Below are 288,358 nucleotides of genomic sequence, written 5' to 3' on the forward strand. Positions count from 1 at the left end.
TGAATCAGAACATAATTTAAAATAAAAATATAATTAGAATGATTATTATTTTTATTTTATAAATCTTTGGCCCTTCTCTGAAGGTGTAGAAGGCCCTCATTGTTCCCCATTGTCTTTGGGTTGGTAATAATTTGTAGAGTGGCTTTATTTGCCCTCAGCATGCATTTTTTTCACCCTTCTGAATATCTAAATAATACATATGTTCTTCTGAAATATGAACACAGAAATACTGGACATCTTGAACGCTTGAATTGCACTCACATTTTTCTGGTCTCGGTCTCGACTTGGTCTCGGTTCCCTTGACCACCTCCCGGTCTCGGTCTTGAATCGGTCTCGCCCCCCCCACCCCCCCCTCCGGTCTTGGTCTTGACTCGGATTCAAATGTCTCCAGTCTTAGTGTTGAATCGGTCTCGCTTTAGGTGGTCTTGAACACAACACCGCACTGAAGCAGATGGACCAGGAAATGATTTCTGAATGTATTTTATCAGTAGCCTAAACCAAGACAATCTAACAAGTCATAGCTCCTATTCTAAAATATTATAATTATGTAATATTATACATTTACATCAACAGGTGTTTTCCTATTGTGAGAACATTTCAGTTATGATTGAATGTTCAAATATATTTTTTCTAATGCAGGTAAGGTCACAGGTAAACAATCTGCTACATTCCATCTAAAAAACGAATGCTCCATCATCACTTTTGGTGCTTTCAAGACATGTCAACTCTGAAAAAACGAGGTCAAATCATGACGTCAGTGAACTTCAAGTAGAAAGTCGGAGCTCTAGAAAGAGGTCCGAGTTCCCGAGTTGGATGACCGTTCAAAATGATTACTCCCACTCGGAACTCGTTTCTTTCCGTGTTCCCAGTTGACTTGAACGCACTGAAGTCGGCGTTGAGATTTCCCAGTTTCCAGTTCCCAGTTGATTTGAACGCGCCATACGACTGTCGCATTTAATTGGTTTACGTCACCACCTATATACCGGAACTCGAAAGTTTTGATTTGGATATACCAAACTGATCAAGCGATTGCGTTGGAGATTTAACAAGTGTGTGTGTTAATTTACAACGAAGTGGTAAGTGTGGAATGAGTTTGTGGGAATTTTAGCAGATAAAAGGTTCCATATGCAACAGAATCAATACTGTTTGTAAAGGGAACAATTTCCTCAAGGGGCAATTACACTGAATCGCCGATCTTCGCAGGAGACAAGATGTGGGAGCAAGAGGAATTCGAAAAACATTGGAAAAAGGAATTTCCTGACGTGGAAGCACCTAAAATGGATTTAACCTCGGTGGAAGATGTTGAGACAGAGCTAGAAACACGTAAAGAGAATCTCAAAACGCTGCAGCAGGCGCTATCGGAGGAGAAATTCAAGGTGATATACCTACAGACCACCATCGCTAGACAGAAGAAAAGTTATGCCATGGAAAGGTGGGAAAACACTAAAGACGAAAACTTTAATGTTGAACCTGTATTATCAAAGACAGAAACAGAAAGGAAATGGGATAATAAAAAAGTAGACGGCGAAAGTATGAAAGTGCCTGGTACTGGTAGTGCAAGCATGAAACTACAGACGCCAGGCAGCAAACCAGAGCCGCCGACCAGGATCAGTAGTAGGACAGGTAAACTTATCCCCCCCGCGCCCCCGCGAAAGCCAAGCTTCCAGAAACAAGGGAATACGATCTCATCAGGGCTCTCTCAAGCTGATGGAAACTGCATCGGCCGCATAATGGGGAAACAGAATTCCGGTACTGATAGCAACAGCAGGGAGGCTAGTGACCATGAATACGAGGATGCTGAGCTCAATGAGAATTTCGTCAAGAGCAACCTGGTGAACCCCAAAACGACCACCAGAGACAGCCAGAAGTCGAAACCGAACCTGGACACCCTGTGCCCATTCCGCCAGAGCAGAGATTTCGACTCCAGTGATGATGGGAGGCAGTCTCCTTCCTGCATACCTGCGCCCTTCATTGCATCCCTTACCGGTGGTTCCGGGTGCAGTACTCCAGACAGACGCAGTGAAGGCTACTTGAGCTCCGACCATGAAGACTCCTCTTCAGGTAATATATTTATTTGCTTGGTCACATCAGTTGGGGTTTACACAGCACTGGAAGGTGCTATTTGTGGAGTCAACGTTTTATGGCAATGGCACTGATAAGACAATCATGAGAGGATGACTGGTGTTGCACCATCTCTATAACTAGCCTATGGCCTGCACTGTTTGTGGCTGTGAAGTTTGAGTAAAGATTGTTGGAAAGTGTGTTAACCTTTGCACCAGATTCCACAATAGCAGGTAAAACCACATTACATCCTTGAAGGAGTTTGTCAATATTTACTCAGGTTGTTGGGATTTATTATACTTTGCTCTGGTTTTGTCAGTCACAAGGAATGTTTGATATGGCAGTTCACACATGACTAAATGAGAGCAAGGAAAAGATCAACTGAACATTTGAATCATTTTACATTTTAGTCATTTAGCAGACGCTCTTATCCAGAGCGACTTACAGTTAGTGCATTCATCTTATGATAACTAGGTGGGACAACCACATATCACAGGCATAGAAAGTACATTTTTCTTCAATAATGTAGCTGTCCATAGAGTCAGAGCTAGAAGGTGGGTGAATTGCAAGTGCAATTTCACCACCCGTTTTTATTTTTTCACAAAACTATGAAATAACACATGGAATCATGTAATAACCAAAGAAGTGTTAAACAAATCAAAATATATTTGAGATTCTTCAAAGTAGACACCCTTTGCCTTGATGACAGCTTTGCACACTCTTGGCATTCTCTCAACCAGCTTCATGAGGTAGTCACCTGGAATGCATTTCAATTAACAGGTGTGCCTTGTTAAAATTGATTTGTGGAGTTTCTTTCCTTAATGTGTTTGAGCCAATCAGTTGTATTGTGACATGGTAGGGGTGGAATACAGAAGATGGCACTATTTGGTAAAATACCAAGTCCATATGTCAAGAACAGCTCAGATAAGCAAAGCGAAACAACAGTCCATTACTTTAAGACATGAAGGTCAGTCAATCCGGAAAATTTGAAGAACTTTGAAAGTTTCTTCAAGTGCCTCTCATGAGGACCGTACCATGGAAAGGAAGACCCAGAGTTGCATCTGCTGCAGAGGATACGTTCATTAGTTACCAGCCCCCAGATTGCAGCCCAAATAAATGCTTCATATAGTTCAAGTAACAGACACATCTCAACTTCAACTGTTCAGAGGAGACTGCGTGAATCAGGCCTTCGTGGTCAAATTGCTGCAAAGAAACCACTACTAAATAAGAAGAAGAGACTTGCTTGGGCCAAGAAACGCTAACAATGGACATTAGACCAGTGGAAATCTGTCCTTTGGTCTGATGAGTCCAAATTTGCGATTTTTGGTTCTACCTGCCGTGTCCTTGTAAGGGGTGGCAGTTAGCCTTGTGGTTAGAGCGTTGAGACAGTAACCGAAAGGTTGCTGGATCAAATCCACGAGCTGACAAGGTAAAAATCTGTCATTCTGCCCCTGAACAAAGCAGTTAACCCATTGTTCCCCAGTAGGCCGTCATTTTAAATAAGAATTTGTACTTAACTGACTTGCCTAGTTAAATAAAGGTTACACAGGTGAATGGATGATCTCCGCATGTGTGGTTCCCACTGTGAAGCATGGAGGAGGTGTGATGGTGTGGGGGTGCATTGCTGGTGACACTGTCAGTGATTTATTTAGAATTCAAGGCACACTTAACCAACATGGCTACCACAGCATTCTGCGGCGATAAGCCATCTCATCTGGTTTGCGCTTCGTGCGACTACCATTTGTTTTATAACAGGACAATGACCCAACACACCTCCAGGCTGTCTAAGGGCAATTTGACCAAGAAGGAGAGTGATGGAGTGCTGCATCAGATGACCTAGCCTCCACAATCACCCAACCTCAACCCAATTGAGATGGTTTGGGATGATTTGGACTGCAGAGTGAAGGAAAAGCAACCAATAACTGCTCAGCATATGTGGGAACTCCTTCAAGGCTGTTGGAAAAACATTCCAGGTGAAGCTGGTTGAGAGAGTCAAGAGTTTGCAAAGCAGTAATCAAGGCAATGGGTGGCTACTTTGAAGAACCTCAAATATAAAATATATTTTGATTTGTTTAACACTTTTTGGGTTACTACATCATTCCATATGTGTGATTTCATAGTTTTGATGTCTTCACTATTATTATATAATGTAGAAAAAATTAAGAAAAACTCCTTGAATGTTTTAGGTGTGTCCACATTTTTGACTTTTAAAAAAATAAAAAGGTGGGGGGAGGGGGGGGGGGTCGATGTGAGGAGGATTATCTAAGATACTGTTTGAAGTTTTAGATGTTTTTGGAAGATGGGCAAGGACTCTGCTGTCCTAGCTTCAGGGGGAACCTGGTTCCACCATTGGTGTACCAGGACAGAGAAGAGCTTGAACTGGGCTGAGTGGGAGCTGCCCTCCCGTAGGGGTGGGAGGGCCAAGAGACCTGAGGTGGCAGAACGGAGTACTCTGGTTGAGGAGTAGGGTTTGAACATAGCCTGAAAGTAAGGAGGGGCAGTTATTCTAGAGAGGGGCAGTATCTACAGGTTAGTGCCAAAATAAAGGAAATGCTTGAATAAATGAGAGATACAAAGTTGAAAGAAGGTGCTTCCACACAGATGTGGTTCCTTAAGTTAATTAAGCAATTAACATCCCATCATGCTTAGGGTCATGTATAAAAATGTCTAGTTTCCCATTATTTTGCCATGACCAGAAGAAGAGATCTCAGTAACTTTGAAAGAGGGATTTAAAGTGTGTGTTTCTCTCAATAAGCAGATCTCAACCCAATTGAACACTTATGGGAGATTCTGGAGTGGTGCCTGAGATAGCATTTTCCACCACCATCAACAAAACACAACATTATCAAATTTCTTGTAAAAGAATGGTGTCACATCCCTCCAATAGAGTTCCAGACACTTGCAGAATCTATGCCAAGGCGCATTGAAGCTGTTCTGGTGGCTCATCATATTACGACACTTTATGCTGGTATTTATTTTATTTAGGCATTTACCTGTATATAGTTCTATGATGCACATGTATTGAGGGAAGTACCCTAGGCGAGGGACTTGAAATGGATGAGTGGTTCATTAGGGACAATGGAGAGAGTGTGCAGCTTCCTCGTCCCTCTAAAGACCAGGTGCTAGAGCAATGACAATCTAAATTCTAGTGGCACAATTCAGTCTGGCACTCAGACAGACAGCATCAGCATGTCCTTTGTGTTTCACAAAGATAACATTCACTTGCAGGAGCAAATGGTTGAATAAGGTGAATAGACCATGAATTCCATTACACTCTGTGGTCTGTCAGTTAACCAGATGCAGACTTTTACCTTCAATGTTGATTTGAGTCAATCAGTTCTGTTGCTGAGAGGGCTGAGCAGGAAACAGTTATGAAATAAACTGTCGTAAGTTAGTCATTTTGAGAACAGGTTTCATGAGGCCTGTCTTTGAGTGAAAGTGGGCAACTAAGTGGGCTACCAAGTTCTTGAATGACTGTAAGAAGGTGACTTTTTTTAAAGGACATTATACTTCAAAATGCATATTTTTTTGGGGGTGTTCTCTTCCTTTGAAACTCATCTGAAAATCGAGTGAAGTTGAATTTGATCTCTTCGTCTCAATTAGGAAAGTGGCAAATGGGGGAAAAAATGATTAGCGTTAACTGTTTTATATACATTTTGTTAAAATTATGATTTAAAATGTTTTATTTTATATCACAAAAATTACATGGGGGCAATGAAGGTGCGCAGGTGGCTTCGGGCAAGTGAAATTTAGTCCCGAAGAATCAACTTGAATTAATGCTTGTCTATGTTTTATTTGTTATGTGCATTAGCGACTCACAACAAAAAATAAACCTAGCCAAGTGATCACAGTTCTTTTCCCTCCATTACATGTCGCTCACTCAATTTTATCCGACCACTCCCTCTACACACACGTACACACACACGCACGCTCTGCACACCTCCCATTAGGCCTACAGAAATGACTGCCTTTAAAAACTAACTGTTGGGATACATTTCTTGACAAATCACGACAGCTTTATCACAAATTCAAAATGGACTGGTTGATTTACAGTAGGGGTATATGTGTAAATAATACATTTGTCTCGTCTATTTAAAGCTTTTTTGCGAACCACTATAGTGTGCCATTTAGAATAGATTACACTTATAACTCCCCCTAAACCTAGGCAGTTTCCAGACTGAAATATGCAACAAAAAACATTGTTTTGATGAAGGCAAATTGCTTATTCATTAGTCTAGGGTTGTAATTTGTTTCATGGTTTAACAAAAGCCTGCCCACCAAGTTTTTAAGCTGAGCTCACAAATCAAACACAGGGCAAAAGAAAACAAGCTCCTCCAAATGTGGGTTTCTACTGGTTAAAAAATGGTAGTTTTGTGATAACTGCACTGTGAATATAATTTTGTGGAGAAAAACGTTTTTTTTGTTTAGGGATCTCAATGACATCACCAACCAATTCTATATTAACCCAAATAATTATTTAGCTAGTGTAATGTTACTGTATTTTAGCTAACAATTATTACATACGTCTATGAATATGGTTGTCTACACTTACAGGATTACAAGCTAGTTACCTTGGAGGTTTCTCGGACGATCTGATGAGAATCTGAGGAAGATCACTCTGATCTTAAAAGCTAGTCTAGGCAGTGCGCCACTGCTAAATGAATATAGGGGAAACACTTCCAGATGAATGGTATGGGACTTGGGACCAAGCCATCAGACCATGGATTTCTGCTCATTCATGTCACTTGTCTTTTTCAGAGAAAATGAGGTCAGTTGGATTCCAGTCACTCTTTGATAAGATGCATGCGTGATTTCCATGGTAATTCACAACTTGGCTGAGGTTATATTTCACCTCAAAAGGTGCCGAGACGAGGATGTGCTTCGAGTTCCCTGCCTGTTAGACTTCCTCTGTTCTTAATGAGCAATGACAAACTAACAACAATAATGACAAAAGCTACAGCCAACTCCCATCTCTACTTCTATGTGTACTATATGTTTGACACCATGACATTGCATGTTTTGGTTAGCCTAATGCAATTAGAACGGGGGTAAACTCCGCACCATGGCTGCTGTACTTCTTACAGCAGGGTTCCTTTGGAAGAGTGGAGAACAAACCCATCTTTGTCATGTTGCTGGAGTTTCATTTTATATCACGTTCGTCTCCTTATCCACGTCTCTCCTCTCAGAAATGCAGGGCCTGTCGAGGCCCGTCCTGCTTAGTCGGTATGCCGACAACATAGCTAGCTGTTACCCAATGTAACGTGTGTGTCTATGGAATATGTTTTTGTACTTTGCCTACATGTGCACTGTATGTCTATTTTTGGTATGTGTGAGCGGTAAGACCTTAGCGTGATGGTGTCTGGCCCTGACAGCTCAGTACAGTAGGCTATACATTGAGCTGAGGCTGCTGTCCTCTGAGCAACATACAGCCTCCATTTCCCCACATAGGATAATTTATGTGGCTTATGTCATCAATTAGTCCATTTGTAAGGAGACTGACTTAAAATGAGATTTCCCATTTTATTTCAGCCATTTAGAGAATGTGCTTAAATATGGAAGTCAAGCTGTTTGGCTATTAACTCAGGCTGTTAGTGCCTGTTCTCAACGGCCTATCTGTGGTGTTACCTTGGTGATCAGCGTGTCATCTTGGCAGGCAGGATGTGTGTTTGTGGGGAAATGACACACACAATAGCTTGTGTCGAAGGTGTGAACAATAAGTACAGGCTCACGCTCTAAACTGCTGAGCTCAAGTGAAGAGTTTGTAATGAGGAGAGAAGCCGGGCTAGAATGTGGATTTTGAAAGGGTAAATCCAATTGAATTCCATCACTTTTTGACAGCATCCATTTTGATTTAAACAACTTTCCATACATGTTTGCCCATAGAAGAAGTGGTCAGAAAGGGACTTTTTGGACCTGAATGCCAAAACATTCACGAGATCAAAGTTGACCAATTTTGCATACCCCACCATACCATGAGATATCAATGTCTTCATCACTGAAAAAGATAAACGGTTTAGTTTGATATCATTTAAATCTTACAAACAGGGGTGTCAAACTATTTTGTAATTTCTTGGATAATTTTTATTTTTGTTTAAATAAATTCAGACATTTTGGAAACCTTTGAAGGTGCTACACCTAGAATTTCCCTGAATTGCGCCCCAATGTGGAAGCTTGATGAATTGCAATAGCACTTGGTTGCATTCAGAACCAATCTCGCCCCTCCCACATCCCATTTCCTATAATATGGCTTAGACTTGCGCTTGAGCCTTTTACTCATGGTTTTGATCCACCAGCTGTAAAAATGCTGTTTTTATGTTATTGAAAATAATTTTGCAGTGATTTAGATGGTACAATGATTCTCTACATTGTTTGTTCGCTCAATTTCAGTTTGTAAGAAAACAATGTAGAATTTTAGCAACCAGGAAATGAGAGGTATTTCTACATTGGCCACTCAACCTGATTTCCACTAGATTTTGATTTGGATCTCTTTGAGTCTTCATTTGGACTAATCTTCCAAGAGTCCTTAAACATTAAAATACAATTTATAATATGAACACATTTTCACATAACACACTGTTACAAACAGACATAACACTAACATATTGACCAGATAAATACTCAGTCTAAAGATATATTTGGATTCTTCATCTAACATAGTCCAGCACAACTTTCCTATGTATTATATTTAAATGGTTTTAAAGTATTGTTTATATATATTGAAAGTTTTCTGGTTTGCTCAGTTCAATTATTCCATTTCTTTATTGCTCTAAATCGAAATGTTCTTTTTCCCATTTCTCTTTTCTGTCTGGATAACACATAGATGGTGGACAATCTATTCCTAGTATTTACCAACTGAATAGAGTTTGGCTGTTTTTAAATGGTGTATATTATTAAATAAAATAAGCATGTTTTTTTTCAATTATCTTGTTTCTTGACGACCAACCAAGAGCATTGTCCATGACTACCTTAAAACAATCCTTGCTGCTTTGTTCTGTGCAGTCTGTAGCCTCCTAATTTCACTTGCTGATGCATTTCCTCAGACTACAGAACAGTAGTTAACCTCTCTCAATTAATGATTGTGTTATTTGCTTAAGAATCTTTCCTGGTAAGTAGTTAGCTATCCTTCTAATCACGCATGCTGATTTTTTATATATATATATATATATATATATATATATATATATATATATATATATATATTTTTTTTTTTACATAGATTAGTTATTTGAGACGACCATGATAATCAGTTGTCTAGCTGCACTCCCAGTAGTTTGGTTTCTGCCACTTCCTCAATTTGTACTCCCACCCCCCCCCCCCCCCCCCCCCCCCTACTTAATTGTATCCCATGCTGTGTTGGCCTTTTCCTAGTGGAACAGACCAGAACAACTTCGTTTTTTTTTGGTGTTTAAAACAAGTTTGTTCCGGCAAACCCACTCCCTGATATTCTCAATCTCCTTGTAAAGCTTGTTGTGTACCTGTTGAACCAATTATCTTGCTGTATAAATTGTAGTATCATCTGCAAATATAGTAGCTTGAGTTTCAGATAAGGCATAAGGAAGGTCGTTGGTATATATTAAATAAAGAAGTGGCCCAATGCAGCTGCTCTGCAGTATTCCACAGTTTAACACATGAGGGGAAGAAAATGAACCATTGATATAGGTGGACTGTTTCCTGTCAGTTAGATATGACTGTAACCAATTCAATGTTACCTACTTAAAACCATAATGCATTCATTTTGTCAAAATTAATCAAATGCTGTACTAAAATCCAAAAATAGTACCCCCACAAACCTGCCATTATCCATAGCATTGAGCCACTCGTCAGTCATGTCAACCAATGCAGTGGTAGTGGAATGGTTTTTGCGATAAGCATGCTGATTGGCTGTAATCAGATCATTATTTTCCATGTACTCCCATTTGTCTACTCACAATACCCTCCAATATCTTACTGAGTGAAGGGAGTACACTAATTGGTTGACTATTGGCAGGAGTAATGGGTTCTTTGCCGTCTTTCGGAATAGGACACGGTTGGGCATGCTTCCATACATTTGCAACATCCCCTTTTCCAGTGAGCAATTAAATATCTATTTCTGGGGACAGCATAGCGAAGTAAAAAAATTATCCATAAGATCAACCTGTAGATTTACCATCGGGTAATGACTAAAATAGATTTAACACCTACTGACACCATTTGTAGACTAAAAGAGCAGGTCTTGTTGCTCATAATATGATCATCAATCCATTGGACAATAACTTGTTTGGAAGAATGTGTGTTTACATTATTGCTCAGTAAATCAATTTTCTTTGTAAAAAAAAAAAACCAATCAAAAAATGATTGGTAATATCAGCTGGTTTTGTTATTGTTCTCCTGCCAACCTCCACACTAGATGGGCATGATGAGATGGATGTACCAAGTAAGCCCTTAACTGTATTCCATACCTTTCAAAAAATAAATAAAAGCATTGTTGTAAAATAATGTTTTTTTTCTTACGATTCAATTTAACTGCATAATTACATAATGCTCTATAATTCTGTTCAGATTTGGCTGCTAAGACTTTTTCCGAATTTCTTTGACGAAAAAGCTTCACCCAGTTCATCATCAATCCATGGAGATGGACGTGCCCCAACTGTACTTACTGTTACTGTTCTTACTGGGGGCATGATGGTCCATTACCTCAGTGAGCAAATCAATAAAGCATTCTGTAGCATGATTTAAATCATCCTCTAGATAAATCAGCTCCCAGGGTACAGCAGCCAAATCATTTAGAAATAGCTCATGATTAAATGTTTTAAAATTTCTATTGACCACAATCCTTTGGGGTTTCTTTGGAACCTTGGTGTTTATGGTTATGGTCACAATATTATGGTCTGTCCAGCCCACTGGCATTGATCTGGCATTTAAGCATTGCAATGGTATATTACAGAAGATCAGATCAATGCATGTGTCTGAACGATGACCCATCTTAGTTGATGATCTAGTAGTATCATTAACCATATGCCGAGAACTGTGGTTTTGAAACAAATCTCATCAATTTTGTTCTATTCAAATTATTATGATCCTTCCAAATTATATTAAAATCACCCAAGATAAATACATCTCTGTGGCCTGGTCAAACCCAGTGCATAAGTCATTCAGATAGGACACCTTAGAGCTAGGAGGTCTATACACACATCCTACCAATATGGCTGCCTGGTGAGGCAGATGTACTTGAGCCCATAGTGTTTCTATTTGACATACATTAAGGTCATCCCTCCTCTTAAAAGGTATATGATTCTGAATGTACAGTGCTACACCCCCACCATTCCTATTCCTATCTTTTCTCAGACTATATCCTTGAATGTTAATTTGCCCATTTACAGATGCATCTAAATGCGTTTCGGTCAAAGCCAAAATATGATTATGTTGACCAAGTTAAAAACCTGATGTATTTTGTTAGGAAGGCTACATACATTAACCTGAGCTATATGCAGCCCTTTTCTTATCAAGTGGAGATCAATAGAGCATGTATTCATTATAGTTGAAGTTGTCATGATACACTACAACACACACTCAGATTTGAACATTACATTTAAATATCCAGGTAGTTACTCTGAGTCCCGATATAGTTGATGTAAAGTGTATCCATCACCATGGAGACTCGTTGATTCATGCAACGCTTTTCCTTCATGATGGGATAAAAAAAAAGATCCTTTCATTGATCTCGGGGGGGGGGGGGGGGGTTATCATTCATTCCAAAATCAGTGTTTCTGAGTTCTCTGCCCCTGCTCGTTGTCATTTCCTTTTGCTTACATTTGTCAAAACATGCAATAATAGCCCGGGGCCCATTCCCAGAGGCCTTACCCATTCTATGGACTCTGGAGAAAGTGACATTACACAAAACATCAGTGGGCAGTTTCAGTTGAGTTGACATAAAGTCTCGGACAGTGTTCTCACAGCCTCTGCTGTTGTCATTCTCCGGTATCCCTGAAAATATTAGATTGTTCCACGTTGATCGACACTGTACATCAAGCAAGGTTTCTTTAAGCTGTTTGTTCTCCCTTGGCTCCACCTCCACCTTGCCATGAATAGAGTCGACAGTACCTTTCAGCTCAGTGTTCTCTTTCCTTAGATCATCAATTTGACATTGGCTGAATTCTAGACTGGCACATAATGCATTGATAACACAGCTACAAAGTCAAAACAACTTTCCCATTTTGACAACAGATGCCGCTCAGGCGGGAGAAATCAATAGGCAGATATCACAGCCATTCACAACACTGGCATGTAAGTAATACTGTGAAAGTAATTCCGCTATTACTGCAGATGCAGTATATTATGGACATTTTCTGAAATAACAATTTAAAAAAAATCCTATGTATAGCACCTTTTTAACGTCAATTACCTGAACTTGTAAACTAAATTTGTTTTCATATACGCATATGTTGCAGCTTAGACCCTATTTTACATTATCTGAGGTTTTTGTGCTGTGCCCTGAATTGGTTGAGATACAACATGCTCGTGAATACAGGGTGGATGGCATTTCAATCATAGAAATATAATCATAGAATGGATCTATCCCTTCAGACCACTGCCATTTAGAATGCTACACCATTTACATTTTTATTGAATTGCAATTTTAACATCTAATTACTACTGCAAAGATGGCCGCCGGTCCACCCACTGTCATCGTAAATGGTCACGTCTGTTCTGTTATCGGTATTTATATGATTTCAATAGGTTTCCTATTATCTCAATAGTGTGAAAGTTACAGAGGCACAAAGATCATACCCTAAGACATGCTAACCTTCCACCATTACCAATAACAGGGGAAGTTAGCATTTTTGGGGGGTTATGATATTTATGCCTCTGACTTTCTCACTCATCATTATTCACTATTGATTGAGGATTATCCATAATCATGGTAGCATCCACATTCATGTAGAACTGTTCAGAAACATATTATTTTCTTATTTACAATAAAAGTGACTCCAAATTGACACATTATTTACCATTGATTTCTATAGGGCACAACATAATCTGAAACACAACCAAACCAACTGCAAATGCATCCGACAAGTTTCTAGTCACAATGATTTGGGCATTGTGTCCTAGGAATATGGGACCAAATACTCAACTTTTGACTACTTTAATACACAAGGGAATTTCTCCCAAAACTTATGACACCTTCAAATGGGGGGACTAGATACATAAAGTGCTTTCATTTCTAAATGGTAAAACATATGTATGGAAATACCCTCAAATAACAGGTGACATTATGCACTTTTGTCTCATATGAAACATTTGATCTCAAATCCAAAATGCTGGAGTTTCGAGCTAAATTGTAAGCTTCACTGTCCAAATAAATACATAGGGGACTCTGTATCTGGTGTGTGAGTGATCTGACTTGCTGCTCTTTGTGTGTGTGTCAGGTGCTAGATGTGCCAGGGGTGGTCTTCTCCCTGAGGGGGATGAATTGCTGAGTTGTTACAGGAACCCAAGGGAGGGGGGGGTCACCAAGTTACTGAACGTATCAAGAATCCGGCCAAACAACCCATCTTCTATTGTTAATGTTCTCATCTCTCCTGAGGTCAAGGGGGTTCACAGAGGTCAGAATCCTCTGCCTTTATTTAACTAGGCAAGTCAGTTAAGAACACGTTCTTATTTACAATGACGGCCAAACCCAGACGAGGCTGGGCCAATTGTGCGCTGCCCTATGGGCCAATCACGGCTGGATGTGATACAGCCTGGATATGAACCAGGGGCTGTAGTGACGCCTCTTGCACTGAGATGTAGTGCCTTAGACCGCTGCGCCACTCGGGAGCTCATAATCAAACTACTAAAAGATTAACAACCAAGCTGTCTTTACTACTGTTTAGACCACATATTTGTAGACTTGGGGTATGGAGTAAAGACAATGTCTCTTGTAAAAGTCCTCATATTTACATATTTCATAACCATGCCTTAAAATGACATTTTATACAGTTTTTAGAGTGAGTTTGTTTGATATCTTTGCTTTGATATTGTGTGATGCCAGAAGCAGTCAGACACTTCCTCTTTTTTTAAAGAACAAAGTGTGGTTTCCAGTCAGCCAACTGATTTCTCAAGTCACTGATTTAATCGAATACATAGACGGTCCCATACATGCCCCCCCCCCTCACACACACACACACACTGTGACACGCACATATTTACACAGTGGCTCATTGTACTATCGGGTTTTAATAGCGGGGCAACTGGGCCCCCTTTTCTTCTCTCTGCCTCCCACGGATCTGAAATCAGAGAAACAACCGCTGTTGCTGATTGGCTGCCTGCTCCGGCTGCCATGGAGACCCTGGTGAGGTGCAAGATATGTGGTGGCGGGTTGCTGTGGTGGTTTTTGGGAACTGGCTTGTGTGTCTACTCTGTGGGCTAGGCCCTCATAGAGCAGCTCATTCAGTCCTCTCACCTCTCTCTCTCTCTCTCTCTCTCTCTCACACTCACACACACAGCTCTCAAATATCACTTAACTCATTTCCTCTTAATGACAGAACTCTCACGGAGATGGTTATGAACTTTGGTTCTACATAGAGAATTCATTTTATATTGGAATTCAACTGTGCAACCTGCGATCTATCCAACTATGAGGAAGCACTCGGAAGCACTGTCAGAACAGCATCACATCACTTATGTATAAAAGTGAAATGTACTCCACAGGGCTCTACAGTGCGACCATTTTACTCGCATATGCTCCTATTTTGCTGTGCGATTTGTCATTTAAATTTAGGAGCACCAGTGCACCAAGAAAAATAAAGAATTGTAGTATTACCTAAAATATTTGTAAAAATAAATACATTTAAATAAAAGTCAGCGTAGATCCCTTCAATATCATTACACTAAGACTTAAGGAAATGTTGAATAAAGGAGAAGAAGCTCCCGCAAACTTCACTTGCAAAGTAACACTTGTATGTTTGGTGTCAACATTTCAGCCTCATGAGTCACGACCTTTGCCAGAACATTCTGGTAGCTGGTTGTAGTGTATACAAAGCAGATTGTTAGTTGCATACTAGGTAAAAGGGAACAGTGTGTCAATAAAACCTGTCAGTGCCACCTTAGTTCACAATAGTACCATCTGAGTGTTAGCCTAAGTGTTTTGGCTTTGAGACGGTGAGGGAAAACCTCAGCTGTGTCTGACTGGTGTGGAGGATGAGGACCACTTGAATCCAATCAAATGATTGATGCTCAAATCAGCATGTGATGCTGACAATAACATTTTTTCTTAAATTTATTTTTTCATGTACATTCTACACATTTTTTCACAGTAGTTACATGGCAAGAATATACAGTGCCTTCAGAAAGTATTCACACCATTGGACTTTTTCCACATTTTGTTGTTACAGCCTGAATTTAAAATGGATTGAATTAAGATTTTTGGTCACTGTCCTGCACACTACCCCATAATGTCAAAGTGGATATGTTTTTTAATTTGACAAATTATAAAAAATGAAAAGCTACTAAAGAAATTTCTTTAGTAAATCAGTGGTGATTTATTTTTTATTTTTTTAGCATGTAACTCTTGGTGGGGCAAAATAAAAAGTGGCAAAGCCACAACACTAAACAATACATTAATTGCACTATAACGGTGACAAATAGTACCCACAAACTGTTAGGGCCTACATAAAGCAGTCCCAACATCTTATCACTGCTACACCTGGAGCCTTGTCTGGCAGCGGAGCCTTGTCTGGCAGCAAAACAGTTCATTCAGCCTCATTTACTGCCTTTTAAAACAATATACAGTTGAAGTTTAAATACACTTAGGTTGGAGTCATTAACTCATTTTTCAACCACTCCATAAATTCCTTGTTAACAAACGATAGTTTTGGCAAGTCGGTTAGGACATCTACTTTGTGCATGACACAAGTAATTTTTCCAACAATTGTTTACAGAAAGATTATTTAACTTATAATTCACTGTATCACAATTCCAGTGGGTCAGAAGTTTACATACACTAAGTTGACTGTGCTTTTAAACAGCTTGGAAAATTCCAGAAAAGCCTCTGATAGGCTAATTGACGACATTTGAGTCAATTGGAGGTGTACCTGTGGATGTATTTCAAGGCCTACCTTCGAACTCAGTGCCTCTTTGCTTGACATCATGGGAAAATCAAAAGAAATCAGCCAAGACCTCAGCAGAAAATTGTAGACCTCCACAAGTCTGGTTCATCTTTGGAAGCAATTTCCAAACGCCTGAGTGTACCACGTTCATCTGTACAAACAATAGTACGCAAGTATAAACCCCATGGGACCACGCAGCCGTCATACCACTCAGGACGGAGACGCGTTCTGTCTCCTAGAGATTAACGTACTTTGGTGCGAAAAGTGCAACGGACCTTGTGAAGATGCTGGAGGAAACGGGTACAAAAGTGTGTATATCCACAGTAAAACGAGTCCTATATCGACATAACCTGAAAGGCCGCTCAGCAAGGAAGAAGCCACTGCTCCAAAACCGCCATGAAAAAACAGACTATGGTTTGCAACTGCACATGGGGACAAAGATTATACTTTTTGGAGGAATGTCCTCTGGTCTGATGAAACAAAAGTAGAACTGTTTGGCCATAATGACCATTTATGTTTGGAGGAAAAAGGGGGAAGCTTGCAAGCCGAAGAACACCATCCCAAACGTGAAGCACGGGGGTGGCAGCATCATGTTGTGGGGGTGCTATGCTGCAGGAGGGACTGTTGCACTTCACAAAATAGATGGCATCATCAGGCAGGAAAATGATGTGGATATATTGAAGCAACATCTCAAAACATCAGTCAGGAAGTTAAAGCTTGGTCGCAAATGGGTCTTCCAAATGGACAATGACCCCAAGCATACTTCCAAAGTTGTGGCAAAATGGCTTAAGGACAACAAAGTCAAGGTATTGGAGTGGCCATCACAAAGCCCTGACCTCAATCCTAAAGAATTTGTGGGCAGAACTGAAAAAGCTTGTGTGAGCAAGGAGGCCTACAAACCTGACTCAGTTACACAAGCTCGGTCAGGAGGAATGGGCCATAATTCACCCAACTTATTGTGGGAAGCTTGTGGAAGGCTACCTGAGACGTTTGACCCAAGTTAAACAATTTAAAAGGCAATGCTACCAAATACTAATTGAGTGTATGTAAACTTCTGGCCCACTGGGAATGTGATGAAAGAAATAAAAGCTGAAATAAAAGCTGAAATAAACCATTCTCTCTACTATTATTATGACATTTCACATTCTTAAAATAGTGGTGATCCTAACTGACCTAAAACAGGGAATTTTTACTAGGGTTAAGTGTCAGGAATTGTGAAACTGAGTTTAAATGTATTTGGCTAAGGTGTATGTAAACTTCCAACTGTAGCTGATTTGCTTAAATAAATGTGGTTTCTACTGAAAATTGACATGTACAAACTATGACATAAGAGGCAATCTGTAATTTCGATTAAAACATTAACTCAATTATTTATATATATATTTTTACATTGTTTGCAAACAGATATGTGACATGTATTAATGCCAAAATAAAATACAAAACAGGCAGATGGGGCACTGAATCTCTGAATTTCAAACACAGATTCAACCACAAAGACCAGGTAGGTTTTCCAATGAATTGCAAAAAAGGGTAGATGGGTAAAACAAAATAAAGCAGACATTAAATACATCTCTTTTGAGTTATTAATTACACTTTGGATGGTGTATCAATACACCCAGTCACGACAAAGATACAGGCGTCCTTCCTAACGCAGTTGCTGGAGAGGAAGGAAACCGCTCAGGGATTTCACCACGAGGCCAATGGTATTTTTAAAACAGTTACAGAGTTTAATTTCTGAGATATGAGAGAACTGAGGATGGATCAACAACATTGTAGTTACTCTGCAACCTAATTGACAGAGTGAAAAGAAGGAAGCCTGTACAGAAAATAAATATTCCTAAACATGCAACAAGGCACGAAATGAATTCTGCAAAAAATGTGGCAAAGCAATTGTCTTTATGTTATGAATGCAAAATTTTAGATTTGGGTCCAATACAACACATTACTGAGTACCACTCCATATTTTCATGCATAGTGCTGGCTGCATAATGTTATGGGTATGCTTGTAATCGTTAAGAACTGGGGAGTTTTTCAGAATATTTTTTTTTTAATGGAATGGCGCTAAGCACAGGAAAAATCCTAGAGGAAAACCTGGTTGTCGGTCTTCCACCATACACTGCGAGATCAATTCACCTTAACAATAACCTAAAACACAAGGCCAAATCTACACCGGAGTTGCTACCAAGAATACAGTGAATGTTCGAGTGGCTGATTTTACCGTTTTTTACTTACATTTATTGCAAGACCTTAAATGGTTGTCTAGCAATGATCAACCAATTTGACTGAGCTTGAAGAATTTTGAAAAGAATAATGAAATGTTTTTGCACAATCCCGGTGTGGAATGGTCTTAGAGACTTACCCAGAAAGACTCTGTAATCAGCTGTAATGGCTTCCAAAGGTGCTTCTACAAAGTATTGAATCAGGGGTGTGAATACCTATGTAAATTAGATTGCAAAACACCAGTCTCAACGTCAACAGTGAAGAGGCGACTCCGGGAGGCTGGCCTTCTTGGCAGAGTTCCTCTGTCCAGTGTCTGTGTTCTTTTGCCCATCTTAATATTTTCTTTTTATTGGCCAGTCTGAGAGATTACTTTTTCTTTGCAACTCTGCCTTGAAGGCCAGCATCCTGGAGTCGCCTCTTCACTGTTGACGTTGAGACTGGTGTTTTGCGGGTACTATTAATGAAGCTGCCAGTTGAGGACTTGTGAGGCGTCTGTTTCTCAAACTAGACACTCTAATGCACTTGTCCTCTTGCTCAGTTGTTTACCGGGGCCTCCCACTCTTTCTATTCTGGTTAGAGACAGTTTGTGCTGTTCTGTGAAGGGAGTAGAACACAGCGTTTTACGAGATCTTCAGTTTCTTGGCCGTTTCTCGCATGGAATAGCCTTCATTTCTCAGAACAAGAACAGACTGATGAGTTTCAGAAGAAAGTCCTTTGTTTCTGGCCATTTTGAGCCTGTAATTGAACCCACAAATGTTGATGTTCCAGATACTCAACTAGTCTAAAGAAGGCCAGTTTTATTGCTTTTTTAAATCAGAACAACAGTTTTCAGCTGGGCTAACATAATTGCAAAAGGGTTTTCTAATGATCAATTAGCCTTTTAAAATGATAAACTTGGATTAGCTAACACAACGTGCCATTGGAACACAGGAGTGATGGTTGCTGACAATGGGCCTCTGTACGCCTATGTAGATATTCCATAAAAAATCTGCCGTTTCCAGTTACAATAGTCATTTACAACATTAACAATTTCTACGCTGTATTATTTTAATGGACAAAAAAATAGCTTTTCTTTCAAACACAAGGACATTTCTAAGTGATCCCAAATATTTGAACGGTAGTGTATATATTTAAAAAAAAAAATATATATATTTGAGTCCCTCAGATTGCATAAGCCCTTGCAAAATGTGTAGAATTGCAGGAAATTCTTTAAAACAGCAAAAAAATGGGACAGAGACCATGCCGTTGCCCCCCCCCCCCCCCCCCCCCCTCCCTATTCTAACTGTCACTGTTGCTGAAAAAAATCCAAGGGAAACATGCTTGATTAGAATTAGTTTGTAATTCTGCACTTGAGGACCTGAATCATTGTTGGCATAGTCAGAACGCTAGAGGGCATTAGAGTATCTGTTAATATGAACATGACACAGGAAATATGATGGGGGCACATTTCAATGCAGCACACCCTTTCTAGCAGCAGTGGCCATTAAGTCTGCAGCCATTGAGCCTGCAGCCTCAGATAGCACTGAAATGTTATTACTATCTATGTGTAACTGGGTTAAACCTGTAAGGCTGTGTTATTGTGACTGATGAGTTTGACTTTCTCAGGAATGAGCAGTAGCCTCAGGTTATGGTTCTGGATGATTTGATATTTCATCAAAGCATTTCGTGATGCGCCTCGTCTGTTATGGATGGTTTTGTGGTGCTATTATTCTCCTCTCTGCACAAAGTCTGGTTGTATCTCTCTCAGGTTTGTTAGATAGACCACGGTTGGGTGTCAATTTCATTCCAATTGAGGACATGTTTTGAAATTCCCAGTCAATAATTCCAGTAACATGGCTGAGACTTGCGTTTGAGCCTTTTTGCTTTCGGTTTTGGTCCACCAGCTTCCAGCAGCTGGTCAAACAATATTTATTGTTATTAAAAATATATATTTCTCAACGATTTTAGATGGCACTTTGATTTCCTACACTATTCAGTGCTGGTTTTCTCACATAAACTGAAATTTAGCAAACAGTGTAGAATTTTAGCAACCAGGAAATTAGTTTTTTTGTTAATGGCCACTTGACCCGATTTCCAAAGTCAAAACAGCTTTCCAATTTTGACAACAGATGCCATTCCGGCAGGAGAAAACAATAAGCGAATATCACAGCCAATCAAAACACTGTCAGGTAAGCAGTGCTTAATTGGTAAATCGGGATGTGCCAGAACAAAATGTGAGCGCAAGAGGGGGGTTACCTAGGGAGCTCAGAAGTACTGGATCGCATGAGGGGAAAAAACATTGCATGCATATCATCACAATTGCATGGTGGCATAGAGCAGTGGAGTAGATGCACTTACAGAAGCTGCACACATGGGAAGCTGAACAACCTAGTAGCCTCGGGTCTGGGGAAAAAAACGTGCCTTTTTTATAAACGCATTTCATACAATTCTGCCTAATTTTACATCACGGGAGACTTTGGATTTATCTTTTTTATTACTGCACAAATGATTAAAACGACAGGCGACTTTGACACTGTCAAACTGAGAATCTGAGATTAAAAAACAACCTTGTCTTGAATCCATCAATAGTCTAGGCCTAGGTGTGTGGAGACATATTGTAGGCTGCAATATGAGGAGGAAATTATGCTTTCCAGTTTCACTGACTCACCCAATCATGCACAGCTCACTAGCCGGTGATGGCTGATGTGTTCGTGCAAAAAGCCTATCTCTCTTGTTTTTTACTTTTGTAAAACAATATTTGGAAGTTGATCAAATATGTTGGTTGCCTACAGCAGTCAGATTAGAGTCTTCTCTTTTCAGCAGGAGCAATTTGCTTTCAAACCTGGTTTCCCACGATTGTATTTTAAATATTGCGAAAGGCCTGTTTTGTCTTAATGCTGTTCACTGACAGATTTGCCACAGGATCCCGACTGTAGGTTATGTCTTGTTATTGGGCTACACACAATCCACAGCTAGACTGTTTTTTAAAATGAATCTAAATGATCCTCTGTGGCTAAGTTATAGGCCTTATCATGAATTATTTAAATTCTTTATGAACAGATGGCAGAAATTCTCTTACTTTGGCAAATGTATTTACATTTATCAGGGGTGCAGCTCGACTACGCATTGGTCTCAAACAGGTTGCGGTGAGCGCAAATCATAATACCGACTCAATTAGATGACCTGGCCCACTTTTTCACATTACTAATGTGAAAATGTATTTTTGGGGGGGGCAAGAGAATTGACCAGGTGGTTACACGAATTAACTTTGATAGATGTTATTATAATTTTTACATTGTGAAAAAAAAAATCATGCCACAAGAGGTACCGGATCCAGACAAATAGGTTCCCAGAACGAAACAGTCCAAAAGGGAGAGGTGCTGGATCTTGTTCCGGCAGGATCCTGCTCAAATTAAGCACTGCGGGTAAGTAATACTGTGAAACACTATCATTCCACTATTACTGCAGCTATATTATAGACATTTTCTGAAATTACAATTCAAAAATAATAACAATATAATAAATATAAGCACCTTTAATTACACATATTCAAAAGATTAGCCATCTGGCTCGGATATCGACTTGTTTTGGAGCTGGATTTGTCATAAACATTTAGGGATTTTTTTTGTGCCACAGATGGATAGGGAAAACCAGTATCTCGGACTTCGCTATTGTTATCTCAAGTTTTGGCATCTTCCATAAATTGCAGCCGTGAATCCACCATAGAAAAATTTAGAAAGAATAACATGAAGCTCCGGTAATATAGATAACTGTTGAAAGATTTGGTCTAGACATACCTTTTTCTGTATTGTAATGGACACGATGCAACCTTTGGCAGGCTGCTGACAGGCTATTTGGCTGCGGTACAGCAAAGCTTAGTCAAACCATGGTCATGGTTCTCGCAGGGGAAGATGCTACAATGACTTTGCTCATGATGCACGTTTCAAATGATATCAACACCCTGAACTCATCGGACATGAAACACCAACACAAATGTAACGACAGCACATCAAAATAGATGAACAAGTTCCTTGAATTTTCTTTCGCGGGGGCCTTTTCATTATAGGATAGACACTTGTGTTTTCTTGCTGCACCAATCCAAGCAGTGGAGCGTGTAGTGAAGCAAAACTTTACTGGTCAAAACCATGTTGGGACGACTGGTGGAGCGGGGTTGCAAAATGCAATTACACGTATACCATTTATAAAATGGTCTTTAAAAACATTATACAGACTAGCTAAAAATGTATGTAACTTGACAAATTATCCAATGGATTAGGATAATTTTCTGGTAAAACCCAATAATTCAGTAAATCCTAAACCCCAGTGTCGACTAGTGTTATGTGAAAGTGTTGATAAAAGGTTAGCCCAGTTAAAACATTGATGTGGTAGTGTTAGTAGGGTGACCCAGGAATCTGAAGGCAGTGTTTTAAAGTATGCTCTGATCTCTGTGTGGGACTCCCCGTGTGAGAGCAGAAATGGGACAAACACAGCTTTATGCATGAAAACAAACACTAATGATAAAAACACAGCATGAATATCACATGAGACATGTCGGTGTGTGTGTGTTTGGATTTACCAGACCACCTAATCCACTGTGTGCCCAATCACAGCACAATTCAGGGGATGCTACATTTCACCTCAATAGATCAAAGTGATTGCACCTGGCACGGAATGAACACAGATTCACACACACACACACACACACACACACACACACACACACACACACACACACACACACAGACATGGAGACAGACAGACAGACAGACATGCGGATCTTGCTGAACTACCTCTCATTCTTCAAAAGCTTGTGGTGGTGCTGCTGTATTACGGTAGATGTATGTCGCGATATCATAGACCATCCACTGATAACATGTTTCTCTCTTCTCTCTGTTAGGAATGAAAACATCGAACTGGCCTTTAGATCAGTGTCTAGGGGCAACGCGCATCCTCTTCCATCTATCACTACCAGCAATCAACCTGGTCTGCTATTACTAGCACCAGACTACACCCTAACATTCTCTTTAAATAATGCACATTCATTCCCCTCTCTCCACCCAATCCCCCCCCTAAACAAAACCAACACAGAGGCCTTGTCTCATTTGGGCAAAAGTCTGTCCTGTCCTCCTCCGTGACCCGGAAACTGGTTGAGAAGAGTGTACATTTCTTATTAGGGGAATGGAAGAGTGTCCTCCCCTCCTCGATAGACACCTTTTCACCGAGGGATAGTTGTGTGTATCCTACTAGAGTTCTTTGTGAAAGAGTTTAGATAGCTGCCACACACCCTTTGAAGCAGTTGTTTTCTCAAAGGACGTTTAAACACTATGCTATTTCTCCTTTTAACTAGAAAATGTCTTGCATAACTAGCTACATTTTGTTATCACTCTACACATTTATTTTGAGATCCACCACCTGTAAGGAACAGGTGGTGCGAGTGGAGAGGAGTCATTTCATACAAGCACTTTTCTTCCACGTTCCTTCTCCTCACCGCCTCTCCTCGATAACCTTGATCACGGAAATGTTTGTCTGTAATAGTAAAGTCCTTTTGTGTGGAAAAATGCATTAAATTGACTGATTTCCTTATATGAACTGTAACTCAACAAAATCTTTGAAGTTGTTGCATGATGCTTTTTATATTTCTGTAAAGTTTATATATTACATGACTATGCCTGATGAGCCGTACACATAGGGAGCTGGTATTGTAAGTGTAGTACTCCTCTAGGGCTGACCCCATTTATTCGACTGGTCGATTTGTTTGGTTGATAGGCTGTTGGTCAACCGAGATTTATTTTCATGGGTGTACAAGACACTTGTCTGTTTTGCACCTGTCTCAGTGGACTAATTCAGCATACTGGTGTTGAGAACAATGCGGCAGAGGCAGCAGTGGCGTGAGGAAACAGCCCTTATCCTAAGAAAATTGAGGAGAGAGGAAACCAACTTAATTAGGTCTATAATCAATACCATAACTGTTAAACGTGCTTGGCTTCATCCATATATCTGCAGAAATAAGACAGGTCCTGCGTCTGTTGCCAGTTAGTGTTTGTTTAATATCCTAATGATTCCGTGAGCACCAAGCCTCTGTCGTGTCTTTGGCATCATTAAACTGAAGATGAATCTTTATCAAAAATTCTCTTATTATTATTATTATTACGTGATTAAACTACTTAATCATGTAATTGTAATTAACTAGGAAGTCGGGGCACCAAGGAAAATATTCAGATTACAAAGTTATTTTCCTAATATAACTTTCAGATATTTTAATATCTGATCACTTAGTCTTCTGATTAATGAATTATTCTTTACCTCACGTTAGTCTCATTCCAAACGTCGTAAATTGTTGGTTATCTGCACGAACCCAGTCTTCACTATGAATCATCCATACATCAATTGTCTTAAATCATTTTATTTACTAACTAAATAATCACAAATGCATAAACAAATAAACAAAGTAGATATGGTTACAAAGAAATGATAGGGGGATGTGCCCTAGTGGGCTAAACCGGCATAACGGCTTGTTAGACAAAAGGGTAATAATTATAACAATTGAAATGCTAATCCTTTGCACATGAAAGCTCACTCATTTGGGAATAACTGCAATCAATATATATATTTACGCTCAGTGTGTCGTCGGGATCTCTGTTGAAAAGTTTGTTTCTGTTGGAGAGTTTGTCCTCTCTCTCTCGTGGTTAGAATGGATAGTTCAGAGTGACATTCATTCATGTCGCGATAGAATAGATGTTTTGTCGGTCTTCGCGTTTAAAGATACCGAATTCCTAGCTGCAGACTAGTAATTAATATCAAAGACTTGTTCTTATTCTGTCGGTATCGATCGTCTAAGAGTTTAACCACGTGGGATGGTTAAAAGATTCAGCAATCTACTTAAACCTTATTTCCCTCTATGATAGAGGTACTGGTCTCGTCTCAACCCTTATCCCTCTCATAATTGAGGTAAGCTCGGTCTGGTGATATAAAACCCCCACCTGGGTTTTCTTCGGGACATAGAAAAAGGCTGTCTCATGACGCCAGGTCTTGTCTGTGCCCCTGGGGGCGTGCCAATGACTTAGTGAAACTTTTTAGGGAATTGGAGTTTCCTTCATTAAACAGTCCAAAATCACATTACACAATTTCACAAACAGTATCATCCTCACTCATTCATCTTATACAACAATTAGATGTAAGCCTCATAACTGAGGCTATTGTATAAACAGCGTTATGGTAATGTGGCCGTATTGTCTCCCATGAGTTTCACAAAATTGTACCAAACGGACCAGTTTGTAGCTGGATTCTTCACCGATCTTTTATACCTTCTCCAGAACATAAATGTTGTTCGGTTCTCCAGTTCTGTGAGGTGGAAGAAATTCCTTTGTTCTCTCTATGAAACCCACTCTCTCTCTACTGTGGCCATGAGGAGATAATCTCCTCCAGGAATTTACGACCTTTCTGACCACAGCAGCCTGGTTGTAGGAGACAGAGAGATGGTGCCGAGGTAGGGGGATGGTGCTCGCTGTGTCCAAAGAGGGCAACGTCATGACACCTCACAATGTTGGATAAAGCAATTTCACAAATTCAGCTGTTTTTGGTCTTTGCTATGCTATAATTAAGGCTTTGCAATGTTTTTTGTTAGAACAGACTCTCTGGTATTATTTATAACTGATTTAGTGTTTGCACTGTTCCAAACAGGCAGAAAAATTATATTGTAAAGTAACAGCACATGTTTGTCTCACACAATGGGCACACAGAGTTTACTCCTATACTCTCCTTGTTATTATTGTTATTACAATTTATGATCGTCATAATAAGGAATGATCAAATCAAATTTTAGTCGTCACATGCGCCGAATACAACCTTACAGTGAAATGCTTACTTACGAGCCCCTAACAACAATGCAGTTTAAAAAAAATACGAATAAGAATATGAAATAAAAGCAACAAGTAATTAAAGAGCAGTAGTAAAATAACAATAGCGAGACTATAAGGGGGGTACCGATACATAGTCACTGTGCGGGAGCACTGGTTAGTTGAGGTATTATGTACATGTAGGTAGAGTTATTAAAGTGACTATGCATAGATGACAGTAGAGAGTGGCAGTAGTGTAAGGGGGGCACTGCAAATAGTCTGGGTAGCCATTTGATTAGCTGTTCAGGAGTCTTTTAGCTTGGGGGTAGAAGCTGTTTAGAAGCCTCTTAGACCTAGACTTGGCGTTCCGGTACTGCTTGCTGTGCGGTAGAAGAGAGAACAGTCTATGACTAGGGTGGTTTTTAGGGCCTTCCTCTGACACCGCCTGGTATAGAGGTCCTGGATGGCAGGAAGCTTGGCCCCAGTGATGTACTAGGCTGTTCACACTACCTTCTGTAGTGCCTTGCCGTTGCCATACCAGGCAGTGATACAACCCGTCAGGATGCTCTCGATGGCGCAGCTGTAGAACCTTTTGAGGATCTGAGTACCCTTGCCAAATCTTTTCAGTCTCTTTAGGGTGAATAGGTTTTGTCGTGCCCTCTTCACGACAGTCTTGGTGTGCTTGGACCATGTTAGTTTGTTGGTGATGTGGACGCCAAGGTACTTGAAGCTCTCAACCTGCTCCACTACAGCCCCGTCGATGAGAATGGGGACGTGCTCGGTCCTCTTTTTCCTGTAATTATCATTATCAATTGTAGGCTTCTTATAGTAGGTACCTTGTATAACCACCATCAGGCTGTATTGCTTAGAACGCGTCCTGTTTAGTGTTAATACCGTGACTTACTTAGGTCTATATTTCAATATATAGGCTACTGTACCAAGCATTCATTCATGTCGTCACACAGCATACGAGTGATTCATGCTTCGAAGTGCTATCAAGCATTTTAGTTTTAAAATTAAATAACAAAGGGAGCTTAGAATATTTAGCCTAACCAATACACAGGGTTGGGGACTAACGGATTACATGTAAAAAACACGTTAACTATGATGACACACCAAATGTGTTTGCTTGAGCGTGGTAAAATAGCAGAAATAGGCTTTTGTAGGCTACAGTCCAAGCTACAGTATGTCTTCCAATGGTGCGACTGCTGTCGGCATCCAAAGATTATCCAAATTGAATAAACACATGGAGGTAAGGGTGACAGTAGTGGTGTAGTCTACGACGATACGGATATCACTTATTATTGATATCTACGTAGCGCATTGTGAATCACTTTGCTGCTCTCTCATTTAGCTATTTGCGCCTTAAGAATTGTGGTTGTTGTGAATGGCTGTTCACAATTCCAAATGTGTATTTCAACCCAATAATGGTTGAATTCAAGTAGTTTAAGCTGCCTATCAATCATTTTGTTTTTGAAACGAGTTGACAGCTAGTGAAACATGCGCTCTTGCAATAGATGCATATTTCCAGATCCAAGCCTTTGAGCAATAAAAGCCTCAATTTTATTCTAATCTAATTCATGCTGATAAAAAAAATCCATAGGCCTAATGGACACATGCTCAAACTCACACACTTTTGATAGACTTAAAGGGGCAATCTGTAATTGCTACATCCATTTTTGGACTTGTAAGTTATACAGTTGAAGTCGGAAGTTTACATTTAAACTCAGTTTTTCACAATTCCTGACATTTTAATCCTAGTAAAAATTCCCTGTTTTAGGTCAGTTAGGATCAGTACTTTGTTTTAAGAACGTGAAATGTCAGAATAAAAGTAGAGTGATTTATTTCAGCTTATATTTCTTTCATCACATTCCCAGTTGGTCAGAAGTTTACATACACTCAGTTAGTATTTGGTAGCATTGCCTTTAAATTGTTTAACTTGGGTCAAACGTTTCGGTTAGCCTTCCACAAGCTTCCCACAATAAGTTGGGTGAATTTTGGCCCATTCCTCCTGACAGAGCTGGTGTAACTGAGTCAGGTTTGTAGGCCTCCTTGCTCGCACACACATTTTCAGTTCTGCCCACAAATGTTCTAAAGGATTGAAGTCAGGGCTTTGTGATGGCCACTCCAATACCTTGACTTTGTTGTCCTTAAGCCATTTTGCAACAATTTTGGAAGTATGCTTGGGGTCATTGTCCATTTGGAAGACCCATTTGCAACCAAGCTTTAATTTCCTGACTGATGTCTTGAGATGTTGCTTCAATATATCCACATAATTTGTGTTCTTCATGATGCCATCTATTTTGTGAGGTGAACCAGTCTCTCCTGCAGAAAAGCACCCCCACAACATGATGCTGCCACCCCTGTGCTTCATGGTTGGGATGGTGTTCTTCGGCTTGCAAGCCTCCCCCTTTTTCCTCCAAACATAACGATGATCATTATGGCCAAACAGTTCTATTTTTGTTTCATCAGGCCAGAGGACATTTCTCCAAAAAGTACGATCTTTGTCCCCATGTGCAGTTGCAAACCGTAGTCTGGCTTTTTTATGGCGGTTTTGGAGCAGTGGCTTCTTCCTTGCTGGGTGGCCTTTCAGGTTATGTTGATATAGGACTCGTTTTACTGTGGATATAGATACTTTTGTACCTGTTTCTTCCAGCATCTTCACAAGGTCCTTTCCTGTTGTTCTGGGATTGATTTGCACTTTTCACACAAGTACATTCATCTCTAGAACACAGAACGTGTCTCCTTCCTGAGCGGTATGACGGCTGCGTGGTCCCATGGTGTTTATACTTGCGTACTATTGTTTGTACAGATGAACGTGGTACCTTCAGACATTTGGAAATTGCTCCCAAGGATGAACCAGACTTGTGAAGGTCTACAATTTTTTTTCTGAGGTTTTGGCTCATTTCTTTTGATTTTCCCATGATGTCAAGCAAAGAGGCACTGAGTTTGAAGGTAGGCCTTGAAATACATCCACAGGTACACCTCCAATTGACTCAAATTATGTCAATTAGCCTATCAGAAGCTTATAAAGTCATGACATCATTTTCTGGAATTTCCCAAGCTGTTTAAAGGCACAGTCAACTTAGTGTATGTAAACTTCTGACCCACTGGAATTGTGATACAGTGAAATAATCTGTCTGTAAACAATTGTTGGAAAAATTACTTGTGTCATGCACAAAGTAGATGACCTAATCGACTTGCCAAAAATATAGTTTGTTAACAAGAAATTTGTGGAGTGGTTGAAAAACGAGTTTTAATGACTCCAACCTAAGTGTATTTAAACTTCCGACTTCAACTGTGTGTATATGTATGTGTGTATATATACATTGATTCTTGAAGAATATAACTTAGAAATGCCTCATGAGCTTAGTTAAACTGTCACTCCATGAGAACCCAAAATTTAAGCTTGTTTTTCTCCAATGTTTGTAAACATTGGAAATGTAAATACACACTGTATAGCCTCTTGACATGGTTAAAACAATAATTTTATATCATTGATGGTCAGTCCTTGCATCCGTTGCTCTGTGTATTAATCTGAGAGTGCAGGATCCACAGCCTGTTCACCCCGCTATCATCCATTTACATTTACATTTAAGTCATTTAGCAGACGCTCTTATCCAGAGCGACTTACAAATTGGAAGGCGAGGTCAGTAGAGGTGCATCGAAACTGGGACCTAGAGACCGAAACAGTTTTTGATCTCAAGGCCATCAAACTGTTAAACAGCCATCACTAGCCTGCTACCACCCGGTTACTCAACCCTGCACCTTAGAGGCTGTGGCCTATATACATAGAGATAGAATCACAGGCCACTTTAATAATGGAACACTTGTCACTTGAATAATGTTTACATACTGCTTTATTCATATGAAAATATTGTGGCAGGGAGAGGTGAGGGGAGTGGTAATTGAGGAGAGCTATCTTGCATGTAGCTGGCTCCACCCCCAAGTCTTATATGGACTTCCTGCCCCAACGAGGAAATGCTTTGGGGTTGTTAGGCCAGGGAGTGCTTGGGGATAAAGGGGGAAGCAGCCTGCACAGCGGGGCAGAGTAGGAGAGAACCAAGCGCGTTATGAAGAGTGGGAGAAGAGAGCACACTATCTGTGAGATTACACGTTGTGACCTGGACTGTCGGACTAACCCCCTTGTGTACCGGTCCGGATTGGCTGAGAACCAATCCAAGATTACTCCTGGAAAACCAAACGGAACGGACAAAGAGAATTGCTTGTGGACTGTGAGGTGATTGGTGAATTCCCCCAAAATCACGATTAAACTTTCCCTTTGCATTCTATATGTGCTACTGGTGCCTGTTTTGTTATTGAACTTGGTGATGTGGAAACCCCACACCCTTGATCTTGGTACAATGCTGTATTCTATGCTACTGTATTTTAGTCAATGCCACTCCGACATTGTTCGGGGGGGATGGTGGTGGTGTATCTTGTCCGAGAGCCATGTTTCAGAAAAGCAAAGAATATTGCAGTTTTGAGAGTCCCGGGTGGTAGCAAATGTGACTGTACATTGGCCAGTAGAATGGAGGGAAGAGGTGGCTGGTTTTCCCTTTGCCTTAATCTCACCAGGACCCCCCCCCCCTCTTTCCTCTGTAACGCTGGCGTTTCCGCTTGAGTAGCCTGAAAATTGGGTCGAATTTATTTCTGTTGGAGTTTACATTATAGGGAATAGGCTGGCTTGATGGGTCCTCTATATTACTTCACCCCCCGGAAAAACATTTCAGCATTCTTTGGAATTCTGATCGGTTTTATGTAATAACTAGAAAAATAAAGTTAGTTGTAACTTTGCATTGGGACTTTTGATGCGTAAACTAATGCAAATCCATGTTACATGTGGTTATGTTTCCTACACTTTAAAATGGTTACGGTAGTAAGGGTTAAGGTTCGGGTAAGGGTTGACCATTGGGACATCCCAAGGATCCCTGATTGCACTAACCCTCAGTGTACGGGGCGTCAAGTACTCTCACATAGCTAGCTAGCACTCGTCATGGAAATGGGGGTGGCGAAACGTGAATTTGGACCAGTCCCTGACAAGTGACAATGAATCCATACATCAAAATGTAGCTACGAAGTCCTACTTTGTAACCGGCTATGTTTATTTGTCTCTGAAAACATTTGAATGACAGAGCTTGAGGAATAACCTAAACAAAAAGCAAATATAACACACTAGATTTCCCGGGCTTCACTAAATGGCTATAACGTTAACATTACCACAGAGTTGAACGTTAACATGGCAGTTGCTTTACAAGTGGTCATAGCATCCATGTGTCACCACACCCAACACCCTACCATTACACTTCACGTAACAGTATATGACCAGTGTGCATTTTTGGCACTTTATTGAGCTGGCAAGCTTCTATCTACTCAGCACTCACAGTAGAAGCAGTAACAGTTAGTTCACAGTAGTTCACTCTCCTTGGTGTAGTTGCGTTCGGGGATCGTGTCCAGTCTTGCTGTAGCGCCACGGCAGGTAGGCTTTTAGCCATGTAAAGAGCACCCTCTTCAGGACAAGTAAATGAAATGCAAAAAAGGATAAGGGGTTATTGGTTCAAAGTGTTTTCTCCACATTTTATATTGGTCCTTTTTCGGTGGATTAAACGGCAGTACAGATGCAGCCGTTAAAGGCTAATATCGGCCGACAACATCTGTCAACCAATAAATCGGTCGGGCTCTAATCAGAACGATTCTAATGGCTTTTATGGATGAGTTGCTTGCTTTTATCCTCTGGTTTTGAATTGAAAATATTATTTTTCAAACTATTTGTCATGATTGTAATCTGTAATGAGTTGACTCAAGTGCCATCACTATCACATCAGAGCACAACACAACATGACACACTATTCATTCAAGAGCGGCTGTGCATCAGGGCCCCATTTAAAGCTTTTTGCCTCTCTCTCTCCATCCCTCCTGGTGATGGAGCTAGTCATGTGGAAACAGGTCTGTCTAGTTCCTGTGTATGGAACTAAAGGGGCATCACAACTCCCCATCACACACAGACACACCCCTCCCCAGTGGTGCGGTGTGGGAACGGAGAGAACATCAGCCCAGGGAATGGAGGAGGTGGAGGGCAGTGTGGCACCACACCCCCCTGGTATAGACTGACTGCCCCGGAGAGACTGAGGAGGGAGGGCATGGAGGTTAGTGCAAGTTGACTGGAGGAGAAGCACCTGCAGCCACGCTCCTCTGTTCTCCTTCTTACCCCCTCTCTCCTCCCGGTCTTTCCCTAGGGAGACAAGGCCAGGGGCGGGGCTGGTGGGGTGACAGAAATGAGGGGGAGGGGTAGATGAGGGGTTCAGGGGTATCTGGGCAGAGTGGAGCTGGGGAGAACACAACCTGGTGATTGGCTGGTGGGCTGGCCTGCTAATTATGTACAGACATGCACATGCATCCCCCACCCTCTTCCCATGCCAATAGGCTGTGTTTGCCATAACAAGCAGGATTGGGGAGTGCCATAGCCACATATCCTGTAGTGAATAATGTAGGAGGGGGAGGTGTGTATGGGGGTCATGCCTAAACTGGGCTCCCCAGGTTAAGTGGTATCATGCCCCCTGTGACAGCCAGCTAACCAGTCTGTCTTTGTCTGGTATTGTGTATGGTTTGGTGCCTTGCCATTATTGCCATTCCTTTGTTACCTAGGTTCAATGCTCTACTGTTTGGGAGTGGAGTAGAGTAGGCTAATTTCTTCTCTGTAAACATCACTTAGCCCATTGTTTGCCTGGGATCTACAATGAAGGGACTACTGGCTGTAATATCTCCCTCTACCCTCATCCATTAGGTAGTGTAATATTGAATGATGATTTTTGTTTATTTAATTTCAATGGTAATGTATTCTACTAACAGACATTGATGTTGATTATGACTGTGCCAAGCAGATTTTCTGTGGCTGGTGCTCCAAGGCCTCTGTAAGGAGGTGAGAGGTCATATGTGATAGCTTGGCTCCCAAGAGAGGGTATTGATGGGGTCATGTTACCCGCTAGGATTGACTGGGGTGGGGTATCCAGTCTACCCCTGCCATCTGGCCCCCTCTGCCATCACACAGAAGGACCCAATACTGGAGAGAGGCCTGAACTGGGTGGAACAACGGGATGCAGACGCTCAGCCCTGCTCACTCACAAGCGCACACACATTTTGTTATTCTAACCAAAAATAGATTCCCATTCAAAATCCTATTTCCCTTTACCGTAACCTAACTCCTAAACCTAACCCCTTACACTTAACCTAACCCTAATTCTAACCCTAACCATAATTCTAAACCTAACCACTAAGCTTCAAAAAGTTTTTGTCTTCATGGGGATGGAGGAAATGTCTTAATATTTTACTATCCTTGAGGGGACTTTGGCGGATTGTAGGTCCCCACAAGGATGGAGGAACACACACACACACACACACACACACAGTTTTAGAAGTAAAGCATTAACTTTGTGTTGTGTCTGTCACATTACTGTGGAAACTGGGTTATGGCCTGTTTTACCCCACAGCGTGACTGCTCATTGTAACGAAACAGGAAGGCTAAAAACGCGGCTCTGTGAATGTGTTCTCTTTGTTTGGCCCCTCCCGCAGATGATTGGTGTTTAGTGTTCGTGTGTGAGAGTGGGGGAGGTTGGTGTTGGCTCGCAATGCCCTGTTAGATGGAGTGTGCCAGACACAGGCACACACACTTTGTCCTGGTTCTGTAACTGTGATGTGACAGAATGTGAGAGAGCACGGCCCGCCCGTTGTCCCAGATTAAAGACAAAGGATGATGATCAGCGCTCTGCTGCTCATGAATCCATCATTGATGAAGAACCACTTACCTCTCTCTCTCTCTCTCTCTCATGGCTTTTTTTTGTCTAAACCCACATCGCTAACCCTTGGAAATGGGTTTGTCTTTTCAAATGATTTCTCTCGCCTACATCTGCTGTTTAAAGCATATCATTGTATGTTTTTATGAATCAGTTTGACACATCAGATACAATGTATGCAGACTTACAAACACACAGAAGAGCTAGCGGTGCAAATAAGGCAGGGATGGATATCTTCTCAGACGTGACCTCTGGCTAGATTAGACGTGTGTGTCTGCATGTGCGCGGGCACGTGTGTGTGGAGGCCCCACAGACTGGCCACTTCCAGCTGGCAGTGGCACATTGCGCCCTGTGTATCGTGGAGAGACAAAGAGCAGCGCTCTAGGCCAACTGTGTCTCTAGGAGGGGATCCTCCCACAAGGCTTTGTGTTCTAATTGATGTTGTTCTGCCTCACATGTTACCCCCATCCTAAAGGGGGGAGAGAGCAGGGGAGATCTTTTGGGTGGATTGGATGGGGGTTGCAGGAGAAAAAGGAGGGGTTGGAGGAGAGCACTTCTCTCATCTTCCCACAATGTTGAAGGAGAGAGCGGGTGGTTTGGGGGTTGAAAGTAAAGGGGGGGAGGTGGAGGGAAGAGGGAGCACTTCAGAGGGTCTTTGTGATGCATGAGGGGGGGGGGGGGGGGGGGGGGGGGGTCAGCCGAACAGTGAGGAAGATATGGCTCATTGTCACGGGAATGGAGAAGAGAAAAGATGACAGAGCCCATCTGCCCCTCCTTCTCTACCTCTTGTTCTATTGTTTTCAGCACTACCCTTCTCTACACCCACATCTCTCTGGCCCTTTACTGTCATCTGTTGTAGACTTCCTTTTATTTTCATCTCTCTTTCATGCTCTCCTCTGATCTATCTCCTCAACAGTGTCCCAGAGAGTCTGTCTGGAGAGACACACACACACACACGAACTAGTCTCTTTTGTCTCTGACACGATCACAACAACCCCTCTGCTCCCATCACTTCCTAACTCCATCAGTCTCAGAATCCGGTTAAAACATTTGGTTCACCCGCATCGCTCCATATCACAGACAACAAAAAAATCCATGGCAAAAATGGAAAGACGAAGTAGACAATTCTTTGGTCCTTTCAAAACCTGTTGTATGTAACATATTGTGCACTATTGCTTGGAAAATAAATACATGTGACTGGATGACAACATAATGATTTGTTTTCAACATTAGGGCTGTTTTCCTAAAGAACTTAAATCTGCTTCATGTTTTGTTTCCTTGTCACGATACTGGTATTGTTCCTGCCCTAATCACAAACTGGAAGTGGTGTCTTTTAGTACTGTACAGCCAACAGGACTAGTCTTGTCCAGTCAGGAGAGGGGTGTATTTGTGGAGCCATTCAGAAACACATTAGGACACACAGGCTAGTCTTCCTAGTCCATTAGTACACAGGCTGTATCAGAATATTACAGTACAGACAACTGGGCTAATGCAACCTCTTGAGAGAGAGAGAGTGGTCTGTTTTTGTTTGATGTCTCCCTGTCCCTGAGAAAGGACATGACATAGAAACATCATGTGGAGTTTCTGATGTTGATGTGCTCATACCAGAGCAAGAGAGACATGCAGAGGAAGAGAACATACGAGGAGAGAGAGGGGATTGGATGAGCGAGCGAGAGGAGCTGTGCGTGCATGCTCGAGAGATGGAAAGAGGGAGTGGGAGTGAGCGAGCAAAAGAGAGCGAGAGATAGGGAGTGCTTTCCCTCTTCCCTAGCAACGGTTGGCTGTGACTGTCTCTAGCCTGTCGTTTTTTTTTTTCTCTGCCTGTCGTTGGAGCTCAGTCTGAGAGCAACCGTTAAAGCAGAGGGCTGGTACACACTCGTTTATTCTCTTGTTCTCTCTGTCTGTACTCCTGTTGGACCCAAAGTGTTTTTTTTTGTTGGTCTTTTGTTGCCTGAGATGACGACTGCCTTTCACCTGTGAAAAAGAAAAAGAAGGAGAAGAACAGAAAGGGAAAGGAGTGTTTTTTTGAACAGGAATCGTTGCTAGGAGGATGGAGCCCCTGAGCACTCGTGGCCTCCCCCGACTCTCTTGGATAGATACACTCTACAGCAGTATGTATCACTCTCTACTCCTCTCTTCCTCCATCTCTCTCTATCCACTCCCCTCCCAGACCACATCCACCCCCTTGGAGCTGAGATGTCTGATCACGTTAGGACCAGAGACGTGTGTGTGTGTGTGTGTGTGCGCGCGCGCACACGGCAAGCACACTTTGTGTTTAGTCACCGCTCCCAATTAGCGTCCATCACTGTAGTTACCCATAACAAGACACCCCAGTCCTACATGTGTTATTTCACCTTCCAGGAGCACTGTTTTGCTCATTAATCTAAAGTGCGCGTGTTCGTGCTTTTGGACGTGTGTGTGTACAGAGCACCGTCGGGCTGTATATCACATTGAATCATTAAATTGAACTTGTATCTCATGATTTGAAACTGAATCGACTGAATATTGCATTTAGTTTCAAAATTTGATTTCAATTGAATATTGAAATGTAATATTTATGTGTTCAGTTTCAATATGGTAAATATTGCATTCATTGTCTTGGTATCAAATTTACAAATGCATAAAAGTCTCATATTTTAAAATGAATGCAATATTCAGTTTCAAATCATGAAATACAACTTGTGTGTTACACATTCAAAAACATGAAATTCTAATTAAATATCCTAATACACATTCAAAACAATGCAATTCTGCACTGAAATCGCTCAAATGATCTTCCACCATTTGAAGAGCTCAAATAGGAGCATATTTAACCAACTTGGACCTATAGACTCCGTGTTGATTGCAGAGAGAACTCCATGTACTTTTCTAACCAGGACACACGTGCTGATAGCGAGTTATTAATCCATTCCACTGTTTTTGTCCATTTTTCACTGTGGTCAGTGTCTTTATTGAACAGTTTCTGTGAATGGATGTTTTCTTTATCTTGTAAGTAGCCTAACGTAGTGCCTGCCAAAACACTGGTTTAGAAAATGACTGATCATGAATCATCATGATTTAATGTATTTTTCAATTTAGGATTAGGATATTCTAGAAATGTACAGAAGATGTAGTTGTTTGTATTAACTCACGATTCTATGGTGTGTGTGTGTGTGTGATTTGTACACTGACTGCACAGTGATGGGAGCACTGATACATGGGACTTGTTATGTTGAGTTTTCATGCTGCCTGTAGAGCTACATTAACTAGGGAAAAGGAGTCGTGAACACACACACATTTAGATGCATTACCCTTACGTGAGTGTGTCGTGATGTGGTTCAGTCTTTTCTCAGAGAAGTAGAGATTAGGTTATGTAACAGCTTGTTGTTTGTTCTGCTGTATAGCTGTTTTCACTTAATCTGCCCCTTCTGGGGTTGAGAGAGAGAGGGATGGCAGGAGAGGGGGAGAGAGAAGTGGAAGGAGAGGAACTGTGGGCGCGATGGAGAAGAGCGAGGTTGATGGAGGGGTTTTAGCAATGGGGGGGGGACTAAGAGCATAAAGTACCATATTATCACGCCAAATGGGTTTACCAAGGAAAACATCTGTTGGCCCAGGTAATGCTTTGTGTCTGTGTTGATGACTTCATCTGAGAACCTGCCATGCTGGACACAGAGCATCACAAACAATCATGTCAATTTTTTTCAAATAATCATGTTCATTTTCCCCCCCTATTCCTTGGGGCACGTTAGCCTACTTGTAAAAATAGATGGAAAAAAATAGACCACATTTAAAAGACATTATGAGACCGATGTTGGTCTAATAATGAATATGGGCCGGTGTGAAGTGCCTAGCAGCCAGTGATGGATTGAATGGTCTCCTTTGGCAGCAGCGCTGACAAAATAACACAATGAATGTGTCATTTACACGTCGCATTCCCTGTGTGAATAGGTTAGATGGCGAACAAAGACCTTCCAATGATGGAATATTAGCATAACAGGAGACAGTGTTGACTCAGATGTCCCTAGACATTATTGTTAGATTGTCTTGAGGGCTACTTCCATTATATTGAAGGCTATGCATGTTCCTTCCATTCCTTGTCCTCTTTCATTCATCTCTCCATCCTCCCTTTATCGTTGCTCCTCCTCTCATGGCTTGTCATGAGTAGCGAGACAGATCCAGTGGACAGGTGAGGGTGGTGGTGATGATGATGAATGTTGCAGTAAATCACACTCACGTTGTGGTGATATTTTCTACTCCAGTGTTTATTGGTTAGCTTCCTTTACTGCACCAATCTTGGCCTGGCCAGCCAGGCCCCTCTGTGTCTAATGATAGTCAGTATGAAGCATGACATGTCAACACAGAGTGGTGGGTAGTAGGAGGTACCCGAGGCGGTTCCACTGTCGCAGCCATGACTGTCGCGCTCTCTCATTGTCTCACACACACACACACACTTATCACTCATTCATACAAATATCTCCCTCTTCAGAGAAAGTTCCAAGACGTCTCCCCTCTGTCAGACCCCTTGTCAGAGTCACCAGTCAGCTCAGAGACCAATTGTCTCTGACAGCTTACACATGCACTTGGACACTCCTTGGGTACAATAAGATGCACAGCCAGACATGACTGTACCAATATATAGCCTAGGCTAGCATTAGCAGCTTGTCATTTGTTGCAACTACCTGAATAGCTTGTTCTCGTAACGGTTAAATCTAATATGATATTTCCATCCATATGAGCACTGGGAATGGTTTCAGTGTCTCCAGTATTTTCACTTTAGCTCGATGCCCAACCCAAACGTACGGGTCCAGTATAATATATATTTAGAGACATCTCCAGAAACATTCCCTAAGCTACTGTAATGTCACGTCGATGCTGACGCAAAACATCAAAGGATAGAGATTATGTAAGAGCCTTCAATATGGCAGCAGAGGACACACACACACACACATAATCCTAGTCACTGCAGGGAAGGCTAACTTGGGTTTTTAGCTCCACACACTTATCAAGAGGGGGCAGTTTGGCTGACAGTGCCACTGCTGTGCTAGTTGTACAGCTACAGCCAGCTGCCTGTAGTGCGTCTGCCCGGACTGCCCACTGGGATGCCAGGCATCACGCCACTGGGATGCCAGGCATCACGCCACTGGGATGCCAGGCATCACGCCACTGGGATGCCAGGCATCACGCCACTGGGATGCCAGGCATCACGCCACTGGGATGCCAGGCATCACGCCACTGGGATGCCAGGCATCACGCCACTGGGATGCCAGGCATCACGCCACTGGGATGCCAGGCATCACGCCACTGGGATGCCAGGCATCACGCCACTGGGATGCCAGGGTGCAGGCTGAATCAGGCCGTCCTGGGTGGCTGTGTAATAATGTCACCTATTAGAGTCCCAGCTGGGGTTAATTTGTAATCCCCAGCACGTTACATGGTCATGGGTGTTAAGGTATTTTCAGATGTGAACATGCCACTGAGGTTTCATCTCCTTGTGGCTGCTGTTGAACTCTGATTCTGTACAATTATCCTGTCTTTGGCTGTAGAGATTTGAGTGGAGGCTTGTTTATGAAGCAGGGTTTGGAGCCTATGCAGTATGAGAGAAGATTTTGAGCTACTGTATGTTAGGCTAATTTTGGGTTCAGTTAATACACTCCCCATGGGGTCATTCCATGTGAAAGTGGATGGAGTGCTGTGTGGCAATGAATGAGTGGGGCGGGTAGGTGGTTGGTTTCTGAAACAGGGACTAAGTGGCTTTCCAGTATAAAACATGGTTTAGCTTATGTCACCCTCAAACTGCTTTTGCTGCTACATTTGTCTCTCCTATAGAGGATGCAATACTAGGACTTAGGTCTGAGTGCCTCGTTATGAAGCCAGTGTCCAGCCCACAGTAGAAGAGCTAACATCAGCAGCCTACCTAATGATGAGCTTGGTCTGTGGGTTGAACTGAGTGGGTTGGTGCTAACAGAGGGAATAGATCCTACTTCTAGGAGTTCGCCAAGAAAATAATGGGAGTCTCTGCAGCCCTATTTACGCCCATGTGTGGATTCATTGTGTTAGCAGCGTACTAGCCCCTGATGCTTAAAGGGCCGAGTGTTTAATGGTGGTTGTTAGAGTGTATCTGGGCATTAGGATGTGTGTGTGTTTGGCTCGCAGAGATCAGCAAATGGGGAAAACAAAATGATTTTGGAGAGCTTCCCAGAAACTAGAGCGAAAGATGTGAAAGGGGGCAGAGAGAGGAGTGAGGGAGTGTGTGGGGGTAAAATAACACTAGCTGAAGGTGTATAGCACATTCATCCCTGCAAAAACGATCTGAACGTATTGCTATCTCGGGAAACAAACAGCTCCACTCCATGTTGTGGGGTGTGTGTGTCCAGATCAATTGGTCCACTGCAGATGGACTGTAGCCTGATTGTGTTTCCAAACACATCAATCGGGTCCCGACCACAGAACAGATCCTTTGACTAGCTCGTCACACTGCCTATCGTGTTTTAGATTGGGCCTCCACATCCTTGAAAGGAACCTACAGCTCCCTCAGTGGGTCTGATTTATGTCGAGGGGGTGTGATATATTGCCAATATACCACGGCTAAGGGCTGTTCTTATGCACGACACAACGTGGAGTGTCTGGATACAGCACTTAGCCGTGGTATATTGGCCATATACCACAAACCCCAGAGGTGCCTTATTACTATTATAAACTGGTTACCAACGTATTTAGAAGAGTAAAAATAAATGTTTTGTCATACCCGTGGTATACGGTCTGATATACCACGGCTTTCAGACAATCAGCATTCGGAGCTCGAACCACCCAGTTTATAATGTCTGATTGTGAACTCCACCACTGTTTGTGTACGGTATATTGGCTCTAACATCGATGTAGATATACAAGATAATATGGATTAGATTTGTCAAAAAAAAGCCTGCTTCCCATACTTTCCTTGTCCCTACTGTACAAAGCACGTCCATTATCCAAAGACCCTCTGTTCTCGTTATCCTTTCCAAATTATTTTTTGGAATTCTTCAAGCTCTGTCAAGTTGGTTATTGCTAGACAGCCATTTAAGTCTTTCCATACATTTTCAAGTTGATTTAAGTCAAAACTGTAACTAGGCAACTCAGGAACATTCAAGGTGGTCTTGGTAAGTAACTCCAGTGTAGGTTTGGCCTAGCATTTTATGTTAATGTCCTGCTGAAAGGTGGATTTGTCTCCCAGTGTTTGGTGGAAAGCAGTCTGAACCAGGTTTTCCTCTAGGAGTTTGCCTGTGCTTAGCTCTATTCCTTTTCTTTTTATCCCCCCAAAAAACTCCATAGTCCTTGCCGATGACATACTCATAATATGATGCAACCACCACCATGCTTGAAAATAAGGAGTGAAGAGTGGTACTCAGTGATGTTGGATTTCCCCCAAACATAATGCTTCATATTCAGGACCAAACGTTTTTTTGCAGTATTACATTAGTGCCTTATTGCAAACAGGATGCATGTTGTACAGGCTTCCTTCTTTTCACTTTGTCATTTAGGTTAGTATAGTTTCCTTCCTCTCCAAGCAATTCACTTTTTGTTCTGGCCAAATCCAACACATTACTGGGTATGCTTGTAATCATTAAGGCCTGGGGAGTTTTTCAGTTAAAATTTCAATGGAATGAAGCTAAGCACAGGCAAAATCCTAGAGGAAAACCTTGTTCAGTCTGCTTTCTACCAGACACTGGGAGATGAATTCACCTTTCAGCAGGACAATAACCTAAAACGCAAGACCAAATCTACACTGGAGTTACTTACCAAGATGACATTGAATGTTCCTGAGTGGCCGAGTTACAGTTTTGACTTAAATCTATTTGAAAATCTATTGGCAAGACCTGAAAATGGTTGTTGATCATTGCTAGACAGCCAACTTGATAGAGCTTGACGAATTTTGGTAAGATTAATGGGCAAATGTTGCAGAATCCAGGTGCGGAAAGCTCGTAGACACTTACCCAGAAAGACTCAAAGCTGTAATCGCTGTCAAAGGTGCTTCTACAAAGTATTGGCTCGGGTGTGAATACTTATGTAAATTCAATATTTCTGTGTTTTAATTCAAAAAGTACAAATATGTAATTATGGAGTGTTGTGTGTAGATGGGTGAGAAAATTCAGGCTGTAACAACAATGTACAATCAGTAAGGGTTATGAATACTTTCCGTAGGCACTGTAATTGTATGTGTGGGATACAGAGATGGGGTAGTCATTAATAAATCATGGTAAACACCATTTATTGCACACAACTAATCCATGCAACTTATCTGACTTGTGAAGCACATTTCTACTCCTGAAGTTTAGGCTTGCCATAACAAAGAGGTTGGATACTTATTGATTCAAGTCATTTCATTTTTTATTAATTTGTAAAAATGTATAAAAACATAATTTCACTGTGACATTATGGGGTATTGTGTGTGTGTGTGTGTGTGTGTGTAGATCAGTGACACAAAATGTCAATTTTAATATATTTTAACTGGCTGTAATGTCACAAAATGTGGAAAAAGTCAAGGGGTGTGACTACTTTCTGAAGGTACTGTAACTGTTAATTTGACTGAACAGAAAGCAATAAGTAGCAGTACTGTGGTCTTGTAGGTGATGGCTCAGTGCATAGGGATAAAGAATGGGATGTGTTCTCCTCCAGCATCAGCCTCTATCTCTTGTCCTGGCTCTCTGTTTGTGCTGGTGCTTGGTGAGGGATGGGGCTGGGCCTTATGTAATCAGTAGCACATCCATTCCCATACTAAATCAACTGAAACAACAGGGCTTGGGGCATGTAATGTTGGTGCATGTGAGAAAGAAAATGAATGTGAGAGATTTAAGGAGAGAGGGAAATGGGAGAAGGGAGACAGGTTTAGCGAGTGGGGGTTGTTGAGTGAGAGATAAAAGGAGAGATGGGAGAGGGGTTGCTGAGAGTGATGAGAATGGAAACGATTTCGGTGAATGAGAGGGAAAGGGACACAGATATATGGGCAATTTTACGGTTACGGAACACAAAACAAACATGAACTTTATGTGCAAGGACTTCTTTTAACAATTTACACTGCCATTTTTACAAAAACACATTTACAGAAAGAACTGTGCAGATGCAAAGTTTTGATAACAGAATTTCAGTAAAATCTCCTTCAGTTTGTGACCACGTTTTCCCAAAAGATGTCTGCAGAAATAATGGGGTTGCAGACATCTATAACATGACACCTTGAGTTTGAAAAACATCTATTTTGGTTATTGAACTACAGTAAGTGAAGTGGATTTACACCCAGTACCAGAATTGCAGTTATGGAATTTCATCATGGGTCTCTGATCTGTACTACACAGAAATGCATAATTATGGATATGAATGTCATTCTCTTCATGGTGATGTATCGTAAATATGTACACAAAGATAGCAATATGTAATCCTTTGCAAATGTGGGTATTATTCTACACACTTCACTACTGTACAGTAGGGAGGGGAGAGAGAGTTGAGACGTGTCACATTCTTGCTTTGACCACCAGACGACAGAATGAAAAACAAAACAGTTATGAGCTGAACATGACAGTATGCCAGGTGAAGGGGGGACAGTAGCAGGTGACCTGTGGTTTGTGACTACTACTTTCCCATTGTAGCCAATTCAATTGCAGAAATTCCGTTACCGATTTTGGTAAAATAATAGTGTTTTAATCAATTAATAATTCATAAACTTGATATCAGTAAAAGCACTAACTAAGTGGTAGGTCTACCTTTTACTTATTACTTCTGTGAACTTTAATAATTCTCCCTCATCAGGGAGAGAAATCAGAGAATATCTTAAAGATATGTGGGTAACTGAATTTCAAGGAACAAGGCAATATTTCTTAAACTTAAAGAAAGCAGAAAAAAATATCCTAAACTAAATGTTGATATTAGTTGGCAGTGATCTTTACTTCAGTATTATTGTGTCTTGATGCATTTCTAATACCTTTTTAAGACCCCTAAAATGTATTAGAAATGGGGGTAGTTGAGTGTATGAGTGGTGGTCTGGGGCTGGGCTCTGACTGTGTTACAATGGCTAGTAGAGTATCTAGTCTAACCCTCCTCAGGTGCTGGTGACCACAGCCTCCCGGCCCTACCCATCACAGACAGCCAATGCCAGCACAGCAACACCACTCCCTCAACCAATGTGCTGGCTGCCTTGTTTACATGCTCCCGGAAGGCATGGCACGATTTAGGCATTCAGGGCAGTCAAGCGAAAGAGAGGAGAACAGGGGGGCTAGCTTGCTCCTCCATTAAGACTTGAGATCTGATGCACTCCAGGGGCCAGATTCACTAAACCTTAAGAAGAAATTTCTTAATTGCCAGTTTTTCCTTAAGTATAGACTTATGAAGAAAGTTAAGCAAAGTTGCTATTCCTCAATAAAGTTAGCGGGAAAAATTAAGAATATTTCCAATATGTTTCTTCCTAAGAAAATAGTTAAGAAGAAATGGGATTCTTGAAAATAATGTTTTAGGATTTCTTCTTGAAAATGTACTTAACATTATAACAGCTAAACGCTTGTCTTGTGACGAATGGATACTTTTGTAACCATGAACATTTTCTTGTGCCACTGCGACAAACAGTTGGCTACCGGACATTTAAATACAGTAAGAAAACGAATTAAATGCGCATTATCTAGCTAGCTAGTAATTAACAATATATGACAATATTCTAGAAGCGTTAAATAGCTAGCGTTCACTCGTCAATTGGCAAAGAATTATTTGGCTAACGTTGTTAGCTATGTTGGCTATAATTTCGTTACGCGTTAGCTAGCAAACGTAGGTACTTTACTTACCGGTCGTGCAGTCCCTCTACCACCATCGTCTCCTATCATGGACAACGCCTTCTCCTCCAGCTGGTCCACATGAATGATCTCTCAGCTCCCTTCTTCTTAGCAGCCGACTTGATGTCGGACCACTATTTTTTTACGGCATCATTGTCCCTTGCCATACCTCCAACTTCAGAGACCTACTTTGCCACTCTCGCCCATCTTCTCTTTTTGGTCTCTGCAGTTTTTCGAGTGTCCCTAACAGCAACCTTTTCATGGCTGCTATTTCCTCCACCATCACTTCAAGCTCTTGTTTGCGGAAGTTTTTATTGTGCTTTTCTTGGTTATCCATTTTAGTTTTTGGTATAGCTAGTCTGAAGGCTATAATGTGTGAAACCAATTACGTTTGTTTTTGTGCATAAAGGGTTCGAGCCCCCAAAAATATAATAATAATCTAGAGACATATAGCAGATAAATAAATGTAATAAAATGGAAGTATCAACACTTTATTATAGTGGGCCAAATCCTATCATCCTCGTCACATAGGCGTATTTATTGGTTTCAATGTCAATGCCACAAAATAAGATATTTACAAAGTTCCTAAGAAAACTATGAATTACAAAGAACATTTTGAGAACTATCTGATTAACTTTTATTTTTTTCTTGAACTCCTTAGGTTTTTTCAGAAATAATGTTTTGTGAATCAGGCCTCAGGACTGAATGGGAGCTGGGGCCAGCCAGACACAGGTGAATAAACACAGACTGTTCAATAGGAGATAAAACTATCCATTAAGGCCATTTATTAGACACTAGATTAATTATGTGGAAAGCAAACTACCCATCTATCACTATTTGATTAGTTTGCTTGATCCCAGCTGTGAAACCTTTACACCTTTAAACCAAATACCCATTAAACTGCACATTTGAGTTCCTTGTTTTTCTTCTGTGTGATTAAAGATTGAAACGGTATGGAGTGCCCTTCCCTTTCCTCTGTAGGTACACTCTCTCCCTCACTGGTCTCCCTGAGGTGTCCGTCTCTTGGTTCTTCGCCAGGTAGTGTTACGGTATTTATGTGAGGTAACAAAATGGCTTCTCTCATCTTCTACGGGTTTAAGAGAAAGACTGTGTCTACTCTCGAAAGTTTAGCTCTCTCACCTAGAGAGAGAGAAGCATAATTATTGTCCAGATTAAGGCCAGCAAATGACTGGTATTTCTACTGTAGGGCAATTCCACGATAAGGGATTTACTCTTTGACTTTGTTTGTATGCCAAACAAAAAACTGATTTCCAAGTTTAACAAACCATACAACTCTATGCACAAGGAAAATGTCAATAATTAATATAGAACATTTCACAAAAACATGTTTACTGCAAGAACTGTGCAGATGCAACGTTTGCTAACAGAATTACGGTAAAATCTCCCTCAATTTTTTTATACGACCACGTTTTCCAAAAACTCTTAAATATCTTCTCCGAATTAAGATTCCAAGATGTCTGCAGAAAGAATGGAGTGTTGGCTATGACATGACACCTTGAGTTTGAAAAAGTGTATTTGAACTACAGTAGGTTAAGTGGATTTACTGTAATGGAATTAAATCATGGGTCCCAGATCTGTACTACACAGAAATGCGTAATTATGGATATGAATATCATTCTCTTCATGGTGACGTTTCCTGAATAGGTACACAAAGGTAGAAATATGCAATATCCTGCTTTTGCATATTTGGGTTTTCTACAAAGTGGCTGTTAAAATGAGCTCTGCCTCCAAAACAAGACCACGTTTGGTCATCTATATTTCACAAGTTCGGACATCACAGTAGAGTTCAGTACAGCACAGTAGAGTACAGTAAAGTAGATATGTTCAGTAGAGTACAGTACATTATACTGTGCTCTACTGTACTCCACTTTACAGTACTGTGCTGTACTGTGATGTCTGAACTTGTGAGACAGACGTCTATGATGAGTTCAGGTTTGATCCAGCCAGGATTGGACTGACCACATTTCACCTACTTTTCAACGTTGATGGATGTCTGGTGTCGGTCAGTGCATGAGAATGCTTGTTACAGTAAATGAAAGGGGGTAGGTGGTAGGTACCGGGAGACGTACTATTAACTGGAGAGAGAAGAGAGCGGCAGCTAGAGGGAGAGTGGGTGAGAGGGAGGGGTTGTCCAGATTTTCAGTCTTGCTTTGATCTCCAGAAGACAGAAAGAGAAAAAAAACTGTTATGATCTGAAAATAACAGTAGGCCACTGGAAGGGAGAACAGTAGCAGGTGACCCAACTGTGGTTTGTGACTACTATGATTTCCCATTGTAGCCAATTCAATTGCAGTTTTTTTGTTAATGATTTTTAGGTAATTCCATTACAGATATGGTAACTGAATTACGAGTTTTAATCACTTGATAATTCATTAAAGATCTTGATATCAGTAAAAACACTAACTAATTGGTAGGTCTACCTTTACTTACATTTACATTTAAGTCATTTAGCAGACGCTCTTATCCAGAGCGACTTACAAATTGGAAAGTTCATACATATTCATCCTGGTCCCCCCGTGGGGAATGAACCCACAACCCTGGCGTTGCAAGCGCCATGCTCTACCAACTGAGCCACACGGGACCACTTTACTTGTTACTTCTGTGAACTTTTATAATCCTCCCTCTAGGAAATTTGAAAATATCTTAAAGATATGTGAGGTTTTTGGTAACGGAATTACAAAGCACAAGGCAAAGTTTTGTGAAACGTACAGAAGGCAAATTATTTATCCAAAACGAAATATAACAATCAACCATTTATACATTGAGTTTGTCTGATGCTTTAAGCTAACTGCACATTTTCTTGGAACAGTTTTATTTAATTTAGAAGAACGTCTTCTCAATCATTGTCATGTGGTTATTCAAAATAAAAAAGATACAAACCTAAAAAGAAAATGATATTGCCAATTATGTAAAAATAGCCTATAAAGCCATCAAATAAAAACATTGCAGCCTGGAGGTAGAAAATATCCTGATTTAAAAAAAAAAATTTTTTTTTCAAATCCTATAAATCACATTCGCTATGCATAGCCTTTCTACAATGAACTTGAAACATTGAATCAACTATTAACTTGGGTGTGGCCTGAAACTCCTTGCAACATTGTATAAAATATTCTGGGCCCTCAGTTTCCCGAGCCAGTGAGCTCGGGACAGACACAGCTGTAGGCTATTTGCGCAAGGGAATAGAAGTAATCAGGTAGGCCTTTTTTATGACGTTTCCACTGGATCAGAGCATGACGTTTTTCCCTTTTCATGCTGTGTGCTTATTGAAAGAAAGAGAGCTGGAAAGATTTTTCAAATACATTAAGGAACTATTGTCATTGTTAATGGATGTAAAAACAGACTTAGTTTGCTTGCTGTTTGAGGAGAAGAAAACATTACTTTCAGAAGCTCCACAGCTCATTAGTGGTGGTACATTCTATGTGTAATCAGGTGCACGTCCTTACTCCACATTGACAGGAGTGCTCCAAACAAAATACAATGACTAAATTGACAACTTGTAAATGGAATGAAATAAACCTAAACTTGTTTCTCACAAGTGTAGCATAAGTGGTGCGCTCTGCAAACATGTCCACTCCGAAAATGAGAATGGTAAGTCTGGAATAATAATATATTGAATGCATTAACAGACATTACCTTAACCAAACAAACATTGTAGATTCCAGATTTTAGGAATTAATGGTAAATGTAATGGGGAATTGATAGACATTAACAATCAAACGCAAACAATTCACACTATGAAACAATGAATGTGCACAAATTGGCATCAGAGCGCATTCTGGAGAGAGACGTCCATTGTGCATCTTAGCCACACTCCACTTCTTCTTGGACTGTGCCATCCCCACGGCCACCGCAATGGATTAGTTCACTGAGATGGGCGTGAGTAAGACAGGTGTCTCGTGGGCCTTAAAATATATATATATTTGTTACTGCTCAACAACAACAAATCTTGGTCGACCAACAACCTATTGGGCTCAGCCCTAATATGGCAAAAAAAAAAAAAAAAAAGACTTAGCTTTCATTTGACACCAGATTTGACATGCTCCTATGAACTTCACATGTTGGTGCTCATGGGTCCTTTTACATGGAAATGCCCTTTAGGACTGCTGTTCAGTGTGTCTCTCTCTCTTTCTCACTCACTCACTCTCTCCCAAGCACCGTGTTTTATGTCGTGACCTATTATGGAAAGAGTAAGTCTTGGATTGTACATTATGGCAACCCCCTCACTCCCTCTACCCCATATCGCTCTTCCCCATTAAAATAAAGGTTAAATCTCTGTTGGTCTCTTTCTCTCTCTTGTTCTCCGTCTGTCTCTATTTGAGTCAGAGAGGTGGAGGAAACATTTGACTGTTGCACCTGATTCACCTACATCAGTATTCGGTACTGGAGAGACTGTTAGATATGTAAAATTTGGAGGGAGAGAGAAAGAGCAAGCGAGAGGGAGATGGTAGGGGTCACAGAAGAATTCGATTTTCTCTGTTTGACTTGGGGTGTGCGTGCTTGGTAGTCTCTGATTTGAATACAGAGAGAAGCAGCTATCGGTGAGGTTTTGTTCTGTCATGCCAGCATGTAGAGAGACTTCCATCAAGCGTGATTGTCAGATTGTCAAGGTTGGGATGTTATCGCTGCTGTCAGAGCATCTGCTACAAACAAACAAACAAACGGCATACTATCCTCATAGTCTTGCTATAGACAGGATACGTGCTGTTCCTGTTCAGCAGGATAACTAGTGTTCATTCTGTCTAACTGAAAAATGACAAAACAGTAGCTTTAGCATTATTCTAATAGAACCAAAGCTTCTTTTAAGAGACATTCTCAGCCTCATTTCCCTATCTGCTCACACCTGTGCAGGTCATTAGCTTACGTGTTCAAATCCGGTCCTCCTCCAGTGCAGCGTGAGTGCAGTTCACTCTATTTTCTGTGAAGAATACTGATTGTGAATGTGGTGGCTGGAAGGACATTACATAACACACACCCACACTCTCTCGCCCTCTCTCTCTCTCTTCAAACTCTCTCTTTACACACACATTCCTCAGGGCTTACATTAGAGAGGACAGTAAACGCCTCGTGCAGTAGGCTCTGTCAAGGTCTGTCATGGGACGTGAGCTGGCCCTGATATTGCTCATACTAGGGGCTTATTCAGTGGGATGCAATGGTACTCAACATTGTTATAGGCTCACACACACACACCTACACACTAGTGTACTGTGCGTGGGAGTGTGTTGGCATGGAGTAGGGAGTGATATATCGCCCTCCAACCTGTGTAGGGCCAAAGGGAGAGAATGGGCGGATGGATATGTTACCACTTGCTGGGACGTGGGGGAGGTGTGTGTATATGCTTGCCTTGGGCGGTATACCGGGGTATTTGGAAATGGCCACGGGATGGTTTTTCAATTCCGTTGAAATACCTTTTATTTTTTCAATAAATTTAAATATCGTAGCTACGTTCTTTTTTTAAAGCAGATTGTGTTCTTCATTTCACCTGTCACATTATTTTACATTATGAAGCCTACCCTGTCATGTGTTTGTTTGTAAGTAGCACAACTGGCGAAAGCAGGAGAAGGTGAGTCCAGCTGTGCATTGAGAGGTTGCGTTTGAAATTGATCGTCAAATGTGTTTTTTTGCTTTAATAGAGTGATCAGGGATGTGCAACTATAGTTTAACTTCACAGAAAATATATTAGTGCCACATATATTAGGCAGAAAATAGCATCATGCTCATCCGATGACAATAGAAGTGCTACGCTATTTGGCTGGCAGCCACACAAGTAAAGGAGTTTACAATGAAAAAAGGATGAATGGCCATCATACAGTTGAAGTCGGAAGTTTACATACACCGTAGCCAAGTAAATTTAAACTCAGTATTTCACAGTTCCTGACATAATTCCTGACTTAATCCTTAACTTAATCCTCGTAAAAATTCCTTGTCTTAGGTCAGTTAGGATCACCACTTTTATTTTAAGAATGTGAAATGTCAGAATAATAGTAGAGAGAATGATTTATTTCAGATTTTATTTCTTTCATCACATTCCCAGTGGGTCAGAAGTTTACATACACCCAATTAGTATTTGGTAGTATTACCTTTAAATTCTTTAACTTGCATCATGTTTCACGTAGCCTTCCACAAGCTTCCCACAATAAGTTGGGTGAATTTTGGACCATTCCTCCTGACAGAACTGGTGTAACTGAGTCAGGTTTGTAGGCCTCCTTGCTCGCACACACCTTTTCAGTTCTGCCCACAAATGTTCTAAAGGATTGAAGTCAGGGCTTTGTGATGTCCACTCCAATACCTTGACTTTGTTGTCCTTAAGCCATTTTGCCACAACTTTGGAAGTATGCTTGGGGTCATTGTACATTTGGAAGACCTATTTGCGACCAAGCTTTAATTTCCTGACTGATGTCTTGAGATGTTACTTCAATATATCCACATAATTTTCCTGCCTCATGATGCCATCTATTTTGTGAAGTGCACCAGCCCCTCATGCAGCAAAGCACCCCCACAACATGATGCTGCCACCCCCATGCTTCCCGGTTGGAATGGTGTTCTTCGGCTTGCAAGCCTCCCCCTTTTTCCTCCCAACATAACGATGATCCTTATGGCCAAACAGTTCTACTTTTGTTTCATCAGGCCAGAGGACATTTCTCCAAAAAGTATGATCTTTGTACCCATGTGCAGTTGCAAACCGTAGACTGGCTTTCTTATGGCGGTTTTGGAGCAGTGGCTTCTTTCTTGCTGAGCGGCCTTTCAGGTTATGTCGATATAGGACTCATTTTACTGTGGATAAAGATACGTTTGTACCTGTTTCCTCTAGCATCTTCACAAGATCCTTTGCTGCTGTTTTCGCACCAAAGTACGTTCATCTAAAGGAGACAGAACGTGTCTCCTTCCTGAGCAGTATGACGGCTGCGTGGTCCCATGGTGTTTATACTTGCGTACTATTGTTTGTACAGATGAACGTGTGGTACCTTCAGGCGTTTGGAAATTGCTCCCAAGGATGAACCAGACTTGTGGAGGTCTACAAAAAAAAATTCAGAGTTCTTGGCTGATTTTTTGGTTTTGTTGATTTTCTCATGTCAATCAAGTTTGGCACTGAGTTTGAAGGTAGGCATTGGTAGGAAATACATCCACAGGTACACCTCCAATTGACTCAAATGATGTCAATTAGCCTATCAAAGGCTTCTAAAGCCATGACATCATTTTCTGGAATTTTCCAAGCTGTTTAAAGGCACAGTCAACTTAGTGTATGTAAACTTCTGACCCACTGGTATTGTGATACAGTGAATTATAAGTGAAATAATCTGTCTGTAAACAATTGTTGGAAAAATGACTTGTCATGCACAATGTAGATGTCCTAACCGACTTTCCAAAGCTATAGTTTGTTAACAAGAAATTTGTGGAGTGGTTGTACAATGAGTTTTAATGACTCCAACCTAAGTGTATGTAAACTTCCGACTTCAACTGTATTTATTTTGAATGTTTATCATAGAAAGAAGGTAGCTAGCTACATTTCTTAATGTTTTGTTTTAAGTTAATTTGCATTTTACCAGAAAAAAATAGGCTGGCTACACTGGACAAAGTACTGGAGAGCACTGCCTGCTGATATAATGCCCGTTCGTGAATTCTCATCGAAGTGGAGAAGTTCAACTGAAGCACAAAATGAGTCTGATGAGCAGAAATTACAATAAGAAACATTTTTATTGGCCTCCCGAATGGCACAGCAAGTCTAAGGCACTGCATCGCAGTGCTAGCTGCTTCACCACAGAACCTGGTTCGATTCCAGGCTGTGTCGCAGCCGGCCGCAACCGGGAGACCCATGAGGCGCACAATTGACCCTGCGTCGTCCAGGTTAGGGGAGGGTTTGCCTGGCCGAATAGTCCTTGTCCCGTCATGCTCTAGCGACTTATGTGGCGGGCCGGGCGCATGCACGCTGACACGGTCGCCAGTTGTACGGTGTTTCCTCCGACACATTGGTGCGGATTAAGCGAGCATTGTGTCAAGAAGCAGTGCGGCTTGGCGTGGTCGTGTTTCAGAGGACGCACGGCTCTCGACCTTCGCCTCTCCCGAGTCCATATGGGAGTTGCAGCAATTGGACAAGACTTTAACTTCCAATTGGATATCACGAAATTGGGGAGAAAAAGGGGTAAAAAAATAAGTGTTTTAGATCTGCGTTTTTCAATATTTCTTATGTGTTTTGTCTTGAAATGTAAGAATTCTGCATTTAACTAGCAAGTTAACTAGCGTTATCTAAGTAAGTGGCTGAATTAATAAGGTGATGGGGCATCATGATATTGCTGTTAGATTTCTGCAGTGTTTGAGAAGTCAAAGCCCTTTAAATGAGTTATCTGTACAGCTGCCACTGCTATCTTTTGATTTCCTTGTGTTTTTTCTCCTCTCCATTCTCTGCCCGTCTGCTCCTCCCCCATCTTCTCAGCAGAGCAGGCAGGCCTGTAGCCTTAACTACTCCAGACTCCAAACAGACACAGCATGTACACATGCTGCTCCAAAGCCAGTACTGTTCTTCCTTCAGACAAGCATGCATCAAAATTTAGTTCATTTGTACAATGTCTCTTGTTCACATTATTTTGTAAATGTCCAAACATACCAAAAATTACATTCTGTATTTTCTACCTAATATATGTAAAACTTTGAGCTGGATTGCCTTTATTTGCAATTATTTGTGCACATTTTGTTAGCAATCTGGTAATAGATGCCCAATGGGCTTTTTTTTGCGTTTTTGACACCCCCTTGTGTACTAAGACGGTAATACCGTAAATCCTGGGATGAGGACGGGTATGATGATATGATCATCTGGATACCGCCCAAACCTAGTGTGTGTGTGCACATCCTAATATTTGCAACCCAAATAACTATAATCGCGTAGTACCTACCTCGCCGGGGTGGCCAGCTGATTAGCATGTACAGCGCTGGGTGCCATGGTAACAGCGGCGGTTGGTGGTGGTTGATGTATGCATGTGGCATTTGAGAATGAGAGGGGGTCCTTATCTCTCTCTACAGGCATATGGCTGAACAGCCTCATCTGATGATGAGAAACCTGTTCCTGATTCTGTAATTTCCTCTGTTTTGTTCCTTCACTTCCATAAAACACAGCATTTTGGGGCCTCCCAAGTGGCGCTGCGGTCTAGCATGCCGACCAGACCATCACGCGCATGTTGATTTTGTCCACCCACACAAGACGCGATCAGGACACGCAGGTTGAAATATCAAAATGAACTCTGAACCAATTATATTAATTTGGGGACAGGTTGAGAAAGCATTAAACATTTATGACAATTTAGCTAGCTAGCTTGCTGTTGCAAGCTCATTTGTCCTGGGATATAAACATTGGGGTTATTTTACCTGAAATGCACAAGGTCCTCTACTATACAATTTAATATACAGATAAAAGGGTAAACATAATTAATTTCTAGTTCTCTCCTCCTTCAGGCTTCTTCTTCTTTGGACTTTATATGATGGTTGGCAACCAACTTTAAGGTGCATTACCACTACCAACTTGGACTGGAGTGTGGACGTTTATCTTTCAATCACCCAAGTGGGTATATGCTCCTAAAAACCGATGGGAGAGGCGGGGCTTGCAGTGCATCAAGCACCACAAATGGAACCAAGTTCTATTTTAGCGCCTGGCTATGCAGATGCTTGTTGATGCGCGCGTGCAGTGTGGGTGCAATGCTTGAATAATATGTAGGTGTGAATTAATTTTGCAACGCGAGTGGTATGGTCAGCATTTAAGGCACTGCATCGCAGTGCTAGAGGTGTCACTACAGACCTGGGTTCGATTCCTGGCTGTATCACAACCGGCCGGAATCGGGAGTCCTATAGGGCGGCGCACAATTGGCCCAGCGTTGTCCGGGTTAGGGGTGAGTTTGGCCGGAGGGGCTTTACTTGGCTCATCGCGCTCTAGCGACTCCTTGTGGCGGGCCATGCGTCTGCGGGCTAGCCAAATGCACAGGTCTAGCGTACCCAGGTTCTAATGCAAAAGGCTTCCATGTAAAATAATATTCAAATGTAATGTTCAGCCAAATTGTAATGTTCCCCTTTCTTGCGTGCCTTAACCGCTCTTCCAGGCACTCCCAGAGGATCTGTGCACAGCACATGTGAGTGTGGTTGTCTCTGTGTGTATTGATTAATGCATAAACTGGATTGATCTCTGCGGTCTCTACTGTACTCTCTCAATGGACAAATCAGTGCCTTTTAGTTAAGCCGGGGGTGGGCAACTAGTGTCCTGGAGAGCTGCAGGGTGTGTAGGCTTTTGGTCGAGACTGGCACTAACACACCTGATTTCATGTGTGGGAAATGAGCTGGATGATGTTCATAGCAGCCCTCAAGTTGAGCTAATTACCACCGTGACATAACACTAAAATCAAATGTTATTGGTCACATACACATATTTAGCAGATGTTATTGGTCACATACACATATTTAACAGATGTTATTGGTCACATACACATATTTAGCAGATGTTATTGTGGGTGTAGAGAAATGCTTGTGTTCCTAGCTCCAACAGTGCAGTAGTATCGAACAATTCACAACAATACACACATCTAAAAGTTAAATATTAGAAGTGGCATTGACAAAAATACAGTATGTAAACATTATTAAAGTGATGAGTGATTCCATGTCTATGTATATAGGGCAGCAGCCTCTAAGGTGGAGGGTTGAGTAATAGGGTGGTAGCCGGCTAGTGATGGCTATTTAACAGTCTGATGGCCTTGAGATAGAAGGTGTTTTTCAGTCTCTCGGTCCTAGCTTTGATGCACCTGTACTGACCACACCTTCTGGATGATAGGGGGGTGAACAGGACGCAGCTCGGGTGGTTGATGTCCTTGATGATCTTTTTGGTCTTCCTGTGACATCGGGTGCTGTAGGTGTCCTGGAGGGCAGGCAGTGTGCCCCCGGTGATGCGTTGGGCAGACCGCACCACCCTCTGGAGACCCCTGCGGTGCAGTTGCCGTACCAGGCGGTGATACAGCCCGACAGGATGGTCTTAATTATGCATCTGTAAAAGTTTCATGGTCTTAGGGGCCAAGACTAATTTCTTCAGCCCCATGAGGTTGAAGAGGCGCTGTTGCCTTCACCACACTGTCTGTGACCATTTTTGATTGTACGCCGAGGAACTTGAAGCTTTTCAAGCTCCTTTGTTTTATTGCGAGAAGTTATTTTCCTGGCACCACTCCGCCAGGGACCTCACCTCCTCCCTGTAGGCTGTCGTCATTGTTGGTAATCAGGCCTACTACTGTTGTATTGTCTGCAAACTTGACGATTGAGTTGGAGGCGTGCGTGGCCATGCAGTCATGGGTGAACAGGGACCCCTGTGTTGAGGATCAGTGTAGTGGAGGTGTTGTTTCCTACCTTCACCACCTGGGGGAGGCCCATCAGGAAGTCCAGGACCCAGTTGCAATTGGCGTGGTTCAGACCCAGGGCCCCGAGCTTAATGATGTGCTTGGCGGGTACTATGGTGTTGAATGCTGAGCTGTAGTCAATGAACAGCATTCTTACATAAGTATTCATCTTGTCCAGATGGGATAGGGCAGTGTGGATCTATTGGGGCGGTATGCACATTGAAGTGGGTCTAGGGTGTCAGGTAAGGTGAAGGTGATATGATCCTTAACTAGCCTTTTCAAAGCACTTCATAATGACAGAAGTGAGTGCTACGGGGCGATAGTCATTTAGTTCAGTTACCTTTGCTTTCTTGGGTACAAGAACAATAGTGGACATCTTAAAGCAAGTGGGGACAGCAGACTGGGATAGGGAGAGATTGAATACGTCCGTTAACACTCCACCCAGGTGGTCTGTCTCTGTACTGATGTTTTGCCTGTTTGATTGCCTTACGTAGGGAATAACTACACTGTTTGAAATCAACCATATTCCTAGTCACCTTGCCGTGGTTCGTGCTTTCATTGTTGCGTGAATGTTACCATTTAGCCACGTTTTTTGGTTGGGTAGGTTTTAATAGTCACAGTGGGAACAACATCCCTTATACACTTCCTGAGGAACTCCATCACCGTATCCATGTATACTTCAATGTCATTTTCAGAGGCTACCCGGAACATTTCCCAGTCCGCGTGATCAAAACATGGATTCCGATTTGGTCAGACCAGCGTTGAATAGACCTTAGCATGGGTACTTCCTGTTTGAGTTTCTGACTTTTGGAAGGGAGGAGCAGAATGGAATCGTGATCTGATTTGCAGAAGGGTGGTCTTTGTAGCCATCCCGGAAGGGAGACTAACAATGGTTGAGAGTTTCTGAAGCGTGAGTACTATAGGCAATATTATTTAATAGAACTTCGCTAGCGTTTTCCTCAAATTTGCTTTGTTAAAATCCCCAGCTACAATAAATGTGGCCTCATGATATGTTTCCAGTTTGCACAAAGCCCAGTGTAGTTCCTTGAGGGCTGTCGTGGTATCAGCTTGAGGGGGAATATACATGGCTGTGACTATAACCGAAGAGAATTCTCTTGTGAGGTAATACGGTTGGCTTTTGAACAAAATAACTTTAAGCTTCTGTACGTTATCACAATCACACCATGAGTAGTTAATCATGAATCAAGCACCACTGCCTTTCTTCTTCACAGAGAGTTCTTTATTCCTGTCTGTGCGATGAGAACCCAGCTGGCTGTATGGACGGGGACAGTATACCCAGTTAGAGACATGATTCCGTGAAACAGTATGTTACAGTCCTTGATGTCTCTCTGGAAGGAGATTCTCGCCCTGACATCTACTTTATTGTCCAGGGACTGAACATTAGCGAATAATATACTCTGAAGTGGTGGATGCTGTGCAAGCTTCCTGAGTCGGACTAGAAGTCCACTCCTAATACCTCTTCTCTGCCCGGCGGTGTCTTGGAACAGCCTCTGGGATAAGTAAAATTGCCCTGGGGGGTACGAACAAAGGATCCGGTTCGGGAAAGTTGTATTTCTGGTCGTAACACGGGTGAGTTAGCGCTGCTCTGGTATCCAAAAGTAATTTCCGGCTGTATGTAATAACACAAAAAACATTCTGGGCAAATAATGTAAGAAATAACACACAAAAAAGCACTTCAAAGTTGCTTAGGCGCTAGAAGCAGAGCTGCCATGTCTGTCAGCGCCATTTTGTCTGTGTATCAGTTGATTAAATTACGTTAAAATGATCTCAGTATGCCTGCTTATTTCTCCATAGAGTGCCATTTTCTGGAGGCATTGGGCTGTTGCTGTGTAGTAGCTATATAATGTTGTTTGTTTCAACCCTGGCTGGCCATGTTGTTTATGAACATCACTTAGCGCCCTGCCTTGTGCTGCACTGTATGAGGCGAGGCCTTAATAAATACTTTAATTTCCCCAGTGTCATGTTGGGATTGACTGCCAGCCCAGCCCACTACAGTGGGAAGCATAAAGGTCTGCATGTACACAGTGACATGCACAAGGCAACACATAAATCCACTGTGGCGTATTGTCATCATCGCTCACGCCTGTAAATGCTCTAATCTCACAGGGACCTGGATGTACATTGAGCCTGCTCTCTTTTTCTTTCTTTCTCTCTCGCTCTCTCTTTCTCTCTCGCTCTTTTTTTCTCTCGACAGTAGTGTGTTTCAGAATATGGCTCTGTTGTAGTGTGGGTCCTGTTTTGAGAGAACTGTCCTGTTTTTGGAGAGATGCACAGGGTGTTGCTGTGGAATATCTTGTCAACAGTCCAGCACAAACACACTCACACAGGTGAACGCACACTCATTCATATTTCTCTCTTTTAATGACCTCCCCAAATAAAAACCAAGGTGCGATATGGCCCCCTCGAAGTCTTCTCCAGATGAGACCACACACACTCCACCTCTCCACTGGGGAACAGCGTGTGTGTCCTGTACTTACCTGTTGCTAAAGATGAAACTGAACAAAAAGCTCGACCAGTGCCAGCTGCAGGGTTCGGTGCTGGCTGCCAGGGGTTATGTAACCACCTCTCACCAAAGAACACTGCAGAAAGTTGCTGAGACAACCAGGCAGGAGAAATGTGCTGATGGGACTTGTTTGCTCTGCTCACTGCCGCAGAATATATCACGTCTGTTATGTAGAAGGGAAACTTGCAGGAAAGTTACTGCACTGTAGTCGGACAGATTTTCAATCATGAACACATGCTGTTGATATGGAGTAGGAGAAAAGTGTGTGTGTGTGTGTGTGCGATATGAATGACCAATACGTGGCAGAGCTGAGTTAAAATAGCTGCGTGTCCACAGAGTGACTGACACACACACACACACACACACACACACACACACACACACACACACACACACACACACACACACACACACACACACACACAGCACATGCACACACTGCACATGCACTTCTCCTGCCCTAGAACATCACACAACAACACACCACTGCTGATGGCTGACACCCACCCACACAGAATATCAACACATAATAATCAGGAGAACCATGTGATATATAGTAACATCCCTTTTTTCTTTGTCAGTTCAAATGCAGCCTCAAGCTTTTCCTTCCTCGATACAGTGTTGATATTTGATGGAGGTGATGTGCATCAGAAATGTCTTCTGTCTGTGTACTTGCTTATGTGATTGCTCTCCCTGTCACTCTGCATCATCCTTTGGAGACCTGAGCTGTGACGTATGCGTTAGGAGTCTCTCTGGTCCACTCACCCATCCTCATAACGCCACCACACAGCCACATCCCAGCCAGCCTCTCATATGGGTTCAATACCAGTGTCATGACTGTGTGTGGAGGGGGCTGACAAACCCTTGAAGTGTAAAACTATTATATGCCAAATGTTGTGCTCAAGGTGATGAAGTGACAGAATAGTGGTTCATACCAGCCATTTTGCCTCTAGTCTTTCTCCAATAGTGCCATCATGAGTGGTAGCCCGGCCTCGGGTTAGCGCTAGATGTCTATTCTGACCCTGATGCAGCTTCAGAGCTGAGCACAGTCAGCAAGATGCCTACTTCGGTATGGGAATATAGGGGGGACAAGCCAGCCCCATCGGTCAACGTTTTCACACCCATTTAAAACATGTCTGTCTCAGCTTCCTCCAGGGAAAGGGGTGATAAATATTCTCTACAACACAAAGGGCCAGCCCGAACTGCATCAATCTGCCATGTCTGTCTGTTTGCCCTTTTCTTGTGGCAACAGGTCACATCTTGCTATTGTGATTGCACACTGTGGTATTTCACCCAATAGATATGGGAGTTTTCAAATTATTTGTGGGTCTGTGTAATCTGAGGGAAATAAAATCTGCAAAAAAAGAAAAGTCCCTTTTTCAGGACCCTGTCTTTCAAAGACAATTTGTAAAAATCCAAATAACTTCACAGATCTTCATTGTAAAGGGTTTAAACAATGTTGCCCATGCTTGTTCAATGACCCATATACAATTAATGAACATGCACCTGTGGAACGGTCGTTAAGACACTAACAGTTTACAGACGGTAGGCAATTAAGGTCACAGTTATGAAAACTTAGGACACTAAAGAGGCCTTTCTACTGACTCTGGAAAAACTCCAAAAGAAAGATGCCCAGGATCCCTGCTCATCTGCGTGAATGTGCCTTAGGCATGCTGCAAGGAGGCATGAGGATTGCAGATGTGGCCAGGGCAATATATTGCAATGTCCGTACTGTGAGATGCCTAAGACTGCGCTACAGGGAGACAGGATGGACAACTGATCGTCCTCGCAGTGGCAGACCACGTGTAACAACACCTGCACAGGATCGGTACATCCGAACATCACACCTGCGGGACAGGTACAGGATGAGTTACACCAGGAACGAGTTACACCAGGAACGCACAATTCCTCCATCAGTGCTCAGACTGTCCGCAATAGGCTGAGAGAGGCTGGACTGAGGGCTTGTAGGCCTGTTGTAAGACAGGTCCTCACCAGACATCACCGGCAACAACGTCGCTTATGGGCACAAACCCACTGTCGCTGGACCAGACAGGACTGGTAAAAAGTGCTCTTCACTGACGAGTCGTGGTTTTGTCTCACATGGGGTGATGGTCGAATTCGCGTTTATCGTCGAAGGAATGAGTGTTACACCGAGGCCTGTACACTGGAGATGCATCGATTTGGAGGTGGAGGGTCCGTCATGGTCTGGGGCGGTGTATCACAGCATCATCGGACTGAGCTTCCATTTCTGTTAGTCACATGTCTGTGGAACTTGTTCAGTGTGTCTCAGTTGTTGAATCTTGTTATGTTCATACAAATATTTACACAAGTTAATTGTGCTGAAAGTAAACACAGTTGACAGTGAGGACGTTTTATTTTTTTGCTGAGTTTGTGTCTCTATAGTTATACATTTGTCAGGAGGTTAGGAAGTGCAGCTCTCTCTCTCTCAGTATATCTCACGGAGCGCGCAGCCTCCCACTAAAATCACTTCCATCCCCATAACGGTTCACCGAGTAACCTCCAAATTACATTAGCAAAACATTTCCCTGATTTTAACAACAGCCATCATTCCATTCCTCCAGCCCACAGAGGACTAGGGGGACTGTGTGTGTGTGAGGGCTGCGTGCCAAACATGCTTAACTCATCAGTCAGATCTGCCTCCACTGATTGTATGCCTGATGATACCATTTTAATTGTATTGATTGAATGTATGAGAGAGAAGTCGAGTGCAATACATTGTCAGGCCACATTTTAGATGGACCTTGACAATTTACTCTCTCAAAAACGTCCGTCTTTCATTCTCTTCTGGTAAACTCATTCGATAGTTTGTTTTCCATATTTGGGGCTGGTTCCAACAATAGAAAAAACATGTAACTAGGCCTAATTTAACTCAGTAGTAACAATGAGCCAGTGAACAGAGTGAATATGTGGCCTGCAGTTACAGAAATGACTGCAATTATGCAGGTATGGATTTGGTATTTAGGCTATGCAGTGAATCACAGCCTCACACAGTGTGTAGTTGCTATGGCACTAACTCTGGCTAATGAGCTCGATCACTTCAGCCCGCGGCTGTTTACTCTTTGCGCTGTGTTCGTGTGCGTGCGACATGTTGCTCTGTATGAAATCTCACTAGAAAGCCACAGTCTGATGGAGCACCACTGAGACTAGTTAGTGACTCAAACCTTTCCTTAACTTTCACTGTGGTATAAATAGGCTCATCCCTATCAGAAGCTCGCCTCCGACACATCTCATTCAGGGAAGCACGAATGACGGTGGCGAGTTGTCATGGCATCTTTTGCCCTCGCAATAGAGACTGTGATTGACTGTGGCAGGCGGGCGGGGGCAGAAGCATTGGGGAGCTGTCCATCAGGAGAGGATAAGGGAATGATAGGAAGTGACAGAAGGGGAGAAGAGGAGAGCGTGTTGAATCTGCAGACCCAGGGTTCAGCATGCTTCAATGCTCCCTAAGGCCTCACTGGTTACGCAACACACATCAAAACACTGGGAAGGGGACAGAGATGGAACTATAGTGACACATTGCTTTTGACCTCAGAGTTAGCATTCAGTGCACAAGTACCGTGATATCTCTGAGTTAGTGAAAAGTTATCATTTTACCGGTAGGCTATATTGTGCTTGTGTCATCTCTCTCTCTCTCTCTCTCTTAAATGTTTTTATGTTTCTTACTCCTCTGGACTCTTAAATATCTTAGACAAATCTGACTGCAGTGTGAAACTGCAGCAGTTGTTGATGGTACTGAGAGAGGGAACAGGGACAGAATACATCATCAGTCACCTTCTGTACAGCGGCACTTAAACGCAGTGGCGACCTTTTTTTATCCTGTCAGTTCAATCATTTGTTACTCCTAGGCTACTGCAGTTATTGAATGCCTCTTTGGCTGATGAAGTAAATGCTTTATCTGTGTATTTTGAACAAAGCCGTGCTGAAAGCTATGGGCTTTTAAATTCGAGACATGGCAGATTGAACCATCCTGTGGGTCAATATGTCAGAGTTTTACAGCAGCATCAAGATGACGTGTGTTACAACACTGCCTCTATTAAAGTGCCGAGGGAGTCTAATGCTTGAGTTCCAGATGGACCCCGTTGATCTGTAACGGTTAGATAATTGTATCCAATATGCAGAACATTCCACCTATCCGAGAGCAACATGGGGTGAATGGGTCAACATTTTCAAAATGTTTTGGATATACATTTAAATATGATTTTCTTGCAGCTTCAAATGTGTAGTTAAAAAAATAAAAGTCTAGGTAAGCACAATGAGAACGTAACTCTACCTAGCAACAATAATATATCTACATGTCATTCAAAATGTCACAAGAAACATGGACACCATGTTTCTTTCATGCCTAGTTGCCAGGTCTTTTTGTGCTTTAGTCAACTTATCTATCAGTTATAGCCATGCTAAACATTCCTGAAGAATCAAAAAGATAAACAGCATTTATATATGTTTTAATAGTTGATATAATACAATAACACTGGGTTTTGTCAGTAAAATCATTGACAATAATAATACCCAATAATGAAATCATTATAATCAGTAAACTCTTCAAGAATTGTGTGAGTCTTTGTCTGAAAACTAGCCGTCTACTATTTGCTGCTTCTTCTGTCCTTGTTTCCTCCACTCCTTGCCTCTCCTTGAAAGTGCATTGTAGCTTGAGGGGAGGAACCTTCACTCCTCTCCCACTATGTGCTTTGAGAGGGAGGGAAGGAATAGGGGGAACAATGGGAGAATCTCAATTGCATTTCCTTGATTCCTCACATGCAATTCATTAATAAGTAAATACACACTAAATCTTATGCAGAAATTGAGAAATCCTACTTTATCTTGTCACTGTGGAATGGTATGGGCAGCAATTAATCGATTAATGAATAGATTCATAGAATGGAGTTAGAAGGATGAACTGAAAGGACAGGAAGTGTTGGCTGTGCACTTAACCAATGACCGGCATTCCACATTTAACCCCAACCACATGTGAAAATAAAAATATCATGTTTTTGGTTTTATATGCAAAAATGAATAAACAAGCCCTTTTCACATTCCTGATTGCTCAGTTTTACCTTGGAAAACAAATTATCAAAACATACATGGACCGTAATCTTACCTCTTGACATAATATCCATGACATTATCTTGACCGCCGTAACAATACAGACACCAAAATGTTCTGTCAATTCTTCAGATCAACATTAATTCCCTCACTTTGGCTGTTGTTCAATCACGTGCAGTATCTCACACATCCTTACCTGAATCAGCTGATGCTGCGGGATAATTTCCCCACCTAACCAAACAGCTAGACATCAAATGAGCATCAATCAACTATTATGCGTAATTATTGAAGAACCCTGTTAATGACAGCATCGATTTTTGTTTGATTCATCTTGGTAAAGTTACACTTTCTGTTAGAAGCATTTGATTTTGCAATCCAGACATTATTTTGGATATGTGTGTCCATGACAACTGTTTTCAGATAGTAACAGAGATGTTAGTGCACTGCCAAGATCGCCATACGAAATAGTGAATTTTACAGGATCAAGTTCAATGTGTAATTCAGCAGTTAAATGCTTAGTATATGATATATAATGACAGCAGTATCATACATTTAAGGAAAGAAAAGTATTGTTATGCCACTTTTTTTGCCAAATCTGTGAAGACTCCAAACATGAGAAAGGGTATATGTGAATATCTTAATGTATTCACATAAAGAAAAGGCATATTATTATGAATGAATTTGTAACAGCTCCAAACAGTCCACTACAATAAATGCTCACTGGTACCCCAGTTTATAGAAAGACCCTTATACCATATTGCTCATACCCATCGGATTTACATGAAGTAGGTATTCTATGGGGTTGGGACTAGGTGCCAGGGGTTGATTTGGAACAGTATAATTTGAAGCATGACGGATGGGGCCCACAGTGTGAGGCTGTTGAGTATTAGATCCCTTTCAGCATGTCTTCATCAGTCAGTAGACTGTAAACAAACTGTCTGGTTAGGCTGTTAACTCTCCTTCCAGACTCACATTAAGCATCTCCAATCCAAAATTAAATCTAGAATCAGCTTCCTATTTTGCAACAAAGCCTCCTTCACTCATGTTGCCAAACATATCCTCGTAAAACTGACTATCCTACCGATCCTTGACTTCGGCGATGTCATTTATAAAATAGCCTCCAACACTCTACTCAGAAAATTGGATGCAGTCTATCACAGTGCCATCCGTTTTGTCACCAAAGCCCCATATACTACCCACCACTGCGACCAGTATGCTCTCATTGGCTGGTCCTCGCTTCATATTCGTCACCAAACCCACTGGCTCCACGTCATCTATACGTCTTTGGTAGGTAAAGCCCCACCTTCTCAGCTCACTGGTCACCATAGCAGCACCCACCCGTAGCACGCGCTCCAGCAGATATATTTCACTGGTCACCCCCAAAGCCAATTCCTCCTTTGGCTGCCTTTCCTTACAGTTCTCTGCTGCCAATGACTGGAACAAATTTCAAAAATCACTGAAGCTGGAGACTCATATCTCCCTCTTAACTTTAAGCACCAGCTGTCAGAGCAGCTTACAGATCATTACACCTGTATATAGCCCATCTGTAAATAGCCCATCCAACTACCTCATCCCCATATTATTATTATTATTATTTTTTTGCTCCTTTGCACCCCAGTATCTCCACTTGCACATTCATCTTCTGCACATCTATCACTCCAGTGTTTAATTGCTAAATTGTAATTACTTCGCCACTACGGCCTATTTATTGCCTTACCTCCCTAATCTTATCTCATTTGCACACACTGTATATAGATTTTTTTTCTTCATATTGTGTTATTGACTGTACGTTTGTTTATTCCATGTGTAACTCTGTGTTGTCGTTTGTCGCACTGCTTTGCTTTATCTTGGCCAGGTCGCAGTTGTAAATGAGAACTTGTTCTCAACTGGCCTACCTGGTTAAATAAAGGTTAAATATTTTTTTTTTTTAAGTACAAGACTTCCATCATGTTACTGTGATTATCAGCCCATTAGCAGGGCTCTCATTGATCAAACTAGAGGCTTCACACACACACACACACGCTGCTGCATTAATTTAATCAGAGAATACAGATAGGACATTGATTATATTGATTAACCTCTTATGGCTGCAAGCCCGAGGTCGGTACACCTATGACAACATCCCCCACCCCCCCCACACTGATTAGCATCGCTAGCATAGCGTCACAATTAAATAGTAGCATCTAAATATCATTAAATCACAAGTCCAAGACACCAAATGAAAGATACAGATCTTGTGAATAAAGCCACCATTTCAGATTTTTAAAATGTTTTACAGGGAAGACAAAATATGTAAATCTATTAGCTAACCATGTTAGCAAAAGACACCATTTTTCTTTGTCCACCATTTTTTCTCAACACCAGTAGCTATCACCAATTCGGCTAAACTAAGATATTGATAGCCACTAACCAAGAAAAAACCTAATCAGATGACAGTCTGATAACATATTTATTGTATAGGATAGGTTTTGTTAGAAAAATGTGCATATTTCAGGTATAAATCATAGTTTACAATTGCACCCACCATCACAAATCGACTAGAATAAATACACAGAGCAACGTGTATTACCAATTTACTCATCATAAAACATTTCTTAAAAATACACAGCACATAGCAATGGAAAGACACAGATCTTGTGAATTCAGACAATATTTCAGATGTTCTAAGTGTTTTACAGCGAAAACACAATAAATCGTTATATTAGCATACCACATATGCAAACGTTACCAGAGCATTGATTCTAGCCAAAGAGAGCGATAACGTAATCATCGCCAAAATATATTAATTTTTTCACTAACCTTCTCAGAATTCTTCCGATGACACTCCTGTAACATCATATTACAACATACATATAGAGTTTGTTCGAAAATGTGCATATTTAGCCACCAAAATCATGGTTAGACAATGACAAAAGTAGCCCAGCTGGTCAGAAAATGTCGTGCGCCATATTAGACAGTGATCTAGTCTTATACATAAATACTCATAAACGTGACTAAAAAAATATAGGGTGGACAGCGATTGATAGACAATTTAATTCTTAATACAATCGCTGAATTACATTTTTTAAATTATCCTTACTTTTCAATACAGGTTGCGCCAAGCGAAGCTACATCTAACAAAATGGCGGCATAAGCGATTAACATTTTTCGACAAACACGATTTATCATAATAAATTGTTCTTACTTTGAGCTGTTCTTCCATCAGAATCTTGGGCAAAGAATCCTTTCTTGGGTCTAATCGTCTTTTGGTCGAAAGCTGTCCTCTTGCCATGTGGAAATGCCCACTGCGTTCGGCATGAACTGGAAACGTGCCCAGAGGTTCAAAGTGTCTCAGAAAGCAATGCCTCAAAATCGCACTAAACGGATATAAATTGCTATAAAACGGTTTAAATTAACTACCTTATGATGTTTTTAACACCTATAACGAGCAAAAACATGACCGGAGAAATATTACTGGCTAAACTAAAGCTTGGAAAAAGAGCAGGTCCGTGTCCACCTTGCATCAGGCGCAGCTGGAAAAGGGACACTACCTACACGTTGTGTTGTTTTATAGAGGCTCTGATTGCGCAATCGACTCCATTCAAAGCGTCACCACGTAATGACATCCAGGGGAAGACGTAAGCAGTGTTTGTATCCTCATAGCATTCACAGGGACCTTTAAACTGACTCCAGATCAGGGGCCAAGATGTCTGAAATCTGACTCCATGTCAGGGAAAGTGCTGTAGAATGAGTTCTGTTCCACTCAGAGACAAAATTTCAACGGCTATAGAAACTAGAGAGTGTTTTCTATCCAATAATAACAATAATATGCATATTGTACGAGCAAGAATTGAGTACGAGGCCGTTTGAAATGGGCACCTATTATCTGGCTACTCAATACTGCCCCTGCAGCCATAAAAAGTTAAAAGGCGTTCTAATGAGTGACCTCTGAACTCCACACCCAGCTCTTATCTACTTGTCTACATCTATAGGCATTTTTCGGATACTACAGATTATGTGACCTGTGTGTTTTTGTGTTATCCAGTATGTACGTATTCCATTCAGTCCCTCGCTTATTTCCTTCCCTGAGCACTGTGTCAAACTGGAGCTACCTCAGGGAAACCAACAGTGAAAGTGATTTTAGAGGGAGAGAGTGAGTGTAACACACTATCACACAAATGACTGCCTGTTGGCTTTTCAAAGCAGCACTGAGCCCCATAGATACTCTATAGTACACAGACAGTGGTTTTCGAGTCCTCATAGTAGACATATCTAACTGCAAAGGGAATGTAATTCCACAATACACTCTAACGACATGATAACTTGGCTTTAAATCTAATAATCATCCATTGTTTGATCACCATGACACATAAAATTGGGAGTCATTAAATCACATGAATTGAAGATGAATCTGTATGTATGCTCATGCTGTGTTTGCATGACTTGGCATGTTTCCTATAGCAACATTGTCATTTACTGTACTGTCGCTGTTGTAAATCTTTTGTTTCCCTATCAGAGGCAGTCAGTGGAGAGAGGAAACACTGTACTGTTAATGTAATTCAATGATTTACCATGGCCCTCTGACCTACGTCACTGTAATAGTGCTGCTAATATCAGGGCTTTCGTGTGTGTGTGTGTGTTAGTGCTGGTAATATCAGGACTATTGCAAGGTTATACCAGGTGACTGTTATGTTAGAGGAACTGACTGAGGCTGTGGTGTTTCACATCAGAGCTGGGAAGACAACATTCTGGGTTGTGTGTGTTTCCTCCTGAGCTCTTTGACTATGGGAATTTGAATGAGGGCCATTTGAAACAAACCTCACTGGTTTTACTCCTATGCTGAGCCCTAGGCTGTGGAGTGTGTTTTCAACTGTGTGTGTTTTGAGTTCACTGCGAGGGACTGCCTATGTGGATTTGGTATAGAGTGTTGAGGTTGATTGGATGATTTTGTTTGTTGTGTTGAAGTGACAGAAGTTAAGGACATATGGCTTTTTTCTTTGAGGCTGTGTGCGCCATTCGCTCGCTCATCTCACCCCATGATCATCATGGTAAGGTTGGTTCACTGTGTTTATCTGTATTGTGTCTGTCCATTTCTGCATGTAGTCAATGTATTTGATGTGATTGATTCATGCCTTCCTGGAATTTTATTGAAATTGTATTTTAACTTCTGGAATGGTGGTGTTATTATGTGGGCATTCTGAAATGGTGAGATTTGTGACCCTTGTGTACGGTCAGGTCCATAATTATTGGCACCCTTGATAAAGATTAGCAAAAAAGTCTGTAAAAAATAAAAAATACAAATACTGAGCTATATTGTATGCAAAAAAAAAATGTTTTTACTTATATTATTTTATACTAATACAATTGCTCAAAGATTTTTTTCTTTAACAAGTAATATTTATTTTATTCTTCAAAGACAGAGGTCAAAATTATTGGCTTGTTTTCAATACTTGTTTTCAATACTCTAGCACCCTCCCCCTGCGAGGATAAAGACACTGAGCCTTTTTCTAAAATGTTTCATGAGATTGGAGAACACATGGAGAGGGATCTTGGACCATTACGCCTCCATACATTATCTTTCCAGATTCTTGATATCCTTCGTCTGCTCTTATGGACTGCTCTGTTCAGTTCAAACCACAGGTTTCCAATTGGATTCATGTCTGGAGACTGAGATGGCCATTGGAAAAAATATTGATTTTGTGATCAATTAACCATTTCTTTGTGGATTTTGATTAGTGCTTAGAGTTATTGTCTTGGGTGAATGTCTTGGTACTTAACAAGGGCCCCAGTACCCATATCTTAGTTTTTTTGTATTACTTGTTAAACAAAATCTATTTCTCTGAGCAATTATATTAGTATAAAATATAACATTTAAAAAAATAATTGCATACGATATTGATCAGTATTTGTATGATTTATTTTATACATTTTAACTAATTTCCATGAAGGGTGCCATAAATTATGGACCTGTCTGATATCTCTATAGAATTTCCATCTTCAGTTGGGAGAGTTGATCCTCTTACGTGACGTTGTCATGTAATAGCATGTCAGTTGTGTGTCGTTCATGTTAAAGGTGGCCCATCTAAACCCGTCAGTCTCAGGGGTAGTACTTATCTACTCCATTGAAAAGTAATCGCAGGTTAGACTTGCCTGGGTAAGTATGTCGCCGCTCAACTGGAGAATCCCTCATTGACCGACTGACAGACATAGGAGACTATTGATTTTGTGCGTGTTGGCAATGGGGGAGATTCGATTGTCAGAAAGCATTAGCTGATTGGAGTGTGTACTTTGTGTGTGTGTGTGTGAGAGAGAGCAAGAGGATGTTTGTTTGTGTGTGTGTGTGTGTGTGTGTGTCCTTTGGGAAGACAGCTTTTACCACTGAGCACTAGTGGAGCTTGGGGAAGGGGCCAGGGCCTGTGTTAAGTGAACTGACCCGTTTTCAGTTTTCACCACTCATTGCACAGCTGCCTTCTGTAAATGGTATTTTGCTTGTATAAAGTGCAAAGGTAGGCCATAGGCTTATCACTTCTCTCTCTCTTCACTAGAAAGGTACAAATTTTACACGCTCCACCTGTCTTCCTCTTCCCTGTTTGCATTTGTAATTTGTTAACGCACACAGAGCGCTACGATTATTGACTCTCTTCCTCCTCTTCCTGAATTTCACACACAGCCTCCTTGCTATGTTAGCCTACAGAGAATGGCCTCTCACTGTATATACAAAATGGGTTTTTGAGGCTATTTCTCCCCTTGTGTTGAAATTAATTGAAATTAACTGTTGAAAATGAAACTAATATGCTTACACTTTGTCATTCTTGTGAGGAATGTCTAGAATGAGGGATGCACATTTTATGATGTTCTGAACACAACTGCTGTTGCAAGATGATCATAAATCAGAATAGTTGGAGAATGCCTCAGTAAGCTTTAGAGTAGATATTCAGTTTGAGTAGACAACAGATCTATTGCTTGAGTAAACAGTAAGTACATTCTGCCTCAGTAATAACACAATATGGGCACTCCGGCATCATTGGCACAGTCGGACCAGGATCTTATGGACTTAAGGCACGGACACACCGGTTGCGTTTGCCGCCCATCATTTGCAAACAGACTCTACATGTAGAAATGGGCGAATTCAGCAGTCAGACGCCCACCGACAGGGTGGTCCCTAAAACCCACCGCTCCTTCAGCAAGCGATCGAACGTAGACAAACGGCAGACTGTCATTTGGTGCGATGTGTTTTCTCCTTTTAGTTAGTTGGATTCATGTCTCTGTTGAAGCTCCTGAAGTAATTTAACATGATGACTGCTCTGGACTGGGATTCTCTTTAGGAATGGTACTACTGTTCACCAAATGTGTTTTTATTAGTTAGCCTAGCTCTACAATGTGTGTTGGTTTCAGAGTTGTCTCTTTCAGTGCAGTGCTTCAACCAGCTCTGTTTCTAGCACCTCTCTGCCCTGTTGTTTTAGTAGTCCATCAATTCAGATAAAGGCCAGTCTCTCTCTGTGGCCTTTCCCTCTGGCCTTTACCATACAATGAATTAGTGATGCACCAGCTCAGTGTTTACTGGGACTTTATGGTTGTTTATGGAGGACGTCTTTATCTCCTTGACCTACTACACTTCCTTTTCTCCCCAATTTCGATCTTGTCTCATCGCTGCAACTCCCCAACAGGCTCGGTAGAGGCGACGGTTGAGTCATGCGTCCTCCGGAACATGACCCGCCAAACCGCGCTTCTTAACACCCACCCACTTAACCCGGAAGCCAGCTGCACCAATGTGTCGGAGGAAACGCTGATCACCTGACGACCGAGGTCAGCCTGCAGGCGCCCGAGGTCAGCCACAAGGAGTCGCTAGAGCGCGTTGAGCCAAGTAAAGCCCCCCTGCCCCCTCCCCTAACCCGGATGACGCTGGGCCAATTGTGCGTCGCCCTATGGGACTCCTGATCATGGCCGGTTGTGACATAGCCCGGGATCGAACCCAGGTCTGTAGTGACGCCTCTAGCACTGCAATGCGGTGCCTTACACCGCTGCGCCACTCGGGAGTCCGGAAGCCTGTATGTTTTATCTGAATGCAGAGCAGTGCCAGACGTACGCACACAGAGCCTTTCTGGGAACTGGTCACAGTTGTACACTTAATTTTTCCTTAATGAAGAAGCCTCTTAATGAGTGTTTCCCAGGCAGTCAGGCAGACAGGCATTTCTAGGTTAGCCCTGTCTGTCTGTCACAGCTACACATGCCTAATTAGGATAATCAGTTAAACAGGTGATGATTGTGACCACTTCCACACTCACACATCATGTACTCATGCTGACTAACTTACATTGAGACATATAAAAGTCACACAGACACATGCTAGTGCAGAGCGATTAGTGCTTTTTGAGGTTGTTTCGGTTCTAAACGATTTATTTTTACATTAAATGCACTATGCAATATGTGGGTTGAATGCTGTAACAACACAGAATAAAACAATTAGTGAAAGTCCCATGATGGTAGTGACTTCCCATTACGGCTCACTTATTAACCATAATTTATCCACTTTACACAATAATTTAAATATTATATTAGTCTATTACATTTTTTTTATTTGGTGACTTTATTATTTAATTCCAAGTCATCCTCGCATCTCCATAGAGCTGCTGTCTCTGCTGTCTGACAAAATCACTATTTTGTAGTTCTTCAAAGTAAATAAGGCATACTTTTATGACTGCTGAATACCAACTATCAATCACAGATCAGGGGTTTCCAAGCTTTTTCACCCAGGCCCCCCTTCCAGCATTGGGGAACATCCCGCGCCCCCCCACGTCTATTTCTATGGGCACAAGCACTGTTAATGACAAACTGTTCACACCCCTCTTGTTGGTGGAGAGAAAAAAAGAAGCTCAATTTCCTATAATTCTACATATTTTGTCATGGGGTGCAGAGAATTGTGCAGTTATAAAGCTAATGTTCTTGCAATTCTATACATTTTGCCATGTCTAATGTGTGTTCATGTGATATTTGGGGGACACAAACATTACAACAAAATCTATGGACTAAAAAAACAAACTAAAAAACATTAGCTGACATGGACGAGTTGATCTGGACATTACTTACAAATGATAAATAGCTCTCTAAGGTATGCAATGACTGACGTGACGAGGAAAACTGATGATGTACTATCTCATTTTTGAAATTGCACCTTGTGCATTCTACTATTACAACTTTCAAGAGTAAGTTGAAAGCCGGACGGAGTTGGGAGAGTGGACCGCTACCTGGAAATACATGATCTAAGTCAGAGATATCTCGCAAAGTAACAGCTGCTCTCTGTATCATCTCACATTCTCGCATTCTTGTGTCTCTTCCGTAGCAGGCATAAAAAAAAACAGACCGGACAAGTAGATGCGCAATGGATTATGGTCATTGTCGTTAGTTTAGCACATACAACGTGGTAATTATGTGGAATATTGTCCTGTTGGAAACTACAACTCCCTACTAAATCAGAGTTAAGCCTGGATCTGATTTCTCTAGAGAAACTGTGCAATGTGCGCGTTGAGCTCACAGAAAAAAACTAAATGAAAGTCAAATAATTGAATTGACATTGGTCAATTATTCTGAAAAAATATATAAACGCAACATGCAACAATTTCAAAAATGTTGCTGAGTTAGTTCATGTAAGGAAATGCCTGCCCATACCAAATATGCCTGCCCATACCAAAACCCCACCACCACCATGGGGCACTCTGTTCACAACGTTGCCATCAGCAAACCGCTAGCCCACACAACGTCATACCCGTGGTCTGCGGTTGTGAGGCCGGTTGGACGTACTGCCAAATGTTCTAAAATGACAGAGGCAGCTTATGGTATGGAAATGAACATTAAAATCTCTGGCAACAGCTCTGGTGGGCCAATTGCATGCTCCCTCAAAACTTGACATCTGTGACATTGTGTTGTGATAAATCTGCACATTTTAGAGTGGCTTTTTATTGTCCCCGGCACAAGGTGCACCTGTGTAACGATCATGCTGCTTCTTGATATGTCACATCTGTCTGGTGGATGGATTGTCTTGACTAAGGATCAAATGCTTACTAACAGGGATGTAAACAAATGTGTGCACAGAATTAATGGAAAATGTCATCTTTTATTTCAGCTCATGAAACATGGGACCAACACTTAACATGTAGCATTTATATTTTTGTTCAGAGTAGTTTAAGAACCGAAAAAGAACAGACATTTCAGTTAATCGCTCAGCACTAACACACCTGCAGAAACTGCCACACACAGATAGAAACACAGACGCGCGCACAGACACAAACAAGCACACACGGATAGACACACACAGGCACAGGCACAAAGGAACACACACACACACACAGTGTGTGCAAAGAACATGCAAATGGGAACACATAGATAGAAACACAGACAGACCGGCAAACCTATAAACGGAGAGCAGTGGAGACCGACAGTAAAGGCCAGCGTGTTTGTGTGTGTTGGAGAGCTGCAGGCAGTGTAGTGAGAGAGAGAGAGCAGAGGCCCACTGGCTGACCTACATTCACCCCATTCCCCGTGTTAGATCCCCTCAACCCCCTCCCACTGGATACACCATGATGGGTAGGAGGTGGCAGTCCACTAGTTAGACTGGATTTTCAGCTTATTCTGTGAATCTTCCAACTGGGAATTATGGAAAAGCAAGGAATGTTGGGACAGTTTGTTGGGAATGTTTGACTGTCTTAAGAGGAGTGTTAGGCTATCTATTTATCTTTGAGGCCGTTATCCATTCTCCATCTTCATGTAGCTCTGTCTGATGATATGGTGATTCTCTCCCAAGCATGCAGGCCTCTAACTCTGTAGATAATATAAGGAAAGAGAATACATTTGGGCTATGTAATAAAAGCTTTAGACTGTAACTTCGTAACATAACGATAGGATTATGTACACTACATGACCAAAACTGCTGACACCTCAAATCTCATTCCAAAATCATGGCTATTAATATGGAGTTGGTCCCCCCTCCACTCTTCCCGGAAGGCTTTCCACTAGATTTTGGAACATTGCTGCGGGCACTTGCTTCCATTCAGCCACGAGCATTAGAGCATTTTTTCCTACTGTATTATTGACTGTATGTTTTGTTTATTCCATGTGTAACCCTGTGTTGTTGTATGTGTCGAATTGCTATGCTTTATCTTGGCCAGATCGCAGTTGCAAATGAGAACTTGTTGGCTAAATAAAGGTGAAATACAATTTAAAAAAAGGAAAAAAAAGTGAGGTTGGGAACTGATGTTGGGTGATTTAGGCATGGCTCACCGTCGGTGTTCCAATTCATCCCAAAGGAGTTCGATGGGGTTGAGGTCAGGGCTCTGTGCAGGCTAGTCAAGTTCTTCCACACCGATCTTGACAAACCATTTCTGTATGGACCCTGCTTTGTGCACGGGGGCATTGTCAAACTGTTGCTACAAAGTTGGAAGCACAGAATTGTCTTGAATGTCTTTGTATGTTCTAGCATTAATATTTCCCTTCACTGGAACTAAGGAGCCTGAACCATGAAAAACCGCTCCAGACCATTATTCTTCCTGCACCAAACTTTACAGTTGGCACATGGCATTGGGGCAGGTAGCAGTCCCCTGGCATCCGCCAAACCCAGATTTGTCCGTCGTACTGCCAGATGGTGAAGCGTGATTCATTGCTCCAGAGAACATTTTTCCACTGCTCCAGTGTCCAATGGCGGCGAGCTTTACACCACTCTAGCCGACGCTTGGCATTGCGCAAGGTGATATTAGGCATGAGTGCAGCTGCTCGGCTATGGAAACCCATTTCATGAAGCTCCCAACGAACAGTCCTTGTGCTGATGTTGCTTCCAGAGGCAATCTGGAACTCTGTGGTGAGTGTTGCAACTGAGGACAGACACATTTTACGCGCTACACACTTCAGCAAGAGGAAGTACATTAGAGTGTCTAGTTTGAGAAACAGACGCCGCACAAGTCCTCAACTGGCAGCTTCATTAAATAGTACCCTCAAAACACCAGTCTCAAGGTCAACAGTGACGAGGCGACTCCGGGATGCTGGCCTAGACAGAGTTGCAAAGAAAAAGCATATCTAAGACTGGCCAATAAAAAGAAAAGATTAAGATGGGCAAAATAACAGACACTGGATAGAAGAACTCTGCCTAGAAGGCCAGCATCCCGGAGTCGCCTCTTCACTGTTGATGTTGAGACTAGTGTTTTGCGGGTACTATTTAATGAAGCTGCCAGTTGAGGACTTGTGAGGCGTCTGTCTCAAACTAGACACTCTAATATACTTGTCCTCTTGCTCAGTTGTGCACCGGGGCCTCCCACTCCTCTTTCTATTCTGGTTAGAGACAGTTTGTACTGTTCTGTGAAGGGAGTAGTACACAGCGTTGTACGAGATCTTCAGTGTCTTGGCAATTTCTTGCATGGAATAGCCTTTATTTCTCAAAACAAGAATAGACTGACAAGTTTCAGAAGAAAATCCTTTGTTTCTATCCATTTCGAGCCTGTAATTGAACCCACAAATGCTGATGCTCCAGATACTCAACTAGTCTAAAGAAGGCCAGTTTTATTGCTTCTTTAATCAGGACACAAGTTTTTAGCTGTGCTAACATAATTGCAAAAGGTTTTTCTAATGATCAATTAGCCTTTTTAAAATGATCAATTTGGATTAGCTAACACAACGTGCCATTGGAACACAGGAGTGATGGTTGCTGATAATGGGCCTCTGTACGCCTATGTAGATATTCCATAAGAAATCAGCCGTTTCCAACTATAATAGTCATTTACAACATTAACAATGTCTACACTGTATTTCTGATCAATTTGATGTTATTTTAATGGACAATAATGTACTTTTCATTAAAAAATAAGGACATTTCTAAATTATGTCCAATTAGCTACTTTGGAATTGTTTACCAAAAGCCCTAACCAAAGTCACAAAGCGTGACCACTATAACGTGACGAAATGTCCAAAAGTTCCGTTACAGTCAGTAGAAACATGTCAAACGATGTACTGAATCAATCTTTAGAATGTTGTTAACATACATCTTGAATAACGTTCCAACCGGAGAACTACATTGACTTCAGTTGAGAGATGGAACGGACGTCCTACTCATGTGAAGGCGCATGGTGAATGCGTGATCAGCTCGTGGAAGTGATTACTCATTCCTGTCTCCTTCGGCCCCCCTTCACATTAGAGTCATCAGACTAAGTTCTATTGACTGTTGACATCTAGTGGAAGCCGTAGGAAGTGAAAACCCATCCATATCTCTCTGTATTTTCAATGAGAGCTTGGTTGAAAATCTGGCACCCCCAGATAAATTCCAAACAGGAAGTGGAACTTCTCAGGTTTTTGCCTGCCATATGAGTTCTGTTATACTCACAGACATAATTCAAACAGTTTTAGAAACTTCAGAGTGTTTGCTATCCAATACTACTAATAATATGCATATATTAGCAACTATGACATAGGAGCAGGCCGTTTACTCTGGGCACCTCTGTGCACCTTTCATCCAAGCTACTCAATACTGCCCCTGCAGCCATAAGAAGTTAAAAGAAATTCATGTTAGCAGGCAATATTAACTAGGCAAATTGTGTCACTTCTCTTGCGTTCATTGCACGCAGAGTCAGGGTATATGCCGCAGTTTGGGCAGCTTGGCTCATTGCTTACTAATTTGCCAGAATTTTACATAATTATGACAAAACATTGAAGGTTGTGCAATGTAACAGCAATATTTAGGCTTAGGGTTGCCACCCATTCGATAAAATACGTAACGGTTCCGTATTTCACTGAAAGAATAAACGTTTTGTTTTTGAAATTATAGTTTCCGTGTTTTGACAAAATTAATGACCAAAAGCTCGTATTTCTTGTGTTTATTATAATTAAATCTATGATTTGATATTTGATTGAGCAGTCTGACTGAGCGGTGGTAGGCAGCAGCAGGCTCGTAAGCATTCATTCAAATAGCACTTTACTGCATTTGCCAGCAGCTCTTAGCAATGCTTGCTGCACAGCGCTGTTTGTGAGTTCAAGCCTATCAACTCCCGAGATTAGGCTGGCAATATTACAGTGCCTATAAAAACATCCAATAGTCAAAGGTATATGAAATATAAATGGTATAGAGAGAGTCATTGGATGAATCCCGGAACATATTCCAGTCTGTGCTAGCAAAACAGTCCTGTAGCGTAGCATCCGTATCATCTGACCACTTCCGTATTGAGCAAGTCACATGTACTTCCTGCTTTAGTTTTTGCTTTTAAGTAGGAATAATTATGCTAAGATTTTCCAAATGGAGGGTGGGGAAGAGCTGTGTGTGGAGTAATGGTGGTCAAGAGTTTTATTTCCTCTGGTTGCACATGTTACATGCTGGTAGAAATGAGGTAAAACAGATTTAAGTTTGCCTGCATTGAAGTCCCCTGCCACTAGGAGCGCCGCTTCTGGAGGAGCATTTTCTTGTTTGCTTATGGCCTTATTAGAGTTGTTTGAGTGCAGTCTTAGTGCCAGCATCAGTTTGGTGGTAAGTAGACATCTACGAATAATATAGATCAGAACTCTCTTGGTAGATAGTGTGGTCTACAGCTTATCATAAAGTACTCTACCTCAGGTGAGCAATACCTCATGACTTCTTTAATATTAGACATCGCCCGCCAGCTGTTGTTGACAAATAGACACACACCCCCAACCCTCATCTTACCAGATGTAGCTTCTCTGTTATGCCGGTGCATGGAAAATATCACCAGCTCTATATTATCCGTGTCGTCGTTCAGCCATGACTTGGTGAAACATAAGATATTCGTTTTGAAGTCCCATTGGTAGGATAATCTTGATCGTAGGTCATTGATTTTATTTTCCAATGATTGCACGTTGGCCAATAGAACGGATGGCAGTGGGAGTTTACTCGCTCGCCTACGAATTCTCAGAAGGCAGCCCGACCTCAGCCCCTTTTTTCTCTGTCTTTTTTTCTCGCAAATGACGGGTATTTCGGCCTGTTCCCGGGAAAGCAGTATATCCTTCTTGTCGGACTCGTTAAAGAAAAAAGTTTCTTCCAGTTCGAGGTTAGTAATCTCTGTTCTGATGTCCAGAAGTTATTTTCGGTCATAAGAGATGGTAGCAGTAAACTCCCCGTCATGTGATTTTCCTTGACATATTTTACTTACCAGACACCACAATGGCAATATTTTAATAGCCAATACTGGCAACGATGACAGGCTGCTGGTCTCACGTTTTATTACAAATCAATGATGCTGTATTAAGATTTACACTGTGGAATATAAAGGGGTCCATAGGGCTTCACATGAGTCTGAATTACCAGTCATGTACAGAAGGTTTATGTTTTGAATAAGCAGTGCTTAATAAAGCATGTAAAGCCGTATGGCTGCAGTTAGAATGTCTCTATAGCCCTGTTCTCAGTCAGCTGGCTCTCATGCCCTTGTCACCCAGCAAAACAGATGGCATGACGCGTTGCATGGCAACACAGGCAAGCCCCTGTGGTGTATGGGGAGGATCTGGTAGTTGAGTGACAGGTGGGTGGTCCATTGGCTGTGTTGTCAACCACGTCAGTGACTGACAGATGGGTTGGTCCCGCCCCTCTGGGTCCGGTTCATATTAGGCCTCTATTGTCTATGTAGGCCTATATGCCACTGAGGATTTCAAATTCTCTCTGACACTGCTTTAATTTTCAATTTGGTCATCACAGCTAGATCCTTTCAATACTACTGTGTGTTGTGGAGAGAGGCTTTCTAGCCAGAGTCTCTCTAGCTGAAGGGCCTAGACATTCATGGGAACACACAGGGTGTTTCTCAATATGCATACTACCATGTTCCACACTCATTGTCCGAGGACATTCTCTTGAGTACGTTCTTGTGAGAACGAGAGTGTGGAGAACACACAAAACATTACATTTGAGAAGCAGTAGCACTCCCCCTACTGTATTACCCCACGCTGCACCTCCCCATTCACTGAACCTTCCAGACAGGACAATGGCAACAATAGAGAAGAAACAAGATATACTCTAAGCAAACATATTACTTCATAATTATCAGATAGATATATGCAAGTCATTGTAATCTAGCTAGCCAGCCAGCTAGTTTTAACAGGCAAAAATGACCTAAAACTAATGTAATGCACGGTAGAGTTGATGTCAATTCTTTGTGGCTAGCTAGCTAGCCACGTAGCCATATTGACTGAAGATGGACTTACCCATTTACTGAACCTTCCTACATCTAGCCAGGACAATGGCAATAGAGATGAAACAAGATATACAGAAAGCAAATGTTTTACTTCATACTGTAACTATCAGCTAGCTACATGTGAATCGTAATAATGTAGCTAACCAGATAGTATAACAGGCAAAAATTAACTAAAACCAATGTTATCCAAGGTAGATGTCAATTCTTCGTGGGTAGCTAGCTAACAATTATTTGGCTAGATAACAGTAGTAGCTAGCCAGTTAGCTCTATTGACTTACTATGGGCTTGCGACCTACGCACACTACAGTTGGGTATTGTAGGCACCCAATACCCACAGTCTGTTTCATTTTGTCTTAGTTACATCTTACAAAACAGTACATTGGTTATATACAGTACCAGACAAAAGTTTGGACACCTACTCATTCAAGGGTTTTTCTTTATTTAGACTTTTCTATATTGTAGAATAATAGTGACGACATCAAAACTATGAAATAACACATATGGAATCATGTAGTAACCAAAAAAGTGTTAACCAAATCAAAATATATTTTATATGAGATTCTTCAAAGTAGCCACCCTTTGCCTTGATGACAGCTTTGCACACTCTTGGCATTCTCTCAACCAGCTTCACCTGGAATGCTTTTCCAACAGCCTTGAAGGAGTTCCCACATATGCTCAGCAGTTATTGGTTGCTTTTCCTTCACTCTGCAGTTCAACTCATCCCAAACCAGCTCAATTGGGTTGAGGTTGGGTGATTGTGGAGGCTAGGTCATCTGATGCAGCACTCCATCAATCTCCTTCTTGGTCAAATAGCCCTTACACAGCCTGGAGGTGTGTTGGGTCATTGTCCTGTTGAAAAACAAATGATAGTCCCACTAAGCGCAAACCAGATGGGATGGCTGCAGAATGCTGTTGTAGCCATGCTGGTTAAGTGTGCCTTGAATTCTAAATAAATCACTGACAGTGTCACCAGCAAAGCACCATCACACCACCTCCTCCATGCTTCATGGTGGGAACCACACATGCGGAGATCATCCGTTCACCTACTCTGCGTCTCACAAAGACACGGCTGTTGGTACCAAAAATCTCAAATTTAGACATCAGACCAAAGGACAGATTTCCACCGGTCTAATGTCCATTGCTCGTGTTTCTTGGCACAAGCAAGTCTCTTCTTCTTATTGGTGTCCTTTAGTAGTGGTTTCTTTGCAGCAGTTTGACCATGAAGGCCTGATTCACAGTCTCCTCTGAACAGTTGATGTTGATGTGTCTGTTACTTGAACTATGTGAAGCACTTATTTCGGCTGTAAACTGAGGAGCAGTTAAGTCGAATGAACTTATCCTCTGCAGCAGAGGTAACTCTGGGTCTTCCTTTCCTGTGGCGGTACTCATAAGAGCCAGTTTCATCATAGCGCTTGATGGTTTTTGCGACTGCACTTGAAGAAACCTTAAAAGTCCTTGAAATTTTCTGGATTGACTGACCTTCATGTCTTAAAGTAATGATGGACACTCGTTTATCTTTGCTTATTTAGCTGTTCTTGCCATTAATATGGACTTGGTCTTTTACAAAATAGGGCTACAGTATATTCTGTATATCACCCCTACCATGTCACAACAACACTGATTGGCTCAAATGCATTGAGAAGGAAAGAAATTCCACAAATGAACTTTTAACAAGGCACACCTATTAATTGAAATATATTCCAGATAACTACCTCATGAAGCTGGTTGAGAGAATGCCAAGAGTGTGCAAAGCTGTCAGCAATGCAAAGGGTGGCTACTTTGAAGAATGTCAAAATACTTGTTTGCTTCCTACATGATTCCATATGTGTTATTTCATGGTTTTGATGTCTTCACTATTATTCTACAATGTAGAAAATAGTAAAAATAAATACCCTTGAATGAGTAGGTGTGCTGAAACCTTTGACTGGTACTATATGTGCTTTTGTGCTTATTCAAGTATCCTCAGCAATGGCATTATCTAGTAATGCCACAGCTGCTCTGTATTGTAGTAGTTCTTCTGTAGTAGCCTATAGCCCTGGATAACATACTAGTTTTTGCACTACAGTATTCATTCAGCTGTGTCCAGCTTGTTGTGGGACAGGTTCAATCTATCTTGTCCAGAATGTCCAGCCTACACATTTCCCACATTAGTTCCCTTTTCGCTCTCATTGTCCACCCCCCACCCTCTCTCTCCCCCACCCTCTCACTCTCTTCCCCCCACCCTCTCTCTCGCTCTCTCCCCCCACCCTCTCTCTCGCTCTCTCCCCCCACCCTCTCTCTCGCTCTCTCCCCTCACCCTCTCACTCTCTTCCCCCACCCTCTCCATCTTACTCTCTCTTCAACATGGGTCTGTGTTTCCCATCATTCTTTATACACTGTATCCTAACCCCTCTCCTCTCTCTCCTTCAGATTTCAACTATAACACAGACGGGTATGACGGTGATGCAGCAGAGGATCGTAAGAGTCAGGACGGTTCAGAGACCATGCCCTTCATAGACGAGTCCCCCACCATCTCCCCCAGCCTGTGTGCATGCGGCCCTGATGGAGAGGCCATCTCCCCCGTCCCACCAGAGGACCTGCTGCCCGGGGTGAGTCCCGTACACACGCGTTTACGCACAGACACTAGGGGTGAAACAGTTCACAAAACTCATGGTTCAGTACGATATGGTGGCGTCACAGTTCGGTATTTTCCATTTATTATAATAGTAAACATGGGTAGCTTGAATTCCCAGGAGCATATGGAAACAAAGGGACAAAAAAAACAGCAGTGCCTGCCTTATAACATGAAATAAAATAGTAATTTAAAACAGAATTTCAACAAGAGTGCATAGTCCAGCAGCATATATCAAAATTAAGTCACATAGCAGTGCCTTAAACAAAATAGGACCACTTAAGACTGGTTACTTGAAAAAAATATAAACATTTTTATCAGATTTTCAAGTTTTTCTTTAAGAAGATTAGTCTATCCGCATTATCTGCAGTGAGCACAGATCGGCTTGCTGTGACAATGTCAGCTGCTGTGGAGAATACCCTCTCGCTAGGGACAGAGGTCCCAGGCACAGCCAGGTAGTGCCTTGCTAACATGGCAACATGAGGGTATATTAACTCTTTGGTCTTCCACCATGTAAGTGGATCAGCATCCGGGGAATACATTCCACTTCCCTGTATGAGGTCACCTCCTCCTCTATGACCTTGACCTTTGACTTGGTTCCCTGCTCCTGGGTCGTGAACAACCCCCCCAAAAAGCTCAGCCATGGCAGACTTCTTTTCTGGAGGAGAACCCCTGTTGTCTGCCGTCTCTTGAGAGGGGTTGGCTCCTGTGGTATCTGTGGCTTGACCCTGCAGAATTAAATTAGATAAATTACTATCTCTGAAGTGGCTTTAAAAATATGATTTCTTGTTAGAAATATCAGACACTATTATGACAATTACAATTACTGTTTTATAATTAATTGTTAAATCACTAATTAATAAATGTCACATTAACAAAATAAATAAAATACCTGTTAAATATTGGTCACAATCTCTGCTGTGATTTCATTGTAGACTCTCAGACGAGCAGCAGCATCCAGGTGCAGTAGGGACTTGAACCGGGGGTCCAAAGCAGTGCTCTTGTGTAAGAAGTCTTTGACACCGGGGCCAGCATATCTAGGCTCCAGGTTAACTCTGATAGCAGTCTTGACACCCCTTACTGCGGGTTCATCTTCATCAGATGAAGATGGCGTAGCAGTCCAGACGTGGTTTGTTGTCCTATCACTTACTTTTTGTATTTTTCATCTTTTCTGTATATATTCCAATTTATTTTTCAGTCTCTTTTTCCATTTTTAAATTAAATATACCTTCCGGTAACCCGCCTCACTCAGTGACACGAATCCGCAATTTTTCTTAGACCCTATAGCCAAAACTTTCATCAGAAGGTAGCCAGCTAATTAGTTAAGTTACTAGCTATTTAGTCATTGTTAGCCACTGCTAGCGGCCTTTAACCTCTGCTCAGGCACCAGATGTTTTTTTAGCCTGGATAATACCTGCCAGCCTCGGACTGTTTTTCTCCACTACAACGCCAGATTTCTCCCGTAAACCCTGGACCATTGATCATCACAGCTAGCTAGCTGCCACTGAGTGACCCAGCCCTGAAGCTAGCCCTGAGCCAGGCGCCTCTCCCGGCTAGCAAACGAAATTACAACAACTTCAATAGCTCTTTCGCCATCTGGCCCGGTCCCTTCGTCGACATGGCGTCCCGCCGTACCACCACGACTGTTCCGCAGACGTAATTCCATCAGCTGTGCCTTCAACCGGCCTTTGCCGGATGACGGAGCAGACGCTTCTACTTAACCCGGACAGCTAACTTTAAACGCCGTGTCTCCTGCGTGCTAGCGTAGTAACGACTACCTAGCGGCTTCCCTTTTTCATCTATTGCTGTACACTGGACCCTATGATCACTTGGCTACATAGCTGATGCCTGCTGGACTGTTCATTTATCACGGTACTCCACTTTATTTACCTTTGTTTATCTGTCGGCCTAGCCCCGAACTCAGCCCCCGTGTGTAGTTAACCGATCCTCTCTGCCCATTCATCGCCATTTTACCTGTTGTTGATGATTAGCTGTTGTTGTCTTACCCGTTGTTGACTTAGCTAGCTCTCCCAATCAACACCTGTGATTGCTTTATGCCTCGCTTTATGTCTCTCTCAAATGTCAATATGCCTTGTATACTGTTGTTTAGGATAATTATCATTGTTTTAGTTTACTGCGGAGCCCCTAGTCCCACTGTACATGCCTTGGATATGTCCTTTGTCCCACCTCCCACACATGCGGTGACCTCACCCAGTATAACCAGCATATCCATAGATGCAACCTCTCTTATCATCACTCAGTGCCTGGGCTTACCTCCACTGTACCCGCAGCCCACCATACCCCTGTCTGCACATTATGCCCTGAATATATTCTACCACGCCCAGAAATCTGCTCCTTTTATTCTCTGTCCCCAACGCACTAGACGACCAGTTTTGCTAGCCTTTAGCCGTACCCTCATCCTATTCCTCCTCTGTTCCTCGGGTGATGTGGAGGCTAACCCAGGCCCTGTGTGTCCCCAGGCACTCTCATTTGTTGACTTCTGTAATCGAAAAAGCCTTGGTTTCATGCATGTTAACATCAGAAGCCTCCTCCCTAAGTTTGTTTAACTCACTGCTTTAGTACACTCCGCCAACCCTGATATCCTAGCCGTCTATGAATCCTGGCTTAGGAAGGCCACCAAAAATTCTGAGATTTCCATACCCAACTACAACATTTTCCATCAAGATAGAACTGCCAAAGGGGGAGGAGTTGCAATCTACTGCAGAGATGGCTTGCAAAGTTCTGTCATACTTTCCAGGTCTATGCCCAAACAGTTCGAGCTTCTAATTTAAAAAATGAATCTCTCCAGAAATAAGTCTCTCACTGTTGCCGCCTGTTATAGACCCCCCTCAGCTCCTAGCTGTGCCCTGGACACCATATGTGAATTGATTGCCCCCCATCTATCTTCAGAGTTCGTTCTGTTAGGTGACCTAAACTGGGATATGCTTAACACTCCAGCAGTCCTACAATCTAAGATGCCCTCAATCTCACACAAATTATCAAGGAAACCACCAGGTACAACCCTAAATCCGTAAACATGGGCACCCTCCTAGATATTATATATTATTGCCCTCCAAATACACCTCCAATATGCCTCATTGACTGCATCCTCTATGGTCCGCGGTCAAACGACCACCCCTCATCACTGTCAAACGCTCTCTAAAACATTTCTGCGAGCAGGCCTTTCTAATCGACCTGGCCCAGGTATCCTGGAAGGATATTGACCTTATCCCGTCAGTCGAGGATGCCTGATCGTTCTTTGACAGTAATTTCCTCACCATCTTAAATAAGCATGCCCCTTTCAAAAAATGTAGAACTAAGAACAGATATAGCCCTTGGTTCACTCCAGACCTTACTGACCTCGACCAGCACAAAAACATCCTGTGGCGGACTGCAATAGCATCGAATAGTCCCCGCGATATGCAACTGTTCAGGGAAGTCAGGAACCAATACACACAGTCAGTTAGGAATGAAAGGCTAGCTTTTTCAAACAGAAATTTGCATCCTGTAGCTCTAACTCCAAAAAGTTTTGGGACACTGTAAAGTCCATGGAGAACAAGAGCACCTCCTCCCAGCTGCCCACTGCACTGAGGCTAGGCGAACACGGTCACCACCGATAAATTCATGATAATCGAACATTTCAATAAGCATTTCTCTACGGCTGACCAAGCTTTCCTCCTGGCTACCCCAACCCCGGTCAACAGCTCCGCACCCCTCGCAGCTAATCGAGGGGCCAGATCGCAGATGTTCTGAAAGAGCTGCAAAACCTGGACCCGTACAAATCAGCTGGGCTAGACAATCTGGACCCTCTCTTTCTAAAATTATCTGCCGCCATTGTTGCAACCCCTATTACCAGTCTGTTCAACCTCTCTTTCGTTTCATCCGGGATCCCTGAAGATTGGAAAGCTGCTGCGGTCATCCCCCTCTTCAAAGGGGGTAACATTCTAGACCCAAACTGTTGTTACAGACCTATATCCATCCTGCCCTGCCTTTCTAAAATCTTCGAAAGCCAAGTTAACAAACAGATCACTTCTATTTCGCAACAAAGCCTCCTTCACTCACGCCGCCAAACTTACCCTCGTAAAAATGACTATCCTACCGATGCTCGACTTCGGCGATGTCATCTACAAAATGGCTTCCAATACTCTACTCAGACTAAATCTAATTTGCTATCACAGTCCCATCCGTTTTGTTACCAAAGTGCCTTATACCACCCAACACTGCATATGCTCTCGTCGGCTGCTCTCGTTGGCTGTATGCTCTCGTCGGCTGGCCGTCGCTACATATTCGTCGCCAGACCCATTGGCTCCATGTCCTCTATAAGTCTATGCTAGGTAAAGCTCCACCTTATCTCAGCTCACTGGTTACGATAACAACACCCACCCGTAGCACGCGCTCCAGCAGGTATATGTCACGGGTCATCCCCAAAGCCAAGACCTCCTTTGGCCTTCCTTTCTGTCCAGTTCTCTGCTGCCAGTGACTGGAGCGAGTTGCAAATATCGCTGAAGTTGGAGACTTATATCTCCCTCACTAACTTTAAACATCAGCTATCTGAGCAGCTAACCGATCGCTGCAGCTGTTCATAGTTCATCTGTAAATAGCCCACGCAATCTACCTACCTCATCCCCATATTGTTTTTATTTACATTACTGCTCTTTTGCACACCAGTATCACTACTTACACACCATCATCTGCTCATCTATCACATGTTAATCTGCTAAATTGTAATTACTTTGCTACTATGGCCTATTTATTGCTTTACCACCTCATGCCATTTGCACACACTGTATATAGACTTTCTTTTTTTCTGTTGTGTTGACTGTGCACTTGTTTATTCCATGTGTAACTCTGTGTTGTTGTTTCTGTCGCACTGCTTTGCTTTATTCTGGCCAGGTCGCAGTTGTAAATGAGAACTTGTTCTCAACTAGCTTAACTGGTTAATTTCAAAGATGCCACCATTGATTTCAGGATAATTGTTTTCATAGGCAGGACCATGGAAACTGATGGAATGTTCTCAGTGCAGATCAGTGTTGTGACTGTTTTGAGAGGTTTGCACACTTTGATAACTTCCTCTGCTTGTTTGTCATTTTCAGACTAAGTCACAATATTTTTGACATTCTTCCTCACAGCTTGATCAGTCAGTGTAGAATACACCGCAACTTTCTGCTCAAGGTATCTCTCAACCATGTCATGGCTTGAATTGCATCTAGTAGGGACATCTTGGATTAGTTTGTGGTTTGGCAGCTCCAGCATCTCCTGTTTTGTCTTGAAAACACGTGCAGAAGTTGTGCTTTTATGAAAGAAGGATACCATTTTCCTGATCTTTGCTAGGAGGCGAGAGATTGGATTCACTGACATTGCTTTTTGAGATGCTAGATTAATAACGTGAGCAAAGCATCCGCTCTGTGGCCCCAGTACAGCTAGTGCAACAGCGTTTGCAGTATTTCTAGCGTTGTCAGTGGTCACAGGAATCATTACATTATCCCTATCCTACTTCAACACTGCAACTACTTCCCATAGCTCTTCCCCCAAGTTTACACTGGTGTGACTACTCTCAATGGGACGTGTTTGAAGGACATGGCTTTTTATCTCCCACTCTGCCGTAATGAAATGAGCCTTACAGTAAGGTAGCTCTAGACGTCCAACTGTATGTTGTTAGAGCAACAGATCGCATTTCTGACAACTCGCTCTCAAGTTAAAAAAAGACAACTTCATTACTATGTCGATATTTTTCCCACGTTAACTTCTCTGGGATATGTGGGACACTAACGTCCCACTTGGCCAAAAGCCAGTAAAAATGCAGAGCGCAAATTCAAATAAATTACTATAAAAATCAAGCTTTCATGAAATCACACATGAAAGATACCAAATTAAAGCTACACTTGTTGTGAATCCAGCCAACATGTCAGAATTCAAATAGGCTTTACGACGAAAGCACACCAAACGATTGTTAGGTCAGAACCAAGTCACAGAAAAATACACCCATTTTTCCAGCCAAAGAGAGGAGTAACAAAAAGCCGAAATAGAGATAAAATTAATCACTAACCTTTGATGATCTTCATCAGATGACACTCATAGGACTTCATGTTACACAATACATGTATGTTTTGTTCGGTAAAGTTCATATTTATATCCAAAAATCTGAGTTTGGGCGGGACGCTACTGTCTCACTTGGCCAAAAGCCAGAAAAAATGCAGAGGGCCAAATTCAAATAAATTACTATAAAAATCAAACTTTCATTAAATCACACATGAAAAATACCAAATTAAAGCTACACTGGTTGTGAATCCAGCCAAAATGTCAGAATTCAAATAGTATTTTCGGCGAAAGCAAACGATGCTATTATCTGAGGATAGCAACAGAGTAAACAAAGAGAGAGAATCATATTTCAACCCTGCAGGCGCGACACAAAACGCAGAAATAAAAATATAATTCATGCCTTACCTTTGACAAGCTTCTGTTGTTGGCACTCCAATATGTCCCATAAACATCACAAATGGTCCTTTTTGTTCAATTAATTCTGTCGATATATATCCAAAATGTCAATTTATTTGGCGCGTTTGATCCAGAAAAACACTGGTTCCAACTTGTGCCACGTGACTACAAAATATCTCAAAAGTTACCTGTAAACCTTGCCAAAACATTTCAAACTACTTTTGTAATACAACTTTAGGTATTTTTTTACATAAATAATCAATAAAATTGAAGACGGGATGATCTGTGTTCAATACAGGATTAAAACAAACTGTAGCTAGCTTTCTGGTCATGCGCCTCTAACAAACAGTACACTTCAAGTGACCCTCGTTCAAGATGGCCGTACTTCTTCATTACACAAAGGAAAAAACCCAATTTCTAAAGACTGTTGACATCCAGTGGAAGTGGTAGGAACTGCAAGAAGGTCAATTAGAAATCTGGATTTGTCCTCGGGGTTTCGCCTGCTAAATAAGTTCTGTAATACTCACAGACATGATTCAAACAGTTTTAGAAACTTCCGAGTGTTTTCTATCCAAATCTACTAATAATATGCATATTTCATCTTCTGGGGATGAGTAGCTGGTCGTTGAATTTGGGTATGCTTTTCATCCAAACGTGAAAATGCTGCCCCCTATCCTAGAGAAGTTTATGCAATAATATTTTTTTTACAATGAAATGTGTATATATATATTTTCCTAGTTATGATTAATGTATTGTTCGGTTCGCAGTGCATACCGAACCGTGGACCCTATACTGAACGGTTCAATACGAATACACGTAGCGTTTCAACCCTAACACGCACACGCACACAAGCAAACACTGGAGTAAAGAACAGTATTGCAGAGGTGCACAACTCCGGCTTGCAAGGTCTGGGGCCGGGTTACTTCTTATTCCTACTGTGAGAGTAATTCATTGTGGTCACAACCAATGTTCCCTCTAATATTTTTCTGCTGAGCGCAAACTTGAACATTGTGAAACATCTGTGCATCTTCTAGTGCGTGTTTACTGTGAACACTGAGGCTGTAACCACTTTAAATTGTAGTTTTAAGTGGCCAAGTAGGCTAGAGTGGCTATTTGATCATAATGTAGGCCTACCAGAGTGGCCTCACATAAAAAACGATGGAGAAAATGCATCACATAAGATTTTAACATGGAAATGGCTGTTCTATTATTCAGCCTACAGTAGCAGCCAATGTGTGGTGTTCAATGTAGGTCTATATTCAATGAGACTTAAAAAAAGAAAACATGCAGGGCATTGACATTAACCTGTTTATCCACTTGTCCTTCAGAGAATGAGGTGACTGAAAATGTTGTGTTTGAAGCAAGAAACCACCAATAAAATGCATGATTATTCCCATACCATTATTACAGAAAATCTGACAAATTATGCTACCTATTGGCTACATAGCTCATTCAAGCCTCTCTTAAAATACAACACTGCCCCTTTAGGACAAAAAAAAGCTCTACCTGTCTTAATTTTTTTGTGCTTTTGTAGGAAGCAATCACTCCCCTATTGCTGACTACAAATGATCTATAACTAGGCTAATAACTCACTAGCTAGCAAAGGATATGAACAAAATGTGCACACGTGGCTACATGCAGCTCTTGTTTTGATCTCAGCTGATGGCGAAACTCGAGTCACACCGCATTATTTCTGCCTTGTACACAAATTCATGTTGTTATTCCTATGAACAGAGAAAGTGAAATATTCCTTCGATATTAGAAAAACCCAAGCCGTTAATAATAACAGCAACGCAAGCCTATAGATGCACTTTCCTACTCATTCATTACTGCTGCAGTGCTTATTACATCATTCATTACTGCTGCAGTGCTTATTACATCATTCATTACTGCTGCAGTGCTTATTACATCATTCATTACTGCTGCAGTGCTTATTACATCATTCATTACTGCTGCAGTGCTTATTACATCATTCATTACTGCTGCAGTGCTTATTACGTCATTCATTACTGCTGCAGTGCTTATTACGTCATTCATTACTGCTGCAGTGCTTATTACGTCATTCATTACTGTTGCAGTGCTTATTACATCATTCATTACTGCTGCAGTGCTTATTACATCATTCATTACTGCTGCAGTGCTTATTACATCATTCATTACTGCTGCAGTGCTCTAGAAAGTTGAGTGAAGTTCAATCTTGTGCTTCTCTCTGTTGGCTGATATTTCTTCTGCACGGCAGTCCCAGGGAGCTGCGCGACAGTCTCGGGGGACTGCGCGTCCGCATGCAGTTTAGAGGGAACATTGCTCACAACTGCACTTCAAAACACAGTTTGAGAAGAAAGCCACAATGCTTTGTGGGAAATGAAGTCCTCCACTACCCACTGATGGTACAAATTACTGTCTTTGGTAACATTGTGCCTACTTCCTGTAGGCCCATGTAATTAACCACTAGAATTCTTTCTTCACAGTAACACTGCAGGTGCTGCATTCATTCACATCCTCGGAATGACATCGGTAGCTATTAGCACTAAGCTACAATCTGCTGTCCTCTCTCTGAGACATAGGAGGCCTTTTCACACTGCATGGTTCTTAGCCCCAGGCTAAGACTGTCCCTGGGCTAGCTTATCCTGTGTTCACACAAGCATCACACAAACTAACCCAGTTGTTGGGAATACCTCCTCAATGAGCAGAGCCCAAGGGGTACCGTACTAATGTCAGTGGTGATATTAGTGACAGTAGGTTAGGAGCACTGTGTGTGTGTGCACAGGTGTGTCTCTCGATCCTTACACACTGGGCTCTCGGCAGGGACAGAGCTGAACCCGTCCTGACCTCCATCTTCCACAAAGGCCTCAGGCTGACTGAAAGGTCATGTGAAACAGCCATACAAAAATGGAATGTGTGTAAAAAGGTTATGAAAAAAAAGCTGAGGCCTGGAGTGTAGTTTGTAGTGTTAAGTCACACTGTATTGTGAACTAAGGAGAGACCGCTTTTAGTCAAATTGACTTATTTTATACACCTGGAATCTCTAGTTCATGCTGAATAGAACAACATTGTCAGTTGTTCCAACAGAGTAGCTTGCGATCATATCTCTATATCATTGTGACCCAACAGGTTTCCTTCCTCATGTACTATGGTACAGTACAGGCCAGTGGTACAGCTCCATCTCCACCTAGTGGTGGGAGAGAGACATCGCACCAACAGACATTTCCTCTGCAGCAGTGGGTTCACACAGCAAATTGATCTGCAAAAGGATGACTCATGAAGCAATGGTCAGAACACATAGGCTGCAACAGAGCCTGGACTCGAACCCAGAATCTCTAGTGTCACTGCAATGCAGTGCCTAAGACCACTGCGCCACTCGGGAGGCCCTTTCCACACCATTTCGCCCAGTGGGAGATGCTATTCATCAGTGGGCATAGATTTCAGTGAGCATAAGGGTGCACACACTGAGAACGAAATCTATTACATCTGCCAAACTACAGTATGGATGTTACTGTTTCTTCAGGGAGTGCTTCTACACCTGCATTGCTTGCTGTTTGGGGTTTTAGGCTGGGTTTCTGTACAGCACTTTGATATCAGCTGATCTAAGAAGGGCTATATAAATAAATTTGATTTGATTAGTAACAAAGATGAAGTCATGTGTTCGCTGAATTCCCATTGTTTGCTATTTCATCCAGCCACAGAAGAAATATAAGCTAAGCAATTAATTTTTATTCGAATTTCACATTTTTAAAGTTACTAGATATTATTTACACAAAGTAATGAGACTGGGATTGCAAATATGCCTCCAGGATAATATGGTAAAGTTGGCCTCATGTATAGGCACTCTAACAAATAGATAAGACCAAGGACATCCCAAATCAGTGAACAGTTTTTAATGAAGCTAGCAACGCTGATGCCAAATTTCTAAAAAATATATATTTTTAATAAATTGTGAAAAAAGTACCCAAATATCATACTTGAGTAAAAGTTTAGATACTTTCATAGAAAATGACTCAAGTGAAAGTCGCTCAGTAAAATACTACTTGAGTAAAAGTCCAAAAGTATTTGGTTTAAAAAATACTTAAGTATCAAAAGTAAATGGAATTGCAAAAAATGTACTTAAGTATCAAAGTAAAAGTATGAACCATTTCAAATTCCTTATATTAAGCAAATCAGATGGCACACTATTGATGGGGGGCACACACTAGCCAGGGGGGCACACTCCAACACTCAGACATAATTTCCAAACAAACCATTTGTTTTTAGTGAGTCCGCCAGATCAGAGGCAGTAGGGATGACCAGGGATGTTCTCTTGATAAGTGTGTGAATTGGACCATTTTCCTGTCAAAATGTAACACGTACTTTTGGGTGTCAGGGAAAATGTATGGAGTAAAAAGCGCATCATTTTCATTAGGAATGTAGTGAAGAAAAAGTCAGCAAAATATAAATAGTACAATACAGATACCCCCAAAAAAACAACGTAAGTAGTACTTTTAAGTCTTAAGTCTTTTAACTTTTTTTTTTCAGTAGTGTAAAGTACTTATCACATTGGTGTAGAGAGAGAGATGCTCACACACATACAGCTTATGAAGCTAGGTATACTGTAAAACTCACACTATATCACACACATTAATAGATTGCTTCAGTTGGATTAAAGTCTGTTTTTAGTAGTTGAAGAGGTCTACATATTGTGAAGTATAGGGAGAGAGACAGATGTTCACAAACACACAGTTTATGCAGCTAGGTCTACTACTGTACAACTCACACACATATCATGCATATCAATGTATTTAGGCATGATCATTGATCACACTGACCTGAAGTATTTTAAACATTTGTTATGCAAGTGGACAGGGAACAGTTCATCTGATTTTGTTAATCTAAATGCAAATCATAATTCTGTGATTGACAGTATACAGGTATTATTGCATGTTGACTCACCAATCACAGTGAAATTAGATACAATTTAGCCATGATTAGGGCTGTGGCGGTAAAGAATTTCGTCAGCTGGTGATTCTCAAACAAATCACTGTCGGTCTCACAGTAATAGACCGTTAATTAATAAAGACATTTAGCATCTCCTGGCTTTTTAAAAACGAATCAAATAGAAATATTTTCTCCGAACGATTTGGGGGTGTTGAGTTGTTAACAAAGAAATAGGTACTCCTATATGCTTAATTTAGTTATTAATGTAACTTTAGTTGTTCTACAAACGTTGGGCTATATGTTTGGATTTTTAATACATAGTAAGGCTGCATGATGAGACTTTTATGATGATTTGAAAAAGTTGCTTGAAAGGCATGAGCTCTGCTTAGTTTTTTGGGCAGGCTGTACTCACTCCAATAGTCTCTCAATCACAATTTGACAAGCACTTGATAATGCCTCGAATTTCATGGCGGCATCCCCTTTCTGGCCTTAATGCACCCTAAAAAAAACATGCCTTTTGCAGGCCGGAGTGCTGAGTTGTGCCTTTCTGCCTGCGTGTGCTGCGTAATCCGAAGTCTCTCACTCACATGGCTCTCCATCATGTGATCGGGTCTTTCTCACAGGCTACAAGTGAAGACAGACACTTCGGGGACGCAACTGCGTGCGTCCTTATCCAATTCCGAGGTGCATATTGAAGATATTGGAAGAACTGTCCACATTTACTTTGTCAGCCAACAAGATGAGTAGGCCTAACGAACAGCAAAAGCACTAGCCTATGTCAATCTACAATCCCCCATAGTACAAAAGTCAACCTATTCTATTCTGTGCGAGAAATACTTTTTCCAAACATAGTCTGGGACAGTTGTGGGATGCGATAGATCCCAAATTAATACAACCATTAGCATCAAAAACTATTAGGCTATTTCTTCACATTATAAGCGCAGCAATGGCCACATGGTACTGTAGTTAGGCTAAAAGCGCAAATTTTCCATTAGCGGAAAACACCATTATCAAAAGTGACCGCCAATGCAATTATGCATGTAATGCTTTTATTTTAAAGGTGCATTTTTACAGTGAAAATGATCGTCCCCAAACTTAACTCACGCACTGCTTAGAAATGGCAGTTAGGCTCTTCACCCCTTGTAAAGCGGATTAATATAATTCACAAGTGATAGGCTAATATTGTCACCCATCAGACAATTCTTGATTTAATCTCGTCTTTACATATACTAAATAATGTGACATTTGTTTTTATTTAGAATGGACCATTATCATGCACCTGTCTTGAAACAGGGGCAGCGGGAAAAATACATGTTGTTTATGCACTTAAATAGCGAATGGAGGATGCTTTTCCCGTGGTTTATTTTCATGCCAGCCAGGTAGGCTATACTCCTGTTGTAAATATAAGCAATGTGCTTAATATTAGGAATGTTGAGAAATAGATATAGTAGGCCTAGCCTATAGAAAGCTGATGGGATTCTCGTCTTTTTATTAGAGACCATCACAGTTTTCTCCTGCAATTGCATAGCCTATAGAAATGTTGCGCGACATGAGCTCATGGGCTCTCATGAATGTCAGAGTGATTAGAGGAATAATAGTGCTGAGTACCAGGCAGTTAGCAAGTTTGGTAGGCTACTAATGACCAGCACCATCAGAGCTTGGAGAAGCCTAATTACCGTGACTAAACTGTCATGTGGAATTTGACTGCCTTCATGACTAGTGACCGCCGGTGTTGCGGTAATACAGTCACCGCAACAGCCCTAGTCATAATCAGTTTCATATATGTAATTCAGGGAAATTTAGTAGATTAGCTTGATAGTGGCGTTGTTGGTTGGCTAGCAAGCAAAACTTGACGTTACACATCGTTCACCTTTGGGAAAACTGGTCCAGCCACTTGGTAGCTAGCTATCATTACTTCAAATAAAGCAACATGATGTACTAATATGAAAGTGCAATTGTAACTATAACGTATAAACCCACCATAGTGATGTCGGTGAAGAAGTTACAAGACCATGAAACTTGCCTATGGAGCAGCAAGAGGAATTGCCCCTCCCCACCTTCAGGCTCTCCTCAAACCCTACTTCCCAACCTGAGAACTCTGTTCTGCTACTGGTCTCTTGGCCCTCCCACCCCTACGGGAGGGCAGCTCCCGCTCAGCCCAGTCCAAGCTCTTCTCTGGCCTGGTACCCCAATGGTGGAACCAGGTTCCCCCTGAAGCTAGGATAGCAGAGTCCCTGCCCATATTCCGGAAATATCTGAAACCTTACCTCTTCGAAGAATATCTTAAATAACCCCCCCATCTTAATAGCTATGGCTTTGCTGATAGCTACTTTGAGGAAAAATGTACTTACTGTAATTGTCCCACCTAGCTATCTTAAAATTAATGCACTTAACTGTGAGTCTCTCTGGACAAGAGCGTCTGCTTAACGACTTAAATGTAAATGAGGTCCCAGATGGAGGGTTCTCGTTGAATGTTGACATGCATCGGACAGTCCTTGCACTTTGAAACCCACACCCATGGTGTCTTATAGCACCACCCACTGGGTGAAATGGCAGAAAAAAGACAGTAACGCCGGGTGTGTGCACAATGACAAGAAGCGCAGCAGATGACTGCAGTCTGAACACACACATTCGATTTGGTCACTTGCCACTTGGACAGTCGGTATTCCAAAACGGAATAGAAAAACGAAACTGATTTGAGCATTAAGGCCGACAATGTGAACAAGGCAATAGTTGGCTATACATTCCTGCCAGGGAGACTGACTAAAATCATTATTTGCTGTTGATTGAGCAGAATTGAGAATCTAGTGTTGGGTAGAAAACTATTAATGATGCTAATGTAGGCTAGTTACTGTATGAGTGTTTAATGGAGACTGTTTCTATATGTACAGTCTATTCATAAAGTATTCAGACCCCTTGACTTATTCCACATTTTGTTACGTTACAGCCTTCTGAAATTGATTAAATACAAATAAATCCTCAGCAGTCTACACACAATACCCCATAATTACAAAGTGAAAACAGATTTTAATAATTTTTTTCTAAATTGATTTAAAATACAAAACAGATCATTTATTTACATAAGTATTCGGACCCTTTGCTATGAGACTTAAAATTGAGCTCAGGTGCATCCTGTTTCCATTGAGCATCCTTGATGTTTCTAAAACTTGACTGGAGTCCACCTGTGGTAAATACAATTGATTTGGGCATGATTTGGAAAGGCATACACCTGTCTATATAAGGTCCCACAGCTGACAGTGCGTGTCAGAATTGTCCATAGAGATCAGATCTGATGAAGGGTTCCAAAAAATATCTGCAGCATTGAAGGTCCCCAAGAACACAGTGGCCTCCATCATTCCTAAATAGAAAAAGTTTGGAACCACCAAGACTCTTCCTAGAGCTGGCCGCCTGGCAGGGACAGGGAGACTAGTCAGGATCGAGGGAAAGATGAACGGAGCAAAGTACAGAGAGATCCTTGATTAAAAACCTGCTCCAGAGCGCTCAGGACCTCAGACTGGGGCGAAGGTTCACCTTCAAACAGGAACACCTCCCTAAGCATATGGCCAAGGCAACGCAGGAGTGGCTTCGGGACAAGTCTCTGAATGTCCTTTAGTGGCCCGGCCAGAGCCTGGACTTGTACCCGATCGAACATCGAGAGAGACCTGAAAATAGCTGTGCAGCGACGCTCCCCATCCACCCTGACAGAGCTTGAGAGGATCTGCAGAGCAGAATGGGAGAAACTCCCCAAATACAGGTGTGCCAAGCTTGTAGCGTCAAACCCAAGAAGACACAAGGCTGTAATCGCTGCCAAACGTGCTTCAACAAAGTACTGAGTAAAGGGTCTGAATACTTATGTAAATGTGATATTTAAGTTTTCTATTTTTAATACATTAGCAAAAATGTCTAAAACCTGTTTTTGCTTTGACATTAGGGGGTATTATGTGTAGATTGATGAGGGGGAAAAAACAATTGAATCCATTTTAGAATAAGGCTGTAATGTAACAAAATGTGAAAAAAGTCAAGGGGTCTAAATACTTTCCACCTGCAACAATTTCAAAGATTTTACTGAGTTACAGTTCATTTCGGGAAATCAGTCAATTGAAATAAATGTATTAGGCCCTAATCTATGGATTCCACGGTGGGAATACAGATATGCGTCTGTTGGTCACAGATACCTTTAACAACAAAAAAAGTAGGGGCGTGGATCAGAAAACCGTTCAGTGTCTGATGTGACCACAATTTGCCTCATGCAGCGTGACACATCTCCTTTGCAGAAAGTTGATCAGGCTGTTGATTGTGGAATGTTGTCCCACTCCTCTTTAATGGCTGTACGAAGTTGCTGGATATTGGCGGGAACTGGAACACACTGTCGTACACGTTGATTTAGAGCATACCAAACATGCTCAATGGGTGACATGTCTGGTGAGTATGCAGACCATGGAAGAACTGTCACGTTTCAGCTTCCAGGAATTGTATACATATACTTGAGACATGGGGCTGTGCATTATCATGCTGAAACATGAGGTGATTGCGGTGGATGAATGGCACGACAGGATCTCATCACGGTATCTCTGTGCATTCAAATTGCCATCAAATGCAATTGTGTTCATTGTCTGTTGTCCATACCAAAACCCCACCGCCACCATGGTGCACTCTGTTCACAACGTTGACATCAGCAAACCTCTCGCCCACACAACGCCATACATATGGTCTGTGGTTGTGAGGCCGGTTGGACGTACTGCCAAATTTTCTAAAATGACGGAGGCGGCTTATGGTAGAAAAATTAACATTACATTCTCTGGCAACAGCTCTGGTGGACATTCCTGCGGCCAGCATGCCAATTGCACGCTCCCTCAAAACTTGAGACATCTATCACATTGTGTTGTGTGTCAAAAACTGCACATTTTAGAGTGACCTTTCATTGTCCCCAACACAAGGTGCACCTGTGTAATGATCATGCAGTTTAATCAGCTTCTTGATATGCCACACCTGTCAGGTGGATGGATTATCTCGGCAAAGAAGAATTGCTAACTAGCAGGGATGTAAACAAATTTGTGCACCATATGCAAATAAAGCTTATTTCTCTCAAATATGTAACATTTCTGAGACACACACACACACACACACACACACACACACGTACACACACACACTCACACAGTTGAAGTCGGAAATTTACATACACCTTAGCCAAATACATTTAAACTCAGTTTTTCATAATTCCTGACATTACATTTTTTTTAAATCCCTGTTTTAGGTCAGTTAGGATCCCCACTTTATTTTAAGAATGTGAAATGTCAGAATAATAGTAGAGAATTATTTATTTCAGCTTTTATTTCTTTCATCACGTTCCCAGTGGGTCAGAAGTTTACATACCCTCAATTAGTATTTTATAGCATTGCCTTTAAATTGTTTAACTTGGGTCAAACGTTTCGGTTAGCCTTCGACAAGCTTCCCACAATAAGTTGGGTGAATTTTGGCCCATTCCTCCTGACAGAGCTGGTGTAACTGAGACAGGTTTGTAGGCCTCCTTGCTCACACACGCTTTTTTCAGTTTTGCCCACAACCGTCCTTCACGGTTGGGATGGTGTTCTTCAGCTTGCAAGCCTCCCCCTTTTTCCTCCAAACATAACGATGATCATAATGGCCAAACAGTTCTATTTTTGTTTCATCAGACCAGAGGACATTTCTCCAACAAGTACGAACTTTGTCCCCATGTGCAGTTGCAAACCGTAGCCTGGCTTTTTTATGGCGGTTTTGGAGCAGTGGCTTCTTCCTTGCTGAGCGGCCTTCCATGTTATGTGGATATAGATACTTTTATACCTGTTTCCTCCAGCATCTTCACAAGGTCCTTTGCTGTTGTTCTGGGATTGATTTGTACTTTTCGCACAAGTACGTTCATCTCTAAGAGACAGAACGCGTCTCCTTCCTGAGCAGTATGACGGCTGCGTGGTCCCTTGCTGTTTATACTTGCGTGCTATTGTTTGTACAGATGAATGTGGTACCTTCAGGTGTTTGGAAATTGCTCCCAAGGATGAACCAGACGTGTGGAGGTCTTGGCTGATTTCTTTTGATTTTCCCATGATGTCAAGCAAAGAGGCACTGAGTTTGAAGGTAGGCCTTGAAATACATCCACAGGTACACCTCCAATTGACTCAAATGATGTCAATTAGCCTACCAAAAGCCATGACATCATCTTTCTGGAATTTCCCAAGCTGTTTAAAGGCACAGTCAACTTAGTGTATGTAAACTTCTGACCCACTGGAATTGTGATACAGTGAAATAATCTGTCTGTAAACAATTGTTGGAAAAATTACTTGTGTCATGCACAAAGTAGATGACCTAATCGACTTTCCAAAACTATAGTTTAACAAGAAATTTGAGGAATAGTTGAAAAACTAGTTTTAATGACTCCAACCTAAGTGTATGTAAACTTCCGACTTCAACTGTATATACACACACACTGAACAAAATGTGTATATATATATATATTTGGGAGATAGTAGCAATAATTTCCCTGTGTGTCTGTCAGTTCCATCAGGTTTTATCTTTACTTTTTAAATCTCACAATCTGCTCTGCTTTATGTCAGCAATACTGCTGTCTCAGGTCACATGATCAGCATGTTGACCTCTGGTTGGTTGGCCTGCAGAGCTCTGAGGAAAGGGGAAACACTCAAACCCAAATATTTTTTCTTCATGACTTGCAGGAAGCCATTTCTCTGTTTTGAGGTCTGAAGAGATAGTGTTTTTAGATATCTGTTTGCTGCTTCTTTTCTGTTTTTTCACATTATTTTTTAAATGTAATATCCTCAATTAATTTGATACAAGTGTACAGACACATTACATTTGATATGGTATGGTCAATAGAGGAGAGAACAAGATATGATATTATTTGCAGAACTGAAAAGCTATAAATGCTTTTCTCTTGTGAAATGCAGGTTGTAAAATGATTAATACAACCCCTAACAGTAGAAGTGTGTGTGATTTGACCATAGCTGGATTTTACTTTGGGTGTGTCAGTGTCCCCTATGTCTAACAGGGTCCCATAGTACTTCTCATTGACTAGATCTTTTCATCGACACTGAGTCCCTCTCCATGGAGTCTGAAGGCTATTGGACAGTGGGAGGTCCTTTCCACAGGCCTGTTATAAGTGTCTGTCTGTCTGTCCAGTCACTGACTCACTGTTTGGTTGTGCTGAACAAGGGAGCATGGCCATGGGTCTATTAGGAGAAAACCAACTAAAATAAGTGTAAAAGTTTCTACCCTGCTGGAAATACACGCTCAGCAATACTGAAGAGCGCCCTGTGTGTGTACTCACGCATGCGGACATAATAACTAATGTCTTTTATGTTATGCACTCTGATCTTCATCACTAGATCACACTGGAAGTCAGAAAGATCAGTTTGACTGCTGAAAAAGTATTTTTAAAGTTATTTTTTAATTCCAAGTGCTGGCTGTCTTTTTATATCATAACAGAAGTAGCTGCTTTATATTTTATGTCCATTTATTTTCATTTAACTACTATATATGTGGTGATGTTTCTTGTGGTGATGCGTCACTCCTCTCTTTTTTATGTGGTATGTTTATTTGGTCACGAAGCCATCATTCTATAGGCCTACTCTGTGCTTGTGCAGAAACCTCTATATATTCAGGAAACGGCACCTGAACTCTGACCTATAATTAAATACATCTAGAACAGCATTCACTCAGAGAGAGAGTGAGAGAGAGCGAGACCCTGTGAGGAAGTGACTGGGGGTTGTGCTCTCTGGCCGTTGCTGTGGATAGAGGAGGGGAGGTGGGGGGAGGCCTCATCGACAGAGGCAGAACAGTGACACACACCAGGAAGACGGGGGAAGGGAAAGAGGTAGGCGGGGCTCTCTCCTCATGTTCGTTTGTGTTACGAAGCGAGTGTGTATGTGTGTGTCTGCTGCGCACCAAACCAGCAACAGCTGAATGAAGTGGAGCTCCAGCTAAAGGCTATCTGGCTCTTAACAAAAAGATAAGGAACAAGAAGAGGAAGAACATAAAGACAGACAGTGAGAGAGACTAAACAGCAGAACATTACGTATTTCAAGGAGGGCTGAGGAGGGTTGTGGGCCCTGAAGGAAGGACTAGACCGGCTTTCTGCACTGGAGGAAGGACTGATGTGCCAGGTCAGGCCGAGAGAAGCCTGAAGAAGGAAGGGAGAGAAGGAGCAAGACAGGGAGCAGGCCTTGTTAGGAGGACCATGGAGGTGGATGAAGAGAAGGTGTTGTGCTACCTGGACAAAGTGCTGGAGGATGAGGATGAGAATGTGTTTGAGTGTGGAGACATGGACCTGGAGAGTCCACTCCCACCAGGAGACATGGACCTGGAGAGTCCACTCCCACCAGGAGACATGCTGATGACTCCTGTCCACAGGCAGTTCAGGGTGAGTCTCAGGCTGCGTCCACAATGGCACCCTGTCCCCTATATAATGCACTTATTTTGACCAGATAGGGCTTGACAACATAGGCCTTTGGCCAAAAGTAGAGTGCAATATGTAGGGAATAGGGTAGACACACATATGTAGGGAATAGGGTGCCATTTCAGATTTGTCCTCAGCCTTCCACTGAAACAGGATTTGACAGCAGGAAGAAACTGCCAACGCACCACTGCTTGCTCACTCATACACAGCCTAGGTCTTTACTGTGTGCCTGGCTTATTGGTGTCTTTTCACAATGTGGCCTCACTGCGTGCTGTGTGTGTGTTTGCAGACCACTGTGAAAGGGTTGTGTGTGTTGGCCAGAGAGCTCCTACTGACCCCTCAACCTGATGGGTGGAGACATGCTCCAGTCTGAACCAGATTTACTCTCCTCCTGTCACGTCGTATTTATCTCTGGCGAGAGGAGGGATGGAACGAAGGAGAAAGAGAACGAGAGGAAGTTAATGCTGTCAGAATAAAGATTTCAGTGACGTCAGTCGCACTGACTGATGTGTGTTACAGTGAGACCATGAAGCGTGTGTGTCCCTACAGGTAGGGCTTGATCGCATAGTGCGCTATGTAGGCGATAGGGTGCCATTTCAGATTTGTCCTCAGCCTAATGATCTGACGGGGAAGGAACTGCCAATGCAGGCTAGGCCTATACTGTGGTGTCAGTATAAAACTTTAAGTGACGTCCCTCACGCTGACTGACGTGTGTGTGTGTGTGTGTGTGTGTGTGTGTGTGTGTGTGTTCCTACATGTTGAGTTGGACTGATAAAGAAAGACAGTGCTGCTTTTAGCCAGCCTCTTACCAGCTGAGTCACCTGGCTATAACACAATAACCAGTGCATCACTGTGATTGGGAAAAGAACATTGAACTCAGCGTTGTTGAGTACTGTACAGTACATGCCTAAGTCATAAACTAGGCAGGTTTCTTAGAAAAGGTGCAGTAAACTCCTAGGTCACGTTTAGTGAACTCCTAGGTCACGTTTAGTAAACTCCTAGGTCACGTTTAGTAAACTCTTAGTACCCAAATGTTGTGGACCGCTGCAGATAGAAATGTAATCAGTAATTCCTTATTCCACATGTCAGAAATGCGTGTTTGTTGTGCCACAGAATATATTTATATGTGAAAGTTCCACAACGTTGTGCCTACAGGTTCGGGAGCGTCTTCCAGACATACAGTAGCCCTCTGGAGAAGAGTTTTTCCTGTCTGTCCTCAACCTGCACTACTTCACACTGGGCCTGGGAATTACACAAGAGTCTACTGGCTCTTTATAGGCATATTTATCTGTTTGTGTGTCTACCAGAATGCTCAGGATGATTACAAGCAGAGTGCTTTGAGGCCAATGTTTAGGAGAGAGGAGTTACTGTGACTTCAGTGTGTTTTCTTTGGTCTATGAAATAACATAGACCTCTGTGCAAACAAACACACTGCCACGTCACAGAACACAGAACCTGAGCCTGGCCTTCAGTAGCTCAGCCACATCTGTGTGTGTGTGTGTTTTGTTTCATGTCACAGTGCTTGTCAGTCTGCTGCCTGTCTGCAGAATAAAAGCCCTATATAGTGGAAAACCTGTCAAACCGCCTCAGCACTGTAAAGCGTTGTGCAGCGTTGTAAACTGCTGTAAAGCCTGCATTAGCACGCTGTTACTGTAGGAAGTCCTGGCTCTGTTTCATTTTCCATTTGCCTAAGCGTGGCCATCAGAAACACCACAGCATTTCCTGGAAAGGACCCCGATGCCACCTCTGTTTCCTTCAGCAGTGCGTTGGGCAACCTGTTAAGTCATCCTGACTCCTATTAGGACTACTAGAGGAGCACCGTTCTCAGTGCACTATCCTGGTCGAGCCTAGAGGCACAGATTTACACTACTGTTCAAAAGTTTGGGGTCACTAAGAAATGTCCTTGTTTTATAGAAAAGCAATTTTTTTGGTCCTTTAAAATAACATCAAATTGATCAAAAATACAGTGTAGTCATTGTTAATGTTGTAAATTACTATTGTAGCTGGAAACAGCAGATTTTTTAAATGGATTATCTACATAGGCGTACAGAAGCCCATTATCAGCAACCATCACTCCTGTGTTCCAATGGCACGTTGTGTTACCTAATCCAAGTTTATAATTTTAAAAGGCTAATTGATCATTAGAAAACCCTTTTGCAATTATGTTAGCACAGCTGAAAACTGTTGCCCTGATTTAAAGAAGCAACAAAACTGGCCTTCTTTAGACTAGTTGAGTATCTGGAGCATCAGCATTTGTGGGTTCGATTACAGGCTCAAAATGGCCAGAAACAAAGGACTTTCTTCTGAAACTCGTCCTCTTTCTATTCTGGTTAGAGACCGTTTGCGCTGTTCTGTGAAGAGTAGTACACAGCGTTGAACGAGATCTTCAGTTTCTTGGCAAATACTAGCATGGAATAGCCTTCTTTTCCCAGAACAAGAATAGACTGACGAGTTTCAGAAGAAAGTTCTTTGTTTCTGGCCATTTTGAGCCTGTAATCGAACCCACAAATGCTGATGCTCCAGATACTCAACTAGTCTAAAGAAGGCCAGTTTTGTTGCTTCTTTAAATCAGGGCAACAGTTTTCAGCTGTGCTAACATAATTGCAAAAGGGTTTTCTAATGATCAATTAGCCTTTTAAAATTATAAACTTGGATTAGGTAACACAACGTGCCATTGGAACACAGGAGTGATGGTTGCTGATAATGGACCTCTGTACGCCTATGTAGATAATTCATAAAAAATCAGCCATTTCCAGCTACAATAGTCATTTACAACATTAACGATGTCTACACTGTTTTTCTGATCAATTTGATGTTATTTTAATGGACAAAAAATGTGCTTTTCTTTCAAAAACAAGGACATTTCTAAGTGCCCCCAAACTTTTGAACGGTAGTGTACATTTTAGTCATTTAGCAGACGCTCTTATCCACAGCAACTTACAGTTAGTGCATTCATCTTATGATAACTAGGTGGGACAACCACATATCACAGGCATAGTAAGTACATTTTTCCTCAATGAAGTAGCTATCAGCAGTCAGCGCTAGATGAAGGTTTTGTTTAGCATAATTTATCCAGGTTAGTCTCATTGAGATAATCTCTTAAGCAAGGCAGACCTAGTAGGACCTGGTAAGAGAGCGACTGTACTCAGTTCTGGTAGTTCAGTCTGATGCCACTAACTAGTAAGACCTCTTACCCTTAACAGTGGAAGTGGAACCTCCCATGTCCCATCACTGTGATGACTTAGTGTAAGTCGGATCCGTGAGGTCATTGGGGTTAATAAGGTGAGGTCACTGTACAGTGTGAACCCCTGGTACTCCGTCTCCCTGCCTGTCTCTTATCAGCCTCTGCTCATCTTTGCCTGCTGATTACATGGGAAGGATTTGCTTCTGTTAATAATTAATCCACCTCCCGTCTCCACTCATTCTGCGCACAACACACACAGTCACGCACACACACACAATTCAGCAGAAATTCCCAGTAGACAGCCTCATCAACAGTTGTCAGATGGTATCAAAGATTCTGTTTTACATGTATCATTTGTCTGTTTGCTCTGATACAATATGTTACTTTTCCTTTGTTACCTTCACCTGTTGACTGCAGCTATATGTTAAAGACATGCTCCGGTACTTTGGCTGCTAGTAAGTCTTTTTTAAACATCCCGCTATGGGCTGGATGTGTCAATGTGTAGTTCATACTTATTCTATGAGCAGAATTACTGTTTTACCTCAATTAGCCAGGAAATCCCTAGTTCGAAAGCGCCTGTTTTCTCGAAGTTGTGCGGCACCATTGTCCCTACATTTACCCCCAAGTGGGCCTGCACCCTAGCAATTAGACTTTTGGCCAATGAGCTACAGCCCCTCACCATTTGATTGACAGCTAGCAAGACTCGCACACAGTAGAGCGAGAGAGAGAGAGAGCAATGACGTGGTGCACATATCAGCGCATTTGTGATGTATTAATCCAAATTTTGGCGACCACCTTTTGGCTCGTGGGCACTACTTTCAGAACTACTGGCAAAAAAGTATACAAAGTACCAGAGAATATCTTTAAAAATGGTTGGTGTGGATACATTATAAGAGCCATGGGACTAGTTTGTGTGGTTGGTCATTAAGTTGACCCTTGAGTTCTATGGGTGTGGTGAGAGAGACAGTACGCTGTAATAATACATTATACTACTAGGCCCTGTCAAAAAGTTTCATCTAACAGGTTTTATGAGAACACAGTCTCTTGTTTTCCTTAAAGGGGCAATCTGCGGTTCAAATAACTACAAATAACTCCCGCCCCTGTTTTGGTAAAAAGCTCAGGGATGGGGCTGAAGAAATGTAACCACTCTCATATTCGTAGACAGAACTATGTATGGAAATGTATGTATGATAGTTTGAACCATGTTTTCAAGCTATACAGCATTTGTTTACAATTACATTGTCTACAAACAATGGAATAAAACAAGCTTATATTTTGGCTTCTGATGGGGTATGACCGTTCTTCAAGAATCAATGGATATCATTGCTTTAGAATTCCAAAAATGGATGGACCAATCACAGATTACCACTTTAAGTTTTAGTGTGAATTAAATTAAAGCATATAAATGGAAGTGCTCAAAAAGCCTCTAAATTTGGTTTACAGGCTATTAGTCTTCTGGGTGGGACTTCCCCAAGACTGAGCAATACAACTGTACCATTTCTGTCATGTTTCCAAAAGGAAAATAAACCCTTATTGTTTTTCCCAGACATGTTTGGTATTAAAATAAACAGCCAGTATTTTATTAATTCATGTGATCTGGCTGTTGAGTCTTCTACTATTCTCCTTTCACATGAAATAGTATTGTAACTGAAATCCAAACTGACTACTTTTAAGGAACAGGAGGAATGAAACTAGTTAATTCAACCCTGAGAGCCACATGAGTCGGAAGGAACTGTAATATGGGTTTGTATTGTCAGAACCGGGCCCTTTGATCAAACGAAAGCACCTGTCTAGGGCTGTAGCTTACATTGTGCTCTCTGGGTGTACACTGCATGTGTGTCACCTGTTGAAGGCTCGTTTTGAAACGCACCCCTGGTGTGTGTGATTGTAGGTGTGGTTTAGTAGGACAGCAGACAGGGTGAGCTCCTGGTCCTGCTTTAACAAGGAGGGTCTGAACCTGCCCAGCCTTATCCACACACACTCTCCCTCACACTCTCTCTTCCTACCTCCTCCCTCGCTGTCTCTCAGGGCCAAAACAAACACCTCCACTTGGACTCGATTGCCCTCTGCCTGCCTAGTGCCCATGACTAATTGTGGGAGGAGAGTAGAGGGCACCAGGAAAATGGCCTCTCTTGTACAAATACAAACATATGTGCACTCATACAAGCTATGTACACAGTACACAAAAATTCCCGTCAAGACTTGAATCCGCTTGGATCCTTTCCTTTCCAGTGAGAGGCCTCACTTAAAGTTATGAGCCAGTCCATAGTGTTTGTGCACGTGGCTCTGGCCCTACAGACAGAGCCAATGTGTTTATTCCAGTACTGTGTTGAACACCACCATGCCCTGCCACCGCTGTTTTGACATACTGTAGTATCATAGTAGTATATAGAAGCATGTATGACTGATGTCCTTTTCTTTTGGTGTCTCTGCAGGGTGACATCGAAAAGGGTCTGGAGATGAAGAAACTGGTCCTGTCTGGCTTCCTAGCCAGTGAGGAGATCTACATCAACCAGCTGGAGGCTTTGCTTCTGGTGAGGCGTGCGTGCACACACACACACTCACTATCAAGGACACGATGTGGCGGACTTACCCCCGCTCTTCCCTTTCCTTTATGTAGTGCTGTCTGTGTGGAACTGTGCTGGACAGCATTAGCCCTCAGGCCAGTGTGTCGGCACCATGGTGGCTCCAAGTAGAGCCGCATGGGAACTGGGTTCCTAAAAGCATTATGCGTTTTCGAGAAGCTGTGCTCTCATCTCTGTGAGTGCTATTAGTGGTTAGTGGTCAGTCATATTTAGAACAGAACAAAGGCCAAGCGTATCCTGAACCAGAGAACACAATGACTGTGTACCCCATGCAACTGCAGCTTGATGTCACATCCTGCCTGTCTCTGCACAACTGTAAAATGGGTTCAGTATTACAAACCAGGGTCTTAAACAGGAACACCAGTTACGAGTGCAGTAGGTAGCCTAGCGGTTAGGCTAGAACGGGATCCTGAGTGGCGCAGCGGTCTAAGGCATTGCATCGCAGTGCTAGAGGTGTCACTACAGACCCGGGTTCGATCTCGGGCTGTATCACAACCAGCCGTGATCGGGAGTCCCAAAGGGCCGCGCACAATTGGCCCAGCATCGTCTGGGTTAGGGGAGGGTTTGGCCGGGGTAGGCAGTCATTGTAAATAAGAATTTGTTCTTAACTGACTTGCCTAGTTAAATTAAGTTTAAATCTAAAATTAAATAGTGTTGGGCCAGTAACCGAAAGGTTGCTGGTTTGAATACCTGATCCATCAAGGTGAAAAATCTGTGCCCTTGAGCAAGGCACTTAACCCTAATTTGTAAAACAACACATTTCGCTGCACCTCTCCTGGTGTATGTGACAATAAAACATATATATATATCTCAGTTTTATGTGGAGTGGTGCAGGGCAGAGGACTGGATGGACGGCTGTGTGTTGTGGTGTGTCCTGCAAGATTTCAGTGGGCCTGGCAGGTCTGGCGACACACACCGGGGCGCTTTCCTGGTTGAGAGGTGATGGTGATGAATGGTGGTTGTGTTTATCTGGTTTGGCTCCACCTGCTCGACCAGCGCCACTCTGCCCAGACACACACACACACACACACACACACACACACACACACAGCCCAGCGCATTGAAAACAATGATGTCCGGCTTCGTCCTGCCATGGCAGTGTTTTACCTATCTGGATACAGCATACAGTTCCTACAGAAAGTATTCATACCCATTGAATTTATTGCACATTACAGTGCTGTGAAAAAGTATTTTCCCCCTTTCTAATTTTCTCTACTTTTGCATATTTCAGATCTTCAACCAAAACCTAATATTAGATAAAGGGAACCTGAGTGAACAAATAACACAACAATTACGTACTTATTTAATTAACAAAGTTATGCAACACCCAATGCCCCTGTGTGAAAAAGTAATTGCCCACTTACGCTCAATAACTTTTGCTGCAATGACTCCGACCAAACGCTTCCTGTAGTTTGTTGATCAGTCTCTCACGTCGCTGTGGAGTGCATTCCACAGGAAGAACCTCATACCAACAGTCAAGCATAGGGGTGGTAGTGTGATAGTTTAGGGATGCTTTGCTGCCTCAGGGCCTGGATTACATGCCTTACTAGAAGGAACCATGAATACTGCTCTGTATCAGAGAATTCTACAGGAGAATGTCAGGCCGTCCGTCTGTGAGCTGAAGCTGAAGCGTAGCTAGGTCATGCAGCAAGACAATCAAGTCTACATGAAAAGGGTTAAGCAACACATTTGAAGTTTTGGAATGGCCTAATCAAAGTCCAGACCTAATCCCAATAGGGATGTTGTGGCAAGACTTGAAATGAGCCGTTCATGCTTGAAAACTCACAAATGTCAGTGAGTTAAAGCAGTTCTCTATGCAAGACTGGGACAAATTCCCTCCACAGTGACGTAAGAGACTGATCAACAACTACAGGAAGCATTTGGTTGCAGTCATTGCAGTTAAAGGAGGAACAACCAGTTATTGAGTGTAAAGGAGCAATAACTTTTTCACACAGGGGATAAGTTGCATAACTTTGTGAATTAAATAAATTAAATAAGTATCAATGTTTTGGTTATTTGTGAACTCAGATTCCCTTTATCTAATATTAGGTTTTGGTTGAAGATCTGATAACATTCAGTATCAAAAATATGCAAAAATCAAGAATATCAGAAAGTGGGCAAATTATTTTTCATGGCACTGAATGTTGTGTTACAGCCTGAATAAAAAATGGATTCAATGTATTTTTTCCCATCCATTTGCACACAATACCCCATAATGACAGTGAAAACATGTTATTATACATTTTTGCAGATTTATTGAAAATTAAATACAGAAGTCAAATTTACATACGTATTCACACCCCTTTGCTATGACACTCCAAATGGAGCTCAGGTGCATCCAATTTCCTTTGGTCATCCTTGATGTCACTACAACTTGATTGGAGTCCACGAGTGGCCAATTCCAATTGTTTGGACATTATATATATATATATATACACAGTGGGGCAAAAAAGTATTTAGTCAGCCACCAATTGTGCAAGTTCTCCCACTTAAAAAGATGAGAGAGGCCTGTAATTTTCATCATAGGTACACTTCAACTATGACAGACAAAATGAGAAAGAAAAATCCAGAAAATCACATTGTAGGATTTTTAATGAATTTATTTGCAAATTATGGTGGAAAATAAGTATTTGGTCACCTACAAACAAGCAAGATTTCTGGCTCTCACAGACCTGTAACTTCTTCTTTAAGAGGCTCCTCTGTCCTCCACTCGTTACTTTCTGAAGGCACTGTAAGCCTATGAATCATAAACACGGATGTTTATTACAATGGGTCAACACAGGGCATTTAGCCCATAGCATTGCTTATGAAAGCTACCATGCTGTAAGCTTATGAATCGTTTTTGAATAGTAACACTATTGTTATGACACTGATTTTCAACCGGGATGTGTAGATGGAGGACCTTAGCAACACATGAATGATGTGGTGGTGTGATTCTGTTTTGATTGGAGGGAAAATATTCGGGATATCACTGCTCCTCTTGTTTGGATTTCCCTCAGGATATTGAAATTCTTATCTGTACTTGATAAGCCTGGGATCATCCGCCATTCCCTGGCTTATCAAGTACAGATAAGAGTTTAGCTATCCGGAGTGAAATCCAAAAAAAGAAGAGCAGTGATGTCACTGTAGTGCTCAGGCTTGGTGCCTGCGCAAACATTTCTTAACAACATTTTGGGATGTTTGGTTCGATCTGTAATCGTGGTCTGTTCAGAGCTGTGTTTCCATCAGTACTAAAAGGAACAGCTCAGCTCTTCTACTCTGTTCTCCAGTCTTTGGTCATGCTGCAGCGCCCACCCCTAATAATAAAGCACTGCTGAGCACCGCCCAGGATCATGATGATTTATGTGTTGAAAGCGTCAGTGCAGGTATACACACATACCGATACAAACACACACTATCTCTTAACTGAATGTGTGTGTCCTGTGTGTGTGCAGCCCATGCGCCCCCTGAAGGCGACAGCCACCACGTCCCAGCCGGTGCTGACCATACAGCAGGTAGAGACCATCTTCTATAAGATCCAAGACATCTTTGAGATCCACAAGGAGTTCTACGACGCCCTCTTCCCTCACATCCAGCAGTGGGATGAGAAGGTCGCCGTCGGACACCTCTTCCAGAAACTGGTAAGGGAGGCAATCAATCAATCAACCAACCTGTCAGTCAATCATTCAACTGGTCAATCTATCAATTTATCATCAAGATTGATTTTTGATTGAGTTGAATTAGGTGTGTTAGTAGTACTGGGTTGGAAAACAAACCTGCACAACTCTTGAGACTCCAAAAAGATGGAAGAACAGGTGGTTGGAGGACAACTTGGAAATCTAGTTCAAATGAATTGTATTCCAGTGTCTGCCTGCCTGCCAGTGCCTCCCCTTCCAAAGCATAGTCTACTAGTCTACCAACGTTACAAGTGTTATTTTAGAAATTAGGGGGAGAGAATTTTTATTAGAGAAAAATAAATTATAGTATCCTTAACAATGCTAGTAAAGGATACTATAAGTATCAGGTTTCACATTGGATTTATTAACTACAAAAAGGTTAGACGTGTTTTTATTTATATTCTGGTGCTGCTCCACACACGCAAGCTTGTTAGCTAGTTAGCTAGCTCTGGTCCAGCGTTAAGCCAACTTTCTGAAGTTCAACTTCAAATACATTCATAGTTCCTTCATAGAAGCCGGTCATCCGTGGGTATGATTATGCGGGCCTAATGCAGGTGTCATTAACAACAAGATGCCCAGCGCTTCCTCCTAGCTCTCTCCCCACATGTAATATTTCAGTCGCAAATCGCGCCCTACACTTGTCTGTCCAATGCATTTAAATAGCTTGCCTGCTCCATACTAAGCTGCTCTATCCGCTAAATGCACATCTGTATTTCAGATGTTTAAAAATGAACAGAAAGGAACAATATAATCAGTTGCTTTTTGGGGGTTCGATCTGAACCAGTTCAGAACTTTATTTTGCCGGTCAGAACAGTGGAACGGAACATAAAAAATTATGGTTCTGTTCAGAAAGAAACGATTGGGAAATTATTTTGATTCCAACCCCTGATTGTAACTGCATAGATTTCACATGTATGGTATCACCTCCCTCTGTTCAATCTATTCCCCTCTAGGATAAACATTCAATTACACTGGGGTCTGCTCAGACATTAGTCTCTATGCTGCTCCTACTCCCCTATCCATCTCTCTCCCTTCCATCAGTTTCTCTAACAGGCTGATTTCTGACAATTAAATGTTCATGTACTGTAGGGTCTTGACCCAATAATTGGGTTTTTAAAATGTAAACATTTATCTCCCTTCTCCTGTCCCTACTACCCTCTCCCTCTTCTGTCTTTTTTTATTTCTCCCTTCTGCTTCTCTCTCCCTCTCTCTCTCTCTATTTCTTCTTCCTCCTCTTCCTCATCACTGTCTCTCCTTTGTCTTCTTTCTCCCCCATCTCTCTCTCCACGTCTCTCTCCTCTCTCTCCCACTCTATGCCCCTACTCCCTCTCAATAAGTAGACAGTGCAGTATCGGTAAGTGAATTTTAAAGTGATGCTCCAGAACTTTTGTAGAATTTCAGCCAGTAGTTTTGAAAGTGGTGCTCGAGCCAAAACGGGTCCCCGTTTTTGGTGTACTACGTCATCCATTTGGTATGTCCTGCACATTTTTTTTATTTTTTATTATGTGTTATGAATCCAATTCGAATAAAATGTACACCGTCTCTTTCCTGGATTACACTGCTCACTAAACCCCAGAGTGTGGAGCCTGATTGGTTTAGGGAACGGTTCCATGAATCTGATATGGTTAGGAGTGTTCTGTCTCATAAGGAAGGTCTCTAAAGGAGTTAGGGCTCTCCATGTGATACAACACCACTCTGACAGAGCAGACTGATGTGATTAGCAGTTAGTACGGTGTTCCACTTAGTATGGTGCTCTGCATTTATGTGAATATTGTTTTGTTGTAGAAGCAAAGTTTTAACCTCCATTTTCAATTGGATAGAAACGTTTCTAAATGTTCATTATACTGACGTAACTATATATTAGGTTAACTCATTTAGTACGTTTTCAGTGGAAGACATCAAATTACGCATGTGCATGCGCACACACACACACACACACACACACACACACCACAGATGTTTCGCCGACATCCATTAGCAGAATCATCCAGTTCCGTCTGGGAGGTGTGTGTGTGCGTGTGTGTCGCATGGCGACTAAACATTTAGACAGGCCTGTCTGTAAGGGAGCCACCAAACAGTGTACAGATGGTGTCATAATTACACAGCACACTCCCCACTGCTCCCTGTGTTTTTACTACCGTAGAAACAGAGAGGGAGATGGAGGGGGATCCAAGGAAAGAAGCTAGGGGAGGAGAGAGAGGAGGGGAGCAAGAGGGATGGAAATCGTCAGTGTTCCAACTCTTTTCTTTCCCTCTTTCTCTCTTTCCCTATTTCTTTCTCTCTCCTATCCTCTCATATATATTTCTCAACCTCTCCTATGTCTCAGGGTGTTTTCTAGTACCTGAGTGAGAGACGGAAGTGCTTCTGGTGAGAGACCGAAGTGCTTCTGCCAACGATGTAAATGTTGCTAGGAGACAGCCTTTGCCATGACGACTGATTGGGTCAGAGGGTTCTCTCCAAATCTGCAGGGAAAGATGGGTACAGGGGAGCATAATGGAAGATGAGCCAGAAGGGGGGAGAGGAGAAGGGGAAGAATATTGATCTCTGCTTTGAAGTGTCCTCAGAGACCTCATGGTTTCTCCACTTCTCTTCTCCAACAGTGATAATGCATCACACCACACGGGCAGAGGACGAGAGCGGGGGAGGGAGGGATGGGGGAGGGAGGGCAGAGCACACATACAGTAGCTTAACAAGTTCTAATTAATTTAACCTCATTTATTTCACAGCCCCATACCTTTCTCACTCCCTCCATCAATGTCTTGACTAGCTCTCCCTAGTCCCTTCACCGGAGCTGTTTAAGTATGCATATTCATTTCCTGGTCCAATTGCCTTCATTAGAATGCACAGAGAGGCCCGGGCGTTGCGACTGGCTGATTTGACTGTGCTCCAATCAGGAACGTGGGACCCGAAGCAGGGAAAGGATGTGATTAGAAGGTGTCCAAGGGAGAGATAGCTACTAGCCAGCGGAGCCGCGGCCCTGCTAACTCTGCTAGTGTGTTGGAGTTGGTTTAAAATCACTCCTGGGCTCAATGGAATTTATAGTCTGCATCGTTCACAATAGATGTTCTTCACGCCTCTCAGGAGTGATCATTTGAATGGGAATTAATTTGGTGCCAAACAGGGGTGTCAAACTCACTTTGCCCCTGGGGATGCATAATAGTCCTCTATCCATCATTTTTTGATTTTACTATGCACTCTGTGTAGTTTTCATTTGGGGGATTCTTAGTGAGCTGGACACAGTCAAGAAACGGAATGAATGTAGGTCCATTATCATTACTACACTGTTTCCAGTTGGTTTTAGTCATTTTAAAGTATATTGAGTTATATTTTTATACAGTGTATTCGGGAAGTAGTCAGACCCCTTTTTCCACATTTTGGTAAACGTTACAGCTTTGTTCTAAAATGTATTAAATTCACATTTTTCTCATCAATCTACACACAATACCCCATAATGACAAAGATCCGAGACAGGATTGTGTCGCGGCACAGATCTGGGGAAGGGTACCAAAACATTTCTGCACCATTGACGGTCCCCAAGAACACTGTGGCCTCCATCATTCTTAAATGGAAGAAGTTTGGAACCACCAAGACTCTTCCCGGCAAAACTGAGCAATCGGGAGAAAGGGCCTTGGTCAGGGAGGTGACCGATGGTCACTCTGACGGAGCTCTCTCTAGAGTTCCTCTGTGAAGATGGGAGAACCTTCCAGAAGGACAACCATCTCTGCAGCACTCCATCAATCAGGCCTTTGTTGTAGAGTAGCCAGACGGAAGCCACTCCTCAGTAAAAGGCACATAACAGCCCGCTTAAAGTTTGCCAAAAGGCACCATCAGACCATGAGAAACAAGGTTCTCTGGTCTGATGAAACCAAGATTGAAGTCTTAGTTCTGATGCCAAGCGTCACGTCTGGAGGAAACCTGGCACCATCCCTACGGTGAAGCCTGGTGGTGGCAGCATCATGCTGTGGGGGTGTTTTTCAGTGGCAGGGACTGGGAGTCAGGATCAAGGGAAAAATGATAAACTTAGCAAAGTACAAGACCTCAGACTGAGGCGAAGGTTCACCTTCCAACAGGTCAACAACCCTAAGCACATAGCCAAGACAACGCAGGAGAGGCTTTGGGACAAGTCTATGAATGTCCTTGAGTGGTCCAGCCAGAGCCTGAACTTCAACCCGATCGAACAACTCTAGAGAGACCTGAAAATAGCTGTGCAGTGAAGCTCCCCATCCAACTTGACTGAGATTGAGAGGATCTGCAGAGAAGAATGGGAGAAACTCCCCAAATACAGGTGTGCCAAGCTTGTAGCTTCATACCTAAGAAGACTTGAGGCTGTAATCACTGCCAAAGGTGCTTCAACAAAGTACTGAGTAAAGGGTCTGAGTATTTATGTAAATGTAATATTTCACTTTGGTATTTTTTTATCAATTTGAAAAAAATTCTAATAACCTGTTTTTGCTTTGTCATTATGTGGGGTATTGTATGTAGATTGACGAGAGGAAAAAAAAACAATTTAATCATTTTAGAATAAGGCTGTGATGTAACAAAATGTGGAAAAAGTAAAGGTGTCTGAATACTTTGAGTGCACTGTATATATACATTTATTTATTTTACTTTATTTATTTAACTCACGGGCTGTATTTTTGACACCCCTGCTCTTAAGCTTTACACTGTATAGAAATCTGATTGGGTTACTCTAAGAGGGGTTTGAATTGCGTCGTCCAATACCCCCTTCAAGTCTTGGGTGTAGTATGGGTAGTTCTAAACATAGAATAAAATAAAGGAAAGTTCATTTAGGAGTGGACTTCCAGACAACGTCATTTTCATTCTCCTCCTCTTCATGCTTCTCCTCATCCTCCTCTGTACACCCCCCTCTTTTCCTCTCCACTGTGTTAATATTGTGTCCTCTCCTCTGTGCTCCAGGCCAGCCAGCTGGGGGTGTACAAGGCTTTTGTTGACAACTACAAAACAGCGGTGGAGACAGCAGAGAAATGCAGCCAGGCCAACACCCAGTTCCAGAAGATCTCTGAGGTAGATGTTGGTCACGCACGCACGCACGCGCACGCACGCACGCACACGCACACGCACACGTACACGTACACACACAAAGCACACTCACACCATGCACATCAGTTGTGAGGGCTGAAATTTGTACTAATATATGGAGTTGTGTATGTATTTGTGTGCGTGTGTAGTTTTGGCGCCGTGTGTTTTCCCAGCCCGACAGTCTGCTGCATCAGCTCCATTCCTCTTCATTAGCTCCACTCAGCCTCAACCAGGCTCTGGGTGTGTGTGTCTCTGGGTGTGTGTGTCTCTGGGCGGGTGTGTCTCTGGGCGGGTGTGTCTCTGGGCGGGTGTGTCTCTGGGCGGGTGGGTCTCTGGGCGGGTGGGTCTCTGGGCGGGCGGGTGGGTCTCTGGGCGGGCGGGTGGGTCTCTGGGTGGATGGGCGGGTGGGTCTCTGGGTGGGTCTCTGGGTGGGTCTCTGGGTGGGTCTCGGTGTGGGTGGGTGGGTGGGTGTGTCTCGGTGGGTGGGTGTGTCTCGGTGTGTGGGTGGGTGTGTCTCGGTGTGTGGGTGGGTGGGTGTGTCTCGGTGTGTGGGTGTGTCTCGGTGGGTGGGTGTGTCTCGGTGGGTGGGTGTGTCTCGGTGTGTGGGTGGGTGGGTGTGTCTCGGTGTGTGGGTGGGTGGGTGTGTCTCGGTGTGTGGGTGGGTGGGTGTGTCTCTGGGTGTGACGGTGTATGTGTGTGGGTGTGTCTCTGGGTGTGTGTAGGTGGGTGGGTGTGTCTCGGTGTGGGTGTGTGTGTGTGTGTGTGTGTGTCGGTGTGTGTGTGTGTCTCTGGGTGTGTGTGTGTGTGTCTCTGGGTGGCTGGGTGTGTGTCTCTGGGTGGGTGGGTGTGTGTCTCTGGGTGGGTGGGTGTATGTGTGTCTCTGGGTGGGTGGGAGTGTGTCTGGGTGGGTGTGTGTGTCTCTGCTTGGTTGGGTGGGAGTGTGTCTGGGTGGGTGTGTGTGTCTCTGGTTGGTTGGGTGTGTGTGTTTCTGGGTGGGAGTGTCTCTGGGTGGGTCCTGCTTCTATACCACAGGAGGTTAGTGGCACCTTTATTGGGGAGAACGGGTCTGTGGTAATGACTGGAGCAGAATGAGTGAAACGGTATCAAACAAAGAGGGGTTGGGTTAAATGCGGAAGACGCATATCAGTTGACGCATTCAGTTGTACAACTGACTAGTTATCCCCCTTTCCCTTTTCATGGTTTACAGGTGTTTGATGCCATTCCTTGTTCCGTTCCGGCCATTATTATGAGCCTTTCTCCCCTCAACAGCCTCCTGTGTTCTATACCGCTAAATTCCTATACCGCTAAATTCCTATACCACTAAATTCCTATACCACTAAAATCTTATACCACTAAACCTGTAATACACCAGCAATCACAATTCATTCATTTTCTTCCAGAACCTGAAAGTAAAGGGTCCTAAGGACTCGAAGGACTGTAACACAAATGTCACTATGGAAGGTAAGAGATGAGTTCTAATCTAGATGTGTGTCAGAAGGCTGCTATGGCTCTTTCAGACTCTGTAGCCTTGTCTCTTCTGCTTGTGTATGCAGCGGCAGGCTTAGGGAGGCCAGGCTCCCTCCTGTGCATGCTCGCTTCTCTCTCTCTGCTTCGCTTCTCTTTCTCTCTCTCTCTCTCTCTCTCTCTTTGCCAGCGAGAGCGAGAGCGAGAGCGAGAGCGAGAGAGAGAGCGAGAGAGAGAGAGAGAGTGGCTCTCTCTCTCTTTGCCTTTCCCTCTCGCTCTCGCTCTCGCTCTCTCGCTCTCTCGCTCTCTCTGACTATGGGTGTTGGAGATGGACAGAGAGGGGAGGCAGAGAGAACAGAGGAGGAAGTGTGAGATGGAGATTCTACTGGTACTCAGACTGTGTTGTAACTGCACATACGGTAATGTGTGTGTGTGTGTGTGACAGTACATTTGAAGTAACTTGTGTGTATAGAAAAGCCTTTGTAATCGGTCTTTAATCCTGTATTGAGTATTTTGTACGTGTGGGGTGTTTTCTGATTCTATAGTGTGTTGTGTAGCATTAACAATTGCACTTGCCTGTATGACTATATGACTATATATGTAAAGTTCTTTCTTGGCTGGTACTGTGAATAGGTTAGTGTGGATGTTGCATGGTAAAGTTCCTGGTGTGTGACAGTGTCTTAAATGTAGCCGGGTGTTATTAGTTAATGAGCTGTTTTGTATTCTGGGTAAAGACAGTCGCTACTCTCGTTTCTTGCCAGGTTCTCTCTATCCTCTCATTTTTGCTCAGCGAGAGGGAGACAGTCTTTGTGCTTTTCCGCTTCTGGCAATAGACGTGTGTGTGTACATATCTGTGTGTTGGTTTTGCATGTCTGTGGTTGTGCTCACACCTTTCTCTTTTGCATGGTAGATGGTTAGTGTGTGTTTGTGGTTGTGTGTGCATGTTCAGAAGTGTAACTGTTTTTACGTATATTTGTCCCCAACGTTTTGTGTGTGTGAGGGTTTAGTGTTGGAAGTTGCGGTGAGATTATCCTCCCTGGCTGGGTCTCCTGTCAGTCTGTCATATCAGCAGACAGACAGCACTCACCTTTTAAGGTGAAAAGTTTGAGAACGTCAGAGGGAAAAGAAAAGGGATGCACCGAGAGAGAGATGAACAAGACGGGGGAAGACTGAGTGTAAGAGGAAAGAGAGGGGGAACAGAGTGTGGAAGAAGGTGGAGAAGATAGTGGTGGAAAAAGGAGGTGGAACCCACTGGACACAGACGTCAATTACATTTCATTGAAATGACACGGAAACCAAGTTGGGTGGGAAGAGTGTCCAGTGTCCAGTGGGAAGAGGCTGTGGAGGTGTGTATGATTGGTCCAGTAGATGGTGGATGGGTCTCTTTATAAGCAGAGCACGTTGTCAGGACTGACTGTCCCAGACTTCATTCTCCTTATACACACCATACTTATCTACTGAGTACCATCATTTCACCACTCCAATCAGTGTGTGTATGTGTGGTATGCGCTCATGTTTTGAGTGTGTGTGCGTTTGAGGGATGTTAAACTGCTCTGGCCGTATTGGGTTAAGCCTAGCAGCAGATCAAAGCGGAGAAAGACCAAGAGAGAGAAGGACAGTAAAAAGACATATGCAGGAATATTTGCAGTACGTGTGGTACAGCCAGACAGTAACAGTTCAAGTAGAGGTAGGCTTTAGATTAGAACGTTATGAAGTGGAAATGGTTGTCTGTGAAGAAGACACTCTGTTAGTGCTGATGATCACAGTTATACCCGGTTGAGTTCAACTTCACACCGTTCCATCCCACAGATGATAAAGGCCACGTTTTTAATAGTTGTATAAATAAAGTAGTATAAGCACGTTTTTAATAGTTCTAGATATAAAGTAGTATATGCATGTTTTTAATAGTTGTATAAATAAAGTAGTATATGCATGTTTTTAATAGTAGTTTAAATAAAGTAGTATAAGCACGTTTTTAATAGTTGTATAAATAAAGTAGTATAAGCACGTTTTTAATAGTTCTAGATATAAAGTAGTATATGCATGTTTTTAATAGTTGTTTAAATAAAGTAGTATAAGCACGTTTTAATAGTTGTGTATATATAAAGTAGTATAAGCACGTTTTTAATAGTTGTGTATATATAAAGTAGTATAAGCACGTTTTTAATAGTTGTGTATATAAAGTAGTATAAGCACGCTTTTAATAGTTGTGTATATATAAAGTAGTATATTTTAATAGTTGTGTATATATAAAGTAGTATAAGCACGTTTTTAATAGTTGTATAAATAAAGTAGTATAAGCACGTTTTTAATAGTTGTGTGTGTGTATCTATAAAGTAGTATAAGCACGTTTTTAATAGTTGTGTGTGTGTGTATATATAAAGTAGTATAAGCACGTTTTAATAGTTGTGTATATATAAAGTAGTATAAGCACGTTTTTAATTGTTGTGTATATAAAGTAGTGTAAGCACGTTTTTAATAGTTGTATAAATAAAGTAGTATAAGCACGTTTTTAATAGTTGTGTATATATAAAGTAGTATAAGCACGCTTTTAATAGTTGTGTATATATAAAGTAGTATAAGCACGCTTTTAATAGTTGTGTATATATAAAGTAGTATATTTTAATAGTTGTATATATAAAGTAGTATAAGCACGTTTTTAATAGTTGTATAAATAAAGTAGTATAAGCACGCTTTTAATAGTTGTGTATATATAAAGTAGTATATTTTAATAGTTGTATATATAAAGTAGTATAAGCGCGTTTTTAATAGTTGTATAAATAAAGTAGTATAAGCACGTTTTTAATAGTTGTGTATATATAAAGTAGTATATGCATGTTTTTAATAGTTGTATAAATAAAGTAGTATATGCATGTTTTAATAGTTGTATAAATAAAGTAGTATAAGCACGTTTTTAATAGTTGTGTATATATAGTAGTATAAGCACGCTTTTAATAGTTGTGTGTATATATAAAGTAGTATATTTTAATAGTTGTATTAATAAAGTAGTGTAAGCACGTTTTTAATAGTTGTATATATAAAGTCGTATAAGCACGTTTTTAATAGTTGTATAAATAAAGTAGTATAAGCACGTTTTTAATAGTTGTGTATATATAAAGTAGTATATGCATGTTTTTAATAGTTGTATAAATAAAGTAGTATATGCATGTTTTAATAGTTGTATAAATAAAGTAGTATAAGCACGTTTTTAATAGTTGTGTATATATATAGTAGTATAAGCACGCTTTTAATAGTTGTGTGTATATATAAAGTAGTATATTTTAATAGTTGTATTAATAAAGTAGTGTAAGCACGTTTTTAATAGTTGTATATATAAAGTCGTATAAGCACGTTTTTAATAGTTGTATAAATAAAGTAGTATAAGCACGTTTTTAATAGTTGTATAAATAAAGTAGTATAAGCCCATTTTAAATGTTGTGTATATATAAAGTAGTATAAGCATGTTTTTAATAGTTGTATAAAGTAGTATAAGCACGGTTTAATAGTTGTATAAATAAAGTAGTATAAGCACGTTTTTAATTGTGAGCGAGAGCTGAGTCTTTTCCCCCTCAATGCTCATCCCAGAACCCACAGCATTTCACACACTGTCCAATCTCCCAGTCTCATTTAGCACACTATCCAATATCCCAGTCTCATTTAGCACACTGTCCAATCTTCCAGTCTCATTTAGCACACTGTCCAATCTTCCGGTCTCATTTAGCACACTGTCCAATCTTCCGGTCTCATTTAGCACACTGTCCAATCTTCCGGTCTCATTTAGCACACTGTCCAATCTTCCGGTCTCATTTAGCACACTGTCCAATCTCCCGGTCTCATTTAGCACACTGTCCAATCTCCCGGTCTCATTTAGCACACTGTCCAATCTCCCGGTCTCATTTAGCACACTGTCCAATCTCCCGGTCTCATTTAGCACACTGTCCAATCTCCCGGTCTCATTTAGCACACTGTCCAATCTCCCGGTCTCATTTAGCACACTGTCTAGTTAAACTGAGCAGGTAGTTCGTTTCAATCTATTTAACACAACGCAAATGTATTACTGCATATTGAGTACTGCTGTCAATTAATTGCTTGGCATGGAGTCTATTCTGCACCCTCTGGGCACGTTGTGTGTGTGTCTCTCTGTGTCTCTCTGTGTCTCTCTCTGTCTCTCTCTCTCTCTCTCTAAAACTCCATAGGGATAGCACAAACGGGCATCAGCTCCAAACCTTTAGTTAGAAAACATAATCATTCCATTACACTAGGTCAGGGATGTGCAACTCCAGTCATCGGGGGCCGGAGTGGGGTCTCACTGTTCCCACATCCCTAGTAAACACAGCTGATTTAAACTAACTGCATTCTTAACTAAAGATGATGATTAGTTGATTATTGGAATTAGGTGTGTTAGCTGAGGCAAAAGTGTGACACCAACCAGTTGCTCATCCCGGCACTAGGTGGCGCTCTGCTATCCACCCTATATGTTCTCCAAGTCGTTTCAGTCTGACAGCCATGCCTTTCCCTCCCGTCCCTGTTGGACTGACCAGACCACAGTCTAGACCACTGGCTTTGTTAACAAGAGAAGTTGAGGTCACCATGCCGCCACCCACTTCATTTGATCTTTTCATATTCTCTCAGAACAACACAACACCTACTTCAGGGTTTCTCAACCCTCTCCTCGGGGGGGGGGGATGTCTGTTAGACATGACTATATTCACAATTAGTCATATGCTTATTAAAAATATATTATAATCCTGCCACCTCTCTGTCCCCTTCTCACTGTCTCTCCTCAAACTTCTCTCTCCCCAATGCTTGATCTTTCCCTTCCTCTTTCAGTTTTCAACTCACTCACTCACTCACTCACTCACTCACTCACTCACTCACTCACTCACTCACTCACTCACTCACTCACTCACTCACTCACTCACTCACTCGGTGAGGGCTGGGGTTGGCATTGATCAGTGTAACCAAGTCTAGATGCCAGTCAGGGAACTGGGCTAGCATATGTCTATGTAAGTCATGTCTCAGTGTTGTAGATCCAGGACTGCTGATTGGCTGTGACCCACATGGACACCCGGTTACCGAGAAGGAGCTGTCCGTCAGGTTGTCACGGTGACCTTGAGGAGGGTTCCATCACAGGCCCCCACTGTGAAGCTCTATCTGTTTTCTATAATCAGCAACACCTCCATCACTCCTCTCATCAGCCTCCCTCCACTCCTCTTCTCTCATCTTCTATGGCCCTTCTATTCTCCTCTCTTCCCTCTCGTTGCTGCTGAACTTTGAACTGTGCTTTTGTCTGCACTGCAGAGTCCCTGACTGACTGTGTCCTTGGTGATGAAGGGACTGAGACGAGGGTTGTTCGATCAGAAGTCCGTTTCAAAGCAGGGGGTGGTTGTGTTAATTAGCTCCAGTGAAGGACAGTGAGGTTGAGTCTATTGGCCTGAGGCTTTGTCATCAAGCGGGAAGTATGTTTAAATTCATAAAGAAAGAAACTTTAACTTGAATGATTACCACTGTTTTGTACGTTGATCTCCCCTAAAACCTATGAGCTGCAGTGTTCAGCCATTCACATATCCACACAGGAACTGTTAGTGATGAGAGAGACAGCAGAAATCCACTGGGATCCTGTTCGGATGGGGCTTCATATTCTATAACACACACACTCTCACACACACCTAGACTCTCCTCCATTGTCGCCATTAATTTCCATTGTAATGAATGTAGATTCTTCAGTTAATTCACACAAGGCAGTAGGGTTTATTCATCCACGATGGAGCATGGAGGGAATACAGGGAGCATTATTAATGGAGGGAGGGAGGGAACATGAAAGAGAATCAATGCTTTTTCATAAGCGCCGCTCCAGTTGAGGCTCTGTGTGTGTGTGTGTGTTAGAATATGACGCCCCATCAGTAGTCCATCAGAACAGGATCCCAGTGGATTTCTGCTGTCTCTCTCATCATTAGCAGTTCAATCAGAGGTGAGAATAGGAGGAGGGAGATGGAGAAAGAGGGATCATTTCAACAGCTGTACTGCAGATGAGAGCGACATTCAGATGCCTCTACTGCAGATGTACAGAGTGATGTTCAACCAGATAATAAGTGAGTGGAGTGTAATGTATATTCAGGGATCACAAGCAGCTCATTACCAACGCCCAAGGCTTTGGCTGTTCAGTAGAGATGGTAGACATGTCGACAGGGGACTGTACCCTACAGCTAAGCTTCTTTACTCCTTCACCCTCTCTCCCCCCTCTTTTCGTTCTCTCTCTCTCCCCTGTCTATTTTTGTTCTCTCTCTTCATCTCTCTCGCTCCTGTCTTGCGTCTCACGCTGGCTGTCAGCCCCGCAGGTGCTCTGTCTCTCAGCTGCAAAGCCTCCTGGGAAATCAGCCTAGTGTGACAGATCTGGTTTGTAACTGGATTGGCTCCTGAGTGTGAGTTAAACCGGGATAGAGAGAGAGATGGAAAGAGGGAGTGACAGATTAAGAGAAGTTTAGGATTGAAAATTGGTTTTGAGGTCAAAGGAACATTTTGTGTGTGTGAACACGGCTTGGCATAGTTTCCCTAGTAACAGAGTACATCTGCAATGGAATCAGAGTGCTATGTAACCAATAAGGATGCAGCGAGGCTGGAGCTTCCCTGCATGTTAAACAGGCTGTCTATCGAGACGTGTGTTTGTATACTGTGCGCAATCCGACAAGGAGTTACGTGAACCCTGTTACCGAGCAAAGTCTAGTGATGCTGAGCTACATGGCTGTGTGTGTTTGTCAGTGTTGGGGAATCCACTCTGAAAATATACTTGACCAATTATTTCTCACAGGAAAAAGTTAAGCTACGCTAAAGTTACCCTTAGGACAAATAGTTTACTTAACTAAAGTTACGTTGAAAAAGTAGTTCACAACATCAAAACTATTTTGGGAAATTGACATATCTGAATCTCAAATGTCATGGACTAGAAATTGCCTGGCAGATCCCTCTGGAGTCAGATGTTAACAGAATATAGAATTTAACCTATTAAACACAAGAACTGGTCTGATGCTGGAAAAATTGTGCGTAGTTCAAGTCATTAGCTACACGGCAAAGAAAGTGAACTACTGAAAACACTACCAAGATTTGAATATAGTTCAATTACCAAGCTACTGCAAAATGTTGTTAAATGAATAGTTGAAACTAAATGTAGTCCACTACTCCCCAACACGTGTGTGTGTGTGTGTGTGTGTGTGTGTGTGTGTGTGTGTGTGTGTGTGTGTGTGTGTGTGTGTGTGTGTGTGTGAGAAACGACAGAATGAAACAATAAAGGCAGTGTTAGAAAGAGGGGGACATCAAACAACCCTGCACTGCATGCTGGGAGAGAGAGGGCCAAGACCTTGACTCAACCACTCACACATTGTATGGATAGATTCACCTTCCTCTGCTGTATAAAAATACTGCATTGCCCTTGGCTCGCTTGTCATCTATATGATATAAGATATGAGAGGCGCACTGTGAGAACGAGAAATTTAGACCGGGTCAGGAAGTTAATCCTGATGTGAATTGAGTGGGAAGGTTTCTGAAAACAACCTTATTCAGCAGAGAAGGAACAACCGAGCTTAGAAAGAATGAGGTGTGTGTCCGTCTCTGCAGGGAGCAGACACCTGAGGTTTTGGATGATTGAAATGTCTGCCCCATACCCCAGGAAACCTACGCCCAGTCAAGTGTGTAATAGGCTTTTTGAGTCGTGTTTTTCTTCATTGTGTGTGTGTGTGTGTGTCAAACCAAACTGAGTGCCTCTTCTTGTCCTTTCCCACAGCTCTCCTGTACAAGCCGATTGACCGTGTGACCAGAAGTACGCTGGTTCTTCATGTGAGGACTCACACACACACCAGTACATTGTCCGTCCCGACTAGCATGCGATAGATCCATGAAGGATTCCTGATCTCACCCAGAGACAAATGACGAGATTGAATTAGAGACCGCAACGTAGAGATAGATTGAATAGATAGGACAGGATCAATACTTATCAAGGATTAAGAGTTAGTGCTGTCGTGAGACACATAGTGATGGGGCTGGGTAGAATCTCTCTAGAAAGCCCCGCAGGTCATTAAGATGCAGCATGGTTCTGTATCCACCTGCAATGTCAAACCCTGCCTGCTGCTGTTTATAGTAAGTGTTCCGTTCCATTTGCCAAGCCTATACCTTTCCTCTGCGCTGTCCATCAAAATGACATGCTGTTATAAACAATAGGCGCTAATTTGATGGACTACAACCAAGTGGAAAGTGAAAACCGCTAACAGAGGAAGCGGAGATGACTAGACCTGTCCTCCAGTCTAGCTTCCAGTGCATTTCATGAATATGTTTTCCATAAAGCTAGTGGAGCTGTGACTAAACAAAGACCAGTTGGTTTGGTACAAAGGTAAGAGCAGATCACGCAAACACACAATGGCCCCATATTCCATATTTAGTGCACTACTTTTCAATAGTGTTTGCCCAGGGCCCATAGTGCACTATATAGGGAATAGGGTGCCATTTGGGACACGGACGCTGACAGACGGTGAAAGTTACTGTGTTCTTTTCTCTTAATGACGTACGAAGACGGGTAGTGTACTATACCGCTGACATCAACTCAAGCCTTCTAGAGCTTGTCAGAATACATTCACCGAGGTGTGCTGACGAGGCATAAATCAGGCAACGGAAAAGAGATGGGCTTTTCTTTCACACGCTCCTCTGAAAAAAGGAACTTAGTTACGCTGAGAATAAGGTATTTGCAATGTGGAAGCAGATTGTCTCAGCCGTTTCTTAGGTAGCACTTTAAAAATAACGTCATTAGTTACGCCCAAAGTAGAGACTCTCATATGCTTTAATTAGAGGAAAATATGTGGCACAAAACCCAGCCAAGCATCCAAATAGTCCAATTCATCAACACAGGTTTAAAAACACATGCACAGTGACTGTCCATACACATTTCATTTTAATGGAGGGGGTTCTCTCTGTTTTTGGATGGGGGTCCCTGTGGCCATTTGAGAGTTGCATTCCCAGTGTGTTTAATATCTAATGGTCTCTTGCTCTGTGTGTTATTGTAGGACCTGCTGAAGCACACCCCTAAGGACCACCCAGACTTCCCCCTGCTGCAGGACGCTCTGAGGATCTCCCAGAACTTCCTGTCTTCCATCAACGAAGAGATTGACCCCCGCAGGACAGCCGTCACCACGCCTAAGGGAGAGGTGGGGTGACACACACACACACCATTTTAATAGACTTCTTTATACTTTTCAGAACTTCTTGTTGTAACCTTGGGGAAGTGTGCCAATGCATTTGTGAAATGTGTTTTGAGGTCAGAGAGAAACCCACAGTCTCTCTCCTCTCCTCCTACCCCCACATCCTCAATCTCTTCATTACCAGATTCCTCTCTCTTCCTCCCTCTCGATTGCCCTCTCTCTAGCTCCCTCTCTCTCTAGCATCCTTTGATCTTTTCTCTCTCTCTCTCTCTCTCTCTCTCTCTCTCTCTCTCTCTCTCTCTCTCTCTCTCTCTCTCTTCCCCCCCCCCCCCCCCCCCCCAGCATGCAGTGCAGGGTTGTTTGATGTCCCCCTCTTTCCAACACTGCCTTTATTGTTTCATTCTGTCCTTTTCTGCATGTCAGCCTTTTCTCCTCTTAATGCTTCTCTCTCTGAGTATATCCTTTCCTTCCTTCCTCTATCCCACCATCTCCCCCTTGCGCTTTACCTCTCCTCCTTTCTCCCTCCATCTCTCTCTCCCCCCTCTCTTCAGCTATCCTTCCTCCATCTCTCTCTCCCGCCATCTCTTCCTCTCTATCCGTTTTCCATTCAGTCAGCTCAGTTCTTAACCTCCCAGTCATCTCTCCATTCGTTACAGTCTGTCTGTTACCAGTTAAATGAAAATCTCTCTCTGCCCTCTTTGGCTCAGGCTTTCCTGATTTACTCCAGTTCGTGTTTAGCTCTGCCTTATTTTAGCTTTCCTAGTTGGCTCTCCAGAGATGGACAGATACAGAGCGAGAGAGAGGGGGAGCGTTTCAAGTTCTGAGTGGCTTATTTTAGCTGATGATTATCTTGCTGTAACACCGCCATCATTGACAATGTAAAAGACATATAAAATATAGACAACAAGGGCCTCTCAGGTGGCCCGGGAGACTCTGGGTTCGAGCCCAGGCTCTGTCGCAGCCGGCCGCGACCAGGAGGTCCATGGGGCGACGCACAATTGGCCCAGCGTCGTCCGGGTTAGGGAGGGTTTGGCCGGTAGGGATATCCTTGTCTCATCGCGCACTAGCGACTCCTGTGGCGTGCCGGGCGCAGTGCACGCTGACCAGGTCACTAGATGTAAGGTGTTTCCTCTGACACATTGGTGCGGCTGGCTTCTGGCTTCTTGGATGCACGCTGTGTTAAAAAGCAGTGCGGCTTGGTTGGGTTGTGTTTTGGAGGACGCATGGCTCTCGACCTTCGTCTCTCCCGAGCCCGTACGGGAGTTGTAGCGATGAGACAAGACAGTAACTACTAACAATTGGATACCACGAAATTGGGGAGAAAAAGAGGGTAGAACTTTAAAAAATAAAATAATAATATATAGACAACAAGCGAGTTCTTTCATATTGCTGAACCCTGACCTATACCTTCTACAGTATATCCTGACGGGAAGTGAATGTTTACGGCTAGGCTAGTTGCCCCGTGCTGGGCGTGCCACAGGAAGTGATGCCGTTTCTCTCCCTGGTAGGCTCGTCAGCTGGTGAAGGATGGTTTCCTGGTGGAGGTGTCAGAGGGCTCCAGGAAGCTGCGTCACGTCTTCCTCTTCACAGACTTGCTGCTCTGTGCCAAGATGAAGAAGACCTCCGCAGGGTAGGTTAACTCTCACAGAGCATCATCACAAACACATGCACATTCAGCTATGTACAATACCCACTGTGGTATTCACTGTGCCTAAACGTAGATCATACACTCTGAGTGGTCTCCAGTGTTATATGCTCCTACCATGTCAGTTCTGATGTGTCTGTGATATTAAACAGTGTATCAGGATGAATGACAGTCCTGCTCCAAAGGGATTTTCTTTTTCACTGCTATTATTATTTCCTCCATTTGAAGTATTCTCTGATGTTATAAAAAAAAAAAGGAAGACTATTAATTGAAAATGTGAATGTAGTCACACGTGATGCCTTTGGTGCTGCAGACCAGGGGTTGGTATTTTTATACCCCCCCCCCCCCCCCCCCCCCAATTAAAAATACATTTACTCAAGCCTCGGGGTTGGATGTTTGCCTTTCTGTAGACTATTGTGGAGAAATGATTTAGAATAGTGATTAGAGGGCTCGTATAGGGCTGAATATTAACACATTGCCGTAGTGGATGTATGGATGTTGGGAAATGTATTACAATCTGGTCTCAATCTGGTGCTTGGGCCTGAGGCTGTGTGTGTGTGTGTGTGTGTGTAAATTGGGAATGACAGCATACACGGCCGTAGATTAAGTGTTTAATTTAAAGGATTGCCTCCAATGGCATGGTTACTGTTGTTGGCGTGATTGGGGCTCATTGTGATTGACAGTCGCTGCTGTCCCTCTATCTCACAGTGTGAAGGACACACAGACAACTACCGTTGTCATGGTTACCACCAGTCTGTAAATCACTCTGTTATGGTCTCTAGCTTTAGCGGTCTGTCATTGTGTCCCAAATGGCATCCTATTCTCTATATAGTCCACTATGGGGTCAAGAGTAGTGAGCTACATAGGGAATAGGGTGGCATTTCAAATCAGATGTTATTGGTCACATACATATGGTTAGCAGATGTTATTGGTCACATACATATGGTTAGCAGATGTTATTGGTCACATACATATGGTTAGCAGATGTTATTGGTCACACGCATATGGTTAGCAGATGTTATTGGTCACACACATATGGTTATCAAATGTTATTGGTCACATACATATGGTTAACAGATGTTATTGGTCACATACATATGGTTAGCAGATGTTATTGGTCACATACATATGGTTAGCAGATGTTATTGGTCACATACATATGGTTAGCAGATGTTATTGGTCAGATACATATGGTTAGCAGATGTTATTGGTCACATACATATGGTTAGCAGATGTTATTGGTCACATACATATGGTTAGCAGATGTTATTGGTCACATACATATGGTTAGCAGATGTTATTGGTCACACACATATGGTTATCAGATGTTATTGGTCACATACATATGGTTATCAGATGTTATTGGTCACATACATATGGTTAGCAGATGTTATTGGTCACATACATATGGTTAGCAGATGTTATTGGTCACACACATATGGTTATCAGATGTTATTGGTCACACACATATGGTTATCAAATGTTATTGGTCACATACATATGGTTATCAGATGTTATTGCTCACACACATATGGTTATCAAATGTTATTGGTCACATACATATGGTTATCAAATGTTATTGGTCACATACATATGGTTAGCAGATGTTATTGCGGATGTAGTGAAATGCTTGTGTTCCTAGCTCCAACAGTGCAGTAGTATCTAACAATTCACAATACCGGTACACACAAATTTAAAAGTAAAAGAACGGAATTAAGAAATATTTAAATATTAGGACGAGCAATGTCGGAGTGGCATTGACTAAAATGCAATAGAATAGAATACAGTATATACGTATGAAATGAGTAAAGCAGTATGTAAACATTATTAAAGTGATTAGTGTTCCATTATTAAAGTGGCCTGTGATTCCATGTCTATGTATATAGGGCAGCAGCCTCTAAGGTGCAGGGTTGAGTAACCGGGTGGTAGCCGGCTAGTGATGGCTATTTAACAGTCTGATGGCCTTGAGATAGAAGGTGTTTTTCAGTCTCTCTGTCCCAGCTTTGATGCACCTGTACTGTATTTGAGACGCAGCCTACTGTATGTGTCCTCTGGTCTGGACTATAACACCATAGGATTAGGCCAACAGCCTATTAAAACACGCTATCCAGTTGATAGCTAATCATCAGTATTAACTCACTGAGAAACCTGAATCCCATTCAATCTCTCTATCTCCACTCAATCATCATCGATTATTAATGTTTCTATAATGTTTAAACTGACTCCATAACCATAATTATTTTCCTACAGAATTGGTGTATAATATACCACCATTTCCCAATGTAGAGATGTAAATTAAGATGTAATCCATGTGATTATGGTAAACAAGGGCTGTGAAAAGCTCATTGGGGAGCATGAAAGTGCTGTGGACGGATGGGAGGAGATTAGATATGCAGATTTTATTCAACAGCAGCAGAGACAATCTTGGTCCCCCAATCAGCTCTACCTCGGTCTGTAATAGGGAGAGTGTTTATTAAGTAGACTCTAGATCATCTTAAAGTCTTATTGGGCATGTAAACAGTGTATGAATACAGATCCACACCTTAGAGACAACAGCATATAACACCCCATGGACCACTCTGAGACAAAGGGTTTGCTTACAAAGGGGGGGGGGATCTCACCCTGTATTAAGAAGGAGAGGAGGCCTTATAAAAAATTGAGGGATGTTTGCAGGCGAAAGAGGGGGTGAAGGTATATATTGGGATGAAGAGAAACGAGAGGTATCTGCTGTCTCCGTCCCTCTATAGTACAATAAGGACAAAACACTTATTTAACTAGCCAAAGAAAAATGATAATCTAAAACATGAAAGAGTCATACTACTATTTGTTTGTTTTTCAGTATTTTACTTTGGGGGTAAAAACAGGACATTTATTTTTCTTGTCATATTTCCCGTCATTTTAGATGAGGTTTGCACACATTTGGAGTTGTAATGTATTCCTGTGTTAATGAGTGTACGGTCCTGCCTCCAGGAATCATAATGATAATGAATGCTCGTTAGGGGGAATACAAAACATCTCCGACAACATTAGTGAGCATCTGTATAACCTAATGGATGTGCTGAACACGCATTTAGTTTGTCTTTCTGTGTCTGAGTGTTTACTATGGGATCTCCTCACGTCAAGCAATCTTTTCATACTACTAAACATAAGGAGTTATAGTAATAGGGGAGATATGTTTAAGTTATGAGCACAATGGAATATGGCTCAACAAAGACGGATGATATTGCATGAAGCAAGACAAATGGAAGACAATTAATTATATGGTGGGTATTGCCCTCCTTTACAGGGCCAATAGAAATATCTAAATATAACTGCGAGCCGCAATGAACGGGGTTCACAGGATGACAGAAAGGACACAAGATTTGTTACATGCTTCGTAAACAACAGGTGTAGACTAACAGTGAAATGCTTACTTACCGGCCCTTCCCAACAATGCAGAGAGAGGGAAAAAGAGAAATAATAAAAATAAATATACAATGATTAATGATAACCTGGCTATATACATGGAGTACCAGTACCGAGTTGATGTGCAGGGTTACAATGTAATTGAGGTATATAGTTCCTACATGATAGTGCTCACATTATCTATCTTCCTTTATGTGCAATCAGTGAAAGCATTACCATGTTTATCTCTCTATACCACAAGGATGGCGCAAGTGAAGTTTAGTCAAGTGCTGTAGGTTGGTACCGTGGCCAACTTTGAATGCAGAAACGAATCATTATCAAATTCATTAGAGGCTAATTTATTGAGTCTGACTACCGATTTGGTATATAATCTGATGTATGGTTCATGAGAATATATTATAATGATTTTTTTTTTAACCAAATTGTGCTAAGAATGAGGATAATCTATCCTTATGGGTTCTTGAGGCATATTTGTTCAGCATGAGGAAATGCCTAAATACAACGTTTCAAGTCTCTAGGTCAAATGTCGCGGCGGATATGAGGGTTTAAGTGAGACTGCTTATAACAGTGCCACCTATAGGCCAATCGGTGTCATTATTTTTTAACAAGTTACACATGGCCTCAAGTTTCTGTATGCCAAATAGTTTTTTAAAAAGTTACTAATCTATGCTTGAGTTATTTGCCCATGTCAAAAAAGAGATCTAAGAATAACAATATTTTTACCAACTTCGCTGTGAACCCTGGTCCCGTGTGGCTCAGTTGGTAGAGCATGGCGCTTGCAACGCCAGGGTTGTGGGTTCATTCCCCACGGGGGGACCAGGATGAATATGTATGAACTTTCCAATTTGTAAGTCGCTCTGGATAAGAGCGTCTGCTAAATGACTTAAATGTAAATGTAAATGTAAAATCCTAATTACAGTAGGTCCTCATTGTCTTTGTCCCTCCTGCCTCCTCTAAAATATATGTAAGATATCGAGCTCTCTCTCTCTCTCTCCACTCCTCTCCACCTTCCTCTGTAGGAGACACCAGCAGTATGAGTGTAAGTGGTACATCCCTCTTGCAGACCTGACCTTCCAGTTGCTGGATGACTCGGACGTCTTGCCCCATATCCAGGTGCTGCCTGAACACGAGATTGAGGAGATGAAGACCAAGATCTCTGTCATCAAGAGCGAGATCCAGAAGGAGAAGGTGATATATTATGTTTATTTAAATCGATTTTTTTTATTTAGGCAGGTAAGTCTAAAAGAACAGATTCTCTTTTGATGTTGTATCCAGTACTGCTTTGTTTTAGACTCAAACTAAACCCAATAGTTGTAAATTGAGCCAAAATAGTGGTGATGCGGCCCTTCCTTTGCCTCCCACTCAGTGTCAGGCCAGGTCATGGTCAGCTGGCCATTAAGGCACTGTGGAGGAAGAGTGTCCTGCCCAGCCTGGCCGCCCCATTCTGGGCTGGTTTCCCTGGGTGTGTCTCTCCCTCCCTGGAGCCCTATGGTCTGTGTTTGTCTTACTCTCTCTCTCTCTCTCTATCAGAGGCTAGAACCAGCCTGCCTGCCTGGGTGATTAGGCTGGGTTCTTCTGGCTTTATCACTACTGTTGTTGTTATTGGAACAGTTCCTCTCATCGCTTCCACTCTTAGACTGGTCGACTGTAGACTAGAGATCTGTGACACACACACACACATACACACATACACACACACACACACACACACACACACACACACACACACACACACACACACACACACACACACACACACACACACACACACACACACACACAAAGAGAAGGGGTCAACTTCCAGGTCATCTGGACAGAGTCAGCACGTCAGTGTGTGAATCACTTATATAGTACACACATATGCATATACACAATACACCCCCTCACTGTATCTACACTCACAAACAGTTGGCCTACACTCAAGCTATCCCGTGGGAAGTTTGTTAATTCTGATGAACTTGAGTACAGTGGAACAGCGATAGCCATCTAATTGTAGCTGTCATATAAACACAGGTCCTTAGAGGATGACTGTGTTCCCGGAGATCACCTTGTCCAGTTTCCCTTCAACTCTTTACCTCTTCAACACAATAGACTTATTTATGTCAGCCCTTTGTTGTCATTTTACTGTGGAAAGCCTTGGGAGTCCAATAACCTAGAAACTGCATAGGTTTACAATTGATTTACAACCTTGGCTTTTAGCTGCACGCTGCTTCTTTTCTTTCATCCACCACACTCCAGCATCCAGCAGCAACCTCTACTTATTCTAATGGTTACTATACAGGACTGTATTTATTTCAACATCCAGTGATTCTTTCCATAGTAAATACCCGTTTAGGAGGTTTTGGAGAGCATAGTGCGAGTTCAATCAATTTAATCCACCAAATAAAATGTTATTTGTCACATGCTCTGAATACAGCAGAGTTAAAAAGTAAGCAACATTTTGATAAATAAATAGTTATAAAATAACAATGAGGCTATATACAAGGAGTACCAGTACCAAGTCAATGTGCAGGGGTATGAGGTAGTTGAGGTAATATGTACATGTAGGTACAGTACGGGTAAAAGTGACTAGGCATAAATAATCAGGATCGATAATAAATCAGCACTATTACTCCTAGAGGTTTATGAATACAGGCCCTGTGCTTCCAGGTTGATACCAGACTGCTACAGTGGGTCATACAGTAGGGGCAGACTGACTGACTGCCCTAATCAGAGCCGGAAAAGGCTGATTGAACTGATTACAGCCAGGGCATGGCCTGACTCTACTTCCTGGCAAGGGATGGGTTGGAGGAGGGTGTGTAGGAAGGGAGATTCTGGACAGCAAGGACGTGGAAATTCCTTGGAATAGTTATCAAGCATCACACTGTAAATTCTAGTGAACAAAATGTGGCTGTCATTTCCCCTGTTTACAAATGTCTCAGGAATACCAAATAATTATTCATGGTCAAACACACACGATACAATTCAGGTTTAGTTGATTGTACAGTGTGTTGGATTTTGTTGTGATACCAGTATAACAGGGCTTTTAAACTATATTCTTACAAGGGCCAGATGTAATTTTTTTATTTTTTATTAAAAAAAGGTTAATTACATGGGGGTGGGACATTTTCCACATGCAATTATTCTTTGGAAGAACTGTATAAAAAAAGCAACGCACACACACCAATAAAGCACTTTTCATGAAATGTTGCAAAAAGTAATTATAAAAGAAGTGGAGGGCGCTCAACCAACTTGAGTTGAGGTGCAACCCAAAAATGTGATAATCATTAAACGCTCACTCACCATATTTTTTTTGTTACTATCGAAAGCTTCTTCAAAGTAATTAGGTAATTTTTTTAATTATCTGAAAACTAAGCATCTCAATAAATAATACAAAAATACAGTACCAGTCAAAAGTTTGGACACACCTACTCATTCCAGGGTTTTTCTTTATTTTTATTATTTTCTACATTAATAATAATAGTTGTCGTGACGTTGCTACCATTAATGCGATGACGGCTATTCATCGAATAATTACATACCACATTCAATTATTATGCAATTAAATCAATCATATAACAATTAATTAAGTAGTAATCTGGGGCACCACGGGAAAAGTTCATTTAATGAGTTACCGTTTCCCGAATTAACTCAAATATCAGAATATCTCGATATACTATCCTTCATCCATCAATCATTTGCTCCTATTTCAGTCTCATTCTGAACGTCGTAATATCCTTTGAATCTACACAAACCCAAGTCTTCATGATGAATCAGCTTAAACAAATTGGCTTAATTATTTATTTACTAACTAATAAAAAAATCACACAGAAATACATTAACACACACACAGGATAGATTATACACTGAGTACTAACATGATGCAATGTAAAGTCCCTAGTGGACTTAGTAACATCACAAATTCGTAACGAATTCGACATGATGGTTCTTTAAGTCCCCCCCTCAAACCATTTCACACATTCTTTATATTAGGAATATTGTTTCATTCTCCACTTTCGGATGTTTGATTTTTGGCGGGAGGACTCCTTTGTTCCATGGAGGTTCTCTCTCAATACTGCATGGCCAGGAAGAGAAAATCTGCCCGGTATTTATGACCAGTCATGTAACTGGCCTGCCATGAGAGGGGTTGTTCAAACCTTTGCCTGGCTGGCATCTTTGATTCTCAGCCCATGAGGCCAAGTCATGACATAGTGAAGACATCAAAACTATGAAATATCACATATAGAATCATGAAGTAACTAAAAAGGTGTTAAACAATTAAAGTCTATTTTAAATGTTTGATTCTTCAAAGTAGTCACCCTTTGCCTTATTGACAGCTTTGCACACTCTTGGCATTCTCGCAGCCAGCTTTATGAGGTAGTCACCTGGAATGCTTTTCCAACAGTCTTGAAGGAGTTCCCACATATGCTGAGCACTTGTTGGCTGCTTTTCCTTCACTCTGCGGTCCAACTCATCCCAAACCATCTGTTGGGTTGAGGTCAGGTGATTGTGGAGGCCAGGTCATCTGATGCAGCACTCCATCACTCTCCTTCTTGGTCAAATAGCCCTTACACAGCCTGGAGGTGTGTTTTGGGTCATTGTCCTGTTGAAAACAAATGATAGTCCCACTAAGCGCAAACCAGATGGGATGGCATATCGCTGCAGAATGCTGTGGTAGCCATGCTGGTTAAGTGTGCCTTGAATTATAAATAAATCACAGTGTCACCAGCAAAGCACCCCAACACCATCACACCTCCTCCTCCATGCTTCACGGTGGGAACCACACATATGGAGATCATCCGTTCACCTACTCTGCGTCTCACAAAGACACGGCAGTTGTAACCAAAAATCTCAAATTTGGACCAATCAGACCAAAGCAGAGATTTCCACTGTCTAATGTCCATTGCTTGTGTTTCTTGGCCCAAGCAAGTCTCTTCTTATTATTGTTGTCCTTTAGCAGTGGTTTCTTTGTAGCAATTCAACCATGAAGGCCTGATTCACGCAGTCTCCTCTGAACAGTTGATGTTGATGTGTCTTACTTGAACTCTGTGAAGCATTTATTTTTGCTGCAATCTGAGGTGCAGTTAATTGCCGATTTCTGAGGCTGGTAACTCTAATGAACTTATCCTCTACAGCAGAGGTAACTCTGGGTCTTCCTTTCCTGTGGCGGTCCTCATGAGAGCCAGTTTCATCATAGCGCTTGATGGTTTTTGCGACTGCACTTGAAGAAACTTTGAATGTTCTTGAAATTTTACGCATTGATTGACCTTGATCCAAGATGATCCAAGATGGCGTAGCAGTGTAGGCGTGTTTTGTCCGTCCTCCCGTGTATTTTTGTATTTTTTGTATATATTTTATTTTTATATATCTTTTCGATTTTTAATTCGATTATACCTTCCGGTAACCTGCCTCACCCAATGTGATACGGAATCGCTATTATTTTTAACTTTGGAACACATTCAAGAACCTCCAGTAGCTAACCAGCTAATCAGCTACAAGCTATTTAGTCACTTTTACCTTCTGCACAGACACCAGCCCTGTTCTTAGCCTGGATATTACTCGCCAATCTACCAGCATCGGACTGTCTCTCCACAACAACGCCGGATTCCTGCCGTAATCCCTGAGCCACTACTTCTGATCCTCACAGCTAGCTTGCAGCTAGCTAGCTCACAGCTTGCAGCTAGCTAGCTCACAGCTAGCTTGCACCCTCCGTGGCACCCAGTACCGAAGCTATCCCCTAACGCCACTGCCACGAAGCTTGCACCAGTTAGCAAACAAAATTCTACAATACCTCTTTCGCCATCTGGCTTGGATTCTCTGTCGACACGGCGCCCCGCCGCACCACCACGTCTGGTCTGCCGACGAATACTCCATCCGCTGTGCCCTCATCCGGCCTCCGTCTGAGCAGACCACCCCCGGGCTACTAACTTTAAACGCCGCGTGCTAGCGTGGTGACGGCTTCCCTGTTCCATCCACTGCTCCCCCCTGGACACTATGATCACTTGGCTACATAGCTGATGCCTGCTGGACTGTCCATTAATCACGGTACTCCATTCTGTTTATTTGTGTTTATCTGTCGGCCCCAGCCGCGAACTCAGGCTCTGTGTGTAGTTAATCCGACCCTCTCTGCCTAGTCATCGCCATTTTACCTGCTGTTGTGTTAGCTGACTAGCTGCTGTTGTCTCACCTGTTGTTTTAGCTAGCTCTCCCAATCAAGACCTGCGATTACTTTATGCCTTACTATATGTCTCTCTCGAATATCAATATGCCTTGTATACTGTTGTTCGGGTTAGTTATCATTGTTTCAGTTCACAATGGAGCCCGTAGTTCCACTCCTAATACCTCTGATACCTCCTTTGTCCCACCTCCCACACATGCGGTGACCTCACCCATTATAACCAGCATGTCCAGAGATACAACCTCTCTTATCATCACCCAGTGCCTGGGCTTACCTCCGCTGTACCCGCACCCCACCATACCCCTGTCTGCACATTATGCCCTGAATATATTCTACCACGCCCATAAATCTGCTCCTTTTGTTCCTTGTCCCCAACGCTCTAGGCGACCAGTTTTGATAGCCTTTAGCCGCACCCTCATCCTACTACTCCTCTGTTCCTCGGGTGATGTGGAGGTAAACCCAGGCCCTGCATGTCCCCAGGCACCCTCATTTGTTGACTTCTGTGACCGAAAAAGCCTTGGTTTCATGCATGTCAACATCAGAAGCCTCCTCCCTAAGATTGTTTTACTCACTGCTTTAGCACACTCTGCCAACCCTGATGTCCTTGCCGTGTCTGAATCCTGGCTTAGGAAGGCCACCAAACATTCTGAGATTTCCAAACCCAACTATAACACTTTCCATCAAGATAGAACTGCCAAAGGGGGAGGAGTTGCAATCTACTGCAGAGATAGCCTGCAAAGTTCTGTCATACTTTCCAGGTCTATGCCCAAACAGTTTGAACTTCTAATTTTAAAAATTAATCTCTCCAGAAATAAGTCTCTCACTGTTGCCGCCTGCTACCGACCCCCCTCAGCTCCCAGCTGTGCCCTGGACACCATCTGTGAATTGATCGCCCCCCATCTAGCTTCAGAGTTTGTTCTGTTAGGTGACCTAAACTGGGATATGCTTAACACCCCGGCAGTCCTACAATCTAAGCTAGATGCCCTCAATCTCACACAAATCATCAAGGAACCCACCAGGTACAACCCTAAATCTGTAAACATGGGCACCCTAATAGACATTATCCTGACCAACTTGCCCTCCAAATACACCTCTGCTGTCTTCAATCAGGATCTCAGCGATCACTGCCTCATTGCCTGTATCCGCTACGGGTCCGCGGTCAAACGACCACCCCTCATCACTGTCAAACGCTCCCTAAAACACTTCTGCGAGCAGGCCTTTCTAATCGACCTGGCCCGGGTATCCTGGAAGGATATTGACCTCATCCCGTCAGTTGAGGATGCCTGGTCATTCTTTAAAAGTAACTTCCTCACCATCTTAGACAAGCATGCTCCGTTCAAAAAATGCAGAACTAAGAACAGATATAGCCCTTGGTTCACTCCAGACCTGACTGCCCTCGACCAGCACAAAAACATCCTGTGGCGAACTGCAATAGCATCGAATAGTCCCCGCGATATGCAACTGTTCAGGGAAGTCAGGAACCAATACACGCAGTCAGTCAGGAAAGCAAAGGCCAGCTTTTTCAAGCAGAAATTTGCATCCTGTAGCTCTAACTCCAAAAAGTTCTGGGACACTGTAAAGTCCATGGAGAACAAGAGCACCTCCTCCCAGCTGCCCACTGCACTGAGGCTAGGTAACACGGTCACCACCGATAAATCCGTGATAATCGAAGACTTCAACAAGCATTTCTCAACGGCTGGCCATGCCTTCCTCCTGGCTACTCCAACCCTGGCCAACAGCTCCACCCCCCCCGCTGCTACTTGCCCAAGCCTCCCCAGCTTCTCCTTTACCCAAATCCAGATAGCAGATGTTCTGAAAGAGCTGCAAAACCTGGACCCATACAAATCAGCTGGGCTTGACAATCTGGACCCTCTATTTCTGAAACTGTCCGCCGCCATTGTCGCACCCCCTATTTCCAGCCTGTTCAACCTCTCCTTCGTATCATCTGAGATCCCCAAGGATTGAAAAGCTGCCGCGGTCATCCCCCTCTTCAAAGGGGGAGACACCCTGGACCCAAACTGTTACAGACCTATATCCATCCTGCCCTGCCTATCTAAGGTCTTCGAAAGCCAAGTCAACAAACAGATCACTGACCATCTCGAATCCCACCGTACCTTCTCCGCTGTGCAATCCGGTTTCCGAGCCGGTCACGGGTGCACCTCAGCCACGCTCAAGGTACTAAACGATATCATAACCGCCATCGATAAAAGACAGTACTGTGCAGCCGTCTTCATCGACCTGGCCAAGGCTTTCGACTCTGTCAATCACCATATTCTTATCGGCAGACTCAGTAGCCTCGGTTTTTCTAATGACTGCCTTGCCTGGTTCACCAACTACTTCGCAGACAGAGTTCAGTGTGTCAAATCGGAGGGCATGTTGTCCGGTCCTCTGGCAGTCTCTAAGGGGGTACCACAGGGTTCAATTCTCGGGCCGACTCTTTTCTCTGTATATATCAATGATGTTGCTCTTGCTGCGGGCGATTCCCTGATCCACCTCTACGCAGACGACACCATTCTGTATACTTCTGGCCCTTCCTTGGACACTGTGCTATCTAACCTCCAAACGAGCTTCAATGCCATACAACACTCCTTCCGTGGCCTCCAACTGCTCTTAAACGCTAGTAAAACCAAATGCATGCTTTTCAACCGGTCGCTGCCTGCACCCGCACGCCCGACTAGCATCACCACCCTGGATGGTTCCGACCTAGAATATGTGGACATCTATAAGTACCTAGGTGTCTGGCTAGACTGCAAACTCTCCTTCCAGACTCATATCAAACATCTCCAATCCAAAATCAAATCGAGAGTCGGCTTTCTATTTCGCAACAAAGCCTCCTTCACTTACGCCGCCAAACTTACCCTAGTAAAACTGACTATCCTACCGATCCTCGACTTCGGCGATGTCATCTACAAAATAGCTTCCAATACTCTACTCAGCAAACTGGATGCAGTTTATCACAGTGCCATCCGTTTTGTTACTAAAGCACCTTATACCACCCACCACTGCGACCTGTATGCTCTAGTCGGCTGGCCCTCGCTGCATGTTCGTCGTCAGACCCACTGGCTCCAGGTCATCTACAAGGCTATGCTAGGTAAAGCGCCGCCTTATCTCAGTTCACTGGTCACGATGGCAACACCCACCCGTAGTACGCGCTCCAGCAGGTGTATCTCACTGATCATCCCTAAAGCCAAAACCTCATTTGGCCGCCTTTCCTTCCAGTTCTCTGCTGCCTGCGACTGGAACGAATTGCAAAAATCTCTGAAGTTGGAGACTTTTATCTCCCTCAACAACTTTAAACATCTGCTATCTCAGCAGCTAACCGATCGCTGCAGCTGTACATAGTCCATCGGTATATAGCCCACCCAATTTACCTACCTCATCCCCATACTGTTTTCATTTATTTACTTTTCTGCTCTTTTGCACACCAGTATCTCTATTTGCACATGATCATCTGATGATTTATCACCCCAGTGTTAATCTGCTAAATTGTAATTATTCGCTCCTATGGCCTATTTATTGCCTACCTCCTCATGCCTTTTGCACACATTGTATATAGATTCTCTTTTTTTTTCTTTTTTCCCCCTACTATGTTATTGACTTGTCTATTGTTTACTCCATGTGTAACTCTGTCTGTTCACACTGCTATGCTTTATCTTGGCCAGGTCGCAGTTGCAAATGAGAACTTGTTCTCAACTAGCCTACCTGGTTAAATAAAGGTGGGGGAAAAAAACAAAAACAAAAAAAAACCTTCATGTCTTAAAGTAATGATGGACTGTCATTTCTCTTTGCTTATTTAAGCTGTACTTGCCATAATATGGACTTGGTATTTTACCAAGTAAATATATTCTGTATAGCAACACTACCTTGTCACAACACAATTGATTGTTCAAACGCACACCTGTTAATTGAAATGCCAAGTGTGCAAAGCTGTCATCAAGGCAAAGGGTGGCTACTTTGAAGAATCTCAAATATAAATATATTTTGATTTGTTTAATACTTTCTGGGTTACTACATTATTCCAAATGTGTTATTTCATAGTTTTGGAGAGGAAAAACAGAAGGCACGTAGTATTCCTGAGAGTCGTAGCTTTCAGGAATGGGGTCATAATATTTTGTAGCTTAAACCGTTCAAACGCTAGAGCCAAATTCATATGAACAAAAAACAATAAACATGCCACACAGGCGCTAGAAAACTGCTAGACAACCACACAATAGACAACCACACAATAGACAACCACACAATAGACAACCACACAATAGACAACCACACATTAGACAACCACATTAGTGCTTATCATTTTGACACTGAACGTCGGATTTTGGTTGGGATTTTTGTTGCGTATCTTTTATTAATGTTCAGAATTGATCAAAGGGCCTGTCTAAATTAATAAATGGGCCAGATCTTGCTCGCAGGCCGGCAGTTGAATATCCCTGCAGTATAACAAACTGTATGTTAACATACCGCGTGCCCTGTTTTTTTCTGATGTGTAGAAAGCACTAAAGGGCCAGAGTCGTAATGTGGAGCGTCTGAGGAAGAAGATGAACGAGCAGGAGTCCTGGCTGCTGTTACACTCTCCCACCATCCCTTTCCGCATACACAACAAACATGGCAAGGTAAGCTGCAACTGCGTAACCACTGGCCTGGGATCAGATCTATTGTCGTCCTCCAATAGTTAGGATGAAGACTGGGGGTTGGGTAATCTGATTCTAGATCTATGGTTAGCAACTATGTCCATGACTGCAATGTTGATATACTGATACTGATACAACCCTGCATCGCACTGCTGGCTTGCCTTTGAAACTAAGCAGGGTCGTTCCTGGTTGGTTGTTGGATGGGAGACCAAATGCTGCTGAAAGTAGTGTTGAAGGGCCAGTAGGGGGCACTCTTCACTCTGGTCTAAGGAGATCCCAATACCCCAGGGAAGTGAAGGAGACATTGCCCTGCGCAGGGTGCTGTCTTTCGGTAGAGACGTTAAACGGGTGTCCTGACGGGTAGTATCATTATATCAACATTGCAGTCATGGACATAGTTGCTAACCACAGATCTAGAATCAGATTACCCAACCCCCAGTCTTCATCCTAACCTAATCAGCTGTTCCGGTCAACATACACAAGGCTGCGGGGCCAGACGGATTACCAGGACGTGTGCTCCGGGCATGTGCTGACCAACTGGCAGGTGTCTTCACTGACATTTTCAACATGTTCCTGATTGAGTCTGTAATACCAACATGTTTCAAGCAGACCACCATAGTCCCTAGTCCCTGTGCCCAAGAACACAAAGGCAACCTGCCTAAATGACTACAGACCCGTAGCACTCACATCCGTAGCCATGAAGTGCTTTGAAAGGCTAGTAATGGCTCACATCAACACCATTATCCCAGAAACCCTAGACCCACTCCATTTTGCATACCGCCCAAACAGATCCACAGATGATGCAATCTCTATTGCACTCCACACTGCCATTTCCCACCTGGACAAAAGGAACACCTATGTGAGAATGCTATTCATTGACTACAGCTCAGCGTTCAACACCATAGTACACCCTCAAAGCTCATCACTAAGCTAAGGAACCTGGGACTAAACACCTCCCTCTGCAACTGGATCCTGGACTTCCTGATGGGCCGCCCCCAGGTGGTGAGGGTAGGTAGCAACACATCTGCCACACTGATCCTCAACACTGGAGCTCCCCAGGGGTGCGTGCTCAGTCCCCTCCTGTACTCCCTGTTCACCCACGACTGCATGGCCAGGCACGACTCCAACACCATCATTAAGTTTGCAGACGACACAACAGTGGTAGGCCTGATCACCGACAATGTCGAGACAGCCTATAGGGAGGAGGTCAAAGACCTGGCCCGGGTGGTGCCAGAATAACAACCTATCCCTCAACATAACCAAGATTAAGGAGATGATTGTAGACTACAGGAAAAGGAGCACCGAGCATGTCCCCATTCTCATCGACGGGGCTGTAGTAGAGCAGGTTGAGAGCCTCAATTTCCTTGGTGTCCACATCAACAACAAACTAGAATGGTACAAACACACCAAGACAGTCGTGAAGAGGGCATGCAAAGCCTATTCCCCCTCAGGAAACTAAAAAGATTTTGCATGGGTCCTGAGATCCTCAAAAGGTTCTACAGCTGCAACATCGAGAGCATCCTGACCGGTTGCATCACTGCCTGGTATGGCAATTGCTCGGCCTCCGACCGTAAGGCACTACAGAGGGTAGTGCGTACGGGCAAAGCTGCCTGCCATCCAGGACCTCTACACCAGGCGGTGTCAGAGGAAGGCCCTAAAAATTGTCAAAGACCCCAGCCACCCCAGTCATAGACTGTTCTCTCTACTACCGCATGTTAAGTGGTACCGGACTGCCAAGTCTAGGACAAAAAGGCTTCTCAACAGTTTTTACCCCCAAGCCATAAGACTCCTGAACAGGTAATCAAATGGCTACCCGGACAATTTGCATTGTGTGCAACCCCTCTTTCTACGCTGCTGCTACTCTCTGTTCATCATATATGCATAGTCACTTTAACCATACCTACATGTACATACTACCTCAATAAGCCTGACTAACCGGTGTCTGTATATAGCCTTGCTACTCTTATTTTCAAATGTCTTTTTACTGTTGTTTTATTTCTTTACTTACCTACACACACACACACACACACACACACGTACCTTTTTTCGCACTGTTGGTTAGAGCCTGTAAGTAAGCATTTCACTATAAGGTCTACACCTGTTGTATTTGGCGCACGTGACAAATAAACTTTGATTTGAAGAGTAGGGGTGTTAACCCCAGTGTTCTGGTTAAATTCCCAACCTGTCCCCATTCCATCATGGCCACCTAATCATCCCCCTCATTCCTAATTGGCATACAGTGCATTCGGGAAGTATTCAGACCCCTTGACTTTTTCCACATTTTGTTACGTTACAGCCTTATTCTAGAATGCATTAGATAGTTTTTTCCCTCATCAATCTAAACACAATACCTCATAATGACAAAGAGAAAACAGGTTTTTAGAAATATTTGCAAATGTATAATTTTTTTTAAACATATCTTATGTATTCAGACCCTTTGCAATGAGAATCAAAATTGAGCTCAGTTGCATCCTGTTTCCATTGATCATCCTTGAGATGTTTCTACAACTTGTTTGGAGTCCACCTGTGGTAAATTCAATTGATTGGACATGATTTGGAAAGGCACACACCTGTCTATATAAGGTCCCACAGTTGACAATGCATGTCAGAGCAAAAACCAAGCCACGAGGTCTAATGAATTGTCCGGAAATCTCAGAGACAGGATTGTGTCAAGGCACAGATCTGGCAAAGGGTACCAAAACATTTCTGCAGCATTGAAGGTCCCCAAGAACACTGTGGCATCCATCATTCTTAAATGGAAGAAGTTTGGAACCACCAAGACTCTTCGTAAAGCTGTCCGCCCGGCCAAACTGAGCAATCGTGGGAGAAGGGCCTTGGTCAGGGAGGTGACCAAGAACCCGATGGTCACTCTGATGGTGCTCCAGAGTTCCTCTGTGTAGATGGGAGAACCTTCCAGAAGGACAACCATCTCTGCAGCACTCCACCAATCAGGCCTTTATGGTAGAGTGGCCAGACGGAAGCCACTCCTCAGTAAAAGGCACATAACAGCCCGCTTAAAGTTTGCCAAAAGGCAGCTAAAGGACTCTCAGACCATGAGAAACAAGATTCCCTGGTCTAATGAAACCAAGATTGAACTTTTTGGCCTGAATGACAAGTGTCACGTCTGGAGGAAACCTGGCACCATCCCTATGGTGAAGCATGGTGGTGGCAGCATCATGCTGTGGTGATGTTTTTCAGCGGCAGGGACTGGGAGACTAGTCAGGTTCGAGGGAAAGATGAACAGAGTAAAGTACTGAGAGATCCGTAACGAAAACCTGCTCCAGAGCATTCAGGACCTCAGACTGGGGCGAAGGTTCACCTTCCAACAGGACAATGACCCTAAGCACCCAGCCAAGACAACGCGTGAGTGGCTTCGGGAAAAGTCTGTGTCCTTGAGAGCCCGGACTTGAACCTGATCGAACATCTCTGGAGAGACCTGAAAATAGCTGTGCAGCGACGCTCCCCATCCAACTTGACAGAGAGGATCTGCAGAGAAGAATGGCAGTAACTCCCCAAATACAGGTGTGCCAAGCTTGTAGCATCATACCCAAGAAGACTCGAGGCTGTAATCACTGCCAAAGGTGCTTCAAGAAAGGAAAGGGTCTGAATACTTGTGTTAATGAAATATTAACATTTTTTATTTCTTTATAATTAATTAGCAAAAATGTCTAAACTGTTTTTGCTTCGTCATTATGGGGTATTGTGTGTAGATTGAAAAACAAAACAATTTTTATCAATTTTAGAATGAGGCTGTAACATAACAAAATGTGGAAAAAGTCCAGAGGACTGAATACTTCCCGAATGCACTGTATATCACTCCTCACCCCTCCACCATGCTAGCTGATGTGTGGTGGGTGTTCTGGCACCAAAATTGTTGCCATACATCTCCCAGGTGGGTGCTACACATTGGTGGTGGATGAGGTGATTTTCCCCTTACTATGTAAAGCGCTAAATAAACCCAATACATTTATTATTATTTTTATTATGATTTACTTTCCCACCACAGGAGGGAGCTGTTGTCCTATAAAATGTGATTTCCCCCTGTTTTGTCCTCAGAGCTACCTGTTCCTCCTGTCTTCAGACTATGAGAGGTCGGAGTGGAGGGAGAGCATCCAGAAACTACAGAGGAAAGGTACAGGATGAGTCACGAGAGTGAGCAGACAGGCTGATATCGTTTTTTTTAAACAACTATGCCATGGATTCAATGCCTTCAATGCAAATGCACATTAAAGAACCTATGGCCTGGCTGTATGTTCAGGTTTATTAATGGTGTGTTTCTGTGTCTTCAGATCTGCAGACGTGTCATTTGAGCTCTGTAGAGCTGCAGGTCCTCACCAGCTCCTGCTTCAAACTCCGAACCGTCCACAACATCCCTGTCACCAGTAATAAAGACGGTAGTACACACACATTCACCTCTCCTTCCTTTCCCCTCTGTTTTCAGTTAAAAGCCACAAACATATCTCCTATTTTCTCAGCACAAAAATAGAAATGGTTTGGTAAGGAATCTAGGTTACATAGTGTTTCTCATCTAGTGATAATCTGTGTCATGGCATGTGTGTGTTGCAGCAGGGTTCAGATGGGATGTTTGGATTGGGGTGACATTAAAGCCAGCTGGGAGGCCCACTTTGAGCTCCCAGGATGCACTGGGGGACAGGAAATTGCTGGGAGACACACACTCATACACAACACTGTTATACCGCTGCACTCACACATTAAACAAACAAGAACACATTCATGAAGTCTTCATAAACAGAACTTTTTTACATTTACATCATTAAGCAGACGCTCTAAGAGCGACACAGTAGTAAGAGGACCATTTTTGTGTACTTTTTTGTACTGGTCCCCCGTGGGAATCGAACCCACAACCCTGCCGTTGGAAGCGCCATGCTCTACCAACTGAGCCACATGGGATCCCACTATGCACCACAAATCCCACAGTCATGGTGTTCATGGTAGCTTCCTTAGAGATATAATATCTTCATCAAAAGACAAACATGTTTTCTTGCAAGGCAAGGGGGTTTCTCCTCCTGTACTTTTGCTTACTCTGAATGATACATTGTCATCTTGCTAGATTTCTGCTAGACTTGGTTTAGTAAATTGGATATCATGTACTGTAGTATACATCTAAATTGGCCACAATATTTGCAAGTCACATTATGATTATCTGAGTCTGGCCACAGCATTGTAAACCCATGATTACAGACAGTGATATACACTGAGTGTACAAAACATTAGGAACACCTTTCTAATATTGAGTTGTATCCCATTTTGCCCTCAGAACAGTCGAAAGCGTTCCACAGGGATGCTGACTCCAATATTTCCCACAGTTGTGTCAAGTTGGCTGGATGTCCTTTGGGTGGCGGAGCATTCTTGATACACATGGGAAACTGTTGCACGTTCAAAGGCACTTAAATCTTTTGTCTTGCCTATTCTCCCTCTGAACGGCACGCACACACAATCCTTATCTCTATTGTCTCAAGGCTTAAAAAACCTTCATAAACCTGTCTCCTCCCTTTATCTACACTAATTGAAGTGGATTTAACAGGTGACATCAATAAGGGATCATAGCTTTCATCTGGATTCACCTGGTCAGTCTGTCATGGAAAGAGCATGTTCCTAATGTTTTATACACTGTATTTTGATGGTACAGTGCTCCCCCTTGTGGTGACCTGAAGTACTGCTCCTGGCTGGCACAGACTTCCTGATTTGTTTACAGTGAGCTTGTCAAAGCAACTCCCTTTATACTCACATCAAACACTTTTGTTTTCTCTCCAGTTTAGAGGGGATCTGAAACATGGTTAAGCAAAGCACAGGTTTACATTCTTTCTCATCGGTAGTCACTTTATAGTACAGTATGGCAAAAACAAAGGCTCCAGGTCAGCTCATTGGCATTTGACATACATTCAACACCCACAACAGACACACACCATGCATTGACATTATTAGATGGAGTAGCAGAGGGGCTCAAATCAAACCAGCTGGAGGAGAAATGTGATCCCCTCGTTACCATCGCTCTGTCTGACACAGGCCATTATAGTGACCAGGTAGAAGAAACTAGCTACAGATCTAGGATCAGATTACTCTAACTCTGGTCCTAACCTTAACCATTAGAGGGTTATAGGAATACACATTGACATGTCATTACTACCATCTTCTTTGAGTATTTTTGTTGTGGTTAAGATCCAGACAGAATAGCATCTCTGATAATGAGCAGTGGAGGGGGGAAACTAAAGGTTAGAGTCTGGAGTAGATCTTCTCTTGGCTTCTCCCTCTCTTGGTGGCATGACCTGTCTGTGACTGGACATATACAGTCCATAGCACCATACATACACGTGACATATTGTTTTTCCAGGACTCAGTTGTTAGTCTCTCATCTCCGTAGTGGTCCAGAGCATGACCCGATGGGCCTGCAGGGAGCTCCAAACAGGCCATCTCCAGTTTCAACCCCCTGTTTATTTACCAGGAAACGCGCAGGCCTCTGCAACATAATCATGCAGAGGCCAGGGGACAAGAGAGAGAGAGGGGAAGCATAGGTGTGTGAGTGTGTTGGATTGTGTGTGTAGGCTGGTGTGTGTGTGTTTTCAAGGGCCACCCAAGAACATGCTTGTGAATATTTAAGTCTAAGGCTTAGATACATACACTATGGGGCAACATGATTCCTCCTGTTTTTCCTGCTAATGTCACAGGGCAATTAGGGAATTGTGGGACAGCTGTATGGGATGCCTTGGTGTAGAGGTCACACACTAAGATGAATGAATGTGTGATTAAACCTGAGCTCCTCCATCTACCACAGCTCTGTGTGTGTGTGTGTGTGTGTGTGTGTGTGTGTGTGTGTGTGTGTGTGTGTGTGTGGACCCAGTCCTCTTCATCCTCTTTGCTTCCTGCTCCCACATGGGGCTTCAGTTAGTCTACCTGAAAGAATACCTCACACAAGCACATGAACACACACACAACCATTGTCACTGAAATATATACTACTTCACTGTTCATTGCGAATGAGATGTACCCTCGGCTATGAGGTCCCCTACAGACCCTGGTGAAAAGTAGTGCACTATAAAGGGAATAGGGTACCGTTTGGGATGCACCCTCGAGGTTATGAGAATGTATTGTCCCAGGTCACATCCAGGTCACTGATAATGGGTGTGACAGACAGTGACTAACTGCGTTGTGTGTTTCAGATGAGGAAACCCCAGGCCTGTATGGATTCCTCCATGTGATCGTCCACTCTGCAAAAGGCTTCAAAGAGTCAGCCAGTAAGTCTCTCTCTGTCATACTGGGCTTGTACTGCACTGTGTTCAGCGTGTGTGTGTGTGTGTCTGGATGCGCACGTGTGTCCGTCAGGATCTTTCAGCTATTGTATGTGTGCCTGACACCAGGATGTTCATCTTCTGACTCAGCCCTTCTTGATGGTTCGAGCATATCATTTACAGCTTGTGCCACAACCAACAAAGAGGACAGACGTTACAGGGAGAAAGGGTTCATGGTTACCATGTCTGTCCCTGCACACTGGTTCTCTTCTCCACAGTAAAGCCTTTTACAAGGCCACAACATAGACCCCCAGCACAGAGGTAGAAGTTACCACTGAAACAGGGTCAGGTATTATTTCACCCCCCTCATGGTTAAGGATTTGGAGTAATGGGCTATCTGATCCACAATCTGTGGTTCGGTGCAACTGCTACCTCGTGCTCTTACTGACTTGTGGCCGGGGTTCTCCCGGTAAAAGAGGGATAGGGAGAGCATGAGAGAAAGTGGGAGAGGGGAAGAGTGATTGAGAGAGGGAGCGGTGGGGAGAGAGAGAAAATATATAGAGAAAGGAGGAAATGTGGGGACGGGAGAGATGGAGGAAGAGATTGAGGTGGAGAGAGAGAAAAAGAGAAAGAAAGCTACAGGGCCAGTCCCTGAGGAACAGCTCTGGACCACAGTCACATTCCTGTGGCTCCTTTGATGCTCGGGGCCGTCAGGGACACAACTACTCCATAAAGAGAGCTAACGGGAACAGCGTAGTCCCTACACAGCCACAGCCGAGCTCTCAAGGGACACACACACACACAAACAGACAGTGAAGGCCAGGAGAAGCCTCTTCTCTCCATCCCTATCTCGTTTTCTCTCTCCCCCCTCTGTCTCTCAGCCCTGGCCTCCCCCTACCTGGTGCGTGCATGGGATGGCCCTAGCCATGACTGCCTGTATGTGTTATCAGGGGGATATGATGTCAGAGAGCCCCAGAGTGGCTCAGATATGTCTGTACCAGACAGCTGCCGCTCCACTCAACACTCTCCACTGCCTGTTACCTTGTTACACAAGAAGCACCGGTTCAAATATCACCACAACAGAAAAGAAAAGACTCAACGAAATATGCCTCAGATACCATGGCAGCCTGTACTGTAGTGTACTTTCTGAAAGCTTCAGAGAGAGATTTATTGTGTAATGGATTGGGGGAAAAAATGGAAAGCTGTTTCCACTGAAAGCCTGTTTGATCCTCACCGGAGCAGAGCGGGCAGAATTGTTTAAAAATGAAGAAGAAGCATGTTGAAGTGGTTTGGTTGTACTTTTCCCTCCATTTTCTCATGGACCGTACCATTGGCATGCCCCTCTGATATGCAGGGGCTGGGGGAGTATGGTTACCACGGCATTGTCCTGATGGATCCTGCCCTCTGAAATGTAAGAGTTCCTGTTTTAGTTTAAACACCCCTCCATGGGTACATAGCATCTCCTATGTGTATGTAGTGGATTGTAGCTAGTCATAGCTAGCATAATGATGCAGTTACGCCACCTACATACTTGAGACCAAGTCAACTCTGAACCCCAACAACCTGGTTCAACAGTATGATCGAGTATAGTTGACTTGGGAGTGTGTGGAGTATGGTTGGGAGAGTGGAGTTAAATCTCAGAGCGAGTTGGTAGATGTTTCATCTATCCGGGGTCTTGTGGAGTTTGGATGACATTTCCCCTAATATATCTCACCACCAGTCATGCTGGCCACACCCCTCCAGACCACTGTTAATCAGGGAGATGTCATCTGCCTCCATCCCATTATAAAGTACACAATTATGTTTGCATCCCAAATGGCACCTTATTCCCTATGTAGAGCACTACTTGTCAAAAGTAGTACACTACACTGAGTGTACAAAACATTAGAAACACCTGCTCTTCCCATGACTGATCCCTTCTTGATGTCACCTGTTAAGTCCACTTAAATTAGTGTAGATGAAGGGGAGGAGACAGGTTAAAGAAGGATTGGTGAAGCTGTTCCACTCCCTTTATATAGGGAATAGGATGCTGTTTGGAACTCAAGTCTGATAGAGATGTCTTAGTTTGTTTGGGGAATTCCTTTGAGAAGGGACATTACAGAGACCGTAGAGTGGACCGTATGTGGATCTGATATTTCATGTGTTTAGTTTTATTGTCGGCTTCCCCGGTCTCTGCCCTTCAATTTTGTGTTGCTCTGATTCTATCTTTCGAGCGTATTGTGTGTACAAGCCGTATGTCAACCATTTGCTCCCTTGCATAAAAGTGTGTGCCTGTGTGTTGGTTATTCTGTATGTGTTGTGTGTGTGTGTATTTGCTTGTGTACTTGTATACAGTACTATTCTATGTATAGCTCGTAACACTACAGCACACGCTGCCTCCAGTCCTTCCTATTGGACACTGGAGTTAGGGGATATACACCCCCTCTCCAGGGTTGTTTTTAGAAACTGCATTATGTACAAACATGTCCTATTAAAACGATCTTATCAACACTGCCACCCGTAGTTTCTTTCAATAGGAAGCAGAGATACATTTCAGCTCAGGGCAACGTTTCAAAAGTGGGTCAGAGGAAGTAGCTAAGAGTCTACTGGTCCCCCCAAAATACAATTTAAAAAAAACACAAGGGGAAAACATTGACCTAGAATAGAGGTGTTTAAGCATTGGAGTCAACATGGGAACGCTTTCGACACCTTGTAGAGTTCATGCCCTGACGAATTGAGGCTGTTCTGAGGGCAAAAGTCGGTGCAACTCAATAATAGGAAGGTGTTACTAATGTTTTGTATGCTCAGTGTATGTCATGTTTTGAACTTTATGTAGGGGAGAGATTTTCTCATCTCTGCCTCTCTATGCATAATGTAATCCAGCCCTCCCTGCATCCTTTACTCATGCAACGGTTAGTGTTATCATCCCGGATCCAATTAAAAATAATTTGATAAGACAATTTCCTTCTTCATAATGTTCCTTCCTTGAAATTCCACTTTTTTCCAATAAGTTCTAAATAAAGCAGTAGATTCATCATGTTACAGTCAGGAGCTGTGTTTGGGAGGCAGGCAGGGAGACAGGCACGCACACACACCACACACACACACACACACACACACACCATAAAGCAGACAAACCCTCCTCCCTGTCTCTAGGTCATGTTGTTCTTTCAGACCCAGTTTAGATGGTTGCTTTAAGACTTCAGAATGACTGTTTTAGTCTCAGGTTTTGCTGACCACTGTTTCACCTACAAATGAACACACATCTGCAGGCTAGGATTAGGAAGAGGTCACACACACACACACACACACACACAAACAAAGAGAAGGGATCAACTTCCAGGTCGTCTGGACAGAATCAGGATGGTATCCATTAACCTCTGTGTGTGTGTGTGTGTGTGTGTGTGTGTGTGTGTGTGTGTGTGTGTGTGTGTGACTGGTAAGACTCCTCACTGACCACCAGATTCATGAGGGCAGGAAGAGGCCTCCCAATAAAATGACAGCCCTCAGGGCTTATTCAACCAATCACCACCAGCCGCCAGCTCTCATTTTCATCGTGTCACATTTCTGAAGGTTCCTTTGGCAACACTACTAACACACATTAAAACAAGGCTAAATATGTTCTTTCTGGCCCTGTTTTTAGTTGTAGGATTTCAGGTCCAGGCCTATAAACCTAGTTCAGATTTGAAGGGAAAATAAACTTTGAGATAAAAGTAGCCCAGGAGTATGATGTATGAATGTTTCCCTTAGTGGTGTTGGGTTTACACTAAGTCTGAACAGTCATAACTTTCAGAAAGGTGCTTGGGACAGAGGTGTAAATCTGACACAGCAGGGAGTTGTGCTTCCGATATATATTTTTTCTCTTAACGAAGCCAAATGCTATTTCTGTGAGCATTAACAGTGATAAACTACCCTGTCTAACTCTCTGTGAACTCACTTCAGTGCAGCAGCACACTAGGCCTATGTCCAATTATGTACAGTACTATTTATTTCCCAGTAGTCTTGAATTTCTCATACTTTGAGTGCATCCCAAATTACACCCTATTCCCTACTTTTGACCAGGGCCCATAGAGCTCTGGTCAAATGTAGTGCTCTATACAGGGAATAGGGTTCCATTTGGGACTAAGACTTTGAATTTAACTGATACAGACAGTAGTTAGTGTGTTCCTCCTCAGCCATCGGTTGTCAGGTCACTCTGATAGTCACCCACGTAGCAGATGTGTCTAATTACTAAAGCGTGACTCCATTTTTAAAACACCCCCCAAATGATCAGTTACACCCCTCCCGTGCTGTTCCTCCAGTCTGGATCCTTCTGCTTTCTTCTGCTTGAGTCACAAGCAAGTCTCAAGTCAAGAGGTTCCGAGTCTCAAGTCGAGTCCCATGTAGAACGGGTAAAGACTCGAGTCAATTCCAAGTTGTGCATTCTAAGAGCAAGTCGAGTTGAGTCACACGTTTTCAAGTCAAATCTCAAGTCAAGTAAAAACAAAATCTATACTTGCAACGACTTGATCAGCTACAAATATGTGTCTGTTTATCGAGGCTACCGGACAGCCCTTTTCATTATTTTGTCTACAATATGTTTTTATTAGCCTATGGAATTGTAAAATATGGACCTTCTAGCATGAAATCAGCAGAGGCAAGGCAGGTTGACGTGTCCAGTATAGATTTATTTACGGGTCTCAGTGATCCAATGGTGAAAGCTCCATATCATACAAAATATACAAGTTGATTAACCAAATATACATGGGCAATAGCCCAAAAGAAATAGCCTCTGTATCAGGCTTAGCCTCTGTATCAGGCTTAACCTGTCCTATCTGAACATACACTGGTAGCGGGCAAGACTGTACAGCTTCCCCTTGAGAAACCAAATCGAATCTATTTAACAAGAACTCAAACCGGTAGCCCTACATAATATAAACACTTGGCCCGAGACCATACCTTTACCCAATTGGCAATTACAACCATATTCCACATATATTGTTATATTGATTGATCTTAATCAGACGTAATGATATTTCAACCATGCATACATGGAACAATAATTTTATCTTTTTCAACGACTCCAAAGCGTGGAGCGCAGGCCACGTAGCTTATTTCTATCACACTGAGTATATTACGCACAACAAAAATGACAGCGATAAAGGACACAGACACACGGATCTCCGACATAGACCAGGAAATATGAACAAATTAAACTTTACATTTAATGAAATAAACAGAACTTCTACCTCATGAGTCTTTTGAACGTTCATGTGCGCTATAAACATCACGCCCACTCATAGCAGGGTAAGAAATGGTTGGCTATGAAAGGAAAATGTATCGTAGTAGGCCTGTCAAATATGAAACAGAAATGTCTACGTGTTGCAATTAACAGTAAGGTAATGGAATGATTCATCGCTAGCAGTTATTGCATTATTAGATGGAATATAGATTTACCTCCCGAGTGGCGCAGCAAGGCACTGCATTGCAGTGCTAGAGGCGTCACTACAGACCCTGGTTCGTTCCCAGGTTGTGTCACAACCGGCCGTGATCTGGAGTCCAATAGGGCGGCGCACAATTGGCCCAGGGTCGTCCGGGTTAGGGGTTTGACCGGGGTAGGCCGTCATTGTGAATAAGAATTTGTTCTTAACTGACTTGCCTAGTTAAATAAAGGTTACACAAAAAATACATCATAGCGCCTATGAATTTAAACATGTGAAAGCAACAGCAAAACATTTAAACAATTTATTTTATTTTAACTCCACTGGTGGGAGTTTGGAGAGTGCAAGTGAAGAGCAGTGCCTATGGTGCTTCTTCGCCACAGTAGTATTTGATTTTAACAACAAATTCCAAATGCAGGCTTCATAAGTAAATTATAAATATCAAGCAATTGTTACATACCAAAAGACCAGTTGGCCTATGCTAGTAATTATTGCCCCATTTCCGGTGACATTGCAAAGTAAACAGTTAATATTCTTGATCACCAAACACTTTTTGGAGCTGCATATTTATATATTATGGCAAGCCTCACTCCCTAAATTTTGACATTTGCACATTTTAAAGCTGTACAGCAAATCAACATTCTGTTCGCAAGCTCACCCAACCTGTGTTGATTGACAGTTTTCTGGTCCAATCAGAGTGCGCATTTCACTAGCCAATCTGTTGCATTTTTTTTTTTTGCAAGGGCGATTCTGCGGCTACTGTCTTTGTCTGCGTGTAAATTAATCCACGTAGTGTCTGTGCCACAAAATGAGTGACAAAACATTACAAAACCTGGCCAGATAATTTCTAGTCATATATCTCGAGTCAAAGTCGAGTCCCGAGTCTTGAGGCTCCAAGTCGAGTCTCAAGTCATCAAATTTGTGACTTGAGTCCACAAGTCTGCCTAACCTAATCCAGATTCTGATATGTCTATGAGCTAAACCCAGACAGACATGGGTCATGCTATTGTTTTCATATTGCTACGCCATGTGTGACTATGTACTACAGTGTAAACACTGTCTCTAGTTCTGTGCGTGGGTGATGTGACTGTGTTCACGGGTCAGGGTGGGTAACCATCCATCATGCTGTCAGAGAGCAGTCGAGACCCCAGGGACTAGCGGGGCTGGAGAGAGAGGCCTCTGGCTTGGTCTCTTAGACCAGTGCAGGGGAGACATTGTAATGGATATCTGGATAAATGGCCTATGGAGACTAGTGCATTAGCATAAACATGAGTACATTAGCCTAGCTGATGCTCTGCTGAGCTGAGGGGAATACCTGGCCCTGAGGACTTGTTGTGTGTGTGTGTGTGTGCCTTTATTCATTCTATCAGTAATACAGGCCTCTACCATTAGGTGGTAAGGGCTTGAGAAACTAATTGTCAGTGACCATTGATACAGACATGATCTAGCTCTACACAATTGTGGTACGATCATATTAAAATGTCTATCCATTTACTGTCAGTCTTGCTATTATTGTGTTATAAGTGCTGATTATTTTAGATTCACTCATTGTGATTTCTGACTCCTGTGTCCTGTTCAGATCTGTACTGTACCCTGGAGGTGGACTCCTACGGCTACTTTGTCAGCAAGGCCAAGACCCGCGTCTTCAGAGACACCACTGAACCACAGTGGAACGAGGTGAGAGACCAACACTCGTCAGAGCTCCAATGTTCAGATCGTATTTCAGTCGGTTAGTCATGCTGCCAACAGGGCGTTGAACTCAATATCCAATACTCCATCATTCGGTCTGTTATTTGGACCGATAGGAAATTGAACCCTATTCTCATGTCCTTCCTGTCTGTTGTCCAATAGGAATTTGAGATCGAGCTGGAAGGTTCTCAGTGCCTGCGGATCCTGTGCTACGAGAAATGCTACGACAAGACCAAGCTCAACAAGGATGACAATGAGATCGTGGACATCATCATGGGCAAGGGCCAGGTGCAGGTAAGGAGAGAGGGACAACCCTCACCTCATGAATTCAAACTCGCTGTAAAGTTATTCCATAAGCATGTATGGACTTGTTTGCTCTTATGGACCCTCGCAGAAACATACAGTACCAGAAGCCATGGAGCAATGCATTCAGCTCAGACTTTTCCCCAACATGTGACTCACTCTTAATGTTATCTGGTCTCTTGTGTGCAATAGTTGGGTTTTGTTGTGGTGGACTACTTTGACGTGGGTCGGTTGGTTTAACTGTCTGAGAAAGAGGGACAGCGAGAGAATGAGAGAGTGAGTATTAGAGACTGAGTACGTGGGAGGTTTTCCCCCTTCCTTGTGGGAAAATACACTCTTAAAAAATCCCTCGCTCTCAGAATGTCCTTTGACTGTAACATGTTTGGGAAGGTTGTGCATTGCTATCTGTGGTTAGTTATTAAGACTTGTCTCAGTAGTCTCTTCCCACAACTGCTGTACCACCATGACTCTGACAAGGGAGAATTAGAGACCACTATTTGTAGATTTCCCAGAGACTCCTTGTTCTTGCATCAGGTCAAGTAGAGCTTGACTCTTCTCATTTTGTCTGTAGCTGCGTAGTGTAGTTATGACTTTCCACTGTCATCTTAATGATAGTTATTCTCCTCTTCAGGCCTGTTTAAGTTATCCCAGCGTCCGCCATCTTTGATTTTCCTCCTAAATCTGGGTCAACTTTGAGGATTATTAAAGGAGTATTAGTAAAGAATGCACAGTACTGTATTGTTGCTTATTTCTCTAGTGGTGCAATCGTAGTGTAGCTAGAGGTGAGCTTGGAGCAAGTTTTACTCTTTAGTTCCTTAACCTGGTTTTTCAGAGTACATTTTTTTCACTACTCCCACACAGAAATCAGTATCAACTATTCACTGGTGTTGGTGGTGGTTGTTACAGAACAGCTTTTTCAGGTAGAAACAAGCTCACTGCCTGGTCGTCATGGGAATACCGAGCTCTCTCAAACGGAAGAGTCTGGAAAGTGGGGCAAACTAGAAATACTGAGTGAAAAATGATTCCTTTTAAGACAAGTCACAGCTAAAGCGTTCTTCTCCAAAAGATTCAACTAGTGTTGTGTGGAGAATATACTTAGACGGTATATTAGATGTGTATTATATAAATAACAAACTATTAGCCTAGATTGTTCATATTCTTCTTACATTACTTATCTTACACTCCGGCATCTCTTTAGTTCTTTGAGGAGTGTTACTGTTTTCTGTCCTTGACTGACGTGTCAATGCTTCTCTTCCTCTTCAAGTATAGCGAAGAATCTCACTCCACGATGCCCTCTCATCGGCAGTCCAATTTGGAGAGAGTTAGTTTTTATAGAGCTGTTTAAATGGTTGCCTGTTTCTATTTCCCTGACTACGTGCAGAAAAGCTGTTTGGACTGAGCAGGTTTTATTTGCCTCTAGTGAACCAGAGAGCATGTCTGGCCTGTCTAAGTGAATGGTCCTCTGTGCGTACTAACTCTGCCTAGTAACTGAGGAATGTCCACGTTCTCTCGCTATGCTATGCATTCTGAGATGTCAGGTACTTGAGTTATGGTGATGTCATCATAGCCCATATGTGTCATCCATTTTGTCCCAGCATGTGGTATACCCCTCTTCCTCCCCTGACAGCCTCTAAGGCAGTAGTTCTCAAACCGCTCCTCGGGGACCCCCAGACATTTCACAATTTTGTTGTAGCCCTGAACTCATCTTATTCACCTATTCGAAGGCTGATGATTAGTTGACAAGTTGAATCAGGTGTGCTAGCTCTTGAGTAGATCAAATACATGGAACGGCTGGGGGTCTCCGAGGAGAGGTTTGAGAACCACTGCTCTAAGGGTCTCTGAAGTATGATCAATTATGATTGGTTGTAACGCTTTCTGGGAACATGCAGTTTACACTACTCCAGTGTTTCCCAACTCCATTCCTCCAGTACCCCCAACAGTACAAATGTATATTGTAGTCCTGGACATGCACACCTGATTCAACTTGTCAACTAATCATCAAGCCCTTGATGAACTGAATCAAGTATGTTTGTCCGGGGATACAACAGAAATGTGTGCTGTTGGGGGTACTGGATGCCTGGAGTTGGGAAACACTGGACTACTCCATACAGTAAACACTACTACTACTCCTACAACATAGACTTCTACAGTACAGTAGAGTACAAACAATAATGATATTACTACCAGTAATGATTTGTTCTATTTCTGTCTATTTTAATTTCCTGGTCTGATCTATAAATGAGGATTAGTCAAATTGAGAAAAGCCTAATTAAAGGTTAATTAAAGCACCTCCTGATCTTTGGCCAGGCACCTTTTTGAAACATATTATATTCCACTGTAATTCCACTGTAATCCTTGTAATGGGTTCATGAGGTTTCTCGTTTTCCTGCAGAGGAAGAGTGGATGAGTGAGCCTGTTACCTCTGATTGAACTGATTAGGAGTGGAACACTAGACTTTGGAGGATGTGTAGGATAAGTGTGTATGTGGGTACTGAGGCACTGAGCTACAGACCTGCCTCATAACAACTTCATGGCTAAGATGTACTGTACCCTCTACTCACTCATAGGGGTACAACAGCCTGGCAGAGAGGCACACTGTCTTCTGGGATAACACACTGCCACCTAGCCAACAACAGCCACGTTGTCAAAAAATGAACAAATAAATAAATATATTATTCACCACATGTTGTTCACTGCTTGCTGTTGGAAAAAGTAGTGAGAGAAGGGAATGGCATGTTCAGTCCCAGGCTGAGAGATGGTGTGATTGGTGATGAGTGTTGCTGGGGGAGAGGAGAGTTTCACTCTGCAGTGAGAGAGGCAGCCAATTACTTATCACTGTAAGAGAGGCTTGAGCTGAAAAGGAAACTCTCAAAAGAGAGAACTTATCAGTATTTCCTTTGCTTGCATCAGTGCTATTGGCTGAGCGTGGGAGACCATGTCCCTGATATGAATGTGACTGCTGCTATGTGTAATAGTGCTGGTTAAGGGATAGGGACACTGTAGAATGAGAGAGAGAGTCTCTATAGCAAGGACCGAAAGATGTTCAGAAAACACTGTGAGGAGCTAAAATGGAGTATAGGGGACATTAAAGTAAAGGGACATGCAGTACTAGTCAAAAGTTTGGACACCTACTCATTCAAGGGTCTACATTGTAGAATAATAGTGAAGACATCAAAACTATGAAATAGCACATATGGAATCATGTAGTAACCAAAAAAGTGTTAAACAAAACATATATTTTAATTATTCAAAGTAGCCACCCTTTGCCATGATGACAGCTTTGCACACTTTTGGCATTCTCTCAACCAGTTTCATGAGGTAGTCACCTGAAATGCATTTCAATGAACAGGTGTGCCTTGTTAAAAGTTAATTTGTGGAATTTCTTTCCTCATTATTGCATTTGAGCCAATCAGTTGTGTCGTGACAAGGTAGGGGTGGTATACAGAAGATGGCCCTATTTGGTAAAAGATCAAGTCCATATTATAGCAAGAACAGCTCAAATAAGGACAGAGAAACGACAGTCCAACATTACGTTTAGACAAGAAGGTCAGTCAATCTGGAAAATTTCAAGAACTTTGAAGTTGCAAAAACCATCAAGCACTATGATGAAATTGGCTCTCATGAGGACCGCCACAGGAAAGGAAGACCCAGAGTTACCTCTGCTGCAGAGGATAAGTTCATTCGACTTAACTGCTCCTCAGTTTACAGCCGAAATAAGTGCTTCACATAGTTCAAGTAACAGACACATCTCAACATCAACTGTTGAGAGGAGACTGCGTGAATCAGGCCTTCGTGGTCGAATTGCTGCAAAGAAACCACAACTAAAGGACACCAATAAGAAGAAGAGACTTGCTTGGGCAAAGAAACACGAGAAATGAACATTAGACCGTGGAAATCTGTCCTTTGGTCTGATGAGCCCAAATTAGAGATTTTTGGTTCCAACCGGCGTGTCTTTGTGAAACGCAGAGTAGGTGAACAAATGATCTCCGCATGTGTGGTTCCCACCGTGAAGCATGGAGGAGGAGGTGTGATGGTGTTGGGGTGCTTTGCTGGTGACACTGTGATTTATTTATAATTCAAGGCACACTTAACCAGCATGGCTAACACAGCATTCTGCAGTGATATGCCATCCCATCTGGTTTGCACTTAGTCCTACTATCATTTGTTTTTCAACAGGACAATGACCCAAAACACACCTCCAGGCTGTGTAAGGGCTATTTGACCAAGAAGGAGAGTGATGGAGTGCTGCATCAGATGACCTGGCCTCCACAATCACCTAAACCCAATTGAGATGGTTTGGGATGAGTTGGACTGCAGAGTGAAGGAAAAGCAGCCAACAAGTGCTGAGCATATATGAAACTCCTGTTGGAAAAGCATTCCTCATGAAGCTGGTTGAGAGAATGCCAAGAGTGTGCAAAGCTGTCATCAAGACAAAGGGTGGCTACTTTGAAAAATCTAAAATAGATTTTGATTTGTTTAATTATTTTTTGGTTATTACATGATTCCATATGTGTTATTTCATAGTTATGATGTCTTCGCTATTATTCTACAATTTTGAAAATAGTTAAAATAAAGAAAAACCCTTGAATGGATCAGTGTGACCAAACTTTTGACTGGTACTAAAGATGTTTGAGAGACTTGACTGTAGTTTACATGCCAACACTTAAGTGGATGAAGTCCTTCTCTGTGCACACAGTACCTTGCGGCTGAGACATTTTCTTTGAGCTCTTCTGTTTTCGTTTCTCGTCAAGCAACTCTGAAAAGAGCCAAAATGTTTTGCTTTCCTCTCTGGAGACCTAACTGATTTATTTAACAAGACTCCAGAATACAAAAAGCCCTTAAATGGACATATCATGCAGCAACATTGCTCTTTATATTTCCTGCTACTGTTCATTTTCTTCACTGATGAGAAAGTTGAGATACTGTACAGTAAGCTATGTCCTGTAATGAGATTTCAATATCGACAGTATCCGTCAGAGGACATTTTGTTTGTGTGAAGGTAAACATTAAGAGGATGATATATGCGAGACTTTCCTTAGATGTCTTTATAGGCTGAGTTCCATTCTCTGTTTTTGCACAATTAGACTAGTGCTGTATCAGTATGTATTTGAAATGTGCAGTATGATACAGTATTAGTATACTATTTTGAAACTATTAGATATAAATGCCACTGAAGAATACTGCAGTGTCTGTCCCACCCAGACTGCCTTAAGTTCGGATCTATCAGCCTTATTTCCATGGATACAGGGGACCCTGTGGTGCATAGTGAGGTCAAACTGGTGTGTGCATGCGTGCGTTCGTCCCTGAGGGTCAGCCACACACACACACACACACACACACACACACACACACACACACACACACACACACACACACACACACACACACACACACCCCCCTGCAGTGCTGCTCTGATCTGTTTTTGCCTGACTGAGTCCCAGCCGGCAGGCAGCAATTAATTTCCACATACACAGCTCTGACCCCCAAGGAGATGACCCCTGACCTCTAGGGGTCAAAGCCCTAATCCTCCATTAAATAACACGTTAGAAGCTATTTCCCACCTGTCTGTCTTTCATCTCACACAGGGAACATTCATCTCTCTAGCTGGTCCTTTTTGGATGAGGGATGTGTCTGAAATGGCAGCCTATTATAGTGCACTACTTTTGACTAAGGCCCACATAGGGAATATGTATATATAGGGAATAAGGGGTAATTTCAGCCCCAGACAAAGTTGCAAGGAGGACGTTGGCTGTCCTCAAATGCCTTGGTGTTGAAGCGAGAGCTCGGCGTGACTAATTGACTGACTTTCCAAGCTTTCCATTTCAGCCTTTTTGCATTTCAGAAATGGCTCTTTTGTGACCTTTAGGTGCCCGTGATTACTAAGAGTATGTTCTCTCTAAAAGGGACTGATTACACAACGCTTGAGATGACAGCCTCGACCAGTGCTTCTTTCTGTACAGCGGAAATGCATCCGTCTAAGCAGCTAAAGCCACACACTCCCTCTCCTCCTGGGCTCTTGCCCGGCCTTTCTCATTTCTCTCGCTCTCTTATCTGGAGGAGAGAGTGTTGTCTTTCATACACCCACTGCTCACACAGCTGTCCGTCTGAATGGGTTGGCTCCAGCACAGAGGAGACGGACTGGAGAAGATTGAGGAGATACTGATGGTATGACTCTGATATTGATACTGATTTTTATTTTTTTATTTTACCTTTATTTAACTAGGCAAGTCAGTTAAGAACAAATTCTTATTTTCAATGACGGCCTAGGGACAGTGGGTTAACTGCCTTGTTCAGGGGCACATCTCTCCAGAAGCTTCATAAGAGCTCCCAGGAGTGAGACCACACTCTGAATTCCACTGTACTGAAATGGCCTGCACTTGGCAAGTATCCACATTGTGTGTCCCTCCGTGGTGGATTCTGGTAGTTGATAGTTGAGCTGCTTGGTTTAGCCCGGTCAGTCCATAGAAATAGGATGACTACCATAGAAATGCATAAATTTCATTATATTTATAGCGTCAACTGTTGATGTCTGTGTGGTTTCTAATCTCATCTCTATAATCCTTCTCCCATGGCTAGGGGACAACATCACCTTAACTCCTCTGACCCAACCTACACCCACCCAGGAGCCACTCTCCTCCTCATCTCTCCACTCCTCCTTCTCTCCCTCAACTCCTCTAACCCAACCTACACCCACCCAGGAGCCACTCTCCTCCTCATCTCTCCACTCCTCCTTCTCTCCCTCAACCCCTCTGACCCAACCTACCCCCACGTGAGCCCCTCTCCTCTATCCTCCCCCTCTCCTTCACTCCTTCTCTCTCCTCTACTCCTCTATACCTCCCACTGGTCTGTAGCGGGGGTCCTTTTGATTCTTTCCTATTGCAGGGTGAGTGTCCATGTCACAGACCTCTCTCTCTTCTCCCTCTTCTCCCTCTTATTGTACCTGTATAATCTGTAAACTGAGCTACTTGGACCGTTTCCCAGAGATAATGGGAGACAGAGTTCAGGAGTTGGAGAAGAAGTGTGTGTGTGTGTGTGTGTGTGTGTGTGTGTGTGTGTGTGTGTGTGTGTGTGTGGGGTGGAGGGAGGGAGGCACACAGCTCTTTGTTCCTGGCAGCCCTTACCATCAGGGCACAGCAGAACAGCACATTACAGTAACAGAACATTGTTTACAGCCGCTCTGCTCTGCAGTAATGCAATCTCCTACAGTACTCTCTAACAGAGCCAGAGTCCTCTCCTCAGACTCGAGGTAAAACATAAAACACCCCATTAAAGTAGATATGTTGGTCACATTTTTGGGGGGTTTATTGGTGGAAGTCAGGCGGTAGGTAGCCTAGTGATTAAGACCTTTGGGCCAGTAACTGAAAGGTCGCCGATTCGAATCCCCAAGCCGACTACAGTAGGGGAAAAATCTGTCTGTGCCCTTGACCAAGACACTTAACCCTAATTGGTCCTGTAAGCTCTGGATAAGAGCATCTAGTAAAAGACAAACATTTTAAAGTTTCTTCAGCACAAAAAAACACTATCTGGTTTGCGGTCTATAGATCTGGTTCGCGGTCTACAGATCTGGTTCGCGGTCTATAGATCTGGTTTGCGGTCTATAGATCTGGTTCGCGGTCTATAGATCTGGTTCGCGGTCTATAGATCTGGTTCGCGGTCTATAGATCTGGTTCGCGGTCTATAGATCTGGTTTGCGGTCTATAGATCTGGTTCGCGGTCTATAGATCTGGTTCGCGGTCTATAGATCTGGTTCGCGGTCTACAGATCTGGTTTGCGGTCTACAGATCTGGTTTGCGGTCTACAGATCTGGTTTGCGGTCTATAGATCTGGTTCGCGGTCTATAGATCTGGTTCGCGGTCTACAGATCTGGTTCGCGGTCTACAGATCTGGTTCGCGGTCTACAGATCTGGTTCGCGGTCTACAGATCTGGTTCGCGGTCTACAGATCTGGTTCGCGGTCTATAGATCCAAGCAGACGTGAGGCTCTAAAATGTAAACATCAAGTGCCAGGATGCAGGAGCCTGAGGATGTCTTCGAAACAACATGTGGAGTTAATATTCATCTTAGTTTCTTTGTTTGCACCCAGGCAGAACGTGTGTATATGTATGTGTGTTCCTGTGTGTGTCAACGTAATATGAATGAATGTATCTAATAGGCCTGCTCATCCATCATGCTCTGGCTCCAATCATGGTGTAATCTGTCATGTCCGCGCCGATACACACCCCCACTCCGGGGCCATACACATACACACACACACACACACACACACACACACACACACACACACACACACACACACACACACACACACACAGAGTGGTGTCTGTGAGTGATGGGCCACGAGGGTGTGTCCTGAGACTGCTAGAGCAAAAACACACACACATACATTAATGGGGGGCAAATACACCATCCATGTAAATGATATAAATGACTCCAGCCTGCCATATGCCCTTCTGTTTATTACCCCCTGTGTGGTGAGTGTGAGGGAGGGAGTGTGTGTGTACCGTATGTTTCCATGCTTTGAAAAAGGAAAGGTTTTATTACATACAGTTGGCGCTATTCAATGACCAACAACATCCAAAGGGCAGTATTTTGGCTCACTAAGGAATGCTCAATGGAATGGAATCTTATTCCAGCCTTTAAAAGGTTAACAATTTAACCCTCAATAATTTGCCCCCTCAGCATAATGGTACAGTATCTCTGGCATGATGGGTAATGGGGATCATCATTCATATAGTCTCAATGTGTTCCTCATGTAGCTAGCATCTGGTGCCCTTTATTGATGGTGGGCAATTAGGGCTCTCCCCCATCTCTTTCATTTGACAGGTTAGTTTTCTTCCCCCATTTCCTAACAAATACCCTCAAAGAACCCTTTTTCCTCAACTTTCCCCACAACTCACTTTGACAGCCTTTGTTATACCACAACAATTAACTAGGTTTTGTAAAGGAAGAATCAGCTCATGTAAGACAGAAGAATCCCTTTCTTTTGTTTGAGATGGGAATAAATGAACGAATGACCTGCCACATATAGTTTGCATAAAAGTAATTCTGAAGACAACCCAGAGGGTCTGACTGGATCATCCATTATATTTATACTGCTGCCTGATTCTATGTCTCTGATGTGGCGGCTGGGGACAGAAGACAACGTGGATTTTTAAATGTATTACTACAGCATTTGGCCATATTCGATATCTTTGGAAAAAGACCAGAGTGGGTTCTAGTCCTCTGTAGTGGGGTGTGTAGTGTGTCAGTGTGATCCTGTATGTACTGTAAGTTAAAGGGACAGTTCACCTAAATTACAAAATGACACATTGGTTTCCTTACCCTGTAAGCAGTCTATGGACAAGGTATGACCACAGTCTGTGCTTTGGTTTAGTTTCCCTGGCACTGATTCCACATGCTAACATATTTGTATTTGTAAGACAAATTCATGGGACCGATATATGCCCTCCTAGGACCACCCATGGCTGCGCCCCTGCCCAGTCATTTGAAATCCAGAGATTAGGGCCTAATGAATTTATTTAAATTGACTGATTTCCTTATATGAACTGTAACTCAGCAAAATATTTGAAAATGTTTCATGTTGCGTTTTATATTTTTGTTCGGTATAGAAACTTTCGTAAGATTTGGACATGATGCACGAAAAATGCAAATGTCGGTCAAATGACTGAATGGGATTTGTGGCACAAGTGCTAAAACGTAAGCATGTGGAAACGGTGCAGTGAAACTAAATCAAAGCATGGATCTTTGTCATACCTTGTTATGGACAAGTCATAAATATAATGTATACTGAACAAAAATATGAATACCATACAACCTTTTCAAAGATTTTGCTGAGTTACAGTTAATATAAGGAAATCAGTCAATTGAAATTCATTAGACTGCTTACAGGGTAAGGAAACCAATGTAATTTGTAAACTAACCCTTTAACTGCCTCTTGCTATGATAGACATATTGTGCAATGGCATACAATTACTCTGACAGGACGGTGTATTATCAGCCAGATAGAGAGATGTATGGGGGGAGTCGGCTGTGGTGTCTAAACCTATCAGACACACTGTACTGCTCTGGTGATGGACTAGGCAGTGTGGGTAATTGGATGTTATTAAAGTTACATAATTAGTTCAAGTGATTAACAGTAGATGTAAACGCTCCCCTGGACATGCATATGTAACCCAGCCGTTTAGAGAGAGAGAGCGAGGGAGGGAGAGAGAGAGTGGACAACTGAGACCCAGATGGTGGCCAATTACAGGTTGTGAATTAAGAGGAGAACAAAAGAGGAGAACCCAGCCAGAGAACAGGATCCCCCCCAGAGAGATGCTATGATGAAACCCAGTCCATAGATATACAATATAATACTGTTCTGTTTAACTTTGTGGTCCACTCACATTCAGACTGTAATTGTTACAAAAGATCTGGGAGGTAACACAATGCTGCTGTTCCTTCTTGGATTACAGCTGAAGCCTGGCTTTAACTAGTGGTAATAAACATGCTTTTGACTATTCTGTGGCTCACGAGAATGTGAGAGGCTTTGGATGGATGGTGGATCCCAATGCAAAAACGCTTTGGAACCACTGACATACACTGTAATGAACGAGCCTTGGAGTGAAAGAGCTGTATTGTCTTCAGAACTAGAGTCCCCTAAGACTAGTGTTCTCCTGTTTTCCTACAGCACAGTAGAGATTATTGAGGACAATGGGAAACTTCTGAGGCTTCCAGAAGTTTCCTATTAGAACTGTGATTTTTGTAATGCTTATCTCTGAGAGACGAGAGACCACCCTGATTTATCTCCAGCTGTGAAATATACCATGTATTGGGGAATAAATAGGCTAGAGAGTAGAGGGAGGGAATCAACGGCACAGAGAACAAAGCAGTAGAAGAATTGTCGTTGGCAGTGCAATGAGCAGTGTCATAACTCATAAACAGCGAACACGCACTCAGAGGCACCCCCCCTTACTCCCAGAGTGTGTGCCCCCTACTCCCACTCCAATCTCCATCAAATAACAACCATCTCTTTCAGAGACGTACACACACCTATAATGGAATCTGAAGCCTGAGCCAGCAGTGAAGGCCAAGGTGAAGTTGAGGGGAGTGTGTGTGTGTGCCTCCGGTTGTGTGCTATTAGGGAACTATTCTATTAACCCCTCTCTCTTTGCCCGCAATCACTACAGTACATTAGCAATCCCCTCTTACACCCTGCTGTGTCTGTCACATCTACTAATTTCATCACTTTCTGTTCATCATTCTTACCCATTGACTACCTTACACAGGAAAACCAAAATTCAAAAAATCAAAGCTTGCTCGAAAGGAAATAATAATTTCCTACTAATTGAATAAAATGAACTACATTTTATAAAGAAATGACAATAAGCGGCTGCTGGGTTATGGTTTTTCTCTCTGAAAGAAATAATTTTCTACTCATCCTTAGTGAGGGAAAAGGGACCGCTTCTCCTTCCATTATTTTATTTTATTATTTTAATTTTATTTATTTCACCTTTATTTAACCAGGTAGGCCAGTTGAGAACAAGTTCTCATTTACAACTGCGACCTGGCCAAGATAAAGCCAAGCAGTGCGACACAAACAACAACAGTTACACATGGAATAAACAAACGTACAGTCAATAACACAATAGAAAAAGTCTATATACAGTATGTGCAAATGGCATGAGGAGGTAAGGCAATAAATAGGCCATAGTAGCGAAGTAATTACAATTTAGCAAATAAACACTGGAGTGATTGATGTGCAAGTAGAAATACTGGTGTGCAAAAGAGCAAAAAAAAGTAAATAAAAACAATATGGGGATGAGGTAGGTAGATTGGATGGGCTATTTACAGATGGGCTATGTACAGTTGCAGCGATCGGTAAGCTGCTCAGATAGCTGATGCTTAAATTTAGTGAGGGAGATATAAGTCTCCAACTTCAGCGATATTTGCAATTCGTTCCAGTCATTGGCAGCAGAGAACCGGACGGAAAGGCGGCCAAAGGAGGTGTTGGCTTTGGGGATGACCAATGAGATATCCCTGCTGGATCGTGTGCTACGGGTGGGTGTTATGGTGACCAGTGAGCTGAGATAAGGCGGAGCTTTACCTAGCAAAGACTTGTAGATGACCTGGAGCAAGTGGGTCTGGCGACGAATATGTAGCGAGGGCCAACCGACGAGAGCATACAGGTAGCAGTGGTGGGTGGTATATGGGGCTTTGGTGACAAAAAGGATGGCACTGTGATATACTGCATCCAATTTCTGAGTAGAGTGTTGGAGGCTATTTTGTAAATGACATCGCTGAAGTCGAGGATCGGTAGGATAGTCAGTTTTACGAGGGTATGTTTGGCAGCATGAGTGAAGGAGGCTTTGTTGTGAAATAGGAAGCCGATTCTAGATTTAATTTTGGATTGGAGATGTTTTAATATGAGTCTGGAAGGAGAGTTTACAGTCTAGCCAGACACCTAGGTATTTGTATTTGAAGTTGTCCACATATTCAAAGTCAGAACTGTCCAGAGTAGTGATGCTAGTCGGGCAGGCGGGTGCGGGCAGCGATCGGTTGAAAAGCATGCATTTAGTTTTACTAGTGTTTAAGAGCAGTTGGAGGCCACGGAAGGAGTGTTGTATAGCATTGAAGCTTGTTTGCAGGTTTGTTAAGTGTCCAAAGAAGTGCCAGATGTATACAGAATGGTGTCGTCTGCGTAGAGGTGGATCAGGGAATCACCCGCAGCAAGAGCGTCATCGTTGATATTTACAGAGAAAAGAGTCAACCCGAGAATTGAACCCTGTGGCACCCCCATAGAGACTGCCAGAGGTCCAGACAACAGGCCCTCCGATTTGACACACTGAACTCTGTCTGAGAAGTAGTTGGTGAACCAGGCGAGGCAGTCATTTGAGAAACCAAGGCTATTGAGTCTGCCGATAAGAATACGGTGATTGACAGTCGAAAGCCTTGGCCAGGTTGATGAAGACGGCTGCACAGTACTGTCTTTTATCGATGGCAGTTATGATATCGATTAGTCCCTTGAGCGTGGCTGAGGTACACCCATGACCAGCTCGGAAACTGGATTGCACAGCGGAGAAGGTACGGTGGGATTCGAAATGGTAAGTGATCTGTTTGTTAACTTGGCTTTCGAAGACTTTAGAAAGGCAGGGCAGGATAGATATAGGTCTCTAACAGTTTTGGTCTAGAGTGTCACCCCCTTTGAAGAGGGGGATGACTACGGCAGCTTTCAAATCTTTAGGGATCTCGGACAATACGAAAGAGAGGTTGAACAGACTGGTAATAGGGTTTGCAACAATGGCGGCGGAAATTTTTTAGAAAGAGAGGGTCCAGATTGTATAGCCCAGCTGATTTGTACGGGTCCAGGTTTTGCAGCTCTTTCTGAACATCTGCTGCTATTACCAGGAAACACACATGGGTTCCAGGGACAGTGAATTCCTGAGATGGTTCTTTCTTTCAGGAGCCACAGCCTGGGGCCAGAGTATTCTCCTTTCTCTTCTCTCTCGCTCTTTGGATTTATTGATAGCAGATATTAGAAATACTACTTCACCCCCCTATCCCTGAAGTTATTGAATGCATGGCTCTGCTCTGCCAGCTAATGCACTGTATTGCTGATTGATTACGATTTCAAACGACCAGGTTGACTCCGTAAATGCATGTGTTGCGTGTATGAACCAGGGCAACCCAAAAGCCCCCTTCGCCTCCCTCTCTTTCTCCTTAGTCAAGAGTGACAGGGGAAACACTGTGTGGCAGTTGTTAGCTCAGCTCCCCTGGCCTGGAATGTGGTAACCAGAGAGAGAAGTATTTACTAATGTTCCTGTAAATGATGGAGTGTTAACCACCATGGCCCTCTTCCCCAGGGGAGATCATGGTTCACTGTTACTGTGGGGAGAGGTGTCCTAGGGGGACAGAAACCAAATGGATGGTAGAAGGATAGTAAACTCACTTTTCTTGTTTTTACTACCCTCATGCCATCTCTTCCCCTTAGAAGTGTTCTCTCGTTGCACCTCCTCTCTCTTCCTCCCCTCTTCTTCTCTCACTCTCCCTCTGCCTTTCATTGCACACCCCTCTCTCTTTCTCCCCATTTCTCTCTTTCTCCCCCTCTCTCTCTTTCTCCCCCTCTCTCTCTCTTTCTCTAGGCAGACTGAGGGATAGTCGAGTACACAGGAATCCCCCAGGCCTCTCTCTGCCAACCATCCTATATTCTGTTAATCAGATTTCACGAGCAGCAGGGCCAAATCTCCCCCAATGAAATTGCAATTTTTTTCACCTTTGTCCTACAAGCACCCCCTGAACCACTTTCACCCTCCCTGGCTCTCCCCCCCTCCTTTTCTTTCGCTCTATCTCTCTCTTACCCCATGCTGTTGTTGGCAGCCCTCTCGCCCATATTTTAGCAATGGGCACCAGCAGAAATACGCAGTGTCCTAGTGCAGCCAGGCCCTGTAGGCTTTGAAATGTGTTTGTGTAAGGGGGATGGAGGGCTGACCCTCTGGTGCTGTGGGATGGATATTCACTGTTACTGATGTCTGAAACAGCAGGCCCACGGTCCGTCCTTCGCACACTGGGCCTGCTTAGAGAGGGAGGGATGGAAAGTGGGAGGAAAAGAGGGAAAGAGGGAGTACCCCCCCCCCCCTCCATTTCCCTGATGTAGTTAGAGAGCTGGAGAGTTTGTGTAAGTGCCACTTCGTTTTGATGTTGTGATTTGGGGGAGGAGGAGATGTGTTCCATATGCAGGGAGGTTGAGGTTGAGCAATGCTCTCTGCTGTGGTGGTACACCTCATTATACCCAGAGAACTGGATCTCTCTATGGAGGTTTATTCTGTTCTAGGAGTAACTTCAATACGCACTAGGCATTAGAAGATTGGGGGACAATAGGGTTTTGCTCTGCTCTGGGTATTTTGAAAATGAGTTATTACCATAGGTTGCTCACATGTACAGCCAGCCCTTCCCATTCAACCATTCAACCGGGATACACCACTCACCTTTCACTGTAAACCGTGCCATGTGTGCGAATGCCCTTGTGTTAGTAAGACACAGCATGGTTTTCACACAGCGCCAGATGTTTCCTGCTGATTAAGCACACTTTTCCTTGCCACTTTGCTTCCGCATTGCTCTTTGGGGTTTTAACACTGGGTTTCTGTATAGCACGTTGTGACAACTGCTGATGTAAAAAGGTGTTTAGAAAATACATTGGATTGACATTTGACTGTTGCCAAACCAGACAGACGTGAAAGGATGTGTGAGCCGAATGTGGGCACTGCCCCTCTGCCAACCCCTCTGCCAACCAATCCACACACTCCTCAATGCCAGGTTATCTTCAGCAGCACCCACTGTGTACAGAAAGACCAGGGCTGGGAGAAGATGAACACTACTGCCTGAGGTACACCTCTCAGACACTTACCAGACTAGGCCTATAGCCTAGCACTGCCCTCCTCACACCCACCTCACACATCCTACACACTGTGAGATGTGAGCTTGGCTTCCTGGGTAATGATGCAAACATAAACACTCAGTCATAGAATCCCAGTGGCTTAGTCTGGAGACAGGCAGTCTTGTTAGCTTAGCTTGTCGCTGAATAGACTCTAAGAACTTGGAAGACTATCTAAAGGCTCTATGAACTTGAAAGGTTGTCTGAAAGGGCGCCTGAACTTCCTGATTTGGCCTCGTTTTAGATTTGGTATATTAAGAAATGCTAGCGGCCATGACTGAATTCAAATGTGAGTTGGTTTCGGGGTGTGGTTTGATGTGGGTGTTTCGTGTGTGTTCGCAGGTGGAAAGAGTTAGACAAATTTAATTAGCCAATTAACTTCAGCTGGCTGGTGTGCGATTGTGGCAAAGTTGGTTTCAATCAATCAAGTTTATTTTATATAGCCCTTCGTACATCAGCTAATATCTCGAAGTGCTGTACAGAAACCCAGCCTAAAACCCCAAACAGCAAGCAATGCAGGTGTAGAAGCACGGTGGCTAGGAAAAACTCCCTAGAAAGGCCAAAACCTAGGAAGAAACCTAGAGAGGAACCAGGCTATGAGGGGTGGCCAGTCCTCTTCTGGCTGTGCCGGGTGGAGATTATAACAGAACTATGCCAAGATGTTCAAAATGTTCATAAGTGACAAGCATGGTCAAATAATAATCATGAATAATTTTCAGTTGGCTTTTCATAGCCGATCATTAAGAGTTGAAAACAGCAGGTCTGGGACAGGTGGCGGTTCCATAACCGCAGGCAGAACAGTTGAAACTGGAATAGCAGCAAGGCCAGGTGGACTGGGGACAGCAAGGAGTCATCATGCCCGGTTTGCCGTGACGTATGGTCCTAGGGCTCAGGTTCTCAGAGAGAGAGAAAGAAAGAGAGAACGAGAGAATTAGAGAGAGCATACTTAAATTCACACAGGACACTGGATAAGACAGGAGAAGTACTCCAGGTATAACCAACTGACCCTAGCCCCCCGACACATAAACTACTGCAGCATAAATACTGGAGGCTGAGACAGGAGCGGTCAGGAGACACTGTGGCCCCATCCGAAGATACCCCCGGACAGGGCCAAACAGGAAGGATATAACCCCACCCACTTTGCCAAAGCACAGCCCCCGCACCACTAGAGGGATATCTTCAACCACCAACTTACAATCCTGAGACAAGGCCGAGTATAGCCCACAAAGACCTCCACCACAGCACAAACCAAGGGGGGGCGCCAACCCAGACAGGAAGATCACGTCAGTAACTCAACCCACTCAAGTGACGCACCCCTCCTAGGGATGGCATGAAAGAGCACCAGTAAGCCAGTGACTCAGCCCCTGTAATAGGGTTAGAGGCAGAGAATCCCAGTGGAGAGAGGGGAACCGGCCAGGCAGAGACAGCAAGGGCGGTTCGTTGCTCCAGAGCCTTTCCGTTCACCTTCACACTCCTGGGCCAGACTACACTCAATCATATGACCTACTGAAGAGATAAGTCTTCAGTAAAGACTTAAAGGTTGAGACCGAGTCTGCGTCTCTCACATGGGTAGGCAGACCGTTCCATAAAAATTGAGATCTATAGGAGAAAGCCCTGCCTCCCGCTGTTTGCTTAGAAATTCTAGGGACAATTAGGAGGCCTGCGTCTTGTGACCGTAGCGTACGTATAGGTATGTACGGCAGGACCAACTCGGAAAGATAGGTAGGAGCAAGCCCATGTAACGCTTTATAGGTTAACAGTAAAACCTTGAAATCAGCCCTTGCCTTAACAGGAAGCCAGTGTAGGGAAGCTAGCACTGGAGTAATATGATCAAATTTCTTGGTTCTAGTCAGGATTCTAGCAGCCGTATTTAGCACTAACTGAAGTTTATTTAGTGCTTTATCCGGGTAGCCGGAAAGTAGAGCATTGCAGTAGTCTAACCTAGAAGTAACAAATGCATGGATTAATTTTTCTGCATCATTTTTGGATAGAAAATTTCTGATTTTTGCAATGTTACGTAGATGGAAAAAAGCTGTCCTTGAAACAGTCTTGATATGTTCGTCAAAAGAGAGATCAGGGTCAAGAGTAACGCCGAGGTCCTTCACAGTTTTATTTGAGACGACTTTACAACCATCAAGATTAATTGTCAGATTTAACAGAAGATCTCTTTGTTTCTTGGGACCTAGAACAAGCATCTCTGTTTTGTCCGAGTTTAAAAGTAGAAAGTTTTCAGCCATCCACTTCCTTATGTCTGAAACACAGGCTTCTAGCGAGGGCAATTTTGGGGCTTCACCATGTTTCATTGAAATGTACAGCTGTGTGTCATCCGCATAGCAGTGAAAGTTAACATTATGTTTTCGAATAACATCCCCAAGAGGTAAAATATATAGTGAAAACAATAGTGGTCCTAAAACGGAACCTTGAGGAACACCGAAATGTACAGTTGATTTGTCAGAGGACAAACCATTCACAGAGACAAACTGATATCTTTCCGACAGGTAAGATCTAAACCAGGCCAGAACTTGTCCGTGTAGACCAATTTGGGTTTCCAGTCTCTCCAAAAGAATGTGGTGATCGATGGTGTCAAAGGCAGCACTAAGGTCTAGTAGCACGAGGACAGATGCAGAGCCTCGGTCTGACGCCATTAAAAGGTCATTTACCACCTTCACAAGTGCAGTCTCAGTGCTATGATGGGGTCTAAAACCAGACTGAAGCATTTCGTATACATTGTTTGTCTTCAGGAAGGCAGTGAGTTGCTGCGCAACAGCTTTTTCTAAAATTTTTGAGAGGAATGGAAGATTCGATATAGGCCGATAGTTTTTTATATTTTCCGGGTCAAGGTTTGGCTTTTTCAAGAGAGGCTTTATTACTGCCACTTTTAGTGAGTTTGGTACACATCCGGTGGATAGAGAGCTGTTTATTATGTTCAACATAGGAGGGCCAAGCACAGGAAGCAGCTCTTTCAGTAGTTTAGTAGGAATAGGATCCAGTATGCAGCTTGAAGGTTTAGAGGCCATGATTATTTTCATCATTGTGTCAAGAGATATAGTACTAAAACACTTAAGTGTCTCTCCCGATCCCAGGCCCTGGCAGAGCTGTGCAGATCCAGGACAGCTAAGCCCTGGAGGAATACGCAGATTCAAAGAGGAGTCCGTAATTTGCTTTCTAATGGTCATGATCTTTTCCTCAAAGAAGTTCATGAATTTATTACTGCTGAAGTGAAAGCCATCCTCTCTTGGGGAATGCTGCTTTTTAGTTAGCTTTGCAACAGTATCAAAAAGAAATTTTGGATTGTTCTTATTTTCCTCGATTAAGTTGGAAAAGTAGGATGATAGAGCAGCAGTGAGGGCTCTTCGGTACTGCACGGTACTGTCTTTCCAAGCTAGTCGGAAGACTTCCAGTTTGGTGTGGCGCCATTTCCGTTCCAATTTTCTGGAAGCTTGCTTCAAAGCTCGGGTATTTTCTGTATACCAGGGAGCTAGTTTCTTATGACAAATGTTTTTCGTTTTTAGGGGTGCAACTGCATCTAGGGTATTGCGCAAGGTTAAATTGAGTTCCTCAGTTAGGTGGTTAACTGATTTTTGTCCTCTGACGTCCTTGGGTAGGCAGAAGGAGTCTGGAAGGGAATCAAGGAATTTTTGTGTTGTCTGAGAATTTATAGCACGACTTTTGATGCTCCTTGGTTGGGGTCTGAGCAGATTATTTGTTGCGATTGCAAGCGTAATAAAATGGTGGTCCGATAGTCCAGGATTATGTGGAAAAACATTAAGATCTACAACATTTATTCCATGGGACAAAACTAGGTCCAGAGTATGACTGTGGCAGTGAGTAGGTCCAGAGACATGTTGGACAAAACCCACTGAGTCGATGATGGCTCCGAAAGACTTTTGGAGTGGGTCTGTGGACTTCTCCATATGAATATTAAAATATGATCTGCTATGACTACAAGGTCTGATAGGAATTCAGGGAACTCAGAGAGGAACGCTGTATATGGCCCAGGAGGCCTGTAAACAGTAGCTATAAAAAGTGATTGAGTAGGCTGCATAGATTTCATGACTAGAAGCTCAAAAGACGAAAACGTCTTTTTTTTTTTTGTAAATTGAAATTTGCTATCGTAAATGTTAGCAACACCTCCGCCTTTGCGGGATGCACGGGGGATATGATCACTAGTGTAACCAGGAGGTGAGGCCTCATTTAACACAGTAAATTCATCAGGCTTAAGCCATGTTTCAGTCAGGCCAATCACATCAAGATTATGATCAGTGATTAGTTCATTGACTATGACTGCCTTTGAAGTGAGGGATCTAACATTAAGTAACCCTATTTTGAGATGTGAGGTATCACGATCTCTTTCAATAATGGCAGGAATGGAGGAGGTCTTTATCCTAATGAGATTGCTAAGGCGAACACCGCCATGTTTAGTTTTGCCCAACCTAGGTCGAGGCACAGACACAGTCTCAATGGGGATGGCTGAGCTGACTACACTGACTGTGCTATTGGCAGACTCCACTAAGCTGGCAGGTTGGCTAACAGCCTGCTGCCTGGCCTGCACCCTATTTCATTGTGGAGCTAGAGGAGTTAGAGCCCTATCTATGTTAGTAGATAAGATGAGAGCACCCTTCCAGCTAGGATGGAGTCCGTCACTCCTCAGCAGGTCAGGCTTGGTCCTGTTTGTGGGTGAGTCCCAGAAAGAGGGCCAATTATCTACAAATTCTATCTTTTGGGAGGGGCAGAAAACAGTTTTCAACCAGCGATTGAGTTGTGAGACTCTGCTGTAGAGCTCGTCACTCCCCCTAACTGGGAGGGGGCCAGAGACAATTACTCGATGCCGACACATCTTTCTAGCTGATTTACACGCTGAAGCTATGTTGCACTTGGTGACCTCTGACTGTTTCATCCTAACATCGTTGGTGCCGACGTGGATAACAATATCTCTATACTCGCCAGATTTAGCTTTAGCCAGCACCATCTTTAGATTAGCCTTAACGTCGGTAGCCCTGCCCCCTGGTAAACAGTGTATGATCGCTGGGTGATTCGTTTTAAGTCTAATACTGCGGGTAATGGAGTCGCCAATGACTAGGGTTTTCAATTTGTCAGAGCTAATGGTTGGAGCCTTCGGCGTCTCAGACCCCGTAGCGGGAGGAGTAGAGACAAGAGAAGACTCAGCCTCAGACTCCGACTCGCTACATAATGGGGAAAACCGGTTGAAAGTTTGTCGGCTGAATGAGCGACACCAGTTGAGCATTCCAACAGCATTTCCCTCTAGAAGCCATGAGAAAGTTGTCCGGCTGCGGGGACTGTGCGGGGGGGTTTATACTAACGTTAGTATCTGTACTTACTGGTGGCACAGACGCTGTTTCTTCCTTTCCTACACTGAAATTACCCTTGCCTAACGATTGCGTCTGAAGCTGGGCTTGCAGCACAGCTATCCTCGCCATAAGGCGATCGTTCTCCTGTATATTATGAGTACAGCGACTGCAATTAGAAGACATCATGTTAATGTTACTACTTAGCTTCGGCTGTTGAAGGTGCTGACGAACCATGTCCAGATAAAGCGTCCGGAGTGAAAAAGTTGAGTGAGGGAAAAAAGTTGCGATGGAAAAACTAAAAATATAAACGGTAATTAAAAAGAAAAAAAAAACGTAAAGTTGTCAGCTAGCAAAGTAAAGTTGGCAACAAAACGCACAGCAACAAAACGCACAGCAACACGTCTGCAAATTCAAGAGGAAGTGACGTTACTCCACAGACCGTTTGACTTTGGATAACCTATCTCCTAGTTTACATTACACAATGTAAATGTGGCAATGTTTTCATGTTGCACACCTTTTAGTTCTCATTAACTGCTTTCAATATTTGTATATGAATTAATACAATTTATAGTTGGTTTCAGGTTTTTGTCCTATGTACATTGTATAATTTACAGATGGTCCCTAACTAGCCCCATAAGGATATCCAAAGTCAAACCACATATACCAAGGGCTTTACGACCCAGTTGCATGCAGCTGCACTCCGAATTGATGATTACTTGTGTGCTGCCAGCTGTGGGCATTTGGGCAGGATTGAAATAAATCCAACCTTCATTTACGTTGTGACAGACTCGGGTACAACAGTCTATTTTGGAAGAGATCAAGTTTGTGACCAAAATTATCCTATTTACAGTTTGTAGTCAATTTTGACAGAATAAATATTTGAGTCAGAAAAGGATGTTCACGATAGGGAAGATATACAAAACGTTGCAGAGAGCATATCCAACTGACATTCTCTTAGAACAAAATAAACTCCGGGATGCTGGCCTTCTAGGCAGAGTCCTTCTGTCCAGTGTCTGTGTTCTTTTGCCCATCTTAATCTTTTCTTTTTATTGGCCAGTCTGAGATATGGCTTTTTTTTGCAACTCTGCCTAGAAGGCCGGCATCCCGGAGTTGCCTCTTCACTGTTGACGTTGAGACTGGTGTTTTGCGGGTACTATTTAATGATGCTGCCAGTTGAGGACTTGTGAGAAGTCTGTTTCTCAAACTAGACACTAATGTACTTTCCTCTTGCTCAGTTGTGCACCGGGGCCTCCCACTCCTCTTTCTATTCTGGTTAGAGCCAGTTTGCACTGTTCTGTGAAGGGAGTAGTACACAACGTTGTTCCAGATCTTCAGTTTCTTGGCAATTTGTGGAGTGGTTGAAAACAAGTTTTAATGATTTCAACCTATGTGTATGTAAACTTCCGACTTCAACTGTATATATTACAACTCGTTTTCAACCACTCCACACATTTCTTGTTAACAAACTATAGTTTTGGCACGTCGGTTAGGACATCTACATTGAGCATGACACAAGTAATTTTTCCAACAATTGTTTCAGACCTGCCTCTTTACTTGACATCATGGGAAATCAAAAGAAATCAACCAAGACCTCAGAAAAATAATTGTAGACCTCCACAAGTCTGGTTCATCCTTGAGAGCAATTTCCAAACGCCTGAAGGTACCACGTTAATCTGTACAAACAATAGTATGCAAGTATTAACACCATGGGACCACGCAGCTGTCATACCGCGCAGGAAGGAGACGCGCTCTGTCTCCTAGAGATGAACATACTTGGGTGCGAAAAGTGCAAATCAATCCCAGAACAACAGCAAAGGACCTTGTGAAGATGCTGGAGGAAACAGGTACAAAAGTATCTATATCCACAGTAAAACGAGTCCTATATCGACATAACCTGAAAGGCCACTCAGCAGGGAAGAAGCCACTGCTCCAAAACCGCCATAAAAAAGCCGGACTACGGTTTGCAACTGCACATGGGGACAAAGAGCATACTTTTTGGAGAAATGTCCTCTGGTCTGATGAAACAAAAATAGAACTGTTTGGCCATAATGACCATCGTTATGTTTGGAGGAAAAAGGGGGAGGTTTGCAAGCCGAAGAACACCATCCCAACCGTGAAACAATGGGGTGGCAGCATCATATTGTGGGGGTGCTTTGCTGCAGGAGGGACTGGTGCACTTCACAAAATAGATGGCATCATGAGGGAGGAAAATTATGTGGATATATTGAAGCAACATCTCAAGACATCAGTCAGGAAGTTAAAGCTTGGTCGCAAATGGGTCTTCCAAATGTACAATGACCCCAAGCATACTTCCAAAGTTGTGGCAAAAAGCTTAAGGACAACAAAGTCAAGGTATTGGAGTGGCCATCACAAAGCCCTTACCTCAATCCTATAGAAAATCTGTGAGCAGAACTGAAAAAGCTTGTGTGAGCAAGGAGGCCTACAAACCTGACTCAGTTACACCAGCTCTGTCAGGAGGAATGGGCCAAAATTCTCCCTTTCTCCCATTCCTCCTCTGGATCATCCAGATGGTCATTGATGAGATCTTGCATGGAGCCCCAGACCGAGGGTGATTGACCGTCATCTTGAACTTCTTCCATTTTCTAATAATTGCGCCAACAGTTGTTGCCTTCTCACCAAGCTGCTTGCCTATTGTCCTGTAGCCCATCCCAGCCTTGTGCAGGTCTACAATTTTACCCCTGATGTCCTTACACAGCTCTCTGGTGTTGGCCATTGTGGAGAGGTTGGAGTCTGTTTGATTGAGTGTGTGGACAGGTGTCTTTTATACAGGTAACGAGTTCAAACAGGTGCAGTTAGTACAGGTAATGAGTGGAGAACAGGAGGGCTTCTTAAAGAAAAACTAACAGGTCTGTGGGAGCTGGAATTGTTACTGGTTGGTAGGTGATCAAATACTTATGTCATGCAATAAAATGCAAATTAATTACTTAAAAATCATACAATGTGATTTTCTGGACTTCTGAGTTGAAGTGTAGCTATGATAAAAATTACAGACCTCTACATGCTTTGTAAGTAGAAAAACCTGCAAAATCGGCAGTGTATCAAATACTTGTTCTCCCCACTATGTATCTATGTGTGTATATATATATGTATGTATGTGTATATATGAATATATGTATGTATGTGTATATGTATATATACATATGTATATGTATGTGTGTATATATATGTATATGCATGTGTGTGTGTATATATATATATATGTGTGTGTGTGTGTATATGTGTATATATATATATATATATATATACGCACACACACACATACTAATGTTGTTTTCCAAAGGATATGTAGTTGTTTTAGGTGCATTTGCTCTTTAAGGTTCCGTCGTCCAAGGACAACATGACTTCCTAGGAACAGAACAGAACTGGGTCAAACAGAATGTTGAGTGAATGTTTGCTGACTTGGGATCTCCCACAGAAATAGAAGCAGTATTTTATCCACCCACTGAAACAAAGCATCTTCTTTGTCATCATAATCAGGATTTGAACTTCACAATAGAATACCCACCCAATATTGTGTCTTACGGCATCAGTGACTTGCATCAGTGATTGAGTTGATTCGATGTTTGAATGAGTCACTATAGTGGATGTAGAGATATATAGTGTAGAGTCAACAGGCGTGGACTTTGCCACAGCTCCCTGACTGTGTTTCTGTGTAGACTACGTCCATATAGTCACGTTCACCAGGACACCACACCAGGACTCAGGGGCCTTGCCCTTCCTGTCTCTGAAAGGAGCACTGTGTGCGTGTGTCCATGTGTGTCTGCGTGTGTGTACTTGGGTGGCCCTTGAGCTTGCTGTCCTTTCCCTGGTAATTCTCCTCTGCCTGTCTCAATCCCACAGTGATTGGTCTGATCCCTGTATAAATTGACGCTGGCGCTAAGGGAGACCAGGGAACTCTGCATGATGGAAAACACCTCCGTGACACACAGGGTCATCTATGGCGTGCGTGTGGAAACTATCTGTTTGTGTACTGAAATGGTTTCAAGTGGTCTTCAGGTCTCCTCTCCTATTGCTCACCCTAGAGTGTCATCTCTCCACCATTCAGATGACAGAAGCTCTGCAGTCTGTTGGTTATCATCCTGAGCCCTTCTCATCTCCTGCACAAACAAACAAGTTTGTATGTGTTGAGAATGAAATGTTCATTCTTATGAGATGTTCTGTTGACTTTACACACACAGACACACACACTGAGAGGAATGGAAAGGTTACATCTCTCATTCATGAAATGGAAGTGTTCTTTGTCATTATCTAGACAGATTCTTCCTGTTGGGAGCGTTCTCACTTTCATCAACGAAAGGCCAAGAGGGAGAGCCAGAATGAAAATGTCAGTAATAGATTTTAATTCACCTTTAAATGTCATTTGGTTATCAAGCCCTTCCTTCTCTTGCCACTTTGTCAGCCAAACACTTCATTATCCACCAAGATATGGCCTTTTCAACTGCCTCTCTTATGCAGTTACTGAAATGACGTCAAACTGTGGCTGAGTTTTGATAGTTTGTGAGAAATAATGTTTGTTTTTTATGGATATTTTGACTGTCAGTCCACTCTTACGTTTACTCTTATCTCTTACCCAGAGCTATCTGTTTGAATGGTTGGGGCAGATGTTTGTTTGCATCACTAAACTCCAAGTGTACTTGTTGAAATGTAATAATACCACCAAACATCTCAGGATTCCACCTCTCTCTTTCTCTCTCTCTCTCTCTCTCTCTCTCTCTCTCTCTCTCTCTCTCTCTCTCTCTCTCTCTCTCTCTCTCTCTTTCTCTTTCTCTCTCTCTCTCTTTCTCTTTCTCTTTCTCTCTCTCTTCCTCTCTCTCTCTCACGCTTCCCCTCCCTCTCTCGTTCTTCCTCTCTCCCTTGCGCTCTCCCTCTCTCTCTCTTCCCTTCTTACCCCCCCCCTCTCTCTCCCTCTTTCACTCGCTCTTCTCTCTTTCCCCTCCCCTCTCTGCTCTAGCCCGTGTGACGTCTGACCATGCCTTGTGTCACTGCGTTGTAATGTGTGTTTGCTTGGTCAAGGCCGTCCCACAGCAGACTGATAACAAACAGAACACTGTCTGAAGTATCCGACTGCTTGACTCTGCCCTGCAAAGCCATCTCATCCCTGAGATACAAGGTCCATCCTCCACTAGGATAGCTATGCAGGAGACTACAATTCAATTGTAATGGTTAGAACAGTGTTTCTGTAGGAGTCAGACAGCCCCCAGCCGTACAGACTCAGGACAAGAACAGCCTTACTCACAGGACACGGAGTTCACGGCATTGCGGTTTCACACTCTTGCTCACGCTCTCTCACTCGTGCTACACAGACACATGCACACGCACACACACGCACACACACGCGCACACTTCTCGTATGGGTGAGCAGCAGAGCAGGCCTCCTAAACATCTTGTATTGTCAAGCAAACCTAGATAATAATGGGAGAAATCCTCCTGGGGTTGAAAGGAATTTTAAATTGGGTCCAGCTCTTCAAATAACTGATGCTGGGGCCTGTACGGGCTCGATCCATGACCCCTGACCTCTGACCTGAACAGTAAACAGGAGATACCGATCTAATGGATCGGGGTTGTTTTGGAAAAGGAGTGTTTTAAAATGGGATTAAATTGTCCAAGCAATGTGTAAAAGTGTTTATGTGAATCATAGTGGATGGGTAGTGATTTTATGGATGAGCCCAGTGGATCAGGATCCAGATAAACTCTGAACTGAAGCAGCATCCTGCATCCGGTCCACCCAAAAGTGACAGCTGAGTTTATTGAAGGGGATCAAATGGTCAAATCTGTAAGAAAACAGAAAATGCTCTCTGCTATGGAAACCAATATTGAAGTGAGAACTTAATCCCTCTTCCTTTAAAAGCAAATCCAAAATATATTTTTACTATTTCATAATCTTTCACGTTTACATACAGTACCTGTACACTACCACATCGATGCTCAGTATATCAGCGTTGTAACGTTCCTTCCCCTTAAGACCTGGTATGGAGTTAAACAGTCCGTAAGCATACAGTATTTTAGAACTACCTGTTGTGTGCTTGCCGTGCCATGTTCCTACCGTGCGGACGGTTGTGGGCCTCTCCCTTTCACAGACTCATGTCTCTGCTGACCCTTCTGTGTTCATTCCCCTCCACTGGTCTGATGAGGTGAAGGGCAGAGAGGAAGAGCAGATTGCTGGCTGGGCAGGCAGAGAGCTGACAACATGCCAGGCCTCTCTATACATAATACATGCTTTGCAGGCTTGGAAGAGGGGGGTGTACTGATGCCTGATGTACTGTTGGTTAGAACCTTGTTAGTACCATGGTCTGCATTACAAGCTGGTCTACCCTTAAATCGTATCTGGGCTGTGTAAACTCTCAGCTTCCTTGCTTATGTTAACCAGGGTTAACTATATAGTATATGCCAGGTGTGATGAGAGAAAGGTTTGTTTATGGATATCAGCTAAGCAAATGACTGCCCTCCACCAGCCCGGTGCAAGCTAATTCATTTCACCAAAACGTTGACTTTTGAATAGTATGTTCTTGCAAACTCACTCACACGTTCAATAACATGAGTACACACACACATACAGTACACACACACCCCAGTCATTTTTGACTGTGTTCATACAGCAGGACAATGGTTACTCCCAGTCTTTTGATCCAACTTGATGCTTTCCCCTCCACGAGATCAGGGGGCAGATTGTCCGTTTCCTGTCCAGACTCTGCACATGTGAAGGTCTTACCACACTAATCACTGAAGCCCTCCTCTGTGGCCGTGGTCAGCCAGCTATATTTATGATTATTTATTCTACTTCTATAGCGCTTTTCATTACAAAAATGAATATCCAAAACAAACAATCAAATAATACATCTCTATGATACAGTAGGTATGGACTAGAGGTCGACCGATTATGATTTTCCAACGCCGATACCAATACCGATTATTGGAGGACCAAAAAAGGCCGATACCGATTAATCGGCTGATTTAAAAATGTAAAAAAATTACAATTATATATAAATGCAAAAATACAAAAAAGTATTTGTAATAATGACAATTACAACAATACTGAATGAACACTTATTTTAACTTAATATAATACATCAATAAAATCAATTTAGCCTCAAATAAATAATGAAACATGTTCAATTTGGTTTAAATAATGCAAAAACAAAGTGTTGGAGAAGAAAGTAAAAGTGAAATGTGCCATGTAAGAAAGCTAACATTTAAGTTCCTTGCTCAGAACATGAGAACATATGAAAGCTGGTGGTTCCTTTTTAACATGAGTCTTCAATATTCCCAGGTAAGAAGTTTCAGGTTGTAGTTACTATAGGAATTATAGGACTATTTCTCTATACAATTTGTATTTCATATACCTTTGACTATTGGATGTTCTTATAGGCACTTTAGTATTGCCAGTGTAACAGTATAGCTTCCGTCCCTCTCCTCGCTCCTACCTGGGCTCGAACCAGGAACACATCGACAACAGCCACCCTCGAAGCAGCGTTACCCATGCAGAGCAAGGGGAACAACTACTCCAAGTCTCAGAGCGAGTGACGTTTGAAACGCTATTAGCGCGCACCCCGCTAACTAGCTAGCCATTTCACATCGGTTACACCAGCCTCATCTCGGGAGTTGAAAGGCTTGAAGTCATAAACAGCACAATGCTTGAAGCATTGCGAAGAGCTGCTGGCAAAACGCATGAAAGTGCTGTTTGAATGAATGCTTACGAGCCTGCTGGTGCCTACCATCGCTCAGTCAGACTGCTCTATCAAATCATAGACTTAATTATAACATAATAACACACAAATACGAGCCATAGGTCATTAATATGGTCGAATCCGGAAACTATCATCTCGAAAACAAAACGTTTATTCTTTCAGTGAAATACGGAACCGTTCCGTATTTTATCTAACGGGTGGCATCCATAAGTCTAAATATTCCTGTTACATTGCACAACCTTCAATGTTATGTCATAATTACGTAAAATTCTGGCAAATTAGTTCGCAACGAGCCAGGCGGCCCAAACTGTTGCATATACCCTGACTCTGCGTGCAATGAACGCAAGAGAAGTGACACAATTTCACCTGGTTAATATTGCCTGCTAACCTGGATTTCTTTTAGCTAAATATGCAGGTTTAAAAATATATACTTCTGTGTATTGATTTTAAGAAAGACATTGATGTTTATGGTTAGGTACAGTCGTGCAACGATTGTGCTTTTTTCACAAATGCGCTTTTGTTAAATCATCGCCCGTTTGGCGAAGTTGGCTGTCTTAGTTAGGAAGAAATGGTCTTCACAACGAGCCAGGCGGCCCAAACTGCTGCATATACCCTGACTCTGTTGCAAGAGAAGTGGCATAATTTCCCTAGTTAAAAGAAATTCATGTTAGCAGGCAATATTAACTAAATATGCAGGTTTAAAAATATATACTTGTGTATTGATTTTAAGAAAGGCATTGATGTTTATGGTTAGGTACACGTTGGAGGAACGACAGTCCTTTTTCGCGAATGCGCACCGCATCGATTATATGCAACACAGGACACGCTAGATAAACTAGCAATATCATCACCCATGTGTAGTTAACTAGTGATTATGATTGATTGTTTTTTATAAGATAAGTTTAATGCTAGCTAGCAACTTACCTTGGCTTCTTACTGCATTCGCGTAACAGGCAGGCTCCTCGGAGTGCAATGTAAAGCAGGTGGTTAGAGCGTTGGACTAGTTAACCGTAAGGTTGCAACATTGAATCCCCGAGCTGACAAGGTAAAAATCTGTCGTTCTGCTCCTGAACAAGGCAGTTAACCCACCGTTCCTTGGCCGTCAGAATGTTTTTCTTAACTGACTTGCCTAGTTAAATAAATAAATACAAATTCGGCCAAATCGGTGTCCAAAAATACCGATTTCCGATTGTTATGAAAACTTGAAATCGGCCCTAATTAATCGGCCATTCCGATTAATCGATAGACCTCTAGTGTGGACTACGATTTTCAGCCAGAGTTGAATATTTTGAGTGTTTCAAGCCTCCAACAGATGAAGTGACAGTCATGAAGGAACCACATGGCTTGACCAGAGGGAGGAGGTCAACGGGGGGAGATGAGCAGGTCCTCCGGAGGCAGGCAGCGCTGTTCACTCTCCATTGGCGGCATCTAACCGGTGCCTCGCCGCCCCTGCCGTCTGACTGTGACTTCTCCGTAGCCGTTGACTCTCTGTTCTTGTAGAGCTAGAGGAAGTTTGTTTTTGAGCTCTCACTCGCTCAGGAAAATGACTGCTTGCTCATACCTTCGGAGGAAACGACCTGAGCAATGAAATCGTCACTGCCAGCTGTCTCAGCTTTGCTATGCTGCAGTTTTTTTTTCCTTTTCTTTAGGTTGTTTTCAGTGAATGCAGAGAACTTCTCCATTTGGTTTTGAATATACATTTGCAGATTGTTAATCTCGCAAGTCAGAGTTCACAATGACTTCAGCATTGCTCTAGAATTGTATTGTGCACAATTCAACACCACCCCTCGGTTTATAAAGTTGATAACTGATATTCCTGTTTCCAATAACCACACAGCCTTTCACTTGGCCAATACCCCAGTCTAATCATTTGTCTACAGTACTAAAGCTAAGCATTCCTTTCCCATGAGAAATGTGTTGCTGTAACAGATTGAGATGTTATAAACACCATGATAGGTAATGAGGGCTAAATCATATTGTTTGGCCCCTTTCACAACCGCACTGCTGGGAGTAATGGGAAGCAATAACTCTTCACTTCTTGGGTTACTTGAGGGGGGCCTCCCAATTGGGCCCCTCGGCCGCCAGCCATTAACCTGACTGCCTGATGTAATTGTTTTCATCTTGGGTGAAATATTCCTAAAACCCCTCCAGGACCCCCTGTGTTTCACCTGTCAGCCCTCTGAGAGATGAGGTATGGTGAGGTAAATACTGTGTTTCACCTGTCAGCCCTCTGGGAGATGCGGTATGGTGAGGTAACTACTGTGTTTCACCTGTCAGCCCTCTGGGAGATGAGGTATGGTGAGGTAACTACTGTTTCACCTGTCAGCCCTCTGGGAGATGAGGTATGGTGAGGTAACTACTGTTTCACCTGTCAGCCCTCTGGGAGATGAGGTATGGTGAGGTAACTACTGTTTCACCTGTCAGCCCTCTGGGAGATGAGGTATGGTGAGGTAACTACTGTTTCACCTGTCAGCCCTCTGGGAGATGAGGTATGGTGAGGTAACTACTGTTTCACCTGTCAGCCCTCTGGGAGATGAGGTATGGTGAGGTAACTACTGTTTCACCTGTCAGCCCTCTGGGAGATGAGGTATGGTAAGGTAACTACTGTGTTTCACCTGTCAGCCCTCTGGGAGATGAGGTATGGTGAGGTAACTACTGTTTCACCTGTCAGCCCTCTGGGAGATGAGGTATGGTGAGGTAACTACTGTTTCACCTGTCAGCCCTCTGGGAGATGAGGTATGGTAAGGTAACTACTGTGTTTCACCTGTCAGCCCTCTGGGAGATGAGGTATGGTGAGGTAACTACTGTTTTACCTGTCAGCCCTCTGGGAGATGAGGTATGGTGAGGTAACTACTGTAACTGACCTTCTTGCACCACCTCTTTCCTGACATGGAAGTCGAAGGGTACTGGGTGTCTTAAACAGCATGTTTCCAGGACTCTATGGCACTGGGTATGAAGTAAATGGTACGACCAAGGCTGTAGTGGAGAAACACCTGACTGGTCTCTATGACGAGCATGGCTGCCCCACACACTGACAAACAGTTCTAAAGCTCTAACATGCCACAACCAATGAACACCTGCACTACAGGTTTTAAACTGTGAAAATACATTTTAAAAAATTATCTACACATTTGTACATACTGTATATCCCCTCAATTACCTCAACAACCTCGTACCCCTGCACGTTGACTCGGTACTGGTAATCCTTGAATATTCAGTAGCCTCGTTATTGTTTATCTTTTCTATTTAGCAAATATTTGTAATTTTAACATTGTTGGGAACAGGCTCGTAAGTAAAGTCCACACCTGTTGTATTTGGAGCATGTGACCAATAACATTTGATTCAATTTTTTTAGAATTATTATCCAAAAAAGCATTGCAAACTTTTCTCTCCCTTGTGCGTCTTTCAGACACTCACTATGCGCTACATTTCCCTGCTTGAAGCACCCTCTCTCTTGCGTAACAAACTTGTCGTGCTGAATTCATCTGAATATACTCTTAAACTAAGCACCCGGCAGGAACAACGTTATTCAGTTCACATGACTAGAGTGGGTATTTGCTACTTTCAAAGAGCTGAGTGGGTGTGGGGGCGCTTTCACTGTACTAATGTCTATTTCAGAGACACAGAGAACATTGAAGGATGTAGTGTGTTGTGTAATAGATTTTGAGGTTTTTGAGGAGTGTGGCGAGAAAGCGAGAATGCCCTACAGTGCGGAGAGAGTGGGCATCTTTGAATGGAGTATAGATGTAGAGTAGATAGAACTGCTGCAGGCTTCTGACCATAAGACTGGGAGGAGAGATAATGGTGGGGCTGGAGAAAGGCCAGGGCTCACTGACCACACTCCTCACTGTGAATAGGAGGAAGGAGAGGGAAAGGAGAAGACATCCCATTTTGATACTCAAAATCACAAGTGGGATTTTAGCTTATTGATGGACTTGAAAGTGGTTTGTTGACAGGAGGAGATTTAATGTACTCGTGCGTGACTATTTTGAATAATTCGTTCCTACGTCCTCTGCAGTTCCTCTGAAGTTTTCAACTGTCTTCATGGAGTGAACAACATGCTGTTTCAGCAACATGATTATCATACAGCCTGCTGCCAATATCTGCCTTCTCCCAACACTAGTAACCTGATCTGTGTTTATATTGGAAGAACAGCTCAGAGAGGCCAGGCCAAGATAGACAGCACCACAGGACCAAGGTCACCAGGACTGCTACTCAACATCAGATGGATGCCATAATGGTTCAGGCTGGGTTATAGGTTATAGTGTCAGGCTCAGTGTGGAGCTACAAATCTGCCTAAGGAGGATTGCTTTTGCCTCCTGGGTTCGTGGAATGTTAAAGTAGAGGTTGGCTGGATGTATGGCTACATCAGGAGGGCTGTTTTAGGAGTGGCTATTGATTTTCCTCTGTTATTCTCACCGGGAAATAGATGTTTGTTTCACACAGCCTGGAACTGATGGCTTTTACACATTGTGAAGCGGAACTGACCTTTTCATGATTTGTTTAATGGTGGGCATTGCCAATGATGACGATAATGAGGTTTTTAGCTTCTCTTTGACCTTTGAACTAGAGTTATATAGAGACCTTTTTGTGACCTTGCTCTCCCCTCTTTAAGGTTTAGCAGCACCACATTCTTTTTTTGAGACATGTTTTCCTTCCCTCCCTCCTCTCTCACACCATCACCTCTCCAGCTGTTTGTGGTGGTTATGGCTGCAGCTGAGGCCTAACACACACATCTATTTACCCGGCTGGCTGACTGGCCGGCTGACTGACTGGCCGGCTGACTGACTGGCCGGCTGACTGACTGGCCGGCTGACTGACTGGCCGGCTGACTGACTGGCCGGCTGACTGACTGGCCGGCTGACTGACTGACTGACTGGCCGGCTGACTGACTGACTGACTGGCCGGCTGACTGACTGACTGACTGGCCGGCTGACTGACTGACTGGCCGGCTGACTGACTGACTGACTGGCCGGCTGACTGAATTATTTAAACAGGTGGAACTCCACTCAGATCTCCATCTCATTTCAGGAGTAGGTCAAAGGGCACAGGTCCTGACTGCTTCATATCTTTTTTACTACCACAGACTCAATGTTTCAAACACAAGGGACAGCAGCAGGAATGTATTCACCATAAAGGCTGTCGGTATCTTTTTAAAAGCTTGGCAAAATTCACCTGGGTTCATTTATTTTCTTGTGATTGACATTTTAGTTGGAGATGATGAAATGATCATATTGTTTTGGCCAGTACTCTGAGTTTTACCTGGTGACCTTATGCTCCACTAAACCCATGACGACCACACATTAAATCTAGATCACAAATCTAGAGTAGTTTCTCTCAGGTTTCCTTCCTTCTGTGTCAGTGAGTTGTTCCCATCCATGTCCCCTGCCTGGTCTGTGGGTAACAAACCACTGAGATCCGGGGGAACACCGTTTGTATGTATGTACGTATACATTATGTAGTGCTACACATTTTTTCATTTACATTTTAGTAATTTAGCAGACGCTCTTATCCATAGCGACTTACAGGAGGAATGTGGGTTAAGTGCCTTGCTCAAGTGCACATTGGCAGATTTTTTTCACCTATTCCTCTCTGGGATTCGAACCAGCGACCTTTCGGTTACTGGCCCAATGCTCTTTACCGCTAGGCTACCTGCCGACTGACTTCTACCAATAAACCCCCCAAAATGGCTAGCCTACCTGCTCCACTTTAACTGAGCATGACTGAGCACTCCCCCACAGTAGCCAGCACACCGAGAGTCCACAGCATCCCCCAGTAACACTGCCTTTCCTGGAGAGCTCTTAAACTAGAGAACAGCCAGGCACCATAACCATCACCAGCACTTCCTATGAATTAAAGATGATCTTCCATGTTCATTATGCTGTTCAGCCATCTCTCCTGGGTAAGGGAGAACTAGCTATGCTACAGTCGTTCTGTATATGAAGCAGGAGGTTTGTCAGCCAGACAAGCACAGAGATCGTTAGCTACCGCTCCTCGTTACCGCTAGCTCGGGTCTTGCATCAGTACGATTCCGTCACCCCACCACCATGTGGTGTTTCGCTGCAGCAGCACCGTATTGATCTAACAGAGCCCGTACGTGCACTAGTGCAACTATCGTCTCCATGGCAACGGCGTGGTTGAAGGTGAGCTCCCCCCAGTGGGTTGATCAGTCAGGGTTGTGAACAGACACAGGACGCAACCCCCCCTGACAACCTTCCCTATGCCCCCTCTCTCCCCATCCAGCCTTTCCATCCCTCACTTCCCTCACATCTCTGCTTCCCATCCATCCGCTCTCAGAGACAGTGAGTGCTCTATGCTCCTTTTGTTCGAAGAGTCTGTAGTGATGATAGTGTTTAATCTGAGTTCTGCCCCCAGTCCACTCACATGAAAGCAGGAGGGCTCAGCCAGGGAAGACCCCCCTCTGGGCTGTCAGCTTCTCACCCTGGGCTCCCCTTCACATGAAAGACCTGACACATGGTCACGCACATCATGAACTCACACACACATACTGAGCCTGCATGTATGTGTACACACACACTCACACACACACACCTTACCCTTGCCCCTCCCTGCAAACCCCAGCTGTCATTCCATTGTGATTCTGAGCAGCACAGCAGTATCTATCCCCCCCCCCCCTCGTGTACAGTTTTAGTAAAAGAATGAGGCAAGATAGGAAGGAGGGAAAATGGCGGAGGGGGGTAATTTAGGAGTGATATTTATAGAGGTGGGCTACCATGGTATTGGAGAATTAAAGCTGATTGAATTATCCGCCAAGGATATGGCTTATGGCTATCTGTATTACCAGGCTGTCACAACCACCAATCATAGGCCTCCACCACTGCCCATAGCCCCACCCCTTCCACGCACACAGTACACCACACACCACACACACCTCACAATGACCCATAGATGAATCCAGTGTAGTCAGTCATTTTTTTACGAGGAATCTTAATAACCCCAAAGCATCTCCACTTTCATTAGATTTCATCATGAGTTATGATCCTGTGTTTTCATTTATCACATGTATTTCATAATCTGGTTAAAGGGAATGCCTCTCCTGCTATGTCTGTGATGGATGCACTAACTACACTATTATTCTCTAGGATGGTTTGACCTGGAATTGTATTTGTATTTTTTATTTTTACCCCATTTTCTCCCCAATTTCGTGGTATCCAATTGGTAGTTAGTCTTGTCTCATCGCTGCAACTCCCCTACGGACTCGGGAGAGGCGTCTATCGAAAGCCATGCGTCCTCCGAAGCATGACCCTGCCAAGCTGCACTGCTTCTTGACACACTGCTCGCTTAATCTGGAAGCCAACCGCACCAATGTGTTGGAGGAAACACCGTCCAGCTGTAAAAGTGTGTCGGTTCATGTTACCGGTGGATGTCAGTTCAAAGCCCTCATGTTTGGTTTCTACTCTAGAACGAGATTCTTCATATTGGAATCCAAGCTGTACTTGCCAATGGAATGAATCAATTAATGCTAATTCACAAAACAGCCCAGGGTTGTTTTAAGGCCACTTCATACACGTTTGGAAATAAAGTGTGAAAGTCAAGTGAAGAATCGCAGGTAGGACTGAGTTGCGTCCTGGGCTGAGCCTATCTGTCTCTTATGGAGCCGCTCGATAATGGAGAAGTCTTTATAGAGGGCTGTGAGGCTAACTGTGCCACCCTGGTTGTCTATACTGAACAAAAATATAAATGCAACATGCAGCGAAGATTTTACTGAGTTACTGAGTTATTTCCTCATGAGAGGAAATCAGTCAATATAAAAAAAGAATATTAGGCTCTAATCTATGGATTTCACATGACTGGGAATACAGATATACATCTGTTGGTCACAGATACCTTAAAAGAAGGTAGGGGCGCGGATCATAAAACCAGTCAGTATCTGGTGTGACCAGCATTTGCCTCATGCACCGAAACACATCGCCTTCGCATAGAGTTGATGAGGCTGCTGATTATGGCCTGTGGAATGTTGTCCCAGTCCTTTTCAATGGCTGTGCTAAGTTGCTGGATATTGGAAGGAACTGGAGCACACTGTTGTACACGTCGATCCAGAGCATCCCAAACATGCTCAACGAGTGACATGTCTCGAGTACGCAGGCCATTGAAGAACTGGGACATTTTCAGCTTCCAGGAATTGTGTACAGTTCCTTGCGACATGGGGCTGTGCATTATCATGCTGAAACATGAGGTAATGGCGGCGGATGAATGGCACGACAATGGACCTCAGGATCTTGTCACGGTATCTCTGTGCATTCAAATTGCCATTGATAAAATGCAGTTGTGTTCGTTGTCTGTAGTTTATGCCTGCCCATACCAAAACCCCACCGCCGCCATGTGGCACTCTGTTCACAACGTTGACATCAGCATACCGGTCGCCTACTGTACATGTCGCCATACACATGGTCTGGTAGTCTAGCAGTCTAGCCAGACACCTAGGTATTTGTAGTTGTCCACATATTCTAAATCAGAACCGTCCAGAGTGATGCTAGTCGGGCGGGTGGGTGCGGTGTGAGTTCAGTGTGTCAAATCGGAGGGCCTGTTGTCCGGACCTCTGGCAGTCTCTATGGGGGTGCCACAGGGTTCAATTCTCGGGCCGACTAATTTCTCTGTATACATCAATGATGTCGCTCTTGCTGCTGGTGATTCTCTGATCCACCTCTACGCAGACGACACCATTCTGTATACTTTTCACCCAGCTTTGGACACTGTGTTAACAAACCTCCAGACGAGCTTCAATGCCATACAACACTCCTTCCGTGGCCTCAAACTCCTCTAAATGCAAGCAAAACTAAATGCATGCTTTTCAACTGATCACTGCCCCCACCCGCCCGCCCGTCTAGCATCACTACTCTGGACGGTTCTGACTTGGAATATGTGGACAACTACAAATACATAGGTGTCTGGTTGGACTGTAAACTCTCCTTCCAGACTCATATTAAACATCTCCAATCCAAAATTAAATCTAGAATCGGGTTCCTATTTCGCAACAAAGCATCCTTCACTCATGCTGCCAAACATACCCTCGTAAAACTGACTATCCTACCGATCCTTGACTTCGGCGACGTCATTTACAAAATAGCCTCCAACACACTACTCAGCAAACTGGATGTAGTCTATCACAGTGCCATCCTTTTTGTCACCAAATCACCATATACTACCCACCACTGTGACCTGTATGCTCTCGTTGGCTGGCCCTCGCTACATATTCGTCACCAAACTCACTGGCTCCAGGTCATCTATAAGTCTTTGCGATGTAAAGCCCTGCCTTATCTCAGCTCACTGGTCACCATAGCAGCACACGCTCCAGCAGGTATATTTCACGGGTCACCCCCAAAGCCAACTCCTCCTTTGGCCGCCTTTCCTTCCAGTTCTCTGCTGCCAATGACTGGAAATGAATTGCAAAAATGACTGAAGCTGGATACTTATCTCCCTCACTAACTTTAAGCATCAGCTGTCAGAGCAGCTTACCGATCATTGCACCTGTACATAGCCCATCTGTAAATTGCCCACCCAAATACCTCATCCCCATGTTATTTTTTGCTCATTTGAACCCCAGTATCTATACTTGCACATTCATCTTCTGCACGTCTATCACCCCAGTGTTTAATTGCTAAATTGTAATTATTTCGCCACTATTTCCTATTTATTGCCTTACCTCCCTAATCTTACTACATTTGCACACACTGTAAATAGATTTTTCTGTTCTGTTATTGACTGTACGTTTGTTTATCTCATATGTAACTCTGTGTTTGTGTCGCACTGCTTTGCTCTATCTTGGCCAGGTCGCAGTTGTAAATGAGAACTTGTTCTCAACTGGCCTACCTCCCTCACTAAATTTAAGCATCAGGTATCTGAGCAGCTTACCGATCGCTGCAACTGTACACAGCCCATCTGTAAATAGCCCATCCAATCTACCTACCTCATCCCCATATTGTTTTTATTTACTTTTTTTTGCTCTTTTGCACACCAGTATTTCTACTTGCACATCAATCACTCCAGTGTTTATATGCTACATTGTAATTACTTCGCTACTATGGCCTATTTATTGCCTTACCTCATGCCATTTGCACATACTCTATATAGACTTTTTCTATTGTGTTATTTACTGTACGTTTGTTTATCCCATGTGTAACTCTGTTGCACTGCTTTGCTCTATCTTGGCCAGGTCGCAGTTGTAAATGAGAACTTGTTCTCAACTGGCCTACCTGGTGAAATAAATAAAATAAATAAAAATGTACTGCCAAATTCTCTCAAACAACGGATGCAGCTTGTGGTAGAGAAATTAACATTTAATTATCTGGCAACAGCTCTGATGAACATTCCTGCAGTCAGCATGCCAATGGCACGCTTCTTCAAAACTTGAGACCTCTGTGGCATTGTTGTGTGACACAACTGCACATTTTGAAGTGGCCTTTTATTGTCCCCGGCACAATGTGCACCTGTGTAATGAGCATGCTGTTTAATCAGCTTTTTGATATGCCACACCTGTCAGGTGGATGGATTATTTTGGCAAAGGAGAAATGCTCACTAACAGGTATGTAAACACATTTGTGCACAAAACCTGAGAGAAATAAGCTTTTTGTGTGTATAGAACATTTCTGGGATCTTTTATTTCAGCTCATGAAACATGGGAACAAGACTTTACATGTTGCGTTTATATTTTGGTTCAGTGTATAATTAAGACACAGGCCTGACAATGATGTCAGAACTAAGGCTCTCAGCAATGGCCAGACATATTGTAGGCTCCCATTTTTTTTGTTCTCTTTCTCTCTCCTATTTTTTTCTTTCTCTTTTTCTCGCTCCCCCCCCTCACTTTTTATCAAATCAAACTTTAATTGTCAGATGTGGTGAATACAACAGGTGTAGGTAGACCTTACTGTGAAATGTTTACTTATAAGCCCTTAACCAACAATAAGTAAGTAAGTAAATATTAGCATTTTTCTTTATATAATAAGAAAATAATTTGAAAAATATACTAAAGCAATAAAAAATGTTTTTACAATAAATAACAATAACGAGGCTATATACAGGGGTACTGGTACTATGTCAATGTGCGGGGGTACAGGTTAGTCCAGGTAATTGCGTAGGTAGGTAGGGGTAAAGTGACTGTCTCTACCTCTCTCCAAGCAAAGCTTTACACACATTCCAGGACCTGACATCATTATAGTGTTTGTGTGTGAGCATCTACAAACTCGCAAGTGTGTGTGTGTGTGATTCTGCCAAAGCAGGGTCTCCGCATATCCCACATAATGCAGAATAGATGATGTAGACATGTCATTATTTTGACATATCATTAACTCCATAAATAAGCCTTGAGGAAATACTGGAGGGGGGGTGTTGAATAGGTTTCGGCAAGTAGGAGTATGTGTGTTTGGGTACTGTTGAGTGAAATTCTGTGTGTTTGTGTGTGTGATGTCATTGTAATTTGGAGTGATGGACTAACTGTACTGTCAATCTTCAAGAAAGAATATTGCTGCAATGTTGATGAATGGATCTGCTCTCCCCTCAGCCCCATGTTCCTTATACTGAAGCTGTGTGGTGGAAGACAACACTGTCAAACACACAGATAAACAAACACCTACATGTTCTATTCTATATCATCTGATGGACACAGAAAGCTATTCTATCATCCTATGTGTATATGTACACCCCAGCCTTTATAACAGAAACACTCCTTAACAGTAGAGGAAATTAACCCAAGCTTTCTTCAGATACTTTAAATGAATTTAAAGAACATAGAATCTCTCATCATCGCTCTTAGACGGTGACTTCCCATTGAAGTACAGTACAGTAAAGACAAAAAAAGCCTTTGAGACAATGCAGGGTAACGGCTAACTAGACATCCTCTAAAAGAAGCCTTTGAGACAATGCAGGGTAACGGCTAACTAGACATCCTCTAAAAAAAGCCTTTGAGACAATGCAGGGTAACGGCTAACTAGACATCCTCTAAAAAAAGCCTTTGAGACAATGCAGGGTAACGGCTAACTAGACATCCTCTAAAAAAAGCCTTTGAGACAATGCAGGGTAACGGCTAACTAGACATCCTCTAAAAAAAGCCTTTGAGACAATGCAGGGTAACGGCTAACTAGACATCCTCTAAAAAAAGCCTTTGAGACAATGCAGGGTAACGGCTAACTAGACATCCTCTAAAAAAAGCCTTTGAGACAATGCAGGGTAACGGCTAACTAGACATCCTCTAAAAAAAGCCTTTGAGACAATGCAGGGTAACGGCTAACTAGACATCCTCTAAAAAAAGAGGAAGAGGTGCTGATCTATTGCCTTTTGTTGTTGATGCTGTCTGGCTGATCAGAGGGAAGAAGAGACAGTTGACAGTTGAAAGAGAAGCAGTGGAACACTAACAGCCAGTTGACTCTAGTGCTCCCAGTATGTCTTCCAGTATAGCTGGGATTTAATGGGAGCTGATTGTTCCAGTTGACTGAGGTGGAGACTTCCTGCTAGAACTGACAAATCTTTTTAAAGGCCCATTGCTATTCATTCACAGCAGGAGGACACGGTGGATTGCAACCATGATGGATTCAGGTCAAACTCATTCGGTGTTTATCTCTGTGCCAATACATTGTGAATATGGGGAATGATTCAGTGAATTGTTTTGGTTTTCATTGAATATACAGTGGAATCTTGCATTACTATCTAGCAGTGTGGCTGAGGAGTTCATGTTGTTTCTATGCCTCGTGCTGTGCCATAGTTGTCTGCCCCAAAAAATGCAAGTGACTAGGACTCCCTTAATCACCCAAAATATATATATAATTATAAAAGGTTCCCAGACATTCTTTCCAAGAAATGATGCACCAGACTGTATACATGTTTCATGCTTACAATCCTGAGTAAAAAATCAAAAATACCCTGCCAGGCTGAGTTCCTACTGCTACGGTCAGCCCCCTGATTGAAAACAGCAAAGAGCCAGGCAGAGACGAGGAGTTAGTCCCATCCGTCCGAAGCACAGATAGACCTAACACGCACATACTCACAGTTAAGGGCGCTAACTATCTCCTATCGGAACAAAGTTTTATTATCATCATTACAAGATGTCATTCACGTAACCCCCGTGGTCTGTCACGGTCATGTATGACATCATATTGAGTTCAGGCTGAAGGCTGACAACACTGACTGGCTTTGTTTAACTTGTGATAAGAGTTGTTGAGAGAGTGAACATTTGTTTGAATGGAAATACCAGTGATCAAGTACTGTACTGAACCGAGTAGTTGGCCTATCTTCTCCCTGCCTTTTGGCTTACATTCGTTTTGATTTAATCTTGCTTTGACCAAACTGATGGGTCTCTAGGCATAATGGCTGTGGGAAGAGCCTATTCTGATTTGCTTCAGAATGATTCTCATCTTACTGTGTGTATTTGTGCAATCAATGCATGCATTCCTCCTTTCATATATGACATGTGTGTTATCTGCCTGGTACCCTCTCTGTGTTCCCCTCCCATGACTCCGTGCTGCTATCTGAAGATAGCAGTCAGCCTCAGTATGGAGCGCATAGGGGGTCTGTGTGACCATACATAGCTACTGTTGTGGAGAGGAGACAATCTGTCTCTGTTACGCTATGAAATGCAGCCTTCCGTCGTTCTCCTTTTCTCCTTCATAGAAATAAATGGAGAATAGATATGGAGCCAGATAAATTATGACACGCATGGCTTTCCTGGATCGATCCATTCATTATACAATATACTATTCCCTTTCAAAGCTTGCAGCATAACCATCCATCATCCATGTCTGACTGTGTATCCCGAGTTGTGCTTTCTGAGAGTAGATTCTGATTCACTGTAGTAGTCTCCAGAGTGGCTGGAGATAATATATTGTATATGGGTCTTTCTATAAATAATGGGGCCAATGTGTGACATTGGGATCAACATTTCAAAATGGTTTGAAACATTTTTTTATTTTTTAAGCATTTCCACGTGTGTACTTAGAGGAATATAAGGTAATATATGCAAGTTGGCCCATAACTCAACCTATACAACACAGGTCTAGGATTATATTATATCAGAATAATTCATAGGAAGAGCTTTGGGTGTGGTGCATTAGTCTATCCTATATATTTGCGCACAGGAGACCAATACAAGGCACAAAAACATATGAAAACATAAACTAATTACCTTGATGCCTTCGCTGTTAAATCTAAAACCCTACTGTAAATCAAGCAGACAACAGCAGATGATCAACCTCAATTCGCCTGGGATAGTAGATCCAAAGTGGATCCAGGAACAACTGTCTTCACCGGCATAACGAATGAGGAGTGGCGACCTGTCATTCAGAGCCTGTTTTGAGCCCCACATTTGGCTACGTTTTTTATTTTGGGGGGGGTTGCCTGTTTTGCATGTTATTTTGGCAAACAATGTAAAAAATATATATATAATTGAGATAATAAAGCCGCAAACAAACATGGTCTCTTTTTTGCTTTCTTGAGTAAGGCAGCTCCAAAATGCAGGTGTTTCAGCCTAGCTCAGTTCTTTCTGTGGTGGGGCAACCAGCGGAAAATACGAAGCGTAGGGGTTCGTAATGTTCTCTAGTTGCGCCGTGATTGGCTCAGTGTTCTATCACTTATGGGGACACTACGTCACCACCAAATCTAAGAGTAGAGCTCGAAAATTCAAGACCCTTCGTGCTGCCATAGAGTTACATTAGAAGTGCCCATCCAATAAGGCTCAAGGTCATTGGTCAAGACAACAACCGTGATAAAGGGTTTTAAATCAACTCGTGAATTTTATTGAATATAGCTATGATCTCCCCTTATCTTAATGTAATGATGGAAAAAAAAAAATAGCAGATTATTATCAATGACTTAACAGCTGTAACAAGTTTTCCATTGTAGGAAATCCTCACTGGTACCCTAGTTTATAGAAAAACCCATATGAAGGATTCCCTGATATGTGTCTGGACGGCTGAGGGTGGTGGGGGTAAGGGGTTAACTAGCATAGTGGAAACACTGGGGGTCAATTATCCCTGCATCTCCCTATGGACAGGGGGGCAGGGGAGAGGGGCTGGAGGAGTGGGAGTGGAATCCCACTCTTAACACACACAAACTGATATAAACTCACACACATAATGGGCGGAGGACTCAGTGGAGTGTGGAAGCGTGGAGAAAACACATGGCAACATGCACACAGGGAGAGAGCTGATGTGCTTGTCAGATTACGAGAGGGTGTGTCAGTGTGAGAACCATTTAGTACCTTTTTTTCACCCTTCAAAATGTCATATTGTGAAATGTCATATTGTTCTTTGAGGTTCCATTACATGTAGCTGAAATGTGGTCCCAGTTCAGATGGGGTCTAAATCAACCTCTTGTCTCAGTCACATTGCCCTCTTCTCTCTCTCTCTCCCTCACATTCCTTACTTTCCCTCTTTTACTCACTTCCTTGATTGGTTACCAGTTGTGGGAAATTATGACATGCATGAACGCTAAGAGGAAAGGCACACAACAGGGTTTGTCATCTTTCTCTCTCTCTCTCTCTAGTTTTTTTTCTTAATCTCTTTCTTTTTCTCAGTTTGTTGGAGGTGTGTTCTCACATCTGGAGAAACAGGGCTGGTGACGGCAGCAGCTCATTCACTCCCCCTCCTTCTGCCCACGCTCCCCCCCCCTCTCTCCCACCATCCCTCCTCTCTCTCGCGCTCCCCCTCACACTGTGCTCCGTGTCTCTGTTTGCGTTACTGGAAATCAGATTGTGAGCTGTGGAGATGCTGGCAGAAGCAAAGTGTGGAATAATCTTGACATCCCAGAGAGGGACCAGTGTGGAATTCTCCGGCTTTAGAAGAAGACTGAAAACCATATCAGGATTCTCTGTTCTCACGGACTGAAACTGCCTGTCATACCTTGTGCCTTCCTTATTGCCTCATCTTAAAATTTGAAACGGACATTTTCACCTTTTTTCTTAAATGAACATCAACTGAGGGAGACCTTTTTTCGTCTCAACATTTAGAAGACAAATCCCCAACCTTAGACGTGAGGTTTTTCTGGACAGTGCTGGATCTGACCACTCAGGGAGTGGATACCTTTGGGATTTTACTCCCTGTTAGTTAGTTCATATTAACCCCTGCACACAGTCTCCGGTAGGATGACGGAGGTCCTGGTGTCCGACGTGAACCTGAACACAGTGTGTGAGCGGCTGGAGCAGCACTGCTGTGTGGTGGACCAGCAGCAGAACAACCAGCAGCAGCTTCAGCAGCCTGAAACCCCCTCCTCAGCCATCAAGAGGCACACCAACACCGGGGCCAAGCTATGGGGTCGCGTACGCAGCAAGCTCCTCAGACAAAAGGTCCCTACTTAATTTCTTGTCCTCTTTTTTTGTTATTTTCTCTCACTCTTCTTTTATCAGCTTAGTCCCGTTTTTTTTTTCTCTGTCATTGCTAAACTTTTTTTGCTCTCTTTACTCCCTCTTTCTCTCTGTGTTTGTTGTCATCTCTTTCTATCTCTTTCTATGGTCTTACGGGACTGACAAGGTCTCGCTGTGTACACCTAACTCGTACTGTAGCTTCAGCTAAAGCACTGCCTCTCTGCTCTGTGCTGATGCTATTAGATGACAGACTGGTAGTGAAATGCATTAAATGAATGATTTAGGTACAAGGGATAATTTACTGTTGGTGCGGAGCTACAGTGTTATTGCCCTGAGTACTGCGTGTGTGTGAGATACCACAGTGATTTTACACACTACACCCCTCCCACCACTTTCTCACCCTCTCATCCTCCTTCCACGTCTACCACTCTGCTCTTTTTGTCCCCTCGGTGCAAAGCCAGTGAATGGGCATGATGATATACCTCTGTGTGTGATAACAGATCTGTTTGTTATCAGGGGTGTTTTGGTGTAGCTGAGAGTCTGAGACTGCTCCCTCTGCTGTTCTGTTCTGAGAAGTTTTACCCCTAGACACAGATCTCAGCCAGTTCTGCATTCCCCCCCCCCTAATGGTTGAGGTGAGGATGTTGGTGATAGTAAGCTGATCCTAGATCTGTGTCTAAGGGCACCCTATACCCAGAGTGTGTTGCATTGGTAGAGGTTGGATATGACTAACGATCCTCTCAGCAGGGCACCTGGGAACCCGGGGTGAGACTCATTAGGGCGTCTGGGAACCCGGGGTGAGACTCATTAGGGCACCTGGGAACCCGGGGTGAGACTCATTAGGGCACCTGGGAACCCGGGGTGAGACTCATTAGGGCACCTGGGAACCCGGGGTGAGACTCATTAGGGCACCTGGGAACCCGGGGTGAGACTCATTAGGGCACCTGGGAACCCGGGGTGAGACTCATTAGGGCACCTGGGAACCCGGGGTGAGACTCATTAGGGCACCTGGGAACCCGGGGTGAGACTCATTAGGGCACCTGGGAACCCGGGGTGAGACTCATTAGGGCACCTGGGAACCCGGGGTGAGACTCATTACTGACACATTCCTACCTAATTAGACATGGCAATTACTGTCACCAGAACGCCAGGCTGAGGAGAAGCATGGTCCAGCTTACTGCTCTTTCAAGTTGGACTGACTCCTCTGTCTGGGGAATAGACACTTATGCATATACACACACACGCACAATCACAGCTGCTGTTGTAAATATGCCTTTGCTTCAGGTTCTAGGCCATGACTCATGCGTTGGAGGAAGAAGGTTCTTTTTTTAGGAGATACTGTTTTTATCCCCGGTGCTACAGGTCTTTTACAGAGGCAGTTGGTCTATGTCTGTTTTTATCCCCGGTGCTACAGGTCTTTTACAGAGGCAGTTGGTCTATGTCTGTTTTTATCCCCGGTGCTACAGGTCTTTTACAGAGGCAGTTGGTCTATGTCTGTTTTTATCCCCGGTGCTACAGGTCTTTTACAGAGGCAGTTGGTCTATGTCTGTTTTTATCCCCGGTGCTACAGGTCTTTTACAGAGGCAGTTGGTCTATGTCTGTTTTTATCCCCGGTGCTACAGGTCTTTTACAGAGGCAGTTGGTCTATGTCTGTTTTTATCCCCGGTGCTACAGGTCTTTTACAGAGGCAGTTGGTCTATGTCTGTTTTTATCCCCGGTGCTACAGGTCTTTTACAGAGGCAGTTGGTCTATGTCTGTTTTTATCCCCGGTGCTACAGGTCTTTTACAGAGGCAGTTGGTCTATGTCTGTTTTTATCCCCGGTGCTACAGGTCTTTTACAGAGGCAGTTGGTCTATGTCTGTTTTTATCCCCGGTGCTACAGGTCTTTTACAGAGGCAGTTGGTCTATGCCTGTTTTTATATCAATGTGCTGGTAACCATTCGCCACTCTACTGCTTAATATGGTGGGAGTTTCAAGGTGTATGTCTGTGAACATGCAATACACAGTGTTAGACCGAGGAAACTAGGTTTGTATATTTCTGCACTGGTAGCACTTTGAGCAACAGCAGTAATTGATGTGCAGGATAAAGGAGGACAAAACCGTGGTGCTATACTAGAACAAAGGATCCAAGATCAGGGCTGGAGTGAACTCTGTCTGCAGCAGCACTTTAGACCTGGGTTCAAATACGATTTGAAATCATTTCATGTATCATTTGAAATCATTTAAAATAGATTGAGCTTCACAGGCAAATCCCTGACCATTCTTAGTATTTGAACAGGTCTGCTTTAGACAGGTCAATAAAGAGCGTTCGCTGCTTCTGATGGCTGGAGCTGACAGTGACAGGTATATCTCCTCTGCTAGTCTCTCCTGACACTGCAGCCTGAACCAGGATCAGGCCTGGATTACAGGCAGAAATCCCTTCAGCTTTACCCCATCGATATCAGCTGATCTCAGCTGATCCCAGACCTGTCCACACACCCCTCCTGGCTGAGTCCTTCTGAGTCCTCCCGCACTGCAGGTCTGATATGTGAATCTGAGAGAGAGGAGGAAAGGAGGGAGAGTAGGCTGGGTTGTTTTGCTTCTTATATTTAAATTACATAAATTGGTTTGTTCAGCTAAGTGCTGCACACTCTTGGTTTTCAAAATACACTGATACTCAGTTTACACACACAGAGCCACATTGACCTGTGTTTACACATCTGTACCTCTCTCATAATCACAGTATAATACACACCTTCACACACACATGCATACTTTAACGCTTGCACATATTTTCACACACTTGATCATGCACTTTCTTTTTTCTCTCTATCTAACACAGACATCCTCCCATAGGAGCATGCTTTCACCATCGTGGATGCAGCTATGAGGTCTCATTCATTCACGTTGAATGAGTCTTTGATGGTTGGGTCTGAGTAAACGTTAGGTCTATGAATGACCTCTGTCCCAGCCCGATCCTCACCCGACTGGGGTCATAAAGTGTGAGTTATTCCCCTCCATATTTCTCCTACAGCACCACAGAGAATCAGGCTTTGAACCGGAGCAGCTATAGAATCCCTACTATTACCACTCTACCACGCGCATGCTGTTAAGAGGTGCTAAGAAGCAGAGGAAGGAAAGAGAGAGAGAGAGTGTGTGTTGAACAGACTGCAGGACGTGACGGCGTGTTGAACAGGACTGCAGGGCGTGACGGCGTGTTGAACAGGACTGCAGGACGTGACGGCGTGTTGAACAGGACTGCAGGGCGTGACGGCGTGTTGAACAGGACTGCAGGGCGTGACGGCGTGTTGAACAGGACTGCAGGGCGTGACGGCGTGTTGAACAGGACTGCAGGGCGTGACGGCGTGTTGAACAGGACTGCAGGACGTGACGGCGTGTTGAACAGGACTGCAGGACGTGACGGCGTGTTGAACAGGACTGCAGGGCGTGACGGCGTGTTGAACAGGACTGCAGGGCGTGACGGCGTGTTGAACAGGACTGCAGGGCGTGACGGCGTGTTGAACAGGACTGCAGGACGTGACGGCGTGTTGAACAGGACTGCAGGGCGTGACGGCGTGTTGAACAGGACTGCAGGACGTGACGGCGTGTTGAACAGGACTGCAGGGCGTGACGGCGTGTTGAACAGGACTGCAGGGCGTGACGGCGTGTTGAACAGGACTGCAGGGCGTGACGGCGTGTTGAACAGGACTGCAGGACGTGACGGCGTGTTGAACAGGACTGCAGGGCGTGACGGCGTGTTGAACAGGACTGCAGGGCGTGACGGCGTGTTGAACAGGACTGCAGGGCGTGACGGCGTGTTGAACAGGACTGCAGGGCGTGACGGCGTGTTGAACAGGACTGCAGGGCGTGACGGCGTGTTGAACAGGACTGCAGGGCGTGACGGCGTGTTGAACAGGACTGCAGGGCGTGACGGCGTGTTGAACAGGACTGCAGGGCGTGACGGCGTGTAGCTGCTAGCATGTATTAGTGAGATTTAGATTGAGGAAGACGAAGGGTGTGTGTATTTGTTTAACGTGTGTTAGTGAGTTTTAAACTGGGAGGGAGGTGTGTACTGACTGAGCACACAGGATCATTTATTTTCCAGCTCTAATTAAGACTATGCAGAGGAAGAAGCGGGAGGGACTCCAGTAGAGCTTAGGCTGGCAGAGAAAAGGTTTATTCGAGGCTGAATCCGATATTATGCCCCTTCTTAAATACCGTGTTCATTATGTTTTCTGTTAATTGTGTTTTGAGGCTATGTCCTCTTCAATACTGATTTCCATTTTGGCGAGTTATTTAAGCAATAAGGCCCGAGGAGGTGCTGTATATGGCCAATATACCACGGCTAAGGGCTGTTCTTAAGCACGACGCAGCATAGTGTCTCGACAGCCCTTAGCCGTGGTATATTGGCCATATAGCACAAACCCCGAGGTGCCTTATTGCTATTATAAACTGGTTACCAATGTAATTAGAGCAGTAAAAATAAAAGTTGTCATACCCGTGGTATATGGTCTGATATACCACGGCGGTCAGCCAATCAGCATTCAGGGCTCGAACCACCCAGTTTATAATGTTTTTTTTTACCCCTTGGTGGGCGTCAGTTACAGTATCCTTAGGAATCATGACGAGCAAAAGCAGGGAAAACGGGAACAGCAGTTTCCTGCTGGTTTGGAGTATGACAGAGTATGAAGTATAACAATTACGCCCATCCCAATCCCTAATCATATTTCTCCACACAGAAAATGATGGTATTCCATTTGAGTATGCTGATTAGTGTAGATGACATATTACTGTTTCATACCCCCGTGCCTCTTTAAAGGGCCTTAAAATGCCAGCCAGTACTCTAATGGAGTGTTTTATAGGGCATATAAATCTGACTGTCACTAAAGGGGGTCCAGCCCTTCACTGTCCCCCACGCTCCCCCACCAGACACCCTCGGGCTGGCTAATGCGCTCCATGAGGGGTGGAGGGGGCAGGGGAGCATCCTCAGGCTGCTACCCAAGATGACCCTCTCCCTGCTGGGCTGGGTCAAACCTGCTGCCCCTGGTAGAAGAGTGGGTATTTTTTGTCTCCGTCTCTCCCTCCATGGGGCCTACATGAATCATCCAAATAGTCTAGGACAGTGGTTCCCAAACTTTTTACAGTCCCGTACCCCTTCAAACGTTCAACCTCCAGCTGCGTACCAAGGTCAGCGCACTCTCAAATGTTGTTTTTGTAAGCCTGCCTGGGTCGTTTTGGCTAACAAGTGTCTACCAACACAGACTATTAGCATTCGGGCTAGACTAGAGGAATGAAAGTGAAACAAAATATCCTCTCAAACACTATCAATGGTGTTGCTAACGGACTAATAAACACTTTCCATCCAAGACCAAGAAGAAAGTCATCAAGGTATTGAAAATGTGTTTGATAATGCAATTGAAAAAGCACTTTTGGGTCATTCTCACGAAACTGTGAACAAAAATATATATATTCTCTTGAATCACTGAGATTAGGATCTGTACTTATCATTTTCATAACTATTATTATGATGTAATGTATAACATGACCTAAATGTAATCCGGACGCATTTCGGTAATTCAGGCGCAAATTTTCTATGTATTTAAAATAAGACACTTTCCCATAAACTAGACATCTTAGTTCTCAGAATTATAATAGATTTTAGCAAATGCATCATGGTTTTGTACCTCAATTTGCTACAGACATTTTAAAACTGGTTTCATGAGAATCATCCTTCTATGAGTTAACAGAAGATTAAACAGAGAGACGTTGTTGCAACCGCCAATCATAAGAACCTCCTCTCTCTGTCCTCCACTCTGCAGGCTACTGTGAGGCTGCCCTGCATGGGTCCTCTCTCTGTCCTCCACTCTGCAGGCTACTGTGAGGCTGCCCTGCATGGGTCCTCTCTCTGTCCTCCACTCTGCAGGCTACTGTGAGGCTGCCCTGCATGGGTCCTCTCTCTGTCCTCCACTCTGCAGGCTACTGTGAGGCTGCCCTGCATGGGTCCTCTTTCTGTCCTCCACTCTGCAGGCTACTGTGAGGCTGCCCTGCATGGGTCCTCTCTCTGTCCTCCACTCTGCAGGCTACTGTGAGGCTGCCCTGCATGGGTCCTCTCTCTGTCCTCCACTCTGCAGGCTACTGTGAGGCTGCCCTGCATGGGTCCTCTCTCTGTCCTCCACTCTGCAGGCTACTGTGAGGCTGCCCTGCATGGGTCCTCTCTCTGTCCTCCACTCTGCAGGCTACTGTGAGGCTGCCCTGCATGGGTCCTCTCTCTGTCCTCCACTCTGCAGGCTACTGTGAGGCTGCCCTGCATGGGTCCTCTCTCTGTCCTCCACTCTGCAGGCTACCGTGAGGCTGCCCTGCATGGGTCCTCTCTCTGTCCTCCACTCTGCAGGCTACTGTGAGGCTGCCCTGCATGGGTCCTCTCTCTGTCCTCCACTCTGCAGGCTACTGTGAGGCTGCCCTGCATGGGTCCTCTCTCTGTAGTGAACAGAACTGAGAACATTCGTGTCCCTGCTGGTGTCTAAAGGACAGGTCACGCGCTCTCCTGTACTAAATATACATGTAAATAAATCATCAGTGTTAGTCACACTTGCTGCAGGCAGGAACATGCTGTTGCATAAGCCTTGTCTTTAAGCAGATGCCTTTATGTTCCATGATGTTTATGAAGCTGGATCTTATACAGTATGACTTAGACACACTGCCTTTAGAAGGCTGTGATAGGTTGCTTGGGCTGGTCTATGGCCAATCACAACTCTCCAACTGCTGAGAAGCATGCTGGTTGGCTCAAACCAGGAAGTCTTGCCAGGAAGCTCATGGCAACCGAGTCACGGAGGCCTTCTCACATGTCAATCATGACATCAGCAGCTGTTTACCGAGGCATCATATTATTACTAAGTAGAGGGATTTACATAATTACTATATTATGTGTATTTACACTTATGTTAATCTACAGCTAATTTTTGACAGACTATCATAATCTCATATTGCTTTTGTTTACAATCATCAAGCCGATAATATAACCTGTTAGCAGAAAAAAATATTAGGGTCTTGTTTTTACAGGACTTAATAAACAAAAACAATCCCTAGGTTGGTGTTTTTAATCAAATGAAACCCACGGTCCATGCAGTTGAGCTAGCTAGTCTCTAATTAAACTGGATGTGAACATTGCTGCTTATTGCTAATTTATAACAGAACAGTCAGTCACTGAATAAATATTTAAATTGTAGTGTCCCAGTGAACAGAAAGTGAAAGGTACAAGGAATGTAGCGAAGTACAAAATAAAATATTAAAAGGAATTAATTAATTCAGTGTATGACAATTCCATACTTTATCATAATTAAGTTATGCTTTAAATATCGCTGCCAAAATACATTAACATTCCTAATTAATCCAACAATGGATTAATTAAAGATTATGGAGAGCGTCTGTATAATCAGAGTGCACACGTTTCTTCCCTGATGTCATTGTCAATTTACAACATTGTCATGTTGTGAAACATACCAGTGCTTTAAAGTTCCACGTACATTATGTATGTATGTATGTATGTATGTATGTATGTATGTATGTATGTATGTATGTATGTATGTATGTATGTATGTATGTATGTATGTATGTATGTATGTGTACAGTGCCTTCAGAAAGTATTTTATTAGGATCCCCATTTGCTGTTGCAAAAGCAGCAGCTAATCTTCCTGGGGTCCACACAAAACATGAAACATGACATAATACAGAACATTCATAGACAAGAACAGCTCAAGGACAGAACTAAATTTTTTTAATAAAGGTACATGTAGCCTAGATATCAATGCATACACACAAATGTAGTGCCGTAAGGTGTTGCTTTATTCGTTTTTTTGAAACCAGGTTTGCTGTTTATTTGAGCAATATGAGATGGAACAGAGTTCCATGCAATAATGGCTCTATATAATAAGCTTCTGATTGGCTAATTGACTTAATTTGAGTCAATTGGAGGTGTACCTGTGGATGTATTTCAAGGCCAACCTTCGAACTTAGTGCCTCTTTGCTTGACATCATGGGAAAATCAAAAGAAATCAGCCAAGACCTCAGAAAAAAAATTGTGGACTACCACAAGTCTGGTTCATCCTTGGGAGCAATTTCCAAATGCCTGAAGGTACCACGTTCATCTGTACAAACAATAGTACACAAGTATAAACACCATGGGACCACGCAGCCGTTATACCGCTCAGGAAGGAGACACGTTCTGTCTCCTAGAGATGAGTGTACTTTCGTGCGAAAAGTGCACATCAATCCCAGAACAAGGACCCTGTGAAGATGCTGGAGGAAAAATGTACAAAAGTATTTATATCCACAGTAAAACGAGTCCTATATCAATATAACCTGAAAGGCCACTCAGCAGGGAAGAAGCCACTGCTCCAAAACCGCCATAAAAAAGCCAGACTACGGTTTGCAACTGCAAATGGGGACAAAGATCATACTTTTTGGAGAAATGTCCTCTGGTCTGATGAAACAAAAATAGAACTGTTTGGCCATAATGACCATCGTTATGTTTGGAGGAAAAAGGGGGAGGCTTGCAAGCCGAAGAACACCATCCCAACCATGAAGCACGGGGGTGGCAGCATCATGCTGTGGGGGTGCTTTGCTGCAGGAGGGACTGGTGCACTTCACAAAATAGATGGCATCATGAGGCAGGAAAATTATGTGGATATATTGAAGTAACATCTCAAGACATCAGTCAGGAAGTTAAAGCTTGGTCGCAAATGGGTCTTCCAAATGGACAATGACCCCAAGCATACTTCCAAAGTTGTGGCAAAATGGCTTCAGGACATCAAAGTCAAGGTATTGGAGTGGCCATCACAAAGCCCTGACCTCAATCCTATAGAAAATCTGTGGGCAGAACTGAAAAGCCTGTGCGAGCAAGGAGGCCTAGAAACCTGACTCAGTTACACCAGCTCTGTCAGGAGGAATGGACCAAAATTCACACAACTTATTGTGGGAAGCTTTTGGAAGGCTACCCAAAACGTTTGACCCAAGTTAAACAATTTAAAGGCAGTGCTACCAAATACTAATTGAGTGTATGTGAACTTCTGACCCACTGGGAATGTGATGAAAGAAATAAAAGCTGAAATAAATCATTCTCTCTACTATTATTCTGACATTTCACATTCTTAAAATAAAGTGGTGATCCTAACTGACCTAAGACAGGGAAATTTTACTAGGATTAAATGTCAGGAATTGTGAAAAACTGAGTTTAAATGTATTTGGTTAAGGTGTATGTAATCTTCCGACTTCAACTGTATATACCATCTACAGTTGTTTTTCTTCCCCAGAAGACCCATTACCGTTTCACATGCATCATTCATAAACCAGTTTCTTTCACCAAACTCCCCAACCTAGATCTGTCATTTTATGTCCTATGTTAGAAGCAGGTAACCGGTTGATGGAGATGGAGACTGCCATGTGTTGTAGATACAGTATACTCCGGAGAGTTGTGGAGAGGTATCTAGAATAGAAACCTCTCCAGAGGGACCTCAGCATCTGTTTGTCTACCTACTTCAATCCTGCCTGGTCTGTGCTCTGTCCCCCATAGGCAACAGCAGCGGGACGAGTAGAAGGGCATCTCATCATATGCCAAGTACAGTATGTGTGTGTATAGTTTGTTGTGTTTCCCTGCATATGTGAATGTTTGATGTATACTCAGTGGATGCGCCTTAAATTTGAACACGTGGCAGCCACTATTCACTGACCTATTCTATACCGTGTGAAGAAGCACACTGCAGATAAGTGGTGACCTCACAGTAACCTGAGTTGGCTCTCCTCCTGCCTTCTCTTCTCATCCACTCACTTTCCATCAATAATTATTTCCCCCTCTCGGTTGCCATAGTAACACAGTGTGCGTGGGTACTTGTGTAGAGGCGCTGGTATTGGCCGTGGAATGGCCTTACTGAAGAGCTCAGTGTCTTTCAACGTGGCACCGTCATAGGATGCCACCTTTCCATCAAGTCAGTTCGTCAAATCTCTGCCCTGCTAGAGCTGCCCCGGTCAACTGTAAGTGCTGTTATTGTAAAGTGGAAACGTCTAGGAGCAACAACGCCTCAGCCGAGCACTGTTAGACCACACAAGCTCACAGAACGGGACCGCAGAGTGCTGAACGTCTCTCCTCGGTTGCAACACCCACTACAGAGTTCCAAACTGCCTCTGGAAGCAACGTCAGCACAAGAACTGTTCGTCGGGAGCTTCATGAAATGGGTTTCCATGGCTGAGCAGTCGCACACAAGCCTAAGATCACCATGCGCAATGGCAAGTGTCGGCTGGAATGGTGTAAAGCTCACCGCCATTGGACTCTGGAGCAGTGGAAACGCGTTCTCTGGAGTGATGAATCATGCTTCACCATCTGGCAGTCTGACAGACTAATCTGGGTTAGCTGGATGTCAGGTGAACATTACCTGCCTGAATGCATAGTGCCAACTGTAAAGTTTGGTGGAGGAGGAATAATGGTCTGGGGCTGTTTTTCATGGTTGAAGCCAGGCCCCTTAGTGCCAGTGATGGGAAATCTTAACTCTACAGCATACAATGACATTCTAGGCGATTATGTGCTTCCAACTTTGTATCAACAGTTTGGGGAAGGCCCTTTCCTGTTCAGCATGACAATGCCCCCATGCACACTGGAAGAACTTGCACACTGGAATAACTTGACTGGCCTGCACAGAGCCCTGACCTCAACCACATCTAAGAACTTTGGGATAAATTGGAACACCGTCTGCGTGCCAGGTCTAATCGCCCAACATCAGTGCCCGACCTCACTAATGCTCTTGTGGCTGAATGGAAGCAAGTCCCTGCAGCAATGTGCCAACATCTAGTGGAAAGCCTTCCCAGAAGAGTGGAGGCTGTTATAGCAGCAAAGGGGAGACTAACTCCATATTAATGCCCATGATTTGGAATGAGATGTTCGACGAGCAGGTGTCCACATACTTTTGGTCATTTAGCATTGCACACACACACACACACACACACACACACACACACACACACACACACTCTAAGAGAGTCAGCCCTCAGAGCCTAGGGGCTGCTCAGAGAACAATGCGTTCCCACCAAACTGAGCATCATGATGGATAAACGGAACACATCACATCGCTACTCATTTATGCACAGACTCACCCTCATGCTTTTTCTGTCATCGCTCTCTCTCTCTCTGGCTCGCTCGCTTTTCTCTCAAAGGCCTGTATTTGACATTTTAAGCACTAATAGAATTCATAGTTTTACCTCTTCTATTTTAATCATGCAGTATATTCTGTGCCACATGAAAGAGAGATGATTGTACAGTGTATTCAGTGTGGATATGCATTTATACACTATCATCATGTGTTATGATCCTCTCCCCAGTCAGTCAGTGTTTTAGGCAGCATAATGGAGGCTTTGAGTTCTGGAGGAGTGATGAGGTCCTAATTGGAACCATCGTTTGGTTTAGGATGTTTTCTATATCCATTATCCTTCCACCAGCCCTTGTGTCTTTCTTCTAGTATTTCTTTCTTCTACAAACACACGCTACCAATTTGTTTCAGAAGTTCTCTGGAGAGGGAGGTTTTGGCACTGTGATTCATCTCTTGGGATTTTGAAGACTTTGAGGACCCGCCCCCTTTCTTTTTGTGCACCTCATATATTCTTCCCTCTGATTGGTTTCCTGGACTGTCACTCAAGACAATGTTTTTTCATCATCTCCCTTTGTTTAACCAGCCAGCTGGGCACAACCCCAAGTCACACTGGGGAGATCATTATTTCCATGTCTAAACTTCAAAGCAACATTTTCATATAACTTAACTTGCTCCCATCCATCCATCCTCTGTGATAGGATGAGAATATATAGTGTAGAACCGTACTGATTCAGTTGCAGTTTGCACTATAAATAATACCTTAGCAATGTGGTCTGTCTCCCCTTGAATCAGCTCACTTCCCAGGCAAGGAAAATGAATAAATAGGGGCAGAAGTTGTTCCTGGAGTTCTTAATAAAGCAGCATAGCATTAGAAGTCAACGGGTGGAGTGGTTGAGGGGCCAGTGGGTGTGTTGACTGCACACAGCTCGGCTGCATTAAAGGGTCTTTGTATTTTTATGAAACCCAATTTGACTCCATTAATTTGTAATAATGTCGAGAGCGAGAGATACACTGTATGTTGTTTTTAGGGCCTGTTTTGGGGGGCTACATGGGTACAGGAGGCCCCATCAGTCTGTTTGGGCTCCTGCCCAGAAAGACTCCTGGCGCTGGTGTAGTCAGGACCCATAGCCATGATTATGGCAACCTTCTTTAAAGCGCAACCCTGCTTGGAAAATTGCCCCTAATGGTAATAGATGTCTTAATAACTGATACAAAAAAAGCTTTTTATTAGGTAATTAATTACACTCCCTAAATATAAAGTTCTACCCTACTGTAAAGTTACGATAAGGTAAGTGTGCTGGCCTTGCGCTCGCTCAGCAATAAACGATTATGGGGCTTTTAAGACCGACAAGCACATAATCTAGGAAGGTAGTAATGACATAAGTGTAATTGTGATACACAGGGAACTGCTGAATCGGCCTATAAAAGGCATTAGCTCCTCGCTGTAGAAGTGCTAGGCTAGTCAGAGTGGCTCTGGTGTGTGTGTACCGAACACACACACACTTCTCATCATAGATCAGGTCAGAGCTCTATTCTCCCAGGGCATCATGAGAAAAAGGCAAGCGCTGCCTGTGTACTGAGCACAGTGAAGAGTGTGAGCCAGACATCAGCCATGGCTGCTGCTTACCCCTAGAGACAGCCAAATGTACACTACCGTTCAAAAGTTTGGGGTCACATATGTATCAAATTTACCTCATTTCACTAATGTGAACATGAATCACATTGATTGAGATGAAAATACAGCACACAAGAAAGCCCCCTTTCTCAAAATAAATCGGGTCATCACAATAGGCTAACACACAATGGAAGCACTGCGGATGCCCTTTCTGTTCGCTACCATTGTATTGCTATGCTAGTGCTCAGTTTCATCTTGTTCCTGTTGGTTCTTGTAAGTTGAACTGTCATCTGGTTGTGGGCCAGGTTCTCTTGACCTCTGCTGAAATGCTTGAGGGTAGAGACAGGGCTGAGTGTCCATTGGGAAAGGGAGACCGGGCCAGGGGTTGTGCTTTTCCCCATTTACAGTATTGTTCAAAAGTTTGGGGTCACTTAGAAATGTCCTTGTTTTTGAAAGAAAAGCTAATTTTTTGTCCATTAAAATGACATACAATTGATCAGAAATACAGTGTAGACATTGTTAATGTTGTAAATTACTATTGTAGCTGGAAACGGCTGATAAAAAAGGGGGGGGGGGGAAAGGAATATCTACATAGGCGTACAGAGGCCCATTATCAGCAACCACCACTCCTGTGTTCCAACGGCACGTTGTGTTAGCTAATCCAAGTTTATCGACTGCCCCCTCTCATTGAAGCCACTGACGTTCAATGCCGACCGCAGTACTGCAGGCATTGTTAGCAGAAAACAGGATCCCACATTATAGTTATATAAATAAAGAAAAAATGCCAAAGACAATCATGGTACCAATAATAGCTTCTAATACACAGATGTATGTCCTTGAACTGATTATTTTAAAATCGCACACAGAATAAGTTATAGGGATAGTTCTGCTGCTAATAGCAACCTGCAATACCCTGGTCAGCCTTTAACTGGAGTTAGTGAATGATAGGAGGCAGCACTGAGCTAGCCTGCAACATCACTTCCTGGAATAGCTCATACTGCTGATGTTATGTCTCCATGAGACGGCGTCTTAACAGACTTTATTTGGCTTCAATGCACTATTCGTATTCGCATAGGAATGAATGGTGTCACGTGATCGTTGGCTTTGTCAATTCATATATACAGTAATTTGTTTTAATGCAGAGATAATCCATGTTGTTAGGTAGGGACAGACCCACACACAGCCCTCAGTCTGGCTAGACTACAGAGGCTCCTCTCAGTCTAAACACACACATACTCACACATTACCCAGCGTGCACCATGCATTCACACAGGGGGTAAAGCCCATTTAACTTTATCAGATGTCAGCGTCCTGGAAATTAAATGACGAGAAAAAATAAAGTTCCCAGGGATGTTTTGTAATTTAAATATAGACAGGCCTGTCTGTGAATTTTCATCAAGGAGGCAAATGGAAAACTGGATATTTTTCCTCCACAAACAGCAGCAGTCAGAAAATAGCCCTGCTCCTCCTCTGGCCCATGTTGAGAGGAGAGGCTCGTCTCGGGTCGGAAAACAAACTGTAACGTGCCCTTGTTGTTCTCTTGGCTGAACTTTAAAGGAGCTCCTCAGAGCCTCACCAAAGCATGACTGGAGGGAGACATCTGGAGGAGGTGTTAGAGAGGGAGAGAACATAAGTGTTTGTGTCCTAATAAACATACAACTTCCTCCAGTGCAGGGAACTCTATGTATGCAGAGGTCCAGATCACTGAGACCTAGCGAGGTACTGGGGGTGTAGTGACAAGTAGAACACAAAACATAGGCGAGAATGTAACATTGATGTCTTGGTGACTATGGGAGCGAAACAGTGTTTGTTTCCTAATAAACATACTTTTTCCTCCAGTGCAGTGAATCGTGAGTACTCAGAGAGAGATGGCTAGGTACAGGGTTGTAGTGACAGAGGACGTTAGCAGTAATAGAACACATGCACCAGAAAGAAGCCTTTAGTGTGTCTACTAGGGTGCAGTCTTATATATGATATACAGTGTGTTCTGTGAGGGTCCATGTGATTGTGTCCATAATACGTGTATTGTCATACCTTCTCTGTCTTCTATGAGGCCATGCAGTGATGTGGCTTGTGTAGAAACTATAACGAAGGAAACTCAAACATAACTCTGCTCTCTTTTTCTGTGTATTTCAGCTGGACCCCCAGACGGTGCAGTCTAAGAACTGGCACATGGACGTCATAGAGATGAACGGGGTAAGGGACATTTGGGACCAGTTTCCCGGGACCGAGATGAAGCTTATTCTTGGACTAAGAAGCTCTTTCAATGTTGAATCTCCACAGAACATGCTTTTTAGTATAGGACTCGGCTTACACTGTGTCTGGAAAACCAGCCAATTCTGATACTGTCAGTCATTTACACATCTCAACACTGTTAATAGAAGATGACTGTTGTTAGGGATTAGTGTGTGGATATTGTAACGAAGCTTGTTGTTACAGTTGACCAGGGCCATGCAACGTTATCTTTACTAGCTTGGCCAACTCTCTGATTACTCCGGGAACACAGCCGTAAACAGCCGTAAAGTTTAAACATCTAACAGCGCTGGATCCACTTACACTCTGGATGTTGTGTAATGGTCAGAAGAAAGCACTTGGAAGCTGTGTATTTTAAACTAGGGACTGCAGATCAGCTATGCCGCTAAAAGCTGGTGCAATGTTTGCTGTTCATGGTCCCTGTCAAATGAACCAATAAATATGCAGCTTGTTTGATGCTTTGTATGTATTGTCTCCCACAGATCAAAGTGGAGTTCTCCATGAAGTTTACGAGTCGGGACTTGAGTCTGAAGAGAACGCCCTCCAAAAAACAGAGTGGGGTGTTCGGGGTCAAAATCAGTGTGGTGACAAAGTAAGCCATGTTGATATTTTGTATTCAAACATACCTGCAACAACATGATGAATCTTTCTGCTCAGTTTATTACACTTCTAGCATCAGCATCACATTGTTTAGTACTGCAATATCAGTCCTGATGAATATTGTGGTTGTGTCCCCCAACAGGCGCGAGCGCTCCAAGGTGCCTTACATCGTCCGCCAGTGCATTGAGGAGGTGGAGAAGAGGGGAATCGACGAGGTGGGAATCTACAGGATCTCCGGGGTGGCCACTGACATCCAGGCCCTCAAAGCAGCATTCGACACCAGTAAGAAACGCTCATACTGAGACTACTTCAAAGCACACCTCAGTCTTCATCAACAGACCCAGCCTTTTTTTCCTGGCCATGGCATCTGACCAGGGATAACTCTTGGCCCTATATATAAACTATAACCAGAGCCATGAGTTTTTCCTGGTCAGGTCACGTTATCAGGAATAATTCCAGACCTCTACATTATCAACACAAGCCTCCCTCTGTGAGCTGTCCTGTCCTTCCACTCTGTTGTACTGTGGGCCGGGGTCAGACTACCAGGCCCATGGCAGAGGGGCTTCAGCCTGGCTATAAACAGAGAGAGTTGTGGGAAAGGACAGGAAGAACACAGGTCTGAGGAGCCGCAGCTGTCAGCTGTGTGTTGTCCTCCCTGGGAGTCCCAGATCCAGGTTGTGTCCCATATGCCACCCTATTCCCTATATAGTGCTCTACTTTTGACCAGGGCCCACTATGTAGGGCATAGGGTGCCATTTGGGACACATCCTCAGTCACAGCCCCTAGACCAAACCAAATGCTAACCTCCTCAGCGTCTCTCTGCTGTGTTCATGTCTCACTGAGCTGAGATCTCCGGTTGTTTGGGTTTTAGAGTGTGGTTGCTTATGTCATCACTGGAGCCAGAATGATCAGTCTGGAAATGAACTAGTTGTTTGGTTGGGATGATACACTTCCGTTATCTATGTTTTCTCCCCCTCTCTCTCTATAAATATATATATATCTCTCTCCCCTTCAAAGATAGCAAAGACATCCTGGTGATGTTGAGTGACATGGACATCAATGCCATCGCGGGAACGCTGAAGCTGTACTTCCGTGAGCTGCCAGAGCCCCTGCTCACTGACCGCCTGTACCCAGCCTTCATGGAGGGCATAGGTACGACCTCTAACAGACCACATACATTCATACATCTCAATGCAATACCATATCAATACATTTATTATGCTTCTCAGCAGTAACAGAGAGAGGGGTTATTCCATTTTTTATTCACAGAAAATGATACATTGACAAGACAACATTGAAAGGATTGTTAATTTTTGCCCCTTAGAGCGGTAATTTTTTACTTATTTTCTTCTCTTTTCCCTCTCCTCCTCCTGTATACTCCCCATGTATCTTCCTCCTGTATCCGCCTCCTCTTCTCCACAGCTCTGTCGGACCCTGCAGCCAAGGAGAACTGCATGATGCATCTGCTGCGCTCCCTGCCTGACCCTAACCTCATCACCTTCCTCAGCCTGCTGGAGCATCTCAAAAGGTACACACACACACACACACACACACACAAACACACACACACGTGTACACATAAGGGGCCCCAGTAACTACTATTGGTGACAGTTTGGGCCAGATTAACAGGCAGCATAATACGTTCAGAGTGGGTTTTGGAGGAGTTCTGGGCAGAATACGGTCCACATGCGAGTGGTTCTTTAAGCCTGCCATAAAACTGTAGTCTGGAGAGCTTCATGAGGTGTGCTACTGTGACCGCACCAATAAGAGAGAGGACAGGGGGAAAAGTCATCAGAGTGTACAGGCCAGACCCTGTGTGGTCAACAGAGCTAACACACACACACACGTCTATCCCTGGAGAGGAATCAGCATCAGTCTGCACTGGGCCTTCCAGACCTGTTGTGGTGAAGTTAAGGAGCTAGACCTATGGTCCAGTTGAAGGAAACACATTAAAGTCAATGAAAAATGACTTTACTGCCAAAAATGACTTCTCTACTACTATTTTGTCTTTGAAAATAGCTGTGATGGTTTTAGTTGGCCGACCATGTGCTACTTAGTCTCTAAAGGCAGTGTAGAACTAGATTGGATGACATCATGGTGGTGCCTGTTAAAACTGCCTTCAGTTAGAAGACCATGGTAGAGCAGGGCCCAGCCCAACCACAGACTAGTAACCACTAGCATGGGCAGGAACACTTAGGAGGAGACCCATAAGTGTTTCCTATCACTCACATCTGATCTAGAACCAGCTGTCTGTCATCAGCCATAGTAGCAATGGCCTGCGTGGGGACTTATTCATACTCTGAATAAAGTTAGTTTTCACCACCAGACTTTTAAAAGATCAGGTTTATGTGTTTGTCATAGTTTCCTAATACGGGTCAGACAACATTTGTCTGAGAGTATATTATTGTCATCTAGCTCTACAATGTGAACTAGAGGGAACTAAGACTAAGTTTAAATGTGTAGTGCAGCCGTGTCAATTTCAGTTACACATTACTTCACTCTCACGCCTCCTTACAGAAGTTAGTTTTCAGTTAATCTTTGCTGTAAGATTGACACGTTTGAAAAGAACGCTGGGAGCCATGTTTATCACCAGGGGAGGTGTTTTATAGTGTGTAAAGCTGCGACAGTGTAAAGGGTAGTGAGATCTCAGAAGTTGGCAGGCAGGAAGGTCCATAGAGAAATCAGATTTCTACCTATTGGCAGGCCTGAAGTCAGTTCACAGGCCTAGCACTGGGTCAGATTCCACTCTTCTGCACCATGGAGACCTTATTATGGTCTGGTCCCAGTACAGCTCTCACCCAGCAGGACACTGCAGTCAGTCAACAGGAACGTACACAGACTACTCTCGTAGACACGCTGAGGACACCTGCTGGAAGCTCTGCTGAATTTCAAGTGTGATATGAATGGCTCTGCTGTTGCTATGGAGAACATTTATATAAGTTACAGCAGATGGTAACTTAGTTCAGACATGGTCCTTGTAGAAGAAACACACACAGAACACACTGTGCTGTACTGACAGTGATTGCTTCAGAACATGGGTTATCATAGTAACAAGGCCAGACCAGAAAACATGTCGCATGACTAGAAAAAGAACTAATACCGATCTGTCCCTGTGGTCACTGTAGTCTGACTGGTCTATCTGTCTGTTTTGTGTTCCAGAGTTGCTGACAATGAGCCCATCAATAAGATGTCCCTCCACAACTTGGGCACAGTGTTTGGCCCCACCCTGCTCAGGCCCTCTGAGTCCGAGGTCACCAAGGGACACATCACCCTGGCCACTGACATCTGGTCACATGACGTCATGGCACAGGTCAGTGTGACTTGGGTGCGTATATCTGTTTGTGTGTGCATGTGCGTTTGCTTGTGAGTATGTAAGAGTTAGCTGAGGGGGATGTGTGTGTTCGAACCGTGTCAGTCTGGTCTGGTTCCCCAGCTGTATTTAGACTATTTGGGAAGCCCCTCCTGGAGCTTTGCCCCGTGCTGAGAGAGAAACCACTTCCTGTTCACAAAGGACTTTTTCTAGGCCGTATATAAACAATGACTACTGTAAATCACCATAAAAGCTATAACACTAACAGTAGAATGCCATATTTCATCATTACTGTAAAGACTGAGAGACAGTTGTTTGTGCAGTGGCTTATTAAATGTCCATATGTTTAGTAGATAGATACTCAGTTATCATGGAGAGATGCTTACTGTGTCACCTTCTGAGTCATGTACAGAATGTGCAGATCACATTCGCCTCTGTAAGCTCCATATCCTAGTCCTTTTTGGTTATAACTATGATAATTGGTATTTAAATGAAACACCATTTATTTTTGGCTCAATCTCTCTCTTTCTCGCTCCCCATCTCAGGTCCAAGTGTTGCTGTACTACCTGCAGCATCCTCCCATCTCCTTCGCTGAGCTGAAGCGGAACACACTCTACTTTTCCACTGACGTTTAATCTCTTGGGGGTCCGGAGCGAAAGACTCAACAGCAAATCCCCCACCCCCATACCACCCAGCTCCCTTTTAAAACTGTACAGCCCCCCTAAGACCCACCCAGCCTACTCTGAGAGATGGACTCAGATGTGGAGGAAGACAAGAGGAGTCACGGTGCTTCCTCTGGATCCCATAGTCACGTCTTCTAGTGTCAGCGGAGATAGAGCAGCGGCCCCTACATTACAGTACATCCATCTGGTGAAGAGCAGGGGTGGAGGGAACAGCATACCTCTCACTTTTGACCCACAATACCCCATCGGACAGCCACCAATATGGGACCTCTCTATCTATCAGTTAGAGGTCAGGGTCTGGTATGTTACTGGGTCACTGTCGGTTGTTTGGTCTGTTGGGTCCTCCAGAAACCAGCTCAATGATCCTGAAGCTGCTCTGTTACTTACTCCACCTTCTTCTCTTTCTTTCTTTCAGAGGCATTCCAAGAAAATGGCATTTACATATTTTATAAATATTATTTGTTCAATAAGTCCTTTGTTTCTCTCTGGCTTTGTGCATGTGACGGAGGAGGGCTGTGTGTTTATGTAGAAGTGTGTGTGTGTGTGTGTGTGTGTGTGTGTGTGTGTGTGTGTGTGTGTGTGTGTGTTAAAGCGAAGAGCTGAGGACTGTTTGCGTTTCCAAGCCGCCAGTAAAGCCATGTCAGTGAATGGCCACTGTCACATTTTTTCTCCATGTGTAAAGACTAGAGAGCACAGCCCTCCCTCTGTGTGAGTCTTGGCCAAATTCGCCCTATTTATTATAAATATATATATATTAAGTGTGCCTGTACAGTCCAGGAGCTGGTTTCCCAAAAGTATCTTAAAGCTAAAGTCATCGTTAGAACCATAGCCTTAAGATGCTTTTGGGAAACTGGGCCCAGTGCAACTAGAGAATTGCTCAAAGGAGTCCGTTGTTTGAAGTTTTTTCAAGTAGTGATGTTTTTTTTTTTAAGTTTCTCATTCACAGCCAAGGTTGGCTGAGCTGTACTGAAACACAAAGTGTAAAATCTGACGGTTGATTCTAAACCTCTTTAAAGAAAGAAACATCAATCTGTGAGATGAGGGTTATGGGAAGAAAATCACACACATTTTTGGAACATTTGCTTTTTTCTTGTCAATCCATTGCAAGCCTGTTCCTAGTGTCCAATGACACCAGTTAATCTATAGGATTATTGTGTAGTTTAATGCCCTTATTGCATGTTCAACTTGTCAATCAAATCAGGCTGGGTAACGAAGGTAGGTTGTCACTGCTAGTTTGCGGCACCGGCAATCTCCTCCCATCAATGCTGTACAAATCCAACCTTTCTGCTATCTAGCCTGGGACATATCTTAAAATAAGCACTGTTAGATGAGTCCTATTTGATATTTTTAATATAAGATTAAAAGAAAATCAAATGTTGTATTTTACTTTGAGTATACTGTATTAACAAGGGTAAATGTCGATGTGAACTTTTTTCTTTTTTAGTCAAATTAATAAAAGTCTACCAAAACGTTGTTTTGTCATTCTGTCTTGCAGTTTTATTGCAACTAATTCATATTTTAAAACTTTGTATATATTTTTATTTGGTTTGGTGCAGCATACTGGACTTTGGGATAGTTGAAAAGTGACATTCATGTATTGGAATTTTATCAGTACCGCACAAACTCAAGATTGCAGTGCAGAAAATAAACTATTCTGAATCTTTTGAGCATGCAGTTACCAAACAAGTCATAAGAATTGAAAAATGACTTCAAAGCGGTAGCAATTAGCAGTGGTTTGTGTGTTGATGTCTCAGACACACCAAACTCAGTTTATATTATTTACCACAATGAATGAATTTAAAACATCTGTAGAATTTAGAGGTGTTAACCCCGGTGTCATGCCAAAATGTCCAACCTGGCCCCATTCCATCATGGCCACCTAATCATCCTCATTTCTTTGTGTATTTTTCTCCCAAATTGTCTCATCGCTCCAACCATATGGCACCGTTTTCTTGTTTTTTTAAATTTACGGATAGTCAGGGGCACGCTCCAACACGCATAAATCATTTACAAATGAGGAAAGTGTTTTGTGAGTCTGCCAGATCAGAGACAGTAGGGATGACCAGGGATGTTGTCTTGATAAGTGTGTGTGAATTAGACTATTTTCCAGTCCTAAGCATTCAAAATGTAACAAGTACTTTTGGGTGTCAGGGAGAATGTATGGAGTAAAAAGTACATAATTTTCTTCATGAATGTAGTGAAGTAAAGTACAGACTCCAAAAAACTACTTAACACCACTGCACTTGTAGCCACAATACAACTTTATGAAATGTTGACTTCAAGTCTCGACAGTTGCTCTTCAACTTCATTCTGAAGCCATTACATGCAATGTCGGGTTCTATTGTCAACCTATCTTTAGGGTGTTTGTTTGACCCATGCAAACAAAGACATGACAAACCAATTAATGGGTGCAGTAATATACAAATAAATGTGATTTAATAATGTACACATGATTCCAGTTTGTTATGGGTGTTGGAGACATGTTTATTTCTACATTACAATGAAAACCTTTTATAAACAATGGCAACACTGCCATGTTGATCTGAGCGCTGCTGTCGCAAACCAGTGTTCGGCTGTCGCCCATGCACCTTCGACTTTTGTCCTTACCACTCAAATGGATTCAAACTTAATTTCACCCACAAAAACTAAACAAGAGAATAGCCAGCTCTCGACTGATTAGAGGTTCATCTCAATGACTTAACTTTTTAGATAAAGGCAAAGCCAGCATAACAAGTGGGCCACATAAGCCTGGACTGGCCCACCCTGTATGACATCACTGTAAATACAGTGCACAGGATACAGTCAACAAAAGGTCAAACGTGGAATTGTCCAAGTGTAGATAATCCTCATGATAAGATGCTCCATCTGCAGAGCAGTGTTATCAGGGATGGTTTTTCTCTCCACGAGGTATAAAGTCTGTTTCTGGTCCAGAGGGACAGTGATCCCTCAACAATTGTTCAAAAGGTATAGAAGGTGCCCTGGTTTTCACCGAAGATAGTACTCAATGGCAGCAGAGAAGGCAGCGAAACCTCCACATCCCAGCACGCCAGCCTTCGCCCCAGCTATAAGATAGAAGGGAAACAATTATCTTTCAACAAAATTATATTAATGCATGAGACATTTGAACTGACAAATTAAGTAGATATCTCACCTCGAAATCCTATTGCTCCCCCAGTAACACAACCACTGTAGACAGCGTTCTTCCAGTCTGACTTTCCCCTGTGCTGTAATGTAAAATACACCACAAGGGGGCAGTATAAGACTGACAAATACACAATACATTATTTCCAGTAGATGTCTTCACGGTTTCAACAGACCCAAAATTCCAAGATCAAATTCTGACTTGTGTCTCAGATCTGAGTCAGTTCTGATATAATTGCTACAGGTCTCAGGAATGTGCAATTAAAACCGATTTACCGAATGGACCTGTCCTCTTAATTTAATGTTTGTGTGATGAACTGCACAAGTTTGTTATCTTTGTCAGCCAATTGCAATTCAATAAACTGTATTGCTTATGTCCAGCTGAAACTGGTTCCGGAAGCTCACCTCACGTGCGCCTGCTGCGGAGGAGAGAGAGAGCAAGTAAAAGGAGCCTTGGCCTAGGCTACTATTGATTGCGTTGATTGGACATGTCTTTATAATGTAGCAAACAAAGATGAGAAACGTTGGCGTGGACAAATGGACTGTGTGCAACTCGCTATTCGGGTTTGATGCAATTTTCTGCCTTTCATGTATTTATTATCAATTGTTTAGTCATTATAAATTATTTAATCATCTAAATCAGTTCTTTAGCCTATGCAAAGAGTTTTTCATTTTGATGAGACATTCTCATTGGCTAAATTAAGTTATTTTAAATGTTGTGCTCCATATTTACTTTAAAGTAAAAAATAGGCCTGTTGTAAAATAAATCGCATTAGCCTATTGCTGTCATTCGTTGTGTAGGCCTACGGTAGGCCTTTGTTGGTAATGTTTTTAAGGTTTCATTCTGTTGAGCCATTTTCATTGGCCAAATTAAAGTTGCGGATGTAATGTTGTGTTTACCGCAATATAATAGAATGACTGGTAGGCCTCCTATGCTACTCGCACTCACACCATGAAAAGGAAAGAAAAAAGGGTTAAGATGCAAAGGTTGATTTAATGCCGCAATATAATAAATAACTTGTTAGTATTTTCCCTATAAACAATGACGAGTTACTTTTGATATTACCCTAATAAATGTTAAGCAACTTTTGTGAAGGTTTGGTATGGTTATTATTAGGCTTAGCTAGGCTACTGCAGGCCTATGATATGAATGTACTACAACTGACTCAGTTGAACTTTGAGGTGAGGAAGAAAGTTTTAGGCCTACCATAGGTACTCCTTTAATCTAAAAATATTCTGATTGAAAATTAACAAATTAGCCTCCTATATGCCTATATCTGAATAGCAGTAGTAGCCTATTTTATCAGGGAGTCATACTAAGACCAAGGTCTCTTTTACAGATGAACCCTGAATTACAGAAAATACACATCAACCTATCTGACAAGTAGACCTATGCATGTCAATAACATGGCACCTCTGTCTCTAGGGCTAGGCTTGTCTCATATATATATACACACACACGAATATCATACATAGGCCTATATGCATGCAATGCCCTGATGCATTTAGTGCTCAAATCTCCGACAGCTGAACTGTGAGTTAGACTTGTTTTAGGAAAGTAAAAACCAATAAAATAGACTGAAGTTTTGAATATGCTACACATCGAAACACAAATAGTTTTTTTTGCAATTTGTTATAGGCAGTTAAGGACATGTAACTGTGGCTCATTTGGCTAATTTCGCTTGTTTATTGATGGCCCTTTATTGATGCTCTGGCAGTTTCTTTCTCTTCCTACTCTCAGATCTGAAATGGCCCTCGGATCCGAACCAGCACGATCCTTTTAGGAACAGGTCTGACTGTCCTCGGGTCCATTCGGAGCGGGTCTCAGTTTATGTATTTATGCATGTCGGGTGGGAAAGACAGATCCATTTCGGATAGGGTCCAGATTTTTCACATTCTTTCACATTGGTATTTCCAGAACCACAATTACCATGGTATTCATTTCATCAACACCCATTAGCCTAGAAGATCAAAGTGTTGTATTTTATTTAACCATGTTCAACAAATCTCATGATTTGTTGAACATAACTTTGTGGTTTGTGCTTACATATGATTTGTTGATGACAACTTTAAGGTCCCGCAAGTTGTCCAAACATAACAGGCTGTCTCATGCTTGTGATGCATTTACACGCTTGCCAGAATAAAGATGGACCTAGTGCTGAGTTTCAATATATCTTTACTTCCTCCGGTCCACTGACTACTTTCAATTTGCTACTCTCTTAGTTAGCATATTATTACTATTTTCTGATGCATTTCAGCAGAAAAAAAAAGGATCAGAATCATCCTACCGACTCAATGATGCACTCTGTGCAGGAGAACATTGCCCCAATGACAGCAAAGTTTTTGGCGTAGGACATTCCCCTCTGGCCCATGTCTTTGAGAACCTCTCTGGCCGTGGGTGTTCTCATGGGGTCTTTGGGGTCAAATCCCACATTGGTGTCTATACCAGCCGTGAACACACCAAACGCTCCCCCAAGAACAAACCCTTTAGAGAAAAGTGTCACAAGATTGTGTTAGCTACATCAACTATTGAAATAGTACTGTTACTCCTATACCTTATAGTGAGAATGAGCAATATTATAGACAGCAAGGGAGAGTGAGTGGCTCATCTCATCAGTAAGCTACCAACACGTTAAAAGATCAATCATTTGGAACAACTATGTGCATTATAAATTGTCGGCCTCCTGCATGCAGAGAGAAGCTAGTGTACCTATTGTACTGTAGCTGCAATCAGCTGTCACCATGAGGTGAGGCATGAGGCACGTTGCAATTTAGTCTCTATTGCTCGGTCGTCCATGTATGGACAAAGCTAGAGGCTAGTTGCAACTGTGAAGTGTACAGTAACTCATGCAAATGCATGACACATTTTTAATATCGTCGACAATAGTGAAAGACTGGCTAACCTCCAACACAGGCCAAAACCGCCTTGAAAGCACAGCTCTCCATTCCCTGTTCGATCATCTTCTGGTCGTCGGTTTTCATGGGATTGGGAAGACCCCCCATAACGGTCGGATTCAGATCCTTAATTGGCCTCTTTTCCCCGATGAGGTGCTCCAGGACCATGCTGTACTGAAATGTTGAACCTTCATAGCTCCGATCAGCCGAGGTTAAGGCTTGAGTGCCCGAAACAGGGGCATTTCCACTACCTACGGTCGCCGCCATGATGAGTGTGTGCGGCTGGTAAATTCAAGAGGTTATTATAAACGGTAGATTCGCCAAATGCATGACAGCTTGAGGTCAATTATATTTATTCCGCATGAAAAAACAATGAAGTCTATGGAATAACGGTCCCGGACCAATAACATAGACATTCTGTATTATTATTTGAGAAAATGTTTGTCAATATATAAGAATTGCACGTTTTCTTTTACTTGCGTTAGCGTGCAAGTGAAGTGCAAATTAGTCTTCCTATATATTAGCAGATTCAGCAAAGTCAGATCAATGCGTTTCTAAGTAATGGACTGTCTTCATGAATGCTATCTTGAATATAACCATATCATCTTAGTCTTAGATCAATATTGTCACAACACTTCTCATTTGACTTGAAAATATCTGTACGTGTAGGCTTTAATTTGATCTCTGCAGGAAATAAATGAGGAGGGTGTCGATTTAATACAAATGTTATCATAAGGAGAAGATAGTTCTCAAATGAACACACTGTTGAAATACGACATTACCCAGAAGTCTTTGTAAATGCAGACACTGCACCAAACTCGCGCGCTCCACCTGCAGGCACATCCACGCGCGACTCGAGCCCCACCATCGACATCATCACATCACACCAACGAGCGCACCAGCGGCAGAGTTGAAAAGAACAGGTGAGGGGAAAATATATATTTTCAATCAGCACGGATAATATTCACCTTTTTTTAAACTATTTATTCATTTACGTTGCTCAAGTTTGGTGAGGCTGTGAGAGTCGTTATGAAGACAGGTTGGATAGCAGTACAGTAGTTAGTGCACTTCACAGCAATCGCCGTTTTGATGATGATCAACGACACTGTGTTTGTCTCGTGACAGTCACTGTCCCATCTTTGACTGTACCTTCAGCTGATGGTTATTTTATATTAACCGGTGTTTAAAAAATGTATGGTCAACTCGCGTCGACATGTTCATTGCCACATCTTACAGTTAGAGAATGCTGCAGTAAGACAGACTTGTGTGATGGTAAAGCTGAGTCAGCCGAAGACATCTGTCATGAATGTTTGCGGACTGGGTGGAGGTGGATGCATGTGCACTGTTACCACTGTGGACTCTAGTGCCTCTTCTCATTTGTGTGTCTGTTTGAAGTTCAACAGGATGTTGTTTTCTGTGTCTGCTGCTGCCTCCACCAGTACATTTGGTTACGTAGAAAAACACCCTCCTGCTTACATCAATAGGCTAGCTCTTCCAAGCTTACTCAGTGACTATGCAGCAACAATGAATGACAAATAAATAATTGAGTACACATAGTGCTCACCAATTAGCAACTCTTCCAGCAATATATATATATATATATATATATTTTTTTTTTTAAAGTTCACATCACACTTTCACAGTGAATGCGTAAGATTATGAAGCCCAGAGTTTGATTATCCTGTAGTAAACAATTATGGTGTCCATGTAGCCTATAGCCTAATGCCCAAATTCTTATAAATTGCTTAAGAAATCATCATCATCCAATCAATTATGTCATATACATGGGAGTAATTAGGCCTACATATTTTCTGTTGCGATTTTAAGTTAACACAGTTTACAAATGTGTAATTACAGTGCTCAAAAACTTCGATTGTTGACTCGACTGATGCTTTAGAAAACCCTCCACATGCTACTTACTGTTGGTTACCGTACGGCTGCCATTTGTTCCCAATTAGGGCTACAGTATACGTGTAGCAGCCAGTAGCTAAGGCTTTGTTGTGTTTAGATTAGTTATCAGTGAAAGTTTGCTGTTTATTTATTTAATAAATCAGTTAGTGGTTCATTATGGTAGACGTCGTTATGACTGAGCTACTGTGTGCTGCACTGGCTCTACAACAGTCAGCTGCAGCCCTATTACATTTATCTGCTTATAAACTACACAGTCAAAGCATTCAGGCTCAGTCAAATGACTGCCTCAAAACGATGCTTAGGCCTAAACTCATAAACGGCGGCAATTTTGGTATTGGTTTACTGTGTGTGTCATAATGTAGCTCCATTCTCATGTATTTCTTTTAATCATCTTGTGTTTCTATTCTGCATCGTTGGGAAGGGCTTGTAAGCAAGCATTTCACGGTAGGTCTACACCAGTTGTATTCGGCGCATGTGACAAATACAATTTGATTAATGAGAAAAGTAATGAGAAAGAGATTTATTGGACAGTTAGCCTAGACTAACAACTAGACCGCTATTTCATTTGATTACATTAAATGTTTTTAAGAGGTAAACAAGCAAGCAGTGAGCCATCATGTCATTTGTCATTCACACACATACATTTATACTGAACAGGGATAGGCATATATAATGGAAAACAAATGACATCTTTCAGTTCTACACTCCCCTAATTATTCCTTTGATGGTACTAAAGCAATACAAGGGAGAAAATAACTATGAGTAAATCGTTCCTCCTCTTAAAGTTATGCAATAGCTATTTGTATGTAATTACACCCCTTGTTTTTCATGGCCAACCTTCCAAGAAATAGAAATAGCTAGAAGAGATCTGTCTTTGGCTGATGGCTGGGCTGTGTTCAGAACACATTGACAGCTAACTCAGCAGAGAGGTTGTATGTCCTATGTCAACAGAAGGACCAGGCAGATCCCAGGTAGAACCCTTTGGGGTTCCGTGTAGAACCCTTTCCACAGAGCGGTCTACATGTAACCCAAAAGAGATCTACCTGGAACCAAAAAGTGTTCTCCTATGGGAACATCCGCCTTTTGGAACCCTTTTTTCTAAGGCCTTACATGGAACCACACACAGTGCAGTAGCCTAAGTACACTAACAAGAGAGCAGTAGCCTAGTTGTCATTTAATTTTGCATTCTGGTTTTATTTTGCATATGGTTGTATCTTGCATTTCATTCTCAGGAGAAGAAAAGGCCCCATGTTATACAGACAAGTGCTCAATGAGTCCTCTTAGTGTTTTACTCCATCTCTCTCTGGGCTTCGATGATTGTTGGCATTAAATTTGATGGAGGCAAGGGAGAATGCAGCTCACCTGGTCTCCCAGTCTACTCCTGTACTCTGTGTGCTGCTGAGAGAGCCCTAGATTGTGTGTCCTCACAGGGTGTCCTGTCCTCACAGGGCCAGAGAGAGAGAGCAGTGAATCTGTTTCCCAGTCACATCACCATACTGGTCCCCAGTGACTGTGCTGCGCCTGCGCTCTACTGCTGAGCTCGTTACCAACGATTCTCTCACTGGGGGACTGGAGCCGCTATAAATAGCCTCCAGTAGGTCTCTGGTGAGCGGGGGGGGGGTTATTGACTGGAGTGTCCTGGCTGTCCACCTGCGTCCTCATTCCTCTGTTACGGTCCAAAGCTAAGGGTGACTTTTCCAGGGTGTGTGTATGTGTGTGTGTCACAGAACACCATGTGGCCTCATTTGAAATGGGATGTCAAGGTCTCTGCTGTATAGGCTAGCTGCTGTTCCACAAAGTCAAAATTCATGATTCAAGAACGCGCTCTAGTATCGCTGACCTCGATTTACCTAGCCTACTTTTTGGTATGCGACTGAAGACTATATTTTTTCACAGCTTTATTAGTGTGTGTGCATGTGCAATGTGTAGACTACAAGTATGTGTGTGATTTATATAAAGTGGGGAGATGGATGAGGGGGAGATCCATTGGTGTCACCTTCCCCATTTGCAGCAGGCAAGCATCCATGCAGGCAGTCAGGCAGGGCGAGGGGCAAACACTGCAGTGCTATAATCCCCATAAATGGGGATGCACTCACTGCACAGAGCTCTCAGTACACACGGACAGAATACATTCATACTGCATACACGATGCAGCACTGAAAATTCAGGCCGTACACAGCAGACTCTGTCAGAGACTGCAGCTCATGATTTCTTCGATTAAGTGCATACTTACACTGCTGATTGAAGAATGGCAAAGTGCAGGGAGACCTAGTGCCCAATAATTTATACACTAGATGACTGATATGGGGGCGCTGTGTTGGCGCCACCATGCCTCCATCTTGGCACTCCCTCACCATTGTAAATTATATTCTACATTCGTTTTTGCCACATTTATTCTATTACAGAGACCTTAATGTAGGTTGTCCAATCACAACGCATCTTTTGACCAATGGCTAAAATAATGAATAATAATAATTAGTCCTCTAAGAAAACCAATGGTCCAAACCTCATGTCTCTGTCATAATCCGTTCAAAAGTTATTTAAATTTTTTACGTATTAGGATGGCCAAAATTAGGGTGACTAAATCAATGGAGGTCAGACGGAAAAAGTGTACAAAAATCAGGAAAATAGCATTGGGTCAGCTTGGCTGGATGTTGGGCGAGAATGAAGGCTAACTGACAGGCTTTCCGTTGAACTCATCATCTTTGTTCTTGAATCCGGAGGACATAAAACAATATAGAGGTAAGATGTATATCGATTTTAAGACATTTATTTTTTTCAAGATAATATTTTAATATTTTAGTATACACTTTTAATATTAACGTGAAATTCCTGTTCTTTTTAGAAGATTTCTCACAAAAACAAGCGTATTTGTGAAATGTCAACGGAGCACTGAGTGTACCGCAAGCTTTTTATTTTCAAATTTGGCATTTTGCAAACCTTGGAAACAACTTTGCATACCACCACAACATGTAAAATCCTCAAAAGTCACAGTTAGAAAGCAGAACCGCTCTATCAATAGAGCTCGGTGCTTATTATTGGATGTATCAGGTTACGAAATCGGACTTTTTGGATATAATGTTAATGACATGTTAGAGAAAGACGCAACTGAACGATTCAGAACATGAAGAATCATATTTGTCTTGGTAAAATGTATTTTATAACATAAGGATGTTAAGGGTGTGTACTGGAGGCGAAGTCAGGTGCAGGAGAGCAGAGTGTAGTGAACAGGCGCACTTTTTATTCCGGTCCAACGAAAGCACAAAAGTACATAAATGTGCCCAAACACGGAACAATAGACAAAAGTATGGCGCGTAACAATACCCACATAACATAAATACAATTTCACACAAAGACATGGAGGGGAACAGAGGACTAAATACATGCAGTGTGATTAGGGAATGAAAACCAGGTGTGTATGGAACAAGACAAAACAAATGGAAATATGGAAAATGGAGCGGCGATGGCTAGAAAGCCGGTGACGTCGATTGCCGAACGCCGCCTGAACAAGGAGAGGAGCCGACTTCGGCGGAAGTCGTGACAAAGGAAGTGAAATTTCATCACCAAAGCGTGTTTTCATCCACTCTGGGCAGAGTGGCTGGACACCCTACTTAATGGATACTTTAAAATTATATTGTGTGAGCTATACATACAAATATTTGTATTTATAAAATAATTTTCCATAATTTATAGATATGACTAACGTAACTGTTCCCACTACAACAACAAAATACTTAAATAAATGTAATTTTGTCCTTGAAACATTTTAATTGAAATACTGTAGAATTCCATTAATTCTTATGGAGGACTGCTCATACTGGGAAGAGCCAATATGGCCGACCGGTGGCTTCGAAGCCTCTCAATGGCCAATACATAGCATTAGTAATCCGGGGTTTATATTCAGTGCATTCGGTTAGTATTCAGACCACTTCCCTTTTTCCACATTTTGTTACGTTACAGCCTTATTCTAAAATGGATGAAATAAAACATTTTCCTCATCAAACTACACACAATACCCCATAATGCCAAAGTGAAAATAGGTTTTTAGACATTTTGGCAAATGTATTAAAAATCAAAAACAGAAATAACATATTTACATAAGTATTTAGACCCTTTGCTATGAGATTTGAAATTGAGCTCAGATGCATCCTGTTTCCATTCATCATGCTTGAGACATTTCAACAACTTAAATTAAATTGATTGGACATGATTTGGAGAGGCACACACCCGTCTATATAAGGTCCCACAGTTAGTTGACCGTGCATGTCAAAGCAAAAACCAAGCCATGAGGTCGAAGGAATTGTCCGTAGTGCTCCGTGACAGGATTGTGTCAAGGCAAAGATCTGGGGAAGGGTACCAAAAATGTTATATGCAGCATTGAAGGTTCTCAAGAACACAGTGGCCTCCATCATTCTTAAATGGAAGAAGTTTGGAACCACCAAGACTCTTCCTAGAGCTTGCCGCCAGGCCGAACTGAGCAATCGGGGGATAAGGGCCTTGGTCAGGGAGGTGACCAAGAACCCGAGTTCCTCTGTGGAGACGGGAGAACCTTCCAGAAGGACAACCATCTCTGCAGCACTCCACCAATCAGGCCTTTATGGTAGAGTGGCCAGATGGAACACACTCAGTAAAAGGCACATGACAGCCCGCTTGGAGTTTGTCAAAAGGCACCTAAAGGACTCTCAGACCATGAGGAACAAGATTCTCTGGTCTGATGAAACCAAGATTGAACTCTTTGGCCTGAATGCCAGACGTAACGTCTGGAGGAAACCTGGCACCATCCCTACGATGAAGCATGGTGGTGGCAGTATCATGCTGTGGGGATGTTTTTCAGCGGCAGGGACTGGGAGACTAGTCAGGATCGAGGGAAAGATGAACGGAGCAAAGTACTGAGAGGTCCTTGATGAAAACCTGCTCCAGAGGACCTCCGACTTGGGCGAAGGTTCACCTTCCAACAGGACAATGACCCTAAGCACATAGCCAAGACAATACAGGATTGGCTTCAGGACAAGTCTCTGAATGTCCTTCAGTGGCCCAGCCAGAGCCCGGACTTGAACCTGATTGAACATCTCTGGAGAGGCCTGAAAATAGCTGTGCAGCGACGCTCCCCATCCAACCTGACAGCTTGAGAGGATCTGCAGAGAAGAATGAGAGAAACTCCACAAAGACAGGTTTGCCAAGAGTCATACCCAAGAAGACTGGAGGCTGTAATTGCTGCCAAATGTTCTTCAACAAAGTACTTAGTAAAGGTTCTGAATACTTATGTAAATGTGATATTTCAGTTTTAGTTTTTTATAAACTAGCAAAAATGTCTAAACCTGTTTTTGCTCATTATGGGGTATTGTGTGTAGATTAACAAAATGTGGAAAAAGTCAAGCGGTCTTGTCACACCAGCCTTTGCTTTGGCTCCCCTTCCTATCCAGCTCAGGCGTTCGGTGTCGCCGGCCTTCTAGCTGCTGCCAAACCAAACCTACTGCTGGCAAACGCCCTTCGCTCATCAACCCTGGACTTGTCTCGTCATCATTACACACACCTGGTTCCTATCCCCACTCTATCACTGTATATATACTCCTTCTGCCATTTGTCTTTGTCGGTCATTGTAAATGTTACTTGTTTTCCTGAAAGGAATCTCTCCTATTTCCTGAATACTTTATATTTTGCACTTTGTTCGCCCTGTGCCTTTTTGTTTATGAAGATACATTTTGAGCACAACAGCATTTGGGTTTCGTCCCGCTTTGATCTATGGTGCTGAAATAAACTCAGTAGTTCTAAACCTGCGAATGCCTCCTGCCTACTCGTCTCTACACCAGTGACAGGTCTGAGAACTTTTCGAATGCGCTGTACATCATTGGGTATTCCCCACCCTGCGGTTTGGGATGTGATGTGAGGGAGGCTCCTGGACCGAGCCCGGTCCTGCAAAAACAGCACAAACAGGTCTGAGATCTGACTAAATATCAGCCGCCCAGGCTCTTTAACAGACCAGGATGCTTAGAGACTTACACAGCGACACAAATGTAATTTACTTTATGTAGTCTGTTATAATAGCTAAATGATGTGGCAGTTTTGTTTGCATTGGCAGATTCCGTTTTGTTTGTTTTGTCTCTTGTTTCAACTGATTGCCATTTATCCACAATTAACCACTAACGTCCAATTAGGCCTAAACCACTCTGCCTGTACTGAATAGAATCCCTAGGATCTTAATTAGTGCCACTTTCAATTTCATGAGGAGCTTAATGAAATTGCTATTGTCATGCCTTCTCCCCTCACACAAGACACACACACATGAGGCAGTGCTATTTGAAAGCAACAATCTCTGAGTTATCTGTGCCCATGAGGTTAGGCCTGGCCTGCATACCGTTGATCTGGCACATCCTTTGCTGCACTGGAGGCCCGGGAGCCTCTAATTGCAAAGATAAGGGCAGCTGGGCAGAGGGGAGTTGGGACAGGCGCTGGTTTGGCAGTCAGACTGGCGGGACACAGTTGCACCTCTCATGCTAGATTAGAGTCTCTCTGAGAAGTCCTTGTGCATGCCTCTGAGTGCAGTTTGGATAGCAGTTTGCAAGTCTCCGGTATCTTACTGTAGGAAACAAACAAAGGTAAGGGTTAAGGGCAGTCTCCATTTGTCATCTAATTAGTGTTCTCCATGCTGTCCACATTAGTTAATGTGTAGTTACTGATAGTCATTTGGATTGACAGTGTTCATGTGAAAATAACAATCATATTTCTTAACTGAATAATTCTACCTCTTTTGGTGAACATACCCAGCGAACAATGCCATTTTAGTCTATGTACTCAGCATTGCAAACAGTCAGAGGAAATCTATTTCTCTATTCAGTATGACAATAGCCAACAATCTCTTTGAGAGGATGGATAAATTGACAAAGTGACAAGGTGCAGGTCTGATTCTCCTCTCCAGGGGCCTCATTTATCAACCATGCGTACATTTCCCACCAAAATCTGGCATACGTGGAGATTCAAGGATTTGCATGTGCAACAAATTACTGGGATTGATCAATCTGTCACACAACATATACAGTTGAAGTCGGAAGTTTACATACACCTTAGCCAAATACATTTAAACTCAGTTTTTCACAATTCCTGACATTTAATCCTAGTAAAAAGTCCCTGTCTTAGGTCAGTTAGGATCACCACTTTATTTTAAGAATGTGAAATGTCAGAATAATAGTAGAGAGAATGATTTATTTCAGTTTTTATTTCTTTCATCACATTCCCGGTGGGTCAGAAGTTTACATACACTCAATTAGTATTTGGTAGCATTGCCTTTAAATTGTTTAACTTGGGTCAAACGTTTCGGGTAGGCTTCCACAAGCTTTCTACAATAAGTTGGGTGAATTTTGTCCCATTCCTCCTGACAGAGCTGGTGTAACTGAGTCAGGTTTGTAGACCTCCATGCTCGCACACGCTTTTTCAGTTCTTCCCACAGATTTTCTATAGGATTGAGGTCAGGGCTTTGTGATGGCCACTCCAATACCTTGACTTTGTTGTCCTGAAGTCATTTTGCCACAACTTTGGAAGTATGCTTGGGGTCATTGTCCATTTGGAAGACCCATTTGCGACCAAGCTTTAACATCCTGACTGATGTCTTGAGATGCTGCTTCAATATATCCACATAATTTTCCTGCCTCATGATGCCATTTATTTTGTGAAGTGCACCAGTCCCTCCTGCAGCAAAGCACCCCCACAACATGATGCTGCCACCCCTGTGCTTCACGGTTGGGATGGTGTTCTTCGAGCTTGCAAACCTCCCCCTTTTTCTTCCAAACATAACGATGGTCATTATGGCCAAACAGTTCTATTTTTGTTTCATCAGACTAGAGGACATTTCTCCAAAAAGTATGATCTTTGTACCCATGTGCAGTTGCAAACCGTAGTCTGGCTTTCTTATGGCGGTTTTGGAGCAGTGGCTTCTTCCTTGCTGAGCGGCCTTTCAGGTTATGTCGATATAGGACTCATTTTACTGTGGATATAGATACTTTTGTACCTGTTTCCTTCACAGGGTCCTTTGCTGTTGTTCTGGGATAGATTTGCACTTTTCGCACCAAAGTACGTTCATCTCTAGGAGACAGAACGCGTCTCCTTCCTGAGCCGTATGATGGCTGCGTGGTTCCATGGTGTTTATACTTGCGTACTATTGTTTGTACAGATGAACATGGTACCTTCAGGCGTTTGGAAATTGCTCCCAAGGATGAACCAGACTTGTGGAGGTCTACAAATTTTTTTCTGAGGTCTTGGCTGATTTCTTTTGATTTTCCCATGATGTCAAGCAAAGAGGCACTGAGTTTGAAGGTTGGCCTTGAAATACATCCACAGGTACACCTCCAATTGACTCAAATGATGTCAATTAGCCTATCAGAAGCTTCTAAAGCCATGACATAATTTTTCTGGAATTTTCCAAGCTGTTTAAAAGCACAGTCAACTTAGTGTATGTAAACTTCTGACCCACTAGAATTGTGATACAGTGAATTATAAGTTAAATAATCTGTCTGTAAACAATTGTTGGAAAAATTACTTGTGTCATGCACAAAGTCTTAACTGACTTGCCAAAACCATAGTTTGGTAACAAGAAATTTGTGGAGCGGTTGAAATTTTGCACAAATTTCTATTGAGGTGTGGGGCAGAATGGTTTTTAAATGTTTTGCAGTGACAAAAAAATGCATTCTGCCCTAGTGCCAAACAATCAGTGCTTGACATGAATTTTTTTAGCCACTTGTAGGACAGACTTTTTACTTGTCCGTAAGTTTTACTTGTCGCCCCCCCCGCCCCCCCCCCCCCAATAAAAGTTATGTAACGCCATCGGCCAAAAGGGTGACTTAAAATGAGTACATAGGAGGAATGTGAATGAATTTTCTGCATTTGCCCATAGACGATGTTATCGCATCCTAGCGGCCATCCCCTAAAATGTTTTACAAAAGGTAAAAATAAAATAAAGACTACTACGCATTTGGCTCGCACACTATGGGAGTGACGAGAGGAATTGTGACATTAACAAAATATATTTAGGGAGCCAAATCTTTTCGAATATCCTATTCTACTGTGGTGGCACCAAAGAGATGTGTAGAAGCCTAGGCCTATCTGGCTATCTGTGTGTGGCAAAGCGCGCAGATGGAGTGAGTGACACACAGTCAACAAGCCTTGCTGGCTGTGCATCTTGTGATGGTTTGAACAATTGAAAAGTAAATGCTACAGCACACACTTCTATGCAACACTAATTGTTGTTCAATATTTTGTTTGTTTCTCTGTTTAACGCTGTTGCAGATAAACATGCACCGTACAAAAAGCTAAGGGTGAAAGATAGATTTAATAATTGGTTCGCGCATGAATTGTCAGCTAAGACTGACTGATTCTACATCTGATTGGCAGTCCTTCACATTTGAGAAATAGCGGTCTAGCTCTTGTTAGAAAAGCAAAACATATTTCTTGAATTCTGTATCGGCGAGTGGTGGTAATCCAGCCAACATCTGGAAAGCGATCAAATCTTTGAAACAAAACTCCACCTCCTCGTTGCCCCAGCAAGTTTTGACAGCCTCTGGTCCCATGCGGAAGACGCATTTCAGTTGAATGCATTCAGTTGTACAACTGACTAGGTATCCCCCTTTCCTTTTCCCTACTAGACAACATTTTAATAACCATTTTGCTTCAGCTGTCCACCTGTTTGAAAGGATAGTCTCTGAAAATTCCACTAGGGGAGTCCTTAAGTCTCTTCAGATGTGTCCATGTAAACAGGATTATTAGGGAAATCGTTCTTCTTGCAAAGCATGTAAACTCTTAAACAAACTATTATTTAATCTGACTATCAACAATAATCGTATTATTGTGTGCATGTAACCGTGCTCAGTGATGTAAAAACATCCATAGGGGGTGATTCACTTGATTCCTTATTACTGCAGCTCTCTGCCCAACTTATTGCAGAACCATTGACCTATCTTTTTTACTTGACAATTGTTTCTGGTGTTATCCCTAAGATCTGGAACGCGGCACATGTCCTCCCACTACGTAAAGGAGGAGATCCTTCTGACTTAGATAACTACTAAATGATCTTGCCTTTCCAAAGTTTTAGAATCCCTCTCAGCTAAGAACTTTTTTAACTTCTCACTATTCTTAATGTGCATCAATTCGGTTTTAGACCTGGACATAGTACTATTTCAGCTTGTTTTAGATGATGTGTTAAATTGCTTAGATCATAAAAATCATTGTGCTGCCTTATTTATAGACCTTTCCAAGGCCTTCAACACTGTTGACCATCACATTCTCATTCAAAGATTGACTGAAATAGGCCTGTGATTACTGATTACGTTTAGGGGCGACTGCCCCACAATTGCAGTTATCGATGGCAATTTTAATGCACAAAAATACCGTGACGAGATCCTAAGGCCCATTGTGAGGCCCATTTTTTTTAAGGCATCTGTGACCAACAGATGCACATTATCTATATTCCCAGTCATTTGAAATCCATAGATTAGGGCCTAATGGATTAATTTCAATTGACCGATTTCCTCATATGAACTCAGTAAAATCAATGAAAATGTTGCATGTTGCATTTATATTTTTGTTCAGTATAAATGTATTAAAAATGAATTCATTTGCCCAAGTTTATCATAAGACATGAACAGAATGCATCAGTGATTCATATTTCCTGCAACTTTCTGAAGAAGTAGCAAGAATTCCCTCTGGCTGTGTATGTGCGGTACATGCAGCTACCACTTTGTGTAGCCAATAGGATGCTAATGAAAAATCTTCTAGTACATGGAAAAGCTTTCCCAAAAACCTTCTCAATTAAATGTTAACTATAAAGTAGCCAATGGCAGAATGATATCTGGCAGAATGATATCATGATTATTTGCATAAATCCAGTGGGTATTTGTTTGCAAACTCAACCATCACGTGCTCTACAAAAACACTGCTAAACAACAGCCTCTTGCTAGGTGTGTACTGGAATTAAAGGGTACCTAAACCCCAAAAATGTAATAAAAAAAAAAGCCCCGACCTCAAAAGTGGTCTTCTGATCTGGTTTAAGCATTGATGTGGACTTAGAAATCAAGTCAATTGGATGTTCTATTTTTTTTTTTTTACTGGAAAAACAGAGAAATTAATTTTGGGAAAAACGTAATCAGGTTTAAAACTCAAATGGATTTTATAGGGCCCTACAGATTGCAACAGCCACAGTTGACAGGTGACAGTTGTAATACTCATCACTGCATCCTATATCAAATATTTTGGCTAGTCATCATTGAAGTCTGGTCATCATTGGACCAGACTTCATACCCTTCCCCAGATCTTTGCCTTGACACATCATTGGTTGGCTGGTCATCATTGAAGTCCCGCTTTCGAGCGGCTAGATGTTCTTTACCATTCGGCCATCAGATTTTCCACCAATGCTCCTCACTTAAACTGGTCATCTCTGTATACCCGTCGCAAGACCCACTCGTTGATGCTTATTTATAAAACCCTCTTAGGCATCACTCCCCCCTATCTGAGATATCTACTGCAGCCCTCATCCTCCACATACAACACCCGTTCTGCCAGTCACATTCTGTTAAAGGTCTCCAAATCACACACATCCCTGGGTCGCTCCTTTTTTCAGTTTGCTGCAGCTAGCGACTGGAACGAGCTGCAACAAACATTCAAACTGGACAGTTTTATCTCAATCTCTTTATTCAAAGACTCAATCATGGACACTCTTACTGACAGTTGTGGCTGCTTTGTGTGATGTATTGTTGTCTCTACCTTCTTGCCCTTTGTGCTGTTGTCTGTCCCCAATAATGTTTGTACCATGTTGTGTTGCTACCATGTTGCTGTTATGTTGTGTTGCTACCATGCTGTGTTGTCATGTGTTGCTGCCTTGTTATGTTGTTGTCTTATAGGTCTCTCTTTATGTAGTGTTGTGTTGTCTCTTGTCGTGATGTGTGTTTTGGCCTATATTTATAGGAGGCCTTTTGCCTTTTGGTAGGCCGTCATTGTAAATAAGAATTTGTTCTTAACTGACTTGCCTAGTTAAATGAAGGTTAAATGAAAATAAATTAAATAAAAGTCCCATAGATCACTTCATTAGTCCCTTTTTGTTTACAAAGCTCTACTACACAAACTTCCAATTTACCTAACTTCATTCAATTTTGTTAAATCCTTTAGTTTTAGTGCCCCCCATTGTTGGAATAACTTGTATCTAATCTTGAATGATTGTAATGGTTTATTTGTTGAAATTGTAGTAATGGTACCTTGTAGTTTTTTTTTTTATTCTTCTTGTTTTATTTGGAATGTTCATTTTCTTGATTGTTTGTACTCAGGGCACCATTGTAAATGAGACCCTGGTCTCAATTGGGCTCCCCTGAATAAATTAAAGTTTGTATCAATACATTATTGTGTTTCTGCCTTGGTATAGGTTCTGAGATTAAATAGGCTATGATGCCGCGCTCCTATCGCACAGCAATACTGTAGCTCACCCATACATATTTTAAATAGGCTATTTACTTTGGAGCATGCTTGGCTATTGAATGAGTGATGGATAAATGGTAGCCTAACGTTTCTTGTGTAGCGGGAATAAACCAGTCATGTCAGAAAAGAAGAGACATGTCCTGCAATATGATTATGATTTAGGCCTATATAATGAAATTAAAAGTAACATTTTAGGCTACATGCTGCTGGTTCGATCCCAGGTTGTGTCACATCCGGCTGTGACCGGTAAACCCAAAGGGCAGTGCACAATTGGCTCAGCACTGTCCAGGTTAGGGGAGGGTTTGGCCAGCGGGGCTTTCCTTGGCTCATCGCCCTTTAATGACTCCTTGTGGCGGGCTAGGCACCTGCAAACTGTGTTCGGTCATCATTCGAACGTTGTTTCCTCCGACACATTGGTATGGCTGACTTCCGGGTTAAACGAGCAGTGTGTTAAGAAGCAGTGCGGCTTGGCGGGTCATGTTTCAGAGAACGCATGTCCTGGCATGTTGGGTTGTTGCAGCGATTAGACAATGTCATAACTACCAATTGAATATCACGAAATTGGGGTAAAGTATATAAAAAGTATATATAATAATAAAAAATATTAGCAAATTTGATAAATACAACCTTTGCGGGAAAACTGGCGCACGCAAGATTTAGAGTATTTTTTTGTGCGCACGCATCTTTGATAAATAAGGCCCCAGACCTTTTTCTGCACGTCTGTTTTTAGATGCTGGTATGTGCAGGAAACGAACTGCATACTTGGACAGGACCGTAGTCAGCCTCACTAACTGTGTGGAATGCTACTAAAAATCAGTCATCTGGGCCAAGCCATTCAGTTAGAAACATGTGCATTGCTAGGGTCTTTGCACATGGCTGTCAAGTCTAGCTATTTTGTATCCAATGTCCAGTACATACTAAATTAGCCTATTTTTTTTATTCATTCATAGTAAATTTGATGCTTAAAATTAGCTTTTGCGTCAGCAGTGAAAACATGATCTGATATGATATTGGTCCAGTCGTATTTAGACAGCCATTCAAGGTAAACAGGGGTAGCTGGTTTATGGTTCTCTGACGTCTGTGTGTGGAATTCAGTGGCATCATGTGATGTTTGTTCTCAACAGCTGCGAGGCGGTCCAGCTATTATAGTCTGATGTGGCTGGTATTTAAACACCCACAATGAAATGAACATCAAATAGCTCTCATGCCAAAGCTCTGTGTAGCTAACATAGGCCTAGGTGACACCTTTTCAAGGCATCAGACGATATTTGTGGAGATGTGGACAATAGCACTACTGGTATGTCACTGTGCTATTGCAGTAACAGGTATCCTAGCTTCTGGTAGACCTACGGTATGCCACTGTAGTATTAGGCCTACACAGTAACAAGTCGCTTCCAGCAGTTCCAGAGCTGTGTTTAAGCTGTGTCTAAGTTCTATGGAATCGACCACCCACTCTTTGGAGCAAGGCCGGCAGCTGAGGTTGAGGTTGCTGAGATGTGGCTTTGACCTGCTGTGTTTACTGTGAGAGAGCTTTGACACTGGCAGTACAGGAAGTTTGGCCCTTGGGGAGCCTAGCTCTGACTCTGAGAAAAAGATGATAAAACATTAAATATACATGAAAGCCCAGCTTCTGGATGGTGGTGAATTGTGTGTGTGTGTGTGTGCGTACAATAGATAGCCTTATAATACATACATATTGTCAAGTTTTGCTTTCTCAGGTGTCAGAAGAACTACATTAGATATTCGCTCCACAGTGATGTACTGTAAAGGCTATCTCACATCGATTGAGACAGAGCCACATCTGACTCAGGAAGTTACTGTAAACTCAGCATTTTCTCTCCCGTCTCTGATTTATTCTCATCAGGTCACAACACATACCTTCCTGTTGAACGCGGAACGAGTGGGAGCTCGGTTTGTTGTATTGGAAAGTTTGTTGTTTAGGAAAGCTTTGAAAGTCTATTAAAAAAGTTTGGTTACTAGCTAGCTACCTTTTGAGTTGGGATGCCGCAACGTGGTTGGCATTAGTTGCTGGGACCGCTACTATCTGTCCAGGGATCCTGCCAATAAGGCCAGGTCTGAGGACCTGCTTGGCGTAGCAGCTAGTCTAGGTGCTAGCTAGTAGGCTATCAAGCTAGTGGGGTTTTCTTGAGGGCTTGAACACAGCCTACACAGCCGGTTAACCATTGTGGCTGGGTTCGCAGATTGTCCCGGGCTTGTGGCTGTCTAGATCCCTGCAGGTTTATTTTTTTATAAAAAAAGAAAAAAACATGTATTGAATATTTAAAACATACAATATACTTGCAGTGAAGCCGCTCAACAACTACATCACATTAGTCATCTAACAGCCTCCCATCCAGAGCAACACACAGAAGCAACCAGGGTCAATGCATTGTCGACAGATCTCCCACAAGGTCAAAAACGGGGACTCGAACCAGCGATCCATCAGCCACCGGGCCAAGCTCCCAACCGCCAGGCCACAAGCCCTCCAAGACCCCCCCCCCACACACCCCCCCACACACACACAGTTCCCCAAGGGCTGGCCCTCAACCATCCGAGACCCCCCCCCCCGAGAAAAAATATATATCATAAATTCAATAATTCCACCCCCCCTCCCCATGCACCAACACAACAACCAACAAAATGAACATAAGAGAGACAAAGGAAAACAGAAAACAACAATGCAAAAAACAAAAGACATCAAGGACAACAAAAATCATAACAGCAAGGCCAATTGAACATTTAAGTGTGCGTGTGTCCGTGTATGTGCACATGTGTGCATTTGTATGAGTGTGTGTATATTGCATATGTACAAACACATGCACGGCATCAGCCTCAGGCCAACCGGCATTAACTGTAACAACACTGCCCCTCAGTGTCATTGAAACTTACTTTTTGTTATGTTTTATTTTGACAACATTTTTTAAACTTTTATCTTTGACCGTCATTCTACCCCCTGCCCAGCAACTCCACTCCCACTTGTCTCCAATTCCAGATCCCTGCTGTTTGTTGTTGTTTCCAATCTTCCCTGCGACCTGCCCTGTCTGGAACTGTGATGACTAACAGCTTCACTTACGTTGCTATCATGACAAAGACCAAAGTCGGCGGGAGTACCGTAGAGGACAGTGGTGTCTTTCTATCACAGGTGAAGTATATTTTAAACTAACAGAGTTCTACAAGCAGTTGTTACAACAACAAGAAAATAGCTTCAAGTGTTGTCCAAATACTGGTGGAGTCAATTAATGAAAAAATGGACGACCTGACCAGAGAGATCCAAGACCTGAAGAACAGTTTGCAATTCTCCCAGGGTCAGCTCGATGTGTTTAAACAGGAGAACAGCAAAATGACAGCAATCTGTAAGTCATTGAGAGAGGACATCAGTTGTGTATGTGAATCCATGATAACAATCTCGAGGGACAATCAAGGCGGAACAACATGGTTGTGGACGGAATTGCAGAATCTCCACATGAGACCTGGACAGAGTCTGAGGACAAAGTGAGGGAAACGATCTCGGAGAAACTGAAGATGAACCACAGGAAGATTGAGGTAGAGCGCGCCCACAGGACTGGAAAACCCACCATCAGCCCAGGTGTCAGGCCCAGGCCGATTGTGGTCAAGTCCCCGAGGTTGAAGGACAAGGTAGCTGTTCAGGAAAGAGCCGATAACTTGAGAGGAACGTACATCGTCCTCAACGAGGACTTTCCTGAAGCTGTGCGCTAGAAGAGGGAAGATCTTATCCCAGCCATGAAAGCTGCCAGAGCGTGTGGGGACATTGCTTACATCCTCAATGACAGGCTCATTGTCCACCCTCCCTCCCTAAAGCCTGGAAGGGATGAGAGAGCCAAGCCTATGGGTTCGTAGCTTCAACCCCGCTGCGCACACACACACACTTACACACACCAACTGATTAATGGTCTGCTGAATGTACACTGCTCAAAAAAATAAAGGGAACACTAAAATAACACATCCTAGATCTGAATGAATGAAATATTCTTATTAAATACTTTTTTCTTTACATAGTTGAATGTGCTGACAACAAAATCACACAAAAATTATCAATGGAAATCAAATTTATCAACCCATGGAGGTCTTGATTTGGAGTCACACTCAAAATTAAAGTGGAAAACCACACTACAGGCTGATCCAACTTTGATGTAATGTCCTTAAAACAAGTCAAAATGAGGCTCAGTAGTGTGTGTGGCCTCCACGTGCCTGTATGACCTCCCTACAACGCCTGGGCATGCTCCTGATGAGGTGGCGGATGGTCTCCTGAGGCATCTCCTCCCAGACCTGGACTAAAGCATCCGCCAACTCCTGGACAGTCTGTGGTGCAACGTGGCGTTGGTGGATGGAGCGAGACATGATGTCCCAGATGTGCTCAATTGGATTCAGGTCTGGGGAACGGGCGGGCCAGTCCATAGCATCAATGCCTTCCTCTTGCAGGAACTGCTGACACACTCCAGCCACATGAGGTCTAGCGTTGTCTTGCATTAGGAGGAACCCAGGGCCAACCGCACCAGCATATGGTCTCACAAGGGGTCTGAGGATCTCATCTCGGTACCTAATGGCAGTCAGGCTACCTCTGGCGAGCACATGGAGGGCTGTGCGGCCCCCCAAAGAAATGCCACCCCTCACCATGACTGACCCACCACCAAACCGGTCATGCTGGAGGATGTTGCAGGCAGCAGAACGTTCTCCACGGCGTCTCCAGACTCTGTCACGTCTGTCACGTGCTCAGTGTGAACCTGCTTTCATCTGTGAAGAGCACAGGGCGCCAGTGGCGAATTTGCCAATCTTGGTGTTCTCTGGCAAATGCCAAACGTCCTGCACGGTGTTGGGCTGTAAGCACAACCCCCACCTGTGGACGTCGGGCCCTCATACCACCCTCGTGGAGTCTGTTTCTGACCGTTTGAGCAGACACATGCACATTTGTGGCCTGCTGGAGGTCATTTTGCAGGGCTCTGGCAGTGCTCCTCCTGCTCAAAGGCGGAGGTAGCGGTTCTGCTGCTGGGTTGTTGCCCTCCTACGGCCTCCTCCACGTCTCCTGATGTACTGGCCTGTCTCCTGGTAGCGCCTCCATGCTCTGGACACTACGCTGACAGACACAGCAAACACCTTCTTGCCACAGCTCGCATTGATGTGCCATCCTGGATGAGCTGCACTATCTGAGCCACTTCTGTGGGTTGTAGACTCCGTCTCATGCTACCACTAGAGTGAAAGCACCGCCAGCATTCAAAAGTGACCAAAACATCAGCCAGGAAGTATAGGAACTGAGAAGTGGTCTGTGGTCACCACCTGCAGAACCACTCCTTTATTGGGGGTGTCTTGCTAATTGCCTATAATTTCCACCTGTTGTCTATTCCATTTGCACAACAGCATGTGCAATTTATTGTCAATCAGTGTTGCTTCCTAAGTGGACAGTTTGATTTCACAGAAGTGTGATTGACTTGGAGTTACATTGTGTTGTTTAAGTGTTCCCTTTATTTTTTTGAGCAGTGTATATATTTTTTTTATCTGCCTATGTTTTCTCTTTTCCATATTATGTCTATCTCTGATAAGCTACCCAGGAAAAGGCTGAAAACAGTCCTTATTCATATATGTAGCCTTAGAAATAAGGTTCATGAAATCAATAACTTGCAATCAGATCAAATTGATATATTAGCCATTTCTGAGACTCACTTAGATAATTCATTTGATACAGCAGTAGCAATAATATATAAGAGACAATAATGCTTATGGGGGAGGTATTGCTATATATATTCAGAGCCATATCCCTGTAATGCTTAGAGAATATCTTATGTCAAGTGTTATTAAAGTGTTGTGATTGCAGGTTCACCTGGTACATCTAAAGCCTTTTCTTTAGGGGTGTTGCTTTATTCCACCAATTTATAACAGTCAGTATCTAAATAATATGTGTGAAATGCTTGATAGTGTATGTGATGTAAACAGAGGTCTACTTTCTTGGCGACTTGAATATTCACTGGTTTTCAACAAGCTGTCTGCTCAAGAGGAAGCTTCATACTGTAACCAGTGCCTGTAATCTGGTGCAGGTTAATAATCAACCTACCAGGGTGTTTACAACCACTACAGGAACATGATCATCCACATGTATTGATCACATTTTTGCTAATACTGTAGAACTTTGTTCTAAAGCTGTATCCGTACTCATTGGATGTAGTGATCCTAATATAATGGCTACTGTATATCCAGGAAAGCCAAAGTTCTAAAAGCTGGGCCTAAAATAGTGTATCATAGAAAAGATTTAGCTGTGACTCATATGGATGATGTTAAAAATATTTGTTGGTCTGATGTGATTAATAAGGAGCATCCAGACGCTGCACTTGAGTGTATGAAAATTGCTTCTTCAATTACTGATAAACATGAACCTGTTAAGAAACTGACTGTTAGAACTGTTAAGGCTCCATGGATTGATGAGGAATTGAAGAACTATGGTTGAAAGAGATGGGGCAATAGGAGTGGCTAATAAGTCTGGCTGCACATCTGACTGGCTGACTTACTGCAAATTGAGAAATTATGTTACTGAACTCAACAAAATGCAGAAGAAACTGTATTATGAAGCCAAGATCAATGATTTAAATCTTGAGTACTTAAAATAAAATTATGGGCAGAAAGACAAATTCAACTCCATCTTTCTATAAGGGCACAAGGCGAGACACAGATGCAGACACAGGACGCAGATGGTTTGAGTCTTTGATATTTATTAATCAATCCAAAAGGGGTAGGCAAGAGAATGGTTATGTACAGGCAAAAGGTCAAAACAAGTTCAGAGTCCAGGAGGTACAGAGTGGCAGGCAAGTTCGAGGTCAGGGCAGACAGAATGGTCAGGCAGGCACGGAGTCCAGAAAACAGGCAAAGGTCAAAACCGGGAGGACTAGCAAAAAGAGAATAGAAGCAGGAGTACGGGAAAACACGCTGGTTGACTTGAAAGACATACAAGACAAACTGGCACAGAGAGACAGGAAACACAGGGATAAATACACCAGGGAAAATAAGCGACACCTGGAGGGGGTGGAGACAATCACAAGGACAGGTGAAACAGATCAGGTTGTGAAACTTTCATCAAATCAGATGGGTTATTCATCACAAAACCATTTGATGTTGCCAATTATTGTAATGATTACTTGTGGGTAAATTTAGGCAGGAAATGTCAACAAAGAACAGTGAGCCATCGTACTCATGCATAAAAAAACAAATAATGAAAGATAAGCATTGTAAGTTTAAATTTTGTAAAGTTAGTGTGGGAGAGGTGAGAAAATGATTGTTATCGATCAATATTGACAAATCTCCTGGCATTGACAACTAGCTATAAAGCTATTGAGGATGGTAGCTGACTCTATAGCCACTCCGATCTGCCGTAGCTTTAATCTGAGCCTAGAGGAAAGTCTTTGTCCTCAGGCCTGGAGGGAAGCCAAAGTAATTCCGCTACCTAAGAGTGGTAAAGAGGTCTTTACTGGTTCTAACAGCAGACCTATCAGCTTGCTGCCAGCTCTTAGCTAACTGTTTGAAAAAATGGTGTTTGACCAATTACATTGCTATTTCTCTGTAAACAAGTTAACAACAGACTTTCAGCATGCTTATAGAGAAGGGCACTCACCATGTACTGCACTGACACAAATAACTGATGATAGGTTGAAAGAAATTGATAATAAGAAGATTGTGGGCGATGTACTGTTAGATTTCAATGCAGCTTTTGATATTATTGACCATAACCTGTTGTTGAGAAAACTTATGTGTTATAGCTTTTCAACCTCTGCCATATTGTGGATTCAGAGCTATCTATCTAATACAGTGGTTCCCAAACTCGTACCCCTTTGAACATTCAACCTCCAGCTGCGTACCCCCTCTAGCACCAGGGTCAGCGCACTCTCAAATGTTTTTTGCCATCATTGTAAGCCTGCCACACACACACACACACACACTATATAATATATTTATTAAACATAAGAATGAGTTTTTGTCACAATCCGGCTCGTGGGAAGTGACAAAGAGCTCTTATAGGACCAGGGCACAAATAATAATCAATAATTTTGCTCTTTATTTAGCTATCTTACATATGAAACCTTATTTGTTCAACAAAAATGGTGAATAACTTACCACAGGTTAATGAGAAGGCTGTGCTTGAAAGGGTGCACATAACTGCAATGTTGTATTGGAGAGTCTCAGTCTTAAATCATTTTCCACACACAGTCTGTGCCTGTATTTAGTATTCATGCTGGTCAGGGCAGAGAATCCACTCTCACATAGGTATGTGGTTGCAAAGGGCATCAGTGTCTTAACAGCGCGATTTACCAAGGCAAGAAACTCTGAGCACAGCCCAATCCAGAAATCTGCCAGTGGCTTCTGATTAAATTAAATTTTCATAGAACCGCTTGTTGCAATTTTGATGGGGCTCTCTTGTTCAGATATCGGTAAGTGGACTGGAGGCAGGGCATGAAAGGGATAATGAATCCAGTTGTTTGTGTTGTCCATTTTGGGAAAGTACCTGCGTAATTCCGCACCCGGCTCACTCAGGTGCTTCGCTATATTACATTTAACATTGTCCGTAAGCTTGAGTTAATTTGCACACAAAAATTCATACAATGATGGAAAGACCTGTGTGTTGTACTTGTTAATGCCGGCAGAGAAGAGCTCCTACTTCTTAAACATGGCCTCAATTTTGTCCCGCACATTGAATATAGTTGCGGAGAGTCCCTGTAATCCTAGATTCAGATCATTCAGGCGAGAAAAAACATCACCCAGATAGGCCAGTTGTGTGAGAAACTCGTCATCGTGCAAGCGGTTGGACAAGTGAAAATTATGGTCAGTAAAGAAAACTTTAAGCTCGTCTCTCAATTCAAAAAAACATGTCAATACTTTGCCCCTTGATAACCAGCGCACTTCTGTATGTTACATGGTCGCTGCCCATATCATTGCATAATGCAGAAAATACATGAGAGTTCAGGGGCCTTACTTTAACAAAGATAACCATTTTCACTGTAGTGTCCAAAACGTCTTTCAAGCTGTCAGGCATTCTCTTGGCAGCAATAGCCTCTCGGTGGATGCTGCAGTGTACCCAAGTGGCGTCGGAGCAACTGCTTGCACGCACGTTACCACTCCACTATGTCTCCCTGTCATGGATTTTGCTCCATCAGTACAGATAAACACATCTTGACCACCAAAGTCCATTTGATGTCACAAAGCTGTCCAGTACTTAAAAAATATCCTCATGTCCTGGTTTCCAGTGGTTTGCAGAAGAGGATGTCTTCCTTAATTGACCCCCCATAAATGTTACGGACATATACCAGGAGCTGTGCCAGGTCTGCCAAGTCTGTTGACTCATCCAGCTGTAACGCCTAGAATTCACTGGCTTGTATGCGAAGCAGTAATTGTTTCAAAACATCTCCTGCCATGTCACTGATGCATCTTGAAACAGTGTTATTTGATGAAGGCATTGTCTGTATTGTTTTTTTTGGCCTTTTCCCACAGCATTGTCCCAGCCATATCCGCGGCAGCAAGAAGAATTAAGTCCTCCACAATAGTATGGGGCTTGCCTGTCCTAGCCACTTGTTAGCTCACCATATGAGACGCTTCTAGCCCCTTCTTATTAATGCTATCTGTTGCTTCAATACATGTCTTACTACTCGAAAGTGGTCTTTATTCTCGCTCATTGTCATGTGTCGTTTCTAAATGTCTGCGCAAGAGTGAAGGTTTCTTGCAAGAGAGTAACAGTTAATGTGATTGGATGTTAATTATTTGACTAGGCTACCTGTATTTGTGTCACGCCCTGACCTTAGTTATCTTTGTTTTCTTTATTATTTTGGTTAGGTCAGGGTGTGACATGGGGGATGTATGTGTTTTGTCTTGTCTAGGGGTTTTGTATGTTTATGGGGTGTTTACTAGTCTAGGTGTTTGTATGTCTATGGTTGCCTAGATTGGTTCTCAATTAGAGGCAGCTGTTTATCGTTGTCTCTGATTGGGAACCATATTTAGGCAGCCATATTCCGTTGGGTATTTCGTGGGTTATTGTCTATATGTAAGTTGCCTGTGTCTGCACTTGTTTAAATTATAGCTTCACGTTCGTTTGTTGTTTTGCATAGTTTGTTTAAGTGTTCTTTGTTTCGTTAAATAAATAGAAGAATGTATTCTTATCACGCTGCGCCTTGGTCCTCCTCTCTTCAACCAAACGACGAACGTGACAATTTGACATTGTGTTGTTATTTCGCTGAACACTAGATGGTTAAATTGTATTTTTGGCAGTGAAACGAGGCTACTCAGGCGAGAGAGAAAAACTCACCCAAATGTATAGCCCCGTTGGAAAATATAAAGGTACTGTTTAAAAACTATATATATATGAATCACATTTTTAGTATCCCCGACGGCATTGCGCATACCCCAGTTTTGGAATATCTGATCTAATAGAACTCAGATGGTTTTCTTTAATGGAAGCTTCTCTAATGTCAAACATGTAAAGTGTGGTGTACAGCATTGCAGCTCTCTAGGCCATCTACTCTTTTCTATTTTTACAAATGACCTACCACTGACATTAAACAACAGCATGTGTGTCGATGTATGCTGATGATTCAACCATATACACATCAGCAACCACAGCTAATGAAGTCACTGAAACCCTTAACAAAGAATTGCAGTCTGTTTTGGAATGAGTGGCCAGTAATAAACAGGTCCTGAACATCTCTAAAACTAAGAGCATTGTATTTGGTACAAATCATTCCCTAAATTCTAGACCTCAGCTGAATCTGGTAATGAATGGTGTGGCTGTTGAACAAGTTGAGGAGAAAATGTATTGGTTTTACCTTAGATTGTAAACTGTCATGGTCAAAACATATAGATTCAATGGTTGTAAAGATGGGGAGAGGTCTATCCGTAATAAAGAGATGCTCTGCTTTTTTGACACCACACTCCACAAAGCAAGTCCTGCAGGCTCTAGTTTTATCATATCTTGATTATTGTCCAGTCATATGGTCAAGTCTGCAAAGAAATACCTAGTTAAGCTGCAGCTGGCCCAGAACAGAGCCGCACTTCTTGCTCAGAGGGCTAATATTATGCATGCCAGTCTCTCTTGGCTCTCTTGGCTAAGAATTGAGTTAATACTGACTGTGTCACTTCTTGTTTTTTATAGGAAACATTAATGTGTTGGAAATTCCAAATTGTTTGCATAGTCAACTTACACACAACACTGACACACACAGTTATACCACCAGACATGCCACCAGGGGTCTTTTCACTGTCCCTAGGTCCAGAACAAATTCAAGGAAACATACAGTATTATACAGAGCGTGTATGGAAGTGCATGGAACTCCCTTCAATCTTATATACCGCAAGTGAACAGCAAACCTGCTTTCAAAAAACAAATAAAGCAACACCTCACGGTACAATGCCTCTCCCCTATGTGACCTACTTGTTGTGTGTATGTACTGACATATATGTGTAAATGATAGATGCACACACACACACACTAAATGTTTTTAAATGTATGTAAATTGTAAAGTATTTTGTCTGTAATGTCTTTTTTGTTATGTGTCAGACCCCAGTAAGACTAGATGTCGCTAATGGAGATCCTAGTAAATCAAATCTCTTTTTAATCTAAAAATGCTGATTAACGCTTTAAAAAACAACTGTTTCCTCATCTGTACACTGTTAGAAAAAAGGGTTCCAAAAGGGTCCTACGGCTGTCCCCATAGGAGAACGCTTTTTGGTTCCAGGTAGAACCCTTTTGGGTTCCATGTAGAACCCTCTGTAGAAAGGATCTACATGGAACCAAAAAGGGTTCTACCTGGAACCGAAAGGGTTCAACCTGCTACCAAAAAGGGTTATTCAAAGGGTTCTCCTATGGGGACAGCCAAAGAACACTTTAAGGTTTTAGATATAACAATTTTTGGGGCGGCAGGTAGCCTAGTGGTTAGAGCGTTGGGCCAGTAACCGAAAGGTTGCTGGATCAATTCCCTGAACTGACAAGGTAAAAATCTCTCGTTCTACCCCTGAACAAGGCAGTTCCCCGGTAGGCCGTCATTGTAAATACAAATTTGTTCTTAACTGACTTGCTTAGTTAAATAAATACAAATTTATTATTCTACTATACTGCAGAGTGGTGCTTCATGATTATGCATGGAATGGGCCTATGCTTAGAGAATGCAGATAGGCCATTTGTTGTTCTCTTTCTGTGTGCATGTGCCTTCATCAACATTCAACGGAGTCTACATCACGACTCCCTTGGGCATGTTCTGCTCTGACTTCTAAATGTGACTTGGAGGACTCAAGGCAATTCAACCCTTTATTGGCCAACTTCAGGCCTATCTGTTTTAGAAATAGGCCTGATGAGTTGGTGTAAAAATGCATTGCAGTAGTAGGCTACATATTGATTCCGATCATTCTGTTACCTTTGTTTGCATAAATGCAAAATAGTCAGCAACACAAACCATAGACAATGATTTATGACTAGGTGTTCTAATACAGAGTCAGGTTAAGGTCTACCTTCCTAGCTTAATGTCCTGTGCTGTTCTTTCACATCCTCCTAGAGGTCGGCCACAGCCCCTCACTGAGATTTCGCACAGAAAAGCCAATGGTTAGTTTCAGCGTACGTTGACGATCAATTGTGACGAAGGATGTTCATCCGTAATTTTAACGTTAAACGCCATTTTAACAATAGACTTAGTTCACGCATTTCATCTGGAATCTCACAGAATCGGGGATGGGCTCATTTCTGCACACTTCTTTATTCACTTTAGGTTACTTTGAGGTTGAGGTTATGACTTAGCACACACATCAGTTTCCCCAGTCCCAGGTGCTGTACAGATGCACTGGAGCTGCTGACGTGGACACACACAAATACGCACTGTGGCGAAGGTGGCTCAAAACATTCAATTAAAAGTTCTGAAACATGCAGAATTCAAATTAAGGGTATTTAATCTCATGTAGTTTCTTAGAAATTATAAACTGTTGAAATGCTGTTACACCACATTCACCAGATCCATAGTGTGGCTGACTGTGATAGTTGTAGTTCACACACAGATGATATACCATGCAAGATTTCACAGACTCCAAAACAATATCTACACAAATGTTCTTAGCTTAGGGAAGCATGATGAAGACAATTCCAACTTGTGAATGCAATGATATTTTTGTGAAAATGTATTATTTGTCTAAAAACATGCACTTTCCCTGATCTGTATACTCAGACTAGGCTGTAGAGACCTGTTTGTGGTAATATAATTTAATGTAGCCTAATGTAACATGAGCAGCCAAGAAAGCAGAGACAGTATTTTTTTACATTTAACCTTTATTTAACCAGGTAGGCTAGTTGAGAACAAGTTCTCATTTACAACTTCGACCTGGCCAAGATAAAGCAAAGCAGTGTGACACAAACAACAACACAGAGTTACACATGGAATAAGCAAACATACAGTCAATAATACAATAGGAATAAAATACAAATAATAATAAAAAATAAAATATAAAAAAATTACAAGTCTATATACAATGTGTGCAAATGAGGTAGGATAAGGGAGGTAAGGCAATAAATAGGCCATAGTGGCGAAATAATTACAATATAGCAATTAAACACTGGAGTGATAGATGTGCAGAAGACGAGTGTGCAAGTAAAGATACTGGGGTGCAAAGGAGCAAAATAAATAGTATGGGGATGAGGTAGTTGAATGGGCTTTTACAGATGAGCTATGTACAGGTGCAGTGATCTGTGAGCTGCTCTATATGAGTCTGCAGCTTCAGTGATTTTTGCAGTTCGTTCCAGTCATTGGCAGCAGAGAACTGGAAGGGAAGGCGGCCGAAGGAGGAATTGGTTTTGGGGGTGACCAGTGAAATATACCTGCTGGAGCGCGTGCTATGGGTGGGTGCTGCTATGGTGACCAGTGAGCTGAGATAAGGCGGGGCTTTACCTGGCAAAGTTTATAGATGACCTGGAGCCAGTAGGTTTGGCTGTGAATATGAAGCGAGGGCCAGCCAACGAGAGCATACAGGTCGTAGTGGTGGGCTTTGGTGACAAAACGGATGGCACTGTGATAGACTGCATCCAATTTGCTGAGTAGAGTGTTGGAGGCTATTTTGTAAATGACATCGTCGAAGTCAACGTTCGATAGGATAGTCAGTTTTACGAGGGTATGTTTGGCAGTATGAGTGAAGGATGCTTTGTTGCGAAATAGGAAGCCAATTCTAGATTTAATTGTGGATTGGTGATGCTTAATGTGAGTCTGGAAGGAGAGTTTACAGTCTAACCAGACACCTAGGTATTTGTAGTTGTCCACATATTCTAAGTCAGAACCGTCCAGAGTAGTGATGCTGGACGGGCGGGCAGGTGTGTGCAGCGATTGGTTGAAGAGCATGCATTTGGTTTTACTTGCATTTAAGAGCAGTTGAATGAAGGCCACGGAAGGAGAGTTGTATGGCATTGAAGCTCGTCTGGGGGTTAGTTAACACAGTGTTCAAAGAAGGGTCAGAGGTATACAGAATGGTGTCGTCTGCGTAGAGGTGGATCAGAGAATCACCAGCAGCAAGAGCGACATCATTGATGTATACAGAGAAAAGAGTCGGCCCGAGGTTGGAACCCTGTGGCTCCCCCATAGAGACTGCCAGAGGTCCGGACAACAGGCCCTCCGATTTGACATTCTGAACTCTGTCTGAGAAGAAGTTGGTGAACCAGGCGAGGCAGTCATTTGAGAAACCAAGGCTGTTTAGTGTGCCGATAAGAATGTGGTGATTGACAGAGTCGAAAGCCTTGGCCAGGTTGATGAATACAGCTGCACAGTATTGTCTCTTATCAATGGTGGTTATGTTATCGTTTAGGACCTTGAGCATGGCTGAGGTGCACCCATGACCAGCTCGGAAACCAGATTGCATAGCGGAGAAGGTACGGTGGGATTCGAAATGGTCGGTGATCTGTCTGTTAACTTGGCTTTCGAAGACCTTAGAAAGGCAGGGTAGGATAGATATAGGTCTGTAGCAGTTTGGGTCTAGAGTGTCTCCCCCTTTGAAGAGGTGGATGACCGCGGCAGCTTTCCAATCTTTGGGGATATTAGACGATACGAAAGAGGTTGAACAGCCTAGTTAATAGGGGTTTCAACAATTTTGGTGGATCATTTTAGAAAGAGAGGGTCCAGATTGTCTAGCCCGGATGATTTGTAGGGGTCCAGATTTTACGGTTCTTTCAGAACATCAGCTATCTGGATTTGGGTGAAGGAGAAATGGGGGAGGCTTGGGCAAGTTGCTGTGGGGGGCACAGGGCTGTTGACCGGGGGTTAAAGAGAGGAGATCTCCAATGAGGAGGTGCTAATGTAGGTTACGTTTTAAAGACACGTTTATGTGGGACCGGGAGCACTGCCCTGCCTCCAGACTCTGAAGTGGTTCCATACAGCGCCTCCGTAGCTGTTGTTTTTTTCCTGTGTGGGAGCCAGGCAGCCACTTGGTAACATGGTCCCATATCTGTTTGTGCTGTCTTGCAAACAACCATAGGAATTGGCATGGCAGCTGAAACAGATCTGGGACCAGACACCAGGCTAGCCTCCTGGGCCCATGGCCACACCTGGAGAATGGAGGAGAGAGTGGGACAGAAGAGCTGGGAACTGGGTGCAGATACAGCTTCTCAGCATCAATAGGAGGCTATTATTGTTTGGCCTTGAAAACATATTTTGTAAGAATGAGTCATGACGACAATAGAGAATCCCTCCGTTGAATAAATATTGTTATATTTTTCTACCTTTGATCCATTCATGCATTGTTTTGCAGTCTTTTGCTTTGTGTGTTTACTGAAGTGCCCTAGTTGGTAGGTATCAGGTATCAAGGTAAGACCCAAGTGCAGACTGTGTGAAGTAACAATGTTTATTGTAACAACAGGGGCAGGCAAACGACAGGTCAAGGCAGGCAGGGGTCGATAATCCAGAGTAGGAGCAAAAATACAGGACGGCAGACCCTGAGCCTGGGGCAGGCTCCGGGTCAGGACAGGCAAGGGTCAAAAACCAGGAGGACGGAAAAAGAGAGGCTGGGAAAAGACAGGAGCTGACAGGAAAACGCTGGTAAACTTGACAAACTGTCACAGACAGACAGAAAACACAGGTATAAATACCCAGAGGATAAGTGGGGAAGATGGGCGACACCTGGAGGGGGTGGAGACGAGCACAAGGACAGGTGAAACAGATCAGGGTGTGACAGTAGGGCAGTCTTTCTGATGCACAAATAGCCTCTGAGTCTGTGTGAAGTTTTCCTCCAAGTTTTATATTGTTAGACAATAATTTAATATGATTTGAGATTGCATCAGTTAACTCTGGCAAGAAAAGGAAAAGGCAACATAGCCAGCCTATTCCTCACACTCCATGATGTCACCATCAGGCTGTTTTTCCGTTGAGAGAAGAGAACACTCAAGGAGTTTACGAGGAGAGAATATTCCTCTCTCTTCCAAGATGATTGGCAAGTTAGTTTCTCCTTGTGAGGTGTGGGGAATATGTGTCAGTAAGAGAGGGAAACCGAGGGAGAGAGAATCAGAGAGAGAGACAGAGAGAGGCGGGGAAAGAGAGAGGTGAATATGGCAGTGCTAAGAAGCCCACGCTGGCTGCCTCTCCTCTCTTCTCATTTCCTCTCATCTCCTCTCATGTTTCTCTCTGAGTGAGATATCGAGTGGACACTAGAGGCTATAGCCAACACTCTCACATATCCCACATTGACAGGTGGCTCTTCAGAACAAACTCCACACACACACCCCACATTGACAGGTGGCTCTTCAGAACAAACCTACCACACACACACGCAGTGGATTTATGCTATATAATTAATCTGTTTGGCCTGGTTCTCTTCTCACTCACAGACTTCTGCTGGAAACAAGACACAAAGGGCTGTGAGACAGGTTTAATCCTAGACACATGGAAAGGGGGATGTATAAGGAGGGTACGGAGCAACAGAAGACAAACAGCAGAGGGGCTAAGAATCTTGGAGATGGGGAAAGGGCCAATAAAACAGGGGGAAAGTTTGCAGGACTCTGCCCGGAGGGGCAGATCCCAAGTAGACAGCCATACCCTCTGCCCAAGATGATAGCAGGGAGCCGAGGTCCGGTGGCAGTCCGCCTGTCGACGATACCTGGAAGTGCTCTTGGGAAGAGCGGTCCGAGTTATCTTCCAGGTACACCAACAGCGGGGGATGAACATCTGGGCAGAGGGTATGTTGACCTCTTGCTCCTGGAAGAGCGGGGGCTGATAACCCACGGAGCACTCGAAGGGCGAGAGCCCAGTGGCCAAGCAGGGAAGGGTGTTCCGGGTGTACTCCACCCACATGAGTTGCTGGCTCCAGGTGGTGGGTTTGGCCGAGACGAGGCATCGAAGAGTTGTCTCCAGGTCCTGATTGGCACACGCCGTTGGATTGGGGATGAAACCCAGAGAGTGTGCTGAACGCCTTCCAGAACCGGAACGAGAACTGAGGACAACTGTCGGAAACCATGTCCACCGGAAGTCCATGGATCCGGAAGACATTCTGCACCATGAACTGGGCTGTCTCCTTGGCAGAAGGTAGCTTGGGGAGGGGAATGAAATGGGCGGCTTTGGAAAACCTGTCCACCACGGTGAGAATAGGGGTGTTGCCATCAGACGGAGGGAGACCAGTGACGAAGTCCAGGGATATATGTGACCAGGGACGGTTAGGAACAGGAAGAGGTTGAAGGAGGCCAGCTGGAGTTGCCGAGGAGTCTTGTTCTGAGCACAGATGGCGCAGGCGGCTCACTGTGGGTCCCGGACATTGTGGGTGACCCTGCCTATAGAACGCCCATCCAGTGCTCTAACATCCAGGAGAGGGGGTGAGTGGGGATGCCCAGCTCAGACACCAGGGTGGTGTCCATCAAACTCTCGTCGGCCCCAGAGTCAGTGACAACCCAGAGAGATTTAGACTGGTCGCCCCACAGCAGGATGTCATGGAAAGGGGTGCGAGTAAGGGGAGAAGAAAAATTCCCTGTATGGCCCACTAGAGTACTCATATCTACTGATGAGCCTGGTCTCTTTAAGGGACAGGTAGACACATAATGACCAGAAGTTCCGCAATACAGACAACTCTAGGTGTTAAGTCTGTGTAAGCGTTCAGCTGGAGACAGCCTAGCTCTGGCAAGTTGGATTGGCCCCGAAAAAGGAGAGTCGGCAGACCTCGGAGACTCTCGAGGGAACTCGGGTAAGCTTGGATCCTCTCGGGACGTAGACGCCGGGGACTTCCGGAGTTCCTCTGAGGCAAGGTGGGATTCTTTGGCGAGCGATTGGGACCGGAATCAAACCTCCTCTCCCTCCTACGTTCTCGTAGCCGCCTTTGATCCGGATGGTCAAGGCGATGAGCGAATCGAGATCCGTAGGCAGCTCCCGGGCTGCGAGCTCGTCCTTAACCTCCTCAGATAAGCCATGAAGGAATGTTTTGAACAGGGATTCTGGGTTCCAGGCACTCTCGGCAGCCAACGTGCGGAAATCAACCGCATAGTCAACCGCATAGAGTCTTGCCGGAGTAACTTCCGGGCAACCTCGCTCTACAACGTAGAGTCGAAAACCCTTTTCACCTCAGCCACGAAGTCCTCCAGGCTGAAACACACGGAAGATTGTTGTTCCCACACCACCGTAGCCCAGGCGAGAGCCCTCCTGGACATTAACGTTATGAGATACGCTATCTTCGAGCGGTCAGAGGGGAAGGAAGAGGGCTGCAACTCGAAGATGAGGGAACACTGGGAGAGAAACGCCCAACAGGTTCCTGAGCCTCCAGTGAAACGTTCCGGAGGAGGTAAGTGGGGGTGGCCTGGAGAGACGCACTGCTGACAGTGGTGTTACTGGGGGGCTGGCAGGCTACTGTCGTGGTAATCCGCGGAATTGCTCCAGCAATCCGGCACAGTCATAGCGTTCTGCCAGGGTCTGGAATCCATCCAGAAGACCTCGAAGTAACTCCTCATGTCTCCCAATGGTGGCTCCTTGGGAGGAGATGTTGTTGCGGAGCTGGTCCGAGTCTGCTGGGTCAGTCATGACCAGTTCGTACTCTCAGACCTCAGGATAAGACCCGGATGCAGACAGTTTGAAGTAACAAAAGTTTATTACAAAAATAGGGGTCAGGCAAACGACAGGTCAAGGGCAGGCAGAGGTCAGTAATCTAGAGCAGAGTCCGAAAGGTACAGAACGGCAGGCAGGGACAGGGCACGCAGAATGGTCAAAACCGGGAAAACTAGAAAACAGGGACTAGAGAGAACAGAAGTACGGAAAAAACGCGGGTAGGCTTGACAAGACAAGACGAACTGGCAACAGACAAACAGAACACAGGTATAAATACACAGGGGTTAATGGGGCAGATGGGCGACGCCTGGACGGGGCTGGAGACAAGCACAAAGACAGGGGAAACCGATCAGGGTGTAACAATCTTTTACTTTTAGTTTTATACACGAGCTTCAAACAGCTGAAAATACAATATTTTTTCTTCTGGAAAATATATTTCACAGCAGTTTAGATGTTACAATGATTCTCTACACTATACATGCTTGTTTTGTCAGAAACTGAAATTAGGCAAACTATTAGAATTTTTGCAACCAGGAAACGGTGGAGTGATTTCTGCATAATGCAGCTTAAGGTCAGTGTCATGGTTACAGTCAGTCACTTAGGCTATTATAATACTGATATAGCATGTGATACATCTTTCCCTATGGTCATTGTTATTGTCAGAGACTCGTGGCCTCACTAATGACTGTAAACGAACAGTAAATCCGTAGTGGCTACCCAGTACACAGATGATGATCATTGTGACATGTGAGCAATGTTCCCTCTAAGCTGCGGGCGCGCAGCTCCCTGTGACTGCCATGCATAACAAATATCAGCCCGCGCAGAGTAGCACGAGATTGAACTTCACTGAACTTTCTAGAGTTTTCCTCCTTAGTTAACATTCTCAAAGTGTCCCTTTACTGTGGGAATTGTGATCGAGTCAACGCAATATTAGCCACTTTCAATGCAACGTACCGAAACAAAACAAACTATGCAAGACTTAGTATGCAAAACTAAATATGCAAGAGATTTTCTTGTAGGCAGAACACATCAGAGCGGGATTCTTTTGCATTGACATGCAGACTCAGCCCGTAGGTACTCTACACAGACCGTTGCAGCATAACCAATCAGAGCTCTGCAGTAGGCCTATATGCAAATTGCCATAATGGATCTATGCCATTCGGTTTAAACTGGACTGTGTTAACAGCATGAGCGGTGGTCGTGAGTAGATGCGCTTTTAAAAAAATATCAAAGCGAGAGCTGCATTTAGCCATGTGTGCATATTTGTTTATATCCTTTGCTAGTTAATGAGTTATTAGCCCAGTTATAAATCATTTGTAGTCAGCAATGGGGGAGTGGTTGCTTCCAACAAGAGCACAAAATGTGTGCATTTATAGCCATCTTTGAAAAGCGAGTTAGGAAAATAACTTGTCTAAAAGGGGCACTGTTGTATTTTTAGACTGTCTTGAATAAGTTAAGTAGCCAATAGGCGTAGCGTAGTATAATTGGTCTGATTCTCTGTAATAATGGTATGGGTTAATTAGTATAATTAAATACAATAAAATAATTAAATAATAATAATAATTAATTAGATTTTGTACAGTGGGACAAGTGGATAAACAAGTTAATTTAAAGCCCTGTTGTCACGTTCCTGACCTGTTTTCTGTTATTTTTGTATATGTTTAGTTGGTCAGGGCGTGAGTTTGGGTGGGCATTCTATGTTTTGTGTTTCTATGTTTAGGTTAGTGGTAATTAGCCTTATATGGTTCTCAATCAGGGACAGGTGTTTGACGTTTCCTCTGATTGAGAACCATATAAAGGTAGGCTGTTCACACTGTTTGTTTGTGGGTGATTGTCTCCTGTGTCCGTATATGTTACCACACGGGACTGTATCGTTTGTTGGTAGTCTGTTCCGGTTCGTGAGTTCTTCGTGTATTTATGTAAGTTCCATGTTCAGGTCTGTCTACGTCGTTTTGTTATTTTGTAGTTTGTTGAAGTGTTTTCGGTTTTCGTCTTTACTTTAATAAACTTCGTTATGTCAAATCATCATGCTGCGCTTTGGTCCAATCCCTACTCCTCCTCTTCTTCCGAAGAGGAGGAGGACAGCCGTTACACCTGTATGTTTTTTTTCAAATGTCTCATGGAATGCAGGCCTACATTGAACACCACATATTGGCTGCTACTGTGGGCTGAATGATAGAACAGCTATTTCCATGTTAAAATGTTATGGGATGTGTTTTTCGCCATAGTTTTTGATGGTAGGCCACTCTGGTAGGACTACATTACGATCAAATAACCACAGTAGCCTACTTAACCACTGTTAAAACTATAACTTAAAGCAGTTACAGCCTCAGTTTTCACAGTAAACATGCACCGGAAGTTGCACAGAATTTTCATAACGTTGAAGGGAACATTGCTTGTGAGTCAGTTGTCTACTGGCTGAAAATCTGAAATTATGTGTTTTTCTGTTTTATGTAAGAATTAAATTGAGGCTGAAGGCAGCCGGAGTGGTCTGGGCTTAATCAGGCTCTAAATCTGAATACCGGTATGTTTCTGTGTGGGGTGTCAAACAGGATGTGGGGCCTGTAAAAAGCTCTGCTCTCTGAAACATTTCTCAGTCGTTAGGCAACCTTGGAAACATCTTTTGTGTGGTATAGGCCTTGTACAGTGCAGTACAGGGGTGTGGTCAGCCAGCCAGAGTTCCCCATTTTACCGCTCACCACAAACTGACTGGAGTGTTTTCCATCACAACCCAGAGAGCAGTAATATTCTCCAGCTTATTACTACCCACATTTTCTATGAACTTGTCATGTCGTAAGTTGACGATCCAAATTCGAACAGTTGGAAAATGTGTAAAATGCTTACCACAAATGCTTATTAATCATCGGCCCTCCCTCTTCTCTCTACTGAAGCTAGAACTATTTTCTTCTGAGACAAAGACAAGCTTTGTCAGCACAGCCAGGACATTTGGAAGTGAGAAATGTGCACGTTGTCCACCAAAAGGCATCTGGTGCTTTTGATTTCTAAAATACTAGTATATTCGAAGACATGAATAAAAGAAGCACATATCTTCCTCCTAAGGACGAGCAACACAGACACAGGTCTCTTAAGTTATTTACCATACAATGTGGTGATTGTGTCCTCTACAATCTGTCATACACATGAGCTACGCCTAAGGTAGCCTAAATCAAATGACCACAGTGTCCTGAGGGAAGGGAGACAAATAACAGGATTGAAATAAAATATCTTCTCAAAACAACTGTCTCCACCTCTCCCACCGCCTGTACCTCAGCTTGGAAAAATAGTCTGAGTGGGGAGGGAGACTTCCTTGTGTCTAGACTCTCTATGTGTGTGTGTGTGTGTGTGTCTGAGAGCGCGAGAGAGAGAGGTATAGGCAGCACAGGGGCAGACAGGCTGCTTCCGTGTCTTGATCTGTGTGTGTGGAGGCAGTAGCAGCTGGACTGCTCTTGGCACTGCTGCTCTTTCTCAGTGGCTCTCTGATCCAAAGGTCTGGCTGGTGTGTTGCTCTCTGTGCATAGACGCTGTGTGTGTAGTCTGTCCAGCTCAACTCCGGTAGGAGTCAGTCAAAGTGTAAAGGGGGAGTTACAGTGCAGGGCAGTTTCTGTGAAGGTGTCATCAAGACCATTGCTGTTTTCTTTCTGTGAGTACACTCTCTATGACATTCTATCCCTCTGTCTCCCTCTCTCTTTCTCCCCTTTTGATATCTCTGTTTATGTTTTTTAGAGCTCAGTCTGTCTGACCTTTCAGAAGTTGGTTGAAGGTTGTCAGGTTGAAACAGGAAACCTTTAAGGCATTTGAGGACGTTAGTTGGACAATTGAAAATTAAAAATGTTTTTTTTATGGCTGATCTTAACAGACCTTTTTTAGTAACATTATGGGCTAAATTTACCAGTCGCTTTTTCTCTGAAGTAACAACCTGCTATATAATGCTAGTGTTGGTCATAGTTCACCAGCAGTTCATCTCTTTAGAGTCTTGGTTATTTAAAGGCTGGCTGAAGCCTGCCCTGGGCTGAGCCATGCAGAGTGGGTCACACATCAGAGGATGTGATGAAGCAGTGTGATATTCAACCCAACATCCTTTCTCCAACCCACTGCCAAACTGAGGCCAGCCAGGACTCAGGAGCAACCCACCCACTGCTTACTGTGGTGGGTGATGCTGAGAAAAGGAATCAGGCTCCTCCATATTCATGTTAGCTACAGTATGTTCAGCTAGCATTACAGTATGTTCAGCTAGCAATGAGAGAGAGATATATATTTTAAGGGTATTACGAGGTGTATTTGGTGTATTATACCCCAAGTTTGTGTGGTTGTTTAGCTAGGCCTAGATCTACAGTATTCTGTGCACCACTGCTTGTTGTAGCATCTGTCATCTCCATGGTGTGATTCCTATATAGCCAATATAAGTAATCGTGTGTAACCATCTGTAATCCATTCATTAAAGGACTGTCAGTCTTAATATTGAAGGAATAAGCACAGAGACACCACTTAATGCGTGGGTCTATGTGGTGGGCATCTCCTCTCAGGAAGTTGACTGAGAATTGCCTCATCAGGGTCGGGGGATGTCTTCTGTCAGTGAGAGCAGCTATCACTAGAGTTTATATGCAGAAAGAAGGAGGGTGGAGATGTTTGTCAGTGCTACCAAGCTCCATTAACCTTCTGATGATGGGAGCATGCCCCTGTGCCCTATATCCACATCTGCTCCCCCAAACAGAAACACTGAGCCTGGGCTGGGTAGAGAGACTGGACTGGTAGCCCGCTCACAGCACCTGCTTTATTGTACCTTCCCTATGAGATCAAGATACACAGTTCATTGGCGGGAGGTCTCTGACTGTGTGGGATTATAGACTGGAAAACGTTTGAAGTTCAACTTTCTGTGGACTGGTTTCATAGGGTAATTTGCTCATGACTATGATAGAAATAGTAGCCTATTTGGTTGTTGTGGTGCATAGGATGTTTGTTGTCAAAGGGATAGCGTAGCAATGTTCTCCAAATTGTTTGTTGTCTCTCCTTTAGGGCTCAAATGGATAAGAGGATGTCTCAAACGTTTTTCACTCACATCTCAATCCCAAACAGATAAGAAATGTCAGTTGGTACAAGCTTTCCTTATCTAGACTCAGCAACCTTTGGATTGTTGTTAGCTCTATGTCTAAGAAAACCCCATAAGATCTCTATTTTCGTAATCATCTCTTTTTGAGAAAGTCTTTACATCCCCTTGCTGTCAATGTAATTAGTGAAAATAACAACCCAATAGTTAGGGCAGTGGCTTTGGTAACTAGAAAATCATAATCTACTTTTTAGTTTGCGGATATGCTTTTAGCCTAACCTTCCCACAAATCGATTTTGCCACATGACTCATATTTCCTGAGAAATATTGTGTTTTTGTGAAAATGTTTGAAGTGAAATTAGGGAAACCTGCTGTCATCAAGAAGACTTCAATTTAATAAATAAAGTAAGCTTTCATATTCTGATGTCTTTCTCTCTCTCTTTCTAAGACATTGGGCTTGTCATTATTAGGTCATTTTGATGAAGGACACACTCAGTCTAGTAATTGTCCTTCTCTCACTGCTGAGGAACATTAAAGGTTGTCTTTACATAACTGTGTCCGGACAGTATAAAATCTAAACCTCGAGTAGGACTGTTGCAGTGACCGTATTACCGCCACACCGGCGGTCACGGTAATTAGGCTTCTCCAAGCTCTGATGCTGCTGATGGTCATTAGTAGTCTACCAAACTCGCTAACTGCCTGGTACTCAGCACTCTATTGTCCCTCTAATCACTCTGACATCAATGCAAATGTATCGAAAATCTAATCAAACACTTCATGAGAACCCATGAGCTCATGTTGTGCAACATTTCTATAGGCTATGCCAGTGGTTCCCAAACTTTTTATAGTGCCATACCCTTTCAAACATTCAACCTCCAGTTGCGTACCCCCTCTAGCACCAGGGTCAACACACTCTCAAATGTTGTTTTTTGCCATCATTGTAAGCCTGCCACACACACACTATACAATACATTTTTTAAACATAAGAATGAGTGTGAGCTTTATCACAACCCGGCTCGTGGGAAGTGACAAAGAGCTCTTATAGAACCAGGGCACAAATAATAATATAATAATAATTTGTTTATTTAGCCATCTTACATATAAAACCATTTGACATTGTCGGTAAGCTTCAGTTCATTTGCACACAAAAAAATCATACAATGATGGAAAGACCTGTGTGTTGTCTTTGTTAATGCAAACACAAAAGAGCTCCAACTTCTCAATCATAGCCGCAATTTTGTCCCTGTACATTGAATATAGTTGCGGAGAGTCCCTGTAATCCTAGATTCAGATCATTCAGGCGAGAAAAAACATCACCCAGATAGGCCAGTTGTGTGAGAAACTCGTCATCATGCAAGCGGTCGGACAAGTGAAAATTATGGTCAGTAAAGAAAACTTTAAGCTTGTCAATTCAAAAAAACATGTCAATACTTTTCCCCTTGATAACCAGCGCACTTCTGTATGTTGTAAAAGTGTTACATGGTCGCTGCCCATATCATTGCATAATGCAGAAAATACACGAGAGTTCAGGGGCCTTGCTTTAACAAAGTTAACCATTTTCACTGTAGTGTCCAAAATGTCTTTCAAGTTGTCAGGCATTAAGAAATCAAGTTGCACACCTCATGTAGCCTAGCCCATAGGCCTATATGTTTTCACAAGGTTTGTATCACAACTAAAGTGGCCAAATAACTTCTTAAAATTAAGCACATTCATTCGTTTTACAAGGGGTTTAGAGCCTAACTGGCATACATAAGCTTCAATATGCACATCGGAATTGGATAAGGACGCGCACAGTTGTGTCCCCGATGTATCTGTCTTCACTTGTAGCCTGTGAAAAAGACCCGATCACGTGATGGAGAGCCATGTGAGTGAGAGGTGCTTAGGAGCGCGCAGCTCAGGGAGAAGGGCACAATGCAGCACTCCGGGCCAAGGGCACAACGGCCACTGGCCGCAAAAGACATAGATTATTTAGGGTGCATTACGGCCACAAAAGGGATGCCACTGTAAAATTTGAGGCATTATCAAGTGCTTGTCAAATTGTGAATGAGAGACTAATGAAGAGTGTACAGCCTGCGCAAAAAAACTAAGCAGAGCTCATGCCTTTCAAGCTACTTTTTCAAATCATCATTAGTCTCATCATGCAGCCTTACAATGTATTAAAAATCAAAACATATAGCCCAACGTTTGTAGAACAACTAAAGTTACATTAATAACTCTAAATTAAACATATAGGAGTACCTATTTCTTTGTTAACAACTCAACACAGATTAGCTGCATGTACGCACACCCCCAAATCGTCTGGAGAAAATATTAATATTTTTTTTCAGCTTTATTCAGTTGTATTCTTCATAATATAAGATAATGCCACGAAATTCTAAGCAAATCTTGTCTGCAAAATGAACTAGTGTAACTCACAGCAGTTTGGCATAATTATCCAGATCAGGACCAGAGTTTGCTATTCTGTTCTTCTGAAATGGACTACATTTTCTTCATATCATGCTTTATTAGACCTGTATAAAATAAATAATGGATTTATTGTGAAGGTGTTGGCTATATTGTATGGATTTATTAGACTTTTAAAAATGTAAATGTTCCAAAGGTCTGCATCAGTGGCTTGTAGGCTATGTGTGGAAACCAGGAGATGCTAAATGTATTTATTTTAATTAACGGTCAGTTACTGTGAGACCGACAGTTATTTGCTTGACAATCACCGGCTGACGAAATTTTGTGACTGCCACAGCCCTAACCTTGAGTCATGCACTACTACGAAGGTGAAAACAGATGTGGCCCTTGTGTCTTTGTCAGGATGCAGACTTTGCCTATTGTCACGACTTCCGCCGAAGTCGGCCCTTCTCCTTGTTCGGGTGGTATTCGGCAGTCGACGTCACCGGCTTTCTAGTCACCACCGATCCATTTTTCAGTTTCGTTTTGTTTTGTCTGTATTACACACACCTGGTTTCAATTCCCCTATCATGTTCCCTATTTAACCCTCTGGCATACATTTCTGTTCTGTCCGTGATTGTTTGTTTCGTTAGTGGTTGTTGTTGGTGCATGTGTGTTTGTTATATTCCCATTGAGGAATTTTTGCTTGTATTTTGAGTAAACGCCGTTGTTTTGCTCAACACCTGTGTCCTGCGCTTGACTCCGCTACCTCTCTGCACACAATCCCTGATACCTATATAGGCCCATGCTATGTCTCAGCGTACTGCAGAGACAGGTTTTACAAACAGTGTTTTACAAACAGTGAAGTAGTAAGCTGATTTCTAAATCTTAGCTAACAAGTATTTCCCTTTACTGCTTTTGACTGCTTTTGATGATTATTCAGACATTACCTCAGTGTTTGCTTCCTCAATTTCTGTTATTTCTCAATTTCACTACATGTTCAAATTTAAAGCTGCTCTTAGCTTTTCCTCAATTTTGTCTCACTTCCTCATCTTGGCTTAACATGTTTTACCAACTTTTCGATATGATTTACATAGGCCTAACTATTGTCACATGCATTTGCCTATCTAGCTGAGGTACAGTACCAGACCTGTCTGTGAAAAGGCAAGTGTGGATGGATGATATTCACACAGGAATGAGGAGAAGACAGTGGGCCCTAGCAACATCATATGACTGGCCACACACACACACACAGCACACACGTTTTGTTCTTCTATCCTCGTGGGGACCTAAAATATATTTCCATTCGAACACCTAACCTAACCCTAAACCTAACCCCTTACCCGTACCGTAACTATAACCCTAATTGTAACCCTACCCTTAAACCTAACCCCTAAGCTTAAAATAGCCTTTGTCCTCATGGGGATGTGAGAAATGTCCCCACGAGGGAGAATTGTTTTACTAGCCTTGTGGTGACTTTTGGGGATTTTAGGTAACCACATGGATAGAAGAACCAATCCGATAAGACTGTAAGGACCTGCAGGTTCTCTATTTACAGTTCAATAAAACAATATATACACTGCTCAAAAAAATAAAGGGAACACTTAAACAACACAATGTAACTCCAAGTCAATCACACTTCTGTGAAATCAAACTGTCCACTTAGGAAGCAACACTGATTGACAATAAATTTCACATGCTGTTGTGCAAATGGAATAGACAAAAGGTGGAAATTATAGGCAATTAGCAAGACACCCCCAATAAAGGAATGGTTCTGCAGGTGGTGACCACAGACCACTTCTCAGTTCCTATGCTTCCTGGCTGATGTTTTGGTCACTTTTGAATGCTGGCGGTGCTTTCACTCTAGTGGTAGCATGAGACGGAGTCTACAACCCACACAAGTGGCTCAGGTAGTGCAGTTCATCCAGGATGGCACATCAATGCGAGCTGTGGCAAAAAGGTTTGCTGTGTCTGTCAGCGTAGTGTCCAGAGCATGGAGGCGCTACCAGGAGACAGGCCAGTACATCAGGAGACGTGGAGGAGGCCGTAGGAGGGCAACAACCCAGCAGCAGGACCGCTACCTCCGCCTTTGTGCAAGGAGGTGCACTGCCAGAGCCCTGCAAAATGACCTCCAGCAGGCCACAAATGTGCATGTGTCAGCATATGGTCTCACAAGGGGTCTGAGGATCTCATCTCGGTACCTAATGGCAGTCAGGCTACCTCTGGCGAGCAGTGTATATATAAAAAAAAAGTGACATTGGGAACTTTCCTAAGGAGACAACCACCTTCGATAGATCAGCAGACCTGGGTTCAATGCATTCAAATAGTATTTGAAATCTATAAAATGAATTTGCCCAGCGCAATGAATTTGTCCGGGGCAATGGAACTAATGGAACATTTCCAAAAGGGCAAAAGTCTGCCCACCTGGCTGGCATCTCAAACTATTTTAATGATTTAAAATACCATTTGAACCCAGATCTGGGTAGATGGTTTTGCTGGGAAGCCAGCTTGGTTTTATTCCTGCTCATGCTGCCTTTCAATATACACCCCAGGACGTTGTGTGAAAGCCTGGGCTAAAAATAAGAGGCAAGCTGCTTGTACCATGTCACGTTAAATGTGCTAAATGCCTTGCAGTGTTATGGCTGGAGGTAGACGAACTGTGATGTTGGTTAATGTTTTAAGAACACATCCACCCTGCATCGTTCCCTGACTGATCTGCCGAATGTGGTGACATCTCACTTTCCATTCGTTTTGCCCTTTCTGGCCTGCTATCTCTTAGCGTGCACTGTTTGGATCTCAAAGAACCATGTCTTGATTTTAATGCAACTTATTATAATGCAGAAGTGCCCTTTGCTTAGATTAGCTTTTTAGTTCATTGTGAGTTGAAGTACCTCTGAGAACAACTCAATTTGATTCTAAATAGGCCTTCCTGCAATAGAAATGTTAACTTTAGGTCTATGCTGTATGCTGCACTAACTAGGGTAAATGCTGAGGCTGTCTGCCCTAAGCCCTCAGCTGACCCCTTTTATTGATGTAGGACACCAGAGGTAAATATGTACACAGTGGTGGAAAAAGTACCCAATTGTCATACTTGAGTAAAAGTAAAGATGTCTTAATAGAAAATTACTCAAGTAAAAGTGAAAGTCACCCAGTAAAATATTACTTGAGTAAAAGTCTAAAAGTATTTGGTTTTACATATACTTAATATCAAACGTACATTTAATTGCTAATATATACTTAAGTATCAAAAGTAAAAGCATAAATCATTTCAAATTCCTTATATTAAGCAAATCAGACGGCACCATTAAAAAAAAACTATTTACAAACGAAGCGTTTGTGTTTAGTGGGTCTGCCAGATCAGAGGCAGTATGGATGATAAAGGATGTTCTCTTGATAAGTGTGTGAATTGGACCATTTTCCTGTCCTGCTAAGCATTAAAAATGTAACTAGTACCTTTGGGTGTCAGGGAAAATGTATGAAGTAAAAAGTACATTATTTTCTTAAGGAATGTAGTAAAGTAAAAGTTGTCCAAAATATAAATAGTAAAGTACAGATACCCGTAAAACGACTTCAGTGGTACTTTAAAGTTGTTTTACTTAAGTACAATATATAACTAGGAATAAAGTGACTAGGCAACAGTACAGATAATAAACAGTAGCAGCAGCATGTGATGAGTCAAAAACGTTAGTGCAAAAAGGGTAGCAGTCTTATGGCTTGGGGTTAGAAGCTGTTCAGGGTGCTGTTGGTTCCAGACTTAGTGTATTGGTGCCGCTTGCCGTAGCAGAGAGAACAGTCTATGACTTGGTTGGCTGGAGTTTTTGACTTTATTTAACCTTAATTTAACTAGACAAGCCAGTTAAGAACAAATTCTTATTTTACAATGATGGCCTACCCTGGCCAAACCCTCCCCTAATGACGCTGGGCCAGTTGTGCACCGCTCTATGGGACTCCTGATCACAGCCGGTTGTGATACAGCCCAGGATCAAACCAGGGTTTATAGTGAAGTCTCTAGCACTGAGATGCAGTGCCTTAGACCGCTGCGCCACTCGGGACACCGGCTGGTATAGAGGTCCTGAATGACAGGGAGCTCTGCCCCAGTGATGTACTAGGCTGTACGCACTACTAATTGTAGCATCAAGAAAGCCAAGCAGTTGCCATAACAAGCGGTAATGCAGACAGTCAAGAGGCTCTCAATGGTGCAGCTGTAGAACAATATTTCAGCCTCCTGAGGGGGAAGAGGCATCGTCGTGCCCTCTTCACGGTGTGTGTGGACCATGATCATGCCTGGAATTTGGGGATTTTAGGGCTAAGGCCATTTGGCCTTCAAGAGGTGCCCAATCTGCCAGAGTACCAAGGCCATCTGCTAAGGCACCAAGGCCATTAACCAAAATTGCAATTTAATTGATTTGAAAACCAAAAAACAGTAGCTATTCTACTAAGAAAAACATAATTGTACATAAATAATTAGCCTACATGTCAAAGTGTAGGTGATAGCCTATGAGTATTGGCTACTATCTGTCATGTCCAGACCGATGCTGACATGAGGGAGGCGCCTGAAAATGTAGCCAAACTTTAATGAGACTTTGAATTACATATACAGTGCATTCGGAAAGTATTCAGACCCCTTGACTTTTTTCATATTTTGTTATGTTACAGCCTTATTTTAAAATGGATTAAATAGTTTTTTCCCCCCTCATCAAACTACACACAATACCCCATTATTGTTGCAAATGGATTAAAAATAAACTTAAATATGACATTTACATAAGTATTCAGACCCTTTACTCAGTACTTTGTTGAAGCACCTTTGGCAGCGATTATTTTCAACTCTGTCATTCTTGCACGGAACGACAAGCTGACCAATAGAATAAGTCAACTTTTCTACTAAAGTAGATAGTAGATTGACATAGGCTAGTGCTTTTGCTGTGAGTTACTCATCTTGTTGGCTGATGAAAAGTAAATGTGGACAGTTCTAATATCTTCAATATTTCTTTATTTAACTAGGCAAGTCAGTTAAGAACAAATTCTTATTTTCAATGACGGTCTAGGAACAGTGTGTTAACTGCCTTGCTCAGGGGCAGAATGACAGATTTTTACCTTGTCAGCTCGGGATTCAATCTTGCAACCTTTCGGTTACTAGTCCAACGCTCTAACCACTAGGCTACCTGCTGTTGCTTCCCTGATATGTCTGTTTTCACTTGTAGCCTACTTCGGAGCTGCGATGCCTGTGAGAAGGGCCCGATCACATGGCGGGCATTGTCTAGCCTAGTAGTTAGACCACACTGTCGCATCATCGTCAGTGATCAGGCATACCCTCGTGGTGTCATCAACAAACTTAATGATGGTGTTGGAGTTGTGAGTGGCCTCGCAGTCAAGGTTGAACAGGGAGTACAGGAGGGGACTAAGCACGCAGCCCTGAGGGGCCCCCGTGTTGAGAGTCAGCGTGGTGGATGTGCCTACCCTCACCACCTGGGGGCGGCCCATCAGGAAGTTTAGGATCCTGTTGCAAAGGGAGGTGTTCAGTCCCAGGGTCCTTAGCTTAGTGATGAGCTTGGAGGGCACTATGGTGTTGAACGCTGAGCTGTAGTCAATGAACAGCATTCTCACATAGATGTTCCTCTTGTCCAGGTGGGAGAGGACAGTGTGGAGTACAGTAAAGATTGTGTGATCTGTTGGGGCGGTATGCGAATTGAAGTGTGCTCTGAGATGATGGTGTTGATGTGAGCCATGACCAGCCTTTCAAAGCGTTTCATGGCTACAGATGTGAGTGCTACGGGGCAAAAGTTATTTTGACTTTTTTACATTTTTTATCTTTATTTAAACATTGAGGTTAAAAGCCAGACTATAGGTTACCTTGGCTTTTTTGGGCACAGGGACTATGGTGGTCTGCTTGAAACATGTACAGTTGAAGTCGGAAGTTTACATACACTACTTTGGCTTCTCTCCAGGCCTGAGGACAAAGACTTTCCTCTAGGCTCAGATTAAAGCTACGACAGATAGGAGTGGCTATAGAGTCAGCTACCATCCTCAGTAGCTTTCCATCTAAGTTGTCAATGCCAGGAGCTTTGCCATTATACATTTTTCCACACCTCCTACACTAACTTTACAAAATTCAAACTTGCAATGGTTTTCTTTTTTACCCCTTTTTTCTCCCCAATTTCATGGTATCCAACAAAAGTCTTGTCTCATCGCTGCAACTCCTGTACGGACTCGGGAGAGGCAAAGGTCGAGAGCCATGCGTTCTCCAAAACACAACCCAACCGCACTGCTTCTTGACACAACGCATATCCAACCCAGAAGCCAGCCGCACCAATGTGTCGGAGGAAACACCATATAACACCTGGTCAGCGTGCACTGCGCCCGGCCCACCACAGGAGTCGCTAGTGCACGATGAGACAAGGATATCCCTGCCGGCCAAACCCTCCCTAACCCGGACAACGCTGGGCCAATTGTGCATCGCCCCATGGACCTCCCGATCGCGGCCGGCTGCGACAGAGCCTGGGCTCGAACCCAGAATCTCTGGTGGCACAGCTAGCACTGCGATGCAGTGCATTAGACCACTGCGCCACCCGGGAGACCTGGTTTTCTTTCATTATTTGAATACAGTGGCTCACTGTTCATTGTTGGCATTTCCTTCCTAAGTTTGCCCACTTTGCCAATTAAGTAATCATTAAAATAAAATATGAAAGATGGAGTTTTTTTCCCATCATTCTTTATATCATTGATCTTGGCTTCATAATACGGTTTCTTCTATTTTTTGTTGAGTTTAGTCACATAATTTCTCAATTTGCAGTAAGTCAGCCAGTCAGAAGTGCAGCCAGACTTATTAGCAACTCCTTTTGCCCCATCTCTTTCAACCATACAGTTTTTCAATTGCTCATCAATCCATGGAGCCTTAACAGTTCTAACAGTCAGTTTCTTAACAGGTTCATGTTTATCAGTAATTGGAAGAAGCAATTTCATAAATTCATCAAGTGCAGCATCTGGATGCTCCTCATTAATCACATCAGACCAACAAATATTTTTAACATCATCCATATAAGAGTCACAGCAAAGTATTTTGTATGATCTCTTATACACTATTTTAGGCCCAGCTGTTGTAACTTTGGCTTTCCTGGATATAGCCACTATATTGTGATCACTGCATCCAATGGGTACAGATACAGCTTTAGAACAAAGGTCTACAGTATGAGTAAAAAAGTGATTGATACATGTGGATGATCTTGTTCCTGTAGTGTTTGTAAACACCCTGGTAGGTTGATTAATAACCTGAACCAGATTACAGGCACTGGTTACAGTAAGAAGCTTCCTCTTGAGAGGACAGAAAAAAAAAGAAAAAAAAAAGCCGCCAATATTCAGGTCCCCAAGAAACTAGACCTCTCTGTTTGCATCAAATGCACTATCAAGCATTTCACACACATTATTTAGATACTGACTTGGTGGCCTATAGCAACACCCCAAAAATAAAAGACTTTAAGTAAGGTGGCATAGATAGCGCTTTGCATTCAGACCACAGAATCTTTTGCCTTATGTTTGTAGTCTTTCATGTGCCTTTTTGCAAACTCCAGACGTGCTGTCATTTGCCTTTTTCTCTGGAGTGGCTTCCGTCTGGTCACTCTACCATAAAACCCAGATTGGTGAAGACTGTTGTCCTTCTGGCAGGTTCTCCCATCTCAGCCAAGGAACTCTGTAGTTGTGTCAGAATGGTCATTGGGTTCTTGGTCACCTCCCTGACTAAGGTCCTTCTTGCCCGGGTTGCTCAGTTTGGTCAGTTACGCGGAGTCTGTGTAGTTCCATATTTTTTCATTTTACCAATGATGGAAAACACTGCTTTTGGAAAGGTTCAACACTCTAGAAATGCTTTTATACCCTTTCCCAGATATGCCTCATTACAATTCTATCTCTGAGATCTACAGACAGTTCCTTGGACTTCATGGTGTAGTTTCTGTCTGATATGCACTGTCAACTGTGGGACCTTAAATAGACAGGTGTGTTCATTTCTACATCATGTCCAAACAATTTCAAAGAACATGTTTTTAATTTGTCATTATGGGGTATTGTGTGTAGATGTCTGATACATTTTTGGGGGAATTCAGGCTGTAATACAACAAAATGTGGAATAAGTCAAGGGGTATGAAGGGGTATACTTTCTGAAGGCACTGTATGTATACAGTTGAAGTCGGAAGTTTACATACACTTAGGTTGGAGTCATTAAAACTCATTTTTCAACCACTCCACAAATGTATTGTTAACAAACTATAGTTTTGGCAAGTCGGTTAGGACATCTACTTTGTGCATGACACAAGTAATTTTTCCAACAATTGTTTACAGAATTCACTTATAATTCACTGTATCACAATTCCAGTGGGTCAGAAGTTTACATATACTAAGTTGACTGTGCCTTTAAACTGCTTGGAAAATTCCAGAAAATTATGTCATGGCTTTAGAAGCTTTCGATAGGTTAATTGACTTAATTTGAGTCAATTGGAGGTGTACCTGTGGATGTATTTCAAGGCCTACCTTCAAACTCAGTGCCTCTTTGCTTGACATCATGGGAAATCAAAAGAAATCAGCCAAGACCTCAGAAAAAAAAAATTGTAGACCTCCACAAGTCTGGTTCATCTTTGGGAGCAATTTCCAAATGCCTGAAGGTACCACGTTCATCTGTACAAACAATAGTGTGCAAGTATAAACACCATGGGACCACGCAGCCGCCATACCGCTAAAGGAGACGCATTCTGTCTCCTAGAGATTAACGTACTTTGGTGAGAAAAGTGCACATCAATCCCAGAACAACAGCAAAGGACCTTGTGAAGATGCTGGAGGAAACGGGTACAAAAGTATCTATATCCACAGTAAAACAAGTCCTATATCGACATAACCTGAAAGGCCACTCAGCAAGGAAGAAGCCACTGCTCCAAAACCGCCATAAGAAAGCCAGACTACGGTTTGAAACTGCACATGGGAACAAAGATCGTACTTTTTGGAGAAATGTCCAAATGTGTTTTTTGGCAATAATGACAATCATTATGTTTGGAGGAAAAAGGGGGAGGCTTGCACACCATCCCAACCGTGAAGCACGGGGGTGGCAGCATCATGTTGTTCACAAAATAGATGGCATCATGAGGCAGGAAAATTATGTAGATATATTGAAGAAACATCTCAAAACATCAGTCAGGAAGTTAAAGCTTGGTCGCAAATGGGTCTTCCAAATGGACAATGACCCCAAGCATACTTCCAAAGTTGTGGCAAAATGGCTTAAGGACAACAAGGTCAAGTTATTGGAGTGGCCATCACAAAGCCCTGACCTCAATCCTATAGAAAATTTGTGGGCGGAACTGAAAAAGCGTGTGCGAGCAAGGAGGCTTATAAACTTGACTCAGTTACACCAGCTCTGTCAGGAGGAATGGGACAAAATTCACCCAACTTATTGTGGGAAGCTTGTGGAAGGCTACCTGAGACGTTTGACCCAAGTTAAACAATTTAAAAGGCAATGCTACCAAATACGAATTGAGTGTATGTAAACTTCTGACCCACTGGGAATGTGATGAAAGAAATAAAAGCTGGAATAAATCATTCTCTCAACTATTATTCTGACATTTCACATTCTTAAAATAAAGTGGTGATCCTAACTGACTTAAGACAGGGAATTTCTACTAGGATTAAATGTCAGGAATTGTGAAAAACTGAGTTTAATTGTATTTGGCTAAGGTGTATGTCAACTTCTGACTTCAACTGTAGGTATAGCAGACTGGGTCAGAAAGAGGTTGAAAATGTTATTGAAGACACTTGCCAGCTGGTCAGCGTATGCTCTGAGTACGCGTCCTGGTAATCTGCCTGACCCTGCGGCCTTGTTAATGTTAACCTTTTTAAAGGTCTTACTCACATCGGTTACGGAGAGCATCCGGAACAGCTGGTGCTCTCATGCATTGTTCAGTGTTGCTTGCCTTGACGCGAGCATAGAAGGCATTTAGCTCATCTAGTAGGCTCGCGTCACTGGGCAGCTCGCGGTTGGGTTTCCCTTTGTAATATGTGATAGTTTGAAATACCCTTCCACATCCGACGAACTCAGAGCCGGCATATTAGGATTCAATCCTGTTTGAAGGCTCGTTGGAGGTCGTAGTGGGATTTCTTATAAGAGTCTGTATTAGTGTCCCGCTCCCTGAAAGTGGCAGCTCTAGCCTTTAGCTCAGTGTGGATGTTGCCTGTAATCCATGGCATCTGGTAGGGATGTAGGTTCACTGTGGGGACGGCATCATCGATTAATTTATTAATGAAGCCGGTGACTGATGTGATAATTTCCTTAATGCCATCAGGTGAATCCCAGAACATATTCCAGCATGTGCTAGCGAAACAGTCCTGTAGCTTAACATCCGCTTCATCGGACCACTTCCGTATTCAGCGCGTCACTGGTACTTCCTGTTTGTGTTTTTGCTTGTAAGCAAAAATCAGGAGGATAGAGTTATGGTCAGATTTGCCAAATGGAGGGCGAGGGAGAGCTTTGTATGCATTTATGTGTGTGTAGTAAAGTTGATTTAGAGTTTTTTTGCCTCTAGTTGCACAGGTGATATGCTGGTAGAAATGAGGCACTCTCACTCTGTGTTTGTTTGTGTGTGCTATGCTTGTGTGTCAGTCAATAATGATTGGGATACCCTTCCCTCAGACCTCACCTCCCCACCTTGCTTCAAATCAAAGAAAAGCTCATTACAGTAAAGAGTGGAGAAAGCAGTCAGTTGCTCTCCAAGCTAAGAGCACCACCTGTCTGCTTGACACAGACTAGCCTACATCATCTTTCATTATGTGTAGGCTATTCAGAATATTTGTCTCTATTTGTCAAACAGACATGTGCATTGGTTATTGATGCCAAGCCACTGCCAGTTAAATTACAATCTGCATCTTCCCCTAGTTAAGTGCCTTCAAACCAACTCAGTTGTGTGGTCTGAGTGTGTTGTGTTATATTTGGTTTCTAGTCCCAGTGGTGTGGAGATCTGATTGGACAGGAGGCTGTGTTTTCTCAGCTCTGTAACAGGATGTGTCCTGACTAGCGGGAGTTGACAGTCTCACTACCTCAGCTGTCCTCTCACTCTGCTCAGACTACTGTTGGCTTATGTCTTGTATGTCTTGGCACAGGCTGAAATGCCATCAGTGGCAGCACCATATCCGCTAACCACCCCTTCACACACTTTATACTCTCTTCTCTCAGACATTTAGGCCTGCAGTAGTCTCCCTTTCACTTTACAACTGTACCAAATGTACCCAATATCTGCTAGATAAGATTTAGTAATCTTTTCCTGTACAGAAGGCCACCCAAAGGGTAGCCTATTTTGATGTGAATCTGGAATAGTTGATCTAATACCGCGGGCCATGTTTCACTTATTTTTATTGAAACAAGCTAAATAATGTAAAGCCGTACTGAATATATAGGCTAATCGTGATTCAGTTCTACATCATAATTTCAACCAGCAGAGGTCACAATGACTGAAGCATTTGTGTCATACCCATGTATTCATAATAATATTTACACCCTGTTATCTCTCTCTCTCTCCTGTCCATCGTAGGCAGCAGGTATAGCAGACAGAGTCATGCTGAAAGGGGGCATGGCCAAGGCAGTGCTGCCCAAGCCAGGGCTCCAGGAGAGGGCCAAGCAAGCCTCCCTCGCCCCCTCTACCACCACCTCCATCACAGCTACAGGCATCAAAACCTCCAGATCCTCCAACACCCTGGCCACAGACCTGCGCCTTAGCAAGGCGAGTGGTGCCAGACACAGTAGATGACAGGGGCACCACTGAACACACCCAACATCTCCTTAATGAATGGTGGGAGGTTGGGAGTGGGACAGGTGGGAGGGAGATAGGGGAAGATACCACCCCACCCCTTACATTTTTCTAAGAGCATCTCTGTCCATTTGGATGATTGAAATAAATGTTCAATTGAATTATTCTACCTCTGCATCACGTGCAGACACTGACCTCGGCGGGGTGTCACAAAGCATACACACTCTTAGAAAAAAAGGTGCTATCTAGAACCTAAAACGGTTCTTCAGCTGTCCCCTTTCCACAGAGGGTTTTACATTGAACCCAAAAGGGTTCTACCTGGAACCAAAAAGGGTTGCACTGACAACATGATTATTTGCCCGAGAGTGCTTTTCAATTTAATACTAGTAGATTGAGGATGTTTTCCAATTGGTAAGGTAATCTGTGGTTTCCTAAATCCTGACTGAGTGTGTATGTATGTGTGTATTGTTCTAGCTGAAGAGGGCCAGTAGTGATGACACACTGGCCAAGCCTGCCCTGGCAGCAGCCATAGGCTCACGCATGAAGAAGACTGTCACTGCAGGGGCCATCTCTGACCTGGCCGAAGCGAGACCTCGCAGCCTCTCAGGTAGGTGACCCATAGTTCAGTGCACACACACCCACACACACGTTTTGTTCTTCTATCCTCTTGGGGACGTAACATTTATTTCCATTCAAAATCTTATTTTCCCTAACCTTAACCTTAACCCAAACCCTAAACCTAACTCTTAAACTTAAACTTAAACCTAACGACTAACCCATTACCCTAACCCTAATTCTAACCCTAATCCTAAACTGAACCCCTAAATTTAAAATAGCTTTTGTTCTTATGGAGATGTGGGAAAAGTCCCCACAAGGGAGAATTTTTCTTGTTTTACTATCCTTTTGGGGATTTTAGGTCCCCACATGGATAGAAGAACCAACCCACACACACATAGAGTGCATTCGGAAAGTATTCAGACCCCTTGACTTTTTCCATATTTTGATACATTACAGCCTTATTCTAAAATGTATTATATATTTTTTCCCCCTCATCAATCAAAACACAAAACCCGATAATGACAAAGCTAAAACTGTTTTTTTAGACATTTTTGCAAATTTATTAAAAATTCAAAGCTGAAATATGACATTTACATAAGTATTCGGACCCTTCACTCAGTACTTTGTTGAAGCACCATTGGCAGAGATTACAGCCTCGAGTCTTCTTGTGTATGACACTACAAGCTTGGCACACCTGTATTTGGGGAGTTTCTCCCGATCTTCTCTGCAGATCCTCTCAAGCTCTGTCAGGTTGGAAGGAGAGCGTTGCTGCACAGCTATTTTCAGGTGTCTCCAGAGATGTTCGATCGGGTTGAAGTCCGTGCTCTGGCTGGGCTACTCAAGGGCATTCAGAGACTTGTCCCGAAGCCAATCCTGCGTTGTCTTGGCTGTGTGCTTAGGGTCGTTGTCCTGTTGGAAGGTGAACCTTCGCCCCAGTCTGGTTCTGAGCGCCCTGGAGCAGGTTTTCATCAAGGATCTCTGTACTTTGCGGCGTTCATCTTTCCCTCGATCCTGACTAGTCTCCCAGTCCCTGCTGCTGAAAAACATCACCACAGCATGATGCTGCCACCAGCCTGCTTTACCATAGGGATGGTGCCAGGTTTCCTCCCAACGTGTCGCTTGGCATTCAGGCCAAAGAGTTCAATCTTAGTTTCATCCGACCAGAGAATGTTGTTTCTCATGGTCTGAGAGTCCTTTAGGTGCCTTTTGGCAAACTCCAAGCGGGCTGTCATGTGACTTTTACTGAGGAGTGGCTTCCGTCTGGCCACTCTACCATTAAAGCCTGATTGGTGGAGTGCTGCAGAGATGGTTGTCCTTCCAGAAGAACTCTGGAGCTCTGTCAGAGTGACCATCATGTTCTTGGTCACCTCCCTAACCAACACCCTTCTCCCCTGATTGCTCAGTTTGGCCGGGAAGAGCCTTGGTGGTTCCAAACTTCTTCCATTTAAGAATGATGGATGCCACTGTGTTCTTCAATGCTGCAGACATTTTTTTGGTGCCCTTCCCCAGATCTGTGTCGACACTTTTCTGTCTCAGAGCTCTACGGACAATTCCTTCGACCTCATGGCTTTGGTTTTTGCTCTGACATGCACTGTCAATTGTGGGACCTTATATAGACAGGTGTGTGCCTTTCCAAATCATGTCCAATCAATTGAATTTACCACAGGTGGACTCCAATCAAGTTGTAGAAACATCTCAAGGATGATCAATGAAAACAGGATGCACCTGAGGTCAATTTCGAGTTTCATAGAAAAGGGTATGAATATTAATGTAAATAAGGTATTTCTGTTTTTTATTTGTATTAAATTTTCTAGAATTTCTAAAAACCTGTTTTCACTTTGTAGTTATGGGGTATTGTGTGTAGATTGATGAGGGAAAAAATGTATTTAATACATTTTAGAATAAGGCCATAACGTAACAAAATGTGGAAAAAGTCAAGGAGTCTGAATACTTTCTGAAATGCACTGTATATGTACATTCATGCTACACACACATCACAACTGCTGCAACCAGACTCTTATTATTACACTGCACAATTTAAACACTACCCTCCAATCCCCCCTTCCCCAAAACACGTGTAAATATTGGACTATAAATTGTGTGTTATTCTTATGCTAAAAGGTTTGTTCTATTCTACTGAGCCATTTACTTTATGTTCATATTCTTATATTTTCTTATTTCTTATTGCATTGTCGAGAAGGAACCTGCAATAAGCATTTCGTTGGACGGTGTATACCATGTGTATTCTGTACATATGACTAATAAAACATGAAACTTGAAACACAAACACACAATCACACGTCCCTTTTACTTCCTCTTTCTTTGTTATCCATATGAAACAATATTCCACCTGAAAAGAAAATGTAAACTCTGGGTCCTTCCGACAAAAAGTAACTGAATGGCCAAGTATCAATCAATGTTATTCTATCAAATATTGTAGTTGACTTTTTGTATGCTGAGTCGTCTGTCTGTGTGAAATAATCACACACACTGCATTTACGTATCAGAGAGGGTAATGGTGTTTTTCCAATAATCAGTTCAGAATCACACTTCACTCCTTCTTGTAGTCCCTGTTGTTGATCTCATTTTTCTCTGTGATGTACAACCAGTGAGACATTGGGTACAACTTCCCCTGATGGCCACTAGAGGGCCATAGATCATCACTCTGATTTGCTAAAATGGCTCAAGTTTTACAATACAAGCCATAAAGAACTTTACCTGAAATCCCCTCTTTATTTCCATATCTGTTCAGTGTCTAGTTGGCCTGTTGGGATGCAGGTGGTTGTCTGAGTAGTCTCCTATTGTTTCTGGGTCCAAACCTGACAGAGTGAGTGGACATTATCGTTGTCTGCCCCTCTAACGACCTCTGAATAGTTATCTGTAATGTGGCCATTTGTTCTGTCATGATACGGAAAATATGAGGACTTATTTTCCAATAGGACAGGTCGGAGCTTATTGAAAGGGAAAGAATGATCATCATTGTTCTCCTTAGAGATTTGTGTGTGTGTGTGATGAGTATGCACACGTACAGTATGTGTCTTTGTGTGTGTGTGTGCATTAGTGCAGCAAGCGTGAATCTGTTGGGTTGTTAGTTAGTTACACACTCAGATGTTTAGTGTTAGGGACTGTCAGTCAGGGGTTCGAACATGGGTGAGCATGAGGCCTTGGAACAAAAGAACACCCAGAACATGTGTTTGACTGAGTTGACTGTGTTGGACTCTGTGTTGGAACCTCAATAACAACCTTAGCAAATTAACCCAGGGCTCTGTCATTGTGACAGCATAATACTGTAACTGTATCACACTTTCACCCACTGGACACATGCTGTGTCAATCATCAAGATAGATCTCTCAATTACAGCAGTCATTCATTATAGGCTATATTTTCTAAATATTTTGACTAGTTCACTGTTTAAAGTCATTTGGATTTGCCGTAAATTTATATTAGATTCAACTATACTTTATAGTCTTTTTTACACTGAAATTTGAATTGCATTATATGTTCCATGTCACATAAGTATTTAATGCATTACACAATTAAGGCTCTTGTAATGATTTTCTGAGCATGTGAATAACACACTAAACCCTTAGCTGTTGTATAAACCCTGTCTGGGTTTTGACTGAACTGAGCATAAGGGCTTCTTAGGAGAATTAAAAAGTGAAGTGTTTGATTGTTTATGGTGTCCCAGTGTGAAGTATGTTGTTGCTGCTGCTGCGTCATAGGAAGATCCTCCCTTTATACAGCCTGCTGTTGTTTAGTCACTTGCATGTCTGTCTCTGATATGTTTGCTACTTTTTTTGCTTGGCTGGCTGTTAATTGGCCAAATTTTGCTTGGCTGGCTGTCTGTGTCTGTGTGTGTGTGTGTGTGTGTGGTGTGTGTGTTTGGTTTTACTATCCTTGTTGGGGTCAGAAGTCCTCACAAGGATAGTAAAACAAGGAAAATTTGGACAAGTGAGGGGACCTTTCGCCAGTCCCCACAAGGAAAAACTATATTTTAAGGTTAGGGTTAGGTTAGGGAAAATAGGATTTTGAATGGGATTTAATTGTTTGGTCCCCACAAGGATAGTAAAACAAACGTGTGTGTGTGTTGTACCTACCTTCCACGTGTTGATGTGACGGGCCAGGCAGGGCATAATTGAACTATGGGAACAATATTTAGTCTCACATAGAGAGCAGTAGTAACGGCATCTTTTTGTAGGCACTAACTCTGCCATTGTCATGGTTCCACCTGTCACCAGAGGGCGGCAGAGACCGTCCTAGAGACATTAACGACACTCAGGTGTGTCCAAACCACTCAGAGACTTAGTTTCCTTTTGATCACTGCTCCTGAGAACCCCCTTAACCTAGGGTACCCCTGGCTAGTACTACATAACCCACTATTATCCTGGCCAACCTACTAGACTGGGGTTTGAACTGCCAGACTAAATGCCTAACACCCCCACCAAGAGCCTCTCCGTGTTCCCCGGCATACATTGACGACCAAGACATTTCCGCTCTCCCTCCCGAGTACTTCGACCTCCGGGAGGCCTTCAGTAAGAGGCAATCCGCTACCCTCCCTCCTCATCGTCCATACGACTGCGCCATAGAACTCCTACCCGGCGCCCCCCTTCCCCGGGGAAGCAGTCATGACAATTACATCCAGGAGTCGCTGGAGGCAGGTTTCATTCGCTTCTCTACGTCCCCAGCTGGTACAGGCTTCTTCTTTGTGGAAAATAAGGATGGAGGTCTGCGTCCCTGCATCGATTACAGAGGGCTGAACAGGATTACGATTAAGAATTGTTACCCTCTACCCCTGATGTCCGCCGCCTTGGAGTTGGCCCATGGGGCCCAATTCTTCACCCAACTGGACCTCCGCAACACTTACAATCTGGTGAGAATCAGAGAGGGAGATGAATGGAAGACTGCCTTTAACCTCTCTTGGGTACGTGAGACGTTAGCGTCCCACCTCTTCAACAGCCAGTGAAACTGCTGGGCGCCAAATTCAAATACAGAAATACTCATTATAAAAATTCAGAAAACAAAACATATTTTACATAGGTTTAAAGATTAACTTCTTGTGAATCCCACCACGGTGTCAGATTTAAAAAATGCTTTACGGCGAAAAAATACTTTACGATTATTTGAGAACATAGCCCAGCAGACAAATCATTACAAACAGTAACCAGCTAAGTAGAAGAGTTACACAAGTCAGAAATAGAGATCAAATTAATCCCTTACCTTTGATGATCTTCATATGGTTGCACTCAGCAGACATTCATTTACTCAATAAATGTTCCTTTTGTTCGATAAAGTCTCTTTATATCCAAAAACCTCAGTTTTGTAGGCGCGTTTTCTTCAGTAATCCACAGGCTCAAACGCAGTCAAAACAGGCAGATAAAAAATCCAAATTGTATCCGTAAAGTTCATAGAAACATGTCAAACGATGTTTATATTCAATCCTCAGGTTGTTTTTAGCCTAAATAATCGATAATATTTCAACCGGACAATAACGTCGTCAATATAAAATGTAAACAAGAAAGTCACTCTCTCGGTCGTGCGCATGAAAGAGCTCTGTGACACTTTAGGGTCCACTCATTCAGACTGCTCTTACTTCCTAATTTTTCAGAATACAAGCCTGAAACAATTTCTAAAGACTGTTGACATCTAGTGGAAGGCATAGGAACTGCAATTTGAGTCCTAAATCAATGGATACTGTAATGGCATTGAAAAGAAAACTACAAAACCAACAAAAAAACGACTTCCCGAATGGATTTTTCTCAGGTTTTCGCCTTCCAAATCAGTTCTGTTATACTCACAGACACTATTTTAACAGTTTTTGAAACTTTAGAGTGTTTTCTATCCAAATCTACCAGTTATATGCATATCCTATCTTCTGGGCCCGAGAAGCAGGCAGTTTAATTTGGGCATGCTTTTCATCCAAAATTCCAAATGCTGCCCCCTACCCTAGAGAAGTTAACACCGAGTGGCCACTATGAGTATTTAGTCATGCCCTTTGGATTGTCGAACTCACCGGCAGTCTTCCAAGCATTGGTCAATGACACGCTTAGGGATATGTTGAATCGTTTCGTCTTTGTTTACCTTCTCCAAGACCCTTCCGGAACACATCCTACACGTCTGCCAAGTCCTGAGACGCATCCTGCAGAGTCAACTATACATCAAGATAGAGAAGTGTGAGTTCCATGTATCCCAAGTTTCTTTCCCGGGCCACATTATCTTTACTGCCGACATCCAAATGGACCCCATAAAGGTGAGAGCGGTCATCGACTGGCCCCGTCCCGCCTCACTCAAACAAGTCCAGCGGTTCCTCGGGTTTGCCAATTTTTACAGGCTTTTTATATACGCAACTTTGGTGTGGTGGCAGCGCCTCTCACGGCCCTAAACCGCAAGTCCCAGAAACCTTTTTGCTGGACCCCAAGGCTGACAGGGCATTCGGGAAGCTCAAGGGATGTTTCACCTCCGGACCCATCCTCGTCCATCCTGATCCTACCCGTCCCTTCGTGGTAGAGGTGGACGCCTCAGACACCGGGGCAGGGGCGGTCCTTTCACAGCGGAACAAGAAACTGCACCCATGTGCCTTTCTCTCCAAGCGGTTCTCGCCAGCGGAACACAACTACGATGTAGGCAACCGGGAGCTCTTGGTAGTTAAGTGGGCCCTTAAGGGGTGGAGACACTGGTTGGAGGGGGGACCTCATCCTTTCGTGATTTGGACGGACCATCAGAACTTGGTCTCCATTCAAGAAGCCAAGAGGTTAAACACTCACCAGGGTAGGTGGGCTCTGTTCTTTAACAGGTTCAACTTCACACTAGCCTATCGCCCGGGATCCAAGAATCAGAAAGCAGACGCCTTGTCCCGCCAACACCATGTCTCTAACAAGAAGAGGGACTACGAGATCATCATCCCCAGCTTCGTGGCCCCCGTGATATGGAGTATTGAGACCACGGCCCGACAAGCCCAGACCCGAGAACCTGACCCCGGCGGGGTCTCACTAACAGATGTTATGTTCCGTGATCAGCCCATTCCCGAGTACTACAATGGGGACACTCCTCTAAATCAGGGGTCTGGGGTTAATC

At 43.0% G+C, this 288,358-nt stretch overlaps 2 protein-coding genes and 1 non-coding gene across 5 annotated transcripts; 1 reads left to right on the forward strand and 2 right to left on the reverse strand.

Moving 5' to 3' along the window:
* The first annotated feature begins 1,017 nt into the window (after nucleotides 1-1,017).
* On the forward strand, nucleotides 1,018-223,590 carry abr (ABR activator of RhoGEF and GTPase). Of its 3 annotated transcripts, XM_038975573.1 has the most exons (23): nucleotides 1,018-2,061; nucleotides 82,238-82,416; nucleotides 107,848-107,946; nucleotides 111,432-111,617; nucleotides 116,571-116,678; nucleotides 118,094-118,154; nucleotides 125,935-125,987; nucleotides 127,205-127,345; nucleotides 128,848-128,969; nucleotides 133,409-133,577; nucleotides 143,037-143,159; nucleotides 147,234-147,309; nucleotides 147,467-147,571; nucleotides 150,356-150,430; nucleotides 157,403-157,500; nucleotides 157,675-157,806; nucleotides 217,407-217,466; nucleotides 218,006-218,115; nucleotides 218,266-218,405; nucleotides 219,141-219,275; nucleotides 219,546-219,651; nucleotides 221,283-221,433; nucleotides 221,979-223,590. In XM_038975573.1, the coding sequence occupies exons 1-23, from the start codon at nucleotides 1,212-1,214 to the stop codon at nucleotides 222,066-222,068; spliced, it is 3,369 nt and encodes a 1,122-aa protein (XP_038831501.1). In that variant the 5' UTR covers nucleotides 1,018-1,211; the 3' UTR covers nucleotides 222,069-223,590. The 3 variants fall into 3 exon arrangements, with proteins under 3 accessions (XP_038831501.1, XP_038831509.1, XP_038831517.1); XM_038975581.1 differs by lacking the exons at nucleotides 1,018-2,061; nucleotides 82,238-82,416 and adding an exon at nucleotides 101,721-102,192; XM_038975589.1 differs by lacking the exons at nucleotides 1,018-2,061; nucleotides 82,238-82,416; nucleotides 107,848-107,946; ... (11 more) ...; nucleotides 157,403-157,500; nucleotides 157,675-157,806 and adding an exon at nucleotides 201,914-202,526.
* trnag-ucc lies at nucleotides 148,015-148,091 on the reverse strand. Its single transcript has one exon. It is a non-coding gene; the product is annotated as a tRNA-Gly (tRNA).
* Nucleotides 223,591-224,579: 989 nt separating the features above from the next.
* Nucleotides 224,580-228,437, reverse strand: LOC120044324 (mitochondrial import inner membrane translocase subunit Tim22-like). The gene is made up of 4 exons (XM_038988938.1): nucleotides 228,161-228,437; nucleotides 227,546-227,742; nucleotides 225,268-225,340; nucleotides 224,580-225,178 (listed from the first exon to the last, which is right to left on the reverse strand). Exons 1-4 carry the CDS (start codon nucleotides 228,417-228,419, stop codon nucleotides 225,102-225,104), a joined length of 606 nt encoding a protein of 201 aa, XP_038844866.1. The 5' UTR covers nucleotides 228,420-228,437; the 3' UTR covers nucleotides 224,580-225,101.
* Nucleotides 228,438-288,358: the final 59,921 nt, after the last annotated feature.

Source organism: Salvelinus namaycush, chromosome 3, assembly GCF_016432855.1.
Source record: "Salvelinus namaycush isolate Seneca chromosome 3, SaNama_1.0, whole genome shotgun sequence".
In the NCBI taxonomy this organism is placed as follows: Eukaryota; Metazoa; Chordata; class Actinopteri; order Salmoniformes; family Salmonidae; genus Salvelinus; species Salvelinus namaycush.

What these genes read in the sequence shown, in the direction of transcription:
- LOC120044324 (XM_038988938.1), bottom strand. Translation starts at nt 228,419, where the DNA reads ATGGCGGCGACCGTAGGTAGTGGAAATGCCCCTGTTTCGGGCACTCAA. An exon ending in CAGAGTGCATCATTGAGTCG is followed by an intron (nt 225,341 to 227,545) that starts GTAGGATGATTC and finishes TTTACATTACAG; the next exon opens with CACAGGGGAAAGTCAGACTG. An exon ending in GGGAGCAATAGGATTTCGAG is followed by an intron (nt 225,179 to 225,267) that starts GTGAGATATCTA and finishes TCTATCTTATAG; the next exon opens with CTGGGGCGAAGGCTGGCGTG.
- abr (XM_038975573.1), top strand. Translation starts at nt 1,212, where the DNA reads ATGTGGGAGCAAGAGGAATTCGAAAAACATTGGAAAAAGGAATTTCCT. An exon ending in AGCTGGAGGCTTTGCTTCTG is followed by an intron (nt 107,947 to 111,431) that starts GTGAGGCGTGCG and finishes GTGTGTGTGCAG; the next exon opens with CCCATGCGCCCCCTGAAGGC. An exon ending in GAAGTACGCTGGTTCTTCAT is followed by an intron (nt 125,988 to 127,204) that starts GTGAGGACTCAC and finishes GTGTTATTGTAG; the next exon opens with GACCTGCTGAAGCACACCCC.